This window comes from Poecile atricapillus, chromosome 3 (assembly GCF_030490865.1).
Source record: "Poecile atricapillus isolate bPoeAtr1 chromosome 3, bPoeAtr1.hap1, whole genome shotgun sequence".
Lineage (NCBI taxonomy): Eukaryota > Metazoa > Chordata > Aves > Passeriformes > Paridae > Poecile > Poecile atricapillus.
The window spans coordinates 7,151,473-7,388,072 of record NC_081251.1 but is presented as its reverse complement, the minus strand read 5'-3'; the positions used below and the strand labels follow the sequence as shown (position 1 = coordinate 7,388,072).

Here is a 236,600-nt window from a genome sequence, read left to right as displayed (position 1 = left end):
TCAGGTGGTATAACAAAGGAGGGCAACAAAGATAGTGAAGGGCCTTGGGGGGAAGCCATATGAGGAGTGGCTGAGGGCACTTGTCTTGTGCAGCCTGGAAGAGACTGAGGGGAGACCTCATTGCAGTTACAGCATCCTGGTGAGGAGAGAGGAGAGGCAGACATGGGTATCTTCTCTGTGGTCATCAGGGACTTGAGGCAATGGTCTGAAGATGTGTCAGGGAAATTTTAGGCTGGATGTTAGAAAAAGGTTTTTCACCCAGAGAGTGGCTGGGCACTGGAACAGGCTTCCCAGGGAAGTGGTCACAGCAGCAGCCTGACAGAGTTCAAGAAGTGTTTGGGCAATGCTCTCAGGCACATCTCAGACTTGATGATCCTTGAGGGTCCCTTCCAACTCAGCTTATTCTGTGATTAAACAGACTTTAGTACTTCTCTGAATTAATTATGACTGAGTTGAGCATATTTTTAGTCCCTCCTGTCCAATCCTGGGGAAACTCACTTATGGTTCCTTACTACTCAAATCTGAGTTTCTTTGGGAAGAAAAGCAGGACAGGTAGAAAATAGTGCTTAGCCTGATCCTCTCTCATCTGTGGGAGTAGGATGGGGCCAAGATCTTCCGTTAAATGTCATCCTTCAGGTTAGTGTCTTTGAAGTCTCCTCCCTTATTTTAACACCCCTCTTGATGAATTTGTTTCAAAACAAAAACTTGTTTTTGTTTTGAAAAAAACAAAACAAACAAACAAAAACCAAAAACAAAAACAAAACAAAAACAAAAACTTGGCAGCAGTGCTCATAGTCACACCAAACACCCTCAGTTATCCAGCTGGACAAACTGCCACCTCCAGCCTATTTCAAACCCAAATCTCTTTTGACATCAGCATTTCAGTGTTTTCCTCCCTTGATGTGTGTCCTTGCAGAGGTATCAATAATGTCAACAGATTCTCCCTCAGGTCAGAAGTACAACTGATCCCTCTTTGCACTTCCTTGCTAAAGATTTCACTGAAAAATGGTCCTACTCATTAGAGGAAAAAAGGCCAAGGTTTAAGGAGGAAGGAGACCTTGTGTTTTGCTCCTTGCTTTCTCTGTCACTCTGAGCCATTCATGTTTGATTTCTGTGCTTTAACTCAGCTTTATTGTAATAAAGCCTGAAGAATAGACCTTCTCAGACCATAGCTGCATTTGGAAGGTGAGGAAGGGGTGCACATTTCTGGTGTGGAGATGTACTGGCCTGGGCTGACCTGCTTACCTGGATTTAACCTGCTTATGTCCCCAGGAATGCAGTGCCTCAGACCCAGACCACCAGGACCAGGGCTGTCAGTATCACCTTCCAAAACAGTCTGCGTTGCAGTCTGAAATCCCAGAGATTGCTTCTGAGCACCTGAAGCCATGTTGCAGCAGCCCCAACACAGCTGTCTGTGGCCTGCCAGAGGGTGTGAAGAAGGGAGTGAATTTTCATGTTGCCCAAGGGAACATGGATGTTTTTTTAATAGGAAACACAGAAAAAAGTGGTAACACCTGCTGTTATTATTACTGTGTCTCTAAACAAAAAGAGATATCTGTGAGAGGCTAAGCTGCTCTGGAGATATGGTTTGTTGTCCATTAGGGGTTGAGAAGAGGCAGATGGATCTCCCCATATTACAGAAGTAATGGGACTGGCTCTCAGAGGGCCTCTCCTCTTATAGCTGAATTGTGCCCTTTTCAGAGCTCCTGTCAAGCTATTTATAGCTGCTGCAGCCCTAGCAGTGGCTGGTGGAGCTGACATAGCTCCTTCCAGAGTGTCCAAAGGTATCAGAATCCTTCAGACTCTTGTGTCAGCAGAGACACAAGGCTATGCCTGGATTCCTCTGTGTCCTGTTTGTCCCAGGTACCAAAGCAGTTCTATAAACTACTCTGGAAAGGTTTTATTAGAACCTTTAAACAATCTGATGTCAGCTCTAGTCTTTCTGGAAGCTTCCCTTCAATGAGACATGAGTTGTTTAACTTAAGGTGAGTTGACCTAGCTGAAAATAATCAGAGAAATCCCAAAATGTTTCTTAAAATGACCTCAGGTTCCAGACCCTTCTGGATAGAGCAGCTGATCATTAAGGTGGCCATCAAGCATCCACAATTACATTTTTTACCTTACTGTAAAACAAGCAAAGAGAGGGAGAGCTGTTCTTCAGACACAGCGTCCCAGCACTGAGCTCAGGAAAGCGATGGACTGGAAAATCTTCCTCTTGTTCTGTCAAAACAGCCCCGGGTCTCAGTTGTTTTGGAGCGTGCATCCTGCTGGAGCCACACACAGTTAACCCTGCCAGGCCAGGGTATGTTCTCCCCTCTGTGCAGTGCTGGGAAAGTGGTCACATCTGCTCCTCTGAGCCTGAGGCTTCCAGAGGGCCTCTGGCAGTGGGCACGGCTTCCGTGGCACATCACTGCTGTGTTCATGCACACCTATGCTCTTCCATTTCCTTTTCCCTTTGTTGTGTTCCAGCCCTGGAGGGTAAATTGTTACTATATAACCTGTATGGGAGAATAAAAAAACCGTGTGCGAATGATTTCTGTCAGGGTGCAGGGGATATATGAAATGTGAACTGGTCTGTTGGTGGCTTTGCTAGTGCCTCAGTAGATTCTGGCTCTATGTTCAGAGTCAGAAGTGTCTTTAAATTCCTCTTGGAATTTGTGATGTTTTCAGATCATTGAGAATTTGACTGCATGGCTTTGTAGTTTTTCTTGGGTCTTTTGCTCTTGATAATGTCTCTCCACTCCTTTTGATTATGACCCCACTCAAAATTCAGTTTCCTCTGGGATGTGTGGCACCTTTACAGGTTATGGAAGGGACAACACTGGCTGATCTCAGTATTTATAAGACATTTGATTCTCCTAATTTTCTGATTTAGTAAGAAATTTTAAAGAGGAATTGTGTCTAATATGGATACCAATGTTAAAATTAATCCAATAATCTGTGTAGAAGACAAGTATATAATTGCTTTAGAGGTTAAAAGCATGAGATGTTATGAGTTTGGAGAGTTATGAGGAGTGTATGACAAAGATTAAGTTCAGCAAATGGTGCCATTTCCTTAGGCAGTAAATTCTTCTTGAGTTGTGTATGGGTCCAGATGCCAAGGGGTGTCCTTGCCTCTGAGCTTCTATAGTTTGAGTGATGGAGGCTGAGTTCTGGAGCCATTTTACAGGAAACTGCCTCAGAAACACCATTAAATAGATAACTCATTGACTAATCCAGGCAGCTCCTTCAGTACTTAAACTGACAGACATATCTTGGGTTGGGATATCTACCTCATTCCAGAAATTGGAGGTCTTGTGCTTCAGAAACAGTCTGGAACACCTTGAGAACCTAAAGAGACCACTGATGTCCCCCTCCTGTTTCCTGAGATGCTAAAAAAAGCTCCAATTGAAATTGATTATAAAAGAAATCCCATTAATCTTGAAAGGCAAGTGTAATCTAAAGACTGATGGGTGAACTCCCAGGTACCTTTACATTTCATAGAGTCAATATTTGTTCTTTCTCCATTTATAACCCCATTACTCTCTCTAGGTGGGCAGGAGATTTCAAGGGGGACCATTTGTTTTTCTTGATTAATACATTAATCCTGGTGGTTTGTCATAGTAAATTATATCTACTATCTCAACCTCCATATGCAGGAGGAAAAGCAAGTAAAAATTTATTATCAAATTGCTCGAAGTCACGGCTTCTCATTATTTTTAACAAAACCAATCAACTTCTTCTCTTCATTATTGTGTGACTAGTGACTAACCTGAAGAGAAAATGTCTCTTATATCTTTTGTTGTAAAAGCCCTTTAGAAATCATAACATTATTTTCCACTGCACTGGCTCAGTTGTGTGAAGTACTATTGTGTGAAAATAGCTTGGAGAGAGAAACTGCTGCTTTGTGTTATGTCTCACTTTGCTTCCCTCTGGGCTCACAGGAAGGCTTTCACCTGAGAACTGGTCTTTACAAGCTTCGAGTCTCTGCCTCTTCCACCACAGAAGCAGCAGCAGCAGCTCTGGACACTGGCTCCCTAAGACAGCTGAAGAAGCTCTCAGCCCTCCTTGTTATTCACAGCACCATTTGTGGCAATCTTCTTTGGGTGAAAACCAAACTGCCTCAAATCAGACTCCTTTTCATGGATAAAACTGCTTTTCCTCTACTGTCAGAAGGTACATTTTGCAGAAGGAACATTAGGTGGAGATGAGCTGGTGTGCTGGCTCAGGATAGATTCAGTGAACTGAAAAAAAGTTGTTTTACCTTTCACTGTGGGAAGGAGAAGGGAATTTGGCTACTTACGCATGTCCAAGATGGACAGTGAAAGCAAGTGAAGCAAGAAATTACCAGAAGTGTAGTAATAAATAGAAGAGATTCTCCATGGACAACAATACCTGAGATTGAGAATGACCAGGGAAGGGCTGTGCATGAAACAGCACCCAGGGGATAAGTGCAGGGCAGGGCAGAGCACAGAACCAGAGTGTTGGGCAGAAAAAGGCCAAGAAGAAAGGGTCGTGCTGGCTTCTCAGTCTTCACAAGGGGATAGTCCAGCAAAAATTGGGAAGGTGTTGGAATCCAAGTGGGTTCTCTTTCTGCCTCTGCTGAGGTGTTTCTGAGGCAAGTTACTTGCCTCAGAAGAAGCCATTTTTTATACTTATTTTATGTAGTCTCTGGACTCTATATGCACGCAAAATTTAAGCTATGCCCATACCCACACAGCTCTGCACATAACACTGCTGTCAGACCAGGCAATGCCCATCCTGAAGAACTCTGACATTTGCAAATTTCTTGTGTGACCCAAGTTCCCAGAGACAATGACTGCAGCCAAATTTCAGTATGAGCTTTCTGCAGTGGGAAGCATCTCTTGCCCTAGAGGCAAGTTAACTGGAGTTCCCTAATGATAGTGTTGTGGCTACAGAGTGTGGAGAGTTGACTGTCTTGGAATTCAGTGCACTTATAAATTCCTTGGGTTGTTTTAGATGACATAGTCCAGTGCTGTCTGCACTGCTGAGCACACCTGGACTTTCTCACTGGATAGTCTTTTGGGACCACTGTGAAAAAAAATACCTGGTGATATTATTGGCCTGAGTACTAAAATGCATGTGAAAGCATATGGTTGCTCTTGAAACAGCCCTCTCAAATGGAAAAGATTTAAAAGAGGAAGGGAAAATGTATGTTTAAGTACATGTGAAAGGAGAACACAAATCTGTTCTTGCAAATGGTAGATGTTGTCCACTGTTGCATTTGCACTAATGTCAGAGAAATTACACTTGGGATAAATTTTCCCTATTCAGCAGAAAAGCATTTCCTCTGATTCCCTTTGATTTTTCACCAGTTTGTGATCTGTGAGCCAAAGGTTTTTTGTGTAATTTTCTGTCTACAAAATCAAGGGAAATACCCTCTGCTCCAAGGCAATGATGAATCTGAGGCGAAAACTGATCTGTCCGAGTTATGTTGGAACCAGGGAAGCCAATAAGGTGTTTTCATTGACTTCTCCAGATCAAACTTAAGCACAGCCTATGCTGAATGCTCCTGAAGGAATGGCCTGTCCTACTGATCACTGTAAATAGGAACACAAACACAAACCACCTGGGCTGTAGCTGTGCTGGAGTCTGGAGACTGCAGGATGTCCTGTCATTCCAGGCAGCTCTAATCAGGCTTGCCAGGATAGCAGAAGGAGAAGATGCTGTAGCACTGGCAGACAGTCTGCTCTGGGGTTATTTTTTCACTTCTCAGCCCATGCTGAGAACTGTCCATCTGTGTCTTCACCAAGGATATTACAAACTCCTGAAACACTCTTGGGTCTCTTAGAACACATCATCTAGTTGTGGTCATGCTATCAAACTTCAAACCATGATTCCCTCCTGCCTATGGGGAATGGCCAAAGTTCCTGCCAACTCCCAAGCCATGCTCTGAAATATTCTGGATGCTGGGTGGCCTGGATCAAAAGCGAATCGAGGACTAGTCCAGAATGTGAGAGGCAGTTCCTGTGTTCAGACCCTTATGTGGTTTGGCCTATTATTATAGAGGTGGATTTTATGAAAAGGCTTTGTGACAATGCCTGGAAAAAATGCTTTTTATGGAAAAGGTCTCTGGCAAATAAAATGGCTTTTGCAGTGTAAGTTACAACGGTAGTTTCTGTAAGGATGGGCTGTGTGTAGAGGATGTGTGCCCATGAGGGACAGAAGAACCTGGGGGTATGCTGAAGGACTCTCTTGTTGTCCTGCATGCTACTGCCTTTGCATGCCCTCAGAGTGGAGTACAGTGGTTTGAGATAGGCCCAAATTCAGGTGTCAAATTCAGCCTCTCATCTAAGAAGCACTCACAGAGAGATATTGAATATACTAATGGAAAGATAGTGGTGGAAAATACTAAAGGCAGTACCTACCATCATCCAATTAAAGGAGAAATCTACCCAAAAAAGCTCCTATAAGATGACTTATGTGTCAGGTCAGGTGCAGAACAGTTTCACTTTATAGATATCAGAAGATAGTGCGGGTCCTGAAGGTCTCAGTGAACTTGTCTCTTTAAACCTTTATATATTGCAGTGTAGTACAAAGATCAAGATGATTCCAAATTCCACTGTAGTTCTAATACAGTGATCAACACCGTATATGTGTACAGGTATTATGTATATAACACATAAGAACACCCTGTGCACAAGGTACCAACTAAACCCAACTGGATATTCCAATCCCAGAAAAATCACCAGGTTGCACAGTATTTTCTAACCCAGAACATGGAACCATTGTAATAAAGAGAATGCCAACTGAGAGAGGTTCCAACACCAGTTACTTGGTGAGACATGAGGAGAAAGTTTTCAGCTTTGTTGTGGATCACTGTGTAGTCTCCAAATATTTTACTTCTGACATTTTCATGCATTGGAGGATTTTGCACCACTTTGTTCAGTGCTTCCCAATGTTTCAGTGGGATAAGTGCATCACTAGGGGCTTTTACTCTACACAGAATTTGGCTGAAGTACTACCCCCACTTGAAAGCTGTCCCAGTATGGAGTAAAGTCCTCCAGGTTTTCTGTTCGTTTTGTAAACTGAAGTGATTGAGTGACACAAGATGTGGAAACTTCAAAGGCTTTTCAGTTTGAATATTCTGCACAGCTGTTGTTTAGCATTGAATATGGAGAGAGAGGAGGATTTTACTTGTGAGATACTTGGTGTTGTATTGCAAAACTGCATTATGTGAAGTCCTCTGCCTTCAAATTGATGAAAGCAAACAGTGCTTACTTCCATGAGTAACTCCATCTGTTTCCATACTACACTGTTAGGGGAAAGATTAAAAAAAAAGGAAACAAAGAGCTGTAGTCTCTTGGGAAACTTTGCTATTTTATATCGAAGCTCTGACCACCCAGTTTACATATATTTTTGTAGGTATATATGCACATATACTTTGTTATTAATTTACATTCATTTAGAAGGAATGTGGCCAGGTGGAAAGAGCTCTGGCTGGACTTAAAAAGTATTTAATATTTTCTTATCTCTGTCATTTTCTTCTCACTGACATTGAAAGAGTAGTGACCTCAAAATTATGACTGCTCTTTGTCCATGTGTGAAGTGGCAGAATGCAACAGGGCCTTTTGGAGAGTGCTTTGAGACCTTATGAAAAAACCAGTTAGAAGTAAATAATGTTGCTAGGGTTAGAAAGAAAGACTAGTCTTTTATTATTGTACTAATAAATCCACTTGTGACTGTGTAAACAAGCAGGGTTTCAATCCTACAACTGGTTCTCTAGCTGAGAGTTATTCCTGGTCCAGCTCTTCTACTGATCAGTCTTTGGCTGCTGTGGACTTAATCAGCAAGGAAGAGGTTAATGGTGCCAGGTCAGTAAAAATAGGAAAGCATTACCAAAAATCAGTCCTGGAAGGAAGCAAGATTAGCAGAGCATTAAACTGGGAATCATCCTTACTGGGTCCACTCCTGTTTACCATGTATGAACTGGGTAATGTTGGGGTCACAAAACTGAATGACAAATTACTTCCTTTCTCAGTGCCTCAGTTTCCCCAGTTGCAGTTGTACTTCACTGTATTTGGGAATTTGCATGGATGTTATAGTTTTATATGCAGCAGGAGAAGAGAATCTGCAAGAAAGGGGCGTGGGAGAAGAGAAAAATGCACTTAAGTAACATTGTTGAAGGGGAGGACTGAAGTACAGTTGTTAAGCACCTTAGATGTAGTGAGACTTCTCCACAGTTAATCTGTGGAGGGAAACAGAGCAAATATCACTCCCCCAAGCTAAGATGTGGTGCTGGACTGTGTCAGTACTGGCCTATTCCCACTTCTGGGTGGCTTTGGGGATGAGGGATCCAAGAGAATGCGTATCATTATATGTGTTATTACCTATCCCCAGAGATGTATTTGAAGGCATGGATGATTTCAAGGGCTGTTACTCCTAAAAATAAAGTTCCATATTGGTGTTGCCTTGATTCATGTTTACCCCATGAGACTCTGCATGACAGACATCCTTTATCTGTGCTGCGCTGGGACAGGTGGCCTCTTTGCCTTCCAAACACAGCTGATGTTCCCACATGCCCCAGGGAATAAGAGCGTTATGGAGATGGGCTTTAACTGAATTGTCTGTTTCTCAAAGACAGATTTTTCTCTTTTCTTTTCTTTTCTTTTCTTTTCTTTTCTTTTCTTTTCTTTTCTTTTCTTTTCTTTTCTTTTCTTTTCTTTTCTTTTCTTTTCTTTTCTTTTCTTTTCTTTTCTTTTCTTTTCTTTTCTTTTCTTTTCGGCAAGAGTTGCTTTCTTCTTTCCTTTTGGAAGGCATCTGTACAGACTTACTTAAAAACAACGGCCTCAGAGGACAGGACACTGATGTAAACTTCCTCCCCTTTGGTTTGACCTTATTCACAATATACTAAAGGACTGCTCAAGCACGCTGCCCATGTTTAGCCTTAAACCCTTTGTCACCAGAACTTTTTTTTTTCCTTCCCCATATACTGAGTCGGCCAAACCTAATTACCCTTTAATCAGTAAAATCAACACCTGCTAACAGGGTGGGCTCTTTTCAGCAAATAGTGCTTCCCTTTTCCAGAGGCTGATAAATTTCCAGGGGTCCTATTGTTTCTTTGTCTTGCTGATAAGGAGCTTTGACTGATAATCTGGTAATGGGTACGGTTATCTCATGCCTGTAAGACAGCAGTGGTGAATCTTCCTCTTGGTAAGGGCAGCAGAACTAGGTGAGAGAAGAATTATATATAGATGCCAGGAGTCAAATCTCCTGGTAATTTCTCTTTAAAACTTGGGTCAGCCCTGGAAAAATACGGGTCAGAGAGGTTTGGCAGGTGGGATTAAAGTATCAGGTAAAATAAAGAGCAAGGCAGCTTTTAGTAGTTCCTGGACTTCTATCTTGCTTAAGCAGTCCTCTGCAAAGAAAGTAAGGGGGCAGAATTGTCTGCAGAGAGGAGGGACTGGGGCGGGATTATACAGAGCCTGTTGGACCTCAGGCTGTGTCTGTGCTCTTAGGGCAGCCCAGAGTCACCACTGTCCTTGAGGAGACTCATCTGCAGCTTCACTGGAGACCCTCAGTGTGTGAAGAGGTGTTGTGCCAAGGAAGTGCTTAGGTGCAGGTAAGGCCAGAACAGCCTCTTGTTCCCGTGGTCATGAACAGCATTTGGGCCCAAACTCCAGATTTACCACACTGCTCTCATCCTCTGTGTGGCTGTTTGGAACTTGAGCAAGTGGCCCTATGGGCAGAAGGCAGCCAGGGCCATGGGACTTACAGCTCCCATTGGGGTCTGCTTCTAGTACACAGACCATCCCAGGACAGACTTCTGGTGGAAAAAATTACTCTGGTATTCATGGCAGCACTCTTGAAAATGTCTTTCACATATAATCAGGCAGCCAGTCTGATATTCATCTGAGAACAGCTGAAACACTGTTGGAAATTTCAGAATAAGAAACTTTTTACAAGTTCACTCAAATCTGAAAAAAAAACAGAGCCCTTTGGGCTGAAGTTTCTTACACTTGTTTTTAGCTCTAAGATCAATGTTTTTGGAGAGTTTCACTTAATTCCATGTGGATGAACAGGACAGAGGCATAAAAACCACTTGTGGTATTCCTTGTATGTTTCCACTGAGATTATTTTTGCTGGATAGGAGCTGCAACTTTGTTCAGCAGCTGTGTGTGAGCCTGGCCCCATCTCCCCTTGGCAGCCCCACAAAGTGCAGCTCCATAGGTTTGAATATATGGATACACAGTCTGCTAAATGTCTGGTGTTGGCTTTGCCTGTGAAATACATCCTCCTCTCTCTGCACTAACATTCAGCTTCTGCCCTAGACTGAATATATGGGATATGTCCATTATTTACATGCAAACACATGCCTGAGCTGCAGCTAAGGCTGGTGACCAAAGCCCTGTACCCAGGGACAACAGAGTTCACCACCCATCTATCTGTGTCCCCAGTTCTCAGCTCTTTCAAATTCACATGACTGGCTTGATGCTGCCAGGGTATGGATGAAAATCAGGCAGGATCAAATACTGGATGTGCTTCCATGTGAGCTGGAGCCTTCCTTTAACTCTGCAGGGTGAGCAGTGCTCAGTGAGCATCTAGGGCCATGCTAGCTGGAGGTTAAAGTAATTGCTGTGGAAGGATCCACGACTCCTGGGTCTCAAAGCCAGGTTGGATGGGGCTTGAGCAACCTGGTCTAGTGGAAGGTGTCCCTGCCTGTGGCAGGGAGGCTGGAATTAGGTAATCCATAAAGTCCCTTTCAACTCAAACCATTCCATGATTCTATGAAAACCACAGGTCTGGATCTGCTGAAAAACCCTCTGTTGAGTTTGGTGGAGGATAGAGGGGTCCAGTGGGCTAGAGGGAGCCTGGCATGGCTTTCTGTTGTCAAAAGAAAGGAGGGTTTTGGATATGTGGCTGATACCAGTCCCAGTCCTGCAATGAGATCCAGGAGGGTTTGATCCCTGGGTCTGTGCAAAGTGTCCTCCACTGTAGGATCACTCTCAACAGAGGGGACACAGAATTGTCCTGTCACCAGTCTGGCAGGACACTGCTGCTCTCACTGATTTCAGCAGCAGCTACAAATACCCGTCATACCAGAAATCCGTGTGAATTCAGGTGCTTTGTTTTGGGCTCCCTCCTTTGAAAACTCTGCTCATCCTGTCTGCACCAGAGAGACAAAAGCCCTGCATATCTAATCCAACAATAGCTGGACTCCATCAACCCAGCCCCCCGGGGCACCCCTTTCCCCGACTGCCCCCAGCAGCTCGCAGTGCCACAGCTGGACAGCTGCACACCAACAGTCTGCAGCAAATTTGGGCAAAGAGGTGGCTTTTAGGACCCTGGGAACTCCGCCAAGGCTCAGGTAGGTCTGTCTCATTCGTCAGCCGGGATTCATTCACTCTCAGGGATATGTGTGTGTGTGTGTGTGTGTGTGTGTGTGCGTGTGTGCCGAGTGCTTTTCCTTCCCCGCCGCTGGCTGCGAGCCTTCCAAGCAATGGGACTAACGCTGTTCTCCGGGCAATGAGGAGTGCTGGGCAGGGGCAGAAACCGCTTTCCTTTCCTCTGGAAGAAAGCAAGCCGTGAGGACACCTAAGGATGTGCTGCCCAGATGTGTTTCCCACCTCTGCCTTCCTCCTAGGACTCATGTGCTTGACAGCTTTTAGCAACTTTGCCAAGACTTCTGCGGATTTCTCAGGTAGGGAGAAGCGCCGATCCTTTCGTGTGCTGCTCGTGCGTGGGGGCTCTTATTCCAGTGCTCAGGAGCAGCTCAGGGAAACGGGATGTGAGCAGATCTGGGATAGTTATGTGGGGAGTAATTTTAATCTTTTAAAAATAAGCTGAAGATAAAAAGTGTCTTCTGTAAGAGGATTCTGAGGTTCTTAAAAGCCTTTCTCAATAATTAGCAAAACTATTTCAAAAGAGTTAGTCTGACTGACTTTGGGAACAAGAAAAAGAATTGTGTGAAACTTGTGAAAGTTTGTAGCAGGAATGGTATTAACCTGTGCAAGTTTAGGGCAGTTTTTGTGCTGTGTTTCTCACAGGAGTGAAAATAGGTGGATTAGGAGACTGGGAGGGTTTAGGATGTAAATTAAAGCTACCATAGAAAACCTAAATTATTTTGTAGTGGGCCAGCTTCCCTTCGCTTAACATACAGCTCCTGATTGTTGCAAAAACCCCCTGAACTGAGATCAAGGAGGTGCATGCACAGAACAAATTGTATTCTGAGCCTGTGTTTTCTTAAAATGCAAGAAAAAGTGTCTCATTTATTAATATTTTCTGAATCTAAAAATGTTGATAGCACTTGTTTGGAGTTATACATAGCAGGAAAATACCCAGCACTTTGAAAGTCTGGAGTCCCATGTAAGTTTTATAACTCTATAGCTGCGTTAGTCACTTTAGAATTATGTTTCTGCTTCTGTTCTTTCTGGATATGCATATGGATCTGAGAAAACAAAACAGATTTCATTTTGCCGCTTCAGCAGAGCAGATCAGTTTGCTTGGTAGTGTTCAGTGAGGGCCACTTTTAGGATATTGGTTCTAATTTTGGGTCTTAGTGTGAAGAACTAGCCTGGCATACTCTTTAGGGGTGTTTTGTAAAACTCTTGTAGTGGATAAGAGCTGCCAATTATAGTTTGCTGATGAAAAAGTGTCATTTGCAAGGGTGGAACCTCACTGGACTTGAGTTTCAACACATCCCAGCACTGCTGCTCACTGCCTGGGAGTACATGTGTCTGTGTGCTGTGAGAAATTTGTGTTAGAGAGGAGGAGCTTGTGGTGGAGCACGGGGAAAAGAATATATACAGTAGCTGGAAGTCTTAAAGTGAATTGAAGGGGGCTGGCTTGCCTGTCAGTCTCTTTTGGGGGCACATCGGTCCTGGGGGCTCCCAGTCAAGGCAGATCTGCCTCTGAGTGGGAAGGACTGAAGCATCTCCCTGTCTCTAGTGCGCTTTTATCCTATTTTTGGCACTGAGCTTTCTCTGTGCTCCTGCTTGCAAGCAAGTTGATGCAGAAGGGGTGCATGGAGTGGGCATGATGGGAGCAAAAGCTGCAATAGGAAAAGGAGTTGTCTTTCTGAAATGTAGATAAAGTTTTCCCAGCCAGGCCAAATTGCCAAGCGTTAAAATGTGTACAGGTGTCCCAAGGGCAAAGGTGCTTTACATTGTGTTTGTACAACATAGCTGGAACAGGGGAAGGAAATTTGATAGGCTTCAGTGGTGCTGGCAGGGGGAACAGATGCTGTTCTTTTAAAAAATGGAAAAGAAGGTTGCTGATAACAAAATAATGTTTTCTCTAGCATCCAATTGAACTGTCATGCTTTGGGAGAAGAGGGGTGGTTTACATCCCTGTGATGTGTGTGGCAAGGCTGTACTCTGAAGCAGGGTCTGTAATCCCAACAGCACAACCTCCCGTTAATTTCCATAACTGTTGAAACCTTCTGCCAGGTCCAACCTATGTTTTCCGATAGCAGGCTTGGCGAAAGTCCCCAGTCTTGTTGGACTGACTGTACCTTGCAGAACAGGAAACATGATTTGCTGCAGGAAAGGGCTGTACCCAGTGTGTAACAGCTCAAATATAGTTTTGTAAGCTCAGGAGCTGAGAAACCACAAGATGAAAGGGGGTAGGAAAAGGCCCAGCATTTCCCAAATCACACCTAATGCTTTCCCAGCACATTTTGCACTGACCCCATTCACCTCCTTCCAATGCATGAGGGTTTGCACCATGTGCCTCTCTGAAGGAGCAGCAGCCCAGGTAACTCTTCCTACCTGATGGAGGATCTTGTTTGTCACTGTTATTTCTATAAGTGAATTGCCAGCTAGTTTAAGGAACAGAAGGAGTGAAACCTTCTAATATTATTTGTCTGTAATTGTTTCTGGCCTGTTACACACTTTTCTATACTTCAGCATGTTCTGAATTCTTCTCTGGCATGACTAGAATTGAGCAGGTGAACATCTTTGGGGAAGACTTATAGCTTTACTGTATGCTATCCTACCTAGAAGTAGTGCATCCAAAATATAAATTGTCTGCACCCCAGGGAGATGAGTGGATTTGTATTGGGTATTACTGCTGAGGAATGCAAGGCTTGCTGTGATCCCACAGAGGTTTCTGCAGCAGTTGGTGCTGCAGGGAGGTGACACAATTCTTTAGGATGTAAAGCCTTTTCCAGCTTGCAAATGAATAGCAGTACTGTCCAGAGACAGCAGCTGATGCTCTTTGGGGTAGAATGGGGATTTAAAACTCAGTCTGTAGACCTTGTATAGCAGTAAAACCTCTCTGACTTTTTGGCTTAGTTCAACTCAGCATTACCAAGGAGATGCTGCTGTTTGTAATAGGTCATGGCTGTGCAGCGGTGACCAGAGTGTGTGGATCCAGCCCTGGAAGGAAGGCTCAGGGACAACCAGTCTTGAGCTCTAAGCAGGTCTTAAGTCAGCAGCACTGACATGACTCTCATGCTGCAGCTCTGCAATAAGCTGGATAAAAGACTTACCAAGAACTTCAGACCAAATCACATCCCACTGCTCTCAGTACTCTCCCACTGGCTGGGTCTTCAAGGGATGTGTCAGCTGCAGGAAGATTTAATTTTTATGTAGGTTATGGCAAGGCACACCCTGAGAAGGTGCCCAGAGATGTGGTTAACTGAGTCTCAGCTCTCACAAGAGAGCACAAGCAGGGCTGGTGGGGATTTCTAACCCTTGAGCACACAGTCTCACGCTGGGGCTCCATCCCTCCTGTTTGAACAGCTCAAACGCCACAATGTGAACATGAGCAGTGCGTGTCCTGCTGGGGACTGGTGCAATCTGAGATGTAAGAATTCAAATTCCTTTTAAGTGAAGTATTTGAACTATGTGAAGAGTTTTGAAGTTGTTTTCTTTCATAGTCCTTTAAACATTGTGGGGGTAGGAAGCAGATCCTGAGGGAGAGAGTAGAGTTATCAGGCACTTTTCAGCCACTTCTTAAGAAGATCTGGACTTCTTCTCCGTGGCTGCTTGTAGAATGGACTCTTGGTTTAATCTCATTCTGTGATCTATTCTTGTGCTCAGGACTGTTTGAAGGCTTAGAACCTGCTGTCTTGATCTGTCACTTACCCCTTATGTTCAAGGTGATACTTGAGGACTGTGATGGGGCGTGGGGTAAGAATCTGACCTTTTGAATCTCTGTACATTAATCATAAACCTCTAGTGCTAGTCTCAGTAACAGCAATGAATTCTCCAAAATCCTTGCTGTTTGATAAAACTTTACCTTTGCTTTAGACCCTTTCTAATTTTGGTGAGAGTCCAAGACAGAGCAATGCCCTTGCCCTGCCAGGGGAAGCTATGCCACAGGCCTTGCTCCTCAGAGAGACTAGATTGATGAAAATAGGGCCAAAAGTAGGCTTTGGTGCTAACTTTAAACTCAGGCATTAAAAGCTTAGTCAACAGCTATTGCTCATATCCTGTGTGTTGTCTCTGCTCAGCCAAGATGTTCCTGTCTCTGAAGCTAAATCGTGCAAACACATGTTGAATTTTGCTCTGCCCACTGCTTCCAAGGTGACCATTTAACTTCCAGCTGCATACCTGCAAGGAATTAAACTTATGTTGTTATCATGCCTGCTCCAATTCTCCTCAAGGATTTTCCCATTCATTAGCTGATTTCAGGCATGTTGGGCAGAAAGGTAGTGGCATCAGATCTATGTGATTGCTGTGAGTTTCATGTTAATGGAGACAGGTCCCTCCACTACTGCAGAAAGGGTTGTGAACTCAAGCATTTACAGACATCAGAGAACCCACTGCAAGGACCTAAGCCAAAAATTTAGTTTTCTAGGCATGGAAACAGCTTGGCTGGGAGCTTTTCTGACACAGGAGAACCCAGCTGAAAGTAAAACCAGCCCTGGTGGTGCTGCTCCCCTTGGGCCTGCTTTAATGTTTATGTTCTTTGCACTAGATTTTGGCAGGATGGAAGCTGGATGTGAGCAGCACCTTACTTAAGGGAGCTGATCTGGCATCGATCCAGATGAATACTGATAACTCCCATCCACACCCTGCAGGTGAGCCCTGGGTAGCTTTGGGAACCTTTCCCTGGAGGCACATCTTGGTTCTGAAAGCTTTTTTGTTGTTTTTATTATTGTTGTTGGTGGTTGGTTGGTTCTTTTTTTTTCCATTTTCCTCAAGAATATCAGGTTTCAAGTGAAAGCTGCTTTTGCCACTCCCTGCTAATTGGCTCAGTGTGTTTGTTTGAGTGATGAGGGCTGGAGTTGGGGAAGGGAAAGGCACCTCTCCCTGATTGCATTTTATCAGTCCATAATAAAGGCAATTTGTTTGACAACTCCATTCACCAAATTATCACCAAAATCTACATGCTAACAGCTTCTGAATGCCTAATAGCCCTGGATGGGTCCATGGTGTCAAGGGGATCCAGGATTTCCATGTGTTGAAGGTTTCAGGCCATAAAAGAAGGAATTTTCAAGAGAAAGGCAGACACACCACCACACTGGAAAAGAAATTGTAATTCAGTAATGAGGGTTGAGTTTTTGACCCCAGGGGCAAACAGACATGCTTTAGACTTTGGTTAAAGATTAAATCCAAATTTAGTGGCCAAATCCAGGCCACCTCCATACCTTGTCTTGGGGGAGGGCTCTGAGTGATGAGGTAGTATGGACCTCAGGTTGCTGCTTAGAGAGGTCCCTGCCCCAGGTGATCTTTCCCTCCTCAGCTGGAGGCTGTATGTGCTACCCCATCCATCACAGCTGCCTGGGCTGCAGGCTGGCTTACTGAGGGTAACCTGCCTGTGCCAGGGTAGAGACATTCTCTTTGCAGAGCTGACAAAATCCAAAACCTCATCAAAGGTGGTTTAAAACCACTTAGCCTCTTCTGATAACATTCTGGAGATGTGGCTGCAAGGGATGGGAGCTGAAGGGGTTGCTGTGTCTGGGAGCCATGGCTGAAGGGTCCTCACAGGGGGAAGTTGCAACTGGGGTTTGTGTCACATATATCTGTTTGCCAGTGGAAAGGAGCCTAAATCGCTCAGAGAGCTGGGAGGTGTTGGAGGAGGAAATCAGTAGGAGTTTGGGTGGGTATCAAGTGCCAGATCTGCTGCTCTTGGGAGAGCAAGAAAAGAATCAGCTCAGAGACTGGGACTATTTTGGTGCCTGAGAGAGTTGTTCTCATTTATCAGTGGGGATGCAGCTTTATGGTATCAACAAAACCATATTACCAAGACCAAATACCATGTTAAGCAAAGATACGGGTTTCTGTCCACCTCTGGAAGCATGCTTCAGAAAACACTGTGGATTTCCCAACAGTTGTGATGAAAATGCTGTCAGGAAGGACTCTGTGCCTGTTGACTGTAAAATACTCAGCATTTACTTTTACTGACAGCTGAGGGGACCAAATTGAGCTGCAGGATGACAAGCACGTGTTTCTAATTCCTTGTGTTTGTGGTCCTGGGCAGTCACTGGGGAAATGCAGTTACTGCTGCAAAAAAAGCAGCTGTTGGTTGGTGTTTGTGGAACCAGGGAAAGGAGACACAGTCTGGGAGGGAGGGATGGGGCTGCTGTGGGTGCCAGGATGCCTCATGAGGGGTCTGTGTGAAACCTCATGTAGGCAATGACTTCAAGCTCAAGAGCCATATGTGTGCATCTGGCTCCTGTCAGATGGAAATCCACTGGTTTAGCCATCACAGCTGTCAGCAAGAGCCAAGGGACTTCAGGGATCCCAATGTCTGTGTGATGACTGGCAATATTTGTATTGTATCTCCTAATTGCAGGGGCCCAGAAGTGATGAAGACTTTTGTAAGTACCAGGAACATTTTATTTTATTAGTAGTTCTAACAAAAAAAAGGAAAAAAAAAATCAACTGTGGTAATTTTAATAACTTCAAAGTATCCCACTAGATGCAGAGAGTATTTGAGGAAATAGTCCTTGCAGCATTCTTCCTATGTTTGTGTGTTATCAGGGATAGAAATGCTGCAGAATTAAAGAAATCAACTCTTTATATCTTCAGGTAAAAATTTTCCCTGACTTAAGGCACTGTGAAAGCAGATTTTATATGTCACAAATAGTTTTGTCAACTTAAAAAAAAAAAAAAGAAAAAGTGAGAATTTTGATGTATCCTTTTTTCAACTGAGATACTTAGAAACTAACTCAGAATTTAATCTGCAGAGTGGGGAAAATAAACTTAGTCTCTGCAGGAGGAGAAAAATTGTGTATTTACACTTGGCTCTCATGCTGATCCTTTTGTTGAAGCTAATTTAAACACGGCCTGATCTCCCAAAGTGCTCGGTGTTCAGAGCTGGAGATTGGCCTGTGCTGTGTTTAGGTGGGTGTGCAGTGATTTATTTGGCCAACACCAGGGCTGTTTACATGTCTTATTTGAGACTGGCTGCTTATGCTTGCCATGTTTGTGCACGTATAGATTGAATTTTCTGTTCTAAAATAGTAATCCCAATCGCTGGGGGGGGTGGGAAGGGGGACAGGGACCATTTAAAGCAACCACCCATTTTGTTTTGGATTTTTGTGTTCTTGTAGTTTCATTATACAGATACCCAAGACCTTCACAGATTGTGTCCCTTGACAGGTGTGTGACTGCAGGAACAGACCCAAAATGCTCCTCAAAGTGGTTGAGAGGATTTTTGGTCAGGTTGGTTTGGTACAATACTAAAGGCCCCTTGCATCCTTGCCAGTGCTGTGCCTCACTGATCCAGCACTGATGTTGTCTGGGATTTTTGTGCTCTTTCCAAAAGACAGCCATGGGCCAAAATCTGCTCAGCTGAGAGGCAGCTTTGCTAATTTGCCAAAAGCTGTGCAGAATGAGCAGAAGCACAGAAGTTAATCCCAACTCATCTTCTTGCAGGTTAAAGCTAGTGTAGGAGGAATAATTTGGAACATGTTTAAGAGCTGCTGAGCTGCTTGGGTTGCATGTTATTATTTATTACTTAGCTGCTCCTTTTGCCTGAGGATGGATAGTGAGTTGTGACTCTTTGAGCCTGGGTTTGGGCTAATCCAAATGTGCCTGGCTCAGCTCACTAACTGAGGGTATGAACTCATTTGTAGTAATTAAAACGATGAATGTCTCCTCTTTCAGTGTGTGCAATGCCTGGCTGCCTGGAGCCCAGTGTGTGTCTTCTCATGTCAGAGAGACAATGATAAGTTGGTAGTTCTGGGTTGCACAGGAAAATAAATCTTGGCTGAGTCTTTTCAGATATACTCTGTGCTCTTGAACTGTGTTGGAAGATGCTGTGGTGTCAGTGTTGATGGGGCTCCTTTGGATGCTGAGGCTTGTTGTTCAAAAATCCGTCTTGGATCCATGTGGATTCTTGGATGAAGATGGAGCAGTGTGTGTGCAGTTTGGGAAAACCCTTTGAGTGCTCAGGTGTCAGAAGTGTGTTTGAATGAGCAGATGGATGTAGGTGCTGCTGAAGAATTTTCAGTAGCTGTTGTCCAAGCACTTCAGTTGTGGTGGGCAGGGGAGCTCACATCCAGCTGTTGGCAAAGTATCCCATCCTTAACAAGGAGGAAGAAAGATTCAAAAAATATATTTCCTTTTTTTAATGTTGCATTTAGAGAAGGCTTAGAGACCCAGAGGAGATTCATCAGCCATTTACAATCAAAAACCTTCACTGTGTACTTTTGTGCACCAACTTTTGACCTGATATCAATACACTATTTGCCAGGAGAGAGATTTTTCACTCCTCCAGCAGCCCATAAAAGAATCAGAATCCTCAGGGTGTGAGAGGGAGCTGACTTCAGGTGAGATACACAAAATTCTTGACAGACTGGGTGCTGCTTGTCAAAAAGGGGCCATTCAGACCACCTACTCTGAGACCCCCTGTGTGATTGTGTTATTTTATTTTCATCTGCTATTAGATGCCTGTGGTTTTGCTGCTATGATATTATCAACATGTGTTGTATCTGCCTCAAGGGTTTAAAGTGGGCTTTTACTCCCACTAGTAAGTATGATAACAAACACAGCAGTGTGGGGATTTTCTGCTAATGTTTCCTCTGTGATTTCTGTATCACACTGTGGGTTGGTGTTGATATTAAAGGTGCTCTACAGCAGGTGCAATTCATGACATTAATTTCCCATGTTTGTTGTATTTTGCAAAGGCTTTTGGCTCACATGTTTTTTCTAAAAGTTGTGTTGGGCCAAGAGTGTAGACACTTAGTGCAATTAAAGTTATATGTGGTAATTTGAGTTCCTATGGCTGGGTTATGGATTGTTGTTTTGGGCCTCAGTCTTTGGGAAATCTCTTCCCTCTGTGGCCTGTGTGGGGCCTGTACATGCAGTGCTGCTGTGGCCCTGGCCATGTCCATGGGATGCTATCAGACAAAATTCTGCAGTTCAGTTTCGAAAAAATTTAGCTTCTGTGTGAAACATTCAAATAACAATATTATTATTCAAATCAAACACTTGGACCTTAAGAAATGTTAAAATTAAAGTAGTTTTAACTGCATGAGTTAAACACCCTTTGGGTGTTTAAACACTCTTTTGGTTACTCTTTAATGAGAACATTCTTTTTCTCTACTTCCTTGGGATTCCTATTTGTCCAGGGCAGAGAACAGTGGCCTTAAAATTGTTTTCTTCATTCTTTTGTTCTTTATGGCCCTTGGGCCTTATTTCCTGTATGTTTAATGGTGTTTAAATCCTATTATGTTATTTAAACCCTATTCCGCTTGTTGTGAGGGATGCACTTACAGGGGTGTAGTTATCCTTCTGGAAGGAGTCTGGAATGTTACCTACATTGCACAGATAAGGATCCAAGGCCGAGAGCTTGGCATCAGGAGCTCTAACTGCCCAATATTTCAGAGTTTGTTCAGTATCTGCCTTTTTCTCCAGGAGCAGCCCCTTATCTATTCTCTTTAGCTGTGATAAGTAGGAAGAAATGTGTGGTACTTAGTACGCAGTTCCTTCTCCGATATTATAATATTTATGTGCAAATGGACTGCACAGGTTAAAATGAACGTTTCAGTTGCAAAATAAAGTGCTTATAACTGAGTGTTGTAGGTTAACACCTGTAGGCAGCCAAGCACTACCCAGCTGCTTGCTTGCCTCCACTTCCTACCTCCAAGCAGGACAGGGGAAGAAGGAGGGAAGAGTAAAAGCAAGAAAACTCATGGAATGACATAAAAATAGTGAAAGAGAAGTGGAAGAAATAAAAAAGAAAGCAATATAAGTGATGCAAAGGCAATCATCCACTGCCTCCCACAGGCAGACTGATGCTCAGTCAGTTCCCAAGCTGACTTTCCCCACTCTGCTCTGTTTTGTTGCTGAACATGACACTACATGGCATGGGATATCTCTTTGCTTTGCTGGGGTCACCTGCTTGGCTATATCCCTCTCAAAATCTTGCACACCCTATAATCTATTCACTGGGAGGGCAGAGTGAGGGACAGACAAAGTGCTGATGCAGTGCAAAAGCTGTTCAGTATTAGCTAAAATATTAATGTATTATCAGTACTGTTTTGGTTGTGGATCCAAAGCAAAGCACTATACAAGCTGCTCCCAAAAAATTAACTGCATCGCAGCCAGACACAATACACTGAGGAAAGGGCGACATTGTAACTGTATTTTATGTGTAGTTTGAGCTAGAGGTTGATATCATAGGAAACCTTCAGCTGGCAGATATGACCTGAGGCATAAGGTGAAGTTGTGAGAAGGGTATTGTTTTGCCTAGTTTTTGTTGTGGTTTCAATTTTTTTTTAAATTTTTTTTTTTTTGTCTTTCTAGAGCAGTCATGCTTTGAGGGTTACTTTTTTTGGAATGAGATAACAATTCTTAAAATTGAGTTACAAACTTGGGGTCAGTCGTTGAAACACATTTTAAGAGATCTTTTAAAATGAGTTTTGAAGACATTTCCCCATCCAAATGTTTTTTTGCTTGCTTCTGTCCCTCCATAAAAGAAGAAAAAGGAGTATGTGTGTCTATTCAAAGGCACAAATAAAGATCCTGCAGTGCAAGTGATATTGCTAAAAATAGATCCTCTGGGACTTGTTCAGTTTATTTCCCTCTGGATTTTTATTGTGTGGGTAACCCCTTGGAAACCGAGGTTGTTGATCTGACTGTTTCCAAAGCATGTCCGTCTCTTCACGTATCCTTTGTACAGGGGCCACTTCTGTTGTGTTAACACTCTTTGCTTCCTGGTTTGTGTGCTCATCTGAATTCCAGCTCAAAGAGGTTAAACCTTGTAAAAGTGAGTCGGGCGAGGAAGTGGCTCCACAGTTGATGCAGGAGCGTGCACATCTGTGACCCACGCTGTGCTCACATGTTAGTTTATTGTTGGCCTCACAATAAAGGATAGCGCTGGGGTTTTGTTCGGCTAAGCAACTTTGATGGAATGAATTGTATAGAAAAAAGAATAGATGAAGCCTGGCTGTTATTTGCCATAATGTTCTTTGTTTTAGCTGCAGTGTGGGGGATGCAGAACTCCCAGAAGAGGATGGCCTCTATAGCAGCCAAGGGGAGCTGATGGGCTGGAGAGGGATGCAGAGAGATGCTCAGCAAGAAAGGGTGAAAAAATTTTCTGATTTGGATTTGCTTGTCTTTAGCTTGTGGCCCCAGACTTTCACTCTGGCTTTACTACAGGAGCAGAGATTCTGCTGTACAAATAAGTTGCACTATAAACGTGTTTGGTTCCATTTGCCCTGGGTTTGGTCCAGAGTTAATGTGCACAGATAGTGCATTTGGTGATGGTACAGCTGAGTGGCTGGATTGTAAGGGTCTATCAGCAGCTGTAGGAAACTGAATGCTTGGTGTCAGACAATCCGTTTTTCTTTCTGGATAAATGAAAATCTCTTTATCTCTCTTTTCATAAACATTGTCCATATAATTGGAGGGCAAGGTTCAAGTTCAAACTGATAAGATTATTTTGCTTCCCTAAGCTATGTGACAATGGTCCCCTTGGCAAATTAAACCATGGATCTCCTTCTGCCGTAATGGGAACCAATCTCATTAGAAACAGAGCTGGATTAGTGATGAGTCCAACCTCCCATACAGATACACATTCTGACCCCAGCAGGCCTGAAGTGCCTTTTGTTCTTCAGCCTCCTCTGCATTTTCCCAGCGCTCCTACATCTGTGTGATGGAGCTGGGGGTGATTATTTCTGCTCGAGCAAAGCCTGCTGAGGAGTGAAAAACAATCTGATTGGTCAGCATGGTATCAAAATAGGAATGATAAGGTGTTTTGGAAAGGTTTATCTTGATTTAAGTAATTGGAGTACAAGACTGATTAAGCTGCCTGTTACAGGATATTGAAAAGTAAGGGCAAATTGTCACTGCTTTGACCTGTGAGCAAGGTGATCCTTTTCTGCTTCTCAGCACTGCTGTCATCTACCGATCAGAAAATCTGAATCTATTTACACCAACCTCCCCAACATCTGAACACAGGAAACTTTTGGGGATAAAGAAAGACAAACCTTTTCACCTGTGACCCGTGTTTGTCCTGTCTGTCCTTCTTCATGCCAGTTTTGGCTCCTGAAGGCTTGTTTGCAGCCATGTCCAAGCTGCTTTATCAAGCAGATGGGACTGAGAGTCCTGAGCTGGCTCTGTGGACACCAGTGCCAGCAAGAGAGCAAGCATGGCTGTGCCTACAGCATGCTCCTGCGCAGATGTGGCTCAGGAGCAGTGCTGAGCTGTGGGGGTGCTTGTTGGGATCCACTCTATCTATCTATCTATCTATCTATCTATCTATCTATCTATCTATCTATCTATCTATCTATCTATCTATCTATCTAATCTATCTAATCTATCTATCTAATCTATCTATCTAATCCATCTATCTGTCTGTCTATCTATCTAATCTATTTGTATTACTTTTTTAATTATTTGTATCACTTTCTCCTCTTGCTGAGGGTCCTTAGCTCTTGGAGATTAGAGGTGCAGCCCTGGCTCATTCCAGCTGCTCCCATCTGCTGCGCAGATGTGGCTCAGGAGCAGTGCTGAGCTGTGGGGGTGCTTGTTGGGATCCACTCTATCTATCTATCTATCTATCTATCTATCTATCTATCTATCTATCTATCTATCTATCTATCTATCTAATCTATCTAATCTATCTATCTAATCTATCTATCTAATCCATCTATCTGTCTGTCTATCTATCTAATCTATTTGTATTACTTTTTTAATTATTTGTATCACTTTCTCCTCTTGCTGAGGGTCCTTAGCTCTTGGAGATTAGAGGTGCAGCCCTGGCTCATTCCAGCTGCTCCCATGATATGGAGCCTTGCTAAGGATGCTAAGAGGGATAAACCCCACAGCTTTCTGGGTTAAAAGCCATTTCCTGATCCTCAAGGAAATCCTTGTGCCCTTGCATCTCTTGTATGTCCTACTTCTCTATCTTGAAGGTATTGCCAGGAGCTTGACTCATGGATGGAAGTTTGTGCTTGAAGCAATCTGTCAGGGAGGACAGACTGTGGGTGTGATATTTGAAAGTGGCATCAATGGGAAAATGAGCCTGGTCTGTTATTGTAGTAGCTAGTTGCTATTGATTAGCCTGGGGGCTGATGCTGAAGTGGTGAGGGAGTCCTGACTTGGTGGGTAATTCATTAAAAATCAGTGGGGCTATTCATGTGAAGGAAAGTTGGCTTCTCTATATACCCACTCCTGATGGGTACAGAGCATTTTTTAAAATTTTTATTGAATGTTATTATCAAGAACATGGGTTAACCAGGGTAACTAGCACTGGTAAGCTGTAGTCTGTGTCTCACCAGCCAGAGTGCAAATGGGCAGCCAAAGAAACAGATCTATTTTCTGTTCTTCTTACATTTCTGGAAATATTTTAAGGTTTCTCAGAAAGATCAGAACAATGAAACACCCTTTGACAATAGCAATCTCTTTTCTTCATGGTGCAGCCTGAGGAAGCATTCAGACCCTTTCATTCTGGGATTGCTCATTTCCTCTTTTTTTTTTCCCCTCCTGAAGCAAAAACAATACTCTCCCGACAGCACAACTTCTGCAGTGCTCTGGCAGAGCCAGCCTCTGTCACTCCATCAGGCAGGCATCAGATGGGACATTGTCTTCTGTCTCCCCCTCTAAGCTGCAACTCAGGGAAACAAATCACAGCAAAAAACCCCACCAAAAACAAAACAACAAAAAAAACAAAAACCCAACCCCCTTTTCATATATTGTTTTAGTGCTGTCAAAAATAGTAACTAATGCCCACCCTGAATTTCTCTCAGTCTTTTTGCCAAGGTTTCCATCCTTTATGTGCACACAGGGGAATGAAGCATGTGGGAAAGCAATTACATGCAGTGAAAAGAAATATCACCAAGTCAATTGGAGCCACAATCCTTGGGTGTCCTGAAGTCTGAGGCTGTAGCCCTAAGCCTGATTCAAGTGTGAGAGGAGCCTGCAATTAAAGAGACTGTCAGAAAACTCCAGTCCCTGCCTATACAGCCCTGAAGCTCACTGTGAGAGCTTGAGATCGGCTCTGCCTCTGTTTTCATGCCCGTCTCTTTTCATTACATGATTCCTGATTGTCTCCATATGTCTTTTGCTGTAGCTTGAGTCCTTGCTGGTTTTCTTGGAGCCCAGATTCCACAGTTACCTGAATTGTGGTGACTTCTAAACAGTTTGGGGGCTGAGAAGTTGAAGGATGTGTGTACTCCCCCATGAATAGTGCTGCCTCTCTGAAGACTTTCTGATACAGAAAGGTCTCCCAAAGTAGACAGATAACTCTGAGCAGATGGTTAGATAGATAGTCCCTATCTGTCTTCTGCTTTCGAGTGAGTGATCCTGTCTGTGACTAGTTTGCTAAAATTTCTCCTGGAAAGGATGCCTTTATTTGCACTGTTGCAGTTCCAAACATTGGAGTAGGCTCAAAAGCAGCATTCAGAGGGTTGAATCTCCACACGTGTAAAGTTTGCTTGCAATGCTTTTAATAAGACATGGCTGCAGCAAATGTTGCCAGCCTCTAAGACTGATGGTGGCTGCCTGCCTCTATAAGGCAGATGTGGCTGGTGGGGGCATTTTCTTTGTCAGCTTTCCCTGAAGATGGGCTGTGTTACCTTTTCTATTGTCTCCAGGCCTTTCTGTTGGAGGTGGTAGAGAATTAAACACTTCTACTAGTTTTTTTTTCACTTCTGCAGCTGTGGTCCACCCTCTTCTGCTCCCCAGTGCAGTATCAGAATTATCTTGGTCCAAACTTTATTTTTGTCTTATTAAGGACCACATCAACCTGACCCACCTTGATCCCCAGGGGAGACCTTGTCACAACCTTTCAGCACTTGAAGGAGACTTAAAGACAGAGTGAGACTTTTTGCCAAGGCCTGCAGTGACAGGACATGAGGTAATGGCTTTAAACCAAAATATTTAGACTAGGCATAAGAAAGAGGTTTTTTTTATGATCAGTGTAGTGAGACATTGGAACAGGCTGCCCAGAGAAGCTGTGAGTGCCATGTCCCTCTTCAAGGTTATGATGGAGAGGGCTTTAGGCAACCTGATCTGGTGACAAATGTTTGGGGGAGTTTGACTGGGTGATCTTTGAAGATCCCTTTGAACCCAAACTATTCAGAGATTCTAAGATTTCAGAATTCTATTTGAGCTCAAGACTTGTTCCTTTTTGCAAAACTTTTCTGTTGGTTGAAAACTACTTTTCTTCTGTAGGGTTAGAGAGGGTTGGAGGATGCTGTTAGTACCCTGAGTGAAAAGGTACCCTTGTATCCATGCCTGTTGGATGTGGAATTGCCTTATAAAGCCCTCCTCAGCCTTGTCAATATTGGTGAATTAGTGCAGAGCTGCATTTCTGTGTCTGCTGGCCAAATCAGCCCAAGCTGGAGAGTGCTGCATGGGGAGGGAGGCTGGCCAGATGCCTGGTCCCTGGTTTCAGGGCCTTTCTGGCCCATTTCCTGGTATAGTTTTCTGAAGAACATCAGAGCTGCCTCTGTCCCAGCTGTATGTCATCGGCATTATGGCAGCACTGATGGATGGGGAGAGAGATCAGGCCTTTTCCTGAACCCTTGGCCTGGTGGTGGTGGAGAAAGAGTGAAGTCAACACCCTCTGCTGCTCTGAGGGAGTGGCTATCAAGGAACAATCACTTCATTTAGGGTTTTTTCCCACTGGGGACAATGAGCCTGATTTGCACAGTGGGGAAGCTGACATATAGAAGGTGTCTGGCTTATTTGATAAGAGAACTCTGTGAAGAAGCTGTGCTCCGGCCCCTGTGTGTGATGTGCAATGAGGGCAAGAAGTTTTCTTGGACATTAGACATGGAGAAGGAACACTTATCCCAGAAATGTGGTGGGAAGATGTAGGGAAATATCTATCTGATGGTGTGTTAAAACAGAGACTGAGCATGCTCAAAAATGGTGGACAGAGGTGAAAATTTACACTCCCAGACTATTCTCCATCTTAATCTTGCCTGGCTATGTGAGGGGAGGACCCAGCCTTCCCAAAGCCCCAGCACAAGCAAAGCTTGCTGTATTTTCAATATGCTGAGGAAGGCTGTTTTATTCTCAGTCTGATGGCTTGATCATGCTAGTAGTTCATGGATAAATAATTATTGGTTTCTAATGAGGATTTTAGGATTGTTCTGGAAACTTTAAAACTTGCAGAAATAAAAGGCAAGGCTGAAAATTAAACACCTGAGGGGCTTGGTGTGCCTCCAAGGCAAGATAGGCCAGGTGCTTTTTGTTTGTGACTTTACTAAATGTTCTAGCTTTACTTGAAAGTTGTAGGTTTGCTTCCTACTTCTTCCTCTAGTTCTGAATTTCTAGCAGATCTCCAGCTAATGTGTTCAAGAACATTCAATAAATCTATGAAGAGGAGCTCACAGTTAGAGGTCATTGATCATTCATGAAGAATGAATGTAGAGAATAAATACCAATAGCACTATTTTGCAGATGAAGAAACTGAGGCACAGACTGTACCACTGGCAGTGGAATTCTGTTTTCCTTGACTGTTCCAGAGACCTTCATCTCACCTAAGTTGTTGCTTTGATTTTCTAGGGGATGCATCATCTGACTTGCATTGCAGCTGCTTCTAGAGATCACTGGCATCCCATCCATGGTTGCTGGTTCCTTCTGACTGTCTTTTTAGGATATTTTTTTTTCAGGAAACTTCCTAAAAACTTCCTGTGAGAGGTGTGAGGTGTGAAGCTGGAATACCACCCTCTGTCAGTGTCCTTACAAGGAATATCTGTGCTGGATTAGCCTTGCAATTGCTCCCTTACCCTGAGGAACACCTGGTAAAACTCCCTGTACTGCTCTGAGGGAGCTAAACAAGCCCAAGGAGCCACGCTGGCCTCAGTGGTTTGAGATGAGTGCATTTGGGTTTTCTGCTTTTCACTTTCCATCCTAAGAATTTTACTCTTGTTTTGATGTATGTGCTATCCCCTATTACTAGAAATGCTGTGCTTGTTTAAAGAACAGAATGACATTCATTCACTCTGAAACAACATGGGTATTTGTTTTCTTGGGTGCTGTAAAGCAGACAAGGTGTAGCCGCTGCAATTAGGAGGTGATGGACTAATCTCATTAGTCAGTGGGAGGAAACACTGGGGTTAGTGGGTTGGATAACGAAATGTGAAGATGAATTTTGATGTGCCAGATGGCCTGGCATAGTGGTTCCACTAATTTGGGAGGAAGGAGAGCCAATAGTAGCTTTGAAGTACAAAAGCTGTAGCAAGAGTTTGCATGTGATTTCTCTGAGAAAAAGCCCCCTGTGATTTCTCAGCTGAGTGGGGATTTGTGGGATCTGTCCAGGCCTGCTGTATTTTTTTCTTTTTTCTTTTTTTTTTTTCTTTTTAGACCAGTTTTGGGCAGTAAGAGACAGTCCTCCAGCAAAAGTTAATGAGGCATTGGCATTATATGGATGTGCTTGGATGATTAGTGGCTGAGCAAGAAGAAATAATCCTGACATCTCATTGTTTTAGAAGAGGTTTATAATTTAAATGTCACTGTGGGGAAAGTTGTGTTTATGGTGTCCCCTTATCCACAAATATGTACGATTTTAGATTCAGAAATACTAATACTTGTTTTGAGGATGAGATTGTAGGCTCTTTCAACACAATGCTTTGGGCTCACATCTTCATTTTCTGAGATTGGTCTTTTCATCCTTATGGAAGTAAGAAAGAGACAGAGGTTTGGGGGATGAAAGAATAGAGAAAAAAACTTGTAGTTTTCAAGAGTGGCCTCTGAGACAGGAACATCTCTGCTTTGGCTTGGTCCAACCTGAGATACTGACACCAGATTTTGCATTCACAAAGGACCCAATGGCTCCTTTAATTTCCACTCATTGCACACACTGATGCATCAGCACATGCTGAGGCACTTTCTGTCCTGAGTCTCTCTGCGGGGCTGTGGCTCAAGAGATACCCAGAGGTAAGTGGGAAGAAGTTGGATGAAGTCCTTCTCCTTTCCACTTTGCTCCATGCTCGACACAAACACTCATTCCTTACCTCTCTCACCTACTCTTAACAATATTTTTCCAGGAAAAAACCCAATAATCAGTCTTTGCCAAGCTTGGCTGTATTGCCTAAAACAAAAGCTGAGGAAATCCAATTGCACACTCTGGCCACTTCACCTGGCAACACTCCAGTGCTATTTTCTTTTAGTGAACATCCAGCGCAGGAAAAACTTGTTCTGGGCTCTGGGCCATTACTGTTCTCAGTTCTACTGAGGAATGCCCAAGCTTGGAACAGTCTGATAAGAGCTCTTAGTCTCTAAATCAATGGCCAGGCTTCATCTGGCCGTGAAATAATGAAAAGTATATTTATGATAAGAAGCCTTATTGAAAAATGTACTTGTGACTGGCATACAGCCAGTCAGCACCTGTATTTCCTGGCAGAAAGGAAAGGAGGAACTTGTTCATAGTGGATTAGTGTGTTTGGTATTATGAAAGTTCTAGGGGCTGGATCTTCAGCAAGTGGACAGCAATGTGGGTCTGATGGCAGCAATGCTGCAGTGATAATGCTCTGTGTACAACCTGGGAGTGCTTCAGGTTAAACACATCTTTTCCATCCCCAAAGAGCAATAAGGGCTGTAGTTTCTTAGCCCCCATCTTGAGTCCTATTTACATTATCATAGAAAAATCAACAGATATTTTACACGTATAAATGCCATGCACACAGCAGCACTTCAACACGATACGTACAGCTTAGCCATTTCCATCCTAATGCTTTCCTGAGGGCAGACCATGTAGAATTTAATGTGGAAAATGTTAATCTGGCTAGAGACTTCTTTCTTTTGCAAAGGGTGTGGGTTCTGCTGCTGTAAGGGTACATGACTGCCAGGCACTCCAGTGAGCAGAGGCACCCAGCAGTGTTAGGGAAAGTCCCCATGAAGATGCAGCCGTGGGGAGGGCTGCTATAAATCAGAGTGGCCCCAGATGTCCTACAGGGCAGAGGGGAGATTGATGGGGTGGGTGGGGAAGCTGAGGCAAGGAAAGTTCAAGCATCACCCTGACCCTCGAGAAGGGAAAATAGCCCAAACCCTCCGCAAGGTTTGATTGAAGCCTGCTGTTCCCCCGAAGGGGAAAGGTCAGGCTCTGCTCTGTCAAGCACCCTCAAACAAAAACCTGTTTATACAGGACCCGCCCCTGTACCTTGTGAGGTGGAGGGTAAATGGGCTTGGGGACATTCAATGCTCCTCTCTCTGGTAACGCTTGTGTCAATGAGCGGTGGAAATTCAGACTGGGCTGGTAGTAAAAGCCTGGAAGGAAGTGATCAGGTTAAACCCCACATAAACATTAACTGGAGGGAGCCCCCATGAGCACTCTATTGGTGATCCTGGGATGATGCTGTTCAGCACTGTGGGTCCCTCACAGAAGGGATGGGTTGTGTTTGGGGTGGTGGTGGTTGCCAGCATGTGCCAGAAGCAGCTCATCTCCGTGCCCAGCCCTGTGCCCTCGCAGCCTGAGCACGGAGCAGCGTGATGCTCACACAGGCAGAAGAGGATTCCCACGCTTCTCTGCCAACCCAGTGATCTGGAGTAAAGCTTTGCCAGCCCCAGTGGTTTAGCTGGAAGGGAGATGTAAATATACTGTGTCTGGGGACCTGTGGTCAGGAGGGCAGACATTTAGATGTATCCTGAATTTCCTGCAGTGCAGGTATCTGCCAGGAAAATTGACCTCCTCTGCTCCCAGATACCATCTTTCCTGAATCCACTAAATGTGTGGACAGGGAATAGCTTTTGGCCACCTGAACTAATATTGTAACCTGTGGCAGTCTTAGAGAGGGACTCTTGATCCCTTGCCACCTGATGGGCACTTGTCCAAGTGTCATTTGATACAAAATGCTCCTATCACTTGTATATACAGGACACAAATGTGGATATTGGGATTCAGATATGATTTTCATGTCCTGCCCTGCATCTGGTTTGTGTTCACATTGCAAATAAAGCTGTTTGGAATAAGCAGCCTGTTTGACTTGTCCTAGCCAAAGGTTGGGCACCTCTTCAACTAAACACAGTAAGAACTGGCAATTTGTGGACTGAATTGGATGTTTCCATGATAGGAGAAGAAGCAGGAAAATAACTTCAACCATCTGATTTTAATGTACCACTGTACCTCTCCTGGAGCCCTCCCAGCTGCTTTCCAACCTCTCCTCTTCCTTTCTATACTTGGAAGGAGCAGAAACAAGTACAGCCCAGCCAAGCATGGGCAGTCTGGCACCTCTGCTCTGGTTTGTATGGCTTTTATCTGTTTGAAAGTTACTGGTATAGAATACATTGATTAATGGCCCAGTAAATTAATTGGCAGCCTCTGTAGCTTGATTTGCAGCTGATGGCTTGCAGGGAGCTGTTGGAGTGGAAAGACATAACAAAGTGCCAACTTACCAGGCTGTGGCAGTGCCCACTGTATGGCAGGCGTTTTCCTCACAGGAAAGAAAACAAAGGCATTTCTCTGAGGAATGTTGCAGGCAGAAACTGACTCATAAGTAGGGTGAGGGAGAAGAGTTTTAAAAAGTCTAAAACCAGGGGGAACACCTTAAACACGTAGTTCAAGCACAAAGTTGGCACTTTACAGATACTGGAATTTTTGCCACTTCAGGATTGTAGCTGAAAACTGACCTGGATTTATTATTTATGGAGTTTGATTCTATGGTGTTTCATGTGTTGAAGGAAAGATCAAATTCTGCCCAGATCTGAGGTAGTGAAGTTTTCCCTCCTGCTCTTTCTTTCCAAGGCAGCAGAGATGTAACTAAAGAGGGAAGTGCAGGTTGTATCTCTGCCCGATCCCAGCTCCTGCTGAGGCACTGGCTTTGCCCAGCTCTTCAGAGTCACTTTCTGATCAGTAGGCAGAGCAGGGACTGGGAAATATGGCCTTAGAATACTGTTCATGTGATCCAAATTAACTGCTGATATTAGATATCAAAATGTTTCTGTTTTCTTGTAACGAATTGATATTCCAATCCATGTTGGGAGCAAAAGGTACCACCAAGAAAGAAAAAAAACAAGACTTGTCCACAACAAATTAAATAAAACATATTATATAATTTAAAAAATGTTGTGGAGAACATCATTTTGTCTGCCTCATGCATTCATTCAGCTCTTTAATGTGAGTCCCATTGCTTTGTTTCTTCAATTTTGTATAAAAATCTATTGAGGCTTGAGTTGTCTAGGTATTACAGGAAATGAAGCAAAATTGCCTTGCTCTACCCTGGTCTGAGGTGGTTTCTTGTGTGAAAATACTGCTCTGCAATGATGCCTCCTTACCTGGGGGGCTGGACTTTCTCTTCTTCTGTGTTCAGTTTTGTTATTGTTGCTTTAATGGACAACAAGGAGTGAGATGCAGCTCCAGAAACCAGTTCCTCCAAAGAGACTTTGAAGAACTGATACTTAAGTTGGATCTTAACCAAGCAGCATCTTAGCTCTTGCTTGAACTCCTGGCTTCTTGGTTGTGTTTTGGTGGGAAGTAAGGATTCCAAGCAGGATTGGAGAGCCAAATATTGTATTGAATCTGGGTCTTAAAGTCACGGGATGGTTTGGCTTTGGAATAAGGAATGGAACAAAACTTTGCTGTGGGAGTCTAATCTTACCAAAAAGGAAATCTGAGTTTTATGGCTTTTGTGATTCAAAATGCTGAGCATTGTAATACAAGAACTTCCTCTGTGTGTTCAAAGTTGTTAAAAGTGAGTTTGATGGGTTTAATTTTATATTAATTCAGAAGTGTGGTCTTGTTCTGCAGCTGGGATAAGAGAAATGTGTATAGGACTTGTGGAAGGGATCACAGTAGCGAGCAGATTTCCAGCTGTTTCCTGGCCTCACAGTTTTTTCCCCACTATTTGGCTTGCTGTCCCTCTGCCTGCCATGTGCAAGGAGATGTAAGAATAGTTTGACCAAAATAAAATGGAGCACGTGATTTGGAGATAAGAGCTAGAGATAGCAGGGCAAGTCTGTTTATGTGGTATGGGTTCCTCAAAGAGTGGAGGAATACTTTGCCTGAAAGACCCTGCTGTGACTTTCTGCGCACATTGTACATCCAAGGTGGTTGATCAATAGGGTTCATTATAGGAAATTAATGCCTCAGCCAGCAGATCTTTATTTAAACACAGTTGTGCCTCACACCAGTTTATGTGGAGACAGACTGGCAGCCCTCGTGTTTTGCTTTGTCTTTGCATAATGAGACACCGAGATATTGCTTGTCTTGGCTAAACAACAGAAACAGGCTCTGATGAATTGCATTTATGCCTGTTCCTGGTTGTTTTAAGGTGCCTATTTCAGGTGGCCAGAAAGAAAGATGAGTGTTTACATTTCCTTTGAATGCTGACACAGGCTGTTTGCCCCTGAGTATTTCAGATTAACGCATAGCCAAGGGTTCTGGCACAGGGCCACAAGGATAGATTATTCACTGTACTTTGAAAGGGTGTTGGGTTTCTCCATCTGACCTTTTGGGTGGATAAATGGGAGGATTAGCTGCTAAGGAAGCAATTATCCACTCTCTATAATTAATATCTCCTTCTTATTCTCTGGTGTTACTTGACCTGGAACTCTGAGAACCTGTTGGTGTTGCCAGTTTTGTGTAATTACCACCTTTAGCATGAGGGCTGGAGTCCCCGACCTTTCCAAGTCAATGCGGTGGAAGTGGAGAGTAGGAACACAGGGGTGAAGTTATTGAATCCAGCTCCAGTGACCAAGACAATGGAGATCAGGATGATTAAAGGCTATAGTTTTGTTCCTGAGGTAACTCTCTACCCTTTAATGCCACTGTGTCTTTTGACATGAAAATGAAATATGCCTGCTATTCATCTGAAACAAAGCCCGCCCTGTCGATAAAGCAAACAGGTGCCTAATGCCTCTCCACAAGCCTTTGGGAAGGTTGCCTTTCCCATCAATCCTGCCGTGTTTTCAGCTGTCACTGCTGAAAACGCTGTCTTGATCAAGTGCAGCTAGGGATTGTCATTCTGCACTGTCATTTCCCATTTGCAGATGTAGCCAGAGGCTGATACCATCTGACAGTTCTAGGAGGAGGATACATTCTTTTTACTCTACCTGTAAAAGCAATCCTGGATTCCTCACTTATCCCTCTCTGTTTTGAGATATTTATGCTGCCCATTACCATTGTAATGGAGATTGAGTCTCAAATAATACTTAACAATTCTCTGGAAATCTTAAATTTTACTATGTATCTGGGTTTAAAAAAAATTATATGCATTTATTATATATAAATAATAAATATAATAACATATATTATAGCTAAATAATTTATATAATTTTACAAAAAACAGAGCAGTGGTTCAGCCAAACCAAATTGGAACTTCCTATTTGAAAATATTACTTGTTTTCTCAAAAAACCCTTTTGAAACAAAAAGCCAAAGGAACATAAACTTTAAAAACATAATATATATAATGTTAATATTTAACTTATTTTTAAACTTCTAAAAGGATTAACTGGTGCTTTTAAAATGTGCTTGTATATTAGAGATTTATGGCAGACTCTTATTTGATGCCATTGCTGAAGCAGCAGCATAGGTGGAAATTATTTATTTTCCCCCTGCAGTGTATTTTGAGATAAAGGGAAATCAGAGTTAGAAATTAAATACAATTAAACCTTTCATAGATATGTGATACCTGAATACCAAGGGTTATCAAGTCAGGAAATGTTTCTGGTAATGATGAGGCTTGAAGCAGGCAAGGTGTGACTTTGTACATCACAGAGGTAAATGGGAAAATCACATAAAAACATGGTGAGATTATGTACCCACATCCCAGCGGGATTATCTTCTGCCTGCCACACACTGGAAGCAAATACAAGCAAAAGGGGTGAAGTATTTACAGTGCTGAAAATCAGCATTTACTCAGAGGAGACCTCCAACGTTGTCTCCTGGGGACCACATCTAAGGAAGAGCTAATCTGTCAAATGGTCTTCTGCAGAGCACTAATTCAGGAAATAATCTGTTTACCAAGCCTTGAGTGAATAGAATTTTTTTTTGAATACTCAAAAATAATGCAGACATTTGCTATATATGAACTAAGATTTTTCTCCTACTGGGCAGGGGAGGCTGAATTCCCAGACAAAGCACCTTCCATGCTTACTGCAGACACTAGAAAATGTCACTTTCTTGAGAGAAGAGGGTGTCAACTGCTACTAATAGTGCGGAGTCATTCTCAGAGTAGAGGGCTCCCCCCTACCTGGGGTGAACTGTTTGTCTGAGCTCAGCGAGAGACTGATTGAATTGGCCTGACTTAACCCTGTGCATCGAGGGGACCCGAGGATTGCTATATTACCCTTCAGGCAAATTGAACTGGGAGACAAACATTGACAGTGCAGATTCAGAAGAAGAAAAACATGTCAGGAATGTGAAAGCTGAACATCCTGTATGCTCTTGCAGATTACTTGGTGCTGCCTTTTATTAAACCATGGAGATCACCCTGTGTTGTAAAAGATGTTTGTCTTAGTTTTCAGAATCCACATGGACCAGCCTGTATGGAAGCTTCAATCAGATCTCTGTTGTCTTCTGTTAAACTTACTAGTTCAAATCAAATAATAAATTCAAATAATATAGTAACACAAATCCTTTTCAATTAGTGAATCATCATTAAGTAGAAGCAGCAATAGTTTATAGTAGTCATCATTTCTCAGTTGCTGTGTAGAACTTGCATGTTGTGTGCCAACAGTTGCTTTTTAATATCAGGACTTTTTAATATGCAGGATGTGCATCTACCTTGACCTGCTCAGGTCAGGAGCATGCTGATGTTTCTGTGTCTCAGCTGATATTGCATAGAGCTACAGAATCACAGAATAGTTTGGGTGGGAAGGGACCTTAAAGATCATTTAGTTCCAAGCCCTCTGTCAAGGGCAGGGACACCTTCCACTAGATGAGGTTGCTCAGAGTCTCTTCCAGCCTGGCCTTGAGCCCTGTCAGGGATGAGGTATCCACAGCTTTTCTGGGAAACCTGTGCCAGGGTCTCACCACCCCCACAGGGAAGAATTTTTGTAGGTCTTCTTGGCTAGAGTAGATTTCCTTTGGCAAAGCAGTCTTTGGACATTTGCAGTGATGAGAGTTGATGCTCGATCTCCCAGAGCTACCAGCAGTGCTGATGTGAGCTCCCTTGGTGCCTGTGTCATTTCTGTCAGTGCTGACTGTCCAAGCCTCAACACTCACCTCTTTTTTTCTTGGCCCCAGAAGAAGGGCTTTTTGGTTCTTTTGATATTTTCAGCCTTTACTTGTCTTGGGGATAACTACAGATTCCCTCCCTCCAAACATTCAACAACAGCAAATCTTGACATCTGCTATAGCAGTAATAATTACTTTATTGAAAAATAAGTAAAGTTAGAATTAATTCAATCTGTTTGTGGTTGTACCCGTATATCTGCTGGGGTTACTCAAAGTACATCTAGATTTTTCCACAGTGTCTAAATTGTATTTTGAAAGTAAGTAAAATAAGAGTTCTTCATAATCACCTGTCTCCAGGAGATGGAGCTCCAAGAAAAACACCAATTACCGCTGGGTTTGTAATTTAAATTATGAAAGTTAGCAACACTAATTCTATGTCCCTGGCTGGGAGGACTTGTCAACAGCTCAATTACCATGAGTGGATCTCATTTTGTATTCCAGAAGTGTAGGGAAAAGGAGTGAGAGGAGAAAAATACACTCATTTACCTCAGCTACAGAGTGCCTGGGCCTGCATCCAGTTGTGAGTAATGCTCACTGGAAACAAGACATGAGCATTTAACAAGGAGGGTAATTAACTGTTAGTGTAGCTTATGAAGATATGCCACAGATTTTTTGCTTGTTTGGAGCTTTTCAATCTGAAGCACAAGGGTTTGCTTATTGAATGCTTCTTTTTGAAGTTATTGAGCTTCAGTGAAAGGTTTGTCGTGTGAACACCTCAGGCCTGTGTTATGGTGGAGGTCTGGCTAAACAGCCTTAATGGCACTGCTTGGCTTTGAAACCTCCGTAATTGGGTTGCACACAGTGCTAAGATTTGCTCTTTACTGATTAAAAATGCCTATGCCAAAGAGACCCTCTGCATTTGGAGCTTGAATAGGCCACTCTCTTTTGGCTGTGACAGCTTTCAAAGGAAAGTCCTGAAAGAGGGGAACCGCCGGACCCATGGGCAGCAGAGCTCTCGTGCTCCTGCTGTTCCCTGCCCCAGCTGCTTCTCCTCCCTCCTTCCCCGCCTGGCCTGGATGTGCTCTCCTGTGGCCTTTGGGAGAGCAGGGCTTTGCCTGGAAAGGCAAAGAGAGGGAGAGATGGCTGCACACAAATGCAGCTCAGCAGATCCTGGGTGGAGGTTTGATGGAAAGAAGTCCAGCCTGTTCAGTGCTGGACTTTGCAAATGGGTTAATGGAAAATTTTGCTTCTTGCAGGGGACTATGACTTCACCTCAGCCTTAACAGACCAGCCAAATAGTTCAAAGCTGTTTAGCAAATGACTACTCACAAATGTCAATTATTATTGTGGTGGAAAAACATCTCACTGTAAAACATAATGCCAAGGAACACAGTTTTTATTTTAAATAAAAAGGAAAACAGGTTCTACAAGTTCTTTTTTTTTCCTACAGGTTTTTTCCCATCCCAGTTTTTGAATTTGAAAATTTTGAATAAGGTGACAAATTTAAATGAAGAAAACAAACCAAAAAACTTTTTCTCAAAAAGCTTTTTTTTTTTTTAAAAAAAAAAAGGAAAAGTGATAAGAAAAGATAAATCGATAATGAAGTGCACAGTCACAGATTTTAATTTCTTTTTATTTTTAATAATCTAAGACAGATAGAGGCCTTTGGTCACAATGAATTTTTAAGTGCTTCAGGAGATTTTTAAGCAACACTAAAATCAATAATGAAGATTATAAAAAATGTGAGTTCAGCCTGAAAAATAGCTGCTGCTTGTGCAGGCAGAAATGTTCACATATATCCAGCTGGAGCCCTGAATATGTTTTTATGAGTTCAGACCAAACATCTACCCCAATAATAGTCTATCTAAGGGATGAAATCAAATTAACTGACAGCTTCATGCTGTTGGAAATGTTCACAGCCATTTTTCTGAAGATGAATAATACAGAAATTAAGATGTGCCTTCAGACAATGGAACCTGTTTTTGTGAGTGCAATATCACTGTTCTTTAATGTTATTTTCTGACAATGTGGGAATGCTTCAGTGTGGAGATGATATTTTGAAGTGCTGAGTTCTGTCTTTATAAGCCGTAATTCTCCCTGGATTTTATTGTTTGCCATAGACTGTGGGGATTGATATCCTCCAGCCACTTTTAGACCCTGCACGAAGTACAGTAACAACTGAAGTGTTCCTGAGAAATTCCTGCTAAGCCATAGTTTTGGTATTGGCTATATCCTCTCTCTGGCTTGTTTTTCCCTTGTGATTTATAGATGAAATCATGGATTGTGACCATAGTGCCAAGGTGTTTTGATAGTCTCTCATACTGTCAGACAGGTCTCTTGGCACTTTCCTAAGCAGTTTGAGTCCAGTTTCTGGAGTTAAGGATGGGCACGTAGGCTCAGAGGGCTGCTTTGAAGGTTACAAAGGTTTAACCACATATCCAAGGCCAGGCCATGCCAGTTGTCTCAGGGCAAGAGAATGGCATCCACCACTAATTATTTTTGAGGCTGTACAAGAAAAATAGGAGATTAGGGCATCCTTTCTTGTCATATTGCAAATATGTGAAGCCTAAAGAGGGTGCTAAATCACCTGGGTCAGCTGAAGATTATGGAGTCTCTGGTGGGGCCCGTGTGTATCCATGGTGTGCCAGCTGGAGGTGTTTCTGCAGAGGGTGTGCTGCAGTCACAGTAACTCTGGATCTCTCCAGCTCTTGCAGGAGGCTGTGAGAGCTCCCTTTTAGGAAGATCTCCAGACAGTGGCAGTGTTACAGTATTATAGCAAAGGTGAATGGGATGGATGGGCAGAAGTGAAAAGCTGTGAGATAAGCAAGGACTTGAGCACAAGCTAAAATTTAGAACGTTCCTGGGGCTGCCTCTAACATCACCAGCTCCACTGATGCTGCCATTGCAGAGGGTGAAGTTCTGTGGACAGACTCAAACAGAGCACCAAGGCTGCCCTTGGGTAAGAGGGTGCACACAGATAATACCATGTTAACAATCACTAATGTTCTCTTCAGGAACTCAGGGATTGGGCTAACTTTACCCAGCCTTCAGCCCTGATGTGATTATCCTTTCTGGTAGGAGGATCAGTTTCTCTGGTCTTTGTCTCATGATCTAAGGGCAGCTTGGGGAGGAAATGTCCCAAGTGTCACATATTCATGAAGCCAGACTACTTAAGAAATAACTTGGTGTCACACAAAAGCTCAGACCAGTGTTTCCAGAGAATCGGTGGTCCTCATAGCTGCCATTCTTAGTTGCATGGAATGTTTAGAAGTACCAGCTTTACTTCAGCTGTTTTAATGGTTGGTAAGAAGTTGGTTTGCTTTGGCCCTTCTAGAGTAATAAAATTGCTAGAGGTTGGACAAGACCATTCAGATCATCAAGTCCAACCATCAACCTAGCAGCACCATTGTGTTCACCACTAAGCCATGTCCCCAGGTGCCACGTCCACACATTTTTTTTAACACTTTCAGGGACAGATGGTGACTCCAGCACTTCCCTGGGCAACCTGTTCCAATACTTTACAGCCTGTTCTGTGAAAGAAATTTTTCTAATATCCAATCTAAGCCTCCTCTGGCATAACTTGAAGCTAACCATTTCCTCTCATCCTGTCACTTGTTACCTGGTGGGACAGACCAACCCCTAGCACAGTAAAAGCTCCTTCCAGGAAGGGGTACAGAGCAATAAGGACCCTCCTGAGCCTCCTTTTTTTCCAGGCTGAGCCCCCAGCTCCCTCCTTATGCTGCTCCTCATAAGACTTGTAATTTAGGTGCTAGTGCTTGGCTCCTTGTGAATCACTGATCCACATTGTTTATCAATGGGGAGAGCTGTCAAAGGCTTGGAGGTCTGGAAAAGCAGTTGAAGTGCATTGCCTTTCTCCCTGATTTTCCATGGCAAATTCTAGAGAAGGTCCCTCCCTGCTTGTCATTGTAAAGTCATGAACTGGGCTTTCTATGAACCCAGTGTTTCTTGGCAGCCTCCTCACATGGGCTGACTTGTCTGAGGAAATAGGAGATGTTGCTGCATGCAGATTTCCCCAGGATATTTCAGGGGTGATTCAAGGAATCATGGAGGGGTTTCATTCCTCTCCCCACCAGATCCTCTCCCCCACTTCTCCCACCAAAGCAGCAGAGCTGCCACTAATTGGCCTGACAAGTGGAACAGCTCCTTTGTTGAGAGGAATTTGCTTTGAAGTCTTCTCCCTGCCCTGTATTGTCTACACACCTTGCTTTGTGTGAGTGTGATAAATGGAAATCATACAGTCCCGATTAAGGAAACAAGCACCAAGTCCTGCCTGTCATTCCAAAACATTTGCTGTGTTTATTATAAAGCTGTCAGGGTTGCACTGAGCAACCAAATTCAAAGCAGCCAAAACTCTGGGTAGCCAAATGCTGCTCTCCTCTTTTAGACTCATTTTTTGGTGTAAGAACACATCAAAGGTGATGGAAGTAGGCTGAAGTGAGTTTGTTATTACTAATGTCCGTGTGTAACACAGTGTCAGAAACACTGTGACCTGGCACAGCTATACTGTTGCAGTAAGAAGCCCAAATCAAAGTTCGTAATTAGGATACTCAAATGGATTATTCCTATTATTACTGCCAAGAGCCCTCAAACTCTTCTCAGCCATGAAAAAATGGAGATTTCATGGTCTAATGGTTCGATGAGTAGAGCAGTATCAGGAGGGCACTGGGCTGGGCTTCTGTTCCCTGTTACTTTCACTGAATTGCAATGTGAACTCCCTTGGTCATTTAATCTCTGCGTCTCTCCTCTTCCCCTCTGACTCTATTGTCTATTCTGAATCAGATGGTAAGACTGAATTAACCCTGCACTTATAGGGATAATAAATCCCTCAATTTTCTTTATTTAATGTATCTGGACATGGAAAAGGAGGCAACTTTCCTTAAGAAAATAGAAGGAGGAAACACTCATAAAAAGGGTTTTCAGCTGCTGCTCATAAGAGCTGAAGTGCCTCTGTGGTTTGAGAGGGAGCCTGGGACAGAAGGGGGAATTCACCATTTTTCAAATGATGAGGCTTCACTACAGGCAAATTATGCATGACAAATTTGGTGACCCTCTGTGGTGCGGTTACAGCAGAGGTGGACAAGGGAAGCACAACGGATGTAATCTACCTGGTCTTGTGCAAAGCACTGAGCACTGTCCATCCTTGTGTCTGGCTGGATTTGAGAGATGCACCACTGAATGGATAAAAAATAGTCTGTATGGTCACACTCAAAAAGTTGTGGGAAATGGCTGAATATCTGAGTGGAGACCAGTGACGAGTGCGATTCCTCAGGTGTTGGTATTAGGATTGTCACTTTTTAACATTTTGTCAATGACCCAAACAGTGGTTCTGAGGCACCCTCAGCAGGTGTGCTGGTGACACTGAACTGTGTGGTGCAGGTGACACGCTGGATGGAGGAGATGCCATCCTGACGGGCCTGGACAGGCTTGAGAGGTGAGCACATGTGAACCACATGAATTTCAACAAGGCCAAGTGCAAGGTCCTGTTCCTGGATCAGGGCAATCCCAAGGCAGTGAAGGGATTGAGAGCAGCTCTGGGGACAAGGATTTTGAATGCTGGTGGATGAAAAGCTCAAATGTGACCTGCCAAAGTGCACTCGCAGTCCAGAAAACCAAATGTGTCCTTGGCTGCATCAGAAGCAGGGTAGGCAGCAGGTCAAGAGGGGGAGGTTTCTCCCCCTCTGCTCTGCTCTTGTGACACTCCATGAGCAGTGCTGCTTCCAGCTCTGGGACCACCAACACAGGAAGGATGTGGACCTGTTGGAATGAGTCCAGAGGAGGCCATGAGGGATCAGAGGGAGCAGCTCTGCTGTGGGGACAGGCTGAGTGAGTTGGGTCTGTTGTACATGATGGAGAGAAAGCTCAGAGGAGACCTTGTAACAGCTTTCAGTACTTAAAGGAACTACAAAAGAGCTGGAGAGGGACTTTTGACAAGGGCATGTAGTGATTGGATGAGGTGGAATGGCCTATTGGCTCAGCAGAATTTTAGTTTCTCACCTAAGAGATTTCTCTTTCCCAAAGGTGTAAACTGTACAAAAAAGCGGGGAAAGTATGTGGCTGTTCATTCTGTCCTGTCACTCTGGAAGTGTGGAAGAGGATCTCTACCAGCTGAAGAGTTGAGCTGTGTGGGGTGCAGTGGCATTGAATGCCAGCAATTCTGTAACCCAGACTTTTTGTTTCCTGAATAACCCAGTTTCTGGGCACAACTGGGCTTCAGTGATGTGGGAGGAATCTTATTAGGAGGTTGCAATGAGGAAAGACTGGCTTTTGTAAGAGGTAAATGAAGTAGTTATTAAAAAGGAAGGACAAAGCTACCAAAAGCCTCATTCATGTTACAGGTTCAGACATGGGACAGAAGAGAAATCCACAAAAATCTGCCTTTCAGCTTTTTCTATTGCCTGTGTTTGAATGGGAAATTGGATATGCCCAGGATCCTGGGAGACAGCACACATGAAAACAGCACTGAATTCCTTCTGAGGGATGTGAGGAGGAAGTGACATCTGTTTTGCATCCAAACATTACTTGAAGTCTAGTTAAAACTCCTGTTGTGACAGGGAGGTGAAAAAACACAGAGAAAATCCCCCTTCCCTTATGGTTGGGAATCAGTGCAGCCAGGCAGGGGGAATACTAATGGAGGTCTCTGATCTTTTTTACACTTAAAAATCAACACTGTCTCATTTTAAAAGAAGCCACTTAGTCAGCCATGATCAAGTCTTCAGTAAATGTGGAACAACTTGTTAGTGATAGATGGGATCATTCATGTTGGGCTAACTTGGGCTCTCTGTATGACACAGAGAAGGGTATTAATCTAAGCAGGTATTTATTTGCTGTTCTTCAGTTAATTATCTTGACTTAATCTGATGTATGGAAAACAGTGGCTCATGTAAATTAATGCTGGTATGTCAATAGCAACATGGGGATTTGGGATGTTGAGACCTCTTGGATAGGGAGGGACAAAGAACAAATCTGCATGCCATGAAATATTTTGAGGCTTTTGGCTTTGAAGATCCTTTAACTTTTTCAGAATCAGAGATGCTAACTCTTTCCCTTTACGCTTTTTCTAGAATGAACATTCTTTTCAGATGCATGCCTTGAAGCTGGAAGAGCCATATACAAGTGCCTGAAGGCCAAATTTATAGAGTCACTTTCTTTTTGAATCCCCCATTTGAAGCTCATCTATCCTGCAAAATATTCCTTTGGTGTGTGAGATATTACCTGATCTTCACCGTGTTCAAGGAATGACCTGGACATGGCACTTAGAGCTGTGGTCTATTTGACGAGGTTGTGGTTGGTCAAAGGTTGGACTTGATGGCATTGGAGGTCTTTTCCAATATAAATGACTCTATGATAAGACTGTAGTAGTTATGGCAGTTGCCCAAGATAGAGAATTCATGGACAAGAACCTGTCCCATATAGTTCAGCCCAGGGACTTCCATGTCAGCTGTCCTAAGGTTGTAGCTGCCCCAGCACCTTGCTTTGGGAGTCAGGAAACATCCCCATCAAAATGAAGTAATTGTGAAAACAAGTTTGGAAGTGTGGAAATATTACATTTTTCTTTGGATCCTTACCCACAGAAATGATTTTGTTTTTTTTTTTTTTAAATGTGTTCTAGTTCCTTCAGCCCACAGCTATGCAGGTAGGCACACCTAAATTTAAAATATCCCCACATTTTGCATATGCCCTCCACTCAACTGCTGTGGTGCCCACGTGTAAGGCTGTGGTGAAATGAGAAAGCTGAAGGCTGCATGTGAGTGCCTCCCTCAGATCCTCTGTTTTGGGGAAGTTAGGGCAGCACATCTCTTGCCCTGCTTGCCAGAGGCCCTTGAGCTGCTGCTTTCTGAACCAAGATGCCTCTAAGCACCTAAATCAGGTTGAAAGCTGAATTATTTCTTTTTGTTAAGCACAAGGATCAAGCAGGCAAGTTTGGGCTAAAGATTACTTTGCTTTGTGAGACCACACAGCCAATCTCACCTGCTCTCTGCTAGACAAAACACAGAGCCTGGAGGTGGAAACAAATGCTCAAAGAGGCCAGCCTGAGGAGGGACTGATGATATTCAGTCAGGAGGATTTACCTGTGTGGTATGATAAGCAAGACAGCTGTGCTGGCTTTCCTCTTCATACATGGAAATGAATGATCAGCATATTAGCTGTCTGGCATTCTCCCTACTTCATATCCCAGTTTGGACTACACTTCTAATTAACAGAAGACTGAAACAACCTCATGCTCACTCTAAGTCTAATCATGGGAGCAGGGAAGTCTAATCATGGGAGCAGGGGCTTAGGATGATTTGTGGATTTGTCTGATAAAATCCTACTTTCTCCCTTCTTCCTCATTCTTGACACAGTTCCACAGTCTCCCCAGGCAGGCTTGAACCCCTCTCTGTGGTAAGCAGAGAGGGAAGATGAAACACCAGAGGTATCCTGGCATGTGTGAGATTGAGTGCCATCAGTCAGATGATGTTAGTATGAAATCTGCAAGGAAGAAGACGCTGCAGTGCAGTTATATTTGACTATGGAAAATTGCCAAAGAGCAGCTTCTGGAGCTGAGCTCCTAATCTTTGTTGCTGTTGTTGTAAAATTATGAATAGTATTAGCATGAAGATGATTAGAAGGTTAGACCTTTGTGTGGTGTGAGGAGCTAATTTGACTCTTGTGGAATTAAAGTGCCGGTGTCTTGCATGGCCTTTCTTAGGCTGACACAGGTAGCAGGTAAATCTGCACAGACCCCGCTTTGGGGAGCAGAAACAGATGAGTTCTCCTTACTCAGTATGGCAGAGATGGTGATTTAATGTCTCAAATCTGCATAGACCAAGGCCCTGGTCTGCCAAGACATGAGTGAGTGCATGCTCACTTTTTCAAAAGCAACTTGCCTGAGTTGAGGGTCAAATACATAAAATATTTACCTGGATTTAGACCTAAATGACCTAATAGCACTAAGTTCTGGCTGAAATAGTGTCCAATGTCAAGAATTATGACAGTTCTTGAAAATAGCACTTGATCAAGCTCTGACTACTCCAGCAATCAGTATTTATAAGGCTCTGGAAGTGAATAATTCTGTTAAATTTTAGTTCCTCAAACTACTCTGCTGTGGGTTTGTTCTCCCAGGGTGACTCAGGAGGCCTGATGTACTCCAGTGGCTGCTCTTGCAAAGAGCTGGATTATAAAAGTATCTTGATTTTTCCCTTGCTAGAGGCTTGTGGTTTATGAGGTTAGAAACCTTCCTGGCTTAAGCTTTCACTTTGTCATGATAAGCTGTTTTACATGAGTTAAAGTTAATTTCTCTTTGTTTAATTTCAACTAAATAGGCCATTTTCACTGTACCTACAGCAGAAGAGACCATCTTTGGGATTTTGAAACAAAGTCTTGCAGGTGAGAAAGTCAAAGACAAACAGTGGGCACCAGTTAAACTTCCCCTGCACAGAAAAGCAGGGAAAGCTTATTGAAACCAGGTGACTTTATTTTTTTTTTTATTAACTTGGGAATTGAACTTCAAATTTATTTTCTTCCATTACCATGACACCTTTGCACGGAAGGCAATGTCTGACACAACCCTCCTGCAAAGAATGGATGGATTGTGAGAGACTGGATTTCTCTATGTGACTCCCTTAGCTCATGTATCATCCAAAACCTGCCTAACAGTTTTCAGAATCTAAGTGTTAGTCTTCACGGGTGTGTGTGTTCTTCATGCTGCAGTCTGTAAAAGCAACTGCAGCAGAGAGTGGATTCAAAAATTATTAATGTTGGTGCTGAGGTATTGGTACTCCAATACTGGGGGCAAAACAGGACCTGTAGGAGCACCTGGTGAGACTTTCAGAGACAAAATCTGGGGCATAATGGGAGAGGACAGAATGGGAAGTTACATGAAATGAAGGAAGACTTCCAGAACACGACAAAATATTTCAGTGACATGGCCAGAGCCCCAGAAACCCAGTCTATCCCTTTATCCATTAGACAGTGGCCCATTCTTGGCACATTTTGTTTTATTAAGGTTGCATCCTCCCATTTCACTTAGCATAGCAGCAATATGTGTGATGTGGTGTGGAGTGAGCTGTGTCACAAGTGAACCTTGGACGGTGTCCCTTGTGCTCTCATGGTCTCTGTAATGACTTTACAGGGTTTAAGGAACCCTGTTCAAAGAGAAGTGATGGAGGCTGATCTTCACTTCTCCCTCAAACTGTTCTTGCCCTGGGAGTGACCCTGCCACTTGGAATTCTTGCCTAGAGGGCTACATGGGGACATTCTCTGAGGGTTTCTTTTTCCCATCACATTATGCTCATTCAGGCAGTGTGTGGCCCTGTTGACTGCAGAAGGTCTAGCTTCCTTTCTTTGTCTCCCTAGCATGCTCTAATGTTTGGTAGTGAAAGATACAAGCAAAAGAAAGCCAAATAATTAGCTATCCCAGCCCTAATTCCCTGGGCAGAAGTTCACTTTTCAGTAACTGAAACTGTCTTAATCCTAATCCCCTGCAAATCCTCCTTCCTAAGAGTATTTAGGAGTATTGACTTTAATAACTAATAATTAATAATAATTAATAATTAATAATTGATTTAATAATTTAATAATTATTTTAAATAGTATTTAGAGTATTATTTTAAAGTGGGCTCCCTTATTGATAAGAGCTTCCAGAAAGACCAGTGCTGCTTTTAGGCTGATTTTTTTTTTAAAGCCTGTAAATGTTGTACCTGACATGATGTAGTACAAGGACAGTAGATTTCTGCAGCCACAAACCCCTTACTGTATGAGTAGGGTTATTAATGTAAAAAAACAAACTGGAAGAAGAGCTCTGGTGTTGCAGGCACAAATCTTCTCCCCTCTGTTATTGCTATAAACCTCATTGCTTGTCTCTCTTGCAAGCTGGCCATTTTCTAGAAAATGATCTCCTCTGAAATGACTCCCATTGCCTCTTCTGCTTTGTTGACTGACAGTGGTGGATATGAGGGGATGCTCTGGGATAATTTGTCATTGCTGCTTTATTTAGCAGTGAAGAAAATTTCCCATAACTGATACATTTGGCACTTGTTTCTGATCACCTGAGTGATGGGCTCTGCTTCTCTGTGGTGTCTGTGCAAGGAACCAGAGCCTGACTGCCCAGATCAGCTCTTTGTGTTCTTGATGACCCACTAGTTAGGGCACTGAGTTAGCCTGTCTGAGTTGTAATTCATGGGCTGCATATCTCAGGCACATATGGGAGTTAAAAAAGGTGGAAATCTCAGCAAGGAATCCTCCTTCATCTTCACAGAGAGGAGGGGAGAGAGAGATCTGAGGGAAAATTAGATGTTCCTGTCCTTTGCCTGGAGTGGATAGTAGTTTGCTCATTGTTGATGAAACCTACATTTTTCTTCTTGCAAGCAAATGGGTCAGATTTCCCTGTCTTTTCACATCCTTCTTTTACCTCTTAGTTCTCACCTCTGCTGTTCCAGTTTTCAGTCCTGGGAAAGGCTCTGGATAAAAAGATGAAAGACTCTGAGTTGTACAGGTGCTGCCCACACTGCCTCTACCTTCTCCTTTCTCTGCTACAGGGATCAGGTGGAGCACACCTGGACCGAGGGGAAAAGGACAATTATTTATCATGACAACCTGATAGGTGAGCACCTTTCTTTGAATAGATATGATAGTTAAAGGCAGTGTGCTAATTAAGTTTTTCTGCATTGTAACCAAGAACTCTAAGAAACTTGCTGGTCTCGGCAATAAAATGGAAAGAGGTTGGTTCTGGGAAATTTATGGTCTAATGCTGAGGGAAACTTCCCTTCTTATCTCTAGAGATTTAAGGAGTAGTCTCTTTCTGCTATCCACTTTACTTATTTCCTTCATAAACCTTAGGACTAATTAACTTGTATGACTTTTCTCCTGAAAAAGGATTAAGACTGAGAGTTAGGAGATAGATGAACATTGAATGCATTTTGACAGTGTTTCTGGTATTCTTCCCTCCCCCCACCCTTTTTCTTCTAAAATCCCAAACTGCTTTCATCTCCTTTTCACTGTGCACTTCTGATGAAGTGTCAGGGGTCTGACATAATTCTGAAGCTTTATCCAGGCCTTGTGGCAGAGTTGTTTGGTAATTGCTTCTCCTCCTCTATGAGCTCAACTCTCTCCCCAGTTCAGCACATACAGCTCTGAGGATGGTGGCTAGTCCTGAGCTAAGTCCTAGATCTGTCCTAGATCCAGTTGCTTAGGAACACTTGGGTGGGATTTAAAACAGTCATGGCTCAGATTTGTGGAGCTGTTACTCAGACATGAAAAAGATGATGTTTCCTATCTTTAGATGAATTCACACCTGTCAAAGTTTTAAACAGCCACTGGCAGAAGTAACCTGCTCACTTCTATATTTAAAGACAATGTTTGCGTTAGGAATGTGTCCTGGGCATACTCTGGGATCTGTGGAGGGACAAGAGGCCAACTTGAACCCCAGGCTGGCTGAAATGCCCTGCTGAAGTGCCCTTCCATCTCCACAGATGGCAGAGGGACCCTGGGGTGATGGTACTCCTACATAGCTCAGTAGACTATCAATATTAGATAGGTTTCCCTGAACACTTTGCTATGGCCTGACCAGGACTGCAGTGCTGGTTTTAGAGATGCTTTACAAATGCCTAAAAAATCCCTCTCCCTAACCTAAGGTGAGCATGAAGTCCTGGATTTGCAACATGTCCAGTGCAGTGCCAAATGCATTCCCTTACCTTGTTTGCAGAGGAAAAGTCATTTTCAGGCTATTTTCAGGGATAGCCACTGACACCCCTGGTTGCTGAGCTGCCTCATGGTCAATGAGTGAGCCTTAGGATGTGTCCAGAGCCTGAACTAATCCAAATAGCTCAGCTGAGGGAGAAGAGAGGCACCCAAGTGACACTGGCTCAGTTATCCCTGAGGACTTTCTATTTTACTGGCTTTTGCTGCTTTATCTAAATCTACCAGCCCTTACCCTTCTGCAGAGTGTGCATTGGTAGAAGTTGTTAGCTCTAAGGTGAGGGAGTCCTGGCTTTAATAAGGGACCTGATTTGAATGTATTGATGTGCAAACAAAGGCTTTGTGAGAGGACCTGTGCTCCTGAATCTAATTCTGTGTGCTTCACTGCTCCAGAGTCTCACTTGTTTGGAACTGGGTGAGTTGCATACTGTTATGCTTAATTTTAGGAGCTGTCTAGGAAATGACCTTCCCAGCCTCCAGGGTGAATAGGACTTACACCAGCCTCCCCTTGTGTCCATGGGTCATTTACATTTTATGTTGAGGGATAGCATAGCTCAGATCATAGTGCTTTTCAGAGAAAGGTGATAGTTCCACTATCAGCTGAGATTTAATACTTCCACAGCAGGCAAAGCCTGTCGTATCAATTTGTTGTTCTGGCCTTTTCCCAGGAAACATGCCATTCCCTGGTACAAAAGCTCCTATTGTTGCTGTTGGGCTGGTTCCTAGCATGCTCAATGCTTCCTCCCTTACAGAAGTTCAATTTGCAGTATGAAATGCAATTTTAAGTCTTATAGATTATAACTAATTCTCAGCAGTCCAACAGAGCAGACAATGATAATTATGGAAATCTTAGGAGCTGCCTGAAGATGAACAGGAAATGGAGACATTAGTCTGCTATTACAAGCTTTAATTCTTCCAATTATCCAAAACACATTTAATAAAACATTCTATCTTTTGGCAAGAGAAACTTTGATTAAATTTTTGGGGGAAAGAGGAGATAAAGGAACAGCCCCCTGACTCAGGAAATCATACCTGTCCTGTGGAGCTCTGCTGTATCATGTGGTTATGCCTGTATGAGAGAATTAAACACTTTTAGGAGACTGGAATTCAGAGAATAATCAATGGATTTAGGGACCATTGGAGGTCTTGTAGTTCAAGTCCCAGCTTAAAGCAAGGTGGACCTCAAAGTTGTGTTAGTGTGGTGTGATCTTGCCCAATGTACTCTGAAAATATCCCAAGGATGTAGCTTCCACAGGCTTTCTGGGAAACCTGTTCCAGGACTTACCCACTCTGGTGGTGAAAAATTTAGTTTGGTTGGGTTTTCCCTTGTTGCAACTTCTGACCTCTGCATCTTGTCCTCTCTCTGTGCACTTCTGGGAGGGATCTGGCTTTCTCTTCAATAACCAACCCCATTAGGAAGTGCAAGTCTGCAGTCAGGTCCTGCCCTTAATCTTTCCCAGACTAAACAAACATGCTTTCATTACCCTTCTGTGTTATGTGCTCCAGCCCTCTAATCAACTTGGTGGTCCTCCTGATGAACTCTCTTCAGTTTTTCAGCATCTCTGTCTGACTGGGATTTCCGTGAGTGCTGGGGAGATAGGAATCATCAGTGCCTTGGCTGCTGAAGTGAGGAGGATTTCAGCACATGCTTAGAGTGTCTCTAAGTGCTTTCCTGGAGCTGGAACAAAGCTCTAACCACAGAGGTTTTGAAGTTGCTCAGGGTCTTGTTCAGCAGGGTTTTGAGCAATGCTAAGAATAGAGATTACATGATTTCATGGTAAAAAATCTGGGACAGCTCACAAATTGTCCTTGTGAGTGACTGTTTTTCATTGTTGACTTTATAGAGATGCAAATATTGATAGTCCAGATTTTGCTGTAAATTTAAATGCCCTATTATGAGGTTAATGCCTGCAAGATAAGTCCTTGCACACTCAGTCTCAGCTTAGATCTGCTTCCGTAGGGGTGGGTTGTGAGTCGGGTGTGAGAGCAGGTTTGCTCTCCTCTGCTCATTGGTGTGGGAGTTTGGGTTTGAATGAGGATATTGTATGGGTATTGTGGTGGGAAATGTGTTCAGTATTCCAAATAGGGAACTCAAAAGTGGGTAAACTTTGTATCACCCACATTAGAACTGGGTAAATTCCCATCTCCTGTGTTTACTCTGGAGACCACCAATTTTCAGATGAGTGGATGTTTCACCTGGTGACTGAAACATTCTCAGACATGATTTTGAAGAGTGTGATGTGGTGGTAAAATATGGGGATTTTTGTATTTTTTAAAGCTTCAAGTCACTTGAAAACATCAAACTGGGTTTGAGTCAATATTATCCTTCTTTGTGATGGGAATATTAGTTAAGCCCAGCTCACAAAAGCCTTCCTTCTACCTTTGGAAGGATTGCCATGGATCAGCTACCTCCAGCTCTTTCTGGGGAGACTGTGCCCTTCATCTTCCTCTGATATTTCGATTGAGAAGTAGGTGGAGGGTTGGAGTGACCATGAGAACCTGATGGCAGCCATGTGTCCTGTCACATGAGCTATGCTGAAAACTGCTCCAAATATTAATGATCCTGTCCCCCTCCGTCTCATCTGAAAAACCTCTTGATACCCAGGCTGGGTCAAGCCTGAATAAAGAATAATTCCATTGCACTCTTGTTAGGTCTAGTGGCTTAGCAGAGAGAAACAGACTCTAAAACTTTGCCAATCAGCCCTTCTGCCTGGGTTGGACAGGTTGCTGAAAGGCTCTTTGTATTACTGTTGGTTTTGAAAATCCCTGGATCACAGAACTGTATTAGAGGCTCTGAGCAGCAGATCAGTCTCTTTTAGCAGTTGTTCCCAAATGGGAAGTATCCCAGGAGCCTATGATTTTTTCCTTTTCCTGTAGGGAACAAGAGTTGCTGGGAGGAATTATTTCAGTCTTATGAGATCTTAGAGTCATTAAGCTCTGAAAGCTCCTTTTTGGAATTGTTAATTTGTTTTGGGCAGTTATTCCTTGCTCTCCTATTCTTTGCTGTCCTGAGGAAGTTTCCATCCCACCTAAATGCTCTATTTTTCTTTGGAGAATAATTCTGCTTGACCCCTATGACTTAAAAAACAATATATAGAAGGTTTTTTGTGCTTTTCCCCACAGCTGAGCCAAGATATGACAGTTCTGTTGTTCCTCAATGCACAGAAAGTAATGTCTACACTGAAATTGTACCCAAGAAGTTTCTCTCCTTGTTACGATGGGTGTTGTGGAAACCCAAGATTTGTGCCCTTGGTTTATCCTCTGGGAGGGACAGTTCTGCTCCACAGAACCCGAGGCATTTTGCCAATTCCCCAGTGCTGTTTTCATCTCCTGACCTTTCTCCTGGCTTACCCCCCTTCCATCTCAAGGGTGAGAGGCAGTGGAAGGAAGATGGAGTTACAGCTTCCTAGACATTTGGCTGTTTTTCTTTTGTACATCACTTTGTGGCTGACAGGACGTTATTTTTTTTCTTCAGAAAATGCCTTGCATGCTAATCTCTGTGCATTAACTGATCACAACATAAATGCTTGTCCATTAATCCAGTGCCTTCCTGTGTCTTTCATCTCCATGCTTTCCAGAGTTCTCCTGTTTCACTTTTTCCCCTCTTTTGTCTTTAACTCTCCTTAATACAATCCACCTCAGTACCACAACTCCAGGCTACAGAAACAGGGACAGATACTGTAATCAGATTGATGGACTCAGTTAATAAAGCTTCCACCTGATTCTGAAGTGCTCTGCAAAGTCCAGTCTTCATAAGACTGTGACAATTATACCCCTTTCCACTGTTTCTTTATCTGCTAATAAGAGGCCTATGGACTTTCTTCTGTACTAACATGTTAACAAATATGCTCCAGCTTATTTCCAGAGAATTCAGCTATTATTCTTATTCTTATTCTTATTCTTATTCTTATTCTTATTCTTATTCTTATTCTTATTCTTATTCTTATTCTTATTCTTATTCTTATTCTTATTATTTACTTTCTGATATTTTGAGTATCTTGAGAGCAAAACTCAATGCAAAGTAGGCTTGGGACTTCTCTGTCCTAACTTCTTCTGAGTCTACAATGCAGATTTCTATATTTGAGATCCTGGGCTCTCTGTGTAGGCACTGAAGAGATGTATGCACTCTAACCATCATGCAAGAGCAGCTGTACCAGCTTGAGCCAAAGAACCATCATAACCACACTGGACAACCTGTTCTAGTGTCTGACCAGCCTCACAGCTCAAGAATTTTAAATCAAGAGCTGTATATGAGTTCATTGGTTCTTGACGGATTTTTCTTCCATTCATTAATGTTTTGGTGTTTTTGGTCTGCATGAATGTTTGAGACCTGCAGAAGTGCATTGGCCACAAGTGCTACAGTTCAGCTTTGCAGGCAAAAATGCTTCCTTGTGTTTCACCAACCTTTTTTATCTTAATTGAAAGGAACAGCACTTTTAATCCCTCCATCTCCCTTCCTCACCTCCACCTTCTGGTGGTCTCTTTCAGCTCCCAGTTGCTTGTCTTCCAGGTAGAAGAGGGCTAGCTGCAATTTAAGGCCTTCCTCTTAATTGTCTCTGAGTTCTCTGCATGATTTCTGAGTGGGGAGAGAGGTGGGAGGTGTATCTAGTAATGCAGAAACTCTTCTAGGTATGAATATTGAATGATTATACAGTGACACCATGGTAATATCTGCATAGCCTTCTATTCCTTCCTAACAATTCCTAGGTTTTTTTTCCTGATTATTAATGAGTATTGGTTTTTACATTTTCACAGAACTTTTACTGTTCCAAGAATCCTATCATGTGTTACTTTGTTTTACTTACATTATCTTTTATTTGGGATTTTTGACCAAACTTCAGTACCTGCAGTAAACTTGGCAGAACTTTCACTGTGTGACACTTCAGACCTGGGCTGAGTGTGTGCTTTAGCATAAGACATTACAGGAATGCCTTCTTGATCTTTCTCCTTTTTGCTGAGAGATTGCTTGTGTTGATCCAGGAAGGCATTTGTTGAGATTTGGACAGAACTTCAGAAGGAGCAGTCAAGCAGGCTACAAGGGAATGCTGTTGGTTGTGAAACATCTGGACACTAAGTCATTATGTAAAATTCATAACAAATTTTTCAGATTTCGTTATCTAAAACTCTGTTCCTATAGCACTCTCCATGTTTGCATCAGAGTAAATCTAATTAATAAACACAGAAGCGAAGACTAAACAAATCCTGAAAGGTGATATTACAGTGCTTACTCAGCAGTCAGAGTGCCAAATGCCATTTCCATTGTCTGGAGCAGCAGTTTGCTTGAATGATAACATTGTTTATAAAGGTCAGTGATGCTGCTTGTGCAGATGTACCTGGGAGGGGCTCTTCTTGCTTCCTTGAACTCTGTTGCAGGACAATTCAAGTATAATTAATAGGCATCTCTGTGTATGCAGAGCTGAGATGATGCTGAAATGCACCTGGGGTCATGACAAACAGAATTTCTGCTCTGAATAAAGTTTGGATTTTGTTTTTTTGTTTTGTTTTTTTCTTCCTAAGATGTTTTAAAGGAGACTGGGGCTTGTCAATGCATCCTGAGAAGTGACTATATCACAGAATGACTGAGGCTGGAAAAACCACAGAATCATAAAATCATTTAGTCAAAAAAGGCCTCTAAGATCATCTTGTCCAGCCTATCTGCTTAGAACAGGGTCACCTACAGCAGTTGTTCAGGGCTCTGTCTGGTTGAATTTTGAATATCTGGAAGGTTAGAGACTCTACAATGTCTGGGCAACCCACTCTGGAGTTTGATCTCTCTCACAGTTACACATACATGCTTTAATGGAATATCCTGTGCTTGATTTTGTTCCCATTGCTTCTTCTTCATTCACTGTGTACCAATGAGAAGAGCCTGGCTCTGTGTTCTTTATTCCCTGTCCCATCAGTTATTTATACACATTGCCAAGATTCCCCCGAACCTTCTCTCGTCCAGCCTAAGCAGTCCCAGCTTTCTCAGCCTCTCATTATGCAACAGACGCTCCATCCCTTGAGCTTTGTGGCTCTTTGGTGGACTCATACCAAGGTCTCAGTTTCTTTTTGGCACAGGGGAATTCAGAACTGGACACAACACTCAGCTGGGTCTCACCAGTGCTGAGGAGCAGGCTTTCCTCTTCTGACCTGCTGCTGATGTCCCTACCAAAGGCTGGCTTTGCTGTGAGGCTGTGTGGCACATGGTCACCTTGGCATCTGCCAGGACACCCTGGTTCTTTTCTACTAAGCTGCATTTCAACCTGCTGTTCTCCAACATGGTGCACAGGGATATTTCTCCTTATGAGCAGTCTTGGCATTTTCTTTTAGTTAAAAATTATGAGATTCCTGTTTGCTCATTTCTACAGACTGTCAGGATTCCCTCTGAATGATGGAACAACCATCTGGTCTATCAACTGCTCCTTCCTGTTCTGTGTCATCTGCAGGCATGCAGATGCCATGCACAGCTTCAGAGATGTTCCTTAGTGCTAGAAAACATAACATTAGCCTCAACAGCAGAAAACCTGGGTGCAGATCCCTGTCCTGACCCAAACCAGCATAAGGTAGGAGGGAATATTCTTCAGTCTAAGGTGTATGAAGAGGAAAAACCCAAAACAAATCACTTTTTCTGGGGAGGGATGGTGTGTCTGAATCCAGCACAGAGTTGGGATACTGCTGGGACATGCACTCAGATGTAGCAACTCAGAAATGCTCCCAAGTCTTGCAGTTTAATCACAGCCTTTAGCTGTAACACTGTCCATATATGAGCACAATCCTCCCTGACTTTTCCAGCAGCTGCCCCTGAAGCTGTTTGGGCCTGTGGCATGTTTCAGCCTGGAATGCAATAGGTACGAGGAAAACGTGCACTGTGGATGTAGCTGCTGTTACAGCTGTGAGGCAGAGCCCTTCAAAGTGTTACTCTGCTAAAGAAATCCCTTTCTCTAACCTATTAGTCAAAACAACTGCTCTGTGTCAAAGCAGCACAAATAGCTTTTAGCCAAAAAGCTTTTCTAGCTGCTGTTTCACTGGGGCCTGTCTGCCCTGCTCGACTTCTGTCCCCATACAAGGGGTGAGTGCAGTACCCGGCTTCATAAATTCCACTGTCGGCTTTCTATTGTCCCTTTGTTCTTCGTTGCCAAGGAAGCCAAATATTATTTCTGTCCTTGAAAGAGGTTGCAAATATGGGGAATGGCTTCAGTGAGAGGTGGGGAGAAATACCTTTTGTGTTCTCTCTTATTGCCTTTATAGAGCTGATTTGGGTGATGTGGTAGAATGGGGCTGTTCTGTCTCTTCTCTACTAGTCAGATGTCTTCATTATTATTATTAACTTATATTCCAGACTAAGCAGTTCCTTCTCTTTGTGTATCCTTTCATCCCCTTTGTCACATCCTGAAGTGCTACTGAGTGGTCCTGAATAAAAATCAGTCTGCATTTATATCTCTTTATCCCCAGGCTTTTTGTGACCTCTGCTACTTCACATTCTCAGGCCTTTAATTTCTTTTCCTGGTTTTCCCATGGATATAGATGTAGGATCATCCTCAGCTGATATTTGGAAAACTGAGGTGAAGGTGAAACTGATACCAGATGAAGTGTACTGGGAGCTCCATCTGGCCCTGTGGTTTCCAGCCAGAGGTGGCCATTTTTCATCACAGAATCAGAGAATGGTTTGGGTTGAAAAGAACTTTAAAGACCATCTCATTCCACCCCCTGCCATGAGCACAGACACCTTCCACTAGACCAGATTGCTCAAAGCTTTCCACTTGAGCCCCAGGAAGGTATTAGCACGTTTAACAGGCAGAAAGGAAACTCCTGCATTAATACTTGATCTTCAGCCCAAGGTACAGAGGTGGTCCTGCCTTTACTCCCAAGTGCTAATTTCCTGTCTTTTCCAGGAGGAACATGTGGTAACTTGAGGTTAGGTGACTTCAGGCTGCCTGGGCAGTGTTACAGCTTGGACTGGTGATGCTCAAGATGACTGTCTATTGATAGTATTGTTTATATCAAACAATAAAAGAGCAATTTACCTGTGTAATCATTGTTTCTGCTATCCTGACAACATTTATCATGGCTTAAAGTTGTCTAGCTGCTGGTGAATAATAAATTCCCTCTTGACTAAAGTCAATGGCTTAAACAGCAGATGCTGATCCGGCAGTTTTGCCTGGTTGTGGCAGATGCAACACACTGCATGTTCTGTTAAGGCAATACTTGAGGTTTGTAGCCAGGTCATCAGAGATAGAGCACATCAGATATTAGGAGAGATTTATGAAAACCTACTTTTTGATGTTCTTTTATTTTTACCCCCCTCTTTTTATAGCCTCTCTGAGCTCCCATTTTTTCCTGGATTTTTTTTTTCTTTTTCCTTTTTGAAAGCAGGTATAATTTGGAAATAATATATCACATGAAGACATAAAGACAGGTCGCTTACATATGGATAGTCTTGCTCAAAATCTTTATATTTTCTTTTTTTTTACTATTTTATGGCTGCTCTCTGTTCCTCCAGTTTCAAATTACCCAGTCTCCACAATCCTTCCAGCTGATTCTTGCTGTCAGGATAAGCTCCTGAGACCACACTTCTAATTGACAAATGAGAAAGCAATTTTTCTTTTTATATGTCTACTCTAACCTGTGTCTTCTTTTGTTTTCTCTTTTTAATTTCCTTATTTTTCCCTTACTCTGCTTTATCCTCTCACAATTTAGCCTTTTCTATCTTGTCTCAGTCTCTACTCATTTTCTTTCCTCTCTTGGGGTTCATAAAGCTGCCAAGGCCTGGCCAAAGCAAAGAGAAATATGCACTTCACAGGCGAAGGTCATGCAGAGGGCAGCATCACAGCTCTTACTGCAGGTCCTGGGGAAAAGGATGCAAGTTTGTTTCGGAGCTGTTGCTTTCATTAAATTTGACAAATCTACCCTCAATAAGAATAAATAAATAAAATATGGAATGTAAAGCAGAAGGAAAAGGGAGAAGTGAAAATCCCAGTGCTGGATACAAGCTTTTACCTAACTTTTGGACTGTCTTGGTAGGTGAGCTCTGGGACAATTAAGCACGAGGTCTGTAGTCTGGAGGGAAATCACAAATGTGGGCTCTCTGCAGTGTCTCAGCAGAGCTCATGCTGTATGTGAGAAGTAGCTGCCCTTCCCAACACAGGCTCTGATTTGTCATTTCCCCCCCAAATTTTCTGCTTTTTCACTGGAAAAATAGCCAGGTGGGAAAGCAATCCAGTGATTTGATCTCCTTGAGCGTGGAGATTGCCAACCCTACCTATCATTGCACAGCACCAAAGGAGACAGGCCTTGAATTTTAGTTTGCAAGGCCAAAAATATTCTAATAAAGATAATCATTGTAGTGCTGAACTGCTCTTTAAAATCAGTGGGGGGGACTACAACATGATTGGAAGAATTTTCCTGTAGGAAAATACTTCCCTGCCAAGTTGGTATTTGCACATGGAAGTCACACTGCGTTATTTCATGCAAGGTAACAGGATTTCAGATTTGCTCTCTGGGATCACAGGAATTGTTCAACATTTTCACCTGCCAGTTGAAATCTACATTTTCCAGGGATGTGTGGTCACTCTGAGAGCCCCAGAGCTGGCTCCTGGCACTGTGTGCAAAGCACTCACATCTGCATGTGATGGCTTTAGCAGCAGCTCCCATGGGGTTATGCACTTTTGCCTTGCCTCCTGCCATTTGCCCCAGTCTAAATAAATCTACCATTGCTCTGTACTCACAGTCTTGTCAGAATAATTTCTTCTGAATGGGCAGAAACCTGTTTATTCAATGTTGGAGTTTCTTAGCCCTTGTTAGATTGTTATGGCTTAGTTCTTGATTTGCTTAAAGGATTGGTCAGTGTGCATTAGGTCTTTGGTATTTGCATGGTCAAATAACTACTTTCTTTGTCCCAGTGTGATATTCTGTGCAAAAGTTTTCTTTTGATTTGGGTGGTGGCAGGATACCTCCCTGTCACATAAAAGGCTGATTTTAGGCACATCTGCTGCTGTAGCTCTGCTGAGGTTCACAGTTACAGAGTGGCTGATTTCTAGTTGCCTTGCTGCATGTTCTGGTACAAAAACAAAACATGCACTCTATGTTTGCAATGGTGAAAGCCTGGGTTTTGGTGAAATCGGACCATTCCCAAACTTCCCAAGTTGCAGCTCTGTCCCTTGCTGTCATGCTGGGTGGGGACATGAAGGAGCTCTTACAGACCTTACCAGAGACAAACATAATCTGCTTTCATGAGAGATGCCAAATATTTCCTATTTCCAGAGAAGATCTGGGACTGAATTTTCTTTGATAGGGGGTGAACTGGTAAGTTCCAGGCTTTCTAAATGCTGGGGATAAAATAAAGGTGCATTGACTGGGTGTAAGAGTGCATCAGGAGGCTGCTGTCAGACACTTGCCAGCATTGACTTCTGATAAGCTGAGGGTCCAAGAAGGGATTTGATGGAGATGGAGGTGCCAAATGACACAAATTTGATTTCAGGGATTTTAGTGTCTGGACCAGAAGGTGCAGAACAGTTATCAGTCTCTTGCCCTAAGACATAGTGATGCTTTTGAGAGAGGCTGAGTGTGGGGACAGATCCTATTTGAGCTCTTATACCTGGTTGCAGGAAGACACCCAGCTTTGGGATTGTTTTTTTCTTAGCTAGGCTCTTTGCATTTTAATTTTCTAATGATGTTGATTTTCAAGGTTGAATTTTTCATAAGAATTTATCACCTGAAGGGGTGGGATCAAAAGGACTTTATTGTGAAAATGCAAGTCCAAACGAATACCAGTGAGATTTTTATACATGAGGAAAGGTGCATTGGTAGTATCATGAAGTGTTATACAGATATAATTATGGCAGACTACTTATATCAGTGTAGTTTTGCTGTTAAAAATCTTTTGTATATAAACCACCTAGATAAAACTGTCCTTTGAATAAAATAAATCTGTTGAAACTTAATTTAGAAGAGCTGCATGGCCACAGTTGTGTAAGTTCTTTATTGCTACTTAGAATGCAATGGCAAGGCCAGAGTGAGCAGTGCTGTGATTTATGTGTGGGATGACTGTTTTGGAAAGGACTTGGTTGAGAGCCAAGGAGAAAGAGCCAGCTGAAGCTGCTCAGGAAGTGTCACCCATGTAGTTCCCTCAGCTGTAAAGTGATGACCTTAAGCTTTACTGCAGCTGTATCTCTGGGATGAAATAGTGCCCAGCCTGTCACAGCGCATGGAACTGACCTTTGGGGGCTGTTGGAAGTATGGTCTAAATCTCTCTCAAAATCACAGCTCTCATTCTCTGAGTAATGAACAAACCCCACAAGGCTTCCCAGAACGAGCTGGTTATGCTATAAGATGTATTTTACAAATTTGATTGCACTATGTGCAATATACTTCATGTATTTGACACATAATACATACTACTGCAAGTTATCCTTTTTTCAATTCAACTCACTTTCAATTAAAGCAGGACATTAATATTTATAATGCTGTAACACTACCATATTACTTATATAATATATTAATATTTATGAAGTTATGACACTATTCTAACAAAGCATTCTTAGAAATTTAGTACCACAAAAAGTGAACTCCTCAGCTGTAACAGGGTTCAGGTTCTCCTGCAACTTAAGGTTGGTAAAATATTCTGCAAAGTTGCCTGATTTTTTTAATACATGTGTATGTATATGCCTACATATAAATATATATTTTTTTTATATACACACACACATATACACACACATGGAATTTTTATTGGGAAGGGTTACAAGTTGCCAAATCTGGCAGCCTGATAGAGGCAGAGAAAGAACAGCCCTGTGTCCCCAGGTGCAGGCAGCTGTGGTGCTGAGCAGGGATTCCTGACAGAGTGTGGCTGGGTCAGGCCACTCAGATCACAGGCAGAAACACTCGGTTTCCACACAAACACAAACAGCACCAGTGGCCTCATCGTGTTCCCCTCTCCAGCTGAGCAGGATGAAAGCCTGTTAGTAGGAACTATGCACATCCATTCAATGTGGATCCTCTGAAAACTGGCCCCAGAGAGTCTGTGTGGCACTGGGGTCTGTGATCCCCAGTCACCCCACACAGATGGGCCATGCAGAGGAGCTTTGTTGGCTCCTGGTCTTCACATAGCTGTCCTAGACCGCCTGTAACAACTCAAAGCCTCTCTGGTCTCAGCAGTATTTGTCTTGTGGCTGCCTCCCAAAGCTTTTATTCTGCTTGCCAGCCAGCCCAGCTTGATATCAGTAGTGGTCACAGATGTACCTGCACACTGAGCACGTCATCTCTTGCTCCAGTGGCTGGCAGGACACACCCATGGATACTCTGACCTGTGCTCCAGCTGTGGTTGCTGTCACTTCCATACATCACACGCACACAAATCACTGGAAGAGGCTTAGATCTGAAACAGGGCTGGAGGAATAACTAGCAGGAGAGAGGGTTGCAAGGTAGTGAAGTCCTGGTACAGCTCCTTCCAACCAAATTCTCTCTACTGTCAATTTTCTTGCAAAATGGTGGCTGTCTGCAGCCATAGAGCTAGGCCAACAAGAGGTTTTTTAGAAATTCCTGAAATCCAAATGAAGTGGATGGTAAACACCTTGAATCACTGGTCATGATACTGGTGCACAAGAAACACTGACAAACAGGAGGGAGTTCAGTGGAAGGCCAGGAGGATAATTTGAACCTGAAGCACCTGGCATAGGAGGGATGGCAGAGAAGAGAAAGAAACATTAGCTGTGACAGGTGAAATGATGAGCACTTATTTGAAAAAAAAAGACTGAAAAATATTTGAATGACAAGGGTGGTGAAGCCCTGGCAGAGGTGCCTCAGAGGCTGGGGAATCCTTGTTGCTGGCAGCCCTTTCTCATTGCTGAACAAGGTGCTGAGCAGCTTGATTTCACTTTGATATTCACCTTACTCCAAGCAGCAGTTTGGGCTGGGTGACCTGCAGGAGGCCCTTCCTGGACAAATATTCCCTGATTCAAGCATTAAAAAAAAAAAAAAAAAAAGATAATTTTTTAAACTCTGTCCATTTGTCTTTTCAAAATGTAGACTATCAGAAAAAGTAAATCTTCATAGCTGTAAAGGCTTTTAAAACTTTTGTTTTTTAAGAAAGTGAGCTCTGAAGAAACTATGGACTTATGAGTGTCAAAGAAAATAATCTAAGATGGTATTCAAACAGTAAAAAAGAATTTTTGTACTGAAGTTTTCAACCAATTGTTTAAAGTTCTAGATCAAAAATACTTGCAGTTGGAGTTGTTTTTGTAGTTCTCCAAAGTAATTCCAATTCTCTGTGGAAAAGCTGTAGAGTTTTATTAGATTTTGTAGGAGTTTATAGTTAGGGAATTTAAGGGAATAATTAACAATAATCCTCAATATTATCTGTATAATATTCAAGCCTGCAGAATTGAAAATGACAGTGTTTTTATTCCTGTCACCCTTAGCCTTCACCAATCTAATTTCCAGTACTTTCTCATCCCTACACAAACCTGGGAGACCTATGAAATACTGATCAGCATTTACAAAACCTTACCTTGTTTAGCCTTGAAATGCTGACACTCAGCTGCAGTTCTAAATTCCCTCTTCATTCAAAACTATTTTTCTGAGTTAACACTGGATGCTGTTTGGAGCTGTAGTTGAGGTTCAGAAGATCAGACAGTGGGCAGGGAACAGTTGACTTAAAATAAAAATATTTTCCTAAATGTGCTTACAAGATATTCAGGTTTGTTCAGAGCTTTATGGTGTCTGAAAGGTGAAAAGCTTGGGGAGTAGCTGAACTGAAAGCAAATCTCTCTGTAGAAGGATTGTAATAGCACATTTCAATCTCCAGCATTAATAACAAAGCAAAACAAACCACACTTGTCTGTACTGGGTTGCTCTGTGATTTGAGAGAGCTGCTTTTACTGCTACAAGCACAGGATTATCAGTAATGCTGGGTATGAAATGCATTCATTGAGTTCCCTGCGCTGGCTTCGAGCCTTGCCTGGGGTCACCTTTCAGCCCTCTTGGCTCATCCTCGTGGCTGTCACTCGACTCCACTGGCTCTGCCCTGTTTCTGTGAGATGCTACGAGTATCAGTGCTCTGCCCATAAAGAAAACGCTGCAATTCTCCAGTCCACAGCCTACCTGAAAACCAGTGTGGTTTAGGGGTTGTCTGAACTCCAGAAAAGTATTCTATTAAGGTATCTCCTGGAAAAAAGTTCTGTTTCACATTCAGTGTCTGTATAACGTCTGCAAGGAAGGTGAGGAAATTAGAAGAAAACGGCAGGAGATACTGAAAAAACAATATGGATTTGGAAAATAAGAGGATTAAAAATAAAAGAATCTGTGTCAACCAGCAACAAGGGAATACTTAATTCACTAGCAGTTAATTGCAGTGACTCCATGTGTTTCAGAGATTGGAAAATCGCTTATTTCTAAGTATAAAGTCCTATTTTTTTATGAAGTTGATTTGTCTCTATGATGTGTATGTACTCCTGTATTTGTAACCACAAGAGCTCAAAATGGGTTATTTTAAGAAGACATTACAATAGCTTGGATACAGCTCCATGCAGATGTTTATGAAGCTCTGGCTTTAATTATATGTAGTAGTTCATTAACCATTAGAATCCTTTGAATTTTCTTGTAATTTATTAGAAGTTTTGGATCCCATCCAAACTGTTAAAAGAGTTAGTTCTATTGTGATTGTCTCTATTTTTCCAGCACATTCCTACAGAGATGTTCCCTGGTGAAAGATAAAATCTCTGTTCAGAGGATTGGTGAGCTGGTGCGTTGCTGTGTGCCTTGTCAAGCAAAACTAGAACTGGTTTTAGTGGAAGCAGGAGAAGAAAAATTGCTGGTTTTAGACAGCCATGGTTAAATGGGATATAGGAATGAATGTTTGTGTACTCTACTGTTATCATAGAATAGTCACAGACTCCAAGACTCATGGGATCATAGAACAGTTTGGGTTGGAATGCAACTTTAAGACTGTCTCATTCCAATCCCCTGCCATGGGCAGGGACACCTTCCACTATCCCAGGTTGCTCCAAGCTCTGTCCAGCCTGGGCTTGGACACTTCCAGGGATGGGACAACCACAGCTTCTCTGGGCAACCTGTGCCAGGGCCTCACCACCCTCACAGTAAAGAATTTCTTTCTAAGAGGAGACTTTTCTAGTTTAAAGCCATTCTATCTTGTCCTATCACTTTGTTGCCCCATGAAATGCCCCTCTCTGGACTTGTTGTAAAGCCCCTTTATGTTCTGGAGGCTGTATTTTCCTACTTCTGGATGGGGTGGAAGCTCTTATGCCATCTGTGCTTTTGTGAACTTCTCCATCAGCTGCTTTGGTTTCAAAAAGGAAGGGCTGTAGCTCCATGAGAGTAATAAAGGAGCACATTTAGATTTACAGTTCCTGTAAAATGGTGATGTTCTGTATGAAGCTGTTATGTTTCTCTTTCCTCCATATGTGTTAGGATTTAGAACTGACTGTTGGATGGGAACTGATCAACAGTTTCCTGGAGAAGCAGTGGTTCAAATGATTCTTGGGAGCTGACATTGCTGGGAGGGATAAAGTTACAGTCAGCATTAAGCATTGTGTTTGGTGACTAGTGTAGAATAATTGCTGATGACTGATAGCAGGGAAACCCCACACTTTGGAAAAATAAATTGCAAGTGGTGTTTGAAGGGAAAATTTCCTTCTTTTTTGAGGGAAAAATGATCAATCATATTTGTGATGCATTTCTTTTGGTTATTTATTCTGTCTCTAGAGTATAAATCCCTGCTTTGGTGATGACACTGTTTTTTTGAATTAAGGAGACGCTTAACTCTGGAGTTCTACCGATTGATTTAATTTGGGAGTATGAAAGCCCACCATCAGAGATTTCACATCCTCGACACAATCCTTAAGAAAAGAGAAGTGCTAACCCCAAAACATTTTAAGATTGCTTTTGTTATCCCAGGTTTTCAAAACATGAAGCATTTCAAAAAGTTTTGATGGGCTTAATTCTTTAGATTTCTTTGTTGCTTTTAACATGTTTTCAATTGAAATACATGTTTTTAAAGAAAAGCTCAAATTACCATCTGCTCTAACATTGTCTTATCCTGATATACAAGTGCCATTAAAGTCCTCAAACACCTGCCATGGGTGGAATGTTTAAGTATTTAATTCAGCAGAGAGTCCCAGTAGTTCCCTCCCTGGTACTGCATGTAAGGTATAAAAGGTTATGTGGAGACTTATTACCAAAAACTCAACAAACATCCTGAAAATAATTTGGATTTTGGGTTACTGAACCATGAATCAATGGGTAATGAAATGCCAACACGTTCAAAAGAACTACCAATTAAATAGTACAAATCTGCCACACTAAGGAGGAGGAGAAAAAGAAATCACAACTATAATTCTCTACAGCCACTTCCTTTTGCACTTTGAAGAACATCATCTCCTCTGTGACCATGCCCATGCCTAATCCAGTATCTTCTCTCTGACAGTAGTCAGTGCCAGATGTTTCAGACATTGTGCTTTGTTTATTATGAGTCAGTCACCATCAAAGCATTCAATCCCTTCAATATCTTGAGCTTGAGCGAATTCAAGTTATTTTGAGATTGCTGATGGAAGATGAGAGGAGGGAGCTGTTTCAACAAGTGATCTGCACTAATTGCAGGGGCTGAAGCCTTCCCTGATCCTGAGCTGGCAATATGAAAGGCATGCTGTAGGAGGCTGTTCTGACAGAGTAGCTGAATATTCAGAGGAGACAATAGAGTCTTGACTGCACTTTGGTTGTATTTCTCTGTCTCCTTAATAGGGCAGCCTCAGGGAAAAGTCCTAATGCACTGCAGTAACAGCGTGGAAAGTGCATTTCAGTATTTTGTGTTGTATTCTGATTCTGTTTGTGGTTTGCTTGCCCTGATGGCTATCCTGCATAGTGTAGTTGCCTCACTTTTGAGGGAGTGAGCTGAACTAATTCCAGGACTAGGTGTGCAGCACCCCCAGGTCATGTATTCTACTGACAGGGAAAGGAGGTCTGCCCCAGGAGTTAATTTTGTCCCAGAGTGCTTCCTTGAACAAGTGAGATAAAGACACCAAATTAAATAATGCTTTTTCCTCATCTGATGCAGCCCTGTCACTCACTCTGATTACTGGGGCTCAGCTTTTTCTTATGAGCAAATGCTGCCATGGGGACTTGGAAATTAATATGCTGATTTGACCAATTATTTATTTGGCACACACCTTGAGGCACTACAGCAACAGAACTGTAAAGTAAGAACTACAGGCTAAAATTCAGAGAAATCAGAGAATCCAGTCCCCACAGTGGCAGCTTGAATGGTGAAGCTAAATTACTGTGTGGTTTTTTTCCCTAAGAACAGTAATTGTAGTTATTTTGCACACCTTGAAATTTGTTGAGACTGGTGGTCTTTCACAGCACTCCTGAGCTAGGTTTTGGTGCTGGCATGGAAAAAGAGCTATTCCCAGTGAAAGGTCTGGATATGGGTCATCTAGAAGTAAAAAATTCAGAAAGTGGGATCTAATTACCGTTTTAAGGTACCTAAAGTTATAGACAAAATGTCTTCTCTTGGAAAGGCTTCACTGTGACAGTTCAGCTTTGGCACAGGGTGCTCAGAGAGGTTGTGGAGGCTCCACCTTGGGGATGCTCAGAACTGAGAAAGCTGGACTAAGTTGGCCCTGCTTTGAACAGAAAGCTGGACTAGATGACTTGCAAAGGTAGCAACCTAAGTCATTCTGTGATTATGGGTCACTGAGAGAATAGTCATAATTTCTGAAAAACAAGTTCCCTTTTAGGAATTTGTCCAGGGATTGTTTATTTTAAATGCTTTGTCTTTTTTCTCTATTCTATCTCTTAAGAGTATAGCAGCAGCCATCCCACCATGCCCTCTCTGTCTTCCTCCACAGAGGAAGATAGGGAGAGACATTGTGGGGTGGCTGCTTGGGGCTTGTGCTGGTGCCAGTAGTGGGAAGGGGACTTTCAAACCCATTGCAGAGAGGAGATCTGTGGGGTTGAACGGAACCTTGGCTGACACTGACGTGGGATGTGCTGTAGAGTTCCCTGTATGGATGTCTCTGTGTCAGCAACAGGGAGGCTTCCCTGAGTGTGGCAAAGTCAGGATTGTTTGGGAGTTCCCATGGCAACCTGGCTGTAATCAGTCCTTTTGACTCAGGGTAATTTTAATGGGACTTTGTCCCCTTGCTTTATTCTTGTCAACAACTTCATTATAGTGGATAACATAATCCCCTAAGAAACAAGGAGAGATTTGATGCAGTGTTTTTCTTCTAAAAAGATTGTGACTGTGCAGAATTAGAGAGAAAGCAAAGCTCTGAGGAAGTGTCAAAGGCCTAGAAGAGAAGGTGCAGCCAGAAGAATTAAAATGGTATAATGTGAAAGGAGATCAAAGAGGTGACTGGTGTGCCAAGATGGAATAGACCTCATACAACCAATTGTACCCCAGCTTTCCCCTTAGTGACTCTGCATTTGGGCCTTTTTGCCCATGATCATTAGTTTATAGGAAAAGTGAGGTTGGAAGGGATTTCTGGTCTCTAATCCAACCTACTGCTCTAGAATGTCAGACCAGGGGTCTCAGGGATTTATCCAGTAATGTCCTGAAAACTTCTAATAACGTAGACCACACTTCTCTGGGCAAGCTGCTCCATTGCTTGACTGCTCTCTGAAGGCATTGCTTCATCTATCTGGTCTAAAACCCTCTTGTTTCTTATTGTGCCTGTTATTTCTCATTCTCCTGCTGTGAAGAGCCTGGCTCCATCTTTTTGTTAACCTCATAGTAGATACTGGCAGGCTGCTGTGATATTTCCCTCAAAGATGTCTCTTCTCCAGGCTGAAGAAGCCACTTCTTACAGGGAAAGTGCTCCAGCTTTGAGACTTTTTGGTGGCTTTCAGTATTCACTCCAGTTTATTGAAATCTGTCTTGTATTGGGGGCCAAAAATTGCATGTAGCATCCAAACTGAGTCTAAATGATTAGTCTGGCTCAGCTGCTTTTCCTGTAAACTTGACAGATATGCTGATGGAAATAAGTTGTATGATTTGAGTAAGGATTTAGAGCATTCAAATGTTGATTCCACTAAGAATATGAAACATGGCTGAAGGTCAAATCACCAAGTGTCCCTAATCTCCCTGTCATCATGTCTCTCCTTTGCACCTTTGTGAGATGAGTAATAATATCTGCATCCCTCATTGCCTGTTATTTTGTATTTGTTGGCTGCACTGCTGTAAATTACCTAAATGTTAACTACTTCTCACTAAGGATGATTTTTGTTGTTGTTTTTGCAGGTTACTTATCACAGGTACTAAAGAATTACACTGACCATGCATGTGATGGAGAATATGTGTCCCTGAGATGTCCCCACAGAACCACCATCAGCATCCAGTCTTCTTTTTATGGACGAATTGTACCAAGTCATCAGCTGTGTCCTTCTCGCTATCCCCACTCCTATGCAACTTTAATTAAAGAAGATGTTGCCTGTTCAGTTGGCACTTCTCTTCAGGTATTGTTGAAATGCATTTTTTAATTTTGAACTTCACCTTTCCTTGGCCAAGCATCAGCTCTCAGTGTTGGTGCTGCACAGTCTTAAGAAGGGCTACCCAGCACAGGAACTCTGACACCTCACACAGCCCAGTGGATGATTCATCCTTGTAGTTTAGATGGGACTGAATTAGATTTTGATGGTGAATTTCCCAGTTTTCCTGCAGCTTTAGTCAGTAACAGTTCGGGAATGTGGTTAAAGGAGAATTACACTTCAGGACTGCATTATGTTTGACTGGGTTTGAAGAGTATTATTTTTATAGTTTTCTTTCCCAATTATTAGCTTTTTCAACACATTCAGAAATTGCTGTAGCATTCTTTTTGCTTTAGATCCTATTTCAAGAGGCTTTTACTTTGGTAACTTGAAACCCAGAGAGAATCCTTGGCTTTAATTCTTGTGACTCATTTGGCTCTTAGGCCACTGTAAGTGGTCATACATCACTTAAACTCGGAACATCCCCTAGTAGTTAATCAGCTCTGACCACTTGTGTAGGGAAAGTTGTCTCTGTGTATTGTCCCAAGAGCACATGTGACGTCAGGAAATCAAAGGATTATTTGGAAGGTGCCAAAGTTACTCAACCATCAGTAGGAACAACTAAAATTAGAAATATGAGTTGGCTGATGTTGTTGAGATGAATAGAGTCTGTTCCTGGGTGTTGAAGCAGGCACAATTTTTTCCAAGTGCTGCATTTGGGACTGTGAAAACTTTTGGGCAAAGCTCTCAGTCATCCAGTGTGTTTATGGCTTAGAATCAATAATAACTCATAATAAAAATTTATAGCAGACTAGATTAATGAACCTATAGGGTTAGTGAGTAATTTCTTTTATAATTTGGCTAAAGGCTAGAGTTTTCCACATCACTTCTCACTCTTGCATCCAGGGTTTTTAAGAGACATTTACAGCATTTTTAAAAGAGTTGATATGAGTGCTTTGGCTTCCAAATGCCAGTGTAAGTTCTCAAGAATTTGCTCAAGGTTGGTGTTTGGCTGTAGTGTAACCCTTAAGCTGACAGATTTGAAGTTGCCCTCATGACACTTCCACTGCACTGCAAAGGACTGAGCTGTAGTATGAGAGAAAAGTTTTTCCAGATATGATAACAAAAGGTCATAACGAAACAGATGAGAGATAGTTGTGTTGTTTAGGGTGGGAGAATATGGGGAGAAAGCTTTGGCAGAGACTACCCTTCTTTTATTGATTTACTGAAAAATTTACTTGCAACCTTTCATTTACCAAGGTGATTGATAGCTATGAGCATCGCCCCAACCCTTGTGGGTGAGTTGGCATACTTAAGGCATCTGGAAGAAATTGAGAAGAGGGAAGATATGACCCTAGGCTTTCCATTTCATGGTTTTATGTATAGATTGAAAAGAATTCCTTACCTGCCTCTCTTAGCTTTTTATGTCCTCGGACCTGTTTCTAGAGTATTAGCTTTGCCTTCAGTACTTAGGTGGCTTGTAATTCCCAATCCCTGTTTATCAGAGTGAGAATTGTGTTCCCTGTAGGTAGATACAGGATATCCTGCAGCAGATCCCTCATGTGATACATTTGTTACATGACTAAGACCAAAACACTATTCCTAACCCATTTTTGGGGATGCAGATATGCTGGGAAAGAAGCTGACATTCCCTCTTTGCCACAAATTTCTTGGGACACCTTTGGCAACTTCCTGAGTCTTTTTGGAGGAGAATCACAGCCTCTTTGGTGCCCCCAGATGTGGCTTTGATCCCTCCATGCGTTGTGGTTGCCCAGCACAGGATGAGTCTGACTGCCAGAGATGAATCTCATCTTCTCTCTCAGTTCTGGAAGGGGTGAGGCCTCTCTGAGAGGTAAGCCAGGAACTCCACAAGCTGAATGGCAAGCTGCCTGCAGCTGGCTGGTAGGAAATGCATGCGTGTAGGAAAATTGGAAAGCTGTAGACAAGGAAATTGTGTGTATTTTTGTGGTTTTGCAACTCAGATATATGGCTGCTACAGGCAGGACCAATTGTGTGTGTATTCTGGTTGTCAGTAATTGAAAAAGTCAGCCAAACCAAACCCTTCAAAACTAAGTATATAAAATCACTGTGTCTAATCAAACCCATGACTGTATAAATTTGCTGCTTCTCTGGAGAGTGGCCTGGAGGGAGTGTGAAGTGCATTTATTAACTCTGTTGCCTGCAAACACTAGCTGTGATTGTAAACTCCCATTTAGAATCTCTCTCCACTGTAAATGTCCAGTTCAAACATTGTTTCTATGTTAAAAAGGTAAAAGAAAGAGTTGATTACACTGAGACAACCACTACTAATTCAGCTTTATGTGATTGGCTGCTAGGATTCCTTGCTTTAGTCACTTGTTTTTGTTTGAAATGAAATACAGACCACGTGGGAGAGTATGTATGAGGCATTGAGGCAGTGACCCAGTAACCCCAGACTAGACTTTTCTATTATTCTAACACTGTAATGTCAGATTCAATGGAAGCTTTCCAAAAGCACAAAGAATTTGGACATTCGTGGAATCATCACAGATTCATAGAATGGTTTGGGTAGGAAGAGACCTTAAAGATCATCTTGTTCCAACCCCCTGCCATGGGCAGGGACATCTTCCAACTAGATCAGGTTGCCCAAAGCCTCATCCAACCTGGCCTTGAGCACTTCCAGGCATGGGACAGCCACAACTGGGCAGTCTGTTCCAGTGCCTCACCACGATCTGAGTAAAGAACTTCTTCCTAATATCTAATCTAAACTTACACTTCTTCACCTCAAGGACTTTCCCCCTTGTTGTATGACTGTACACCCTTCTTGTAAGCTCCCTTTATGTGCTGGAAGGCTGAATTCTGAGTCAGTGTTTCTGATGCCACTTGTTTTCAGCAGTGAACCACTCTAGGACTGTATGGAAGAATGTCTAATGATTGGCCAAAATGATTGTTTATAACCAGAAAACTACATTACACTTTACAGCTGGTTACCTGCAATTTTCTTATTTTTATAAATTGGCAGAAAATAAAACCACAGCTTATTTGTAAGGAAAACAGAAAGCCCTGGAGAGCCACTTAATTTATTGTGCTTCTTCCCCCTGAAATTTATCAAAGACACTAAGGGCTAACTTCTCCCTTCATATGAACAGGTACTGAAATCAGCAGATAGATTCTCTTTCAAGGGCAATATTTTACTGTATAACTTGTTTCCCCAAGATGAGCTGTGCTTAGATGGTGCTCTGGAGCTGAATCCTGACTCTCCTTAGAAAGATTAGCTGATCTGGGGAGGGCCTGTGCATGGCCTGTGCCCTGGGTCTCTTTCAACACTCTCCAGGACAACCAGTGCTTGGTGACAAGAATCACAAGTGCTGCTGATGTGGTATTTCCTTTTGTCCTTTGGGCGAGAGACAGGACACCTCTGCTGCCACCATCTCCCCTCCAGCAGCCCTCCATAAGGGAGCAGATTCCTTGGATGCTGACCACAAGACTCACTGAACAGTTCCTTTCCTTTTTTTTTTATTTTCACCCACCAGGAAGTTTCTGTGAAACAAACAAACAAACAAAAGAAAAAAAAAAAGAAAAAAAAAAGAAGCAATAGGGAGCTGACCCCTTCGCTGATGGAAAGATGAGATAAACTTTCCAGAAATGGCACAAAAGCACAGGCCAGCTGTTGATTGCAAAAAGTGAGGGCTGGTGTTGCTCTTTCCAAAGTGGATTTTGTTTTCCTCATTTATTCTGGATTAAAAGTAAAATACCAAGAAGAAGGAAACATTCCCAACTGCTCCAGTTTTCTTGGCAGGCCAAGGACAATGGCTCCTGACATGTCCAGTCACCTGATGGTCCCACTGATGTCACAGCCCTAAGTGGCCTCACCAGAAATGAGAAAGGGCCCTTTCACATGACTCTGAACACCTATAAGATGATGATGGTCAGGGGGAAAGAAGGAAGAAATTGGTAGAAATTGGTAGAAAGGAAGAATAATGGTGGTCAGTACTACTGGGAGGAGAACCCATTGTTATATTGCATATTAGAACTCCACAGTTTCTAGGCAGTTTGAACAAGGAAGGTTTCAGTCTCAAAAATGTCCGTGAACTAAAGAGCAGTGTGGACAACTCTTTTTCAGACCATATTAATTACTTTGCAGAGGATGGTGAGCAGTGAGCTCAGGGTCCAGAAGAGGTTCCTGCACTGCCAAAGTTGCTGTTATATGTCACAGAACCATTTCTGTTTCATTCATGAATTTTGCCCAGGCTGAAATAGAGCTCTCAGGCAAGTGGCTCCCCCAGCTAAATTATTTGCAAGTAGAACTGTTGGATGCAGAGGTCACAGACAATCTCCAAATTGCTGTGTCTTTGAAATCTTTGGCTTGACTGAAATAGCTCATCAGAGCAGAGGGATTATGTCCTGAAGGAGAAGAGGCACTGGAGGCAGAGGTGGCCAGTGCAGCCTGTCTCCCTGATGAGGCAGGACTGCTCCCCAGGGTGTAAGCCTCCTAATGCTTTGTTTACTCTAAATTTAAACTTTCCAAGTCATGGGGCTTCCATCATTGCCACTAAGACCCTGCCTGACAGTGTAATGGTTTGCTCCCAGGGATTTCTTTCCACTTTTGTGTTTTAAGCTTTCCCTTTCTTTAATCCTATGACTTTTGGTTATGCATCCTTTTGTATTTCTTCAGTTTAGACCTCCTCTTCCTTTGAAGTTGACCCTGCATACAGATTAAGTTTCCTACTGTTAGGAAATGTAGGTAATGTTAATTAGGTGATATTTGTAATGCAGCTTTTATCAGGTCCTTCTATTTGGTGAACATGTTGCTGCTCTTTGTGAATTGCTGTTTCTGGGCTCTTTCAAGGCCCTGCCAGAGGAGCACTGGTGGATCCTGCTGGTGTTTTAACATCCCTGCCCACTGCTGTCTGCTCTACTGTCCTGCTGGCATTTATTACTCCCACAGCAGAGCTGGTGACAGGGAATGCATGCCCAGTTTTTAGTTCTTTATTTCAGTCTGGTATGTTTATTTGAATCACCAAATACATGGGCATAGTTCCCTCCTGCTGACTCTGCTGTGAGCAGTGCAAGGTCCATGGGAGAGTGATATGAGATAGCAGAGCACTAAACCCTGTTATAGATCAGGATTCAGGACCTTTGATCTCTTCTCCAAGTGATGCACAGATGGAATATAGTAATTTGGGCAAAGCTGAACTAGTTTCTAGTGGAGCAGGATGGTAGCTTGATGAAGCCATAGGCAGGTCACCTGTACCTCATCAGCATGGATTTCACTTCCTCGTGTAGACTGTGCTTCCTTGTTGCTGATTCTTGGAAAATCTTCTTGCTCCATGGATTTCAGTAATTTGCATGAATAAATAGAGATGGATGTTCAGTGTCCAGAAACAGGACCTGTAAATAAATTTTCTACTTGAAAGCACTAAGTTTATAGCATGTTTTAAAGTATTACCAGTGTTCAAGGGTACATAAAAGAATACCAAAATTCAAATGAGATGTGACATGAAACCATTATGAATGCACTGTGCTGTAGGGAGGCTTCCTGCTGCCTTTCTTGTTGTATTTCCCATTACAGAAACTCTCAAGGTGAACCAATATAAGTGTTGGTGTAACTCCACCATAATGGCCATGCCTGGACTGAATTTGACCTAAAAATGCTTAAAATCACTGATATCTTCTTGAATAAAGTTCTTAGTACAAATCTCTGTCCATCTTCATTTGACTGCACATGGCGGTGATACATTCATGCAACTTGCTCTGTGAGTTACTCTCCCCAGCAACACACAATTTGGCAATTATTTAGTAGGGCTCCTCTGTGTAATTTCATGCATGACTGACATGCCCTGCAGTCATCCTTATGGTCCTTTGAAGATGGAGGCTGTACAGGGAGCAGCCCCGTGGCAAAGTCCTCGTTTCCTTTGAGTTTCACCATTGGCTTCTATGGGTCCAAAGTTTCACCCTAAGCGTGTTGAATCTATGAACTGCTCCAAGGGACCAAGAACTGAGATAAGTTTAATTGCCTTGGGTGTTAAGCTCAGTTGTGGTTTATTTTAAGTGTGCAGGGGAAGCACTTCTTGAAGAGTGATTTGAAGAGACAGGCTAAAAACGAGCACACCCTTGGGAATGGCTGGGGATGGCCTCCTTGCAGAGCTCGCATGCAGCTCCTCATTTAAAAGGTTGTTGTCTAATGAGCACAAGCAATTACTTAGCTAATGAGCACAACAAAATGAGCACAAGAAATGTGTTTCATCTGCAGTGGCCACTGGAAAGACATGATTTTGAGCTTGAGGCTGCCCTTGCTTTAAGACCCGGGTTACCGCAGAGAGATTAATCCAGGGCACAATTCACAGGGGTTAGATTAGTGTTTGTTTTACTTGAATTCACTTTTCTTTCCCTCTTATCTCATCTAAATTTTGCAACTTCTTATTCATGAACCAGGCAATGGAATGGGTTTAAACAGCCGCAGCTTCCCTCCTGAGCACTGGCTGTCAGCCCTCAGGCCTGATTTACCACTGTAACGCAATTATAAAATGGCACAGCGCAATTAATGTGTCTTCCCTCCCCTTTCATGCCAGACAGGAATTCCTGAATTCCTCCTCCACCTTCTTCAGCTGGAGTGATTTTTATAATACAATCTAAACCGAGGTGACTTTATTTGTCTTTAGTCAGGGATCTACCAGACTTGGTGACATAAGGAACTGATTGTACATCCCAGTTAGGGATGTTTCTGTGGGCCTATTGCTATTCCTGTGCAAGTCCAGATTGTTTGTGGGCCTCTTTCTGGTTGGTTTTGTGGTTGTGTTTTCCCACCTTTTCAGCTGACAGTGACAACCAGAACAACAAAGAAAACATAGAATGAATTGCCTACATTTTTCCATCCATTGAACAAAAACCATGTGAGCTCAAGACATTCCCTCAAGACATACCAAGCTCAAGACATACCAAGTGAACTCCCAGCTTTCCTGGTGTCAGTCTAGCTGATCATCTGCAAATACTTCAGAAAAAACATCTGACATCTGCCAGAGCTCTGATACTGCCTAGATGTATGATTTTTGAGAGTAAGGCCAGCAAGCTAAGGTCTTGGCTTCTTTTAAACCCCAGAACCTCTGGACCTGCAGGGAACTGTACCTTTGGGGGATCATCTCGTGTCCTAGTTTAGGGAGTCACCCCAGGACATCTGGTCACACATGTCCTGCACAGTGTTTAAGAAGGTGCTGGTATGTTGCACATACTGATGAAAGCAGGGAAAGAAAATTTCTGTGCATGTAAGGATAGGTAAAAATTATATGTGCAAGTTTTTAAGTTATCATTAAAACTGGTGTAACAACATTTTCTTTTTATTTTTAATCAAGACAATGCACCATCAACTACAGCTAATATTCTTTGCATTTTTTTCTTGAAGTATTTCACTGAGGATTGAACAGATTTTTTCATTTTACTCTTTATAGATATATTTCATTATGCATAAGACATTACTCAAACATTGTACAGGAAATCAGAAATCTTAATGATTTTTGTTTTAGATTTTCAGGAAAAATGTTGCCCTTTGGGGGAGGTAAAATGGAGTTACATGAATGAAAAGGAAATATTGATTTCTTTCCCCCCCCCATGAAACTTCTTAGAGTCATGGCTATTGTCAAATTAAATTGGAACTGTAGCTAAACACTATAACAAATTAGTAAATGGCATATTAAACCCCAAGAACGCTTCATGTTTTCTTCTGTGGTCTCATAATGCAGGGATGACTTTTGCTCCTTAATTTAGTTACAAATTTCTCCCTAAGGCTTTGTATTTTGCTGCCCTGTCCACCCTTTGCATACCACAGGAAGTAAACTCAGGAGGTTTCACTTATGTGGAATTCAAAGAATAAGCAAGAGCTGTCAAAAGTTAGAGCAGAGCCAAGACAAAGTGGCACTACCTGAAGGCTGCCCATGTCCGTGGCTCTCTGAGGTGAGTGAATTGTTGTCTTCACTCTGATGCTGAGCCTAAGGACAGATGAGCAAGTGCTGCTGAGGTATCTCAGCTGAGGTTTACAAAGTTGTTTTCTTGTTGGCCTAACTCAATCTCTGCTGAAACCCAGGGAGGTTTCCCAGCTGGTTTTAATAGCACCCATGACACAACGCTGAAGGTTCTTAAAATGCCCACCCGTCTGCTCTGAACAGGTTTGTAGATCAAAAACCCAAGTCTACTGCCTTTGAGGGGAGAAAGCTTCCCTAGAGGAGAAGGAAACATTTGGAGTCCTGCTTTTCTTCCTTTGCTCAATATTTTTAGTTCTAGTTGTGTGTAAGCATGGCTGTCCAGTACCAGAAAATCCTTTCAGGTGCACAATGATTTGGAGAGAATTTCTCCCCATCTGTGTAGCCCTGCACAGTTGTTTCAGTTGTTCTTTTCTTTTTGAGATGAAAAAAGATATCTGTTCTGGATCCTCACTCAAATTCCTTTGCAACTCACTGGATTTTGCATTAAATTAAATTTCACATGCTGAGTGAGCAGCCAACCCTTATGAGCCTAGAGGAAAGAATATGCTGTTTCTATGCATTTTAACGTGACGGTCAAGCTGGGGCTAATGCTCCCAGGCACCTCCTTCAGTGTTCACCTCTCAGCCTTTCCATCCTAAATCCTGTATTTTTAAATGAGATGCCTGCATTTTATTACCTTTGTAAGTGGAAAACAACAGCATATGTTTTCTGCCTGCTAGAAAAGGCCTGGATTGTTTTGATTTGAACTTTAAAATAAAGGTCAGACTTGAGGCAGGCATGAATTCTTGCATGTGTCAGCCCAAAAGGTGAAAGCTTTAGGAAGTTATGAGCAACCACAAATGAGGCAGCTTCAAATTGCACTTGAAACTGGAACAGCTGTTGTTCAGAGCGTGACATTCAGAGTTACAATGCTAAAGATTCTATATATTACATTCAGGGAGAACTCAAAAATAGAAAGTAGTCACTGAAGCAGAGAGAAAATTGGTTTGGGTGGCACACGGTAGAGTAGGAACAGCCTTTATGTTAATGGCACAGGGAGAAGATTGTGGGAAAGCCCAAATATCGAGGTGGGTGTAAGAAAAGTGAACAGAGAGAAGACAAAAGAGACCAGGGGAGTCTAGGGGAATTTCTGAGGAAGGATTTTCCAGTGCCTCCTTGCAAGCAAAAATTAATTGTTTTGGGGCCGGAATTCACAGCTCTGTATCACAGGGACTTAACGAGGCTGGTGGATTACCTCGCTCTGTGGTCTCAAAATGCTCTGACAGGTTCATGTGTGTCAGGCAAACATTATGGTAATTTTAGCACTTTAGGGGCTCTACAGGAGTACATAAATACCACCCTAGCCATCCAGCTGAATTTAAAACTTAATTACTGCCCCACTCAATAATATTCTCCCCCCCACCACTGCTTTAGAGGATCAGAGGGTTAAAAGAAATCATTAATCTTCCTTAATGAAGCTATTTTCTAGCAGGAGACAGAATGTCTTGCCCCTGTGGATTCTGAGATGGAGTTTTTGTGAGTGTTATGAATGGGGGAGTGGGGAGCAAACGCTAGAGGAAAAGCAGAAAAAGGGGTAGGACTCAAAATGTCAGTAGTGAGAGAACCCCCTGACTCACGGCCCTTTCCTGAGTTTAGCTAAAAGAATGTAATAATCATGGGGGAAGAGGAATGAACCCTATTAAAGACTAAGTTGACTGTATAACAGTGTTCCCACAATAACTACTAATTATTGGAATACCATTGATTGATATATATATATATTTATATCAGCTTTTATATAACTGAGACAAGAACTGTCTTGAAATGTGTATCTCCAGAGAAATCTAAAGCAGATTGGTGGTGGCAGAGTTTGAGTCTTTACTTTTAACTGTCAAGGTGGATCCATGTCCTTAAAGCTGCTTTTCCTGGGATTGTACTGTCTTATATTATGATTTAATGGCATGCAAGTGTTTCAAAATGTCTGTGACCATCCCAGTACAAATCCTTCCTTTTGCACCTATGCAAGGGATTGAAAACCTGCTCCTTAAAACAGAGTCTGTGGCTGCTGTGGTACCCACTGTGTTGAGCACCATCACCTGCCTCCTGCTGGGCTGGTTGTAGAGGCAAGGATGATCTGTCCTTCCTGCAGTTTGATGTTTCCTTTAGTGGGGACACTCAAGTGCTTTTGTTTTTCTGTTTCTTGTGTGCATCCCTGGCTGCAGAAGATGCTGGATGAGTGCCAGGACAGGCGGAGCTGCCAGTTCCTCGTCAACAGCCGGCTGTTTGGGACGGATCCGTGCCCCGGGACCGGCAAGTACCTCCTCGTGTGGTACAAGTGCAGGCCAAGTAAGTATTTCTCTATCAAATCTGCTTTCTCTGTTGAGACCAAAGCATTTCCATACTTAATACTCACCAGAGAGCCCTTCTAGGATTTCTTGTCCCCTTTATTTTCAGTGTAAGATAACACCTGATCCCACCTGCAGCCATCCTCCTGTCCTGGTGGGGTAGAGATTTGTCCCCTCTCTGCCCTCCAGGGGCAGCAGGAGCTCCTTGCCTGGACAAAATCTTCCTTCAGAGCCAGATGCCTCAGGCAGGCCCTGGTAATGGTGGTGTGACAGGAACCTCACCTGCCCATGCCATGCCAGAAGCCAGTTTTTAATTGCTCCCAGATCAGCCTGGGAGATCTTATTAGCTGTGTTTAATTTAAATGAGGCTGGATACTGGGGGTGCAGTCATGTGCAGAGGAGTGAGCCCAGTGCAGCTTTGGCTCAGGATGACCAACATCCTCTTGGCCAATTCCTGGCCCCAGCAAGGAGTTAGCACAACCTGGACACCATTCTCCATCAGGGCTTTGGAAGCAGACACGTTAGTTTGGAGACAGATCGTGTTTGTTGTGGACAAGCTCTGCCCACTGATGTCAGCTGGAGAACAGGACCTGTTTCTATTTGAGGACAGGTCTGATGAGGAGCATCTGAGGGAGCTGGAGGTGTTTAACCTGAAGAAAAGGAGGCTCAGGGGGGGATTTTATCACTCTACAACCACCTGAAAGAAGGTTGTACCAAGGTGGGAGTCAGTCTCTTCTTCCAAGTAACAAATGACATGACAAGAGAGAACAGCCTCAGGATGTACTAGGGGAGGTTTAGTTAGGATTTAAAAACTGGAAAAAGGATGGTCAAGCTGCCTTGTTCCGCCCTTCCAAAGAAAGTGGTAGAATCACTGTGGTTGGAAGTATTCAGAAATGTGTAGATGTGGTGCTCAGGGCCATGGTTTAGCAGTGGATTTGGCAGTGCTGGGTTAATGGTTGTACTCAGTAATCTTAGAGAACTTTTACAACCTCAGTGATTCTATTAATTCTATTGAATTAACTGGACATGGCAATTAGTCTGGACATGGCATTTCAGACCAGCCCCAAGATTTTTAAATGACATAACTAATGTGGCCCCAGCAGCACATCAGCAATAATTTTGGGGAAGAAACAAACAAACAAAAAGGAAAGTTTTCACAGGAGAGAAAAACAGATCTGACTTCAGAAAACGTTTAAAACAAAAGCAGAAACATTCAGACTCCGCCAGCAGTGACACAGAAGAAGAGTTTTTGCCCCTGCAGGCAGAGACCTGTGCTAATGAAGTGAAGTCTGGCCAGATCTGAGTGGAATTCAAATCAGAAGTAGGTAATGAAGCACCTGCATTTGTTGTGGGATTTTCACGGGTGGTTGTAACATCCCTTGTTGGGTGAGAAATGCATCTCTTCCAGAGGGGTGATTAGCAGGGTGTTCTGACAAGACCTTCTGGACCTGCAGGATTTGTATCAAAGCTCAAAAATCTGACTATTGAGGCCTGTGCTGAACTTCCAAAGGTGCTTCAGGACCCACCTGTTAATTAATATTTATGGTTTGGCATTCTGTGCTAATTACAGATATGGTAGAAAAGAAGGAGCTTGTCAGTGTGTAGGGTAGGTGATTTTCCTGAAAGAGAGCAGGGGAAGATGCTTGAAAACATTTCCCCTGCGCTTTTCAGGCAGCTCAAATTTTGCAGAGTGAAACAGGGTAATCTGACAGAAATGGCTGTATCTTAGTGTTTGGGCAAACTTTTAATCAGAACCCACTAGGTTACTAACAATATTTGAAATATGTGAAAATTATTACCAGGTCATAGTCAGCCTTTCCTTGATAATTCAAACTCCTAATTTTGAGTCTCACAAACAGTATCTAGTGCTGCTGTGAGTTCAATAAGCCTTTCACCTTTCTATAGGGAGAAGGCTAATGAGGGGTCTGAAGAATGATGCACCCAAAAAATGTAAAGTAGAGGACCATGAGAAATTTTGGTGGGCTTTTTTTTGGGTTGTTGACTTTTTGAGTATTGTTTATGAGCTGCAAGTGAATATATGCTGAAGAGCTGAACCCCAAGACTGTGGTCTTATGAAGTGTTGAGCTGCTCCCGTGTGAGTGAGCACACAGAGCTGTAATCAGAGTCCTTGTGAAGAGCTCACTGCCTGGCACAGGATTTGATTCATAACTTTATCAAAAGACAAATACAGTGTCTTGGGTTTTATTTCTGAATTTGTCTTTCTTAACAGCAGACATAACAGAAATACTTTGATAAGAAGCTATTCAAGGTCTGAATTGTCTTGAATTGACAGGGGTATCTTTTTGTTGCTTATTGAGGGAGCCTGTTATGATCATGTCACTGAAGTAGGTGTTTTGGTTAAGCACCTACCTAGGTAAGATGAATGTGAATTTTTTTGTATACAGGTGTTAGGGGCACTTTGGGAAGTGGCCTGCAGAGTTTGGACAGGACATCTTTAATATAAAATAAGGATACCCAAGCTCTTCCATTGTCAAGAGTCATGCTGAAGCCTCAAAAGGCCCCTGAACAATAGTAGTTATGCAAAAAGACTTCCTTGAAAGAAAACAAAACTGAAGTTAGTGGCATTTGCTTGTACCTTTGCTGAAGAATAACGAGATGGTGCAGTCATCCCCTCGAGCCACTGTCACTGCAGTTATGTCTCCCTGACATTCCCCTGCATTTGAAATCGAGCGCTTTCGATGCTCGCTTGCTGAGTGGGGGTCATGCACAAGGCAGGGTGCTATTTTGGTTTCTCGTGGGCAGAATTTCAAGAAGATGGAGAACAGTAAATCATGCTGAAACTCAAAGACAAAGATTTTTCGGATGGTGGGGCTCTGGGGAGCAGGGCAATGAGGGGATGTCTCCTGTACTCATCCCTCAGAGACTGTTCTTGCTGGAAGCAGGGAAAACTTGTGCAGAGGTGTTGCGGCTCACCTCCTCTAGAAATTAAAATAAATAGTTCAGGGAAGTGCATGTGTAACTAGAAGCAGTGAGAAATGAATTTGCTTGTGTGTTTTTTGGAAAACCTTGTGCTGCTCATGGTCTCCTTGATCCAGTAGATGGATCTGGGATCTAATGAACACTCATCTTGCATGTACAGGACTCAGATATGTGCATGGAACTGCTTTTAAGTGTCAGGAGATTGGCAGTTCTATGAATTTTTTTTTCCCTGTAAATAAATAAATACACTATATGCTTTTAATTTTTAAATTTAGGGTGTTTAAGGATATCAGAAATGATCAATAAAATGCTCTGTTCTGTCTCAGTTTGGGGCAAGGGAGATTTACTTACAACTACCAAGTGACTTGAGGGCCAAGGTTCATCAAAGTGTACAGAAGGTCAGATTTTATTTTTAGTTGACCTGGTGGTGTTCAATCAAAGTTTGGACTTGATGATCTTCGTCTCTTCCACCCTCAATGATTCTATGGTTTATTTTATTTTTCTATACCATGTGTGCCTTAGTTTCTAATGTGCACCACCCTTTGGGGGGCTGGTCAAAGGCACAGCACAGGCTTCAGCAGAGCACAGCTTGTGCTTCTTACCTTTGAGGTGCCTCTGCAAATCCTCCTGCTGTCCACAGCCTCAGCAGGCTCCCTGCAGCTCAAGGTGGGGATGTGCTGCTGCAGCACTGAAGCCTGGAGCTGTTCTCTCCTAGTGTAGATGGAGTCTGGCATTTAGCACTGATCAGAGATGGTTTCCAGTGGGAAGTCTTGAGTATGGCCACCTTGTTTTAGAAGCTAAAAAAGTTGATGAAAATGGTGGTCCCACACCAGAGGGCCTCAGTGCCAGGGGATGGGCACATTCTATTTATCAGGGCCAGTGTATCCTGAGATCCACACCCAAAGCACACTGGAGCCTAGGCTCAAACCCTGAACACACAGGGGACTTAAATCTCCAGGGTGCCTTTCAGGATCATTAAAAAATTGCACATAAATCCAATTATTTCCCAGGTAACATGCTGATTTGATTTAGACCCATTAAGTGTAATTACCGGGTGGTCTGCAGGAACAGATAATTAGAGGGAATTGACATACTATTTAATTGGTCTAACATGAATTCCCTCTAACTGAAATCTGGATTCACCAATATTATTCAAACAATTCGGTGTTTGTTCATCCCACTCACTTCAGAGACAGAGAACCGTGTAAGATCGTGTGTTATTGTAAGCTAGGTAATATTTGCTCCGTGTGCCAGACTTTCTGGAGGGGCTGTGTGATCTAATCCTGGCTGGGAACAGGATCTGTGGGGCTGCCCAAGTCATGCTGAAGGAATAACTTCACCTCTCTGCACCCCAGCAATCCCACTGCAGCTGATTTTATTGGGTTTGGTCACTGCTTGGGGCTATTGCACCAGCAGGGATCCATCTGCCCCTGCACAGCAGCTCTTTGCCCGTTGTGGCTTTTTGGTTGTTTGATTATTTTTTTGTCTTTGTTGCTTCAAAAGTGTCAATGCTCCTGAACAAAATGGGGACATAAATGTTTGCCCTGCTCTGCAGAGAGAATACTTAGGATGAGATGTGTTGTCTGAGTGGCCATTTCCAGGCAGTGCTGTCAAGAAAGGAGATGGCTCCTACTTTATTTATTTTACTTAATCCATGAGACCCCCCCCCATAATGCCTTTCTTTCTTGTCCTCCTTTGCCATTGCCACACTGTCCTGGATGCACTGATTGCTTCTCAGCCCTGAGGAGCCAAAAGCTGCAGCTTCCCATAAAATGCTATAAGGATATTTTTCCACTTTTTTCTTGAGCAGTTGCTGGTTTAGCTTATGACTTCAAGGACTCTGGGAGGGATAATCTACATCTGATTTTTTTTTAAACAATTATTATTATTTTTATTTAATTTTAAAATGCTGAGTGAGGCAGCTGGATGTGATAATTGAAGGATGGTGAATATGAAGTCCCTCTGTACTAATCATCCCAGAGATGTAACAAAGTGTAAATCCAAACTTTGCTGCTCTACCTTCTATTCACAAATGTAAGTCTGAAGCCTTTGAAGTTTCAGAAAGCCTGGATTGTGACCTGGGCTCCAATTTCAGCTCAAATCTCTCTGTAACAATACAAAAGCTTATTTGGGAAGGGAACATCAAGGCTCTGAGAAATGTATCTGGGAAGGAAACATTTGCTGGCTAAGGGTGAAGTGCCAAAAGTTTGCAAGGAATTAGGAGGAAAAAAAGGGGTGAGGAAGGTCTCTTTGTACTAGTTTGGAGCCTGTAGCTTTGATTTATTGGAAAACCTTTGGGCTGAGAATGGACTGGACACATGTTTGGAGGAGAACAGGCTTTCATTCTCTTCACCATAGATTTGATAAAATGTAGGATAAAAATGTAAGAAGTCCGGTTAATTCTTGTGAAAACTCAATGACTTTTTTCAAATGTGGGAATGACCATCCTGATGTCCTTACCAAAATCTTACTCAGTTAACTTCATTTTTCTTAACAGCATTAGGCAGCTTTAACTAGAAAGCAACTGAATTTAAAAATCAATTAGGAATTAATTCCAATTTGATCACCTTCAAATCTCTCCTTCTATCATACAGTGTTAGCGCTGCCATGCTGTGTCCCAGGAGTGTCTGCCTTTTGGTGAGGATGTGTAATTTTTTTTTTTTGCTAGAGGTACTTCAAAACCTGTCCAAACAGCAGAAAACCATTAGTGCTGCCAGAACTATTCCAGCTAACAAAGAACGGTGAAGAGTCCTGCTCCATGTTGTGATTTCATGGCTTTTTGTGAAATGGTCAGGCCTGCTCATCAGATTTCAGCTAAATTGGCTGAAAAGTATAGAAAAGACATTTTGGAAGGACCACCTAGGCTTGCAGTGAGTGCCTCTTGTTCAACTTTTAATCTTCCTACAACCCATTCCTTCAGTATTGGATCTTGTTTGGGCTTTGCTGCTGGCTTTGCTTGGCTGGGGATTGCATCTTTTCTGTCAAATTCAGAGAACACGGCCTGGAAAGCCACATCTCATCACACATCCTCAAGGCTTGCATTCCCCAGACAGAATCTGTAAAATGCTGTGAGCAGGAGCAGAGGGCTATAGAAAGTAGAGAGCTTTTGTGGAAGTTTAAGATGAGAGCAAAGAAAGACCTAAATGTATTCCTGGTCGCTTTAATGCTGGTGATTGATTTTAGTGCTGGCATAGATCGGTAATTCAGTAGTCATCAAGCCTTTCAGAAAAGCATTAATCTCCTTCATCAGACAGGTTTATTGGTGGCAAGAGAAGTTCACTGTATTGTTTGCTGCATTGCTTTTTGGTGGGCCAGTCTTCCCAAAGCAGAGAGATGGAGTTGGGGATGTTTAATGGGCACATCCCCCTGGCCCAGCCACTGAGGCAACAGAATGAGCCTTTTGCCTCCTGCATTCATCAGCATCAGCTCTCTCTTGCTTATCTGTATTATTTCAAAACTGTTAAGGTGGTGCAGGGAAGTGGAAATTTATAAGGGCAATAAAACCTCAGGCAGCAACTGCTGTGGTGATGAAAAGGTGTAAATAAAAGAACATTGTAAATAACACGGGACAGATCTATCAGCCCACAACTGGGGCCAGAGAAATGCTAATGCTAATGATTAATATTGTTTTAAGCTGTTGATGCACAGAGATTTTCAGAAGCTGTCAAATAGCCCTATCTCTGTAGCACATTAATCACTTGACTGCCAGGAGGAGGGTTAACAGGAACATGTGATTCCAGTGTCAGCAAATGCAGAGATTGTTGTCAGTTTAATTATAAATATGATTGCAATATTAATACAATATGTTAACTAATATAATAAATGGAAATATGATATTATAGCTAATGTAATTATATTACACTGTTTTTATTATAATCATAATTTCCTGCCCCTGAAGAGAAAAAAAAGGCTGCTGGACCCTGGAGAGTTAAAAAAAAAAAATAAATAAAAAAAAAAAAAAAAAGAATCCCATTTTTCTTTCAAACATAATCAATCACTCCTGATTGACATAATAAGGAGTCAGTGAAAACCATGGTGTTTCCTACTGTGCAGATATAAGGATTCATTTTACTGGATCAGGTCTCCAGTATCCAGATGTGAACTGCTAAAAAAGACAAATTCTGAAATCTGCCTAAATTGCATAAATGCTAGAGCTGTGACTTTTACAGACCATCTTTGTCCATTGTCATTTAAGCTTTCTGTGGGGTTGGGAAAAAGCCCCCAACAAACCAGGGATATCATTACCCATTTTTAAGCCATGTATTTTGAGTGAAGGACAAGGAAGGATTAGACCATGGTCTTTCAGCGCTGGGACAGGTGGATCAACAGCAGTGCCAGGAGGAGCTCCCCGTGTTCCTCAGGAGATCCAGCCCATCCTTGGGCACTGGGGCACCTGTGGTGCCTTTCTGTGCTGATGGCAGAGGCTGTGTGGTGGCTGCTCCTTCAGGTGTCAGAAATGCTCTGGCTGCTGGCAGAGGGAAAGTGATCTGGGAGTCTTCTGAGAAGAGCAAGGAGTGTCCTTGGAGCAATGAACCGGAACACAAGGAAACCAAGCTGTGAAAAATGGAGCCCAAAAGTCGAAATCCCAGCACAGTGCTACTATGGTAGAGGTTTGCAAGCTCTGAACGACAGATTTCAAGATTTTCAGGTGTACTGCTGAAGAACTGAGATGAAAAGTGTGTCCCAGAAACCATATTTTTAAAAGCAAATTGAGACGCTGCAAAGGTTAACTTTTGTGGAAGTTTGGATCTATTGTATTGACTCCGCAGATTAAACTGTGAATGTAGGACTCACAGAACAGAGAAGTAAATTTGTACAGCACTTCTGCAGAAGGTCCTATATATGGACTTATTCAAGACTGAAAATATAGACCAATTGTTCTCAAATAAAAGTCTTTTAGGGAAAAAAGAAAAAAAAAAGAAAAAAAAATAGAGGGAGAGAGAGAAAAGAATAAATCTTCTCTGGGGTATTGTCATGGTAATAAACTCTTTCCATTACTGTGCATTTCCTCATTATTTTTTCAATATCTGTCCTACACTTGGTTTGCAAATTAACTACACATTTTTAAAAGAGGTATCTCCTGATATTTTCAGTGTTTTATCATACTAATGGTGTATCAAGCTCTTCTTACACACTGATTTTTCTGACTACTTCAAAGGCACTGTAGGCTGTCACCTATTCATGTCTCTGCGAACTGGGACTTCTAAAGCATCCATGATGAATTTTGGAAATTTGGTTACTGTATTTCTCCCAGCTACATTTTTTTTTCTTCTTAGGCAAAGCCATTGAAGGAATACTGTGTATTTAATTATTTAGGACAGTAGTGAACTAGTTTTTAATCTAGTAGGCCTATTTTCCCATATTGTATGCTCTAGGCAACCCAGTGGGTTATATGTAAAAATATCAATCAGGTATCCTTTTAATGTTCTTGTATCAGAATTATTATCACCATTATTTTAATGTCTGGAGAAGACTATTTAAATGATATAAGACTAAGTTCTCCCTTTCAGCTGTTTTAATAATAACTTTAGCAGCATTACTCCAGATTTATGCAATCACTGGAAGAGCAGAACAAAACTGCTGTGAGCATGGTGCTAATGAAATCTTTTGCCTTACATATCTTTAAGCTACTTTTCCTTAGTGCATCTCTCCCATCTTTTCACTGGAGTACAAAAGTTTTGGCTGTGCTTCCCATGTTGCGTCCTATGGTGTAGCTAGTCCAGATTTAAGTCCATGATAGCTGGCCAAGTTTACAGTTTGCAGTTTATTAGTTGGCTGCTCTACAGGTCGTAAATCCATGCTGGTTGACTGGTGGGACAGTGCAACGATTACAACCAGCTTTGGCACTGGTTTGACTACCTTCTGAAATTGGCTACCAGTTCCTAAAAAATGTATGGGGACTTCACTACATTTGTCATCTGGATGTTTCTGTCAAATTTCACTGAACTTCATCCAGCATATCTTTGGAAGCAGGACTAACAAACGGAGAGGGAGAGGCTTAAGCAGCAATGTACCAGTAAGTCAAAGCTGCTTCAGAAAATCAGCCCAATTTCATTAATGGAAGAAATTGGAAGAGAATTAAATTTGTCCTGGACTCCCAGGTGTTATTTTTAACTCCTATCTCATAGTCTAGGGCACATATTTTGATTTTTTCCTTTTTTTTCCTCCTTAGGTAACCATATACCTCTCTTTATCCATCAGAAAAGTGCAACTAGGTGCATCTAAACTCTACTTTGGAAATGAAATGTAGCAGTTAATTTGCAGCACTGCCAGCCTTTTCACAGCAGAATATAAAAGGACAACTACTTCAGACTAATGAAAGTGACAGTGGGGAGAGGTGCCTTTTAAACACTGCAAATTGGATGGGTGCATCAGGAGTGTAATTTTAAAGGAATCTGACAAGGTCATTTGCAAAAAACAATCTTACTTGTCAAAAGGGTTTCAGACCTCCAAAACTTGGCACTCTTGAGTTTTCAGGGTACTTGTGAAGTTGGCAGACTGCCTTTTTAATGTGATTCTGGACTGTCATCTGAATTGTATCTTTCAGAGTTTCAGATTATCTCCTGTAGAAGTAAGTAGCACATGCCAGTCTGCCAAGGGTGGCAAACTTCAGCTCTTAAAAATTAAATGAGACCATCTTCACAGAAGTTTTCTCAAGGGAAAATGGAACCGAAATAATTTTAAAAGATACTTCCATGCAAATGTATGAAATGTTAACACTCCAACTTTTTATTTTTTTTATTTTTTATGCTCCAAATTAAAGGTAAAATCCTTTTTAGATTCCTTTGAAATTAGGGAGTTACCAGGTAGCCCACAGTAAAATGCTTGTGGGGGAGTGATAGTGAGGGCTGTACTCGAGAGCTCTGGAGACCTTTGCTGTCCTGGAAAAGTTTCCTCCACCCAACCCTCCCTAAGGAAATGCTGACTGGATTGATGTGGATCTATTCAAATCCTGATATGAACAGAAAATTCTCATTAGTAGCAGGTTCACATGGATAAGGAGGAAGCTCTGGAACTCAGGATATAAAGTGCATGTCATAAGTAAAATTACAAGAAAACAGAAAAGAAAGGAGCCATAGCAATGTGAACTGGTCTAAATAGTGGGTTTTTGTCATTGAGAGAAACTTATGATCTTTGTTGACTTGTCCCCTGATAGGATGAGGGGGAATGGCTTTAAACCACATATCTAATCTAAATCTACTCTTTAAAAAAGGATTGATTCAGACGGGATATTAGGAAAAAAATCTTTCACACTGTTGTGGTTTTAAACCAGTAACTAACAACAAAAAAATTACTTATTTCTTGCTGTGAGATATGGATTAGAACAAGAGCAAAACAGGCATAAAACCTAAAAGGAATAAAGAAAGTTTATTGACAAACTACAATAATAAGAACACCAGAATAAACTTCCAGAAAAACCTTTTCATCTCCTACTACCCACCATTCTTTTGTTCACATGACAACAGAGACAAAAACTTTAGAACTTTGATGGTTTAAACAGTCCCAATTCTTTCTACAGTCTTTTCACCAGTCTTTGTAGAGAAACAGAAGTCTCTTTCTGTTAATTTATGGAGTTTCTCACAAGAAAACTACTTCTGTTATAGTTTCTTATTGCCCTGATATCAGCTGCCCAGAACTGTTATCAGAGCTCACTCCTCTCATTTTACATCACTCTGAGGTGTGTATGGGCCATGGGTTTAGGGATGGCATTTTAAGGATGAGTTATTCAAAAGCAAAAGTCTTCTTCATCTGTTTCTGTGAGCTTCATTAGAAAACAGTTTTTCTCATTGCCTCTCAAGGCTTCAAATCTTACAGCACCTCACTGTATCACAATTATTCTACTTTTTACTCAAATTTTACACCTTGAAGACTCTATTCCTCCCCATACTCTATTATGAATTAAAGGAGTTCTTTTCAGGACTTCATTGTCCATCTCCATAGTTTTAACAGAAAGATATTTCAGCTTAATTAAAGCATCTCCTTATTCTGTACCTTTTCTGAAGCTTCTTTTCTTTCCTGTCACTGGTAGTTTATAAAGTCTCTTTTCATGTTGATCACTCTCTTTTTCTCTCTCTGGATAAAAAGATTAATCCACAAGTCTCATCTGGGTAATGAAAGAGTTAAAATCTTGCCCAGGCTTTTGTAGATGGTTCTGTGATCTCTGCTGAACAGGAGCTGGAGCTGTCTTTGATAGAAGATTCCTCATGGCTGCTCTGGAAAGCGTAGTCGCCGCCCCAGCCTGCTGCAGGTCCAGAGCCTCTCTCCTTCTTCACTCAGCAGTCTCTAGTAAATTTAGTCACAGCAAAACCTGCAGCCGAGCCAGAGATCGGCCCGGCCCGGCCCGGCCAGAGCCCGGGGAAAACTCTCTGCAGGCCCCATCTCCCGGCCGGGAGACGCGGCAGGAACGGGAGGCCTGGAGCTCCGCCACCCTTCACAGCCAGGAAAACAAAGAGAACAAGAGAGCTCTGGTTTTACACTTTAAGGTAGGGTTCACAAGTTGATCCCACTTTTCAAAGGCCAAAACTGCTGTCAATTCTCAGCAATGACCGATAATTGGTCAGGAGAAAAGACTCCAGGCAGACCCCAGCAACTTTAACCTTCTTAAAGGTAAAGTAACCCCATGACACACACTGAGTGTGTTTAGGCCCTAGCACAAGCTGCCCAGTGAAGCTGTCCCATCCCTGGAAGTGTCCAAGGCCAGGTTGGATGGGGTTGTGAGCAGCTTGGGATAGTGGAAGATGACATGACAGGAGGTTTGAAAGGGAGGACCTTTAAGATCCTTTCCAAGCCCAACCATTTTAGAAATTTATGACTCTATGATTTACATTCAGGGACTTGAAGGCCAGAACTTGCTTATATCTTCAAAGCCCAAAAGAGGATAAAATACTTAAATAACGAACACATGCTTGAAATGAAAAATTAGTAAATATATAACAGGAATAGAAGCATGGGGAAAAGCTTTGAAGCGGTGCATCAACTGGAAAATACTCTTTAATACAATTGTCTTCTTCTCTGCAGGCTGTAGTAGCAGTGAATGCTGTCCAAGGCGCCTTTCCTCTCACTGCTTTGAGATGCACTCCCTTATTTTAATTTTGTGATGCACTTAGTTCCACTTAACCAGAAAAATATTTTGTATATTTTATAGAAGTTCCTGGAAATTAGCTGATTGTGGAGAAAAAGAAAATATAAAACCAGGGGTTACAGGTTACTAGGAAGGGTACTGGATGGATATCTCCAAGATGAGCTGTTCAAGGGCAGTGCTGTGCACAGCACTCTTATTCAAGGATGCTGCTTAGAGGTGTCTGTCCTAGTGTTTAATAGGTTTTCTGTCTTGGAAGCTCATTTTCCCAGTTCCCACAGAAGAGATGGAAACAGGTACTCACTATACTCATCTCTCACATGACTAACAGGATGGCTAAAATAACTTGCCCAAGGAAGTTGTGAAGTCTCAATCCTTGCAGGTGTTAAAAACTTGAATGAATATGGCCCTCAGCCACCTGCTGCTCTTGTTGACTGCAGTCTGAACATGGGGATTGGCCCAGACATTCTCCAGAGGTGCTTTCTGTTCTCAGTGACTCAGTGAATTATGGTCTGGAGTGACTACATCCACAGTAAAAAATTCAGATTTCCGTGGTTAATCCTTAATTTGGCTTCTCTCTTTAGACAGACACAAAAAATTGCTATGTGGTGGCTTTTGCAATATAAGTATTCTGCAATGTGCTGAAATCACCAAAATCTCACCACATGCATTATCACCATCTTTATTATTTGGGGATGGCTTTCCAGTGTCCATAAAAGTTTGTTGGATTTTAACTGGTGGTTAAAAGTTTGTGTGTTCCACTTGTGTATTTCAGCTGTTCCACTTTACAATCAGTCCATGTCTGACACGTGCAGGAGGAGCTGGAGCAGGGAAGAGTGACATGAAGCACTGGAGGTGTACCCACCATTACTTGGGGAGAAAGTGACTGGAAGAGAGTTCTCCTTATGCCCTTTTCCACAGAGCAGCACAAACCACCACCCATTAATTAAATATAGTCATTTATCATCTGAAGGGAATTAGGTGACGGTAGAATGGGTGGATATAATGAAGAGTTATGAGTTTCAAGGCAAGAAATGTTCTTTGTTTTGGGTGACATGAAGAGGAACATATAACAAAGCTGGGATGAATGTGAGCAAGGCAAAAATTGGGTTAAAGAGAAATTACTGACGAAGATGGTGTCCGGTTTGGTTCTGAAGTAGCACCTTGAGTGCAGTCATGTTAATTTAACAATTATAACCTAGATAAGAAAGTCTTCTATGGGAAACTTGATAAAGAATTAGGCAAAAGCATCTCTGTTTCCTACAAATTCACTTTCTTTTCTCAGATCCTCAATTCTAAGATTTAAATCCTTTAGGATTTTGTGGAGAAAACAGATTTCTCTTTACATGTATTTCCAGCTCTTTGATCTGGGAAATGGGGTCAGCTATTATGCACTGATTTAGTGAAGTATGAAACTTCGATTAGCAAATTCCATAATTTTTTCCACAAGTTCTGTTCAAAAATATCATTTTAGGCAAGGTGAAGCTCTGGCATTAATACATTTCATCATTTTGTTAGAAGCAAAATCTCTTTAAGGGCTTTTATGTCTAAGGTCTTGCAGAGATTGAGGCAATTGACATTTAGTTTTGATCTTCCAAATCATGATCATTCAGAAAATTCTTGTGAGCCATAAGTGAAAATGTTCTTAAGATACTGGATAAATGTAATTACTATTGGTCATACAGGTTAATATTATTGTACACATCCAATAATTACTAAAGGTCTTCTTATTGACTTTATTGTTTGAGAGAGACCATTTTTCTATTAGAAGCATTTATAATTGTTTTGCTGTAATTGTCTGAGCTAAGTTACAATTGTGTCACATAATGACCTTTAAAAATGTGTCTAGAAAAGCCTGCAGCTGTTCCCTCCTTGGGTTCTCTCTACGGAGTTATATTTAAGCCAGTGTCTCTGAAACCAGGCAGTAATAAAAGGGATATTATCCTTAGCAAATATCTTAATCATGGTAAATCTCTGTTGCCCTACAAATGACTGCATGGGGGATTACAGTGGAGTAAGCCATTTGCTGAATATCACTGCCACCTTTCCGAGGCCATTTAAGCGTGTTTAATTTTTCAGGGTGAAACATGAAACCTACTAATACAAATGTTTGCATTTGGCCTGAATTATATCCAGACTGTAACAGTTAGAGCAGGCTTAGGACCAGATTGTGAGTGATCTGTAGGAGGCCAGTTCTGCTTGGGAGAGTGAGAGAGAAAAATGCATTTTTGTTCCCAGTCCCAGCTCTCTTATGTCACTTACGCTGCCTCGCTTCTTTTCAATATTTATGTAAGGCTATCATGGGGTGAAGTACCAGTAAATATATGGATGATGCTTAGCTCTGTATTTTTTATTATCAGTCGCAGTCCTTACTGTCATCCAGTGCCTGGGAGCTGTGAGTGTCTGGCTTGGGTTCATCCTGGCTAGAATGGAGGTGACAATGCTATGTAGTACAAAATACTTTCACTGACTTGTGTCCTCCATAGCATCATTAGCTATCTGTTTGTTCATGCAGATTTCATTTATCAGGTTGCCCAGGAACACAGACTGCTTTTTTTCCAGACTGCTTTTCTCAAGCTTAAGAGAATGTTTTGGGAGACCGAAGTACTGCTGTGCATTTCATGCTTTCTTTTTTCCTTTCTTTTAACAAAGCAGTGTCTTCTCTCTGTTCCTGCCCAGGAAACTTCAGCCATAGCCAGTTTGGACTCAGCCAGAGCCTTGGGAACTGGCAGCTCCAGGAGGTGCTTCCTGGGGCAGAATCCAGTGACTGTGAGGTGACACCTGTTTCAGGTGGCACAACCCTCTTACTCCACACTGCAGTGTGCCAGGAACACATCACCCACAAGCTCCCCTTGCTCCCAAGGAATGTGCACTCAGGTTCACCTCCCCAGCTTGATTTCTTGAGCTTTCCATCAGGCAGCTTTCCCCATAAGCCCTGAACATGACTTCCCAGAGCAGATATGAGGGTAAGAACTGTGAGTGTGAGAGGCAGTGTTTTGTTGTTCATAGTATCATGGAATAATAAAACAGTTTGGGTTGGAAAGGACTTTAAAGACCATCTCGTTCCAACCCACTTGCTATGGTCAGGGACACCTTCCACTATCCCAGGCTGCTCACAGCTCTATCCAACCTGGCCTTGAACACTTCCAGGGATGGGGCAGCCACAGCTTCTCAGTTCCAGTCCCTCACTACCCTCATAATAAATAATTTCTTCCTATCACCCAACATAAACCTGCCTTCCTCCAGCCATTCCCCCCTGTCCTTTCACTACATGTCCTTGTGAAAAGTCCCTCTCCAGCTCTCTTGTAACCCCTTTTGGAGCTGGAGCAAGTTGTTGTTGATTGCCTCATTTGCTGCTGATCTTCAGTGAAGGTGTGGATGTCTGTCCATCCCAGTGTTCACTGTGCTCAGTGCAATATTCTCTGTGTTTAAATCGCAGACAAGTTTCCAGATGACGAGCCCTGACTTTGAATGGTCAGCAGAATTTAATATATATTCTAAGGACCTTAAATGAGACCATAGGATGTGTGGTTAAGCAGTTATACTAGTTAATTTGGAGATGTAGCTAATAATAACCAAATTGAAAGAGGAAATTGAGTTAGTGCCTGTAAGAAATGAGACATACACAGTGGACCCTCTCATTAGAGACTTAAAAATTATTATTTTTCTAAACTTAATCACCTATTTCATTTTTCAACCACTTCAACCAGACACAAGTATTCTTTTCTGTGACAGTGATTTAACATAAATTATGTGTGTAGCTTGTCCGATTGGAGAGTTTGTATCTTTGTGCTTTTAGCTTGAATGTGTGTTTTTTCCCTAAGGAAAAAGTAAATTCTGTTAAGTGGATAAAGTTTTATTATACTCTGTTTTCTAGTGTATAGGCAGGTTAAAGCTTTGATTTAATTTCCCTCACAGAAGAAACAAAATTCCTATGGGAGACAATTATAGGTGAAGATGAAACCCCTTGGTGTGTTCAGTGTATCTTTCAGATGCTTTCATGGTGATTTTGAATGAAATACCTACATAGATAAAATGGATAGAATAACAGAACTATTTGGATTAGAAAAGCCTTCTAAAATCATTAAGTGGAACAATTAACCTGACATTATCAAGTCCACCATTGAGTCTTCACAGGTATACAAGGTTTCTTTCTTTTTACTTACTCTGAAGGTGCAAAGAGCTTCTATTTCTGATTCCAGCCACTGTTTCATACACTCAGTGTTTGTGGGTTTATCCCTGTGGCTACTGCTGAGGAATGGCTGCTCTTTTCAGAGTCTCCCATGAAAGTGAGGCCTTAATTGTGTCTTCACCTAGAGAGGTGGATCAGAAAGTGTTTTCATATTCACTAAATATTTTAGAAGGTTTTAAAGTTTCTCTGCAGCAGGATAAAAACTAGAAACATTCAGAGGTTTTTGTAAAAAGGCTGCAGAATGAGAAGGAAAATGATGTACTGGAATAGGGTCCAAGGTTAAGCTTCTCAGCTGGACTGGAGGTTCATACTAGGGTTTTCACATTCCATTTGATGCTCTCATCACCAGGTAATTGCCTATTTTGAGGAAGCTGGTTTTTGGCTTCAAAAACTCACTGGAAATTCAAGTAGGAATTTCCAGGTTGAGTGTGAAAAGTCATTTTGTTCTCAGATGTTTCTTTTAAATCAGCATGCCCCTGTTTTGGTATAATACATGTTTTCTCCATGTAGATTCTCCTGGAAACTAATCTAAGGTAGAAATTAGCCCTTCTTTGAACATGAATTAAACCAGATGACCTCCTGAGAAGTTCTTCCAATCTAAATTCTTCTATGATTCAGCTTGGAAAGTACACCCTCAGTCTCTAATAAGGAAAAAGGATTCATCAACCTAGAGTTAACGTACAGTAAAAAATGTCACATTAAGTGCTGAATGCCACGGTCTAAAGACTTATGTATTATCTTATAAACTAACTGTTAGCTAGTGTTCTCAGTTGCTGAGTAGTTTTATGCATATGGACTCAGAATAAGTTCACAGATATAGATATAGATATAGATGATATAGATATAGATATAGATATAGATGATATAGATATAGATATAGATGATATAGATATAGATGATATATTTGATATGTGTGGTTTTGTGTGTGATATTAGGCACAGAGAACTGTGTAAGGGAAGGACAAAAATCATGTCTATGCCAGTAAGTGACACAGGGCCAGGGACAGCTCCAGGCACTGGATGATGCTCGTGTGCTCTATGGCACCACTTTGATCTGGTACAAGCAGAAGCTTTCAAGAGGAAATGACTGATTATGCTTGCAATTTTACCATGGGTCACAAACCCTTCCCATTTAGCTATCTGGATGCTGTTGTGGCTACATTTCAAATGATAAATAACATAAGGATGTGGAAGGTCACTCTACAGGGGCCAGGGAGGTTGAGGTTATATTCCTGGCTGTGCCCTGAGTTGCCTGGGGTGTCCATAGACATGCCACTTCAGTCTTTTTAATCTCTTTATGCCACTTCCATTTTCTTAGTCTCTTTCTTTCACATGTGTAAATGGCTTGCTGTAAAAACTCAGCTTTTCAAAGCAGTTTTTGTTTTCTGTGGTATGTTGGCAGGCATGCATGGGAAGGGCCTATTCTAGGCTGGGACCTCTAGAGGTTCCCATAATCCAAATAATAATGGTAAAGACAAGGGAGTGACATGTGATTTCTTATGAAATGACCATCCAGTCTCCTTGAGAGATGTAAACTGAGTGATTGTTCTGTGTGTACCAGCTTTACAAGAGCTAGAGTGCCCATTTCAAGAAGGATTTGGGGACAAGCTTCTGCATATCTGTATTTGCAACAGGCAGGAGCAGCTTCCATAATTATTAAACTTAGTATAACTTCTATTGGATCTGCCATGGAAGAGCTGCTGTGAAGGAAAAGCCATGGAGCATGATTCTGTTTGCATTTGAGCTGCTGTGATATAGAGTAAATGCCTGACACATAAAGTACTCCTTCGTGGATGAGTTAGGTTCCTAAAGATGGGCTTTCGCCCTCCCTTGCCATATTACCATGTAGAAAAAAATAAAATGCCATGCCTCCTCACTTATCTGTCTGCCAAATGAAATTTTAGGCTATTTAACAAAGCTGACGTGTGCTTGGTTAGAATACATTCATTGAATGTGTTGGTAATGCCACAGAGGGAATGTGTAATGGGAGAGATCTGTACTCCTGTAGCAAATGCAGTGCTAAGGCTGGGGCTGTGCTGGGAGCTGAGGTGCACCCTGGGCCCAGAATCGCTGCTGCCTCTGCTGAGCTCACCCCATGGGGAGGTGGGAGGGTCCTGCCCTGCTGGGAGCCCACCTGTGGATCAGCTGAGTAATTAAGTGTTTGTTTGTTTCCAGATGAATACAAGAGTAAAGTAGCCTGTGAAGATGACAAGCTGAGGCTGAGCTGTAAGAAGAGCATGGTGATAGCCATTTACTCTGCTATCTTTGGGAGGACACAAGGAGGCAGCCTGGAGTGCCCATACCAAAACCTAGGGATGCCCATGATTGGTAAGCTGGGGAATGTCTTGATGACACACTGATGTGGGCAGGGTGATTTCATTTACTGTCATCACAGCAGAGCTGGCACAGATCCTGGTCAGAAAAGCAGGACTGGGACATGTAACCTGCTATGGTGGTGCTCCTGATGTGTGGTACCTTGTCAACCAGGGATGAGCTTCAGCATGAGCACCAAACTGAGGTGCAGCTGTATGTCCCAGCTGAGTTCCCAGGCCACAGGCTTTTCACAGATTCATCTGATTATATGATTGAAGGTGCTTGAATTTCTTGTTCAATTCTGTCTTCGTGGTGGTTCACCCACTGAGCCTCTGCCTGTAATATGGAGGAACATATTATCTGGGGATGTCATGTACATCTGCAGCACCTGAAGCCTTGACATTGCATTTAAACTTTCAGTGAAGTTAAAACAAAGGAGAGAAGCAAGCTTAAAAAAGCAAGTTGTTAAGTTTCATTATGTTATGGTTGGCTTACAGTACCTTCAAGTATCTTCCTTACTCTCAGACTATCAGAGTCTCTTACAGTCATGAGTTAAAGATAAATAATTGAAAAACATTCACTGGAACTGTCTGTTCTTGAGCTGATGTGAAATGACTTGGAATATTTTAGGCTGTGGCAGAGAAAGCAACACTCACAGTACAAAATCAGGTGCTCAGCATTCGTCATAATTCTCTTCAGAGCAGAGAGGGAGTTAACTGGTTTCCCCAAAGGAATTGCCTCCAGAGAGGGAAAGGATTCAGAGGACACCACACAGGGAACCTTTATCTGGTGCTATTGTTTTGCTGGGACCTGTTCAGCTGTATCTAAGGATCTTTGGCTTCACAGCTGTTGATCCAGTGCCCTTAAGGAGCTAAATGCTATTAAAATGGAAGCATGTCAAGTGAGTGCTTGGAAATATGACACTCGGATGATGGGTGTCAGTAGAAACCCACAGGTGGAATGAGGCCAGTCGGGTTATTTGTGCAGTGTGGTGAGTGTCTTCTATAGCTGTGCAAATCTGAGCACTTGGAGCACAGCTGAGTTGTGCAGGGTCTTCTGAGGTGACCAGTGTTCTTGGATGTGCTCCTGTAGTCCCCCAGTTGCCAGGTAGCAGAGGCCAAAACAGATGTGTGTGGCAGGTTAGCCTTGGTGTGGTGTTTGGGATGGGCTGAGTGTATGCACTGGGTGCTGAGGTGAGAACTTGCCAAATCAGTGAAACAGGATGGGTTTCTGGAGCAGACATGAGCACCCCACTCTGTTGTCCTTGCTGACAGAGCAGGAACAGGCACTTGCCAGCGACAAGGTATCAGCACAGGGACCCGCTCTTCAATGTCAAAATGCAAAACTCTGTGAAGCCACAAAGGGTAAAGTTTTACCCTTCTTTTCCCAGCTACAAAGTCATGAAACTTGTACTGGCTGAGTGCATGGTTTGTGGGACCAGAAAATGGGACAGGAGGCACAAATAGGGAGAACAAGCAATGGGCTCTGACAGCAGGGCTGCATGTGCCATAGGATATCCAGCACCTGTACGCCCTGCTGTTCTCAAACTGGCCTTGTGAGCTCTACAAATTTGGATGTTTCCCCAAGGAAATGAGGTGTCAGATCCTAGAGTGCAGCACGCAGTCTGCTGCTGGGATGAGGCAGGGCCTTGCTCAAGTGTCAGCTCCTAAATGAAGCTACTTACAGGACCAGGCTCAGTACACGACAGTGTAGTGCCAAGTCAGGAGTGGGAATGCAGGGGAAACTTTATGCTAAAATCCAGCTCAAGGTTTTAAACTGTGAGCTGATGCTAAAAATGACTGAGTTGTTGGATAGGAGCAAATATCCACATGTTTGGAATTGCTGGGGTCTCAAGAAAAATGAAAATTATTTTAAGTCAGAGTGGTGCTCCTGGGGTGCTGTGGAAGTGGGTGTGTGCTGCCTGCATAAGAGCAAAGGGAGGGTGGGAAGGGTGTCTGGAACATCTGCTGGCTGCATGCCCTGCAGGACTGGGAGATATGAAGAACTCACCATGGAGCAGTGACTTCCCCAGGCTTTCCCAGCCATTTGGACACTGTGTGTGTAGGGTGAAAGACAGATTACAGCTGTTGATGTTTCCTTGCACGTTGAAATCCTGAGCGAATTGTGGGAGCGGGGTTGAGCTTACCTGAAAGAAAACTGGGGGTGAGCAGATGGTCATTGCCAATTCACCATGCTCCAGCCCTTAACTCCCCACCGTGTTTGGGAGGGGTTGTTCAGGTGTCTTCAGGTACAGCTCACCGATCCCCTTGGCATGAGGCAGTCTCTGCTTCTCCCTTCATCTGCCTGTGTGAGCTGCCCCAGTGGGGCAGTGCTGCAGGAATGGGGAGGTGAGTTGCGGCTGAAGTTCTTCTCTTGGCTCCACAGCAGAAACTGGTGTAGGATCCTCCTCCAACCCAAATCAGCAAAAAAGCACATCCACACTGTGCTTCCCCATGGCACCCTGCAAACCTCCCACTCCAGTGACAAGAGCAGGTTGTGCTCCCAGCTTCACGAGTGGTTGTGAGCAGCACTCAGGGTGCCCCGGCCCACTTCACAAACTGCTCTTCTCACGGGCCTGCCTAGCCCAGCAGGCAGCTCTGTTCCTTCAGGAGCAGGTGGAAACATCACAATTTATAAATCAAACTTACTGCTAGCTGGAGAACATTTCCCTGCACGTTTCCATAGCCCTGAAATGTGGGGAGGGCTGCTCTGTGGCAGCCTTTGATCGCAGACATTCACAAGTTGATCTTACAAACATGACCGTATGAGTCAGACTTTGCAGCAACATCCAGTTCCTGCAAGGCAGAACCCAGCTATGTTCTGTACATGGGAGATTTATTCTGTTTGAATTTCATGGGACTGATGATTTGTGTCAAGTCTGAGCCTTGGCAAAGGGCATTTTGCTGGGAAGTAGGCCCTGCACAAGTTAGCAGTGATTATTTTTATCCACGCAGCCTGAGCTACGTGATGAGTGAAGAAGTCATACTGCCCCAAAAGTGGTGAAGATTATCTTTTCTTCCTCTTCTAATGAAAAACAGTTCAGAAAATTTTATTCCATTTTTCTTTCTGTGGACAAAATGCACATTTGGATTGAATTTAGAGATATACAGCTTCTACAGGTGAGACTTTTAAAGAACTGAGGTCTAAGATGGGCAGGACAGGTGGCCTAATAGAGCATTGCATATGTAAGGCAAACCAGTTCAATTTGTGTTGTTTCTGCCTTGAAAAACAAGACCTTGTACTCCTGTAAAAGTGTTAAAGAGATAAAGCTCACTAACACTGAATTTCCTGGATTCTACTTTAGGAGCTCAGCTGGTTTCTGAGGTATCCTGGTGCTGCAGTCCTTTTAACCCAGATACTGCTGTGCTGCTTTTGGGTGATGAAAGATTCCAAGTCACCCTTCATATGCCATGCCATGCCATGCCATGCCATGCCATGCCATGCCATGCCATGCCATGCCATGCCATGCCATGCCATGCCATGCCATGCCATGCCATGCCATGCCAGATACATGCTTTCTCTTTGTGCAGTGTCTATGTGAACGTGCTTAGCATCTGTGAAGAGAAAGTTATGGTGGAGAACTTCATCCTGTCACTGTCATGTTAAAGTGAAAATCTGTCAGGATCCTCCTTTAACTGGAAACATGCTGAAACTTATGTCTCTGACCGTAATGGGAAACCCCTGCAAACAGCTGGAGCCTTCCTTGAATGCCTTGGGAACTCTGAAAAGCTCCTAAAAGAATTTGACCTTATTTGTAACTCTCTTAATAAAGCCTCCACTTTGCTGCCAGCATGTGCAGAGAGCATACACAGAGCATGGGGAGGTCTCTGGGGAAAGGGCTATTTACAAGCAATGAACCATTAATATCCCTCAGCCAAGTGAGCCCTTTGCCCCCTTTTTCTGCTGTTTACAGCTGCCTTTGCCTGCATCTCCCAGTGTCTTGTTTATTCCAAGAGAAGTAGTTTAAAAAATGGCCTTTTTCTACATGTGTCTGAGTGCAAGGTAATGATCTAATTAGGAGACTGAGGAGGAAGATCTTGGACATAAAATGATTACCCTGTTTATTGCTTAGTGGAGCAATATCTTTGGTCATATTTAGGACACCTGAGTTGTTCACATTATTCATTTTTACAGTAGCTCCCCCCCGAACCACAGAGGGTGAGATGGACATGCTCAGCTGACCTCTAACATAGGATCCAGGACTCCTTCCCAAGGACCCTGTCTTTCTCCATCATGTGTACAAAAAGCCCAAAGCAATTTAATTGCTCATCCTGGGTAGAAGGAATCTGGGGTTGGTTTTGGAGTTGGTGCAAGATCATGGGAACCCTGGCTCCTCAGCCTTGCTCTGGGTCCTGGGGTGTGGATTAAGCTGAGTACTCTGCTGGGACTGAAATGTCCTTGTCACTTAACATACAAGTTGTCTCCTGTGCCTCTGTAAAGGGGAAAAATGAATGTGTTTACAAAGCCCTGAGGAAACTCATATGGTCAGTGGCACTCTCTGACTCATGAGATCTGATAATGGAAGAGCAGAGGAATTCAGCAAAGGAGCCCATGCTTTAGGTGCTCATTCCCTGGCATTTTCATTCTAATGTAGGGACAGAAGGTGATCCAACCCAGTCTGTTTTGATTTCCCCCTCTTAATGCAGATGTATATAAGACTTAAAGCAGAATCCTCATATAAATATTTATTACACCATATAAATAATGGACCCTTCTAATTTGTTTATCTGTGACCAGATCTAGCATGTGAATGAATATGAAATACATGCAGTAAAAAACCCATTTTATTCCAGGGTACATGTTCCTGCCAGCACAAGAGCTGGCTTTAAGAAACTGCTGCCCCTCCAGCTGAGCATTCCTGGCTCTCTTCTGCTTCACCATCTATGACTGTTTTCCACCCTGCTTCTATCAGGACAAGGTTGTGGCTGTGCTCTAATTTTAGTCTTAAATAAAATGCTTAAAAATAAAAAGGTGTTTAAAGTGTGGAGCTGGACCAATGAGGAGTAGTAACCCCTGGCACTGAAGTGGGAAGCAGGGGGTGGCTGGGGCTGCAGGAAGGGATGGGATATCCACAGAAATCTGTGCTGGTCAAACACTGCCATGTAGCACAGCTGACCTCCAGCAGATCCAAGTGGCTGAAAGACTCTTGTGCTTCATCCTGGTTTCTCTGTCTGGCCTTTAAAGCAGCTGCAGTGCTGGGTCTGTGGGATGAGCAGCAGTTGTGGGGGTCAGACCCTGTCATTTCTCTCCACAGAGCACACCAGGCTTCCAAAGCACCCCTCCTGTAGGTGTGACTGTGCATGCTTCATTTACTTTCAGGACAAAAACTACTTTATTATGTGTATAGCTCATGATTAAAACCATGTTTTTAGAGGCAAATCTGTTTGTATGCAATAAACCCTACAAGTATCCAAATCTGAAGGATAAATAAATATCAGTTGCTGTTTAAATCATATATCATACCTTATTAAATTTAAATTGAAATGCAGTTCCCATTTAGAATGCTGAGTTAAAGTGGGACAAAGCCTGCTTTCAGAAACTTTTTCTTCAATTTTAGATACTTTATGTGTTTCACTTTTTGTCTCAAAACACCAGGAGGTAATTAAAATCACTTTACAGCTGTTTCTAGAAAACTCCAACTATTGTTGGATTCCATAGAGCCATAAAAACGCTTTATATGAAATTGTTTTTACATGCACACAATAGCTATTAAAAAATAATTAAAAAGTCCATTCAAATGTGAGTCTGGACAAGATCTTTCTTTAAACCAAGGTTTAAGTTGGTTTTGAAATGCTGTTTACAGTGGAGTATGACCCCACGCAGTGATTGTAATTAAAAATTCTGAAACTAGTAATTTAAATAGGACTAGCCTGCTCTGTGATGCTATTGGTGTGATATTTGAAGAAGTAAAGTATTTGTATCAGTAGTATCAACTTCTTTAGTGGCTGATCTTATAAAAGATGCCTACTATCCATCTATTAGTTAAAAGAAGCCCCAAAATACAATCCTAACAATAAAAGGGCAAAGTTTAAGAGATTTAAATGTGTAGCATCTCAGTTTGTTTCCATGGAGTTGCTTTGAATGAAAACGAGCGCAACTTGTTCAAAACTGATAAAATTCCTTCTAAACTAATTCAGATGTCACTCAAGAATATTGCAAAATTGCCATGATGAGAGCCTGAGAAACAAAGGTAATGTGAAACCTGTGTTTGCAGGCACGCCATGCTTTATTTTAGGAACCATGGGCAAGAAGTGACTTGCAGGCTGTGTCAGCTGGGTAATCTTTAGAAAATTGGCTGGTCCTGCAGCTTGTGAAGTTCAGACCTTGCTTCAGCCTAGCTCTAGGCACATGTTGAGTATCCCCATGTTCAGGAGAAGACTTTTTTGGGCTGTAATGAATAGGAAGGAGAAATGAACTCAAGGATTTCACAGAGAAGTAGATACATTGAAAGCACTATCCCTATCTTCTACTGAGTGATGCTAAAGCTGTTACCTTCTTTGCTTCTTTTCTTGAATGCCTTACAGCCCACAATCCACTCTGCTGCAAATTAAATAGTAAAATTTTACTGTCATTGCCACACCAAATCTTTTTTGTTCTTTGAGACTTCTTGGAGCCATGTTTGAAGCTGTCCTTGGATTCTCACTTCAGCCCCCAAACCCGAGAAATGTTATTAATTTGCTTAACTTTGCACACTCAGATTCAGTCCCTGCAAAACTGGAGGCTCATATATTTTATGTGAGTTCTGGTTCCAGATACATGGGTGATAAGATGATTTAAGTTCACATTAATAAACCAAGTGTTTCTAAATGTAACTATAGGATCTGTAATTAAACCTGTAATTGATCCTTCAGTTACAGTCTCTAAATGTGATTGGTTTCTTTCAAGATAATTTTCTCTTTTCTGGCCTACTGCTGAAGTTTCCAAAGTTTTATGGACTGTGTGGTGACTAATTTTTCTCTCACTTTCTATAAAACATACTTTTTTAATGTAAATCTGGCCTTCTCTGCACATCCTTCTAATGTTCAGATACAGATTTTCTTTCTAGCCATTTATTTTCAGTGACATTGTGGAATACATATGTTTTATATACAGCTGTATTAACGTGAAATTATCTGCTGCTATTTGTAATATGATGTTGACCATTTATCATTTTACAAATACCAGCAGGGATCTTCACCATTTAATTGTTTTGGGTTCCTGCTCCTGAGCTTCTTCTGTATGTAAATACACTTCTGTTTCTGTATCTTTTTTGTTTAAGGGCAGTCTTTGGTTTCTATTGGCTGAACTTCACACTGGTTGGTCTTAAGGATACTTAAGTGTTTGTAGTTTGGTTTTCTCCCTCTTACCCTGTGGATCTAGATCCAACTCACTTCTTTTGTCCTCCCTCTAGGCTTGTGTGCCATGGCAGGGAAGAGAAATCCAGTGTATTTCAGTTGCCCCCAACTGAAACTGTGTGACAACTATATACTGATAAAGAAATTACCTCCCCAGGCTGCTAAATGAGAGAGAAAGTGGACAAAATCCATCTTTATTAACAGTCTTCTGCACTGGCTTTTAAAGAGAACATCAAACTTAATGGGCATGGGCTAAGTCGAAAACGCCTGAGGTTTGATGTACTGCACAGCATGAGGACTGATTCATTGATATTCTGTGAAGACATCCTTTACAGGCTGCTAGATGGCTAATTTTGTCTGAAGCTGAGGCTTAGGCACCTCTAGCAGCTGCCCCTGTATGAAGGAACTGGTGTTTGTATCCACCACAGCTAATGGAACATCTTTAAAATATATGAGAAACTGCCCAAAACCAGGAGAGCTTCCTTCCCTCCTGCTTATGATAGAAGTTCTTTTTCAGATTGAAGCAGTCACTCCCAGGTAAAACATGAAGGAATTTAGACAGTTGCCTCACCTGAAAGGTTGGAGTTACTTCCTGTTTGTGTCCTTTCTACCAGTCCATTGAATTTTGCTTTCTCTTTTGGCTGACAAGTGGATAACCACAGCACTGATTCAGACATCTGTCATCTTTCTTTGCAGGAGCCAAATTTCTCTCCTCTTAGTTAGCTGACTCCTTCCATCTTTCATTCTGTCCACTTGGATTCATAGCTCCCAGCAAGTAACTTTCCCTCTTTTGTTCTTGAGTGGGAAATCAGGCTGCGTGTTTTAGAGAAAAATCCTGTTTTGTGCTTGGGAGGAATGTCCTCCTCAAGTTGTCAGTTGCCTGTAAATTACTTCCTTTAAGGGAAAACTTAAGCTGATCCTTTCATCTGCTCCTCAAAAGATAGCAAGGAAAGCTAAGATTATGCTGATGGTTTAATTTTGAGATTTGGGTCTACTCCTGATGCATTTACACTGAGCCAGGGCATCCCACAGAACTTGTCTCTTGATCAGGTACCACCAGGCCTGTTCCAGCTCCTAAATGCTTACTTTGTATGTACTGCTGGAAATAGTATTTTAGGCAGTGATCCCCTTTCTGATGTCTTTAATTGTGGCCAATCACTTGGTCCTTTTGAGACCTCAAGGTCTTGTATTTTCGTGGTGGAAAAAAGTAGAATGAGTGCCCCATTTTACTTGAAAGTTCACAGGCTCAGTCTGACTCATCCTCTTTTGGGTGGGTGGAGTTTTTTCTCAGGTTCCAGTTTTCTTTCTTTTTAAAGTGCACACATGTTGGCATTGGGTTGAGCACCATGTCCTGCTGCCTCTCCAGATTTGTGGAAAACAGACATCCTGTGGAAAACTCCTACCTGGCAGCTTCAGAGCACTCTAATCTACTCAGCTGACCAGCTGTGTGTGGTTCTGCTTGCTCTGGATAGCTGGTCTCATTTGTGCAGGAACCCACCTTTGCAGGTTCAGAATGGCTGTGCCAAGTGAGTCTGATCATGAGCAGATAAACAGATGGACAGCTGTTCTTGAACATCTGCAATATGCCCAACTTCACTGTGGGATTAGTCACCCTTCTCAAAACTCGGGGTTTAGATCTGTTTGTGGATCCATCTGTGATGGCTGCTGCTTTGGAAGAAGCTCCAATCTCCACCAGAGCATCTAAAAGCATCTAAAAGTTACCAGAGAGTCTAAAATGCAAAAATTAAAGAGTTTGGAAGCATTCTTTCAAACCCAGATAGGTTTTGCAATCAAAAGCAGCAATGCATGGCTCAGATTTCAGATTTGGATGTGTCACCCTTACTGGAGAAAAACAAGTAACACTGAGTAACCAAAATTAAGGATATGATTAATAGGCATTGGCTCCAGTTTCTTTTTTTTTCACCAGGAAGAGGTAATAAAGTAATAGTCTTGCTGGGAAGCAGCCTTAGACTGACTAAAATCCATTCATTGTGGTGAGATTGATGATATGGACATTACATCACCGAGACCAATTCCAGTTTTAAAGCCAACGCGGTCTGCAAGCTGCAGCTGGTAAAATCCTCCGTCATGGCTTTGTTGCCCTGGTTTGGGTTTTCATCCTGACAGAGGCTGGGCTGATGGAGTAGATCAAGGAGTCATATACTAAATGCAACTGGTTAGGTGAATTACCCACTGAGGACTTAGACTGAGGGTTGTGAATTCCAGCTTGCCAGTGGTCTGCATTTGTGATGTGATCCTGGGAAAGGGAATTCACCTTGCACCAGGAGCAAGGCTGGAGGGACATGCAACTCCTCAAAAGTGGGGCCAGAGGTAAAGAGAATAAAGTGAACTGAGCCTACTCCCCCACAGCCCCACTTTAGCTGAAAATACCATATTTGAAAAGCACAGATGATACCTTTAAACACTTTCACATGTGAAAGTTTCACCATAGCCAGGATTCGTATATGCTCTCTGGCAGTGTACTGAAGCAATCCAATACTAATGAAAGCCAAGGGTAACTCTGGCCCAACCTCTCCAAGAGGGCTCTCTATCATCTATGAGGTCTTAAAGCAGTTTTTATTGCTGTATCATGGGATTTGAGCTTTGTGGGCTTTAAGAGGTTCTCGGCAGGAGCCTGGCTCTGCTTAGCAGTACTTACCTCAGACTTAGTGATACGGTGTTGGCATTTGTGAGCATCCTTCCCACATCTCTGACACATGAGGTCACTTGTTTGTTACTGGTGCTAGGGTGGTATCTCATAAAACATTTGAAATTTGCATTTAGCAAGCAAACAGGCAGCAGAAGAAAGGAGATTGTAGAATATAAAATCATTAAGGTTGGAAGAGACCTCCAAGATCATCTCCAACTGTAAAGTTGCTGTGAATGAGCATGACATCTGGTACACTTAGTGCAATGTCTAGTCTCCCACTTCTGAAGACCCGGAAAAAATGAATTTGGCCAGCTGAAGGGGACGACAGCCCAACTCTGCTGCACCACATTGCTGGGCTTGGCTTCCCTGCATCTTTTTGGCAGGATAATTGCATATTTTATGGCTAAAACCCCTCTGTTTTCTTGCCTCTCTGAGCTCTGAGGATGGGCACCTGGAGGTGAAGACTTCTGACCTGGAATCACCTTCTGAAGAGTCACTAATATAATTTGAGCTCTCACTTCAGTGAGCTCCCCAAGAACTTATTTACATTTGGAAGTTACCTATTTGCACTTCATAACATCCAACTGGAGTGAATTCAGTGTTTTTATAAGTCTGAGACACAGGGGTAAAAGAAAATACCATATTGTTCCTTCTAGAAGTCCAAATGACACAGTGGTGACTGTGATTTATGAAGGTGCTGTAGTCTCACAATCACTCAGCCACCTCTCAGATGTACTATTGACATATTCAGTGCTCGTTAGTGAGGGCATAAAGATGTTTGAATATGACATTTTGGCACCCAGCTAAATGAACTCTTTATCAGAAACCCTTTGAAGTGTCTTAGGAAGATGGTCCCATTTGGAGGTTTTGACTGCTCTTACATTTTCCAGTTCAATGTGTTATGTGGAGGATGAACATGTTGACCGACCAAGAAATCCAAGATGGGATACAAAGCTAATTTCAGTATTGGTGTAGTTCTCCCTCAAAACACTGCAGGCTGTTTGCCCTGACCTTTATGGGAATGTACAAGGCACTTTTGCTTAGAAATTGTGTGGAGGCAAAATCAAGGAAAATTCCCTGTTGTGAGCAAAAGGAAGTCTTTGAAGTGAACACTGGGCCAGAAGTTGTGCCTAGACTCCATTTCTTTTTTTTCAGGGCTAGAAAAATATGACTGTTTCCAAGAGAACGGCTCAGGTCATACCATGGGGAAAATGAGAAGAGTATTTGGATTTACCATGTGGGAGACTGTTGTCAGTAGGATTTAGATGGATCTTGTAACATGGTTACCTCAGATGACTTTCTGCCACTCCTGCATTCACCAGATTCTGGTGTTCATTAGGGTCTAGAGGTCAGGGAACACAGTAAGGCTTACCTAAATTGTGACTGCAGGAAGAGCCAAGAAAATGGGGCACTACAAGAAACCTCCACTGTGTTATATTGAAGTCACTCTAGCAGCCAATTAAAAGCAGCCAGAGATTGATTGAAATCTTCAGTAATGATCTGGGACAGAGTTTGTAGGTGGTACCGAATTGGGCAGGACACTTGTTACAGCTTAACTAGAACACTGAAGTGTCTGGTTTGGGGTTCTCCAGGTAAAGAGAGATGTTGGAAAACTGGAGCAATTCCAGTGAAGCTCTACCAAGCTGAGGGGCCTGGAGAATACAGCATATGGGGGAGTACTGAGGGACAGAGGGCTGTTCAGTTTTCACACAAGAAAGCTCTGGGTGGGATCTTATTTTATGTGTTTTACTCAGGAATAGGTAGTTCTACAGAAGACTGTTTTTGGAAACACACAGAAGGAAACAGCAGATGAACACCAAAAGCAATAAACATGAGTTGCAGCAATAGAAACCTGATTACATACAAGGAAAAAATTCTTCACCTGGAGAGAGGCTTAGCCGAGGATCAAGTGTCCAAGGAGTTTGGGAAATATTTCTCTGTAGAGATTTTCAAAACCTGCCTGGGCTAATTCTTGAGCAACCTGATGTAACATCATAGCTGGTTGTTCTTTGGGCAGGAGGTTGGAGTGGATAGACTCCAGATATTGTTTTCAGCTAAATTATGGGATGGTTTATGTGCTGCAGTCACAGCAGGCAACATTTCCCCTGGATATATTTTTTCATCCTATAGTTTGCAAAAAGTCCATGTAAAAGAGGCTTTTAAAATCTTGATGCCCTACTTTCTATGTGAGGGCCTTTCATCTTCACCTGTGATTAACTGAAGCATAGAGAGTTCCTTCTACTCTTCTGCTCACTTTGGCTGATGCAGGGTGAGCTGGAGCAGCATGGCAGCTGGAGAATTGAGGACTTCACTACAGGTGTTTGTGACTGTGGTGGCCTGGTCTGTGCCCAAAGAAGTTTGGTGTCTGGGCTTACATGTATACTGGTAATTGAGTAGTGTCAGGGGCACAGATACTGGAAATAGATCTGCTCTGTGAAACTGTAGCATGGTCCATAGCATGTGGTCTCAGCCCAGATAACTCTCTTAGGCAGTCTAGGAGATCACAGAGTTCTGGAATGGTTTGAGTTGGAAGGGTCCTTAAAGATCATCTTGTTCCAATCCCCCTACCACGGGCTGGAACACCTGCCACTAGGCCAGGTTGCTGAAAGCCCCAAAGATACAGTGGGGACCTTCTGTAAATTGACTATTAGGACAAGCCCTGTTATATATCAGGCTGTATTTCCTGTTTGGAGTAATGCTAGCTGGCAAAATCATTCTGAGGTACAGGGTATCACTTAAACAAAGTGATATTAAAAATATAGCACCCTTTGGTTTCCTGATACAGATGCTGCTGCTAAAGCAAATTTGTGTGGAGACTGTGGCCTGCTCAGAACTGCGTGGGAGGAAGGAGGTCATCAGTACCAGGCCATGACTTGTGATGGCTGGAGAAGCTGTCACTGTTAGTGTGAGGGTATATGACAAATAGAACCCCAAGAAGCATTTGATGAATCTACAGCTTTGGCACCTGAAGAGTGAATTCAATCTGCTAAGGTGGAGAGCACATTCTGTAGTTTGTTAGAGTGTACATATTCCTAAATGAGGAGTGTCCCAAAGGCTGCCCATCTCTGGGGATGTGTGATGCAAAAGCCTTGTTGTGCCTCTCACAGGACCAGCAATGTGTAATTGCCCACACTCCCATGGATACAGTACACGCCTGTTCCAGAGGGCAAGCCCCTAAGCGGACAGCTGTGGGATGTTCTCTGTTCTGTGTGAGAACAATAACAAAAAAAAAGAATAGGCACCCTCCATGAAATCCTCTGCAGCGTTTAGATTTGCTGAGTTTCTCTAACTGGACATTTGCAAAAAGACAATGAATCAGGATTGCTGCATGCCAGATGTTCCCACTGAGACCTCTGACACTCATTGGATCAGAAATCCCCTTAGGAAGTTTGGGTCGTTCAGTAAGGAAATGTTTGCATGGAGCCTTCTTCTTTTGTCATTTGCAGCATGTGAAATAAAATGCTGCCTTTGATTTCAGAAAAAAGACATGTTACCCTCTAGGCTAGGTTTTCTGTGGCTTTCCCATGTCTCTCATGGGATTTATTGTTACGCTGGTTCTAGCACTCAGTACCTTTTGAGATCCATTTTTCCCTTTTCCTTCCTCCTAATTAGTGACCAAAAGGGGTTTGTATTCCATTCTCTGTAGTTGTCCTATTCCTTTTAGAAACAATTTGTTGTTGAAGAAATGTCTCCTTGCGAGTTTCTCCCTGAGCTTAGTCCTGGCTGGACAATGAAAGCAAACTGTCAGTCTTGCACTTAAAAGCTCAAGAATTTGTCTGTGCAAATTGTTCTCATCTTCGGTAAGAAAACTGGCAAAACCACCTGGTAGAGAAAAATACTTGGGAAAACACTTTTGGAACTTCCCATATTCTAAATTTCTAATATGAAATGTTTCTACTTGCATGGAATGAATGTGATTTATGTGATAATGTGATTAAAACAATATTTCTACTTATATGGTATATAAGTATATAATTATTACACCTCATAGTAATTTTCATTAGATTTAGAAATATAACATCTAAGAGCAGACAGAGACACTAATCACCCTTGTCTTCAACAGTGACCAGAGAGGGGTGTTTGAGACACCTCTTGTGATTGTTGGAAAGATGAAAGATCTTTTATTCTCAGCCTTCTTAGTATGGATGTATGGGGGCTTCTGATTCTTCATCATTCTTTCAATGTATTAGAGTTGTGCTGGAGTCAGATACACCTTCTCATGTAAACACAAAGACTTTTAAATATGAGAATCTGGTATGTATTCTCACAGTCTGCAACTGGTAAACTATTTTTAGGCAGTTTCTTTTGTGAGTGGACAAATATTCACAGATGGCATCGTTTTTCCCTTTTAGAATGTCAGTCAGCTACTGCTCTCCAGCTCATGATCAAGCGCTGTCATGGGAAAAGAAGCTGCAGCATATATGCCAGCACCTATGAGTTTGGAGATCCTTGTTACCCAGGCATCCAAAAGCATCTTAATGTCATCTACACCTGTGGTAAGTTACAAAATTCTCTAACTCTGACTATGTTTGTTGAACAGTGGTGTGTGGAGAATAAGATCCAAAAAGTTGTTGAACTTCAGTTGGCTCATGGTGATTCTTGTTTGGTCAACCAGGGAAAGCTTTGGATCATCAGAGTATTTTAATTCTGTCACTTATTGTACTCATTGTCTCTATAGAACAAGCAAAAAATGTGGAAATGACATTTATTAACCCATTCATCTTCTTCAAGGCAGAAAAATCTGACAGTGAAGTCAATCTGCTCAGTGGACATTTACACACTGAATGTTGGCATCCTGAAGCAAAGCTGTGGTTGTCAGTAGGATTACTTTATTCTGTATTTATTTCATTTTGTACCATAGAATCAGGTGATTACCCAACCATACTCATCCACTGCGTTAGTAGAAAATAGCTCCAAAAATCTTCAGGTAAACATTGCAATAATTTTTTTCTAACAAAAAGCTGTTATTAAAAAAAAATAATAAACAGTTGGTGCTCTCAGTTGGGACCTTAAGTCATAGCATTGAGCAGACACTGTGCTCTTACCTAACTAGTCATCTTATTTTGAAACAGAGAAAAAATTGTTCCTGTCTGAGCCCTGAAGTATAAAAACAACATCTGTCTTCTTACTGTGATGACATTTTGGTCATTTGTAGCTGACATATTTGAAAATATTTCCTTCAGGGTTTTGCTTACATAGTTGTTGCTAGGATCAGCTCAGTCTCTCTCTCTGTGTTCCCTTCCGCATCCATCTGGAAGTGCAAATGTTGGTGCTGTATTGAGTGTGCTGAGCAGACAGTGGGACATGCAGACATGCAGACAATGGGTCTGTGGGTCACTCTGTGGGTAACTGCAGCATGCTGAGTGAGACAGAAAGCATCTGAGATGGAGTCACTATAACATTTTGTGTAGTGGCTACAGCATGGTGGATGTGCAGCACCCTGAGGAGCAGAAGCATTGATGCAGGAGCATCAGGCTCTCAGCTCGTCTGGCTGTTGTTTCATTTGGCAGGAGTGGCAGGAAGGTTGGGTTTTGTTTGAAGTTGATGCGGCAAGAAGTAGCAAGACTATCCATGCAAAGCCCTGTGAATTTTCTAGTCAGGAAGGTGATGTTTTTGTATCACTTTTCTCATAAAAAGACTGGGGAGAAGCTTATCCTCATGGGGATTTGACAGAAATGAAGGCAATGCAGAAGGAAAAACAGGAGCTCCATCCCTCAAAAATCCAGGGAAAACAAACAGAGCCCCATGATGTATTTTCAAGGGGATTTCTCCATCAAAGGCCTCCAGGGCCTTATTCTAGAATTGTGGCCCTAGTCTCAAAGTCCACTACAAAAGGCACTAATGATCTCTTAATCTGGCCTTAACTCTCTAGTCCAAGCCTAACTGCATCAGGAAATGAGTCATGCTTGAGAGCACAAAATGGCATGTTTTGCTTTTCTGTGGGTAAAATCTGCCTCATCCTTTGAAGGTGGCCATGGCTCCTTTTCAAAACCATGATCTCAGACATGTCTCTGAACTGGATTTTGTGATCAACAGACACATATTTCTCTCCTCAAATAGCAAAGTCCTTCAACATGTGAAAATGAAATAAACAAGAAATCAAATTCCAGTTCCATGTACTTGTGCCAGACAGAACTAAATCCTGGAATTCTTTTAGAAGAAATGATAAAACCAAACAATTTGGTATTCTTATGACCTAGAGAATGATACCAGTGTAGAAAACCTCCTGCTGGCTGTCTCTTTGTTTCAGGTTTCCATAAAGCTGTACACATTATAGCGCTCTCCTATTTTCACCAAAACTGTGGGAGTGAAAGGGGACAGACAAATGTGCATGACTGCACTTCCCTATTGCCTGTACCTCTATACATATCCCTGTTTCCCAACTCTTGCACTTGGAAACCCTTTTTCTCTTGCTTCTGTATCCTGGAGATCAGTGACAGATGCAGTGACCCTGGCACAGCTTAGGAAATGTGATGGGTTTACAAATGGGTTTCTCTGAGCATCACTTCAACCCTTGTTGCTGCTTCACATACTTGACCCCATCACTCTCTGTGATCAGTCAGTGCAGTCAGTCTGCTCCCCTCTGTCACTCCCTGCCTGCCAGACTGTGGCAGAAATGCCCTGCCATGTGTCACTTCTCCTACTTGTGGGAAGACTGCCATGTGTCCTTGGCCAGTGCTACTGACCTGCTGTGCTGCTTCAGAGGAGGTGGCGAGAGCAAGAACAGCGATGGACGTGGCTGTGGGAGGGAGAGTCTTCATGCAGATATTTCCTTAGTGAGGAACTTCAGTAACTGGGGACAGAGGAGCTGAGCTCTGCTTCTGGTGCTAAAGCATGGGAAGGACTGGAAAGAGTCCTTCTGTCTTCTTCTGATAGCAACTCATGGAAAAAAGTCTGCTGAGTAAGTAATTTATGAGGTGACAAAAGGTAATATTAACTAAAAGCTCATGAGCTGTTAGGAGAAATCACAGCTGAGATGGACCCTGTGACAGATTGGTAGTGTTTATGTAGACCAAGGCCTAGTGAAGAGCTGGTGAGGTGTCTTATCTCCCAGTCCTGGCAGGAGAACATCTGCAAGGTCTCTCACATCATCATGTCCACACTGTTCTCTAGCTTGAAAGCAGGACCTGGGCCCTATTCCAGATCTCCAAGAGGTTCATGGATGAGGCAACAGCTTTGCTTTCTTTAAGCCATATCCATATTTCTTGAAGGTTAATTCCTCTAGTTTCCATGTTTTATTGGACATTAGAATTCCTGCCAGACACACACACAGTTTTGCTGGTGAATCTGTTCTTAAACTAAGATGTCATCTAACTTTTTGCCCTGCTGTATCTTTTTAAAATATTGGTTGTAATTACTCCAGCCAGTGGGAATGTCTCAAGTCAGCAGTTCTCCATATCAAATTATACCCCTTTGCGCCATGGGTTCAGGGCCTGCTGGCATCACTCAGCTGAGAGGGAAATGCCACCAATTCATGTGTATGTACGAGATGATTGAAGGGAAAAAGTACCCAGCAGCCTGGTGTGATAGAGATCTCTCATGTGCATTAGCGTCCCGTTAGCCCAGCCAAGGAAACAGATGAAAAATCCTCCAACGTAAAAACATTCCAAACCTGAACCTTGGCAGGAGCTGAAATACAAAAATTTGGCCCAAAGCCAGACTTAGCTAATGGAATGGTATGGAAAGTGGGATTTTCCAGTATGTGGGTCCCATTACTGCATTAATAAATGCACTAATTATTTTTCAAAAGGAAAAGGCAAGTTCATTCTGGGAAGCTCCTAAGGCATGGTGAGGTTGAGTTCTGAGTGTGGCAGCTGCAATAGAGTCAGATATAAAAATTTCAGCTCTGCCTTTTCTTTAAAATACCCTGAAAGTCTTAGAGAAGAAAAGAAAATAAAAAAGCATTAATGCAACTGAGAAAAAGAATGCAATAAAGACTTACTAGAAATCTTTCTCTCCTTGTTTCCTCTTTCCCCAAACATCTTCCTTTGTCTCTGTCTTTCTTTGGTATAAAACATTGTATTTTTTTGTAATATTTGTGAGTGGCTTGATGGTGGTTTTGTACGGTACTGATAAAACTTACTGTGCTCACAATCTTTTCATTTTCTTAATTGTCCAGTTATTAACTTTAAAGATTCCCTTTAATTATCTATATCTCTTTCCTCTCTAGTTTGCTAGATTAGCTTTTTTGGCCTGTGATGAAGTCTTAACTGAGCACTGCATTAAAGCCTGTGGAATTTTTTTACACACACAGTGCCACTTGGACTCAAGGAAGTGTTGAAGTGTGTGCTTTATTTTAAGACCTATGGATAATTACCATGAAAGTTAAATATTTTCTCAAAGCCTTCCTTGAGTGAGGATGAGAGGCTTGTCTGTGTGTAAAGTGAAACCTTTTTCTGAGCACTGAAAGTCAAGGGAGACATTCAGAGTGTCCCCACTGCCAGACCTGCCTCCCTGTGCAGTCCATGCAGTCCCTCTGCTAAGGACCTGCTGTTCTTTAAATGCAGGCATCCATCAGAAATGGCTTGATAAGAATAAAAGAAAAATAAAAGGGAGATTGTAATTTTCTTTGTGTCTAGATGTGTTTCAGTGGGCTGGTTATCAGTCCTGATAACTGGTGACTTTTTAGTGCTGTGGTTGGACGTGTGCTGAACAAAATGGAGGAAATATGGTCTCAGTTGTGTTTTTGATGTGGATATCTGTCATACATTTAGATGTGTGCGTGCCTCCTGCTTGATTTATGCTCGTCAGGAAGGGGTCATTGGGCTGAGAGCTAATGAACTGCCATGGCAACTCATAAATTGCTTGGAAAACTCTGCAGTTCTGCCACATTAATAATCCTGCCATCCTGCTTTATGAGGCAATAAGCGGAGTCCCAGGGGCAAGTGCTTCACGTCCCAACGAGAGAACTGAGCAGGTAAAGAACAAAGCCTGAGCACAGGGACAGCAGCTACTGTTGCTTTGGGGGTCTGGTGCTGCTGGGAGACCAAATGGGTCAAGGAGAGGTGGTTGAGGTGCTCTGGGGTGATGGGGGTGTGCTGACTTCTGCTTTCTCTGAGTGCTTGGGAAGGCAGCCTGGCATTCTCTAAAATATGTTTAAAGAAATGTTCTTTCAAGTTGGACTAGAGGCAGAGTCTGTGTTGAACAGGGCAGCTCTGAGGTGGTTGCCCTCATGATGATGATGAGGAGGGAGGCAAAAAAGCTGCACAAATTCTCTCCTGTCATCTCAAAGGGACTGTGCTCTGGTCCATTAGCTCCTCTGCAGTAAATCTATCAATGCCTCAGGCTGGATGAATGTAATGGTTCCTTTTGCTCTTAAAATTTATGAATTCATGAATGTAGAAAATATATTTTTATCACTGCAAAAGCGCTTTCTATTGCTATAAAACTCAATTCCAAGACCTGCATAAAATAGAAAAGGAGAAATTTCAGATTTCCAAGAAGAAACAAAAGCTTTTGGAGCAGGGCAATGCAGGCAGGGTGAGAAAGACAGACACAGAATATTTAATGCAGACTTTCTTTCTTCAAAAATTGAAATAAAATTTCTGTTTACAAATAAACATGTTAGGCAATCTAGCTCTAGGGATGTTCCACTGAATGTATAATGTCTGATTATGTTTGTTTAACTGGGATTCTCGTATAATGCTGTGAAACAGAACTTACAGACATGTAGATTTGAAATTCATGGCTACGTGGGTTTGACCTACCAAATAAATAAATAGAATAATGATAATTCCATGTAGCTACTTTCATTGTCAAGACACTGAGTTCAGAGATAGTTTAGGATATCTTTTCAAATCCTTTGTCTTATTTTCCTAAGTTAGTAGAAATTTGTCCAGTAATTTTTGTATCAAACCTATGCTTCTTTTCAAAGTACAGAGTATTTTTTTAAAAAGCAATCCAGTGCTCATGTAATGACTACAAATATTGAAAAATTCATGAAGTGGGATTCATCTGACCAAGTGTAGACATATAAGCCATAGAGATTTATAGGGTAGACATTCCCATCAGAGAAAAATTCCTTTTGCAGGTAATGTGGAGAAGCAGCTGCTTTTGAGGCACAAATCATCTCATCCTAAAGTAAGTGCCTGAAAGAGATGAACTGCATATTTGAAGTGACAGTTCTCCTGTACTGACTGTAAAGGGGCCTTCTGGTGCTTAGCTGACTTATTGTTATCTACATGTAGAGCCTCTACAATGCAGATATTTGCATTTACATCCACCCATCCCTGGAAGTGTTCAAGGCCAGGTTGGTGGGGCTTTCAGCAGCCTGCTCTAGGTGTCCCTGCCTGTCCCTGTCCCTGCTGAGGGTGGCTTGGGACTGGATGAACTTTAAGGCCCCTTCCTACCCAAACCATTCTGTGATTCCATGGTTCTAGGATCTGGTTAGATGCTTTCAATGACCCTGTTCTTATGAGAATGTTTATTTTGGTCCAAATTATAATTTCTACATAATGATACCAGTGTTTTCTCCTTATATTTATTGGTTTCCGCTCCCACTGTTTGACAGATCTCCAACTCTTAAAGATTTATCCAGGTAAGAGAGGAATATAATGTTTATTTAAATTCTTGGGAATTTACCTCTAGCCATGAGTGTCAATGCTGAAAAAGTTCTCAAATGGCAGCTTGGTGTCATGCACCACAGCTCAAGGTTACATTAATCTCTGTACTTGGGTTTGGAGGGGGGATTTCCTATTAATTGATTTTAAATGGGATTGAGGTCCATTATCTGTATTTCATATTTATTAATTCCCTAAATGTTTCCAGGACCTAGGATGGGGTCAATATATTTGCTGACTTCTTTGACCAACTGGTTGTTCTTTTTGACTTTTGTTCTTAAGGTTAGATTTGTTCTAAACTGTCAAGGGCTGCATCTGGTGGTATGGGAGAGGGGGCAGAGTAGATTTTCACTGGTGATGTAACGTCTGTTACCAGTTTCTGCAAGCAGATGGACTTGTTGAACCTCCTTCCAGACTTCTGCGTGTTTCCATCCAGGTGAAGGAAAAGCAAAAACTTAGACCTCACATTCATACTTCATACTTCAACAGAACCTGTTAAAATAACGTGGCAGTGTAACTAAAAACTGCACCGTGATGGGTGACCAGAGAGCTCAAGGCTGATGTCTTCTGATTTCTGAGGCTGTGATTTTATCACCTTGGATGCTGACTTTACAATTTTTGTGGATGCAGTTTCCTGCATCTCAGAGACAAGGACAGAGGAAGTCCCTCAGTCAATGAGACCCATAATGTGGGTTCATGGCGTGGATCTGTTGGAGTTCATGGATTACCTGAGGGTAAAGGCAAGATGCCATCTCTTTTGCTGGCCAGTGCTGAAGTGAGTGAGGCACATGCTTGACTAGTGGGCTTATATATATACCTCATATATAGCTGCTATAAGTTTACAGGCTATAGCAGCTCTGCCATCCTGCACCAAGGAGGAACATGCTACAGGGACAAAGAGCTGTTTATGTTTGACATTAGTGGTTGCACTGGGATGTCAAACATGACACAAACAGCCTCATTAGTTTTAAGATGAAGGCTGGTAAATCAGGTAATTGAAAACTGTCATTGTGCTGCTGCTGTCTTTGCTTACTGTACAGCTTGCTGTAGCTTGATAGGAGTGAACCCAGGAGAGTCTGAACATGCCTGGCCTGGCTGGGCCAGACACAGCAACTCTTCATTAGCAGGGCAGAATGAGCCTGTGTCTGATACAGGTCAGGGTAAATAAATATTCTGAAGAAGCAGAGCTCTGCATCTCAAGTGGAGGAGGAACAGGTAATGCTGTCACCTCAAGGGAAAGGCTTGAAACCCCTTTGATTCCTGCAGAGAAGAAATGGAGGCTTGGAGATAAAAATCATTGCCTAGAGGATGGGGAGGAAAGAAAAAGGAACTGGAGGAAGCAGAGACTGAATTCAAAGGACACTTTTTATGATGATCCTAAGCAGAATGAGCTGTAAGACAAGTGCTACCTTACAATTAGGCAGCAGCCTGCTGCTGTGGTCCTTTACTCTGGGAGAGCTTCTGCTATGGAAAGAGTCCCATGAAGAATTAGCTAAAGTACTCTGCAACCCCTGACTTCCACTGTTCATAAGGTGTGTGCTCCTGAGACCTCTAATCCTTTTATCTCTATGTTTTGTATGTTTTTTTTTTTGTTTAATTTGGTAAGGACTGTGGCCTAAAAGTCACAGGGGAAGACTGCAGGGAAGAGTGGTCAGTCTGTTTTAGTGGAGTGGTGATAGGAAGGAGGCAGGTGGGACTTTTGTTTTTCATTCTGGTATTATTCATATATTTTATAAATTTAGAAATTTAAGAAATGTTTTATAATGGACCTGTAGTTTCTACTGTAATAACTGTAATGCTAAACTACAATGTAACCAAGATTTGATGGTGGCTGACACAACTTTGAGGTTACTAAATAGATTTTCTCACTGAATGATTTCCTCTGGCATAAATATGCCCAAATCCTTGAGGCTGAACAACAATCTGCCATCTACAGAGTGGATTTCAGGCCTGGGGTGGATCTGGAGGGCTCTGCCTGGCTGTCCTGAGACCTCCATGTTTGAGTAGGAGTGGTTCAGTCTCAAAATCACTCATGATCCATCCATGATTTCACCCCAGAAAAGCAGATCTACCTGAGAGTGATTGTGCAGGATGTCACCTGAATGTCACATGTCTAAATGGAGCCTTTCAGGAGCTCTGGAGAGAGAGAAATGGAGCAGAATCAAAATTACATGGGTTATCTCTGTAGTGAGTTTTTTTTCCCCTGCAAGCTTAACCCTGCTGTACAGACTGTCCATTCTTTATCATATCGATGACTTTAATGATGCTTTAAAAATTCTGACCATGAGTAAGTGGTAGATATTTATAATTTCAATACCACAGGTTATTTTTTTTTTTTACCTGGGAACCTCATTGAATAGACTCATAAATAGGATTACTGTTGTGTCTCCATGCCTGTTAAGACCTGTGCAGATTTCAAATATAGTAATTAACAGTAATGTTGGCAGGTATGAGACTTCTTTACTGGTGAGGAGGTTGGCAGCCAGTCTGCCAGCCCTTTTCAAGCAGGAGACTGCAGGCTGCAGCTGGAGGAATGTCTCAGCAATGAGTGGCTGACCCTTGATTCAGCGATCACCCTAACTCCTCCTAATTGAGGTTAATGCCAGAAGCATTGACACCTTGATGCTCGGTCATTAGTGCCTGGAGGCTACTGGAGATTGCTGACAGCTCAGTGAAACACACATTAGATTAAATTTAAAGGGAGGGTTTGACACCATGTCCAATTAAGATATTTTTGCATTAATATGTATTTGCCTTCCCTTTTAAAAAACATATCAAGACAATGGCATTTCCTTGCACCCTTTATAGAAGGATTCACGGCCCTTCTGCCAGCACACGCACATTTCTCTGCTGTGCACCTCTCACTGCCCTCTCTCCACTTTAATGTTAAACAAATAGGAAATCCTCTGGGATCTGGAAAATTTGTTCCTGACCATGAAAAGAGAATTAGAAGACCAGGACAAAGAGAAGAAAACAAAAATAGCAATTTTTTGAAAGTCACCGGTGCTGCAAATATACATGACCTCTTGGTACAGGTGAGGTTTTTGAGCCATTGCTGTAATAGAAAATCAGTATAATAGGCACTCAGGGGTGTCTGCAGACCATTGATGAGAACTACATGGACATGGGTATGTGGTTTACTGGTGAACTTGTCTGGGTTAATGGCTGAACTCAATCTTAGAGTAATTTCCAACCTAAATGATTCTGTGACTCTATGATCAAATGTGTAATTTAATTGCTGGGAAGTGCACTAATGAATGTTACCACACCTACAGGCATCAGCAAGGATTGTTTTGCAATGCACTCACTTGCTAAGAAGTGTTTCTTGCTATGAGTGATGTTACATAGGCAGGGCCAGCCAAACTTTGGGAGAAAGTGTTGGTCTCATTTTGGGTGTGGAGACAACATTTACACAGGAGTTTGTGTCATAGCAGCTCAACTGAAGAACTATCAACTCTCTTATCAATGAATATTCTGTGCAATGTATTTTCATTGTTACATGAGTAGATATGGAATTATCACCATGCAGTATTTCCTGCCCAGTCTTTGATTATATGAAATAAAAAGAAAGCAGTAGGGTATGGCAAGTTAATTTCTAATTTACTGCTGTTTTGAACCTGAGGTGTGGCTCTCCATGGTCAAACCACTAGTCCTGTGTGGACTAGGCAGGGAGGAGGGTATTGTGCCTAATGTGAGTTATGTGATTTATAACAGCTGAATTACAACCAACACGGGTCTCTTTAGTGTCACTAAAAACAATTTCTCTTATTCCAGTTCAAGTTCTTGTTTGGGACAGGCCAGAAGTAATGGCAGAGTGTAGAGGCTGGCTTTTATGTGTCTTCTCACTACCTGTGAACAAACCCAGCTCTACATCATCCTTCAGTTCTATAAGAGAATTCCAGGGAATCCCTTTCCCCTCACTTTGGACATTTCCTTGCATTTCTGCTTGATCTCTGAGGCCCAAGGCATGGGCATTTTATCTTCTGTTTGTATGGAAATTTTGGAATGGGCTTTTATTGTCATGCTGTCTGGTTGTCCCTGCCCTGGTGCTTAGAGATGGAGATGCCACTGAGGCATTTAAGATAGACACCTCCCAGAAGTTCCTTAAGTCAAGTCTATGCAGCATAGTTTTGGGGGGCACCCCACCTTACTGTGGGGAGGAGATTACCATGGAAGTCTTGTTCTTTGGTTAACTTTCCTTAACATTCACCTGGCACTTGCATTTCCAACCTCCTTTTCAAGACCTCCATTTATTCAAAATATCCACACCCAAACAGTTAATGCCCCTTCAGACAGACACTTCAAATACTGTTGACAGTGGCTACTTTTCATGTCCTGTTTTAGTCACTGTTTAGCCAAGCCATTCATGTTCAGCTCCTTTAATCTTTCCTCATAAATCAACCTGCCCAGCCACTCAATTGTCTTTTTGTTGCTCTTTTCCAAAATTACCTGTATCTTTTAACAAACACTGAGCAGGCTTATGATTATTTTCCCCCTGGGGGCCAAGACTTTCATCTGTAAGCAGAAACTTACAATCTCTTTGCCATATACTAGCCATGAGTGTTTCAGCATTGGGCAGCAGCAGCACCATTACCCAGGGAAAAAAAGCTGACTTTCTCTCTGGAGTTTCAGTCCCAAGTATCCTGCTGCTCAGTATTTCACTTATTAACCCTCATTTAGGTGAACTGAACCAAAAAATGTAGGAACTTTTGAATGTCAGAGTAGGGAAGCATTTCTGTATGGGGAGAACAGGATCATGGGGAGCAGTATCAGGATCCTTTGCTGGCTGGTTGTGTTTCCAGCTTTACTGACACACAGGCCGGGGGTCTTAAGGATGACTGGTACTGCATAATGTAAACAATGAAGCAAATCCTACTAGATCCCTTCCAAAGAGATATTTAACTAAATTCTTAACCCATGAGCCCACCGTGGGCCATCTCTTATCTTTGAAAGCCATCTCACAGCTGCCTGCAAAGACTCTGGAGGCTGGTTAATCCCAGCAGATGGACCTTGGTGTCCCTGCCTCAAGGCGAAGCAGCAAGGGAGGGAGGGCAGAGTCTTGGAGGTCTCTTTGTTAATGGTGTCACTCCATTTAGGTTCAAGCCAAAGCCTCAGGGAGAGACAGAAAACTGGTATGCAGCTTCATCTGGAGTCCAACAAACCTGTTTTGGGTCAAAAGTTGCCCCAGCCTGGATGTGCTCATAGCTTGCAGGGACCCAGGGAGTATGTATCAAGCACCAGCCTGTAAATGGGGATGGTGCTATTTAGTCCCTGGATCATGTGTATTTGCCTCGAGCTTTGATGAAATTCTCAAAGTGTTTTCTTTAGAAGAAAAAAAATGCCTCTTGGAATGGACAAGAAATGCCTTTTTTAAAAGGGTCCATGGAAAATTAGAAAGAAAATAACAGCTTACAAAAGGGCAACCCCCTACTACACCTCTTCCCCAGGCATGGTAGTCAGCATGGCCCAGTGGAGGGGCACTGCCCTAAAGGCAAGAGATTTTCTGCTTAACCCTGATCAATCATCAGCTCTCTGGGCAGTCACTGTGCTTCCTCCTGCCTGGCTGGTTGGACCCTGGGGCTGTTTGCTCAGCATCTGGCAGGAGAGAGCAGCAGCCTCCCCTGCTCCCTGGGGTTTTGGTTTATGCATCGAGTGCAGACATGATCACATAGATGTGAGGAGTCTCTGCTTTCAGTGCCTACAGAACTTTATTGACATGAAGCTTCAGAATGATCAGGTGTTAAGCTCCTGCCTGACATGTCCATTTCTGTCATGATAATTCACTCAGGCATGAATTCAATGACAATCTCACATTTATCTTACTTTTGTTGTTGTTGTTTCTTCTTATTATAATTTTTATTACTATGAAAAACAACTAATATTAAATTCCCTTCCTCTCGACTTTTACCCCAGTGGAAAAAAATATAACCACTAGGGATATAGCTCAGGATTACATACTACCACATGTTTTTTAACATGCTGCATGTTGATCAAAGGGTCTGACTTCTGCTGTGTGAAAGCTATATCTGATTCCCACAGGGAGGAAAGGCAAATTTTCTCCTCCATGCTATTAGAGATGATCAAAACCTTCTGCAGATGCCTTGGGTGTCAATGAAGAATGAAGTAGAGGATGTTGGTGTGATGTTGTGACTCTCTTTTGTGAGGATTGAACCACCTAGTAAATTTAGGTTGGAACACGTGTAATGTAAATTTTCTGTCAGATATTTCTTAGCTTGTTACAGAACTAACAAACAAATGGATTTTCTTTCTTTCTTCACCTCATAATTCTTTGTCCTTTAAGTTGTGCTCATTTAGATATGAGGGTACCTCTGACAGTACAGAAAATTAAATGGGGAAGGCACAGATACTGGTTTGTACTTTCTGTTTTTCTTTACTTCTTGTTCCCATTCAGCATTGTCAGGGTAGTGATTTTCTCTTAAGCAACACTTAGGCCTATGCATATGTTTGTATTTAATTTCCAGATGGGGAGGCAGGCCTCTAATAACAGTGTGAGCTGCTGCTTTATGGATCTGGCTGGCTGAGGGACTTACCTTCCTTTTGCAGCTGGCCAAGAAACGGCGCCCCACACCCGGGATGCCGACACACTCATGGCTGAGCCAGCCTTTTGGACTCTCAAGCCAGACTGGTGCAAAAAATGATTTACCTGTCTCAAGCTGTGAAAAGGTTCACCAGCTCTTTACATACATGGGGCTCTTGAACCCAGGATCATAGAAAGTGCTTTACTTTCTGTCATGACCAGTCTTTGTAAATGTGTTTCCTGAAGTCTTGGGCAGATTTTATTCAAGGAAATGTATTTAACCATTAGCATTGATATTTTTGTTATGGCAAAAATATTTTCCTATGTAAAGGGACTTGAAATGATCCCTCTGTTTCTCTGTAAGTGCTTCTCTGCAGATTTCCTGAAGGGATTTCTGTGTCTCTGTGTCTCAGGGGTCTCATCCTGGCTTGGAGAGTTGTGTTTTCCTGAGAGACCTTACTGAGCAAATTGTAGGTCTCAGTGTAGCTGGATCCAACCCACTTTGAAGTTCAAGACTAAAGGTTTGGACTAGAGACCTGGAGTATAAGTAGAAGGTTGGAGTACTGAGTGCACAGACATATTGAAGAGTAATGCATTTGCAAATAGATGTGTTATTAAACATGCTCTAATGCTGACCAGATGTAGCTGTCTATGGTATAATCAGCTACATATGGACTAGATACCTTGGCCTCCCTTTGTAGTCAGTATTTGAAAAGAAAAAGGCATTTCTATGTTGCAGTTCATCTCATTTTCAAGTAGGTATCTCAGGTACCTCTTACAAGTGCTTGCTTCTCTCTTTCATTTTTAAAGGAACCCGTTGTGACTGGACTAGATGTGAATATCTGCATTGTCGACATCTGAATGTCAAGATAGGCCAGATAGTTCTTATCTTCAATATGTTTTCTAGAAAATTATCTATTTTCAATAATTATGTTCCTAAGTCTTCAAACCTCATCATGTCTAAATTAACTTCAAGCACATTGTTGATTACAATTCTACTAAATTGCTTGAAATAATTTCTTTTTTAAAAAACATATTAGTCTTTGACAGCTTCATGTCTTATTACCAGAAATGTAGAAAATTAGTACATTATTAAATAGTATCTGCTTTGTGTAAATAACATCTCTTCTGAAGAGTTCTTAGCCTTCAGTGGGTTTGAACCCTGTTTTGCAGGATGGGATTCAGGTTTTGATTCTGATTCTGAATGTAACTGTGCAGAGGTTTCACAGCTCTTGCTGTAGCCAGGGAGATTTGTTTTTGTACTGACAAGGTATGTAGAGCTCAGTAGCCCACATATACAAATAAAGTGATATTTTAGACAATTTGGTTTATTTATAGATCCTGCCTAATATTTGCACAATCTGTCTTTGATGTTTCAGCCTAGGGCCTTTCAAAAGCACTCAATAGTCATATTTAACTGGATCATGGGTATTTGACCAGCTGAATTATTCTTGGGTCAGTGCTGACAATAATGGGTTCTCACACATGGAATGCCCATGTGGACAGTTACATGTTGACTTCCCAGCTTCTTGTCACTGTCCAAAGATGAAACCTTGGGAAGGGTTTATCTTTGTCTGAGGGATGCAGTGGTCTTAATATAGTTTCCTTGCTGTGGCAGCTGTTCCTGTGGAGGATACAAGAATGCGGGAGAGAGGCGTGTTGCTATTTATTTCTTGTTTTTACCCATCTTTGAAAACAGCAGATCCCAAAAATTGACATGGCAATGATGTCCTTCTTACAGCACAGAAAAGCAAAGATTCTCTTCTCTATTTTGAGACATCAAAGGATTCCATGTCCTTCTGGAGTGCACTTCCCTTTCCCAGTTAGTGAAAAAAGAAAACCTCTTCCAATCTTTTATTTCAGTGGAAGCTTACCCAACTCAGAAGCAGGGGTTTACTGTTAGGGCTACAGTTTGTAACATTGAAAACACAACAATTCTCAAACACAAATGCCTTGGACCAACACAAGAATAACAGCATGTCCCATAGTCAAAGCTCCTGGTGATTATGTACCTGATCAGGCAGAATGCTCCTGCAGATCCGGTTTCACCAGCTCTGTGTGGTGTTTGTCCATGTGGAAGCAGCTGGGGTGTCACCAGCAGATCCATGAGCACCTCCACAATCCTCCTGCTTTCTCACTGCCCAGCCATCCTGCGTGCTCAGCTCTGCAGGGGAGGTTCTGCCTGGTTTGAAGGATATGCTGCAGCCAAGCCTGCAGGAGCTGCTTGCTTGGACAACCTGTGTCACCTGAAGAGGGGACCAGGCCCCTCCAGTGAAATGAACACCTCCAGAAACACAGGGAAACTCTCCATTTTAAGCAGAACATTAAGTGCATGCAGCTTCCAACCAGGTCCTGTGGTTTGTGAGGCTCTAGCAGGAACTACCCCGCCCTGATCTTGGCAAAAGCCAGCACAGTCTAATTAGAGCCTTTTCCAGCTGACTCCAAACCCATCAGCACCATCAGCCAGCCTTGCAGCATGCCATGCTTGGCCACTCCACTGCCCCATGGAGGTGTCCTGGGAGTTACTAGTGCTGGTTTGGTGCCTACTGGTGGGAAATCCCTGTGCCAGGGTGAGTCCCCCCAGCTTGCAGCCCCCAGCATTTTCCGTGCATTTGGAGTCTCCCAAGCAGCAGAGGGGGCAGGGAATGAGTCTGAATACATCAAGGAGGCAGCTATGGTCTGCCAGGCTTCCCTTTTAATGGACAGCCAGATTGGGTATTTAACTGTGTTTTGGAGAGAGTCCCCATGGGCTACACTTGTGCAGTAAAAATGTTCCCTGGCCCTAAGGGCAAGTGGCAAGGCATGGCTCACATCTGAATAGAGGAAATCTCTATATCCAAACTAGCTGCAGTGAAAAGTCCCTGTTCTGTCCCCTGGGCCATGCCAGGGTGGAGAACAGACCAAAATATCTCTGGATATTTTATAAATTACAATCCGTGTACAATTCCAAGCCAGTGCTTGAGCCCTTTAGTTTATTAATATAGATGTATCCCGCATGTGAAGTTCAAATCAAGGCTTTTTATTGATCATTATTCTTCTGGTCCCTCTTTATTTGTTCCTCAGTCTTTCTGAGATAACAGGCTATGGCATTCTTGAGCCTGGTATGCTAAAAAACATCCCTGCTCCAGATCAACACAGCTTTGCTGTCAGAAAGGGCTATGGAGCTGAAAAAAAATATGGGGGAAGCCATATGGCCCCTGTGAGTTAGGGAATGAGTCTGGCATTGGCCAGGGAATGGCCAGTGAACCCTGAACTTGGTTCCCATCATAGTGAGAGAGCAAGAGAACATAGGTGAGGGGTATGCCCTGCCACTGCAGGAAAATCTGCCACATTTTTTGTTCTTTGGCTGTTCTCAAATATTTTTGTCCAGTTCTTTCTCTCATTTTTGTTGCCATAAGGTTGGCAAAGCAAAACCAGCTAATGCCAGTCATTCTCTCTGTCCACAGGCACGGCCACTTGTCTGCTCAAGTTTCCTCCTCTCCTTTTGCTGTTCTCTCCCCCTGAGAAAGGAGCAGCTGTTCCATGCACCTCTGTCTGGGACATTCAGAGCAGAGAATGTCTCTTCTCTCAAACTAATGACCTTGGCTGTGATTTCTCAGCCTACTTGGAAGGAAAAGAGATTGGACAACATCTGTCATTATTTAGATTGGCAGTGGAAACCAAACTGGGCTAATTTGATAACTGAAAAATACTAACTGCTCAGACCAGTGTTTCCTTTGGACATGTACATTTAATTTATTTCTTTAATTACCCCTCCAAATCTTTATTAAATATTAACAGTTCAGTCTGAACTTTCGTTTGCTTTGAAGGTTCTTAGGATCAGATCCTATTGCCAAGAGAAGCTGGAGCATTTCTAGTCATTAACCAAGAATGACTCTGAAAGGGGTTTTGGGATCAGAAATATGGAGATATTGAAGTAACCTTTCTATTCAAAGTTTGAATCCCTTCTTAGATAACAGCTATTGCTGGGAGAAAGTCCAAACTCCCTAAACACAGTGGGCAGAAAAAGTCAGTCAGAGATGATGTCTTGTCCAAGTGGCCCCTGGGACCTGCTGCAAAATTTCAAGGGAGTCAACAGATTTTGAGTCAGGTCTCAGGTGACTCTGCTCTTCCATAAACATAGAAGGGTAGCAGTAATTGTAGACCATGGTGCTCATTTTATTGAGTCACCATACTGGTCACCATGATATTATTAGAACAGATTTCCAGTCCACAAACACACCCTTTCCTTTGCTAGCCCAGCAGATCCCGTGAACCAAACGTGCTGTTGAAAGACAGTTGCAGATAATGTGGTTTCCCTGAGCCTTTCAAGCATGTTATAAAACCAAAGGAGCTGCAGTAATTGTCACTATTAGTAAGCAGACTTGGAGTCCGAGTCTGAATCTGCTCTGAGTATAAACAACCTGTGCTCTTGTGCATCCTCCCTGCCTTTGGTGATGTGTGTTTCACTGTGACATTTGGGGTTGAAGGCTCTGAGATAATGATTTCAGCTGTGTGCCTCTTAGTGCTGTAAAGCCCATAGAATATCAGAAAATTTATTGCTGTGACTTAGTTGCAAACTCCCTGGAGCAGACAAGGGTTGTGGACCCCATGATAAATAGCACACACTAATATTTAGCAAATGATAATGCAGACCACAGAAAAGTGGGAATAGAGGAAAATATATTCCCAAGGCTGACAACTAATGCAAGGAGCCAAGAAATAGTTTGTGGTGGGAGGGAATTTCCTCAGCTTCCCTCCTCTATGCATAAGTCACTGCATTACGGATGTGTTGCACAGGGCCCAACATTGATCCCTCCAGCACCAAAGTTACTCCTGGCAGGAGTTCAGAACATACAAACTCACAAAGCCCTGCAGGCAGAGCAGACCTGATATTTTCCAGCCCCAGCTGGAAGGTGGTAGAGCCCATATTTGAAGCAGATGAAGGGCTTGTGACTAAAGCTTAACCAGTATTTTATAGGGCTTCTCTGATGTGTCTGTGCCATCTGCTTCATGTGCAGGGTAGGTATCTCACCAGACCACTTCTCTGTCAGCCCTTCCCAGTTAGACCCTTTCCAGAGGGCTAAAAAATCCTCTGTCTTCTTCCACCCAACTGACAAGGACATATTTGTGCTAGGAATCTCCCTCTGCCTGGGATGTGCCCTCTTGGAATAGTGACATTCCTTGACAGTAAACAGAAATGTGCCATTTCAGGGGATGAGACACACACAACATGATGTCAGAGGGTGGTGGGTGAGCCCTTCTGGGGTCAGGATCCCTTGGTGAGGTATTGTACATGCATGTGTACAGACAGCACTGTTCTGGTGAGAGCAGTGCCAAATTATGTCAGTTCTTGGGGCAGGAGGGTTTGTACAGCTGGTAAAGGGTTGGGGTAAGCTGGGGGCTGGGATGACCCACGGCCCCTTGTCCTTTTTATGGCCTTTAAAAGAGGCAGTTGGAAGGTGGATGATGCCAACCAGCTGTGCCTGCCACTTCCAGTCTGGCTTGGGGAAGGGGATGGGCATGGTGAATTCCTGGTGAATGAGTAGAAAGGGAGGAGAGGGAGGAATGAGAGGGGCAAGTCACAGTCTTGAGACATGACAGGTCTACAGTGGATGAGGCAGCTTCCCCTTGATGCCTGCAGGAAATCTGGGTCATTAGAGGGTGATGGATGCCTTAGCAGAGCTGTCTGGCCTGTGGTGATGGAAATTGTCCACCTCATGCAGCACCACTGTGCTTAGTCCACAGCTGAAATGAGCAGACTCAGAGGCTGAGGGTGGCAATTAAATTAAAGCCTAAGGGCTTTAAATGTTACTTTGGGGTAGAAGGTAAAAAATTATGCAGGTAAACAGCTGATTGCGAGAGGTAAGGCTTTTATTGCAATTGAATTTGATTTTTCCCTCATTTGTGGGAAATACAGACTGTCAGTAATCAGACATTCAGTCATGACACTTCTGAGAGACAAGGATTAGATCTGCAGACTTGGGCTCATAAGATGAGAATTTAAGTTTCCTGTGTGATTATATGGAAACTGCAGTAAAACACACATAAAACCAAATTGCAAGTCATGTGTTTCAGATGCTGGGAAGAGAGGAATGATGGATAGCCTGTGGCAAAATCCAATGTATGTACGTGTGACTGCAAAAGATCAGAAGAAGGCATAAGCATCTGATTTAGAATACTTGTAGTGCAGAGGCAGATTCGTAGCATATGTCGAGAGCTTATAGGGAACAGACCATGCAATATGTGATACCACACGCAGAGAGCCAGCACTCTGGAAACTTCCTTCTCCTGGGAAAAAGATCATGGAGCAACATTTATTTTTAAGAGGCACCCTCATGTTTTATATATTTGTGCTTTCTGTCATGATATTTGATAGCATTGCATTTCATCACTTGGAGACACGCTGCTTGGGAAGGCAGGCCTGGAGAGTACCTGTGCTGTGCTCAATCCCCTTTCCCGTGGCTGCATGCCACACTAGTCCCTTTATTTGGCCATTGTATGTTCTGAGAGCAAATTGTGTGTAGTTGGGTTGAACTAATGAAGTATATCCTGGAAGAGATGCACTGGAGGAGGGAGGACACCGTGGATTAATAGACCCAAGGAGCAGATCAGTGAGATGCTCACAAATAGCAAGTCCAGCCCTTCCTCCTGAGCTCAAAAAGGACTTAACATGAAACCTGTAGACTTTCAAATCCCTGTGTTCTCAAATCAAAGCAGCAATGCTCTAATTAAAGCCACTTCTAACCCTGATTCTTGACAGGAGAGCTGGCTGTCCTGCCTGTGCCCTCCCTCTGCCCACCCTGACAGCCCTTTTTATGAGCAGACTGGAACACAGTGCATTCACCTCTGGCTGTGGGCAAGTAGGAGCCTCTGATAGTGTCCTATCTCTTGCTGGAGTGGAGGTGACAGGTGGAGGCACATCTCTACCATCCAAAAGTCTCTTATCTGTGATGACACAGACTCTTTTGTCAACATCTCCTTCATGCTGGATGAAATATCATTTGGTTGAGGCCAGGGGGAGCAACCTTCCTCTTTCAGATCTGTTTTCCAGCTAGCAGGGGCTGCTTTCAGGTACTGAACAGGCAGCCAAGACCTCTTACTGCTCTTTGCTGACACCATCACTCAGCATCCTCCTGCAGCATAGCTGGGGGGAGTGAGGGGCCCTCTGGCTGTTTTCCAGCCACCAACAGCTGCATGTTCCTCTCCAGAGAAGTGACTCTGATCCCAGGGAGATGGCCCAATACCATGGTATTTGGAAAGACCTGCAGCAAAGCAGCAGAACTGGGAAGAAGGGATAAATTGCTGGGATAAGAATGGTGGAAAAGAGTACAGGAAGGAAAATGGCAATGAGAGATGTGGTTTGCAATGGGAGAGAAGTGTGAGTGATGGAAAAGGAATGAAAGAGAAAACTCTGAGAGGAGCAGTTAGAACACTTTGTAGATAATACAGGATACTTGAGCCAAGATTTCAATTTTTCGGTTTCTTTTTATATTCCAGTTCTGATCTGAGTTACTGCAGAAGAATTGTTTTATTGTTTTGTGCCTGACTTTCCCCATTTATGAACCAGATAATGGCCATTAGCAAACCTATAGCAGGTGAGGGCATCTTCAGATCCAGGCCTGGAAGTGTTGACACTTGAGCATTATTGATAGACATGTGGAGACAGGCTGTCTCTGTGAATACTTCTGCAAAAATCTTCTTGAATTTCTTTAAATTTGGCAGCTCCTAGAGCACATGCACCAAACCTGAAGCACCTTCACAAGGTCTGACACTGGTACTTATGCCCTTTACTGTTCTGCCAGCTCATGACAGGTTTTGCAGTGTCTGGTGTCATGAGGGGAGGGAGCAGCAGAGCTCCAAGCACAGCCTTAAGGACCAATCACCCATAAGATTTGTCTGCAGTTCCAAAAGTGCAAGTAAAGTTTCTGTCTGACCCAGTCCTGGAAGCCTGAGCAGACCTGTGTGACCTTAGACAGGTCAATTATTCCCTCTACTTTTCACCTCTGCATTTAAAAAATGAAATATGAAGATACTTTGCAGAAGAGTGATGAAAGTAAGTAAGGTAAAGACTAGGATGTGATGAGGTGTATTGAGAATCCATGGAAGTGCTCAGATGAAAGTTCTCCGTGAAGGTGGATGCTGTTATCTGTTGTTATCTTCACTCAGAGACTTGAAGTGATTTCAATAAATTGTGTGAGATGTGCTGCTTCTCATTTCAGTAGGTCTTAGGCAAGACAACAGAAGAAAGTAATGCAGTGTCACAATGCTGATAGCAAGCGAGTCACAGATGCTGATACCAAGAGACTTATTTAGTCCATTTTGATATTTTTTGTCCTGCTTTTCTCATCTCATCAAGCAAGCATTGCTGGACTCTCTGAGATCCTTCCTTAGGACCCACAGCCCAAGCCTGAAGCTCCTTAAAGGGCTGCCCATTTTGAAGATCTTCACTGTGTCTTCAGCTTTGTTCACATGTCTTTTCAGAACCTGAGTAAGTGACGAGGTTTTCAGATAGAAGTATGACAGACACAGTTGTGACTGTTGTATTTGAGGTAGGCTGCTGCTTGTGCTTCACTGGCCCGTGTGTGCAGCAGGTACGTGGAGCTGGTGGTACACAGTAGGGAGCCAGGAATGTTCAATAGTCTGGTGTTCAGTTACTTGAAAGTTTCACATCTTCTGTGTGGATGCTAAATGCAAGCAGCAGGCAGGGAGCACAGTATCTGTGGAAAAGCAAGTCACAATTTTCTCAGACTAGCCTGGGAAATCATAAGGAGGAATCAAAATAATCCTCAGAAACAGAGGACAGCCTTGCAGGTGTTGTTTATCAGTTTCTTGTTTTCTTGCAAGAGAAGGTCGAGGGGTGGTGTACCCCACTGACCAATGATAGTAATGTGTTAGTTCACTGACCAATAAGGGTTTTACCTTTCTGGACTTTCATGTACTTGTCTATAAAAGAAGATGTGGGGTAATAAATCTTGCTCTCCTGTTCAACTCACAAGAGAGTCTGTGTTGTTACTACCTCAGTGTTCCCAATACAGTGTGACACTTCTGAACCATGGCAGTATTTGGTCTTTATTTTCTCCCCACTTTGCTGTCCCAGAACTGCCCTGGCCAGTAACTTATGCCAGTCTGAGTCACACAACAGCAGGAACAAGCTTCTCTCTGCTTTAGTTTTTGGAAATATTTGTGCTTTGAAAGGGTAGGGCCCATGCAGAGGACACTTAATTTTCTCCAATTTACATAATTTTGCTGCTCAGATGTTTGGTTGTTTCTTTGGGGTGTGTATGTCTCCAAACTCCCAGAACTCTGTTGAAACAGCTATTTCATGACTGGTGATGGAAATTTCTGTTTATGTGTAGTGGAATGACACAAAGAAATAAAGAGTTCTTTCTTCATGACCATGTTTCCCCCCATCACCCCTTTAAATCAGAAAAAGTTGATGATTCAGACATGAAACTGATCCAGAATCCTGTTCTTGTACCGGGGTGACCCCATATCCATGGTGGAAAAAGAGTTCTGATCTGTGCAAAGGGTGTCTGTAGGCACTAGAGACAGAAACTTTTTCACATGGCAATATACCTTAGTGCACTTCCTGTGGGTTAGCTGACTTTCACCAAGTTGGGAAGCATCCATAGAGCGCTGTGAGTGGAAGTGACATATTTACCTCGCCTTGTCTCCTTTCATCCCATTTTAGACCTCAAACTGTCCAACAGCATTAGGAGGCCCCACAGGATGAGAACTTGAAGTCAGTACTGCTGGATTTACTGAATTTCTGTGCTATCTCTTGACACTGACATTAACTGAATACATCAGGAATGGGGTGAATTTTTAGGGATATGGGAAACGGGAAAATCTTAGAAAGGAAACCTGGGAAACCAAATCTGCCTGCTATGTTTATCATGCAATTAGTTAAGGAGCTGGCTCACATAGTTGTCTCTGAAAACCAGAAGAATCAAATGAGAACCAGAGGACAGAGGAAAATATGTTGTATTGATCTTTACAAATGAGCAGGAGTCATTAAGAGTTAGTAACTATCTAATAAATTTGGCTTCCCTGTCTAGTGAAGGAGTATAAATAAGGAAGGAAAAAGAATTTGCTGTGCCATGCATTCACATGGAGCCATATGTATATTAGCTTACCCTCAGGAGAGTTGCCAAAATGGAATGTAAATGATGGAAAAAGGAAGGGGTGAATTTTGTTGTCATGGAATACTGGAGAAAAGACTAAACAAAGTAAATCTGTAAGCAGTTAAAACAAACCTCATCCCCGGTGAAGAAGAGTTTATTGAATTTTCTGTGTGACTCAGAGCACACTTTAGTTATTAGTTTGATTCCTTTAGTGGCATGTAGGAAGTATGCAGCCCCTCTACACACGCTGACTTCACCTTTGAAAAGGAACATGGATGACACACACATAGATTTGTAGGAAGGAAATCCAGACAAAACTTAATCACTTAGTTTGATCCAACTGCAGGCCAAGTAGATGAAAAAAATATGGTCATTTAATCTGTGTAAATAAGATGTTTATTCATGTACTGAGGCAATTATTATATTGTTTCACGAAGACTGAGCTGAAAATTTAATTTAAATTGACTGGAGATGAGGATTATAAAGCAGACTGAAAACAGGCTGGAGGCACCAGAAACACATAGTGATGAATAAATGCCAAGACTTGGTGGAAGATACCTCAGGGGAACAGAAGGGAACAATGTTTTTGTTTAAGATCTTTATTAATGGTTTGGAAGGAGGGTTGTCTATAGTAGGTCATTGTGAGATGGTGCTCATCTTGGGAGGGATCATGCTTTCTGAAGCACTGGTACTAATAGCTTTTGATCTGGCAAACTTTGAATGAATCAAAATTACAGCAAATGGTGCCAAAAACATTTCAGTCTGGGCACCTTACCCAGAGTCCCTGTGAATGTACCTGTCTGTAGATGCTTTCTACAGAAATCTCAGTCCATGTGGTTCATCATTTAGAGCAAACAAATTCTCTTAGTTTCTGTTGGGGTTCAGCCTCTCACACTGATTTATCCAATGTTTGTCCAACTGTGCCTGCATTGGATTCTTCATACCAGAGCCTCCTGGCTGATCCCATGGACATGCTGTTTTGCTGTCCTGGTATTTGAACACATATTGTGATTCTAGCAAGAATCTTGATACTACTAAATATTTCAGCCAGAGGGCTGGTGAAGCAATAGGGACCTCTAGGATCTCTGTTTCCTTGCTAAATTTACTGTTCTCCAGCCTGTTTCCAGAGGCCTGGAATTGCTCAGGCTGAATTGTGAAGGCTGAACTTCAGGACTGTCCTTTGGGGAATATCACCAGTGCTTTGAGATGGAGATTCAGTCCCTGGAGTCACCAGGTCACTGTTACCCCTGATTGTGGATTAATTGTTCAGCTGAGGGGAGGAGGGCATGGTGCTGGCTGAGAAAAGAGATGGGCAATGCAGCTGGCCTTGATGTGCACATCTGGACAAAGGAGCTGGACAGCTAACCCTGTTCCATATCTGGAAAGAAGCGCAGGGAGGGAGTGCAGAGCAAATTTTCCTTCATTTTGCAATTCATTGGCTAGCACTGTCCAGCACTAGCTGTAAGGTTCAGTTTTTATTCATTCATAAGACATTGCTGTGCTGCCCCAGAAGTCTTACACCCCAGTAGACACCAGTGTGTCTTCTGCAAGGCTCAGGAAGAAATGTGGTGAGGTTGTCTTGCTGGACCAGTTCTGCAGGGCTGGTTTATATTCCATGCTTTGAACTCCCTGGGGCAGGAGAAGTCATGATGGGTTTCATTTACAGAGAAAGGTTGTTCAGGCAGGGGGTATAGCTCAGTGGCAGAGCATTTGACTGCAGATCAAGAGGTCCCTGGTTCAACTCCAGGTGCCCCCTCAGGTGCTGCTTTTTTTGGTCAGATATTAGAAAAACAATTCTTTATTGTGAGGGTGGTGAGGAACTGGAACAGGTTCTCCAGAGAAGCTGTGGCTGCCCCATCTCTGGAAGTGTTCAAGGCCAGGTTGGACAGGGCTTGGAGCAACCTGGGATAGTGGAAGGTGTCCCTGCCCATGGCAGGGGGTTGGAATGAGAGGATCTTTAGGGTCTTTTCCAACCCAGACAATTCTTTGATTTTTGGGGTTCTAAGGAAACATACACAGTGCTTAGACACTGAGTAGCAGGATTGAGATTATGAAGGAAATTAAAACATGAGCAACCAAAGTGACAAGTCACAGCCAAAAAGCAAGTGAAGATGGAGAGAAGGAGTGAGTGTTAACCACAGGAGTACATTTATTTCAGCCCTTGCAAGAATCTCCATTTTCTCTGCATAGTCTTCTGGTTTGGGTACAGATACCACAAACTGTGGCAATCTTAGGGTCACAAATGCCAAATTTTCCTCTTTTGCTCTGGTGCTTGGCTGAAGGAAACATTCCTTACATATTCCTGTGCTTAAGTGAACACTGGTTTGGGTCTTGAGTGGGAGGGATGACTAAGAACTAAGAATTAATTGCTTGATTCATTCTCTGATTATTCTTTACAAGTATTAGAAAGGTGTTATTATCTGCTGAAAGATCATTATTTTAATTATGCTTTGATGAGAACTGAAAACAAGGGAATCAGTTACTCAGTGTGGTCCATTAGTAGTGAGTGCATTAAAGGCAAATGCAGAATCCCATGGAATTTTTCCCAAAGATGACATTTATTAGGTTGTAAAATAACCTCCCACAGAAGCATTTGAAGCCCTGTCACTTAACAGATAAATTACTGAGGCCAAAAGGTCATAAGACCTCCCTAAATTAATTGCTGTTTGAACTGGAATGGAACTTAAAAAAAGTTGGTTTGAAGATTCCCAGTGACTGTAAGTATCCCCAAACCCTTGCAAAATTGCCAAAGAAATCAGATTTATATCTGCTCTGAATGTCTAGATTTAACTTCTACCTACTGGCCACTGTGAGATCTTTTAAGGTTGAAGAAACTTTGTTAGGTAATTCCAGTTCTCTCTTTGAACACTTATAATATGTGATTAAGAAAGCTCTCATCCTTTTCTTTGTAAAATTAAAGAAGTAAATCTTCTCATGTCTTTCTTCAGAATGAGGTTTCCCAATTCTTTATTCATTCTTGTGTCCTTTTCCTCAATTATTCTTAGTTCTTCAGTATCTGCAGTCTCTAGAACAGGCTCTGAATACCAGCAGCAGTTGCACCAATGCCAGGTTGGGTTGTTATAAAATTTCTTTGCTTCTTCTACTTGGTATTAATCTCTAGTATGCATTATGCTGCTGAAGATGTCTGTGTTACACCACTTAGATTCCATCACTTTCTATGCTTTTTCCAGTTTTCTCTGGCCTCCTTTCTCATGTCTGATAAGCAAGTTCTCCACTGTTTAATCTTCCATTCATGACTGTACTGAAACTCATACTGTTGGCTTGTGTGCAGTTTACTGAATTCCTCTTGGGATTGTTTTGCTTTATTGTCCTCTGTATTCCATGCTGCTTCCCAAAATTCCACAAACTTACTAAACAATAGTTTAACCTTTTCTTCTGTGTCAGCAATAAAAACATTAAATAGCAACTGGTAAACCAACATCTGTAGGGGGCTGAAACTTCACTTGCTGAGTGAACATTTGCCATTTACTATTTAATTTGGAAAGCTATCAGCTGGTCTCCAATTAATCTACACCGTACTGTGTTTATTTTAAACCAGCCAAGTATAGTACTCAATAGTTCAAATTTGGTGCTTTTCAAAAGCCCATTACCTCAACACTCTTACTTTTATCAACCTCTTTTGTAGGCTCATCAAAACGCAAGACTGGATTAATTAATAAGACTCCTTTTCCATTACACATTGTTAATGTATATTAATTATTTATTTGTTGAGCCCTGTCACAGATGTTCTGTGATTTTGCCTGTGATTGATGTGCTGCAGACAAGCCCATGATGGTAGGCCTAATTACCCCTTTTTAATGTGTGTGGTGTATGGAGAGCATCCACTTATTTACCTCCTCCTAAAATCTTCCTCAAGTTTCAGGAAAGCATTGCGTTGCAGTGAGTTGGACACATGCGTAACAAGCAGCTACTGGATTTAATTTTTAATACTATTCTAAATGTGTCTGTTGGTTTTTATTATTGTATCATGCTCTCCTCTGAGTAGCTGTTTGCATACACAATCTCTTGGGTATGTGCTTCTTGAGAAAAGAGACAGGAGCAATCTTTGGGAAGATCACCTGACCTGGTCTGAACCCAACTATGTTATTTTCCATTCTTTTCCTGCACCCATCAAATGAGCATGGGAACATCTTCTGGTACTGCATTAGGCAAAATAATCATGCATCTTTCAACTATTGTTTTTATAACTTCTCCTCTGGGGAAGAGTGTTTGAAGTGCAGCATATTATTTTCTTACACCAGTTTGACTTTTGTGAAATGTGTATCCTCTTACATATTTTAGAATCACAGCATCATTAAGTTTGGAAAAGACCTTTCAGATCATTAAGTCCAGCCATTAACCCAGCACTGCCAAGCCCACCACAAAACCATGTCCCTCAAAGCCACATCTACACATCCTCTAAATATCTCCAGGGATGGAGACTCCACTGCTGCCCTGGGCAGACAATTCCAGTGCTTGACAACCCTGTCAGTGAAGACATTTTTCCTTAGTCAATCTAAACCTCCACTGGTGCAACTTGAACCCATTTCCTCCTGTCCTATCACTTATTACCTGGGAGAAGAGACTTATCCCCAGCCTGCAACAACCTCCTTGTGAGAACCCCTGCCTTTACCTCATTCTTTGTCATTATGTTTTCCTCTGCTTCCAGTAAAGGATGGAGATTCTTAATCCTTCTTTGGTTTGTAATACATTTATAGAAACATTTTTTATCATTTTTTTACAGCACTTTTATTTCATGTAACAGATGAAAGAGAATTGAGCCATGTACCTTTAGTGAGAGGGAATGGGATTTGAAGTAGTCTGCAGTTCCTAAAGGAATGTGTTCCACCATTTTGATGAGACCATTTTTTCTTTTCCCATTGATCCAGAGGATCATAGTTGCTAACCATTGTCTTCTTCTGGCCCTTGACTATGTCTTGGAGATGTCCTAAGTGCAGACAGCAAAGATATGGGCACAGAATTCCTGAGTTCTTCAGGAAACTGAAATAGACAGTGGAGGAGATTTGCTGTGCCATGATGTTCTCAGATGAGTTTCTTGTATTAAATATCTCTGTACCCATACGTGTCCCATAGTTATATCCACCTCTCCAGCCTGACATGACAGACATTACTCAAAAGTAGCAGAGAGTGGGAGCTTAGCATCAGCATTCCCTGTCAGCTCCACTGCTGCCTGTTGGAAGGAAACCTTCCTTCTCTGAAGCACTGGGGATTTCAGGTTGAAATGTTACAGTGGCATAAAGTATGAATGGGGAATATTTGATTCAGGACTCTTAGCTCAGAGTCTGGAACATGTTGGAAAGACTGAGTTCTGGGTATGCAGATGGGCCAAAGATTAATGGAAAAAACCCAAGAAGAGCTGCATTATAAATAGAGAGATTTGTGTTATTTCTCACAGAATATGACTGTGCTTCTTTGCAATGGCCTGTTTTGATACTCACTGGAGTTACTAAGGAGGGTTTGCCATCTTGTAACAAGCTGGGGCAAAATTTATAGGCTTCAGGAGGGTCAGACAGGTCTTATTTTATTTGTCCTGTTTTTTTTTTTGTTTTGTTTTGTTTTTTTTTTTCCTTTTTTTTCCTTTTTCATTTCTGACAGCTTGCTTACATGGTAAGCCCCTTGCTCAAATTCATCACCTTCCTGATGGTAAAAATGCAACTCTGAGATATTGAAACCAATTAAAAGTAAACATGATGTGATTATAGGCATCTAACTAAACTCCATAAGATCAGCAATTCCCAAAATTTCCTATTTTTTAAACCATTTTTGAGACCACAGTACAGTTTTCCTTTGCACATCCAGGTCTAAGATTATTTCCAGTTCAGGACTTGGGATTCATCCTGGTTTAGGAACCCCCGTTCCTGCCCTGTGGGGAATAAACACTGTCCTTGCTGAGCCCCTTGGGTCACAGTCTGCAATTTCATGGGATTCTCCATTTCTCTGTGCTCTATAACCTCTATTAAAAATGAGAAAGCATCAGCAGTGCAATGCAAGAGAGAGGAAGGATTTAATCACTCCTCTGTCTGTTCCTACCTTTTCAATTTTCAAGGACAGGATCCTTGATCTCCTGTTTTCTTCTATAGCACATGTGACACACTCATGGCTAAGTATTTACTGGATGGATTTGGATTTGGGAACAGATCTTTGGAATCAAGAAAATGGAGAATTTTGTAGATTCCCTGGTGAGTTTTGCACCTTGATTTAAATAATTGTTCATTGAAAATTTATGTCACTTTCATCAACTTAGTGCAGCATAGATGATGTTGGTATAATCTGTACAAACTGATTGAAAATCGATCCTGCTATTAATAAATGGTGTCTGCAAACACTGGCATTTTACTGTTCTTAAAAATTTGCCTGCTTTTGGCTGTGCTGTGGAAAAATAATGCCTGCTGGAGTGTTTCTGCCTCTGCCTGTCTTCTGATTGTGACCTGACATGAACTTGTTTATGTAATGCTCCCTAGCAGCAGTGCTGCTGCTGGAGACAGGGCTGTTCCTGTGAGCAGAGGTAGCTCCATACCCAGTTTTAAAGGTTTTTTGAGCTATTCAATTTAACAAATGCCATGCCAGGAAGGAGAAGGTTTCTCCCTGGTCATATCACTGGCACTGGAAGCCAGAAATGTTTTATCTCCAGCTCCTGTGTCAGGTGAGCTTTCTGAGAAGGGCTGTGTTTGTTCATCTTGTTCTCTGTTGCCAAAGACTCCTCATTTTCTTGTGTTTCAGTTTCTCCTCTCTAGCAGATAAGGGTGATAATATTGCAGTGACTCCTGTTTGATAGGTGTCACCATGTGGATTGGGAAGACGTGATGCCTTAGCTCAGGATGGTGGAGTTTCAATCAGTTGCCTTCACAGGAACATTGCTACAGCAGTGCAAGGCTCTGCAGCTGATGCTTCATGGCTTTGGTGTCATCATCTCTGCAGGAGTCAGTCTCAATGTGACAAAATAAACAACAATATTTTGTTTCAGGCCAAGAATTTTCTTCATCATTTATGATGTTTGTGGAAGTCATGATTTCTTCCATGTAGCACAAATCTAACAAGTACAAGGAGTAGACACCCTCCAGATGTGCTTTCAGGCCTAAATCCAGGTCTAGATATCCATACCATGCTTCATTCAAGAACAACAGAAAGAGGGACTGAATATCACTTTATTTCTTTGAGCTAGCTCCATATTTCAAGAGCAGAGGCTTTGCAGTATGAAACTGTAATTTAAGAATATTCCTCTGCTGATCTCAAGCACTCAATTCTTTGAATTTTAAGAATTAAGTGCTCTCGGGGTGGAAGTGATGTGTCTCAGCTGAAAGTCTATTTTCAAATAATTTGCTGGTGATCAGCAGTCTATGACCAGACATCTGGCAAGAATCATGCGGCAAGAATCAGATCTGTAAGTCCAGCATACCCCCCTGAGAGGAGCTAAACTGCTCCAGTGGAGTGTGTTCCCTGGGACAGCAAATCTGACTCATTTCCATGCCACAGGCTTAAGCATCCATACACAGCAGACCTCAGACTGCAGCACCAGGTATTCTGCTTGGTTATTCTCAGATGCTAAAGCTTATTTATAGGTCTTTCCACCCCTCTCTCTTTCCTCATTGTCATTTGTTCTTAATTTTCTCTCTTCTCCACTCCACTTTCTATTTGGGTAAAATGACACATCTCAGCTTAGAATTTGTGCTCACGTGTACTTGTCTCGGGTTCATGCTCATGGAGGCTTAGAAAGCCTGGAGGGATATTCTGTAATTTGGTGTCCATTCATGTGTGTTTTCAGTACTTCCCATTAAACAGCAACATACAGAAATGTTGGCAAGAGCAGAGATAACAGAAATGCTGTCCTCACTATTCTATGGAGTACAAAGCAGGCATTACAGGGATAAATTTGTCTTATTTTTTTCAGGGATATCCAATCACTTCAAAGGCTGTCCCCTTGACTGCCCAGTTTTTCTGTCTTCCTGTGAGCTGCTGCAACTTGGAATTGGGATTGTTTGGGCAGATGGTGCCAGAGACACCTCAGCTGTCATCCCAGTCAGGGAAGCTCTGAGAAGTGCCATGAAACTCAACTATATCCCTAGTTTATATTCCTATAGAATGCAGAATACAGTATGGTATGGATATGTTTGGACCGTCTCCACACAGAGTAAGACTCACACCCATGGAGCCCCCAAGCTGAAATGCCTCTGGATGGGGCCCCTCAGTTCAACAGACAATGTCCCTGGCATAATTTCACTGGACCATGCTGGACCAGCATCTCCCTGCCAAGTGCTGTCCTGCAGCATGACTTAGCAAAGATTGGTAGGGCATCAGCTTGGAGATCTCTCTGTGTTGTGGCACAAACCAAAAAAAAGCTACAGCACAGCATCCAAATTTGTATTTAATTTGGGTGAGAGCATCCTCAAAGGCATCCAGTGCACTTCTGTCCTTTCTTTCCTAGGTGTCTTGTTATACCTCTGGCTCTCATGGCTTAAGGCAGATTTTGCCTTATCAGCAAGTTACCTCATTTTAATAACCTTTTATTTTGAATTTGCAGTACATAAGCATGGCTTCGGTTTGCTTCAGATGGCCAGGGCTGTATTCTGCAGCATAAAAACCACTGGTAGAAAGCAGGGAATGGAACTGATTTGTCAGTAATAGCATCTCAAATACATTTATTTATTTCCTAAGTGCTCTGAGAAATGCTTTCCTGGAAAACCACAAACTGGGACACATGTGCATTGATGGATGGGTGGTTTTTGCTGAATATAGAAACCAACAACTCTCTATCTAGAGTGATTGGAGACGTGGAGACCTTGCTGACACCTCTGTGACATAGGATCATTCAAGCAGGATAAGGTCATACCAGAAAACTTGCTGGAATCTCAAGCAGGATCTGACAAACCTTGCAAGATCAAAACCATCAGTGTTCTACATATATTCTCCTTTCCAGCCTCTGGAGCCTACTTCCTCAAAAAGAGGTTAAAGGAAGAAAGGTACTTTAAAGTTCCTCTTTGTAAATGAAATCATAATTGATGGAAAATTAAAGCAATTGATGTAATATAAACCTCCTGGTAACTGGAGAAGGTGCTACAGAGGCTTCCCAGCAGTTATACATCAAGAAACATTCTTAATCTCCTAGATAATGTGGAAAAGGAATGACATTTATTATCTACAAGTCCTCACAAGCTGAGGATGCAGTTTATAAAACTGTATTTGGCTCCCCCTCCTTTTCCTCCTTTATTGTAATCCTTCACTATGGATCATTTTACATCCAAACTCACCTTCATCTGTTATCATACTTCGATGATTTATCGGCATTACAAAGTTCCGATTAATAAGGCTAGAAGGACATCCATCAGAAGAACTAAGAATGTGTGATCATTTCCTCTCAGGCTCTCATTAGCTGTGGCTGTCCTTCTGGGAGTTTTATCTTTGTCTTTCTATTTCCAGACTAAAGCACATGGGGCTTAAAAATAATATCCTATGAATAATCTTTTGTTTCTCTCAGCTTTTAAAACCTTTGGTCAAGATGGAATATGATCTCCATGTTGTCAGCTGAAATAAGGAGAAACAACCCAAAATGTACAAATGCACTCTTAATGGATGAGCAGGTAAGTCAGAATAATAGATGGCTTGATTCAGCCTCCTTCATTCAAGATGGAAATTAAAAAGCTCTACAAATAATCCTATGATCATATAAAATATTTGTGGGGTAGATAGGGATTACACTCAACAGTGTCTCTTCCAAAAGAGCTTCCTTTTTCTTTACATTATTTCGGTTTAAAATGAAAGGAGTAGTGGTGAAATACCCCTCTGGTATTTTCAGGTTGATGTGCTAAGTGAAGGGGAAAAGGTTTTGTTTTAGAGTTTCTATACTAAGCTCTCTTTTTAATGAGACACTCCTAGGTTAAAAATACCTCCTGAAAGCAACTTCCCACGTCTTTCCTACATTAGTGACAGATTGGAGAAGAAAACGTGGAGTATGCCTGAAAGTGATAAGTTGAGGTTAGAGGTCTAGCCAAAGTCAAGTGCTAGGGAGTTTCAGCTGTAGAGAGCTGATGCTTTGAATTATAATCAAGTGATTAATGTTTCTAATGTAAGTGGGTTTGGGAATTACGAGGACTTGCAGCAACAGCTTGGATAAGAATGGTGAAACCTGCTTTTAGAGTTATTTTATTTATAGCATATTCATTAGGTTGGGCAAAATGAACAACATGTGCTTATGTGGTTAATGATAAATCCATATGAGGACTAAACTAGTCTGCTGAGTTATGAGAAAGCCATTTGTAGGTCAGATTTTTCTGGAGAGAGACAGACTTGAGAGACAATTCCTATTTTTTGGGGGTGGGGGGAGCAGGGATAGGGGAGAAGAAACCAGCTTTTCTCCTTCTGTAAAATACATAAGATGTAAATATTACAGATCTTTGTTACTCTTTAAAGGTCATTTGCCCCTGAAATTTCTGTAGCTGCCTTCATAAATACCAAAAATAGAATGGGGAGGAGCAGATATGTATGGAAAGGTATACAAATAATTTTTTATAAAATAGCAGATAATCCAATGTTAACATATGAAAACTGCAGAAACCAGAAAATAATACATCTCTGAGACATTACAGTTTTTCTTGTGGGATTCAGACAACCCATGAATGAAATTTCAGAATGAAATGGAAGGTACTGAAGGAAAAAATAAAAGGAAGACTATTCCTTCTGTTTGAATTCACCACACCTTAATCCTGCTGCTGTAAGCAGTTTAAGGTACTCTTTCAAACAGAAATGGTTTATCCAGGTGAGAGTATAGTTAATAAACCCAGTATTTTGGCACATGCTTCATGCTGTGGTTTTAGTTATAGATCTGCTAAAAGGATAAAAAAAAAGATTGGTTCCCCTCCTCTATCCTTAACCAGGGTTGTGCAGGTCTCTCAGCCACAGGTCCCACTGGTTTCCACCAGAGACCAGGATGCCATTTGGACTGAAAAAAAAAGAAAAAAAAAGTAAAAGAAAGACAAACAAGTAAAAGAAAACTCTTATAATTTCCCTTTCTATAGCAGCCAAATGCATGTGTGTTATTTCACCCTAGAATCTCAATAGTTGCATGTTGCACATCCTCACAAATAAAAAGGCAAAATCAGTCCATTTGCAAAAAGCCATTTCCCTTCCTATACTCTAATTTCTAGGTAGGAATGGGAATGTGATGTTCATTTTCAAGGCAGGAAGCTGCCAAGTGAATACTTTTAAATGTGTTCCCCTACCTTTACTGGGTGTTGCTGCGGGTGCTGTTTGTGAATGAGCTCAGATTATCAGAACACACTTTAGAAAAGCTGACTGATTATAGTGAGTATTTTTAGTAAGAGAGAATGGCACACAGTGCAGAGATATTAAATTATATATATATATATATATGTACAACAAAAACAAGTTCAGGAAGCTCTTTCAGATTAATTGCCTTTGAAAAGATATTTATTACTCTCAGGACTGTCAGTTAATAAAAGATATGGTGGCTTTCCCCCTCCCTTAAGACCCTTGACACATCCAGAGTTAATCCCTGCTAGGAAGATGTACTTTAGTAGCCACCCAGTATCTTGGGCTCCAGTGGTAACTGCACAAAAACTTAATGGCCTAATCAGAGTTTATCTCATTTAGAGGCTACACAAGATGACTTGTTCCTGACATCAAAAGTCATGAAAACGTTATTATAATATATATTTTATAGATATGAAATAATCTGTGTTTAGCTCTGAGAGGTAAACACATACCTTATTTTTGCCCCCTTGTTAGACATGGAAAATTAGGTGCAGAGATTGAAATTAGCAAGGTTTATAATCCCTGGAGCAGGAGGCTCAACTCAAGAGGGGATTCATCTCACCTGTGTTAAACTGTGTTTGGATAAAACAAATTATCCTCCACAAGGTCCAGTCTCTATTAACTAGAGAGGCACAGTGCAGATATTTAATTCAGATCTACCCTTGAGGTGGTTAAGAAAAGTGCAAAAACATCAAACCCCAGGGATTAAAACACTTGTTTTTTGAGTGACAAGCAAGGGCTAAGATCTAGGAATATATGTGCTCCTCACCTTAGAGAGCTTACAGATAAAAAACAGTGACTGAAGTGCAAGAAATAAGGATGTTAAAGCTGTGTGGAAAAGCCTCAGTCTCATAGGACAAGCCTGTATTTACCCAAGGCTTCAGGATGAAGAAAAAGTCTTGTGGGTGTTTTGGGTAACTTATCATTCTGCAATTAGCTGTATTTAGTTTATTGGTTAAATTAATTAAACAGCACCAGGACCCTGCCACTGGAAAACTTTTATGGTGTTCAATGTTATCATGATCCCTGCTTACTCCAGGGTGGGGTGCCAAGTCTCTGGCATGGCTTGACCAGTAGCATGACCAGAGATTGCTCCTGATAAATGGTCTGCAAGGGGTCATTCTCTTTTGGGGTTTAAGGACATTTAGCCCCCACTGTGCATGGGGCTGTGCCTGCTGGCCCTGGCCCTGTTTAGTTAATCTCTTCCTCTTTTCATTTTATTATTTGACCTCTTCACGATCAGAGCCATGGGGAAGCAGCTATGGTGTGCTGGGCTTGATACAGGGCTAGCCTTACTTTGAAATAATATGGTGCTATCTAATTCCCTTCTGCTGTTCTCTCTAATCTGTAAAGACCTCACAAATCTGATTTTGGCCTGGTTACCCTAATCTGCATCATGGGCTGCCCAATTCACTGACTTCAATGGGCCACACTCGACTGTGTCAGGATTTGGAGCTGATACTTGGTTTTTTTGAGCTGGGTGAGCAAACAGATCTGCAAGATCTCTTCTTGACAGTGCACTAGCTCTGATCTGAAAGGAGACACAGCTTTAGACATCTGTTTTAAGGGCAGAACTATTCTGAGCTTATTTAAACTTGATACAAGGCTCTGTTTATATTTCTTTGATTAATTGAAAATAACCTCTCATTAAGGAAGTGACAACCGATACCGTACGATTGTGCTCAAGTCATTCACAGAAGCGAAAAAAATACACCAAAGGTTAGGCAGGTCAAAGCCCTTGTTTGGATCAAAGCATATGTTGAACACTGTATAAATGCCAAATCTGAAAGTGTTTTGTGTTTAAGGTTGAAGTTTGGAGTAAAATGATACTATAACAATAAATCCCTAATTCAGCTTGTTAGGTCGCTACTGCATTCACAAAGGCACAGCAAAGAGAGGGATGCATCTGATGGAGCAGCTGGATAGGAGTCCAAGTCTGTTAAAAATTTACAGTATAGCTGAGGTAATACCACATCCAGTTCTGGTAGGCACATTTGAAAAAGAACTTTAATGCAATGGAAATGGATCTTGAAAGAGTGACAAGCACGGTTTGTGGTTTGTCCATAAATCTGCCTTACCGTGAGAGACTAAAAAAGTTCAGCTATTTTTATTTATTCAGGACAAGGTTACAAGATGACTTGTCTGTGGTTTTGTAAAGTTGAGCTTGCATGGCGAGGCAGCAGCAGGCTCCAGTTTCCACTCAGAGCTGCATGGCCTCTCTGCTTTCAACCAAAATATTGGAGTGTCCCCAGCTATGCCTGGGCTTGAACTATTCCTGCTATTCTGGGGGTAGACTGAGGATGGGCTGTGCCTTGGTGGGCTGCAGCCTTCTCTGCCCATGCCTGATCTGCAGCTCCCTGGAGAGACTGATGAGTGATGGCCAGGGTTGAGGGTGGAGAATGAGGCCAGACGAATGCAGATCAGAAAGGCAGCCCTTCTTCTTGATGGGGTGATAGCCACTGAAATCACTTATCTGGGGTGGATGGTCCTTCCCTCAAAGCTTCTGATTCGGGGGGGGATCTGTCCTTACATGATGTACTATAATTTGTAATGATTCAGGTGTTTTGGGACACCATTCTGTGGCTTCATCTATGCAAGTGATCAGGCCAGGTGATGGAAATTATCAAATGAGTGATCTCACCTGGCCTTAAAACATTCCTATTAAATAGGAATATTTTAAAATTCTTGTTTTAGTGGAAATATGATATACCTATAAAACTGATTGGTAAATGGAAAGGTCTCAGTGAGGCCATCTTTAGCCTAAGAAAGGTCAATTTTTAGGAAAAAAATCACCACTTTCGTATTTGTGGAAACTAGCATGGCTAAGTTTATATTTTCTTTCCAGGAAAATCTGAGCTTAGACCTGGATTCCAACTGTCCCTACAGTTTACTGTATCTGATAGGACATCTTTCAGTAGTATGAGGAGTCATACAGCTTCTTCCAAACAACATTTGACCTTCTGTTCAATCTACAGTAACCTTATTGTGTGGTCATCTCATCCACCTTTCAGCTGTGGTGTTGGAACCAAATCAGGAGGATGAGAGGACACCATAGAAAGTCCTATGGGCTCCTGTCAAAGAGTTTATGGCACTGCCTTCTGCAAGCACAAGTGGGATTTGCAGAAAGCCTAAAGTCAGGCTAGGTCTGGGCTGCCTGTGAAGGACACATTTTAGGTGTTAGGTCTAAAGGATGCTTTAAAAACTGCCGCCAAGTTGAACAGCTGTTGTGCCCTTGCACCCAGCATGTAGAGAGGTGTTCAGAGGGTTTGCCTTGCTGGAAGGTTAGAGTGGATATTAGGAAAATAATCCAAATAGATTATTAATAATGCTATTAGAAAATCCATCAGATTGGATATCAGGAAAAATTTCTTCACTGGAAGACTGGTCAGGCACTGGAGCAGGTTGCTCAGGGACATGGTGGAGTCACTATCCTTGGAAGTGTTCCGAAAATGTGTAGGTGTGATAGTTGGGGATATGGTTTAGTGGTGAGCATGTTGTTGTTAGTTGGACTAAGTGACATTTGAAGTATTTTTCAACTTTAATGATTTTATGGGTATATGATTCTGAACTATCCATCCAACTTTATTTGATAAAGGAAGTTTCTTGTATCCGTCCAAGCAAAGGTTTGACTACACACTCAAGTGTGATCTTCTGCTTCTGTGAGTGGTGCCATTGTCACATCCTGCGGGTGCCTGGGCTGCCACTTGCCCTGCCCCCCAGGTGTGCGGGGCCGTGTGCTCCTCTCCAGGCTGGCCACAGCACCCAGGAGCCGTGTGCTCCTCTCCAGGCTGGGCACAGCACCCAGGAGCCGTGTGCTCCTCTCCAGGCTGGCCACAGCACCCAGGAGCCGTGTGCTCCTCTCCAGGCTGGCCACAGCACCCAGGAGCCCCGGCCATCCCCTGTGCTCCGGGAGCATTTCGCAGCGCCTGCCTGCCCCCCTGGCAGAGCTGCCTGGGCTCCTGGGGCAGCAGCTGCCGCGCAGGATGCAGGAGGGACCTCGCTCCTGCCTGCTGCCCTCAGGCACACGCTGGAGCATTCGAGAGCTTAGAAAAGCCAGGAAACTGCTGAAAATGCCATTTTGCTCTTAGTGTCTAACATCATCGCGCCGCTCCTGCTCAAATAAATAAACTCTGATGGGAATCCCGCCCCTACCCCCCTTCGTTCCTTGCTTTAATAAAACTTGTCACAGTGATGTTTTCGGGGTTTTTTTTCAGTCAGCAGATTTTTACGCTGGTTAATGAGGAGGAAAAATTTCTCTTCCCCCCCACCCGCCCCCAATTGCCTCCCCTCTCTTTCATGTCAGGGGCCAAGTTTGGATTGGAGCCTGGTGAAGTTTCTGTGTCATTTCCTGTTGCTGCCCTCCCCGGCACTCGCTCCAGCCCTCCCGCAGACGCGCGGGGCGTGCGCCCTCCCGGCCGCGGCTTTCGGGAGCTGTGACAGCGCTGGGCACACCTCGCTCTCCCTCCTGCCACACCGCATTCCTGTCCTGCTGTCCCCACGGGCTCGGCTCCCAGCCCGCTGCCAGGAGCGCCAAGAAGCCGAACGCTACAACAACTTTTCTTCTCTCCGCTCGGCTCTCCGTACGTCCCAGGCTGCTGGGAACCTGAGGCGGTGAGAGCAAAACCATCCTTCTCTCGCAGACTTGGCCGCCGTGGTGCTGCTGGCCGTGCAGGTGGTCGGGAGCGGGGGATGGCGCTGCGGGCCGGGCGGGGGGCTGCGGGCACCGGGAGGGGACGGGAGCCAGGTGCGCGTCTCGCTCCGTGGGACAGCTCAGCTGCGAGGGCTGGCATTGGAGCCGGTGGCTGGATGTGACTGACGGAAAAAAGGGCTGGGTAACAGAGCGGACAGCAGCGCGGGGATGTTCAGAAGCCGGGCAGCCAGTGAGCGGAGGTGAGGCAAAGAGCAGGGGCTGCTCAGTTTTCTCTTACGTGTTTGTCTTTCAGCTTCGGTTTAGTGTTCACAGGTTTTTCCCAGGGCTGGCTTGCAGCAGCGTTCACGGGGTTTGTGAGTGTGTCCAGTCCCGGGGATTGCTTTCCTGGGCAGAAAGAGCAGATACATGTGGAAATCTTCTGCTATCCTCGCTTGGAGGAGCGGGCACAACTCAGCTGGCATCTGTAAAATCCTGCCCGTGTTGCCTTTCCTCTGCCATTGCCTTATTTGCTCGCTGAACGCACATATATTTGGTAGGAAAACGACACAAATGCTTGTGCTTTAAAGTGGAGCAACTGTGACTTCATGTACTATTTCTGTCATTCCTGACTCGTTCAGTCTTGACTGTTTCTTGGACAAACAAGGCGTAACAAACTGACGGATGAATCCTGAAGCATGTGCTGGAGCCGGTTCCCGGAGCTTCCAGAGTTAAAAGGCTTTCTTGAACTCACTGACACAGGGCAGTAAATCTCAATGTGTCAGTAAGTGAGGGAAAAAAGCGCTTGCAGAGCATTACATGCCGGCAGATACAGTCGGTGCTGTACAACCCTGGGTCTTCACAGGAAGGATTAGCTCCCAACACCTCCAGCTACCCAGCAGCATTTAGAAAGGTCAACTATATGTACAATATTTACCAGCTAATTATAAGTGGGGCAATAAAAGCCTTGGAGTTGGCCCCAGGAAAAATGATCCCAAGGCATTGTGTACTGTATGTTTACCTCCTAGACACTGCTTGATTCATGTTGCTTCTTCAACTCCCTCATTTTATGCTGGTTTGGCAGTAGAGTTCTCTCTGTCCCCCCCTTCGCTAATGAGAAAGTGGTGGGAAAAGGTAGAAGATGGGTATGTAGGAACGGAGCTTTGGGCTCACCCTGAGCACTTCAGTCCCTCTCCCCCGCCTCCAGCCAAGGTACATCTCCTCCCATGGCTGGGGAAAGTTCAAGCTCCCTGTCCAGCCTTGGCACCCCTTGTCTTGCTGCCATAAGCAATAGGGGACCCAGGAGACATTTCCTGACAGCTTTGCCTGGAGCCAGTTTCTAGGTAAAAGCTCAAAGTTTGTTTCACAGCTCCTCTATGAAAGGTGCATTTTTTTTAAATCAAGTTCAGTGGGAAATACTATTTCGGGTCTTCCAGTCTCGCAACCTCTTTCTGAGTGTTGTGCTACTGAAGGATTTATCAAAAGTATGCAATTTCAGTATTTTCACAGCTGGCTTATACAGTACAAGTGAGCTGGTCTCGAACGTCTGTGCTACCACACACGGCTTGATCTGAGACAACTTCTGGGTGTTGCTGGAGTTCAGGAAGGGCCAGGACACTCCAAAGGCAGTTTGGATGTAGTCACCTTGTTTCAGAGTGTAAGAGAGTTTAGTAATATGTAGGCGTCAGGCCGTGCCAATTGGCTTCAGGGCTGAAGAATGGGCTCTGGCAGGGCTTAGTTTACTAGCAGAGACACAGCCAAGAGAGTAACGAGCTCATGTAACAGAGGGAGGAGAGAAATTGTAGTAGAAGTTACTCCCAGCACCTCCTTGGAGCCTAAGAAACAGCATTTACCTGGAGCTGTGCTCTGTATGCTCGATGTGAAAGGAAATGGGGTGACAGACTGGCACTTTCACAGGGGTTCAGCAGGCAAGGCAGCTCAGAGGTGAATGGAATCACTGCCTGTGCAAGGTGACTGGGGGGCTAACTGAGCTTCAGGGGCTGCTTTGGGTGCTTGAGGTGGGGAATGGACCTCCAGTCCTTTGGAAATCCAGCTGTATATACAGATATTGAGAGATGAACATCTGTCTCAACTGCACGTCTTTGGGAGTCAGTTTCTAAACTATCTCAAAACTTGTGTGCTAGCTGGGAGGTGAACATAATTTTATCCTTAGTGTTTTTGTATTTAAATGTGAACCCACTTCATTTTAAGCTGAGATCGCCCTGCTAGATGTTATTCTTGATTTACAGCAGTGAGGGCAGGTAAGAAACAGTCCCTAAATATCTGCTTTTTACTGACACTTGCAAAGGAGAAAGCAAAACAAGAGATACTCACTCAGGGTCTAAAGTTTCTTTCTTTCTTGCCTATCTCAACTTTTTCTCCTGTCAATAGAAATTTGTTCTGTGTATAAGCAAATTCTGGGTCCCTGTTTTTACACAGAACTGCTGTAACAGCAGCAAGGCTGGGGTCTCTGTCCTGTCTTTCTCCTTGTGGAGCGTGTTCTCCACACCACACAGTGCTCCTGTAGCCTTGACAGATGAGCCAAGGGATGGCCATTCCAGTTCTGCTGCTTACCTTGGGAAAGTGCTCTGCAGCCCAACAGACTTCGCTGTCTGGAAATATTTCCTGTTGCACAACATAAATTGTCTCTTTCAGTTTAATCCTGTTGTCTTAGATTACCTCACTGAAGTACTGCCTTGAGTAAAGCCTCTCTCGGCGGCCACTCCACTGCAGTGGGGGCACCAGCATTCTGAGAGGCCACAGGTTGTGAACACTGCAAGGAGGTGGGGTGAACACGTGCTTCCCTTCCCCCTTTCTCATCTTGCACAAGGGCAGGGCAAACAAGTCCTGATTTTAAACAGCAGGTCTCTGCTACTTCTCATCCCTGAGCCAGACCCCTGTGCAGCGCCACAAACCCATGATGGCCGCTGAGAGCCCCAGCAGAGATCTCCCATCACTCCTGGCTTCCTAGGGTGCTGGGGATCCTTTTCTCTGAGCTGCTTTTTCCTGCTTCAGTGCTTGAGCTTGGTGTGGTGCTCCCTGTCCTGCCCAGGGCTGCTCTGAGGGTTCTGTGTGGCTGCCCACCAGGATGTTGGCTGCCATCTGCTTTAGTTTCTCACAGGCTTCTCTTGGGGAACAGCAGCAGCATTTGGGATAGCCTTGGCCCAGTTTGTGGGTGCTTCCCAGTTCCCTGTGCTTCCCCATCTCCCCAGGCTGAATCAGACACTCTGTGTTCATCTGCTTTGCTCTTGCTTAGCTCCAGCTCCAATTCTTGTCGTATTTAAATGCTGATGCACAAATTTAGGTAATATTTATACGCTCTAGTGAGTCTTCAGCTCGCCTGCACAAATTTCTTGTTTTTCTTCTTCTAATGCAGTGCCACTACCTGAGGACAGTGCTGCCTCCTTGCTCCAGGGAGCTGCTGAACCCTGCTCTGTTTATGGGACATTGCCATAGCAATGAAGATGTGTAGTGGAAATGGTCAGGATTAACCAAACCATATCCCTGCTGCTGGCAAAATATAGCCAAAAAGGTGCTTGCCTCCTTCCCTCTCCAGACAGAATCCTGTTTGCTTTGGCTATTTTTAAACATATGGATTATTGTGGAGATGGGAAGGACAGTTTGTGTTCTTCTGTCCACTGGCTTGGGGCTGCCTGACATGATGGTGGTTGTGGGAGTCACTTGATTCCCAGCTAAAGGCAGCAAATTTCTCAAATTCAGAGGCTTTCTCTCCCTCCTGCCTTCCAGACTTGAACTGGTGAGAAGGAGGTGAGAGGCCTCTGTATCCCATCAACAATTCCCTCAATCATCCTCTCCCTCCCTGCAAGTGTTATTTTTGGTTAATTCCTACAAGTTTGGGCCTCCTTGGTCTATCCTGTGGGAGGAAGCTCCAGGCTAGAATTTTGTAATAAAAGCCAGATTTTTCTCTGGAGGCAGAACAGAGGAGGCCACTCCTGTTGCTCCTCCAGTTCTTGTTAGTTCTTGATCAGCTTAATCTGGCAACTGTGAGAGGTTTCCTTTCTCTGCTGAGAATAAATTTGGTCTCTGAGGAAGGTCAGTGTTGTGGTGTTCACTTCGAGACACCCGATTTCCACAGAGCCACTGGTGGGAATCTCAGCTCAAGCTGTTTGGACCTCATCCTCCTGATGGAAGTTCCCAGCAGTTCACTGGAGATGAGACTCTGAGGGCGTCACAGGCCATTTGCACCCACGCAGAACCACAGCTTTGCTAAAAACAAGGAGTTTCCCTCCAGTGCCCTTGGCCAGAGTTAGTTTGCTCTTAACCTTAGGAGCTCGGAGCAGTCTGTCCCCTCCCACACCAGCAGAGGCTGGTTTTCACTGGAGCAAAGACATCTGTGCACCTGCACTTTGGAGAGTTCTCAGAGGTGTTCTGTGGTTATGAAAAGAACACAGATCTTCCCTCTGATTTCCTCTGTGACTATGATAATTCAGTGTTCTCCTCCTTCACTGACTACTGGGAATGGAAAGACCACTAATCCCTGCTCTTCTCTTCTCTTTGCCTGTCCTTGAAGGGGGCAGGGGGGAAATGTTTCCATAGGGGCTGGTGCAGTGAAAAGCTGAGAACATCTGAAGTTGTTATAATTAAAATATGCAGGACCTATCTTAAATATACCCAGGGAGCTTGCTAACTAAAAATGAGTTTTCTTCTTGGTCATCAGACCCAGTACTAAGGATGAAGACAGCAGCAGAAGCTGACCTATGATCCTCACTGGTACTTCTCACACTACCCATAATACAGAAATTCTTGGAGTTTCCCACCAAGACTTATTTCAAACTTAATATAATCTACCTTGTGCTCCTTTTATTTTAGTAGTCACTGCGATTTCCCTCTGACATAGCCTAAATTATGCTTAGACTACTTTTTTTCCCCTTCTTTTTTATTAATGTATCCATGGACTGCATTCAGTCTTCAGAGATTTATTTTTCTTTAATGAAATCAACCTAATTTTCCTGGTTAGTGTACTGCATGAATGTCACATTTAAATATGTGCTTTCAAGTCCAGTCCTTTCCCTCAGATATATTACTTTACACTACATTTGTCTGTGTTAAACTGCAGTGTTGATTTACTACATCGGTGACCATGAAAGCGTCCAATTCCTCTGACTCCTGTTTGGTTGTTTCTCACTGTTTATTATCCACAATGATCTGATTTTTGGAATAGTTGGCACATTGTACGCTGAAGTTTCTTAATTCTTTTCCTCTGCTTGATACAATGGTTACAATTAGATTAATGTGTATTTAGTGGATTTGGATTGCAGAGCAAGTATGAAAAGCTCTCCTGGGAGCCATGAATGTCACAGCAGTGTGTGGTGCCAGGTGAGCACAGGAATGAAGGGGTAAAGATGTGCCCAAAGTGTAGGGAAGATCCCATACCTCTCTCCCACAAGAAGAAGGTGGAAGCAGAAAGTGATCAGCTATTGGTAGCCAGTCCTTTTTTTTCCTGAAGGCCTTCTTTTTTTTCTTGAACAGCTCTGTAAGTGTTTTCTTCCTCTGCTATAGTTCAGAAGTCAGAAGGGTGCTCTTCAGCCTGCTAAGGAGGCTTGAACAGCACTAAGCCTGCAAGATCTGAGATTTGGTCAGCAGGATTCTAAATAGTTTTCAGTCTTACTGTTTAAACATGCAAAATTGGGAATTCCCTTCGTTCCCTTTGTTTCCTTATTTGAAGAAGCCCAAGCTAGGCAAACCTGCCAGGCATGCTAATGCTTCCTGACAAGCTGCTTCAAAACACGAGTTTCACGTAAGGACAACAGCAGTGCAGCAGAAACCCTTCCCAGAGAGACAGAAATACACCTTGGTCGTATTTAAGTCAACCTCCACCTTTGGGTTGTGCTTCCCTGCATGGGTCTGCATCACCTGTCCTTCAGGAGGATGCTGTGCCAGGTGGTGAATATCTCATGCACTACTTGTAAGAAATTCCAGCTATACAGGAAAGGCTTCTGTGCCATGTCAGCCAGCTTCTGAGAGGAGCAAGCTGGAGGCAGGTGCCTGTTCAGATACATCCCTGTGTTTCCAGCTGGCTGGCTCTCAGCAGCTCCTCACTGGGGACACAAGGGAACACCTAACTGCCCTTCCCAGACACCCTGTCTCCTTGGGCCCTACATGTACAGTACGGGTTCAGAATCACTCCTGAGAAATTCAGTGCCCCTGACTCCTTCTGACTCTGCTGAATGCCTCAATGCTTAAAATAGCTCCAGGTCACGCTGCTGGTGGGATGGCTGCATGTTCACTATTGTGACATGTGGGTAAGGCTTTTATTAAATGTGGCCTCAAGTCAACTTTCCATAACTCAGGTTTTGCAGGTGCAAAGGACAGGCTACAATGTGGGGAAGTATTCTTGACCTTAATCATTATTTGCGAAGCAGTGTGTGAGGCACTGCCTGTTGTTACCAAGAGAAATGATGCATGTTGGAAGGGGATCATATGGCTATCAGGCCTTGCAATCTGGCTTAATTTTCTAACAACACTAAATACTTGCCGATTCTGTCCTGACCTTGCCTGTAGTTTTCTAGAGTTGTCTCTGAGGCAGGAGTTTTCTTGCAAGAAAGAAAAAAAGTATGCATCAGGGCTGTCGTTTGCTCTCTGCACAGCTTTGACTGCGCAGCTGGCTGCCAAGCATCACACAGCAAGGCTGAGCAATGCTTGTGAATCACCATGGAACAACATCAGACAAGACAAACAGACCCATGTGATTTTAGGCAGGGCTCAAGAATTTTGTTCCTTTAGCTTCAACCCAGGGGGCAAATTTGTTCATTTTCCTGGCACTGAAACAATGATGAAGTCTCTGCACCCATTTGCCCTGAACCGGTATGGTTTGTTCTCTGAAACATTTGCTGTTCCCATTTTGTGTGATAATAGCAGTTACAGAATAGGTGGAGATTTTGTGGGACCAATTCTCAGGTACATTAAGCTGCTTTCACCCCCTCCTGAGTATATAAAATGTCCTTAAAGCAAGTGTAAATTGTCAAAGTAGTCCAAGTGGACTCCAGAATCAGACAAATAGGTTCCCAATTCTGAAGTGAGCACGTGTTGCAAACTTTGTGGGGAGCTGAATAACTAAATTGTCATCTCTCACTCTCAGACAGGTGCTTAGCAAAGCGCTGATGTCTGGTGGCCACAATGGAAGTTGGAGGAAAATTTTAGGAAGGTTGAAACACCTGTGTGCACTTGACACATGCAGGTTCCTGAGCCTTATTTGCTGACTACCCTTAGGCTTGGACTAAAATCACAGAATCATGGAAATATTAGGGTTGGGAAAGACCTCTAGTTTCATCAAGTCCAGCCATTAACCCAATACCACTGTGTTCACCACTTACCTATGCCCCTTAGTACCACATCTATGCACTTTTTGAATACTTCCAGGGACTGGCTATTCCACCAATTCCCTCAGCAACCTGTTCTAATATTCAAGCACAAATCTTGTGAGAGAGATGTGTAATAGCATAGATGGTAAAGTTCCAGAACCTGAAATGTTCATTACTACAGAACTCACAGCTACATAAAAACCACTAGAGCTTTCTTGACCTTTGATTTTTTTCCCCTCATGAAGAGATCACATAGTGTGAATCAGCTCAGAGATGAAGTGAAAGCATACAGCAGCCAGCAAAAGAAAACTTGACCTAGGAGGAAGGAGGGTATTTTTCGTGAAATACAGGAAAGCAGGCAAAGATATGAGGAAGACCACCTACTAAAGAGAAGCAAGCTTGTGAAGTGGACATAAAACCTTCTATGTTTTCTGTGTCTCCTGCCTACAGTTATTTCAAAAAAGCACAGCATGACACAAGCACCCCAAGTTATATCCCTGTCTCAGTGGCTTCTTGGGACCTAATGTGCCCTACAGAACCCCTATGGACCTGAGGAGGAGACCAAGTGCAGCTGGAAGAGAAAGGATGCTGTGCGCTCCCCTAGTCCAACATCTGTGACACGAGGAAGGTCATCTTATCCAATTGCAAAGTGGAGGTGCTACCTCAAAGCCATCTGTCAGAGGCTTCATTCCCTCTTTCTTATGGTGTGCTGGAAAATTGAAAAGCTCCATGTGATTGTGTTAATTGGGAGGAAAAGGTGGGAAAAACCCCCGTGATTTTTTGTTGCATATTTTGCTTGAAAAAACACTTGCTGTCTGCAGTGAGACCTCACAGCATGCTAATTCTTAAAGCATATATGCAAATGTTTGAAACTGGAGGCTTTGTTGACCCTGGAAGAAAAAGCAGATTCCAAACAGAAGCTCAGGAAAAAAATTCTGCTGCTCCATCTGTATTTGCTTTTGCTTTACTCATAAATGGATGCAGCTTGCCTGTGTCATGGTTTTGTCCTGCTTATCTTCTGAATCTGCATAAACGTTATTTCTGGGCAATCATAATTTCAAGACCTGGTTGCAAGATAGGCAGCTGAGGAGCTGATCAGTTCTTGCATCCTCTCTTTCACTAAATTCCTGAGCTTTGGGTCTTGCTTTTGAGCAGAAGTTTTGTGATGGAGACTGTAGGGATTAAATGGCTACACGGAAAATGTGAACTTCCACAAGGGTTTGAACTTTGGTCTACAGAAAACAACCTGATGATTTCAATCTGCAAAGGGCCATAAGGACATTCAGATTAAAAACAGTATGGGAAAACTTAAAATAAAATCTCCATGGCTTTTAAGGGAATTAGTTCTGCCTTCATGTTTCCATTGGACTACTTGAGGCTATCCGTGGTGTTGTTTCCCCCTGGTCCATGCCTGGGTCGTTGATTCAGCTGTGGCACTGCTGTGGTGCAACACACAGTGACAAGTCATTCCTGTGAGGTTCAAAGAGGAAGCAGAAAAAGTCAGTGCTAAGGCAGGCTGCAGTGTTTGTGGGGAAACACCTGTGATCCATCATTAGTTCTTCTAAGTGTTTAATCTGTTACATCATCGTGTAGAGTCTGGTCCTGTAGGATGAGATGGAATTGTTCTGTTTGACTTCAGCTTTTTTTGGCTCCTTCAGTCTGAATGTAGGCTCTTCGCGCCTGCAGTTTACCAGGAGGCACTGTAGAAATGTTCTAGCATGCATTTATTTAAATAACATCTGATACATTCTGGAGGATAAATGGTATGGAGCAGCTACAGTGCTGTTTCCAAAGACCGTTCTTGGCAAGAAAACAGAGAGGAAGGAAAGATCCGTTACGTGTGCCTGTGTATTGCCCTTAGAACAGGATCAAAGTTATGAAAAGAAACTCTGGTTTTGTTTCTCCACAGTTGTTGAAGTTCACAGGCTTCCCAGGATCTACATTTCAAGGCTATCATCAACCAAATGTTGTACATTTACATTTGTTCAAAATAGTTTCCAGGCAGTGGGTAATTAGTGGTTAGAAATGGCTTGCAGTTTGGTGAAAATTTGATTAAGTGAAATCCTTAGGAAAATGAGCACTCCAAGTCTTTTGTGTTTCCCTGCTTCAACTGTGGACCACAGCTTCTTCCCCACCCAATCTCACAGGAGGCATCTCCTTTATCTCCTGCTTTTCTGTAAGAACTAGATGGATCCTAGTCAGGAAAGACAGGAGGATGCCTCCAGCCAGAATGAGCAGCAGGAAAAAACATTAACTCCAAAAAATGCCATTTTAACATTCTTCCCGGAGAACTTCAAATGCAGTAATTACATCCCTCTCCCCAAGAACTCCATGTACTCTGTTCTTTTGAACTAATTAATCCCTAAGTCTGAAGCGTTCTGCAAACAAATGAAGAAGACCCATGCCTGTACATTTCTGTTCTGGCCAGTGAGCTAGTGAAGAAAAGGGGGGAAATAAAAATAAAGAGGGAAATATTCGAAGTTATGTATAAATAAAATAAAATAATAAAGAAAATAAATAAATAAAATAATAAATAAAAAAATAATTTTCAAATGTTATGCAAGGTGGGATATGGATTTTTTAAAATAAGATGGTGAAGTGTATATAAGACTATAATTTGACCTTGTTAATAAAAGGCCCATTTTTTGTCCTGCTCCTTCATTCAGAAGTGGGAACAGTGGAAGGGAGAGTTAAGTACTTAGGTAGGTTCTTTAATAAAAATCTTTGTTTTACTCATTTACGCCAGGAAACTTTGATTAAAAATATTGATTTAAAAAAGGATGACGTCTTTACACCTTCCTGTATAAGTGGAGATTTGTCAGATAGTCACTGACTCATGTATTCCCAGTTGGTGGGAATGGATTTACAAATGTTTGGACCTAGAAACCCAAAAGGATTTACAAACAGTTGCTTGAAGTGGATTTGCAGATCTTGTTGTGACAGTGACATATCGTTCATGCTTCCAAACCATAGGCTTAGTACCAATGCAGTGCTACCTCAGGTGGCAGAAGGAGAGAAACAGCCTCACTTTCCTGGCTCTCTACAACTCCCTGACAAGAGGTTGGAGCCAGGTGGGGGTTGATCTTTTCTCCCAGGAAACAAGTGACAGGACAAGAGGAAAAGGCCTCAAGTTGCACAAAGGGCAGTTTAGATTGGGTATTAGGAAGAATTTCTTCACAGAGAGGGATGCCAATCATTGGATCAGGCTGCCCAGGGCAGTGGTAGGGTCACCATTGCTGGAGAGATTTAATAGACATGTAGATGTGGCTCTCAGGGATGTGGTTTAGTGGTGGGCTTGGCAGTGCTGGGTTAATGGACTTGATGCTCTTGGAGGTCTCTTCCAATGGTTATATGACTCCTTGCATCCTGGAGAATTTTCCAGCACGGTCCAGGGTGTAGCACCCATCACTGGCCACCATCTCACATCCTTCTGCACACCGTCTCGCAAAGTAGGCAAACCCAGCTGTTTAGGTACCTAAGTAAAAGCTCAAAAAGGACTAGTGAGACCATTCAGCCAATCTTCCTGGATAACAGCAGCCACAGCCTTAGCTTGCTTAAATCCCATGGCAGCTACAACAGGCATCCCACCCCTAGCTTTCAAGTGGTACCATCCTTGGCAGTGGTATTTCCAGCACTGCCAGCAGCTGACCTGGGTGAAGCTGTTACTGTCTCTCCTCCTGGCCCTGTTTCCCTCTGAAGCAGCACATGTGACATCAGTAGTCCCTGTATCCTTGCTGGGAACCCTCTGAGCTGTAGTAGTTTCTCCCAGGGACTCCATCCAACTTCATTTGCTGGACCCATGTATGCAGAAAACATGAGATCCCTCAGGAAGATTTTCAGTCTAAACCCATTTAAAACTTTATATGGAAAAAGAAAAGTCTGAAAGTCCATGCTCAGCAATATTGTATGCATGAGGCTCAGTTAATTCACCTTGAAAGAGGCCTTTAGGAGGACTTGCACATTCCTGGTGCGTTTGGGACAGGACATGGGTGAGTGCCCAAGAGCAGCACCAGATAAACAGAAAACATTACAGCAGCCTGGCGAGGGGGTCATGGGATCTGCAGGGCTGGCGGCACTGCCAAAGCGCTGCAGCCGCTTTTTCTCACAGATGGGATAAAAATAAGATAGATTAAGTATATCCCAGAAAAAATAGTTATGCAAAGGCTTGAGAAAGCTGCCAATGTCAGCAAAGGGAGGCAGTAATGTAAGCAAACTTCAGAGGAGGGGAGCTGCAGAGCGTCCTGCTGGAGCGAGCTGAGGGGACTGGCTCTGAGTGTCGGCTGGATGTGGGGTGAGGGGTTGGGCAGGCAATTTGGTTGACTTGTGTCTTCTGTGTTTACCAAGGCAAATCCCAGTGGAAAGGGAGTTTTTTTCTTTTAGCTGATAAATGTGCCTGCCTGTGATTAAAGTGCTTTTCCCCCCTTCTGTGGTTCTTTGAGTCAGCTTCTTCCTGGTTGAGTCACTTAGGGTGACAGGTAAGTGCTGAAGTCCCTGCTGGAATCTGAAGCTCCCTGTCAATGCTTTTGATGTCCATTCTTCTTCTCTGGGGTTAGAGATACATTTGGGTTTGATCTTGCACCCAGCTTTCTGTCAGATCCTTGGGAATGGCCAGTTTAGGCAAGGTGAGGAACTGCTGCCACAAACTGGATCTTGTATCAGTGAGCAGCAACACCTCAGCTGTCAGAGCTGTAGGATGGTCCCCAGTGAGCATGAAGCTCAGTTTGGATGGCTAATTGAGCAGAAACAGATGGAATATCAGGGTTTTGAAGGGCTCAGACAAGCAATAGTTGTTGCTTCTCTGTGGCTCTGTAGTAACTGGCTGTGAGCTTGGTCTCAGGCAATGGCAGATTAATCTGCCTCTGTTCAGTCAGCTGTGAACCTGGCTTCTTGTAGATTTCTGGATTTCTGATTTCTGCTCTTCTTTTCCTTTTTTGTGTTTTTGGATAGTCACTACAACTGGGTCAAGGCTCATGGTGTTAGGGTCTCCATACACTAAGTCTTCAGAGGGGCTGAGGCATAGAAAAATCTCTTACCTGGCACTAAGAAGGAAAGACTTGTAAGTGCATATATGAAGGAAGGGTGTCAGATGATGGACCCAAACTCTGCTTGGTGGTGAGAGGCAATACACAAGAAGCAGAAGCTGATGCCCAGGAAGTTCCACCTGAATGTGAGGAAGAACTTTTCTGTGCAGTAATCAAGTATTGGAATAGATTGTCCAGAGAGGGTGTGAAGTCTCCCTCACTCACTGGAGATATTCCAGACCCATCTGGACACAATCCTGTGCCCTGTGCTATGGGATGACCCTGACTGAGCAGGGAGGTTGGACCAGATGAATCACTGTGGTCCCTTTGAGCCTGACTCATTCTGTGATTCTGTGACCAAGTCTGAAGTGGTGCTTCTCTAATTTGTCAACATTTACTCTGCTCTGGGGAGGTGTAAACAGTGAGAGGCATGACCAGAAGGAACGAAGTCCACCAGATATCATTCTCCACTAAGGAACAGTTATTTGTTGGCCTCTGGAGTAATTATTTCAGACAGGTTTTTAAATGCACTTAATTTAGACAAGAAATAATCTCAGTGAAAGGGGGTTGAGAACGTGTAGGGAACATTCTGGGGATAAACATCTGCCTCTTTTTGGTTAACAACCATATTTATTACATTAAAACAAATACCTCTATCTGACCCAGAGAGCTTGTGGAAGGAGGCCAGAAAATAAACTGTTGCTACTGATGAGATAATGGGTCAGGAAAAAAAAATTTAAAAATTGTAGTGCTAAAAAAAATACTCAGAATCTGTTTCTCATTTCTTTTTACATTCCTCTGAAAATTAAGACAAGTGTAATTTTTCAGCTTGGCTTCACTTTGTAGTTGGTGGGTTTCACACTTGGCCAAAGAGAGCTACAACTTGTCTTTCCCACATTGTTTGAGAACCACAGCAGAAACGTGTCAGCAGCAAAATTTGCTCCCCCCATGCATTAGGGCTGGGGAATTGATGTGCTGTACATAAGGAAGAGTAACCAGATACAAAGATTGTGTCAGGACTCTTAGATGGCCAGGAGGGAGCTGGATCTAGGCATTCCCTCTTCTCTAGAGCTGTGTGTCTGTGTCTGTGCAAGCAGTGTCACTGCTGCCAACGCCGTGATCCCTCTGTCTGCCTGGCCAGCCACACTGGTCTCCCATCTGGGGATGATGCAATTTCCTTTGCTTCTTTATTGGGAGATTAAAGGAGCTGCTTCTTCTCCCTCTTCCTTGTAGATAATTTATCGGTTTCGGATTTAATAACTTTTCATATTTTAAGGTTTCCTGCAGATGGATTAGGAGGCAATGCAAGCAGTGCAATGACAGCATTGTCAAAGCAAGTATCTACAGTGTAGCTATCTGTTCCCTGATCCTCCTGTTGTATACATTGAGATTCATGTGTACATCCTGTCTGTCACTTCAAAGGCAACTTTTGCTATTGGACATTGTTTATAGTAGGAAAGTTAAAAGGCAAATTGTCCTACATGTCTTTCTGGTAGTTGTTGGTAAGTCCAGTGGTGACTTCACCTGCCTGGAAGGAGGTTGTAGACAGGTGAGAGTCAGTCTCTTCTCCCATGTAATGAGGAAATGGCCTCAGGTTGCACCAGATAAGGTTTAGATTGAATATTAGGGGAAGTGTCTTCACTAAAAGTGTGATCAGGCTGCTCAGGGAAGTGATGGAATCACTTTCTGGAAGTGTTCAAAAATGTAGATATGTCACTTAAGGACTGATTTAGTGGGGGGCTTGGCAGTGCTGGGTTAATTGTTGGACTCAGTGATCTTGGAGGTCTTTTCCAACCTAAATGATTCTATGATTAATAACTGCCTCAAAAATTTCAGAATTCTCCTCGTCTTGGTGTTTGGCTCATTGGTAATATATGTTCTTTTGAAACAGTCAGACATCACTCATAATCACCAAGTTTTCTGTCTAGGGGACCCTCCTACCAGGAGCTTCTATTGCCTCTCTCGTGAGCAGCAATTGCACCTGCCATAACGAGTTAGGAGAGTTAAGCTGGGATTTGCATTAATAGGACACTGAGCTGGAGATTTGGCTGGAGGCGTTATCTCCAGCCCACCTGCTGTAGGGGCCAGATGTGAATCCATGAGGTGCTGCAGGGGTAAGCTATCCTAGCCTGTGCCATCCCACCCCAGCTGCCTGTGAGCAGGCTGGCTCTGCTGAAGCCGCTCTGTCACTGCAGCCCAGCACCCCACGGATCAGCTCAGCCTGTGGGACTGAAAGGGACTGCTTGTTCTTCAGCCCAAGGGGTGAAGCTGTGCCCTTTTGGGTTCTCTGGGGCCCACTTTTAGTCCTGACACCTTGGGGGACTTGCCACATGAAGTGACTGTTCTTTCAGGATGCAGATAACTACCACTATGGATTTATTTTGTTGTTAAGCACAGAAGGAGCACAAAGGAAATACTGATGTCTCTCAGCTTTGCAGCAAGTTGCAGAGACCCCTTTGTGGCAAGCTTGGGTTGTTTCCTATTTCCAGTTGTCCCATTTTCTTTGATGTAGAAGACTCACATAAGTCTGAAATTCCTTTAGGTTTCCAAGGTCTGATTCTTTCTGCAGCAGTTCTTATGGATGTTTGCTTTTTTCCTAAGCAAAAATCTGAATGGGAATGCTGAGTATATGAAGGGTTTGCAAAGGTCTTTCCTTTGAATGCATGAACACTTTCCCTTGTGGTAGGGCAAGGATTGATATGCAGGGTTTAGCTCACAATAAGCCTCCATCTGGGGTGGGAAGACACTTGGACTATGTCACAGATGATTTTAGGGGGTCCCTCTGGTAGAAAGGTGGATCAATCTCTAGTGGCTGTTCACAGCCCTGCAATGAGCACATCCTTTGTAATGTCACTTTTTTCTTCCTCCTCAAATACAGGAGTTGCTTTGTTTAACTTGATTTACAACTCTATTAATATCTTTTCCCAGTACAGACAAAGGTAGCCTCTGATAAAAGGAAATTTCTTTTCTGCATGTAGTTTAACTCTATTTCTTAGAAGGAGAGATTGAGCAGCAAATAGAGTTCCTCACCCCAGCGTGAGTTGCTCTGTTTGCATAGCCCTGTCAGCTGTGCCATTTTTCACACATCTCATGGACAAAGTGTTACTGGCAAAATATTTATGTACAGAAGGAGCCAATGTCATGTACCTTCCCAGTCCCTCTCACCCACCTTTTACTAAAAGCTTCATAGAGAGAGCTGCTGGTGGTAGATGCAGCAGAGAACAGGAGTCAAATGCCAAGTTTTGCTGCATTTTCCTCGTCAGGACCGTGACAAGTGGAAACACAAACTGAATAAATGGGTCTGATGATGCTGGACTGTGAGCAGGTTTTAAACCCCCAATCCTCCCAGCACACCAGCATTTACCCCTCAGTCTCCCGAGTTACACAACATTACACAACCCTCTTAAATAGGCCAATTATTTCTCTATGCAAGAATGACTCAGAGAGATTTTCTTGCCTATTGCATATGAAATATATATTTAATTTTCTCCAAGAAAACCCATTTTTATTTGCAGTTCAGGTGAAATCAATATTCCAAAATGGCATTTCAATAAAATCAAAGTTATAAAGTAAACAAGGTAATGGGAAGAAAAGCACTGTAAATAGATTTTCAAATGTCAGACAGTTGATATATATTTTCAAAAATATAACTTGATTTCAGAGTGATGAATATGGGAAAAGAGAGCAGGTGAACAAGAACTATGAAAAGAGAGAAATTATGTGAAGGTGCCTGTTTTCCCCTTAGCTATGGCAACCTGCAGGTGTGTGGGACACCCCTGGGTGGGAGAGAACAGGTATTGCTTCTGTAACAGATTCACAGAATTATTGGATAGTTTGGATTGAAAGGGAACTTAAAGGTCATGATGTCCAAGCTCCCTGCAATAAGCAAGGACATCTTCAGCTAGACCAGGTTGTTCAGAGTCCTGTCCAACCTGACCTTGAATGTTTCTGGGGATGGGGCATCTACCAGCTCTGTGGGAAACCTGTGCCAGTGTTTTACCACTCATATATTAAAAAAAAAAAAAGGCTGAAAAAAGGCAATTTGCACTCGGAGCCTCTATTGTTTCAGCAAGGCAACTCCTGCATTTTTGTCTCAGCAGAGGAATTCATAGGGGTTAAAGAAGGAAGAGAGCATTAAGGAATAGCTGTGGGGTTCATTGCAGCAGCCAGTACTGCACTGATGCCCAAGCTGATGGTGCTGGAGTAACCATCTCTTATTCACCTGTAAATCCCCCAGCTTTCCCTAATGTTTCACATGCTGCACAAATGACACTCCCTCTTGCTTTTCCCAGGAAGGCACGGGGTGGTTGTGCTCTGCTGAGCAGTGGCCACGTCCCAAGCAGCAGCAGCTTGTCTTGTATTGGGACAGGACCTGCATAGCTCAAATTGTCGCTTGCGGTCACCCACAGCAAAACCCTTGTGTTAGAAACTTGTGAGGACATCTCTGCAGCTTGAAAAACAGGTTTGTTATCTTTCTGGGGAGAAAAACAACTGGAAGACTGAAGAAGTTTTACATCCCCAGATGTGAAAGTTGATGCAAAGAAGACACGTGGAAAAGCCACGTAACCCCCAAATGCTTTTGAGGTGGTAGAAGAATAGCAAATAATGTTATACATCTTTTGTGCTTTCTTAGTCACAATAGCCCTCCCTGAAATGTGATTCAGATTTACCAAATTTATTGTGAAGTCAACGTTGGTTGGCTTGCAGGTCAGAGAAGTGTGAATGGACCTTAGTCACCTACAAATCAAGATTTCTAAATTAATTGCTGTTATTTTGATTAGAAAGTTTGGGAACACTTTAACATGAATGAAAAAAAACCAAGAAAGTAATTGAACTAATAATCTGTTTGAAGGGAGAATTGGGACATGATTTCAAATTGTTTAAAAAAAAGACAAGACATGGAGACTGAGAATTAATACAACCAGTATCTCCGATCCTTGGAGAGCTGGTAAGCAGGAATGGGACTTCTGGTGGAAGAAAGGACTGCTTTGGGACTGGAGTTCTCCATCCTGGTGCATTTTTCAAGCTTTTCAGGTCACGACCTGAACAGGTATTTCTGGGAGCATTTTCCCCTCCATGGGTGAGTGATTTGGGGGTTTGGTGTGTCTGTGCTGTGATGTCCAGCAATGGTCTGAGCTTGGCTGAGCTGCCTCTTGTCACCCCACTGGTTTCATCTGTGTGCTCTGGATTTCTGAACAGTGGTGTGGTGCTGTTCACATCACCCTAAAAGTGGGCTTGGGCATTATCTTTGATGTGGGAAGCAGATGTGGTGCTGTCACACTTTGCTGCCAGGAGTCCAAGATAAGACAGACCTCCCAAGATTTCCTGTTTTGTTTTAATCCAGGAAATTCAGCTGGCATCTTTCTTATTCCTGCTGGTTAGAGAGATTTAGAGCTTTCATTAGATGCTGGATCTTGATACTTGCTAATGAAAAGCAGAGCAAAATCACACTCACAGTCTGGCAGGGAGTTTGAATACTTGTGCAATAGGAAAGGTCCTCTCAGGTGCAGTTTGCCCTGTCAGTGCTGAGGTTTACTGTTGCTCATAGAATTCCTTTACTATGACTTTTTTTTTTTTTTTTTCCTGTCTTGCTTTGTAGAATTTGCTCTCTGCTTTGAATTATTTCACTGGTAACGTGTGTGCTTTGATTATTGCAATGGGCCTTGCTGGATAGGGATCATTCCCTTCCTCAGTCTCAATTTGCTTCACCTTTACTTCTAACTTTACTTTCTGGAGAAAGGAAAGGATTGTTTTCCTTTGGGATTGCCAGAGATGATGGTCTTTGATTTCTGTGTCCATGGCCTGAAATTGTTCTCAAATCCATCCTGTCATATTGAAATGATTTACTTCTTTCATTGTTTGAATCTCCCCATTATTCCTTGCCAATTCTGTGTGTGAGAATGTTCATTCCTGCATTTACCAGGGTTTTCTGCATCTGACTGGACTGGCAGGTTCACATCTGTCTTTCATAAGGAGGGTTTTACAGACAAGAACTCCCTGGAAAGGGATTAAGCCTTTTGGCTGTTGTTGTTATTGTTGTTGTTCCTGAGTTTGTCACTGCTGAGAGGATGATGAATGCTGTGCACGAGACCCACCATGAGGAGCTCGTGTCCCTGCTAGGGGATGGATGTCGTTGTCTCTTTGCCCATCATCACCTGGATTACAATTTTTGTTAATGAAAAGCCAGCAAGTGCTCACAGTGAAACAACCTGGGCAGTGCAGAGCAGCTCTAAGGCTGTGGCTGAAGGCTGCTCAGTGATTCTGAGGCAGCACCCAAAATGGATAAAGCAGGGAGGGACTGCATAGCAATATTTTCCCCCTCTTAAGCCTATTTGTTTACTAATTCCCTATGGATCAGGTATCTCCTGCTAATGGTGGATGAGAACTATCACTCTGTGCCCTGAACTAGCTGTTATATTTCTGGAGGTGGGTGTAGATAAATTTTTTTAACAGATAAAATGGTACATAGATGGAGTTTTTAATATCTAAATCTCTTCACCTGGCACGGCTGGAGTGCGTAAGCCCAGAATTCCAAGTAGTTGCCATCATTATGTGGTATCTGCAGGTAAAGTTGTGTCTGAACATCTTGAAGGGGTTTGCTGAAAGCCCTCAGAAGCAGAGAAGTCCTGTTCTCAGACCTGTGACCACACAGGTGGCGTGGGCAAAGCGAGGAAGCAGCTTTGCTGGCTTTTTACTCTGACACAGATTTGCCTTGGTGGCCACAGGCAAGCCAATTAAGTCCCATGGTTCAACTTTCTAATGTGTGAGGGGTAAATGCTTTGCTGGTTTTAGAACACTGATGGTGTTTTTGAGAATTAATTAATTGGTGTTTGAGGCACAATAGTTTTCCACAGGGGTTATTCACTGAGTTCTTGTTATTCACTGAGTTCTTGGTCCCTTTGCTCTGGAGAGTGTTAATTGCTGGATGCTTTTGGCCCTAATGAGATGAGAGTAAAGGCATATGGAGGTGAGTGTGTGATTAACAAAACAAGCCTGGGGTAGAACAGATTTCCCTAGGTGAGAAATTGAGTTGCTATTGGCCTCTGGCTTTCCTTTTGGCATGCATTCCTGAAAAGGCCCCAGCCCAGAAAGCATCCCATGATAAATCCCACTGCTCATCTGTCTTGGGGCTCTCAGGGCTGCCCCTTTGCTTTCGGAAGTGCTCAGCCACATAAGGGCAGGAAGGATCTGAAATTGCCTCCTCCTATCTGTGTGGCCAGGTGAGGAAGTGAGGAATGTAATTTCATGCACCATAAATACTAATAATTCCAAGTACTTAGGACTTGAGCATGCACATTACTGTGGTGTGAGCTCTCTCCCCTGGCTGCAGTTGGAGTAATCACACTTAGGACCTGTTTGTCTTGGCAGAGCTGCCCTTAGGAATGAGGTAACTTTGGAAAAGACATTCCTACACTCATGGCAAATGGATAAAAATATCTGAACTTCCACAGGCCTGGGGAGGAGAGCAGCATTCAGGGTAAAGCACAGAGCACAGACCTCTGGAGCAAGGGCTGCCGGTCCCCCACACCTTGCCACAACACCTCTGCTGGACCAGGCACTACCACATGGTGTGTCATGGGCCTCAAAATGTGTTGTTCAGTTTGGCCACTCAAAGCATGCAAGCTACAGCAAATGACCTCTGTCCTTGCTAAAAATCCTGTTTTGCAGCTCAGTGACTTACATATTGAATGTACAAGGGTGATATAAGAACATGTGCTCTGCCAGTATCTGTGAGAGTATCTTGGACTGTGCTTTGGGACAGAGTACACACCACTGTTGTTAACCAAAGGTGGGCTGAACATGAATGTGCTTTTCCTCCTTTAAAATAAAATTAGGCAGCCTTTCTCTTCTATGACAGAAAAGATGCTGGTAAAGGCTTAAAGTTAGGGATGTTAAACTATTTGGACATGCAGGAATGGCATAATGCGAACTGACCAAAGGCTGATAGTTGCCCTTCTTGTGTGTGTGTGTGCCTTTGTATAAAAGGAGCTTTTCAGAATGAAACAAAAAAGGCATAATTTCACAGCTTGAAGGAAGATAATGAAGTGCTGCACTTATGCCTCTCCCTGAAGATCTGTCCCCAAGCCTTCACAGGCAAAGCAAAGGGCTTGCTCAGGTAGTTTATTATGCAGTGAGAGTTCCTGCTTCCGCTTTTCCTGTGCAGCTGGAACCCCAGTCCTGAGTGTTTTTATGTGTGATGCATGTGCTTACTTAGAGACACTTCATAAATCACATTTGAAAAGTGACTTTTGTGTGTGTATGTTTTGCTTAGTTTTGTTTTGGAATTTGGCAATAAACAACCCAACTAAAAGAAAAATCAAGCTTGGGATTGGCTCAGTCAGCAGCTCTGGGGGAAGGGGGGCTCTGGAGATCAGCATATTTATAAGAGTGCAGCAGTTGGATTGGGTGTATCGGCTACTTTTTTGGCAAGGCTGACATTGCTTGATTATTAAAAATGATTCTGTATTATTTATGTGATCCATCTGAGGTTGCTCTATCTTTGCAGATGTGCCCTAAAGCAGGGAAGTAGAGCACAGGCAGTGCAGCCAGACTGCTTAACTTTTATTGGAAAGCACTGCTTTCATTGTAAGAACAGCTTTTTACAGCCAGGCAGCTCCATCTGTCCTTGTTTTCCTTCCAGGAATGCAAGAGGCTGGGGGGGACGAGAAGCAGAGAAATGCAACTTTGATTGAAGCTCTGGGGGACCATGAAAAAGAACAGAAAGGAAAGCAAGAAAACCATAGAAACACTGTAGTTGGGGCCAGTGAAAGCATGACACAGTCCTGAGAGCACGATGGGGCTGTAGGAGCTGTAGCTCCCCTTTCCTCAGGATGCTTTTGGATTCTTGCTATAAAAACTCCTCCAGCTAGAAACCTTCACTAAGGAGGTTGGAGAGCACATGGACATGGTTTAACTTATTTCCCCTTGTAGTGCTTGCAATGGGAAAGGCAACCTGTGTGTGAGAGCAATGTACAGATCCCACTCAGTGTCCCTGAAACACTTGATGTCGGCCCTCAGTGCTCCACAGAGGTGCTGAATGCAGGACTGAGGCCAGGAGAGGTGTAAATCCTGACCTGCATGAGCTCTTAGGTGCTTGTGAGCATGAGCCAGGAATCAGGACCACACACCCATTCTCCCAGTCCCATCTTGAAGGCTGCAGGAGCCAAATTCCATGCTGCCAGCAATTTTTCTGCCTCCCTGATCGAGGCCCACTGGAGGCACCCAGTAGGTGTCTGCCTTGTGTGGCTGATGTTGGAAGCAAGGAACAATTCCTCATCTTTACCTCAATGGGATGACTGGGATGGCCTGGCTCTCGTTAGTGATGCTCCTGAGAGAAGAGCAGCGCTGTGGACCATCATGGCTGCTGTCAGAGACACAGCCCTTCCTCACTGGGGTTGCCAAAATCAAATCCACCCTTGCGGTGATGAAGCTTCACAGCAAGGCTCTGCCCTGTGCCTTTTGGGGTCAGGCCTGTGTAGGGCTGAGCTTCCTCAGGAGGAGAAGGCAACTCCTTCAGCAGGGCTCTCTGGTCCCTTCATGATGTGGAAAAGCTGAGGCTGAGGTGAGGTTTGGAAGTGCAGCCCTTGTTCCCTGAGCTCCACTGACAGTGTTGCAGAAGGTGGCTTTTGTGTGCACTTGTTTGATGGAGAGCGGCTGTGACTGCTGGGCTTTGCTCTGAGGCCAGGGCTGTCACTGTGACAAGATCCTGTTGGAGAAGATGAGTCCTTCAGGAGAGATTATCTGAGCCAGTGGCATTCCCAGGCATGTGCAGAGGATGCCAGCCTTAGATGTCAAAGTAAGTCTAGGTGTGAAGGAATTTAGTGAGGTGCCTGGGCAGGAAATCAGTGGTTTTTTTGTGACTCATTTTGTTAGTGTTAAGCATTTACCTTCTGCCTGAAGTGAAATTCATGTGCCTGATTGCTGTGTCATGAATCCTACCTCCAGTGGTACTCCCAGGGTGAGAAATAAAATGAGGGTAAAGAAAAAGCAGGCAGAGCCCAAACTTAGGGCTTTGTCTTTGCTAGGGCTGATGTGGTAACACTAACAAAATCCTTTTTGCCAGTGATCATGGCTCTGGAGCTCTCTTCTGCCTGTTGTGGTGTCTGCAGAGAAAGGCCACCTTGTCTGCTTCTCTTCTTTTTCTCCTTGCTTTGCCAGGATGATGTATTTATTTGGGTTAGGTGTCAAGCAACATCCTCTGCTAGAACAACACTGCTGGCTGCCAGAATCAGGTCACTGCTGGTCACTCGCCGAATGCTCGGTTATTTCAGGCTTTGGCTCTCTGCACCACCTAGGTGATGATTTTAGAAACGCTGCTTTGTGGAAGTCCCCATCCAAATCATGCTTTGGGAAGAGCTCCCAATCAGCTGGGAACATGATGCCTCAGTGACTTACTACAGACCTCAGCACTGACACCTGAAACTGACGTGACCAAAACTCAGTTTCATCCAGCTAAAGGGATTTGATGTTCAAGCAAACAACTTTGACTCAATTAGTCTGGATTAAGTCTGGAAGGCTCTGGAGATCTGGGGGAAGTGACTGGGAAACCAGGAATGATTTTAATAGCACTGTGTCTATGACCAGCAGACAATTAAAGGCTGCTGATGCAGGTGGGCTTTGTCAGCATCTTCTAGTTCATGTGGAGAGGAAACTGCTCACTCCTGACTCATGCAACTGTGAACTCCTCTTAGAAGCTTATTAGTGACCAAGCAGGGTGGACACTGCCCACTCCAGTCAGGGGAGACGCTTCTGGCACTGCACTCCAATGCTTTGCTTCCCTTTCTATTAGAAGTGTTTTCCTAGTGTCTAATCAAGGTTTTCCTGATCTAACTTCTTAGCCTGTGACTCATCACATGTCCAAATAAGTACAGAAAACAGATTTTTTTCTTTCTGCTGTCTAGCAACCTCTGTGTTTTTGAAGGCTGTTTTCATGTCTCCCAGGTTCTTCCTCAGTCTCCTGCCGTTATAGTGACAGTATCAGTGCTGTCTAAAATTTGTGATCATTCTTTCTCTTTCCTCTGATCTCTCAAGGAGCTCCATGATTCACTTGCATTCCAGAGCACCAGACCAGGCAGAGGACTCTAGCTGAGATATTACTACTGCTGAGCAAAAGGAAAGGGTTTAGATCTTGTGATCTGAGGTCCATCAGCCACTTGACATCACTGGTTGATGTTCACTGATCTGCAGGGCTGCTATGCAGAAAGCTGATTTTCATCCTGTATCTGCCTTGTGGAACATTCCTGATTGATTTTGGTATCTTGGACTTGCCTGTATCTCCAGTCTCTCAAGATCACATTTGAATTCTCTCCCTCTCATTTTATTGGAGTCCTTCCTAGTGTGGTATCATCTGCAAATGTAATAGATATTATCTATGTTCCAGCATCCTGGTCATCATCCAGGTACTCTGAGCTCAGGAAAATGAAAATATTTTCATTAGAACTAGATCTAGGACTGACCTGTGCAAAACCTTGCTTGATGTATCCTTTCACTGTGAAAACTGAATCCTTGATAGCTACATACTAAACAGTTTTCCAGCTAGTTTGGTTCCTGCCTTAAGAATACACTGTGCTTCTGTAGTTTGATTATGAGAAGGTCCTGAGAGACACTGTTCCTTCCAGAACACTGCTGGTGTGGAGCCTCTGAATAGGGAAGGCTCAGATTAGCAGTAAATTAATCCTCTGGTGAAGGCAGACCATAAATGAAATGCTAGAACACACAGTGGCCACACTGAGGGCTACTGCTCATTTTTTTCCCCTCATTTTCTGAGCAGCAGCACAGACCACACAGCATTTGATGCTACAAGGCAAACAGTACATCTTTCAGAACATTTCACTGACTTCCTACTAGCGGCACATGAATTTTTGCCTCTCCAAAACACCTTTCCCAAGACAGGGAAATACTGTCTAGAATGAGTGTTGGTGTTCCCACACTTTTCTGAAGAGCTGCACAGTTGGAAGTCAGCAGCCAGCTTTTGCCTGGAAAAAAGATTTTATTTGCAAAATTGGCAAGTCCTGGTTTGCAAAGACATTTTTCTAGATTAAAACATAAGAATCAGATACTTACCAACAACGATAAATGAGATCCAGCCAGGAAGAATATATTATGAATTCTACCCTAGAGTACTGCATCTAGGTCTAGGGTGCTTAGCACAAGAAAAAGGTGGATCTGTTAGGTTGGGTCCAGAAAAGGGACACAAAGGTATCACCTTCCTTATGAAGACAGGCTGAGAGATGAACATTTTGGGGAAAATTCATTGCACTAAAACTCATTGCCTTCCAGTGCTCTAAAGGGGGTGAAAAAGGAAAAGGAGGGAGAGGGACTTTTTATACAGGCAGACAGTGACAGGACAAAGGATAATTAATGGTTTCAAATTGAAAGAGGGCAGGTTTAGATTAGATGTCAGGAAGAAATTCTGTACCCATAACACAGTGAGACACTGGAACAGGATGCCCAGAGAGGCTGTGGATGCCACATCCCTGGAATTGTTCAAGTCTTCCAGTTTGAAGGAGCCCTGAGTGACCTGGTCTAGTGAATGGCATCTCTGCCCATGGAAAGGAGATTGGAATGAGATTAACTTTATAGTTCCTTCCAACCCAAACCATTCCATGATTCTGCAGTTCTATGACACTGCATATAAATAGGTGCTCAGTAGGAATTTGCTGCTAGGATTTTGTTATAGTGCAGGTGCATTAGCTGGAAGAGGGGAAAAAATTAATTTTCTTTCTATGTTGTTTGCATCACAGATTCTGAATTTAGCTCACATCTGATCAAGCAATTAATTTAAAATATACAGACACAGACCTTTTGTGTTTCTGGTTGCCCTCACTGGCTGCATGCATACCAGCAAATTACACAGGTCCAAGGTGTGGGTCCAAGCACCATCCAATGGTATAATTGTTTCCCTGCTCTTTGCCCTGGCTTTGCCCCCTGCTACATAACCCTCATCCACACATGGTTTTGGAGCCAGCATGGCTCTTCCCAGAGAGCAGTAAGAAGGAAGCCACACCATGTGGGAGGGTGCAAGGGAGAAAGTTTAGCCATATGGACACAATCTGTGCTGTGCCTGTTGCCCTGGGGGTCAGAGAATGAGCCTTGGCCTGTCTTATTTATAAGCAGAGACACAGAGGCTGCAGAACTCCTGCTTTGTAGGAAAAGGTACAGAATACTTCAATAACATTTTCATTTATTTGCAAGGTCACCTTCCCCTTGTGCTTCTGCCCGGTTTGTTTTTAAGTCCAGATGCTAATACTTGCACACAGGTGAGTTTCAAGACCATTCACATGTGCCTGAATTTGTTTGGACAAAGGTTCTTTTGTGATCGAGGCTTAGCACTTTGTGAGCCATGGGTTTGTCTTCAAAATAGCTCTTTTTTCATTGGTATCCAATTTATGGTGTGGAGAAAGAGAAAGACAAGTTTGTTGTTTGGATTTTTGACCCATTACATTTATTCTGTGAGCAGCTGAGTGTACAAGGATGCTTACACATGTGCTTCATGGCATGGCTCGAGCTAATTACAAACTCGAACACAAAAGCCAGGACAAACCTGGCTGATTGCTCCTGCCAACTGTTTGCTAAATTGGCTCATTCTATTCACTGAAATGGCAGAAAATTAAAAAGGCAAAAGAGTGACTGCTTGGATTTGCAAGTAAAACCAGCTTGCTTTAGACTGGGCAGGGGAAGAGAACAACCGTGGGTGTGGGGATGGCCAGAAGTAGGGAAAGGGAGGGAATCAGAAGGAGAGAAAAGCAGGACAGAGATGGGGGTAACTTAAACCTCCCCTTTCTGGCAGCAACAGACTCTTCATTGGCTTAACTCTTTTGGTGAACACTTACTTTTCTAGGTGATGGAGAAGGGTAGGTGACTTCAAAGAATAAGTCAGTCCAAGGATCAATAGCACCTATTGCAGGATGGGCTGAATTGCCTTGGGAAGGTGAATTGCCTCTACCTGTTAGTGACATAGGAGATTTCATCATCTAGTTTAAACTAATGTTTTAAATTTTAGACAGATATTGGATGAAGCCTGATATTGGACCAGTTCACATGTAATTATTATTAAAAAGTCAAGGCAAAGATGAAGCCTGACATTTCTGTATGCTTACTCTTAACCCAAGTTTCTCTCTCTTCTGTAGTGGAGCTAACATTCAGTACTTTGAATGATGCGAATACGGATTAGCAGAAACATTTCTTGGTGCTAAAATCCATTGGTCACCACATAGTCCCACACCAGACACGTTGGATATTGTGCCTGGTTTTTGTCAGCCAGTGGATGACACCAAGATGAGCAATGCAGCTGATGAGCTTGAGGGAAGGGCTGCCATCCAGAGGAACCTTGGCAGTCTCCATGAAGTTCAACAAGTGCCAGGTCCTGCACCTGGGTAATCTCCAGTATCATTACTGACTAGAGGGTGAAGAGATTGAGAGCAGCCCTGTGGAGAAGGACATGGGGATGAAAACTGGATGTGAATCAGGATTGTGAACTTGCAGCCTGAAAAACAGAGAGAGAGAGAGAGAGTTTTTTCCAAGACCCATGGACAGGACAAAGGAAATTTGTTTTAAGATGAAAGAGGGTAGATGGGATTAGGTATAAAGAAAAAAAAATCTCTTTATGAGGGTTAAACACTGGACCTGGTTTCCCAGAGAAGATGTGGATGCCCCATCACTGGAAGTGTTCAAGGTAAGGTTGGATAGAGCTTTGAGCAACCTGACCTCAGCCCCCATGTCAGAGGGGTTGGATTTAGGTGGTCTTTAAGGTCCCTTTCAACCCAAACCATTATGTGATTCTATGATTTGGACTCCTGTTAACGTACCGTGAGAGATTTTCTGTTTGTTTTATACATCAGATTTCTTTGCAATTCTCTTTTGTAGATATCACAGAATCACAGGATCCAGTTGGAAGGGACCTCAGTGGGTCATGTGCTTGAGCAGAATTACTCAGAGCACAAAGCACAAGACTGTGTCCAGATGGGTCTGGAATATCTCCAGTGAGGGAGACTCCACACTCTCTGAGCAACCTGTTCCAGTGCTTGGTCACTGCACAGGAAAGAAATTATTCATATCCATGTGGAATTTCCTGGGCATCACTTTCTGCCCAGTTTCTTGCTTCTTGTTCTATTGCTTGGATTTCAGGCTTGTTGCTCTGCAGTGTATCTCTTAGGAAGGTGGTCTGGGAAAGCATTCAAAGTCAAAATATGAAAGGGAGAATAACTCTCCCTGGGCTACAAAGGATACCTCAGTGGGAAACATTTCATCAGAGTGGTTGCTGTTTGGAGTTGAGGAGTGTTAAGGTTAATGTTAAACCCCAGTCACTGGCTTGCTGTTGTACTGGAGCTGTCAGCATTGTCTGTCTGTCCTTGCCTTGAAAGGCCATTTCAGGTCTCCAGACTAGGGGTGACACTGCTTTTCTTCTGCATTTTTGCAATAATGATCCTGAAATGGGCCTATGAACCAACACCTGCTCTGTCACAGCAGCACCTTTAATGAGGCATGTGAACTACCATGGGAATTACATCATGGAACAGGGTGGAAGTGTATTGGGATATTTGGATTTTTCCAGATGATACTTTTAAAAGTCCACAGGCAGGTCTCTCTTAAGTCCTCACTTTGATCACTGCCTATTAAAAAAACTTCTGAAATGGTCTTAGCAGGTCCAACAGGAACTGGTCCACCCTCAAGGTTTACCAGCTCCATGGTGTTGATTAAAGGTTGATTTTTTCACACTTCTGATTGATTGGCAATTATGAGGTCTGTTTGTTACAGGTTTCCAGCACAGAATCAGTGATTATTTTTCCCTGTTAAAGATGTTATGAGCCGAGCTCTGAGCCTCTGGCAATTCTCTGAATTGCTCATCATCATCTTGAATTTAGATTTCACGATAATTAGGATGTCTGAGTTGGACGGTGCAAATGGGGATTGTGATCTAACCTTCTACCATGTAAGTTGTTATTTTCCAAGCCATCTGCATGCTGTGAAAGCAGACTGGAAAGCTTCTCAAATTTTTAAAGGTGAAGAGGATAAAAATAAGTTTTCCTTAACAAGACATTTCTGAGTGCTTTGCAAACCACATCTTAAGTGTCCGCAGGACATCGAGGAGAGTTTGGTAATATAAAGCTGTAAACAGGAATTAAACAGACTGTGTTTTGTAGATGCACACTGCTGAAAGTTGCTCCCCACTTGCTTTTGGGAAGACTCAAACCCTGTCCCAGCGCAGCGTGGGGTGGTTTTCCCCTTCTCTCATCGCTGGTTCTCAGTGCTCTCAGAAGAGGAAGGAGGCCAAAATGGGGCACCAGTCACAGGCAGATGTTGGGCTGCCTCTGTGCCAGGAAGTGGTGGGTGATAAATCCCAGGCAGGCCCGGGCTGGGGGAGGTGACTCCCCTCGCACATGTGATTGCCATTAACCATTCTTTGCGAGAGGGAAGGGAACAGCAGGGCTGTGAACAAGGAGGGCTCTGGGCCCACGGGACAGCTTTCACAACTGGCAGGGTGAGACTGACTTACACATTGTCTCCAAGGGGCAGATGCAAATGCACGAGGGTTTTAAGTAGCCTTCAGGAGTCAGGAATGTGAGAAATGAGCATCAACATGGAATAAACATATGCAAAATGCATTTATTTAGGTTAGAGGGTCTTATTAGCTCATATTGGAGAGACAACTATGCATAAGTGTTTGTTGCCTACTTTAAATACTATGCCTGTTCAGGTAGACCTTCCAGCCTTTTTGCTCATTTATTTTTCCTTCCCCAAGCATGTGATCCGCAGTGTTGGAACAGAAACATACCCAGAGCCAAACAGGTAAAATAAACCCTGATTCCTGCAAGTGGCTGCAGGCAGAATTCCATCACAAGCAGGCAATGAAATAAGATCATAGAATCATTTGCCATATGGTAATTCAGGTTGGGAGGGAGCCCTGAAGGGCTCAGGTCCTACCTCCTGCTCAAAGTTGGATCAGCTACAGGGAATACTGGGTTGCTCAGGGATTTGCAGCAGGTAGCATATAGGATGTTGGGAAACAGGACAAATTCTGAAATGGTTATGTAGCCTTTCTCTCTGCATAGTGAAAATCTCAGCCTTTAGCTTTGGCCCAATTTGGTTTTAAATTAGAGGTTTTTGTTTGAACCGCAATTAAAGAGCTTTGAACTAAAGCCTTTTACCCTACAGTCATACTCGGCTAACACTGTACACATGGACATGGATACAGGACAACTGGTGCAAAATGCTCTAAATTGTCTGTCTGGGAGGTCTGGGGTGGGAAAAGAGAGAGGATTAAAAGCTAAGGAGGGGTCATCCCTAAGTGTACTGGGAGAAAGATGGTTCCTGCAGAACTGGCCCAAAGCAAGACAGGGAGTTTAAGAAGTGATGTCTAATTTGGGGAATTCCTTAGAGACAGCAGGGTGGAACAGCAAGGGGGATGCCAGTTCAGGGGAACAGGAGAAGGAAGAGTCTTGTCTTCATGAGTACGTGGGGGAAAGCTGGGAGGGAACCAGACAATTCTGGCAGAAAAGGAAGGAGTCTGCTGGTGCTGAGATCACAGGAAACACTACCTCTGTGTGCACATAAATAGCAATAGTAATTCAGGAGCTGAGAGTATGGGAGTATAGTTCATGTTTGGGAAAACATGAGATTAAATGATGTTAGAAGCAGAGTTGAAGATGCATGCTTTAGCATAATGGGAAACTCATTATGCATACATTTAAATATCTTCTCCAGTACATCCAGTGCTTTATAAAGGTCATGGGCTCATTCATGGAGTTTAAAAGCCAGAAGAGACGATAGGATCATCCACCATGATGTAATAGATACAAATCTAATTATATCTTATCCATGTACCTTTATACTAAGCTCAGTACAATAAACACATCCCATATTGGGGTTTAGACCTTGTCTGGAGAACCCATAAGAAGGACAAGACACCTGTGGCAGTGATAATAAAGATTAGTGATCCTGACTGTCTAAGACCTGCAGTGTTTCTATAATTTGGGTAGTGTGCTATGACTGATACATTCTCTGGAAGCTGGCAGTTTCCTTCTCTTCATACATCAAGGCATCTTTCACAGTCTCCATGTCAATAAAGTAAACAGCATTCTCTTTCAATTTTCCAGCATAAAGCATTTTTTCAGGTCTTGAATCACACTGATGCCTTGGAGTGGCTATCTAGAACAGAGGCTAGACAAAGTTAAGAGAATAAAGTGGGTATTTATTAAAGGCCTTCAATAGATACACCTTGAGCAGTCAAAAGCCTTGCAGAGGCTACACCCAAAATGGATGATGATCTTGAGTTTTTCAGACAGATGTAAGTTCAGTCTATTTGCATATCAAGGGTTAATTCTCCAATTACAGCTTCAGGTTATGAAGTCAAATCCCCCCTTTGGGAGTTTTCTCCTCCCCAGTTCACTTTTGTTTATGCTTTTTTGGGGCTGAGCCTGTAGGATGTCCTTGGGTTCCAGGCCCAGAGGAATTGTTTTGTCTGACCAAAGTGTGAAGGCAGTAGTTAACACTTCATATGAAGTTTAGAGTTATGTGCTAATGCAGCATAGGATTTGAAAAATATCAAGGCTAAAATCTTAAGGCATCAACATGACAAACTCAGCTCTGTGTCTTCATTCATCTTTTTTCAAGTTAAAGCAAAAGGACTGCAAGAATCATAAAATCCTTAAAATTGAGAAAGACCCCTGAGATCTCTTAACCCAGTACCACTGTGTTCACCACTAAACCATCTCCCTGAGTGCCATTTCCACACCTTTTTTAACACTTCCAGGAATGATATTACCATCTCCATGTGTAGCCTGGCCACCCTTTCAGTGAGGCAAAACTCCATCCTTTAGATTGGATTTGATTCTGCTGCTGCCCTGATGGTTTGCTGCCGTAGCTGTGTGGGCATGAGCAGACTGAGGTCATCAACCCAAGCACACCCTGTGGCTAATGACCAGCAACAGATTTTCTATTTGGATATTTCATATCTGAACAAGTCAAGATTTATTGCTTTCCCTGAGGTTCTTTTAGGAGCAAATTTTTTCAAGTTGTTTGTCTAACTCCATCCTCACATGCAACTTCCTACCCTGCAAAATCAACTATGTGGTGTTTATATTTATTTAAAAGCATTCTGTTCCCTGTTTTTTTTGTTTTTGTTACTAGTTTGCTTTTTTTGTTGCTGTTGTTCATTAGTATTAACTTTACATTTATTACAATACATTCAGAGTCTAATAAATTCTAATATTGCAGTTCTCCAGATTGGCATGTGGATATGCTGGAATTGTGCTTGCCTCTCCTGTGAGTTATTTGAATTTAAAACTATAGCAGTGAAGGGCATGTAAAATGTTGCTAAAGCATAAAATTGCAACAAGCAGGGAATTTATGTGTGTGCTAATGTAAAAAAAAAATAAAAAAATAAAATGCTGAGTGATTGCTCAGTGAAGCAGATGGACGATAAGGAATGCACATACAAACTCAGAAGGCCTTTTCAGAAAATCCTAAATTTTACCATTCAGACAATTATTAATGGTTCTGTCTGAAGGAAATTTGTGTGTACAGTAAATTTGATATGCAGAATCCTTTCTACTTGTATTCATTGTTAGGGTTTGCTTTGCATGTAAGTGTGTCAGGCAAGTAATGATCATTTTGTCTCAAGCTCCTGTAGAAAAAATGTGATCTTTGGAGAGCTTTGAAAAATGCCATTAATCATCTGTGCTTCCCCCACAAGGAAGAATGGTTTTGAGATTAGGGCTTTGGAGGGGCACTTGGAGGATCTGGTTTGTGTTTCCCAGATCTGTTATGAACATTCATACATCTTCAGGTTGTAATTCAGAATAGTTTATCTAGAAGCTCAGTAGAGGCAGAAATAACCCCATTTTCAAATGCAATAATTTGGTTAGGTATTAAGCCCTCTGTAAACTCCTTTGCAGCTATGGGAGTTCTTGAAAAGACCAAACACGTGTCTCTCTGTACCGAGTTCCTACCTTTAAAATAAGAGTAATAGATTTGAGTTTTTTTACTTTCATCTTCCCTTGATTTTCTATGTTGATTATAAACATTTTGGAGCAGGAACCCTCTTAAATGGTGTTTATGTGTTTCCAGGGAGGACATCAGCCTTAGTTTTTGCCTTTGGGTGCATTTATGAAATGAATCCTAATTTGCAGTCATTTAACCTAAAATTAGAAGTCTGGGAAGAGAGTAGGTTAGGAGCTTTCAGACACACAAAGGCTGTGGCAGAGATGTGGAGATTGCCTATTGATCACCTTGCATGAGAGGCAAAGAGCATAAATTGTAGTAAAGGAGTTAGATCTTTATATTCAGAAAAATGTTATAGAGCTGAAAAGAGAGATGTTCTGGAAAAGTCTGAATGATTATAACTGGATCTACATCATTGAGGGTCTTTAAAAGCAAGCTAGATGGGATCCTGCTATGGGTCTAGAAGGGTAGACTAGATGACATAGCAAACTCATTTCCAGCCCTGCTTCTCTGTGGCACTCAACTCTAATTTGCAATTGCCTCAGGCTGAACTAGTGACTTGCCTAAACCCACGCAGTGTGTTGTTCTGAGGGCCAGGATTTGCTGTGCTTCTCTGACTGCTCGCCAGTCGAACTCTCCGTGGACTTCTCCTCAGCAGCGCCAAAGCTAATGCTGCTCTTTCACTTTGGGATGTTTTTTCCTGAAGCACAAAACTCTACCTTGAAATATGAGTTTTCCAACCGTGAAGGCGGACGTTTCTTTTCACACAGAACTTGAGGCAGGACAGGAGAAGGTGTTTGGATTTCGGTGACGCTACCCACATGTGATTTTTGGCTGGGTACACAGAGTGTGGAGTGGAAAGCCTTACGTTCCAGCTGGCTTCACTCTACAGCACAGGAGTCCCTGCCAGATTTCTCAGGACAATTTAAATCAGCTCAGACTCTGGCGTGCTCTCTCTTGTGCAAATGGGAAGGTATGAGCATCTGTGCTGGGGGTCTTACTCCTTACCAAAACTCGTCAAGTTAGGTGTTAATGAATGGTGATGAATGGACACTGCTCAGAGCACAGGGACCGCACTTGTTCTGTGAAATAAAATGTAGCAAAGCTTCTCTTGTCCTAGGAATGAGTGGCACAGCAGAACTTGCATTTAGCCAGATGTTTTTCCTTCAAAACAGGGCAGTCACACGTATCCCAACTACCCGAGGGCAATGATCCAGTCTACGGCCAGCTGTGACTGGGGAGAGGACTAGCTGGCATGGGCCAAGTTGCTGTCGAGCACTGTTTGAACATTTAAAGAGTACAAATGATCATTTGCTAGTGCTTGGACCAATGCCCTGGGCCTCCTCAGTTTGCAAGGAGGACCTACAGCAGCCGTGCCAGCACACCAGGGAGCTCTGTGCTGGGAGGAGCTGGAGTTCCATCCTGGTCACTCAGCTGGAGCCTGTACTGATGCAGCAATGAGTGATTCACACCAGAAACTCGGTGTTTAAACCTTCTTCTAAACTCATGACAAAGCTCTGTGCTGTGTTCCTGGTGCTTTGGCCAGGTATCCAGATGCTCAGCTGGGAGCACCCAGACAGGTGGGGTGCCAGCTCTAACCCCATCTTTTGTGTTTGCTCTGAGAACTGACAGCGCTTGTGGTGTGAGCCAGTGCACCTCTAAGACCTGCTGGCTAGGAGGAACATGCCTGTAGACTCAGTGTACCATGTATTTGGGAGATGTTTTGGTTGGGTTAATTTTTGAGGAGAAAAGTTGTTAATTGTCAGCTATGGACCAAGACTGTCTGAAGACTTTAAAAGGAAATGTTTTCTTCTTGATAAAGGATACATTCAGTCAGATTTGGTGGTAGCACACATATGGCACTAGAATGAATCTTCTAATCTAATATGCAAATCAAATTTACTTTGGTTTTTTTTGGTCACTGTCTTGCATTCTTTGCTACAGTCTCTGGGTCTGTTGCAGGCAGACACACAGGACCAGTTTAGAACACTCAGCATTTGACTTACAAATGGGGACTAGTGAAGGCTGTGGAGCTGACAGCCCTGTAGCCTGGGGTGGATATGCACTGGTTGTCAGCAGAAATCACACAATCTCAGCCATGTCAGCTTCACACATCACCTCACTGTCACAAGCTTGCTTTGGAAGGACCATGGCTGGATTTGAGAGCCATGCTGTCCCAGGGAAGATGGGACATTCATTAGGTGTTTGGCATTCAAACCATGACAGCCAACAAGTCTTCCTTTTAGAGTTGTTGGTAATTGTGATTTTTCCTGCTGACTGCTGAAACAAGGGTAACACATTCATTTCACTTAATTCATCACTCAGACATAAATTTTTGTCTTTTTGACATATTTTTTGACTGACATCTGTGTAGTGCTTGGATCCTAATCTCTTGATGCCTGACTAGTTGTGTCCTCCTGGGGAAAAGAGCAATTCCTGTATCCAAACATTCCTTCCAAGAGGCCAGGATGTGGTCTAGCTCACTCTGGCCTGGTGATGCCTTTTCCTGGTCTTAGAAAACTGAGAGGCAGACACAGTTAAGGGATAAGGGGTTTTTAGCTTGGTATTTTAATAAGGATCGTTATTAAGTGGTGCACCACTTCACCAAGGTGAGATGTGCCGCAAGGCACACACACGATAGATCACCTGTACAATTTATAGACCTTGCAAATTAGCATATCTAACAAGGATGGCCTGGATGAATGGTGTGATATTCCCCATAGGTGCAGTTCCCCCCCTGGATGGGCCATATATCTAGTTTACAGGATATGTTCTAGAGAGGACCTTGCTTTCCCAAGGTAGGGTAGTATTTTCCAGCCTCCTACTACGAGGCCTTTAGGAGGTTTGGTCTCCTGGCCTAACAAAATACTAGGGCAATGCTAGGTTATCAGAATTAAGGAATTACAAGTATGCACGCTAAGAATACTGAAGATACATAGAAGTTATGTAAAAGAAAAGGCAAAAATTCATCTTGCCATCACTGGCAGTCAGAAACCTCAGCAAAGTCTGTTCAAATTCCACAGTGGTCACTTCCACCCTATGGATGTAGAAAGGCTCAACTGTTTTGAATTTTCCCTATATTTGTTAAAAACAAAATTATGCCTAATCAAATAATTAAAAGTGTTTTGTTTGATTAAGACTCACATTTATCAGAAGTATTTTTACAGCTCTTTGCTGCCATTAGTGCTAAGGCTGGAGCACAGAACAAAGGAGATAGAAGGCTGGGTCAGGACTAATGGCATGGCCAGCTTTTAATCCCTCTCCTGACAGTCCATCTTTCATGGTGGCTTGTGTCCTTCTGCCAACAGTAGCAGAAGCCAGTGTAAGAGATCCTATTGAGCTCTTTGTAAAGGTGTCTTGGGGCAAGCCTTCCATTAATAATTATTTCTAAGAGGAGTTTATGCTCTCCAGAGTTGGAGCCAGGCCTGGGAGCACAGCCATGGTAAACTGTACCTGTATTTAGCTTGGGTGAAAGGTTTCTGTCTCAGAAGAGCTGCAGTTCTTGTAATCTCTGCCTGTTTTGGAAGTAAGAGGATGCAGTTTGTTGTGTCTGTGTGTGATCACCTTGCTAGAGCTGTATCTCTGCTCCACGTGCTCAGTACTGATGGGGACTATTTTTTTCTAGGACTGTTTCCTCTCTTGTTTTTTATTGAGAGTACAGATAGGGTCTTCTGTGGTGAAAAGCACCTGATGAATACCAGTAAAAGCACAAGAAAATAAATAAATGTGAAACATACCTGTAAGAGATCAAAGCATCATAGAGCCCCAGAGCGGTTTGTATTGGAAGAGACCTTAAAGATCATTTTGTTCCAAACCCCTGCCATGGGCAGGGACAACTTCCACTATCCCAGGTTGCTCCAAACCCTGTCCAACCTGGCCTTGAACACTTCCAGGGATAGGGCATCAAAACCTTCTCAGGGCAACCTGAGCCAGGACTTCATTACCCTCACAGTCAAGAATTTCTTCCTGGTATCCAATCTAAATCTACTCTCCTTAGGCAGGGCACTCTTCTTTCAAGAGCTGGAGGTGCTGGCCTGAGGGAGCTCCATCAGAAAACAGACTTTTGTTTTCACTCAGTCAAACTGAGAGTGAAAAGGATTTTTAATATCTGACTATAACATCACATTTTTGCAAAAATGCAGTCATGGTTAACTGCGTCCAAGGGTGGCTCTGAAGCCTTGTCTAGATGGAAATATTTGTGGGCTGAGAGTATGAGCATAAGAAGTTATCTTTTATCTCTACAGTTGGTTCTTTCACAGGAAAAAACACTGATGGGAAGCAATCTTTGCTCATTAAATCAAATGATTGATACAAGCATGGCTTAAGAGTAAGTTCCACTGTAGTTTTAAGGAGTGGTTGCAGTGGCATTTGCAAGAAAAATCTTGGGAACCCAAGAACATGGGGGAGGTTTAGCTGTGCATCTATCATATATTTTAGTTCTCTGTCATTTGCATCATTTAATTGAAACATGGAAAGATTAAAAGTCAAAGACTTCCCTTTGACATAAAAAGGAAAAACATTTATGACTTGAATTTGACCCAGGAGACTATTTTATCCCACCATCTCTCCCTTAAACCCTGCTGGTGTCCTTGATGGATGAGGTGTCCAGTATGAGATCCTTTCACAATCACATGAACCTGCTGGACTCTCTAACACAACCTTTGTGTTCCCTGTGTTTAACAGGACAAGAGGACATCAGGGAAAGATGTGGTAATGCATTTCCTTCCTGTTTCTGGACAGTGGCAGCTCTATGCTGAGCTAATAAAGTAGTTTGATAAAAGTACTTTGATAAGAGTGCTCAGCTTGGATTGGCTGAGTTCAATCCTTTCATCCTCAGAGGAGGCTGAGAGCTGCTCTCCATGGAGCTCTGACAAGTTGAAGGGATGTGTCCTGCTCCATGAGGGCAGGTGGTGCAGCACAGATGGGCTGTTGGAGCAGGTACCTCTGTATACAATCAGTATTTTTGCCACAGATGTGGCTGGAACATGTGCAGGGACAGTTCAGAGGAATCCAGGCAAATTTTTTCAGCCATCTTCTTTGCCTGTGGAGCATTTCAACATTCAGTGTTTCTAAAGGGCTGTCCATTTGGATGACACACAGCTGATAACATCCTGAGCTGAATATGTGTCATGGCCTTGTGTCTGGGTACAGTCCCACAGGGCTTTCTTTGCTCTGGACAGGCAGCAAATTCAGCTCTTTGCTTGGTCTGACACATCTCCAGGTCATCACTGGGTTCTCTGTCTGTTGTGCTGCCACAGACCTGTGATGTGATGTCCCATATGCTCTGAGCCCTGAGGAGCAGCAGTGACCTTCTGAGCTCAAACAGCTGCTTAGTCTTTGTGTTTGACCTCTAGATTTCACTGAGCACTTCTGTACTGATGAGCAAAATAGTGCCAAAGCCCAGCTCTTGACACCTTGGCTAGGCTGGTGGTGCCCTGGGCAACCTGATCTAATGGGTGGCATCCCTGCCATGGCAGGGGGCTTGGAACTAGATGGTCTTTAGGGTTTGTTTCAGCCCAAGCTGTTTATGATTCCATAATTCTATGACCCATGACACTGGAACTCCGTGGACCATCCTGCTAAATTACAGAGGATGACGTTTTATGTTGCATGGTCTGAACATGGCTTAGAAGTCAGCCCGGACCACATGGTATTCCCAGCAGGAATTTTAGATGGAGTCACCTTGTTTTGAGTGTGAAGAGAGTTTAACGACACAAAGGTCATGCTGTACCAGGTGAATGGTATGTTTAATTTTCTTGCATCACAGCAACCACAGTTTACTTCTTCCAGAACATGTGAGAGTGGAGGTTAATGCTCTTTGTGTCATTGTAAACAGTTTCAAGGATCAGGTGATCTTTATTTTATCTATCACAAAATCTTCACAGGTCTAAACAGAACACTGGAAGGACCACACACATTTTCCTTCCCAGGTTTCCTCATTGTTTATGGTGATGAAGCTGGTGAAGGGTATAGAAAATGTCTTATGAGGAGCGGCTGAAGGAGATGGGGTTGTTTAGTTGAAGGCTCAGAGTGGGCCTCACTGCTCTCTACAACTCCCTGAAAGGAGGCTGTAGCCAGGTGAGAGCCAATCTTTTCTACCATGTCTCATGTGAAAGAATGAGAAAAAAATGGCCTTCAGTTGCATCAGGGGAGGCTCAGATTAGATATTAGAAAAAAAAATAAATTCACTGAAAGACCAGTTGGGCATTGGAATAAGTTGCCCAGGGAGGTGGTGGAATCACTCTCTTGAAGTGTTCAAGAGGTGTCTGGATGTGGATATGTTTTAGGGGTGATTATGATGGGGCTGGGTTGATGGTTGGACTCATTGATCTCCAAAGTCTCTTCCAATCTTGATGCTTTTGTGATTGTGGGATGATTTCAGACACCTTTTGCTTGAAGGTCAGGGTCTGCTGATGCAGGTAGGGTCATCATTCCTATGTGTAGGCTCCTTTTCAGATCACAGCATCCCTCTTCCTCCTCAGCCAAGTGCTTGATGAGTGCAGATAGATGTAGATATTGGGTAGTTAGTCTCTGACCTTTCAGGAGAAGCTAATAAAATACATCTTCAGATGACATCAAGATACCATGGAGGAAGAGTATTTTCTGCCTCTGAAGATGATCTGGGGAAATACGAAATCTCAGGGTGGACATTGTCCTCATGCATAACAAGTAGTACCAAACACTTCACTGCCTGCTTGGCCTGCAGGGAAACAGGTGGGCTGGGTCTTTGAGGACAAGAACATGTCCCTGCTCATTGCAGGGATTTGCATTAGGTGACCTTTAAAGGTCTTTTCCAACACAAACCATTTTATGATTATTTGAAGAGTCATCTGACCATTCATCTCATCTCTGTCCTTTCAGTCCTGTGACAGCAGATTTACAGGGTGGTACGAGCTGCATGAGGCTTGCTGCAAGACCCAGCTGTGCAAACTGCTGTGATTCCCCTTAGAAGAGCCTGGGAAACAAATGAGAGATCAGAGTTACTGCTCATCTGTCCCATTAGATGCCTGAGTTTGAATAATGTCCCAGGCATTTCACTCCTTTTATCACCCTGCTGTAGGGAGACCAGCCTGAGGATGGGTTTTGATTTCCAGCTCTGTGAAACTTGGCTGCAAACTGGTACTTGGGTGCCTCTGGAGCTTGTGTTGCTAGCATGCAACTGGGCATGCAGTTCCTTGTGCCAGCTGCTGTACAAGCACAAAGATGCCATTTCTTCTCCATACAGTGTTTCTAATTAGTGTGCCTCTGTCCTGGGTTGATTTCACAATGAACTTCACTTTGAACTCTATTTGTCTTAGACTTCGCATTACCTGGAACATAATTGGAAGTGAGTTATTTGCTCAAGGGTGAAAAAAATAGCTTTGATGCAAGATTTTTTTAAGAATACTGATTTTTAAGATAGATCCTTTATTTTTTCACAGAGAAAAGCCTGAAAGAACTCAAAGGTAGAAAGCTCAGACTAGACAGAATAGTGATCCAGTCCTCACCCTCCACTGTAACATTGATTTTAACAGAATGGTAGAGGTCTAAACAAGTGATGGAACAGATTTGTACAGTGGACTCACTGCCGTTCTTGCTGAACTGGGAGAAAGTTAGAAAGGAGGTTTACCTGAGTGTAAATGAGATTAATCTCTTGTCTTATTCCACTGAAACAGCCAATGCTTTGATCTTTGTTCAATTATTTTCGTATTCCCCTGTGCCCAGGAATTATGGGCATGAATCACAGCCTTCTTCTGCCAAGCTGAGGTCAGTTTTAATACTTAAATATTTGATATATCTCCTATCAGCAGTCTGCATCTGGCAGTCAACAAGTTAACAACTATTTTTCTCCTCTAGCTGTTATGATCCCATGAAGTTATTAGAGTTAAGGCAATTAAGGTGGATTACTTCAGATTTTAGGTAACGTGGATGGTTATTGGAATTGCAATTAATAACATCTTGTCACTATAACCCAAGCAGGTTGTGAGGTAGATCTTATCCTGTGCAGCTCCATTGATAGGGATTAATTTTCCTCTGACAGCTCCAATTTGGGAGCTGAGCAAATCCTGCAGCATGTGTCTTTACAGAGATAGGCAGTGGCTCCCTTGGTATGAGGTGGGGTCATCCACACAGCATGGGACAGAAGTACTTTGAAGGACTGTATTTATGAGTTCCTCTGCTGTTTGCAAGGTCTCATAAACCATCCCTGTCTATCCCCTCATCCAGGAAATTTGTTTGTTAAAGGTTTACCTGTTCGAAAGGTGTTCACAGCCTCTTTGTGCTGGATTAATCCTTTTATCTGATGATAAGTTATCAGGCTTGGTGGGCTCAAGATATCCAGTGGAGGGAACAAATACTGCAGTACAGAGCATTATATTCCACTTGAAAGAAGTGGGATCTTAAACTGAGTGCATGCCAGATAAAGGCTCTGCCCTTTATCAAGTTGCTAGCAGCAAAGGTATGTGTTAAAGTCTTCATGGTTTTTTTTAAGAGTCCCAAAAAGGAAGCTTAAAAATAGAGGTCCTACAGTATGGAGTTCCTTGGCTGTGAGTTAGCAACCTGCACTTCCTTTGGAATATGTGATAACAAACACTTTCAAACACATGGCAGGATAAGACAGGTCTCCATTTACATGTTTTAACTGATTGAATTCAGTAATTTTGAAAGGGGAGCAGTGCCAGTGGATGGGCCTTGCTACCCAAACAGGCAGAAACTGGGCTGTGCTTAGCAAAGACCACCAGAGGAAGAGCATTGCTGACCTTCCCAGAATGATCCCCTGGGGCTTGGCTGGGGTGGCAACCTGGTGAATGCAAGTACTCAGGATCTTCAGAGACTTTCCAGCCTGTTAGAGAGGTCTTAAAGGAGCCCCAAGTATTCCTGGCGAAATTTCTGTACTAACTGGTGGGTAGGATTTGATTCAGGATTGTTTACCTCTGTTAACTTTGGAATAAATGAGAGAAGCTTTTTGCCCAGCAGTGTCTTACACCTGAATGTATATCCATACACAGTGTGCAAGCTTGCAGCTGAGTCTTGCAAAGTTTTACATGCCCTAATGCAAGTATTTAACTGAAGGGGTCAAACTGAGGGATTGGTCATTGTATACCTGATGGAGGGACAAATTAACCACCTCCCATCCCAGTAAAGTGCCTTCAATTAGGTGGCATGAATCCAGATATCATTTGAGATATTCATATAAATAAATCTTAATAACATGTGTGGAGAGTGGAAAAGAACAGACTGGTGCACATGAAATGTCCCTGCTGAACATCTCATGAAGCCTAATAGAAACAAACACTTAGCTTTAAAAAACCTTGTGTTCTCTTAAAAAAAAAAAAAGAAAAAAGAAAAAAGAATCACTATTAAGTACTGGAAAGCTGCCACAAGAATCCAGCACTGAGTATTCCCACAGTTTCTTCCCAGTGCTCCCAGACTGTAGCTGCAGGGTAAGTTGTATAAGAGCGTGGGGTAGGTGCTCAGGAACATCCTTACTGGGCTATAACAAAACCCTGGCATTGTTTTCCATGGTGTGTATCTGCTTTTATGTGGCGTCAGGAAAGTGACTGTAATTTGCTGTTTCACAAAACTGGCAGTTACTCACAGTAGCAATTGTAGTAAGATTTGGGCTTGCAGTCCTTACTGCTCCCTCGGGGTATACATGGAAGCAAGATGATGCACGCTACGTGTTTTTCTACCAGAAAAATAAATAAAATGAAATCCATAAACCATGCAAAGAACTTTTCACAGTCTCCAAGCCAGATTATTTAAAGCTGATGCTGTGTGTTAGAAAGGTTCTGCCTGTAAATGTACTTCTTTGAAAAAAAAGGGGAGGCTTAATACTCATAATTAAAAAACATCTATAGGGTTTTTCCCTCAAACTTTCCACTGTGCTCAGGAAATCTCAGCCCCAAAGGAGGATGTCTCACAGGTTATGACCATGTGAATGGAAGGATTTATATTGAAAACAGTTTTGCCACTTTGTTCACAGATCCTTGGATTTCAAGTTTGTTAGTGTAGCCTGGCTTCTATAAACCAAGTGCTGAACCACTGAGGAGCCAGTGATCCCCACTCTGAGTTTTGGGTCTCAAACTAAACTGTGTTTTTGTTCAGTAAATACTGATCTGCATTCATCTGTGTATAATTGAAGGGCTCTTAGCACTGTACCTGCCTTACACAGTTTTGTTCACTCCTAATCTTTATTACAATGCAGTTGATAACCTTTCCCTGTGCAGGGTTTCCAGTTTGGGCATCTCATGGGACCCTGGGAATTGCCACACTAAGTCAAGCATGTGACCCGAAAAAGTCACTGCCTTTAATGGCAGAGGTTACCAGCTGCTTTCTGACAACATTCCTCATCTCCTGCTATCAAGACACTGCCATCTTTTTGGGAAAAACTTCTAGCCCCTTGCCTAGTTCTCTGCTGTTTTTTTGCAGAAGAAAAGTTGATGAACTGATAAAGAACTAGCACACACTTTTAGATAAGTAGCACTTGGATAAAAAGAAAATATTTTTGTACAGAGCATAGTTTTGCTGCTGTAATTACAAACACTTTAATTAGGCAAGGAGAGCAGATGGGAAGAATCTCCAAGCTGTGCCTGCCAGCAGACACTGAGACAAAACACGGGGGAACATCCAGAGATATGCTGGTTGTGGTTTCTCTTTGAATTGGGTTTTTTTCTGGATTGCTATTCTGGTGTCTCAGAGGTCATCAGTGGTCAGTGAACTACAGGGTCCACAGGGTGGGTGACATTGCTTCAGAGATAGGCACAGAAAATCCCCTAAATATCTGTCTTGGTCAGTAGTCTTGGAGGAGAAATTGCATTCCTAACTCTTGGAATATAATGATTGAACCGTATCAGTCTAGTTGTTGGCTCAGATGCTGAAGCATGAGGCTTCTTACTCTTTATTAAAATATTTGGGCAGTGCAATGTTGCTGTAGATGTTATTTTCCATGGTACCTTCCTTTCCTACCTGGGCTTCTGCTGTTCCTCTCCTGTGCTTGGAGGCTGGCATGGCTTCCCATCAGCTGTAGAGGTTTCAGGACCCTTTACTCTATCCCTTTCTCCCTACTTTATCTTGCATATCCTTGCCCTGGCTCTCATTTAAGTGTCTCCCAGTGATGGGTAATGCTCACCCAAACACTGCTTTTGGGTACACAGTCATGAAGCTCTCCAAGGGCCACTTTCCCTGACAGTGTTTGTATATACCTTTCCTTGAAATTTAAGGGAGTGTCTTTTGGCCCAGGTTTTACAGAATTGGTTGCTGTGACTCAACTGATTCCTGATAACTTGCAGGGCTGGAACCACGTGGGTATGTGCTGGCATCCTGAGCACAGAGACTCTCCCTTGCTGGTGAGCAATTCCTCGCATGAGCAATGCCCTGTCTCTGGATCAGCCACACTTGAACACACAATGCTCACTGCTCTGTCAGCATCCTCCTGGGAGCCACACATTGTGCCACATACTTTCCTGAAAAATAGATAAGTGGCACAAAAGAATTTCTGCCAAGCCCTATAGTCTGAATGTCAAAATAGTTACGTATTTTGAGAGTAATCACAGTACTCTGGGCTGGAAGGGACCCACAAGGATCACCAAGTCCAGCTCTAAAGTGAATGACACAACTTTGGCATTTTTACCACCAGGCTCTAACCAACTGAGCTAAAGTCTTGAAGTGTTAAATGTTTGACTAAAATGAGTGAAGATGATGATAAGAAATAGGAGTTGCGTCAAAGTCCGAAAATCAGTGTAACTCTGCTTTGATCCAAAGTGGAATGGATGTATGCAGACCATTGCATAAAATTCCACTTTGTAATAAGTCTCTCTGAAGAAACCAACAAAGTATTCCCTAAATGTCTAAGAAAGAGCCAGGGCTGGTTTGCAAAGTACAAGTGAAAGTATGTGACAAACGCAGCCCAAATAGGGGAAATAGGGAAGACTGGCAGAACAAAAAGACTGGATTTGGCACTCGTTGCCATGATCTAGTTGAGGTGTTAGGGCATGGGTTGGACTGGATCTTGAAGGTCTCTTCCAACCTAGTCATTCTACGAATTCTGTAAATGAGCCTGACTTCCTTGTTAATCTGATTCTGCTGGGCCTGGTGGAGATGAGATGCAGCCATACTACCAGCAAGGTCCTACAGCTACGGGTGGAAAAGGTCCCATGGTGGGATGTAGCTGAGCATGCTGGAATTTGGACAAGAATCAGCTTGAGTCTCATCCTCCTCAAGATGCGTTATCTTGTGAAAATGCAGAACTCCTCTGACTTTGGGAGCAGGCAGAAATTTACCAGATGAAAGTAACCCTTTATATCTGCAAGTATCTCTGACAAAGCTTGCTTCCTTTTGATCCATTTTTATTTCCAAATGGAACATGTAGGGAGCAGACTGGTGCATGCGATGCTTTCCCCTGTGCCCTTTGGAGACTGAAAGCCACATCAAGCAGGAGATTTATGAGTTGCTGGCAATAGATGCTTCGTATTCTGTTATTACATTTCAGATGATGAAAGAAGAACAACTGACTTTCATGGCTATGAAAGCAGTAGGAAAACTGCCTGTGGATAGATCGAGCGCAAGCATCACTGGATAGAAATTAAGGTGTTTATAGCTTCAAATTCAGATTTGGAAAGTTCAAGATAGCAGAAAAATATCTGAGTAAAAGATGTGAGGCAGTTTGTAAGATTTCAACTCAGATACACTCAGGAGAATAAATGCAAAGGTAACATTATGATTCATTAACTATCCCTAATTAGGCTCCTAAATTTAAGTAGACAGAATCTTCCCTGGAGGCTTTCAAAGGCACCCACCTTTCACTGTTGATGATACAGGGAGTTTGGGAACATAGCTTACTTAAGGAGGACTTCTTCCTACAGGGCATGCATGGGTTGAGTTCCCAGATTAGGTGAATTAGATCTTCTAATAAGGTTATTGCATTTCTGGGCAGGCAGAAATCAGAGGAAAGGTGTTGTGTTGTGTTGACCTGTGCAGGTCTAGTAGGAGAGCATGGGAGGGAATGGTGCTCCTGTTTGTCTCTTCCCTGTGGAGTCTCAGTTGGAGGTGCAGCGTTTCCTAAATCTCCCTCATCTCCCAAAGCCTCTCACATCACTGGGCCTTTTACCTGCAAGAGATTACACCGGGAGGAACGGTGAGACTGAGCTAATCTGTGTTCCACAGGCTTTGTTTCTGGACTGGAATTGCTTCCTCTTCTGCAATTGCTTCTCTGATTGCAGCTGCATGAGGAAAGAATAAGCGTGTCTTTTTCTGTGGAGGGCAAGCAAGAGAAAGGGTTGTCTGTATTATATTTATATTCTTATTGCACAACACTTCTGTAGTTGGCTGCTGCCACGAGATACAGTAAAAGGCAAAGCATCTGGGCTGTCTCAGGAGGAGTCTTGGCAGAGCAATCTGAAAGTTTTTTATGGGTTGTGTCAGACATCGCAGCTTGTACCACTTCCCACCACCCCGAAATCACCAGCAGAACAGACATTCCTGCTTTGGGCAGAGTCTGGAGGGAGGGCCCTGGTGCAGGCTGTGGGCTCAGGGAGGTGTAGGTGGCCCTGGTTGTGACAGGGCTCTTTTCCCAGACAGTCTCACTTGCTTTCTGCACGGTGCTTGGAAGTGGCCTTACTGTAATTGGCATGAGTCACTTCCTTGTTATTGGTGGTTTGGAACACCATGCATGGAAAACACGCCTGCAGCAGGCTGAGGAACTCTCTCTTGCTCTTGGGCTTTGCATTCGGTTTCAGGATTTCAGCCTATATGGATATGCTGGGTGAAAAAATGCTTTTTTTCAAAATAACTGAAGGAGATGGAAGCTGAGGTCTGGACCACTCGCACTTGTTAAATCTCTGATCTGGTGTTTGGGGTTTTTTTGTGAGAGTGAAGGTTTTTCGTGATAATTTGTTGATCAAATCCCAACTTTCAGACTTATGGTCTGTTGCAGAAAGTCCCTTCATGTCTCCTGGTGTCTCCTGGGACAATATACACTTCCCGTTTAAACGCTATTGTAGCTTCAGTCTAAATAAGATACAGGATGGTATGACATGCCTTTGCAGCCAAGGTACAGGGCTGATGTCAAGTGCACTCAGCCTTTTCCAAGGCTCATGGAGACATTTGAGAGCTGTAGGATCTGGTGATCTCCTATCAGATAATTATACTCCAAAAATCCCCCCTGCTGGAATGTCTGGTGGCAGGGCATGACTTGATGGTAGGTTTTGGATGTCTGACACAACACACATGATCATGAGAAAGGGCAAAACCTCTTTCTACGTGTGGCCCTGAGCTACATGGGGCATGGATAGCTGTAAAAGGTTTCAACTTGTTCCTTGGCCATGTCTGAGACCCTTGGGATAAGGCCAAGGGGGTAGGGTGTGTCTCAATTTACTCTTGTTAATCAAATTATCATCTTCCACCCCCATGTTTCCAGCTACACAGTGGTGTTACTGTTGTCGCCAGGTGCAGAGTCTTCTTTTGTACAGGATTTTTCCTTCTTGCTTTCTGACTGTACTGTGATATTTTGTGGTCTGGCACAGCCAAAATCCATTATTTTAATAGGTATTGTTGACTGATTGCTTAGTGAATTTAGGTTTTACTGCACAAAACCCACTTTAAGTTATGCAGTTTGAGAGAACCATATACGTGTGTACTAAGCAATTTCTTTCTTGTAACAATTTGGAATGATGAATGATCCTGTTTCAGGCTGAATGATGTGCATTTTCAAATCTCAAACAAGAATCCTTCAGAGATGCTACCTCTAAAAGCATGCAGTAGTTTATACTGGGTGTTTACTCACAGGAGGATTTTATATTTTTTTATGACTATTTTAAAAATATGTTGAGCACCAACAGTTCCTGGCCCCAACCTGCCCAGATAAAAGGCTTGGTTGTAATTTTCCTTGGTTAGGGAGAGATGTTTTTGTTCAAATTGCACTCTGCTTCAAGCATGCTCAGGAGAGTTTGCTGAAGATCCTGCAGATCTGCCTTAATCGTGCTGAGCTTTGGGAGCAAATCTTACGGGCTGGAAATGCACAGGAGAATACAGAGCAGAGGACTGGAAAATGACAAGACCCTTGTCTGTGTGTTTTTAACACTGAGCTTTCATTGATCCCCTCCAGCTGACTGATGTGTATATCCAGTGAAGATGGAGGTCATGGGATAATTGCTTCCTGGGAGTGGAAGTCTTTAAGCATGTATAGGACAGAGCAAGCATCAGAAAACACCAAATGATCCAATTAGCAGAGAGAGGGAATGGTTTGAGTGCAGAGCTGAGCTTGTTTCCTTTCTTTGGCACAGACTCCCTCTGTGAAGTTGGACAATCATTTTGGTATTTAAACACTTTCAAAACTCTGTCCCTGAGCCAATTCCCCATCCATAAAATACGGGGACTATAGCATCAAATGTTTTGATTAGAGGAATAATATATGTGCTTAAATTGAAACACAGCAATGCTAGAAAGTAATTACACAGAAAGTGCAGTATTCCTCTGAAAATAATATATTGTGGCAATTGGTTGAACCCCCAGGACTTGAGTGTTTAAAACTAGATAGATCAACATAAGGAACACAGAAAATTAAAAGCTCATTATGGTCTTTTTATACCTGAAGAGGGCCTGCAAGAAACCTGAGGAGGAACATGGACATGTAATGACGGGCCAAGGAGGAATGGCTTTAAACTGAAAAAGAGTAGGTTTAGATGGGATATCAGGAAGAAATTCTTGACTATGAGGGTGGGGAGGTCCTGGCACAGTTTACCCAGCGATGCTGTGGCTGCCCCTGGATCCCTGGAAGTGTCCAAGGCCAGGCTGGATGGGGCTTGGAACAGCCTGGTCTGCTGGAAGGAGTCCCTGCCATGGCAGGGGGCTTGGAACAAGATAGTCTTTAAGGTCCCTTCCAACCCAAACCAGCCTGAGATTCTCTGCCCTTAATGAACAGAGGTGAGGTATTGACTGGCCTTTTCCATCTCTTAGCACTGCAATTTGGAATGTTCCTGCTTGTAGACACAGTAACTTTTTCTTTTCATCAGCCCTGGGTTTTCTGGCCACACAAGAAACTGCTTGTGTGAAAATTCCAGCAGAAGGCGTCTCCACACAGTACAAATAAGGATACTGTCAGCAGCACCAGCATGTGCCTTTTCACACTGTCCTGCTGGCTGATCCTGCTGACTCTGATGGATCTGCTCTGGCCATGAGAGCACACTCTGGCTTTGATTTTCCTTCACCTCTGTTTCTGCAGTGGGGAGAGGCTGCCAGGCAGTGGAGAAGAGGTTTTGTTGTGATATTGGTGCCATTAATTCATTGCAAATGGGTAATGCAGCTCTTGGGTTGGGAACTGGTATAAATTATTGCTAGCATGATGTTGATTTGGACAGATGAGCAGTGGGATCTGGGATTGCTTTTAAAGTAGACACACAGGGATTACGTAAAACTTGAAAGCCTGTAATGGCAGGGGAATGAACCTGCTAATCCAAAAGCTCCCTTGCAGATTTATAACCTAGAACCAACTTCTGCAGGTACCTTCATGGAGTGTCACAGCAATGGTGACACTTTGTCTCCAGATAAGTCATGGAATCCATGTGGTGATGTTTGAGTTGAGCCTCAGGGTGAGTGGCTGAGCAGGGCCTGCCATCTGAAAAGTTACACCTCTGCCTGTGCTGCTGTGCCTGTGCACAGCCCAAGTCGCTGTAGAATTTTATCATTTGGATAAATACCCACATCTCAATGCTGACTGCTACCCCCTGAGAGGCTGAAAGTCCCTAGAGGTCCTCATAAAAACTCATCTCCTCTCTTCCAGATGATCCCAGCTCATTTCTCATGTGCATTTTTAGGTGCAGGGCTCCCAACTATGAGGTGTGTTAACATTTTGATTGAAGCTGTTTCTTCCCCTCTTGTCCACATCCATCACTTGTTCTGCTGACTGAGTTGCTTTAACTTCTCTGCTTGATTGCACAGAGCAGGACAAGTGCCAACCCTTCCTTGCCAGGATTTCTGTGCTTAATACTGAGATAAGACGAAAATCCTCGGTACTTTTTTTCTGGTGGTTTTAATAATAAATAACTTTCCTTGACACTTTGCTTCAACTCATGCCATGCTTTGTGTCAGATGCACTCCTCTCTAGAGAATTTAAGGAGGGCATTTCAAAGGAACCAGATGTTTAATCTTTCTTGTGGAGTTGGCTGCCACACAGGAGCTAACTGGAAATTGTGAGGTATTTTACACTTGAGAAAGGCTTTCCATTTCACAGTCTTTCTAAATCAAAAGAAAGCTGTGTATCAACTGAGCATCATATAAACTAGAAAAAGGGCAGACTTGCTGCGTGCTGTCTCTCTGCATACTCTTTGCAAAGATGGGCCTTTCCTGGCAAAATGTACTCAAGATGTTTATGGAGACCACATAGAAAAATTATTCCTTGAAATGGAAAAGTCCAAGTTTATGTGCTGCAGACATCCTGTGCTGCACTTAGTTGCTTCCAGAGTTTTAAAGGGATCTACTTGCTGAAATGAAGAAAAGCACCTCTTGGAACTTTTGAAAGCACCAGAGTGTGTGCTAACCACAGATGTTAAGGACATGCCTGGTTTTGGGAATCTGTCCTCAGCCACCTCTGCTTTAAGGCACCAAATGATTACTTGATGCCTTGGGTTCTTACTTCCTCAGCCCAAAGAGATAACAGCACAGCCCTACTCCATAAGGTGCTGGGACAGTAACACTCTCTGGCAGTGTTTCTCCTTGAATACTTCCGATCTCTGCACTTCCTTGGGATGCTGCTGACCAGTTGTTGACTGATTTAGCAATGTTTTGCTTTATCTGATTCCTCCCCTGATCCAGTGGGTGGCATTCAAGTGGTGGTGGCACAGATGCCAAGATAGAAAAGCCATATCTCAGTTCTCTGGGCGTGCTTAGGAAATTATGGTGTTTCTTTCCCCTACTTCACTCAAATGTTTAAGTGTTGGGTCGTGTCACTTTTTCTAAGAAAGATGCAGGTCCACTCAGCCTGTCTTGTGCCCTGGTGATGGTCATGAATGCTGAGATGTAAAAGAGGTGTTTATGAAGAAGAGTAAGTCTGAAACATGAAAGCCTTTTGTTTAATTCTCTTTACTGGATGCCTATCAACAGGTTACTGGGATGCAGTTTGGGTGAAAAATCTTTAAAGGAAAGTGTCTCATGTCTTTTAAATGGTTATCAGGACCTCAGTCTGAGATACAGCAATAAGACTATTTTTGGAGGGTGCTGAGCCTTACACCCTCTGCATCCTTTTGGGTGCCTCAAGTTGGGCACCCAGAACTGCAGTTCTCCCTGGCTGTGGTTTGTAGGATAATCTCTGTTCTACCCACCTCCTCTCCAGACTTTCTGATATTTCCCTGGCACAGGTATCCCCCTCATTCCTGTCTGGTTCCTACCAGGGGATGTGTTTTTTTTGTTGCCTTCCAACTGTTGCCAGTTCAGGTTTCACTAGAAATCTCTGTGCCAGCTCTTTGATATTCAGAGGCTGTGGGGTTTTCTGTCTGTTTCCTGACCTAGCATGACTTCATTAATAATGCAAGAACTTCAGTGCTGATGTCCTGGCAGCCTAATACAGGAGGTCAGTCTGTAAATCTAGTTACAATTTTCTTTGCCTCAGCAAAGACAGTAAGTCAAACATCATGTAAACAAAGTGGTTGGATCACTTCAGCCCCTAGTAATGTGGTGGGTGATGCAGGCAAATTTAATAGATGTGATTAAATCTCCTGTTCCAGTCTGGCAGCTGATTAGCTGCAGGGGGCAGGCAGGAATTTCCTTTCTGATCCAGAGTTAACCTTTCTCCAAGTCCTCCTTCAGGATTCTGCCAAGCATCTCAAAGTGCTTTGCATTTTTAATTGCGCTTCTTCACGCCCCTGTAAAGGGTGGAGATGAGAGATAGCATGATCCCAAGTGGAGCCCTGGGGAAACTGAGGCACTGGGAGGTGGCAGCCTCGTTGGAATGAGAGAGGAAGGTAGAGTTAGAGTTGGAGAAAGGGGAAATGGGCATCCCAGAAATCTTTTCTTGAAGCTCATGTTTGTCTACTGAACTTGTGCCTACTTCTCAACAGTCTGTGTCTTAAGCACACCAAAGTCTTGGTTGTCTGCTATGCATTAATGTATAGTCACTGACAGGAAAAATAAATCTTTCTCCTGTGGAAATTTTAATCAATTTTTGTCTTTCATCACACGATTCCTCTACTTTCTGACAAGAATGACCTGTATATTTGTTTCTTCTCTTTGTATGGATAAGGACTTTGCTCTGAAATAGCCTCAGATGTTGGCTGTGGCTGAGGAAGAGAACTGGTTCAGCTCCACAGATGACTCCAGTCTTTGTCCCTACAGGGCAAATTAGTGAATTTACTGTGTGGCTTCACCTTCAGTGGGTGTACACTGAGGTAGCTACACCAGCTTTGATTTCTTTACCTGGTTGTACAGCTAAAGAACTGGCCTTGTATGGAGGAGAAAACATTCCTGTGTTATTAGGGCATGCTTTGGTCCAAAGAAGACACCAGAGATGTCCAAAATATCTCTCACATATTACCCCATCATTTTGCCTGCATATGATGTGGCTGATAAAACACAGAGCAGTAGGGATTAGCTGAATCTTCATGTTCCTCACGATGATGGGAATGGAGAATGGGCCTTTCCCATCTTACAGCCTAAAGCTCAATGGGAAACAGTGTATTTTGGATCTCACAGGGTGGAGAAGGTTTCTTACAGCAGGAATTTATTTTAGTGGTGGATTATTTAAGTTTTATGATTACACATGAACAGCATCCTCTAGAGTCTGGTTTTGTGAATCTGGAGTGGACAGAAACTTCTGATGTTCGGTTTTGAGCCAGCAGCTTGATGGCTGGAGGGAGGCAGGATTTCAGACATAGCTATAGCCCCCATTGCTATGGGGCATCCTGTACAGCTTGCTGTCATGGTAGGAACAGAGAGCTCTAACTGGAGTGCTCTGAAGCCTAGAGCTGAGGCCAAAGCCTGGCTTGCTAAGGTCTATTTCAGTTTCTGAGATGAGTGTTTAAATAGAACATGTGAATCTGATCCTTAGCCTAGTCTCAAGGCTTAATTGTAAATAAACAGTGTCTTAATCACTTTATGGTTTCCAGCATTCTCTCATTGAGTGTCTCTGTGCTGGCATTTGGAGAACATTCCTCATAGTGGAAAATGAGTGTGTGTTTGGGTTGCACATGGTACAATTAGCTATCAGCTGAGCCCATAGACGTGACAGTTCTCATTCTGACCAGCTGAAATAACTCACTCTAACAACTGTGTTCTTTTTGCTCCTGTCTTTCAGTTCCCAAGAAGCTTCTGCATGAAACTCAGGCAAGACCAACCAATCAACAAGGGTACCAGAAGCCACATTTTCCACTGCAGCCAAGAGTGTTTGACCCCAATGTTATAGGGGACGGCGTGTTCCTTTCGGATGTCTCTCCTTCCAACATAGAGCGAACTCTCCCAGGTAGCTATAACCATTGTGATATTGGCCCAGACCTGATGGTGTTGTGTCTTTCCATCTCCTCTTTTCTGGATTTCTGTATTGCTCCTAAATCCTGCCCATGTCACAGTCAGAAAGGGCTGTGACAGCTTCAAGATGTGGCCAGTGACGGGCTAAAGCGAACTGTGAAACTGTTCAAGAAACACTGGATTCCTTGGAATAGCAGTTATATGCATGTCCAAACTCATCACAGAAATACTTTCCAGACCTGTCTAGTGGCAAAGAAAAAAAAAAACAGGGCAGAAACAGTAGATTTGCCTCATGGGACAGAGAAGGTTTCAACTGAGCTTTGAAATACGATGCTATTTTCATAAAATGCAAAATGAAGAGATATGAATGAAGTCAGATCTTAGCCATCTCTAGGGATAGGTGAGTAGGAGGAAGGGGTGGTGTATGAATAAAGGAAAAGCACAGGTGAGCACGTGTTGGGTTCCTCAGTGGTTTTGTGTTGTTTCCCAATATGCAGGAGATGGTTTATGGCACTACTGAAAATCCCAGTCTGTGCTTCCAGAGATTCAGCTTGAGGGTGGGTATGGGCAAAGATTGTCTCTGTCTACATTCCTGGCAAAGTTAATCCACAGCTTAGATAGTCAATTCACAAATAAATAAGAACTGGCAGTAACAGGTTTGTCAGTTTGGGGGCCTTACTGAAAAGCTGTCAAGAGTTTTAAGTTAGCCCCAAATAAATATTGGGATATGATCCTGGAGATTCTTTCAAGCAAGGAAAAATATCCTGAACTCATTCTAAACATTTTACTTCTGCAAATGACACCTTTTGTTTAGTTTCACATAGTTTATTCATTCACTTTCAAAATATGCACCACTTTTCAAACAAAGATGTCATTTTGAAATTAAATCCTAAAGGAATGTTTCAAATATAACAAAATACTTGGAAATTTCTGTAATCTCCCTTCCTGTTTTATTTCTTTTATTAAAACTATTTGCTAACATCAGCCTGGTATCAGGAATAACCTCTCCTGTGCTTATACTGTGGTGTTGGGCAAATTCACTGCTGGCTGAAAGAATTTTGTTCAGCTTTGCTGTAAACTCACAGAGAATCCGTTCAAGTGACTGGCAACAGCTGAGAAAGGGTGGTGAGGAGAAAACCAGTAGTAGTGAGCTGATTAGGCATTGACAATTCTTCAAAGCTATCAAGGAGGAAGGAAGGAATATCTTTTAGTGTGATCCTGAAAGGAATGGCAGACCAGGAAACCACACAGTGTAGCAACACATGGCCCTTGTGAAATTGTTGTGGTTTTTCCCCTTCTGCATAAGTCCAGTCATTTTCTGTCTTCTGTGTCTGTGCTTGTACAATCCTGCCAATGATAAAACCAGTCCTGTGTTTTTGTGGTGCTCTTTGCTGGAGTTTAGTTTATGCAGGCCAGTATTCATTTAAAAACATGTTTGATTGCATCTGTTCATTTGACAAGTTAGAAGAGAAAAAAAAAAAAGGGATTTTTCTTACATCTCACATGTCAAGAGGAGTTATCCCTTATTCTGCCTCCTGAAGTTGTGAAGATGTGAACTGTTATTGCACATGGTTTACAAGGGCTGCTCCACACCCAACAGAGGTGGTGTCTGTCTGACATAGGAATTATGTCTAAGATTATATCCTGGAGGTGCCCTTCATTTTCCTCGATCGTGAAGGGATTTTACATTAACTAGTTCAGAGCCAGACCTCAGTCAGGGCACATCTCAGGCAGGATTCAGTTACCCCCATTTAAATGTGTCATTTGTGATGACCTGGAGTGTTCACCTGCTTCTAGAAGGGAAAGCATTTCCCCTGCATCCCTCATCATACCTGGCATCTTTGCATGGATGCCCTCCTCACCCTGGGCTGCCTTAGCTGTCTGTGTATGAGCAAATACACAGGGCTTTAAGTGTCTGCTGTGGGGAGAGCTGAATGACTCTCTGCTATCCATCAACTAATAGCAACATTCTATTTAGTTTAGATATATGGTGTTACTTGAGATGGTCTGAAATATCCAAGTTTTAAATTGAGGTTTTAGAAGTTAAATATTTACTCCGCTTTCTTGGAATAGCAGAAGGGAAAAAATTCAAACACTTGTATAGGCAGATTTACCAGACAAGGATGATAAAGGAGATATTAGATGGCATGTTAATTTGAATTAAAAAAAAAAAAAAAAGTGAAATGTTGCTATTGATTTCCTGCTGAATGTGCCCTTGGACCTTCTGTGTCTTTTGCACAGGGGGTCTGCAGTAACCTCTATTCTCCTAAATCAAGAGGCTCTTGGGATATTTTACACTTTGGGATATGACACCCAAGCACTCATGTTTAAACACTTTGCTTGAAGTCCAGTTATTAACACCGTGGCAACCTTGAACATGTGGCTTTCCCAAGGCCATGCAGCTATTCAGTGGCAGAGGTACAGCTGTGCCCACATCCTTCAGGGCTGATCCCTCACAGTGACACCTGGACACCCATCCCCGCTGGCTCTCCTCGAGGCAGATGAGGAGTCAGCATCACTGCACACACATTCCTGCCTCTCCATCCAGTATTACCTGTTCTCTTTGACACCCCTCACTTTCTGTTACTGCTTGCTTGGGCTGAGCTGCTTGCTGGCACCCACAGCAGGAAGCTGAACGTGGTGTCTCATGCTGCTGGGTTGGCAGGGAGAGGAGATGGATCAGGCAGCCAAGGAACAAAGACCATCTCATATCACAGCTCCTGACAGAATGCCTTTGCTTGCATGGCAGTGATGGCATCATTGGAGATGGAGCTGGCAGCGCCCTGAATTTAATACCTGCAGAGAAGTGGAAGCCAGGTGCAAGTCTGTGATTTTACAGAGTGATGTTTGCCTTCGGCCAGGACTAGACACCCAGAGAAGGGAGCCTGAAAATCTGTAATGGCTACAGTTAAAAATTCACATGCATGATGGAACTGGATCCTGTGCACTGACTTTTTCCTGTGTTGAAAACAATTACTGTTTTGTGAGTAGTGGGGGTGTCTGCCTGAAGATCAAGGTGTGGGGAGCCCTCAACAGCGAGCTGATAAGGTCTGAAAGGGTCTCTTTGAGCCTCCTGGAATGAACTGCCTCCTTAGCTCCAGTCTTCAACAAATAAAATCAAATCATTAATCCATGTTCACTAGCCTCTCCAGAGGGGAAATGGTGTCTGGGTGAAACACAATATGAACAGGCTTCTGAAGGAAGCCATAAACTCAGGTCTGCCCTTCCCAGGAAGGCTGGAGAGAAATCACGTCTGTTTGCCGAGTGTGGATGGATCTCTACAGCACCACACCAGCAGAGGGTTGTGGGCTCTTCCTGTATTTTCCAGTCCTCATTATAAGCTTATCTGAACCCACTGTTGATAAAGGCTCCTTTGATTTACATAAGAGAAAATAAACCTGATTATACGTTTGCTGTAGCATAGGTGGGTGTGTCTAAGTGGTGACATGAAAGAGCAGAAGATGGGGGAGAGATGATGATGCCTGGATGCAGATGGGGTGTGTGCTCAGCTGAAGCAGCTTGAGAAGGTTCAGTTACCCTGCAAAAAGGGGCAAATTTGTGTGGCTCCCTGTCGAGCAGCTCCAGTCCTCTGAACAGAGATGCTGACCTGGTGGGAATAAGGCAGGGTAGGGCTGGGTCACATTCTACATTCCTCATTCCTCATTCCCTTTCTGTGTCAAAGCAGAGAAGAAGAAAGGGAGGTCAGCCACCTTCTACCCTGTAGACAACACCCCCCTCCTGCTCCCTGTGGATGAGACACAACCGCCGGCGCTCAGCAGCAGCATGGAGCCCGTGGGCGTCGGCACGGAGATGGCCCTGCTCAGCAACATCCTGGCAGCCTATGCCTTCATCACAGGTACGTCTGGTGCCTCACATCTCTCCTGAAAGCTTTGTGTGCACCCTCCTTTCAAAGGCACCTGGGGCCAAATCTGCCTCTCTGAGCTGTTTGTGTACTTCATTCTTCTCTCAGTGAATTCTCCCTTGAAAAGCCTGACCGGGGCAGCTCCAGCAGGCAGTGTATAACTGAGTTTATTGTGCTCTGTTTTCCACTGGGTCTGCGCTCATCTGGAGTTAAATACAATGTAATCTTACATGTGGCATTATTCCTAATGCTTCATTTTTCTGGAGATCAAAGCCTGGCTCATTAGGGAGGCAGGTTTGTTGTCCTGTAATTTGAAAAACAAACAGCACTCAAATCTTTACACTGCTTAAGAGAATTTGGCTTATCTTCAGTAGAAGTGTGAAGATGAAGTAACTTGAGAGTCTACTTAATTGTATATTTAAATCTAGTTTGGAGTAAGATTTCCTTGGATCACAGTTTATCTTTCACCCACCTGTATCTTTCAAGTAACGGGGGAACAGTCTTCTAAAAAAATTCACTTTAAAAGGCCAAATAAATCTGACAGAACCAGGGGGAATGACTTTAAACTGAAAGACAGTGGGTTTAGATTAGACATTAGGAAGAAATTCTTTACTGTGAGGATGGTGAGACACTGGCACAGGTGGCCCAGAGAGGTTGTGGTTGCCCCATTCCTGGAAGTGTTCAAGGCTATATTAACTAGAACCCCAGTATTTGTGAGCTACTTTTTCATGTCTGCCTGCTAATTCAGTCTTGCTAATTCATTAAACAGTAGTGCATTCTTGCTGCCATGCTCTTGCTCTTGTTGAGATCCTACCATGCTGCTGATCCAATACTTTGGATTTGATGCTTTGGATTTGAAGCAGCTAACTTGGGCTTTGCACTTTGGAACCACTGAGCAGATTAGTGAGAGTGTTCCTGCATATTATTTAGTGAAGGGTCCTTCCATGAAAGGTTATACAAAGTCCTGCTCTTCCACACATCCAGTGCTGCTATCAGGATCCATCTTTCCATGACAGGCCTCAGAGTCAGGCAGATTAAATGGAATTAGTAGTGCTCGTCACAGAAGATAGCTGAGTAGGATAGATTTGTTTTCTTGCATGGGTATCTCCAAAGAAAAATTAGAAAAACAAGCTTTAAAGGAGTCTTCTGTCTGTTCCACTTCTCCCCCACTACCTACAGCTACAATTTTTTTTTTCTGTGAGAATACCTACCTTCCCATCCTAACTATAAAACAAAATGCTGTTCTCCCCATCTGAACAGTAATAGGCAGAGAAAATTTTAGGATTAATGGTCCAGGATAGTTGGGAGTGTGATTCAGGGCTGCTGACAATGCTCCATGGACTTCCATTGACTGCAGCAGAGCTCTTTGACTCTATGTTGGTTTTAGGGCACAAGGTCTTGATTCATCCCCATCACAAGGTGTCAGCCTTGGCAGGAGCCTCCAGAGTTTACTGCAGCACAAACAACTTTAACTGTCCTGTTGATGTGGGATTTGTCTGCCCTGTCCTGTGGTTTTCTTGTGTTGTGTTCACATCCTCTGGATGTCAAATAGGTAATCTCAGACCTCAAAACTTTGGTTTCAAGTGCTGCATTCAGGACTTGGTTGCTTATGTTTTCCAATGTACCATGGAACCATAGAATGTTTTGGGTTGGAAGAGACTTTAAAGATCAGCTGGTTCCCATGTTCCTCAACCATGGCTGTTCAATGGGTTTCAGGCTCAGTGACATATATGTCCAGTTTGTTATTTATTATAAAAATAATTGATGACTGACCCATGGATTGAAACAGCAGATGTCCTAAACCATCTTTATCTGCTGCATGTAATTTAGCCTCTGCTTTTAGTGGAAATGATGGATTTGTCATGATTTATTTTGTTATATGTGAGTACGGAGATGTTTTAGCTTATGACTTCAAAGATAAATTGTGTCACAGGGCACAAATATAATTCACATCAAACTAGAGCACTGCCAAGCCATCCCTCTTCATATTGCATATTTTGAACAGCAGAGCAGTTGGATTTTTTTTAATGCCTGTCTGAGTGGGGCCCTGAAGGGAGCTCAAGCCACAGCTGATGTCCACAGAGGATCCATTGTAGTGGCTCAGGAGAGGCAGGGTATTGAGCAGCCAGGGAGGGCTGGTTCTGGGTCACACATCTTCCCACTGCTCCTGACCACAGCTGTGGTGCCAAAGAGAAACAGTAGTGCAAGAACTGCTCTGTTCCATGACACTGAAAATGTCCCTCAGGTGCTCTCTGCAGACTGAAAGAGCTGCATTCAGGGCTTCCCCGTGCTGATGAGTTGTCTCAGAACAGGAGTTTGCAAAAGAAAATTGTAAATAGGCAGGGGCAATATAAAAAAGTGTTTTTTCTCTTGGGGCAGAGGGTGGTGGATACCCTCAGATCCACTGCAGGGAAATGAAGCTGTGTGTTTTCGCTATTTCATGGGTAAAGTGCAGGCTTGAAAGGATGATCCTCTCTACTGCCTTTCCTCTCTCTTGGCAGTGGGGTGTTTTATAGCCTGGGGAGAGCATCCACAGATACTGGAATCTCTTCTATGCTCAATGGTGTTCACATTTTCTGCACAAAATGGCAGTTTTGGGTGGGCAGCTGCAGGTGAAGGCTGCAGGCTCAGTCACTCACATGCAGAGTCTTGCAGTGCACAGAGCAGTGTCATTATTAGCAAAAGCCTCTGTGATCATTTCCACCATCTTTTTGACTGATATTTCCATATAAGAGCTGGGAATCTTCCTATGGACAACTGAATATAAATCATCACAGCACAGCAGGGTGCAAGAGTCCTGATTTGCAGCTATCATAGTCAGATATCAGAGACAGTTGGGTGTCAGTCTCATCCCAGATTCCAGAACCTATTTCTTCAAAAACAGGGAAAAAGCGTGATTAATGTCAATGAGGAATGAAATTAGTAGCTGATCCAACAGATAAATATTATTTAGAATTCAGTCTTGCAACAGTCTCAGAGACGCCCTTTCTTTGAAAGTTGATTTTCTTTATAGAATTAGGTTTTTAATTAGAGACAATCTCTGCCTAGAAGCCTCAGACCTGTTATTTGTCATGGACCTGTTCCAAAACCTGCCTGAGTGTTTTGAAAGACTTCACCAGTCGCAGTGACAGCTGGAACTGTCTTTGCAGTCACAAACTATCAGCAAGACCAGAAATGTCCCTCATGGTTATATAAATATTAAACATTCAAAATATATCAGAGCTCTTCCAGTGCCTCCTTTTGGACAGGAGGCTTATCCCAGTTTTGTCACTGCATTCAGGATGAAGCACTTGGAAGGAAACCTCCACAGATTCCTGTTTTATTCTTTCATAAGCAAAGCTTTGCTGCCAAGTTATTAACAAGGGGCTTCCAAAATATAGCCCAGGGGAGATCATTCCAAATTTTAGACTTCTTGGACTTAGCCTTATTAATAAGGGGCTCCTGGAGAGCTTCCTCTGTTCTATCAGGGGATTTCAGCAGCCTGTGGGCTGACTGTAAATTCCCTAGAAGATATTGCTCCTACTGTTGTTCTGGCCATGCCTAATGCTGAACCTTTTACTGGGGGCCCTCTGAAATTTTCCTCCCCACTGAGGTTTTGGAATGCATGAAACCATTACAGGAAGCCAGCAGTGTTAATGCCTAGATTGTTTTTTATTTATTGAAACAATTTATTATAATAGCAATAACAGCCTTGGCCTGGGGCATTTCCTGGGGAATTAATGGCAGTCTGAGCTGATGCTCCCAGCAGATTGTTAGCCCTCAGGAAACAAGCTCTGTAATTGCTGCTGGTTTGGTTGGATAAATAAAATAAAATGTGTTTCTAATTTTTTTGGCCAGTTTGAATGCCTAGAAAATGGTCTCTTTTGCGTAGAGGGTTGTGTAGAGCATATATCTTTTGTCTGCATGGACTAATTTCAGATTTGAATCTGTGATGTCTTTATCAATGCTTTCAATCCAGAGAGAGAAATACAAGGAAGGAGAAAGGTAGCCCCAGCCAAAGAGATTGGTAGAAACAGGGTCCTGCTGGAAACTCTGAGCTGTCACCCATAGCATTGGAAGAATGCTTCAGTGCTCAAAATCTGTGTTTTAATGAATGAATACACACATACACACACAAGAATGCCTATCAAAATTGTACTAACTCCTGCTACTCGTGTCCATTTATTTTTAAAGGACTTTTTTTCAAGTATAATGAGAGTTTTAAAGAGCTTCACTGTTGGTGTGATGAATCTGGGCCACCTTTGAGCTTTTGGAAGGTGCTGAGCATCCATTTGCTGAAGAAGGTGCCTGTTTTTGGTCTTTACAAGTAGAACATGCTATGGGGTAGGCTCTCAAAATCACTAATCAGCCATAAAACCCCCAAATCTAGGCTATTGCTGACTTGGCTACTTCAAGTGAGAAAAAGCAGAGCTCATGGTTTTTAGCTTAAGTTGCTCTTTCTGCTGTGAAAAAAAAGAGATGCTGCTGTGCAAGTGGATTGTACGTACGATAAATGCCAAAACTGCAGTTGAACACAGGGTTACATCTCCGTGAGGAAGTCCAGACAGTGTCTCAGATGTTGACAGAGTAGCTGTAGGAGCTCATAAATGCCACTGGAGCCCAAAAATTCAATTACAGCTCTTGCACTGCATGAAGAGCTGTATGGACGAGCACAAGGAAGGGAAGAAAAATGGTTGCTTAAGTAGCAATAGAGGTAAAATTGCTCATGAACTGGATACAGTAGCATGGAAAAAGGAGTGTGGAGGAGAAAGGAAAAGCAGGACACCGGCAGAATCGGGGGCAGAGAATCTACATGTGTCTGTGTCTCAGGCTCCAATTTATGGTTTTTTTATGAGCTGCTCTGAAGGAGCAAGCAGTGGAACTAATGCAGCCAAATCAAGCCCATGTGTGTGCAGAATGTGGTGCTCAGGGAAGTGTGCGTGGCATCCTCCCAGCCAGGCAGAGCCAAGGCAATGCACCCAGTGCCTTCCCAGTACAACAGCCCAGTTCTGCTCATCTGCTCACACTCCTGTGATCCAGAGACCTTCTCAGGGCTACCTGCAAAAGGAGCTGGGTGATTACTGTCCTCAGTTAAATTGCACATGGAGGTAAAAGTGTTATCACGTAGGGACTCTGGTTTTCCTCGTGTTTTTTTTTTCTTTACTGTTCACATAGGGCTGGATGAGCAGCAGCAGCTTTTGCTTTTTCCTCCTACTGCACAGAGGGCACTGCAGTGTTAACTTGAGTCCTGACCCTTGAATGAGTAGCCTTTGCCTTCAGTGGAAGCAGGATTTCATTCAGGCTGCTGCAGGGGCCATTGGCACATTCTCCTTGCCTGCTCTGGTATCTTCTCTTTGACCTTTGGAATTGTGGTGTTTTGGTATTGTCAAAATATCTTAGTTTAGAGCCTTTGGTCTCACTTGACCTTCCAACTACTGCTGCATTTCATAGAGATACTTGGTTGGAAGATACCTTACAGACCATCTGAAGACCATCAGTTCTAACCCCCCTGTCATGGATGCTCTGACACACTCAGTTTGGTGTCCTGCTTGTTCTTTGCATTACAGTCAAGTTTGCAGGAGGCTGGTCCACCTCTTTCTTTTTTTGGACTTATCTGCTGCACACCCCTCATCTTTCTTTGTCCTATCTTCAGCCTGATTTTTCCCCATGTTATCCACACTAACCACTCTTGGATTAGTCTAAGGATTTATTGGACAATTTTCAGACTATATTGACATCTTCTTCCACCGTGGCTCATCAGTCACCTTTGAGATTTGGGAGAGAAGTGAAGAGCACAAAGGCATTTCATCTCTGTAGCTGTTCCATGAGCACCTCCAGGCACTGAACTACACACTGCCTAGAGCAGCACAAGCTAGTGTTTGGGCTCTGACCATGGACTCAAAGAATAATTTAGGTTGGAAGAGTCCTCTGCATGTCACCAGGTCCAATCCCCTGCTCAGAACATGGCTAACTTCAAATTTAGAGCCAGCTTTGAAATTAGAGCAGGGTCTTGCCGTGTTGAGTTTCGAACATCTCCAAAGTTTCCAGTTCACCTTTTACAAACTTTGCTTTAGGAGATTGGCTGGAAAGGACACTTCTAAAAGGACTGTGCAGAGAAGTGAGACCTTTTAGCTACAGAGATCTTTTGGGGCCAAATGTCAGGGTTTCAGCTGGTGGAAGCTGTCATGGATCCATCACTGGGTTCAAGGGAATAAAACTCATCTGAGGAACAGACTCCATCCTTCAGCTCAAGACACCCTGCAGACACTGCAGAGTAGAGCTGGCCTTGACACTTCTGGCAGTTCACCTTTACCCATTTAGTGTACCAAAAAACCAGGATGAGTCAGCCCAAGGGAATGTCAGCAACAACATTTATCATAATTACACTTCTAAGGAGTCCCATGAACTAAAAAAAAAAAGAAGGAAAAAAAAGGAGGTGGTAAATAAACAAGACCTAATTTGAAAGGCATTGTGGATCCTTTGGAGTCTTGTTATATCACCTCAGAAATGTGGCTGTGCAGGACTCATCCTGTTGGTGCACTGACTCCAGCTCTGCCTATGGAGCACAGGTAGATATTTTGGTGGTCTGGGCAGGGAGCCAGCACTCTTGCCTTAGATAAGCAAATGAAGTCTATGAATAAATAATGTGCATTTTTGCCATGCTGCCAAGCCTCCCATTTCAGCTGGGCCACAGCACAGGGCATATAAAGTTTTGTAATCATCTTTATGCCTGGTTTGAAGGCAGTGGATGCGACAGCAAGATGCACTTACCTGCAGCTGGCTGTGCAGCACCCTGGTGTCAGCCCCGTGGGAATCAGATTGAATTCTGTGGGCTGCTCCCTTCTTTTCCAGACAACTCCAAAACACAACTGCAGCAAACCCGCATTCTGCATGTGGGCAAATGCCTTGGCAGCAAATCCAGTTTAAATTCCTGATTGCCCTGGCGGGGGGAGACAGAGGAGGGCGTGGAGGTAAAAGCTGCCACTGGAAACTCGGCCAGAAGCGGTTCTGGCGTGTGCACGGAGGGGCCGGGTGTGTTCTGTTCTTTGAAGGGTTCTTCTTCTCCAGCATTTCCTTTGTCCTTGCAGAAAACCCCGAGCGGGCTGCCCTGTATTTCGTGTCCGGAGTGTGCATTGGACTCGTGCTGACCCTGCTGGCCCTGGTGCTCAGGGTGTCCTGCCGGACGGACTGCAAGCGCTCCTCCTCCAAAAAACCTCCTCGGGAGCGGGAGAGCGACAGCGACAGCAGCGACAGCGACGACGACTCGGACACCACGTCGGACCTGTCTGCCCGCAGGCACCGCAGGTTCGAGAGGACTTTGAACATGAACGTGTTCACCTCTGCGGAGGAGCTGGAGCGGGCACAGCGGCTGGAGGAGCGGGAGCGCATCATCCGCGAGATCTGGATGAACGGGCAGCCCGACATCCCGGGCACCAGGAGCCTCAATCGCTACTACTGAGCCCTGGGGACCCCGGCACCCTGCCCTGCTCCCCGGGGCTGAGGAGAACGATACGACGTGGGTGTCTCCCCTTTTCCTGCCAGGTGTGCCGCCTGGAGCCGTGAGGATGGACAGCGATGATGTTTTCCCCATCTCTCGTTCCCTGACATTGATATCACCGCTCTTCCCGGACACTTTCTGGTTTCAAAGAAGGGATTGCCGAGTTCATTCCTGAGGAGCAGGCGGGGAGGAGACAATGGCAGTTCCCATGTGGGGTTTGGCACTGGGCACACCGTGCTCCTTTCTTGGCTGGAGAGGGAGGCTGTCCAGGATTTGGTCTCCATTTAGGATTTTTTGGTTTCCCTTTCCTGAGGACTGTGGGAGAATTGTGAACAAAATGACAACTCTGGAAAGATGATTTGGGGAGGGAGGGGGAGGTGCATCCTGACCAATTGTCTTGTGACTTCAGAAGCCATGAGATTAACCTAATTAAAACCCAACAGCAAATAGGACTTGTTAAGAACTGGGGGATGGGAGGGAGGGGGATTCTTCCATCGTGAAATCATCTCGGTGCTTGGATGTTTGCCATAGTGTATTCAGTTATTTATGGCTGTCTTTTCATCTTCCTTTTCAATGGGAACATTTAGTTTTTTTACTGACACCTCAGGGATAAAATCCTATTATTTTTTTTGAGTCTGCTCTCCCTGCTGGCCCCTATCAAACACAACCCAGCCCATCTCCAACAGTGAAATTCTGGTAATAGAAGAGATGTGTCAGTGACTAGTGAGAAGTTAACAACCTCAAAGAGGTTGAAAAAGGTTTTCTTTTTGTTTTAAATATATATATATATATATATTTGAAGATGCTGCACAGGAATGTGCCTTATTCTTTTTTTTTTTTCTTTTTTTTTGTTGTTGTTGAACTACAGTTTTCCTATGGATAGCAATGCACAATGTTTTATATATTTTATTAAAAAAATAAAATTATAAAAAAGTCTGTGTTTACCAGAGGAAAACCAACACAGAAGAAGCCATGTCTGACAACAAAATGGGTACTAAATGCTAAATAAACTCTGGTTTTGCTTCAATATGATTCAATTTGCATCCTCACTTTTGGCATATGTGTTGCTTGAGGGAGATCTTTGGAAGAGTAGCACACCTCTACAAGCAATCAAGGCATGTTTTCTGCATGCAGGAAACTGGCAGCACCTTTTTTTTGGCTGCAGCCCATCTATCAGGTTCTGTGGTGCTCATGGGCAGGAGAGCTGAGCAATGGGTTGGTTACTCAAGGGGCCACCTCAAAGTGATTTCATGATGCTGTGAGTCTGTCTGCCATACTCACCATCATACCCGGGCCAAAGCAAATGTTAAATGAACTAAAAAAATAATAAAAAAAAAAACCTATGGAAGAAACAATGCCATGTTTTAATGCTTCTTCGGGTGTCCCCTGGAGTTTTCAATGGGATATCAGCACCCTCTTCACTCCCCAGGCAGCAGTTCACATCACCTCACTTGAAGAACTCGGTGTTTCTCACATCTGCACAGCACTGCTGTAGCCTGCATGGCTTTGGGGTCTGCTCCTGTCGTTTAGGCATGGAAATGTTACTGCCAAAATCTTAAGGGTTTGCAAGGAAAACAAAGATCAGAAGCTCTGACTACCCAGAGTTTTTCCCAAGTTTTAAGGAGAGATGGAAATGGGTGGACCTGCCCACAAGATGACTGAGGATGTTATAAGGGATCATGTGCTGTGCCATACAGCTGCATGGTGGGACAGACCCCTGGCACTTGGGACCTTCTTGGCACTCCTTGGGATCACTGGGGCTTTTCCCTGGGTGAGGAAAGCTGCACTGCAAGTGCCCACAAATACTTCCCATGGCTCTTGCAGGGTGAGAGCAAAGCTGAGTGCCTGCAGCTGGTGGCGCTGGCAATGTCTGAGGTCAGGCTGGCTGGTGAGAGGTGGCTTCTCCTGGGAAGGCAGTTTGAGCACTGTGGAGTGATTCTGGCTCTGGTCCTGTGAAGATTTGAATGGAAAAGCTCAATATTGAACTGGAATGTAATTTTTGCATCTAATACATAGAAATAAAGCAGGAGGCAGGTCCCAAGCCCTGATGCATTGCCAGGTGCTTTAGCTGGAATGTTGAGCACACTCTGCTGAGGGTGTTGAGGAGCAAAGACAGGGTGAGGTCAGTGGGGTCAGTTCTGTTGGCCATGTGTTTTCCCCTACAATGATACAATCCCTCAACCTTGGTGAATAAAGGACAACATGTTTTCAGATTTAGAATGCTGTGCCCTGGGAGATAGCTTGCAAAACTGATTTTGAAAATGTTATATATGAATGGATTTATGTGCATGATTTTCCCAAATGACTTTTTTTTTGACCAGAGAAAAGAACAACTGTGGTAAATCTATGTATACCTGATATGCAACTGTGGGATTAAAATATCGGCTTCAAATGTAAATCACAGCCAAACTCAAGTTACAAATGGATGAACAGTTCCCCCTTAGCATTGCCAGTTCTGCTGTAAATCTTCCAGATGAAGTTTGAAATAAAAAGGAGCAGGGTTGAGCAGACAAGCCCATCACAGCCTTGCCCTAGGTAAAATGATGTAACATAAGAGCAATACCTTCACATACTTTCTAGCTCCTATTTTGTCTCAGGGACTTGCATTTCTAAGACAACTTTGACTAAAGAAAAAGAAAAATTGCAATCCTTTGAGCTATGGAAAAGACTAAGTAATTTAGTAACTATTTCTTGATTTGTCTCAGAAGTGCTCAATAGTTTGTCTGAGGGACAAAACAGTCAAAATTCAGGGTAGAAGTTTGATGGTTTGCCTTTAGCTCTTGCAGTGGAGCAAAACCAGTCACCTGGAGTATGGAAGAGCTGGATTCACTGGGGGTGGGGTCAAATCTGTATTTTGTACCCTGCAAAAGAATATTTTAAGCATACGGAAGTTTGGACTTGTCTGGTTTCCACTTTCTGTGTTATGCTCAAGGTGTCATTTGAAATATTAAAACACTTACAGAGCCAGGGAGCAGAGAACAATTGTTCTACCTGCCTACTATGAATCCTTCTTGTAGGAGGTTATGCCTAGCTCTGCTCTCCTACTTCCATGCTTAATTAATTTTTTACATTAAAACGAAATATTATTTCCAGAATAACACTCTTACATTCCCCAGGACAGATAAAGGAGTTGGAACCAATTTTTCCTTTTTCCTGAATGAAATTGCAAATCACTGACCTTTAGGGTAATGAGATGCTGAATTCATTTTCCACATGAATCTGTTTTTTGTGCCTTGGTTTAACTTTAGAATTTTATAATATTTATGACATTAACTTTGGAATTTTAGAATTTTATAACAAGGGTAACAGAGCAATCCTGGACTTGGAGTTGATCACAGGGGAAGCAATGACATTGTATTTAAAGGAGCAGCATTGCAGTTGTCACGTGAAACTTGGGGTAGGTGAACCTCAAGCAGTGCCTTTGCTGGACACCTTCACACCTCTTACAACTGCAGGATACTTGGGTTAGGAGCCACAGAGCCGTGCAGTTGTGCCATGTCAGCTTAGTAAATGAGTGTGATGGGTTGGGAATCTGAGGGTTGCACTCCTGGGAGGAGATGAACACATGGGAGCGATGGCTCAGGTTTTCAGAGGGGCGGCTGCACGTTCTTTATCCTCCTGTCTGGTGGGGCAGATGGGGCTGGTTACAGAAGTCATGGCTGTGCATGGAGAGGTGGCAGAGAGGAAGGTTGCTCCAGTCAGACCTCTACCCTGCTCTCCTAATGTCTCTCCATGGCCCCTGAGTTCTCAGGGCTGTTCTCCCCTCCTGCCACCGTCCGGCCATCGGCACTGACCTCCTTTGCAGACCGGTGTTCAATGTACCCTGAAAATCTCAGTAATATGGTGTTTGCTGCCTTTCCCGTGTCCACCCTGGTGTTCATATCCTCAATGAATTCCAGCTGGTTAATGAGGCATTCCTTTCCCTTCCAGAAGCCACGGTGCCACGACTTAACCCCTTGCTTGCCATCCTTCCCAGCACCCCAGGGGCTACACAAAGAAAATGAGCTCCCTGAGCCATGGTACTGCCAGGATGTACAGCATATGCCTGTGGTGCTGCAGGGAATCTGAATTTCCTTTTGTGCTGCATGGAGTGTCTCAAGTTTCTGGAGGTGTCACAAGCAATTAATCATCTTAGACTGGCCTAGAAATCTTTCTGCTCAGAATCATTGTGGAGGTTTCTTCATAGTGAAGTTCTAATAATCTGATCTGAGTTCCTAGTGTCCTTAGATACCCCCAAAAAATAATTCCCAGTATTGCTTGCCTTTGCTTGTACACTCATTAGAAGTGGTGCAGCTTGCTCCTTCACAAAATTTCCTCTACTTTTTGTGGTTGTCTCAAGGACTCTCAATTAAACACAACCAATCAATAAGGCAGAAATGGTTTTGGCTCCTCACAGGGAGCTCACCATTGTGTGTGCTTTCCTACACCCCTGAGCTGAAGGCACTCTTTTACTCTGAGTGATGTGGTGGTTTAGTAGTATTTAAACAAATATTTAAGCAAACCAGTTGCTTTGGGGGTTTTCAGTTGCTGGGCACTGGGTGGATCTATCCCAGTGACAGTGATGTACGGTCACCATTTGGATTATTGCAGCAGGGAGCCCTGGGGCACTGGGGTGATGTCACTGGGAATGATGTGTGGGCTGAACCGTGATCATGGAAGCTGCTTGGGGTGCCACAGGTGCTCTGGGAAGTGTGCTCTAGGGGCACACTGGCTCCTGTCATGGGGGCCAGTCATCCATCTCCAGAAGGATGGGTGGCTTTGTCCTCAAGTGCAACTGGCCCAGGATTTCCCATGGGAGGTCTTTGCTTGCCGAGGGGAGGGACAAGATACGTTCCTTGTTCAGAGTCCTGGAAGTATGGACAGAACACCACCTTTAATGGATGTCAACACTGATTCTCTTTTTCCTCTGTATGATCACCAGTGGGGAGCTCAGGAAGGTCTCCAGAAGGAGAGGAGGTGCTGCAGCAATGTGCTCCACACTGAACCTCTGATCAGATGCCTCGATGGTTGGGAATGAGGGACAGGGGACTCCTGCTGCCACATCTGTAACCACCAAATAAGGCTCCCTCAGCTGGTGCTGAGGCTTCAACAGGAGCCAGGGGAAAGGGACCTTCTTTGGTGACCAAAGGCTGTTGACACAGTACTGGGGCACTGAGGTCAGGACCATGAGCGCACCCAGGCAAATGTGATATCCACCACTCCTACTGCAACCTGATAAAAGTAGCAAAGTTTCCTGGCCTGCTCCTCTGGAGACAGTTCCTGAGGGACATGAGGAACAGTCTGAATTTTTGGTGCTGGAGAAGACACTAATTTGGGGGGTGGGAGTAGACTGGTGGTAAGTTGCACACCTACATGTATGTCAGTGATGGCTTCACACTGCACTTGTGCACTTGTAAATATGTGGCTGCTCCCCAAACCACACAGGAGTGTCAGAATCATCCAGAAAACATTTCAAATTCATAGAATGAAGATTTTGAGTTGCAAGGAATTCAAGGATCATCAATGTCCCACTCCTGGCTCTGCACAGGACACCCCATGAGCCACACCCTGTGCACAAGAGCATTGTCCAAACACTTGAACTCTGTCAGGCTGCTGCTGTGAGCACTTCCCTGGGCAGCCTGTTCCAGTGCCCAGACACCCTCTGGGGGAGGAAACCTTTCCTTTTTCCACCCTAAACCTCCCCTGACACAACTTCAGATCATACCCTTGGCTCCTGTCTCTGGTCACCCCAGAGCAGAGATCAGTGCTGCCCCTTCTCTTCCCCTCATGAGGAACTTGTAGTGAGGTCTTGCCTCAGTCTCCTCCAGGCTGAACAGACCAGGTGACCTCTGATACTCCTCATAGGCTGAGAGTCTTCATCAACATGGATGCATTTTTAATTCCAGAAAATCACCACCTGATCTTATGTTTTGTAACACCTGCTCTATCTCTTCACCTTCCACCCTAAGGAAAAAATGAATTGGTAGAACAAAAGTCTCAGGATCCCTCCCAAGGTCTAAGCAAATCCAAGTGTGTTTTCTTTCATTTCATTCTACAATAATAGAATCTGAATAAAGTGCTTGGAAAAACATTCCTGTGGGGATTTTTATTCTTTTTGATTTAAAGACATTAATTTTAAAAGAGGGTTCTCTGAAGAGTATGTGGAGTTTTCTTATCAGCTGTACATCTAGATGAACTTTTAATCAGTGGAGAGGGGTATGCTATTGTGCTAGTGCCCAATTCAACATTCTTTTGAAGCATTTTTAATTTACATGTCCCAGTCCCTCCTATGTTACTCCTTTGCTGAGCAACCTCTTAGAGTCCTCCCATTTCACCCCTTGATTGCCCAGCTGTGGCCAGGGCTGTAATTTGTGGCAGACCACGTTCCTGTGGCTGATTTTTCCTCCTTTACTTTTCCTCATTGGCTGGGGTCCTGTGCTACCTGTTTTCCTCCAGCTGCTGAGGAAACATCGAGTTGTGGCACTGGAATGGACCTTGGCTTTCAATAGTTCATCTGCCATTTTCCTGTTGGAAAACATGTGGGTTGGGGGCAGGAGTGGTGGTGGAAGTGAAAAAAATCAAAGCCTGGATTTGAATAGTTTTTTCTGTTGAAGGACATTGTTCTGAGCAAAGCTGGGTGGCTGAGGAGGAGAGGGAATGTTGAGGCTGAGCTTGAACAGGGGAAATGCAGTCTTGGGGGGAACCTATTTCTGCCAAGGCTTTGTGTCTTTTGCCAAATGCAATCATTGCCCCTTTAGCACCTCCTGAGAGCTTCAATCATTTCTCCTGCATAATAAGTTTATGTTTCTGGAGCAAAAACTTTCTGAGGACAAAGATCGGATGAGGAAAAAAGTCAAGTTTCTTTCTCTGAGTTATTAGAAAACACACTTCCCTTTTCATTATGACTTCATGAAGAAATATAAGCTATAATAATCTGATGGAAATTGGCATTTAAAACCCCTGAAATGGGACATCTAAGTGAAAAGGTTCTTTGCAGTTTCTGCCAGAGAATTCACTTGGCTTGTTTATTTTCTGGTGGTGTTTGGAGTCTGATGTTACTCTGTATCATGAGTGAAACCAAAACTTCCCACAGCACTTTTCTGGGGATGTGGTGCCATGCTGGAAAAACATCCTTTGGCTTTTGAAAAGGCAGTAATTTGTACATTCCATTTCTTGTAAAAGTGTTTGAAATTCCCTTTTATGAGGAATGGTGCTCTCTGAATTTCTGGTGTGAGGGGACTTTTTAAATGAATGGATTATTTAGAAGGGACAGAAGTAGTTCTCCTTCCTCCTGCATTTTTGAAGCCTCTAGACCACCCATGAACAGCAGAGTTCAGAGGCATCTGATGGTTTTCCAGAACTGTTCTTTGTATTAATTTCTTTCTTTTCTGTCTGTTCCAAAGTAACAACTAGACCCCTGTATGTTGCTGTTTCAGGCCACAGCTCTCCTGGGTGCCCAAGTTCCCAAAGTGATTAAAGTACCAGTAATGTATCTGTGCATTCCTGGCATCTTTCAAAAGGACAGTTTAAGAGAAAAAGTTCAAGAGGGATCAAGCAAACCAGTGTGAGTCAGAACAGTTGACTTTGCATCCAAACCAATGCAGGATTTTTCTCCTGGAACTGGTCTGACAATGACAAGTTTTCTTCTGAGAACTAACTGAAAAACCAGAAAAAGTAATTGCTACTGCTAATGCCTTGAAGACAACACATCTTCCCAAACAGTCGTTCCAGATGATTCTTTTCCTGGGAGGGAAAGTTTAATGCTGTCTGACAAGACCCTGAAAGCTGCCACTCACAATCTTGGAGTGCTATTGAGACTCCCCTGGTGCTTCCTGCAGTATATCAGCATCTCAGCAGGCTTTTCTGCCTGGATCTGTGGTCAGAGCTGCAGTACCAGAGGTGCTGGGTCCCTTGGGCACCAGGGGAGGACAAAGACCAGCAGCACAAGCTGGGATGAGGCTGGTGAGGAGGAGCCTCTCCCAAGCTCACTTGCAGAGGGCTGGGGTCCACCAGGGAATGGACTCTGGCTCATTGGTGAGGAGAGGACAGGAAAGAGGAGAGGAACAGCAACAAGAGGTCTGAGAAACAGAGAACTTCTTGAGTTTAAGCACCCTGCTTTCCAGGTCCCTCTCCCCAATATCTGGGCATTCCAAAATCCCTCCCAGCTATAGCCACCCTTCTGAAGGCTTCTTTGCCTGGGGACACAGGCCATGGCACAGTCTCCTTTAGGTTACTTGCTCCTTTTGAATGAAAGCTCAAGTCTCAAAAGCTTTATGTCCAGAACATGAGCCACTTTCAGCAACGAAAACTTTTTCTGGTAAGGAATAAGTCCTCTCTATCTTCCACAGAAGAAAAATCTCATTTCTTCTTGGTGTGGTGGAGCTGTATGGTCAGCCAGTGGAATGTGATTTACCACAGGCTTATTTATACACTGGCAATGAAATATGATCAGTTTTCTAGGATGGAAAAATGCCATTTGAATGTGAACTAATTATATTTACTTCCTTACTGTAAATTGCCATTGAAAAGCAAAAGTAGCAGTGAGAGCAGTCAGTGTTTATGTCCAGTACACCCACACAGACCTCCTCTAGTGAAAGGATGGAGTAAATAGTTTCTGAATGTGTCATTTTGATTTGGGCCATTTCTAGTTCATATCAAGCTATTATAGTGACAGAAAAACCCCCATAGATCTTGACTTGTAATCTGGAATATTTCAATTAAAAATTGCCTAGCAGGGATGAAGGGATGCAATGAGAAACCTCATCACAACTAACCCATTTTCACAAATAATTTTCTTTTTTAAAGAAAATAGATGTTTTGCTGAAAACTGCTTAGTTAATCCCACACACTAGGAGCCAGTGGAGCTGAAGCTAAGGTCAGGCTGCACATAAAACCAGACTTTTTCAATAACAGCAAAAATTAGGGATTAGAAGAAATTAATGTGTTATGGTTTCTATGTGATGGGAAATTTTTAATTGGTGTAGGGGATTTCTGGGTTGCATTCTTCTTTCTGGATCAGGTGGAAATTCAGAGAAGGTCTTGATGTGTGTGATATGAAAGTGGTATTGGATAGTCTGGACAGCTCCTGCTAAATGTATAATGTGTGACACTGAGTGTCTTCCATGGCCAAAATGCAGGGTGTGCTCTGGCCCACATGCTGGTGATAGAGCAACCCAGAAATAAGGCATAGGGCTATCAATACCCTGAGATATCAATACCCTGAGCTATCAATACCCTGAGCTATCAATACCCTGAGCTATCAATACCCTCTTCAACTGATGTGCCTGCCCATGGGGTAAGACTTCTGTCCCTGAGCAGTGAGTGGCTGTCCCAGTTAATTGAAACTGGTTTGCTAAGAAAGTAGTCACAGGAGATTTTCCTTTTATTTAAGCAGTTGAGAAGCAGAAAGTCCTGAGTTCACTTCCCTGGCATCATGCTGACAAACTCACTGGGGGCCCCTGTTGGGACCAGGGTCCATCAGGGCTTGCTGGGGTTTGTAGCCATCAGTCACTGAGCTCAGAGAGGAAAGGTGTCCAAAGCACGTTTTGGGGCTGTGAGAGTCTGGCAGGATGGGGGAAGCTGGTGTGCATGGAGCACTTTGCCAGCACTCAGAGGTGAAGCCTCTCCAGCCACTCCTGTCTCATGGAGACTGATAGTGTGGCAGAGGAGTATTGATAGTGAGGAGGTGTCATCCCTCTCTCCTCTCCCCAAGCTCTGTGAAAGCCTTCCAAAATCAAAACCAGCATGAGGGTTGACAGCCACCTCTGAGTCCCTCAGGGAAGGATACCATTAATAACGGGTTCCATGCTCTGGTTCCATGACTGCTGGGTAACAATGAGGTGTTTCTTCACAGATACTGCTCCCTCAGGCTTCATTTTCTGGACCTGAGTGCCAGCACCCTATCAAACTGTATCATGGCTGCAATCACTCCTCCTTCCTCTTTGCAGGTCATGGGAGTGTTGGGGTGCTTTGCAAATAGCACATTCCTAGCAGGCCTGAAAGGACAACAGTGGGTTGTTCTGCTCATCTCAGAGATGGGGGGAAAAGCAGGGAAAAAAACTCATCTCTGCAGCTTTGTTTGGGCATGGCATCATGAAATGCATTGTGTCTAGTGCTTGGCCACCACCCAAAGAGACTGACCATCTTTGGGAGTCTGCCTAGTTCAGCAGACAAGATAAAAACACAGAGGAAAGGAATTCAGGTGTGCAGGGGGATAATAAACATCAGGCAAGTTTAGCTTGTAGGTGGGAAATGGTCAGCGCATGTGAATCTCCTATTTATGATTCTCAGCCTGACTTCAGAGGTGCGTGCATCTCTCTCGAGTGTGTAGCTACGGCCAGTGTTGGATATTTAATATTCAATATTCAACACTGTGAATAACTGAAGAAATTCCCTGCATCCAAACACCCTATGAGATCTGCTGCACTGAGTGTGTTGAATGTGTAGACATTGTGCTCACTCAAAATGACACAGGAGCTGGGGCCCTTGCCTGGAGAAGGTGGGTTTGGGTTGTTGGAGCTCTGCTCTTGGTCTGGTCAACCACAGATGGAAGCAAAGATCTCAGACCTCTCTGGTTTCACAAGGCTCCTTTAGATGTCCAAGCTGCAGGATATATAAATACCAAAGAGTGATGAAACACTTAGAATAAAATCTGTGGAGTGGAGCAACCATAAGGCTTAAGATGAGTCCTGTTTATGTCATGGCAACATGGCCTCAATATGTTTCATCAAGCAGAGGTTTTTCCTAATTACGCTTGGGTGGAAAAGATCTATCTGCTGCTCAGAGTGGAGATCTCAAGATATTTCAGGAAGACTCTAATAAAATTCTCCTTGTGATAATTGTGAGATATTTCCTGAATGTATTGATGATGTGGAAGAATGATATTTTTGATTTCTAAGCAAGGTTGTGAATTTATTGCTGATTTTATGGAAATAACAGAAGCACAGGTGCGTTCTTGTGTAAAATAAAATTACTTAGGGCAAAACAGTTATAAAAGCTAGTAGAACTTCCATTTGAATGTATGAAATATTGATGGTCTCAAGGTCCAGGGAAGTGACTTGCACTGATTAGCTCAGTGCAGGACTCTGAATATTGCTTTAGAGCCATTTGTCTCAAAACCAACTATCTCCTCTGAGAGAGGGACTTTTGCAACATGATTTATAATTGCAAGCTTTTAAATATAAGATTGCCTTGGTTGTGAATTTTTTAATCTTTCAACCTTAATTCCATGTCATGTAGTTCTAGTGTCATATTTTATCTTTGGTTTTATTCATAACATGGCCATAATTTCCTTGCTGACCTTCTATCAGTGTATTCATTACATTTCAAAGGGCACATTGTCCTTCACTGCCTCATATCAGCAGAGGCAAAATAACTTAATGGTGGTGTGTATTTTGAGCAGTCACTGGGCAAAGATGCTTTATAAACTGGACACAGGGCATGGTGTAACTGCTCAGTGTGCCCTGAAAATAATGAGTGTCTCTGGTTTTTCAGCCTACAAATTATTTTGTGACTCATGTTAGAAAGGCCTGAGAATTATCAAAGCTTTTGGTGTCTTTTTTACCTAAAGTCCTCACCCTGACTGCTGCTGTAGAAGTTACTCCTTCTGCCTTTGTGCATATAAATCTTTGTAACACTGAAAGGCTCAGCACCACAGACAGAAGCCACCCTTTGCTGCTGCTCTTCCTTTTCAGAGTGAGAGATGAGATGATTTATTAATATTGAAGTTGTAGTGGTCTGAAGAGCACAACTCAGTTCTTGCTATAACTGTTCATTCTCACATTTCACTCACAGAACTTAGAAACATTTTTGAGATCACCCCTGGTTTCTGTTGCAGAGAACACTCTGTTATCCCATGCAGAAAGGAAGACTTCAGCTGGAGAACTGGAAACACATTAAAATGCATTCACATATACACATATGTACAAAGAAACACACAAAACTGAGCCATGCTCAGTCCTCTGTCCTGCTGATCAGGCACTCCTCTAGAAAATGGGCACGGTGTGTTCAGCCACAATAATAACTTAATTTTACTTTTTGGGGGTCCACCTCAAAGAATTTGAAAGATTTTTTTGCCTTTCTGCAAAATTGTTCTTAAGTGCTTTGTATTCAGCACTGTAAAGCTGCAAAATTTAACAAGTTAAGAGTTTGTTACCAAAACTCAAGGGCAGCAGTTACTTTGGGATGGGGAGTTCTGGTGGAACAGGACCTGTACCTCAGCATCCCTTGGGGCAGCAGTAAACAACCCTCCTCTCAAAGACTGCTGAGGTTTGTAAGGAGCTATTTTTTGTCACAAAAAATAAACACAAAATCTGCAGCTTCTGAGAATGTACCCCTCCATTTACAAAAAAATTAAAAGGTACATCCAAGTCAGGGCTTCACTGCTGGTCTCTGCAAGCTGTTCCATCATGTTTAATATTGCAGCCTTGCCAATTATTTCTTTGTTATTTTTCATTCAATTGTCATTGTTGTTTGCTCATGAATTTCAGACTTAATCTGCCCAACATCCATGTTGATTTATGCAAGTGTTTATTCAAGTAAAGCAGATGAGTGTGCTAAAGATCTTTCTTTTTAATAGAGAACAACTAGGAGAACAGATGGCAAAGGGCCTGAATTTCACTTCATGCTGCTTTTTTCCATCACATTATTTTTAGTGATTGATGCTTCACCTGTTTTGTGTATGTAAGAGGTTAAGAAGGTCCTGTGCTATTAATTCATTAATTAAAAGCAAATGAACTACAAAGAAACTTCTACACTGATATTTTACAGGATGCAAGAGAATAATAAGATCATTAGTGTTGGAAAAGATGTCTAAGATCATTGAGTCTGGCCATCAGCCCAGCATTGTCAATTCCACCACTAAACCATGTCCATAAGTGCCACATCTCAGCATTGGCTTCAGTAGAATTATATTGATTTAGGTTGAGCAAGAGAAAGTGGTCAATGAATTCATCAATGAAATCAGCAAAAACTCCAATTTCTGAATCCACAGGAGTCAGAAGCACAATGTTCTGGTTTTGCTGAAAAGGACCCCAGCTTTATCTCTGAATCAGACCTAGTTTTCCCATTTATCTCATACACAGAATTATGTATAGACTCACCTGTGGCTTTGCAAACAGGGCAGGAAGCAGGGACACTCCTGTGGATGTGCATGGACTGGGGGACAGAGTCTCTGCTGCAGCAACCTTCGTCTAACTGGAAAAATAGTGTTGGACAGACGAGCACAGCTTCCCATACCTTTTATCTGGGTCTGTGCTATATTGAGATTGTTTCTTTTGTGCTGTCCTGGAGATAAAAAGCCACACAGAGACAGCAACTTGATGCTTTTGTGCTGCAGTTCTGCACTGTGGGACAGAGATGGTTAATTCAGAGCCTGGGGTGAGACAGGATGTGTCTGCCTGAACAAGTCTTAGACCTGCTCTTCACAGCAACTTGATTTGATACCTCTGTCCTTCAGTACCCCAAGGATGAAAAGTTTGGATTTGACCAAGCTTCTCCTTGTTTGTCTGTGGTTCCTGGGAACTGATCCTTGTTACAAGTTCTTAGTGGTGTTAAGTGAGAGTCAGTGCTTGGAACAGGAGCCTATTCAGTGAAATATTTCAGGGTTGCTATCCAGTGCTTGGTTAACATTTGTGCTGTGTACTGTCTTTTTGGCTGTCCCATTCGGGCTGCAAGTCAAGGTAATTTCCAAGAACCAGCAGTTGTGTTTCTGGCACCGAGTTGTTTGGGAAGTGGCTGCTTGGTTGTGGAAGTAGGTAAGCTCTGTCTGAGATGCATCCTTTGAATCTTGCTCATGAGCAGCAAGCTGATCTCCAGATGTCCTCAAAAGATTCCTGCAGCTCTGTGCCACATCTGTCTGTCTGTCTGCCCATGACTGCTCTCAGCTCAGCATCACTGGCTTCTCACAATGAAGCCTGAAGCTGGGCAGGCTGCATTCAAGTAATGGGCTGCTGAAAAATTAATCCACTCTGACAAATTAACAAAAAGAAGCTTTGGACCCTTCTCAGATCTGTGCTGAAGACACCATTTGAGCTAAGCTGTGTCAGCTCTCCAGTGTTAATCATAAGCAGAAAAACAAGGCATGGCCATCATTAAATAAGCTGTTATTCCTGAACTTTTTCTCTTCCAACTTTTCCAAAAGCAGAGCCATGTACACAAGTTATTGGAATTTCCCTGTGTGTTGCAAGCAATTTATAATGCTCTTTTTGAGCTTTAAAGGGAAAAAAAATATTTTAAAGACAGAAGTGTAAAAACAGAACTAAGGAGTTGTGAGCACTACTTAAAGTGATCAGTGCTTTTGTTAAGGCTGAAAGAAGTGAAGTGCTCTGGATAATAACCCTGAAATTGAGCTGGTGCAGGACAAATACTTTACTAGAGAGTTACTCTCAGTGTGTAACTCTTCAGTCAGATTGAACTTTGGCTTGTGGCAGTGTTTGGAAAGTTCTTCATTGTTTTTCCCACTCCCCTCTTGTGAAGACATGGCCATAATGTGTTCTAGGCATTGCAATGCCCAGCCCTTAGCTAACATATAATCTAGGTGAATTCCCAGCCCTGAGTAGGTGTCAGGTCTCTAACAAAGTATTCATCTGCAGCATCTCCTCCTCAGCACTCACCTGCTCTAGGACTCCATGTTCAAAAAATATTTATATACTCTGAGGAGTGTCTCATTGTCTGACTTACCTTTGGTGCCATATGATGCTTGGCACTGTCTTGCAAAGACTCAGAGTCAGGAGAAGTTGGTTGCTGTGGTCCTTGCCCTGTGGCATCCTCTGCTCTTGCACCATGGATGCATGGTGCAGAGCAGAGGTGGTCACATGTGCGTATTTTGGGAGAACAAGAGGCACTATATGGTCCTTAGATATTTTGTCCAAGTGTAACAGAACCTCTGAAAGGTGATTCAGCTCATCCTGAGGTGGATATCCAGGGCAGAACAGATTAATTCTTCTCTGAGGACTTTTCTGGCCACCACCAAGCCCTTGAGATTTCAATGTCCAGTATGTTCCTGGTCCAAGAAGGCAATGAAATGTCTCAGCACTTTTGCTTAGGGTCAGTGACAGAAACCTGAGGCTCTGGAGAACTTTGGATGGGGGTGGTTCAGAGAGAGCCCCAGGGCATCCTGAGGATGAGCAGAATCAGGGTAGGCACCTACTTCTCCCTGCAGCTCTTGCCCCCATTACCTCACATTTTGTAGCGAGTTACCCCAGAGGATACTGAATCCAATGCCTTCAGCAAACATTGCATTTGCATTAATATTTTAGCAAATAAAAGAGAGAAAAACTTTGTAGATGTTGCACTGAATCACCAGGCTGGTGTAGAAACATGGAGTTTCTACATAAGTGACATAATTAATTCTGACTAAATGAAGCTACAGTTCTAATTAGATTTGAGTTTCTCCATATCTCGTATTGCCTGGGCTTTTGGAGCAAGACTTTGCCATTTAGTGCTAAGGGCAGCTTAATCCTGCCAAAGAGGCTCAGGCCATGTTTTCCTCACATCACTTTGTTTTGGTTCATCTTTTATGATTTAGTTTCTAAAAGAGTTGTGTTTTGTTTTGTGGTTTTGTTTTTTTTTTTTCTTTTAATTTAAAAACAACGAATTAAAGCTGCAGAAAAAAAAAACCAGCAAAGAAAAAAAAAGATTTAAGGCAAAACTGTCTGGATTAGAAAGCACAGCTTGCATGTCTGCTGAGAAGCAGTTTAAAGTTAGACATCTGCCTTGTAATAGGTTGCGTCTGGACACAAAATGCCAGTGTTCACCAGTAAGCCTCAAAAAATGCAAAGAGCCTAAGCATAAATTTTTTAAGGTCTTGTATAAATCATGCATTTTATTTCCAGGTGCTTTTAGTCCTGAAAACAGATCTTCCCCCTCCTTTGGGAAAGAAACTAAACAAGACAAAACAAAACCCTAGAACATTCCTGTGGAGATTAAAAAAAAATCATAGTACTTTATTAAAAAAAAAAAAAAGTTATGGGAAAAACTGATTATTTCTGATGAGCTCTGGCACTGAAATTTCATAGTTCATTTTATCTAATGTGCAAAAAATATTTTGTCTTTGGAGGACTCCTCAGCTCTCAGTGCGAACTTTTCCTGAGGTACCTGTGAGAAAGTAGCCTTCTTCCTCACCTCTGGACAACAGACGTGGACTGCAGCTGATGGTGTAAAAAGAGTTTTACAGGCAGATCCTCTCCTTGTGTGGGACAGGGAGGGGAATCTCCCTGCTGGGACTTCCCGAGGATTCTCTGGTATCCTTAGTTTGCCTTTAGCAGCTCCACCCAGAGCAGCAAATTAAATGGGGGAGGAGCTGCTTTTGGCTCTGAGGCCAATTTATGCCATTTAAGCTTGAATTAATCCTTCTAATCCCCAGTCCAGGATGGCTGCACCCAAATCACCCACTGGTCCCTGTTCTAACCTGTGCCTTGAGCCCCGAGACCAGCCCAGGGGGATGCCAACAACCCAACAGTGTGGATGGCTGAGTGGCACTTTGAGGCCCATGTCCTCATTTCATCTACTTCATTACAACAGAGAATGAGTCCTGACAGGTCCAGAGATGAGGAGGAGGCAGCAGAAGTTCTCTGGATGCTCAGATATAATTCAAGCACTAATTCCTATTGCTGGGTAATCTCTGAAGAGACCCTTGGAAAGGCTGCACATCAGGCTAAGGCAGCGGCTGCTGGGTGATTCTCCTTCGCTGGGATCCTTCAGGGACCTGGCAAATGGAGTGGGACTCAGAGCATCTCCTCTGCCACCAGATAATGAGGGGAGGAAATCACAACCAGACGGGAAAGAATGGGGAGAAATTCCCACGTTTTGGCTTCTCCAGCCCCTTTCAGTGAAAGGAAGGATGGAGGTGATACCATGAGGAGCTGTGTGCAGAATAAGCAGACATGGAGGAGAAGGGTAGGAAGACCATCAGATGAGGTTTAGCTTAATCCCCAGAGGGTAAAGCTCCAAGTGCTTGGGGCACTGGGGCCACATTTAGCTGTGAAAGTGTTTAAATGAGTTAATCGTGGCTAAGCTCCTTGTTGAGGATTCAAAATCTTTTCACTAAAAAGCAGATCATGTTAATCCAAATAAATTTCTCAAATCCACTTTTATTCAGATTATCAAACTTTAGGGCACATTAACTGTTCTCTAGCATGTATGTGCAGGCTACATGGCAGCTCTCCCCTTGTTAAATCTTTTAAGCATCTGGATTGAGGGACAAAGCAGTGTTTGGATTAACTCTCTCCTTTCGTGCTCTCTCTTTTCTCTGGTTGATTTTGTATTCAGTTAGGAGGATGGCCTGGCACCTGATCTTTTGGAGATGTTTTGGGCAGAAGGGGGATGAAGACCTCAATTTAAAAGAGACGTGAATCACGTGAATTCATATCTTGCTTCAAGCTTCCTTTTTACAATCACAACAAAGCCTGGAAGCCACATAATCCTGTTTATCTGTGAACAGATACTCAAACCCAGGCTGTTTGAGATATGATTCTGAATGGTCATCTTCTGGAGCAGAAAACATTTGCCAGATCTTAACATCATGACCAAATATCTTTCACAGCTGGAGAAGCCAACAGATTTATAGTTTTTTGAGGCAAATTTCATACTGATTGGAAGTACTGATCTGGCTTCTTTTGACACTCCAGTCTTGTAGACTAGGGGAGAAGGACTAAAAATTTCCTCACTACCTAATGTGCTGTAAAGAATTTATTTAGAAGCAAACGTCCAGATGTGCTAAATAATGCAATGGGCTTGTCCAAAACTCCCATTTTTGGGGCCTGCATGAATAATGCATAGTAAAATAAAACGGACAAGAATTTCTAAGTTTGTTTAGAATTGAATTAAGTGCTGATAAATTAACAAACACGGTTGTCAGTGCTGGTTTGGGAGCTGGAATATTCTGGGACAGCAAACAAAGTGAATCACAAACATTCCATGTCCTGAAATAAGCATCTGCAAAATGTCTGCATCAGCATTACCATTATGAATTTAGTCTGAAGAGACTTTCAAGCCAGAAGGGGCCACTGGATCCACTTGACTATCTCCACAGCACAGGGTGTAGAGTTACACTGAATGATTCCTGTCCTGAGTCTTCAGGCTCTGGCTGAGCCAAAGCAAAGGGAAGCAAAAAAGAAAAGATGAAGATTTGCAATGGCTTGGATGAGAATAGAGGGAGGAAAACTTGAGAAGTGGAGGAAGATGGAAGGTGAAGCTCCAGATCAGTATCTGAAAGTTACTCACCATGTTGGTTTAAGGTCTAAGGTGCAGCAATTGACCTGCAAAGCAGTGAAGAAAGTATTTCTGTCTCTGGCCATCAGCCACACTGCTCAATCTACTGTCTCTTCCCATCTTTGACTTACTGCTGGGGAGCCAATTCCTTTCCCACGAGCCATCAAATTGCAGCAATAAATCTGAAATGTTTCTGGGATCAATTGACAACTGCATACCTGGGGAAGGAAATCCTCTTAATTTCTCTTTCACTGAAGTCACATAGTCCAGACAACCAGAAGCTGAAATTAAGGATGGGACTACACTAGAATGTTCAGAGCAGATGTGAGTGTTCACAAAACATGTGAGTGTTTGGAGGCAGGCTGAGCCAGAGATGCAAGAAATGAACATACTAGGAAATCCATATTCTGGATATCTGTTTTGGAAAAATGTTCATTGTCACTGCAAATTGCCAGGCTGACAAATCCTGCTGGTTCCACAGGATCTCCCTGCACACATATCTCAGAAATGCCCCATTAGCTTTTTCTTCTACTTGAGAGCTCCCCTCCTGCTCTGTTCCTTCATGGAAGTTCTCACAGACAGCTGGGAATTACTGGGAACTTTTGTGTTGTAGATACCAGGCTGAGACCCCACAGTCAAACCATTAAACAAAATCATCAAACACCAAACCTCTTCATCACTCATCTTACTTCATTAGGCTTGCAGTTTAGTTGAAAATCACAAATAGAAAATGGAGATTAACAAAAAAATGGAAGAAAAAAAAAAAAAGAAGAAAATGGACATTTTTGCAGAGGCAGAAATTAGGGAGCTCTGTTGAAAGGTTACTTCTGACTCTTTTTCAGAATATAATTGGAGACAGTTTCCTTATCCTCACAATGTGTAGGTGGTCCAAATGAGATTCAGCTGCTCCTGGTGCCAGACTGCTATCCTGATGAATGTTTTTCCCTGCCACAACACTCCTGGGCTCTCAGTTTATCCTGCTACTTAATAGGACCCTGTAGTGGGAGACGATCTCAACCCAGCTGCAGCAGCAACCTAAATATCCAAGGTGGGAAGGAGAATCAGGACATTTATTCCTACCCACAGCAGGGTAGGAGACCTGGGGACAGGAGACACAGGAGAGACCCACAAGATGAAAGCCAGCTTTGTCCTGGGTTCATCAAAAGCAGGTAGGCTGTGGGTGAGGGGGGAATCTGTCCCTCTGCTCTGCTGAGACCCCACCTGCAGGGCTGCATCAGCTCTGGGGTCCCCAGGATGGGAAGGACATGGACCTTCTGGAGAGAGTCCAAAGGTAGGACAGCCCTGTGAGGGAAGAGGATTGGATGGATGAAACACCTCTGCTGTGAAGAAAGGCTCAGAAAATGGGGATTGCTCAGCCTGGAAAAGAAAAGACTTCAGATGACCTAATTGTGGCCTTCCAGTACCGGAAGGGAGCTGACAAGAAAGAAGGAGACAGATTATTTACAAGGGCCTGGAGTGACAGGACAAGGGGAAATGGCTTCAAACTGACAGAGATCAGGTTTAGATTGAATGTTAGAAAAAATTCTTTTCTATGACGGTGCTGAGGCACTGGAATAAGTTACCCAGAGAACTTGTGGATGCCCCAGAGATGTTCAAGGCTGGGTTGGAAGGGGCTCTGAGTAACCTGAGGGGTTGGAATGAGGTGACCTTTAGGGTTTCTTCCAACCCAACCCAAACCATTCTGTGATTCTATGAATACATTGGATCCAAGGGACTGGGAGGACTCAGAAAACCTGTTGCTTTTCCTGCTGGCAAACCAACACCTGATTCCCACTGGTGTGTGTGGAAATTCAGTGCCTGCATGCTATGGAAAACAACATGCTGAAATATTCCTGACCTGAGCTAACCCACAGAGCCCTGGCCCAGTGCCCCAGCTGCAGGGTCACCCTCTGCTGTTTGGTTAAGTCCCAGTTTCTGTGTACACAGACCCGATGCCACAGGCACTCAGACATGGCTGTGCTGACACACAGGTGCAGATCAGCCAGAACCTTTCATCATCCCAGCTTTGCTTTAGCCTCTTGTAGCATTAAACCATTCCATGGCCCCTGCTTACAAACAGATCCTTTTGCTTTCCCTGCAGGAAACTCCTGTTCAGTGTTTGGTCCTCTGGAGCTGCTGTCCTGCAGCACTGGTTCTGTTTCACTTCAAAAGCCAGCTAAGAAATATTTCTCTAGTGTCCTCTCTATGCCTACTGCAATTTATTAAGTTATGCTCCAAACATTTCGGATCAGGGTTCGGCTGCAAGGCAATGCACAAAATAGGAGCATTTTTCCTTGCTGAGTGCACAAGATGTTTCTTTGCTCATGGGATTCTTTGTGATGTTTGGTGTGTCTCTCGTTCAGTTTATATTGATGGGCAAATATCCTGGTCCTTTTATTTTGATGTAGATTGTTTCCTGGACCAACCCCATATTTTAACTCCATAATTCGAGAGTGGGTGGAAGCAAAAAAACTGATAAAATCTCTCTTTGCTGCTGGTAAATTTCTGAGATGTTTTCTTCAGCTTAAATTTTGGGTTTTTTTTTTTGTGGTTAGGAGTCCACATTTAGTGCCACACTGTTTGGTACTGAAGAAGCCCTGACTGGGGTTTGCTTTGGTTGGAGACAGGAGGAGGTCTGGAAGGCAAAGGGGAGGTTTCTCTGAAGTTCATGGATTTGTCCAGTGTGCAGGGATCATGTGTTCACTTGGACACACTGGAATGGCAGGGAGCTGACATTTACTATGTGTAAAAATTATCTGTCCTTAGGTTTGGGTTGAGATTTGGAGAACCCTTCTCTCGGAGCTGGACAGCTTGTGATGGGATGGCTACAGAGGATTCCTTGGATATTAGGATCAAATTCTTCCCTGTGAGGGTGCTGAGGCCCAGAGAAGCTGTGGCTGCCCCATCCCTGGAAGTGTCCAAGGCCAGGTTGGATGGGGCTTGAAGCAATCTGGCATAGTGGAAGGTTCCCCTGCCCAAGGCAGGGAGCTGGAATGGGGTGATCTTTGAGGTCCATTCCAACCCAAACCTTTCTGTGATTCTATGATTTGTCCGTCCCTGTGTGGAAACAACTTTGCACACCTTGGCCACTCATCTGGCAGTGCCTGAACATTCCTGGCATCACAAAGTCCTGGCTTATAGGGTAAAACATCAGTGAATTCAGCTTGCTTTGAACATCAGACTGTGATGACACAGAGGCAGCTCGGCTGAGCATGACAGGGCAAACAGCACAGGGTGGCAGATCTTTCAGCTGGGCTAATTCTCTGACATTGATCAACAAGGTTTTGGCACAGGTTGCTCCTGCACACTGCAGGGTAAAAGCCAAAGTAGAGTTTTTTGAGGCTGCCCTCAAATGTAGATGCACCCCATGCTTTGCAAACATCGCTCTTGGACGCAGGCAACATGCATCCCCCAAAACTTGCTTTGCCCACCCAAGCTCAGAGGGTCATATCCAAATGACCTTGCTATGTGGGAGAAAGGAGGACAGTGGAGGGAAGCTGTCCCCAGGCATGGTGGCCTGTCCACAGGCTGCTCTTTTGGAGCTGGTGAAGCTCTCAGAGCTCTGCTGGGGGGAAGAGCAGCGAGGGAGATGCAAGTGAGGCTGCCATATGGGGATGTGTATAATGCTAAACATGTGCACTGATCTTTCCAGTTATTCACTGGAGAGCAGAAATGTCGTGCTCCTTGTGAGCTGGGGCAGGAGGGGCCCCATGTCTGAGCTGGAAGCAGAGCCAGGGCCCATAATGGAGTCCAGAAGAACTTCCGTGAATCAAAGGCACGCGTGTTTATTTACAGTACTGCCAGCAGCGGGGAAGCCGCCCCAACAAGCTCATAAACATATTTACAGGGATTTCACAGCAAGGTTTGTAAGGAACAATAAAGCAATCACTCAG

General features: G+C 43.2%; 1 protein-coding gene and 1 non-coding gene across 8 annotated transcripts; both read left to right on the top strand.

Moving 5' to 3' along the window:
* The first annotated feature begins 11,468 nt into the window (after nt 1–11,468).
* Nucleotides 11,469–216,840, top strand: EVA1A (eva-1 homolog A, regulator of programmed cell death). 7 transcript variants are annotated; one of them, XM_058836134.1, is made up of 8 exons: nt 11,469–11,641; nt 68,337–68,551; nt 78,720–78,843; nt 97,228–97,380; nt 111,702–111,845; nt 203,010–203,174; nt 206,862–207,035; nt 214,109–216,840. In XM_058836134.1, the coding sequence occupies exons 1-8, from the start codon at nt 11,542–11,544 to the stop codon at nt 214,477–214,479; spliced, it is 1,446 nt and encodes a 481-aa protein (XP_058692117.1). In that variant the 5' UTR covers nt 11,469–11,541; the 3' UTR covers nt 214,480–216,840. The 7 variants fall into 7 exon arrangements, with proteins under 7 accessions (XP_058692117.1, XP_058692118.1, XP_058692121.1 ...); XM_058836135.1 differs by having other exon boundaries at nt 11,473–11,641; nt 206,865–207,035; nt 214,109–216,837; XM_058836138.1 differs by lacking the exons at nt 11,469–11,641; nt 68,337–68,551; nt 78,720–78,843; nt 97,228–97,380; nt 111,702–111,845 and adding an exon at nt 150,177–150,449 and having other exon boundaries at nt 206,865–207,035; nt 214,109–216,832.
* On the top strand, nt 136,237–136,308 carry TRNAC-GCA (transfer RNA cysteine (anticodon GCA)). Its single transcript has one exon. It is a non-coding gene; the product is annotated as a tRNA-Cys (tRNA).
* Nucleotides 216,841–236,600: the final 19,760 nt, after the last annotated feature.

Excerpts from the sequence above, each read along its gene's own strand:
- EVA1A (XM_058836134.1), top strand. The coding sequence starts at position 11,542 with ATGTGCTGCCCAGATGTGTTTCCCACCTCTGCCTTCCTCCTAGGACTC. Across the intron at positions 111,846-203,009 it reads TAATGTCATCTACACCTGTG|TTCCCAAGAAGCTTCTGCAT; the intron begins GTAAGTTACAAA and ends CCTGTCTTTCAG. Across the intron at positions 207,036-214,108 it reads AGCCTATGCCTTCATCACAG|AAAACCCCGAGCGGGCTGCC; the intron begins GTACGTCTGGTG and ends TTGTCCTTGCAG.